Raw genomic sequence first — 249,529 nt, 5'->3', positions numbered from 1 at the left:
CATTCTATGTGTCGTACTTGATCATTTCGCGATATTGCCATATTTTGGCTGAAAGGATTTAGTAGAGAACAACGGCGATAAAGATCGCAATTTTTGGTATCTGATAAAAAAAAAAAGCCTTGCCCCTACCGGAAGTAGCGTGACGTAGTCAATTGAAAGGCTCCTCACATTTTCCTATTGTTTTCAACGCAGCTAGAGCGATTCGGACCGAGAAAGCGACGATTACCCCATTAATTTGAGCGAGGATGAAAGATTCGTGGATGAGGAACGTTAGAGTGAAGGACTAGAATGCAGTGCAAGACATATCTTTTTTCGCTCTGACCATAACTTAGGTACAAGCTGGCTCATTGGATTCCACACGCTCTCCTTTTTCTATTGTGGATCACGGATTTGTATTTTAAACCACCTCGGATACTATATCCTCTTGAAAATGAGAGTCGAGCACGCAAAATGGACATTCACAGTGACTTTTATCTCCACGACAATACATCGGTGAAGCAATTTAGCTACGGAGCTAACGTGATAGCATCGGGCTTAACTGCATATAGAAACAAAATAAATAAATCCCTGACTGGAAGGATAGACAGAAGATCAACAATACTATTAAACCATGGACATGTAACTACACGGTTAATGCTTTCCAGGCTGGCGAAGGTTAACAATGCTGTTGCTAACGACGCCATTGAAGCTAACTTAGCAACCGGACCTCACAGAGCTATGCTAAAAACATTAGCCAGCCCCAATCTGCTCATCAACACCCGTGCTCACCTGCATTCCAGCGATCGACGGTGCGACGAAGGACTTAACCCGATCACAGATGCGGTCGGCGAGACGGAGGAAGTTAAGGTGAGTTCGGCGGCTAGCGCGTCTGCTATCCATTTCTGTCCTCCTGGCTGTGTTGCTGTAGTCCGCCGCTAATACACCGATCCCACCTACAACTTTCTTCATTGCAGTCTCCATTGTTCATTAAACAAATTGCAAAAGATTCACCAACACAGATGTCCAGAAGACTGTGGAATTTTGAAATGAAAACAGAGCTTTTTTGTATTGGATTCAATGGGGTACCAATACTTCCGTATCAACCGTTTACGTCACGCGCATACGTCATCATATCTAGACGTTTTCAACCGGAAGTGTGGCGGGAAATTTAAAATGTCACTTTATAAGTTAACCCGGCCGTATTGGCATGTGTTGCAATGTTAAGATTTCATCATTGATATATAAACTATCAGACTGCGTGGTCGCTAGTAGTGGCTTTCAGTAGGCCTTTAATGGGGACATCGCTCTGTTTACACAGTCACCTTTAGGGGACCTCTGACGGTCCTACTTGCCAACCTTGAGACCTCCGAATTCGGGAGATGGGGGGTTTGTGGGGGGCAAGGTTGAGGCGCAGGCAGCATACCCCTTCCCCTTCGAGCTTTTCGGGATGAAATTTAATTATTTTTTCCAATCATTTTAGAACTTGCAAGCGTATTTCTTCTTCTTACTCGTCGTCGCCATGTCTCTTCTTCGGTCTTCTGCTTCGTCTCCTTCTTGTTGTGTGTGCAGTTGTGCACTGAGCACCAAAAGCCGTAGATGTAATTGTAGTGTCCCGGAAGAGTTAGTGCTGCAAGGGATTCTGGGTATTTGTTCTGTTGTGTTTATGTTGTGTTACGGTGCGGATGTTCTCCCGAAATGTGTTTGTCATTCTTGTTTGGTGTGGGTTTACAGTGTGGCGCATATTTGTAACAGTGTTAAAGGCCTACTGAAACCCACTTCTACCGACCACGAAGTCTGATAGTTTATACATCAATGATGAAATCTTAACATTGCAACACATGCCAATACGGCCGGGTTAGATTAGTAAAGTGCAATTTTAAATTTCCCGCGAAATATTCTGCTGAAAACGTCTCGGTATGATGACGTTTGCGCGTGACGTCACGGATTGTGCGAACCATTTTGGGACACCATTGTGGCTAGCTATTAAGTCGTCTGTTTTCATCGCAAAATTCCACAGTATTCTGGACATCTGTGTTGGTGAATCTTTTGCAATTTGTTTAATGAACAATGAAGACTGCAAAGAAGAAAGCTGTAGGTGGGAAGCGGTGTATTAGCGGATGGCTGCAGCAACACAACCACAACTTTTTATAAAGTTATAAAAAGATAAATTAAAAAAATTATATATTTTTTAAAATTGTTATAACTTATAAAAAGTTATAAAAAATAAATTAAAACAATTATAATTTTATTTTTATTTTTATAACTTTATAAAAAGTTTCTCGTACGCACACGAGATAGTTTCTCGTGCGCACGAGATACATGTCTAAAAACATTTTTTTTTTTTTAAATTATACAATTTTTTCCACCCCATGTGCCTTTAGAGGCTCCGTACAAATGTGTGTGAATTATGCAAAATTATTTACATTTGGTCCCCATGAACCGTATTAACTCTTTTCCCCCAGGGTCCCCAGTAAGAATGATCAGCACATTACTTGGGGACGGCGTGGCGAAGTTGGTAGAGTGGCCGTGCCAGCAATCGGAGGGTTGCTGGTTACTGGGGTTCAATCCCCACCTTCTACCATCCTACTCACGTCCGTTGTGTCCTTGGGCAAGACACTTCACCCTTGCTCCTGATGGCAGCTCCTGATGGCTGCTGGTTAGCGCCTTGCATGGCAGCTCCCTCCATCAGTGTGTGAATGTGTGTGTGAATGGGTGAATGTGGAAATACTGTCAAAGCGCTTTGAGTACCTTGAAGGTAGAAAAGCGCTATACAAGTACAACCCATTTATCATTTATTTATTTACTTCATCAATCCAGAGATTTAAAGACGTGTATGAGCTAACTGGCCAGTGGCCATTTCACACCATTTTTTTTAATGCCTCCATAACCTGTAGAAAGGGTGGTCCCCACAAGTGATGATCAAAAACTTGGTCCCCATTCCAAATGATAACCAGTATGTGTGTGTGTGTGTGTGTGTGTGTGTGTGTGTGTGTGTGTGTGTGTGTGTGTGTGTGTGTGTGTGTGTGTGTTGTGTGTGTGTGTGTGTGTGTGTGTGTGTGTGTGTGTGTGTGTGTGTGTGTGTGTGTGTGTGTGTGTGTGTGTGTGTGTGTGTGTGTGTGTGTGTGTGTGGTTCACACATATGCAATATATTTTACAAATTGTACTTGAAATGTTTTATTACTAATAGAAATCCTATACTGAACATACCCTGGACAATTCATTAGGTACACAATCTAATAAACTCCAATGCAAAAGCTACAGTATATCACAAGTTTCCTATGTAGGCGAATAAGCACCCAAAAAAAAAATAATCTAAACCGAGTATCTTTGTATTCGTAATGACAGAATGTTTGTATTATTCATCGTAAAATGTTCATTAAATTGCCCATGTGTAATTGATGCTGCTGCACTGACACAATTCGTCTGCGATCACTCGAAACGAGTATGATTGTCCTCCTGTTGGTGGGGCTGCCTTCAGGAGAACGCCTGTGCGTGGAATCTTTTAAAGTGGGGAGACTGGTGCACAGACGGCCACCACACTGTCCTTGGCAAAGAGAAGGCCAGGGTCCAATGGCATGGAGACCAAGACAATTGGGGGCCCATCTTTGCTGCAGCCTTCTTCCGCCTTTGTGACCGTTGTGAAGCTTCCATGCAACCATCATCCGCCCACTCCACCGTTGAGGTCTTTTACGCAATAACGCAGAGGGAGATAGATAGATAGATAGATAGATAGATAAATAGATAGATAGATAGATAGATAGATAGATAGATAGATAGATAGATAGATAGATAGATAGATAGATAGATAGATAGATAGATAGATAGATAGATAGATAGATAGATAGATAGATAGATAGATAGATAGATAGATAGATAGATAGATAGATAGATAGATAGATAGATAGATAGATAGATAGATAGATAGATAGATAGATAGATAGATAGATGGATAGATAGTACTTTATTGATTCCTTAAGGAGAGTTCCCTCAAAGTCCTTTTCACTGAGGGCCACTTGCATACTTGCCAACCCTCCCGAATTTTCCGGGAGACTCCCGAATTTCAGTGCCTCTCCCGAAAATCTCCCGATTTCCAGCCGGACTTAAGGCACGCCCCCTCCAGGTCCGTGCGGACCTGAGTGAGGACAGCCTGTCGTCACGTCCGCTTGGCCAACCAAAAAGTAACCACAGAACAATATATAGTGTTCTGTGGTTACTTTTTGGTTGGCCAACGGTTTACGTTGTATTGCGCACCCTGACGGCAAGTGCGGGAGTCGGTTCTGAAGTATGAAGTAAAGAGACGCAACCTCGCCTGGTTATTGACTCCAACCCAGAATATTACACTGCCCATACCTATGCTCCTTCAAAGGCTGTGCTACTGGCTGCAAAGCATTGCACTTTCAAATACAACAATGAGTAGAGAGGAGTGTTATGTGTGTGTATGTGTAAATGAATGAACACTGAAATTCAAGTATTTATTTTATTTATATGTATATACTGTATATATAATTTAATACATATATATACACTAGCGTTCAAAAATTTGGGGTCACATTGAAATGTCCTTATTTTTTAAGGAAAATCACTGTACTTTTCAATGAAGATAACTTTAAACTAGTCTTAACTTTAAAGAAATACACTCTATACATTGCTAATGTGGTAAATGACTATTCTAGCTGCAAATGTCTGGTTTTTGGTGCAATATCTACATAGGTGTATAGAGGCCCATTTCCAGCAACTATCACTCCAGTGTTCTAATGGTACAATGTGTTTGCTCATTGGCTCAGAAGGCTAATTGATGATTAGAAAACCCTTGTGCAATCATGTTCACACATCTGAAAACAGTTTAGCTCGTTACAGAAGCTACAAAACTGACCTTCCTTTGAGCAGATTGAGTTTCTGGAGCATCACATTTGTGGGGTCAATTAAACGCTCAAAATGGCCAGAAAAAGAGAACTTTCATCTGAAACTCGACAGTCTAATTCTTGTTCTTAGAAATGAAGGCTATTCCACAAAATTGTTTGGGTGACCCCAAACTTTTGAACAGTAGTATATATATATATACTATATATATATATATATATATATATATATATATATATATATATATATATATATATATATATATATATATATATATATATATATATATAGCTAGAATTCACTGAAAGTCAAGTATTACTTTTATTTATATATATATATAAGCAATTGTTCAATTTCAGTGAATTCTAGCTATAAATATACCCCTCCCCCTTAACCCCGCCCCCACCCCAGCCCACCTCAACACCCCACCCCAATCTCACCAATTTGGAGGTCTCAAGGTTGGCAAGTATGGCCACTTGGCAATTATGTTTGGCCCCAGAGGGCCGCTTCTACTACTACTATTATTAAACCATGTTTGCATGTATTTCATTAGTAGATTTTTTTTAAAAACTAAAATGTAAAAAAAAAATATAGTAAATTGCAATAATTTCACCTCAAAATTTGATGTATATTACTGTAAATATAGTGTATATTACTGTACGTGTAGTGTATATTACTGTAAATGTAGTGTATATTACTGTACATGCAGTGTATATTACTGTACATGCAGTGTATATTACTGTAAATGTAGTGTATATTACTGTACATTCAGTGTATATTACTGTAAATGTAGTGTATATTACTGTACACGTAGTGTATATTACTGTACATGTAGTGTATATTACTGTACACGTAGTGTATATTACTGTACATGTAGTGTATATTACCGTAAATGGAAAAACAATACTGCTGTTTTTATGGTTAAAAAAAGCAGCTCAGTTGCCAGAATTTTACTATAAAATGTAAATTTGTTTTTTTTACTGTAAATAAAAAAAACCCTGCAATTTTACAGTAAAATGTTGGCACCTGAGCTGCCAGTTTGTTTGCCCCCCCCCCCCCCCAAATCAACAATTGTAATTTTTTTGGTGTATTACTGTAAATGCCAAAACGGCACCAGTTTATTACAGTAAAAAAAGTACAGTTTTTTTTCATTTACAGAAAAATGCTGTAAAAAGCACAGTAAATGTCACAATTTGACCATGAAATCTATTGCTACTTTAACATTGCACAATTGGATGGATAACTTAGTATTTATTTCTATTTAAAAAATGGTTTGAATGTTTGATCATATATAATTAGACAATATTTACGGTAACATAATTTAGTGGGTTGATGTGTTATGTTCACATTTTAAAAACGTCCGTAAAAAAAATGTGCGCGATATTTCTTGTTCCGTTGTTGTGGATAAAGTTGATTGAAAGCGGTGACGTCACAGGTTCCTGTTCCGTTGTTGTGGATAAAGTTTATTGAAAGCGGTGACGTCACGGGTTCCACGTTGGCCGGACGTGGCAGAGTCTCCTGGTGAAACAACCTCAACGCTTTGTACGGGGCTTTAACATCCACCTTTTACCCAAACAATCACACACCACACTCCATTCATGGGGCTGACATTATCTTCAGTCTTCGAAAGACTTTTTGGCAAAAAACAAATGAGGATTTTGATGGGTGAGTTTAAAAAAAGCGTTGTTTTGACGGTTAGCTTAGCTTAGCTACTTGCTAGCTTGCTCGAAGCCTCGTCGTTTTCACATGTTAAAGTTTGAAAAAAATACATAAACAAGGGCTCCCAATTGACGGACAACATAGTAAAGTTTACTTTAGTGGCGTAAAAGTGGTAAAATAGTCAAGAGTCAATAAACAAATGAGTTAATTTTTAAAGGCAGTTTGTCGACTGGAATTCGACGTTTTTCTCTGCTGTCGCAGGGAAGTAAATTAAATAATAATTTAACTCTTCTTTGAAACAATTATTTAACTCTTCTTTGAAACCTACATATTTATTTTTAACTCTTTAAAACATATCTACATATTTATTTTTCACTTTGAAACATATCTACATATTCTGCCTTATTTTTAACTCTTCTTTGAAACATATCTACTTATTTATTTTTTAACTCTGGAAGATATGTACATATTCTGCCTTATTTTCAACTCTTCTTTTACACATCTACATACTTTGCCTTATTTTCAACAAAATAGTTTCCAATTAATTGTCTTGTGCAATATTATGTAGAACTTAGGCGACAGAGTAGTCATTTTTGACATTGTTTTTCCATGCCAGTTTCCATTTTTTAAAAAAACCCCACAGTTTGTGAAAGTATTTTTAGGGCAGGGGTATAACATTAGAAAACAAAATTAAGAAAAAATGTCATGCTCAAAGGCAAAATGAATTGATTCGGTTTCTACCGAGCAAAACAAAAGCTATTTAGGGACTAGACGAGGCCCTAACCATAATATATTGTTAGCATCCCTGTTTTGAAAAAAAAGCAAGTTGTAATGTCTATCTTTGTTTTATTATGTAATATCTGACATGTTGTCATCCTCCCGTGTTGTAACTTGTCATTTCTCAACATTCCCGTCCCTAGTCGGACTAGATGCCGCCGGGAAAACCACCATCTTATACAAACTGAAGCTCGGCGAAATCGTAACAACCATCCCCACTATTGGTAAGACATGGGGACTTTGTCATCACCTCAATGCTAATTAATATTGCTTCTGATTGTACACAACCTCGTTTACCTTTTATTTTTATTTCCTCCTTGGACAGGTTTCAACGTGGAGACCGTAGAGTATAAGAACATCAGTTTCACAGTCTGGGATGTGGGCGGTCAGGACAAGATCAGGCCCCTGTGGAGGCATTATTTCCAGAACACACAGGTAAAGTGTAAACTCCGCTTAGTTCTGCCTCAGCCTCTGTCAGTACGTCTCTGCAGCACCCAGCATTGTCCCTCCCACACAACCATCTGATTGGTTACACGCAGAGCAGTAACAGCCAATCAGCAGTGCGCATTCAGAACGCATGTAACAGCCAATCAGCAGTGCGCATTCAGAACGCATGTAACAGCCAATCAGCAGTGCGTATTCAGAGCGCATGGAGTCAGTGCTCCTGTGGTGGGGTGAGCAGAAAGGTGGTTAGCAGGTGAGCATAAGGCAGCGGACTCTCCCCAAATTATAATAAACACCTCCCAGTCAACTACTAGTGACATCACTATGAGCCCGTTGACGTGCTAGAAACATAAGCGGCAGCTCAGCTCGCTCGCAGTCCTTTGAGGTGAAGGCTAATTAGCTTTTAGCGTAACGTTAGCTCATTTTGCAGTGTGTGTGTGTTACGGACAGAAAACCCCTGTCTGTTTGAGAGAAAAACAAGCATTATTGACCTACAGTTAACAACTAAGTTATTTCACTTGACCTTTTTCTGTGTTGAAGCAGCAAAAAAGGACAATATGTAAATGAAGAGTTTCCTGAAGCTGTCTCTGATAGTGGGTATAATAATGTAACTGCATCATATAGCCTACATGAACTCCATGGTGTTCAGGGATGAATAATCTCTCCTATTGCTATTGTACTATTTTTTTCCAGCTATAGTTACATTAATCATTAGTAATGTAGCAGTCTAGTTTTGAATGGCAGGGTCCCTGCTATCACATGTTGATAAAAATAACATTTACATAATAACAATCAACTACAGGCTTCCCAAATGCTGTAATAAATTAAGCATGATGAGTTGAGCATATGTCAGCATGTGGCCCCACTTTTAACTCTTTTTCAAACGCTTATTGGAAACGCTTACTTACAGTAAGTCATTAATTTGACTTAGTAAGTCATTATTTTGATTTAGTAAATTACTAAGTCAAAATATTGACTTACTAAGTCATAATAATGACATACTTAGTATCTCAGGTAACTCGGACTGTTTTGTGTATTGTTTTTACTTAACGGAAAAAATATCGAGATATATATATAGTATATCGGCATTCAGCATATGGAGCGGAAAACACAACCAAAAATTGTAGGCTTCTTCACGCGACGAAGCCGGCCTACGTCACCACAGTTTGTAGTCTATTACCCCCCCCCCCCCCCCCCCAGGCTGTGGTGGCAGCGATGAGATGGAGACGTGATGGCGACAGGCCAAGTTACGCTGTTCCTTACACCCACCCACCCCCTTCCCCCTGGAGAGACACCACCTTAACTAACACATTTTCTGGGGGAAACACTGCACAGGTATTAGGGCAGTGTTTTTTAACCTGGGTTCGATCGAACCCTAGAGGTTCGGTGAGTCTGCCGCGAAGGTCAAGACACACCCAACTCATCGTGAAAATAAAAACTTCTCCCTATCGGCATATTATGGATACCCCCAAACAATGTTCCCTCTAATTTCCATCTGATTTGCAGGCGTGTAATTTGTTGTGAGTTCATGCTGTTGGTTTTGTTCTTTGAATAAGGTGATGCCCATGCACGTGTTCATTTTGTGCACCAGTAAAAAAAACATAACTTTGTCTTAAATTTGACATTTTTTTAATTTTATTTTTTCACTAAAGAAGGATTCGGTGAATGCGCATATGAAACTGGTGGGGTTCGGTACCTCCGACAAGGTTAAGAACCACTGTATAAGGGCTAATGTGGAGGCATTATTTCCAGAACACACAGGTATTATGGCTAATGTGGAGGCATTATTTCCAGAACACACAGGTATTATGGCTAATGTGGAGGCATTATTTCCAGAACACACAGGTATTATGGCTAATGTGGAGGCATTATTTCCAGAACACACAGGTATTATGGCTAATGTGGAGGCATTATTTCCAGAACACACAGGTATTATGGCTAATGTGGAGGCATTATTTCCAGAACACACAGGTATTATGGCTAATGTGGAGGCATTATTTCCAGAACACACAGGTATTCTGGCTAATGTGGAGGCATTATTTCCAGAACACACAGGTATTATGGCTAATGTGGAGGCATTATTTCCAGAACACACAGGTATTATGGCTAATGTGGAGGCATTATTTCCAGAACACACAGGTATTATGGCTAATGTGGAGGCATTATTTCCAGAACACACAGGTATTATGGCTAATGTGGAGGCATTATTTCCAGAACACACAGGTATTATGGCTAATGTGGAGGCCTTATTTCCAGAACACACAGGTATTATGGCTAATGTGGAGGCATTATTTCCAGAACACACAGGTATTATGGCTAATGTGGAGGCATTATTTCCAGAACACACAGGTATAATGGCTAATGTGGAGGCATTATTTCCAGAACACACAGGTATTATGGCTAATGTGGAGGCATTATTTCCAGAACACACAGGTATTATGGCTAATGTGGAGGCCTTATTTCCAGAACACACAGGTATAATGGCTAATGTGGAGGCATTATTTCCAGAACACACAGGTATAATGGCTAATGTGGAGGCATTATTTCCAGAACACACAGGTATTATGGCTAATGTGGAGGCATTATTTCCAGAACACACAGGTATTATGGCTAATGTGGAGGCCTTATTTCCAGAACACACAGGTATAATGGCTAATGTGGAGGCATTATTTCCAGAACACACAGGTATTATGGCTAATGTGGAGGCATTATTTCCAGAACACACAGGTATTGGGGCTAATCAAACCAAAGTCTCAGACAAAGCGATGTATACTCTGATTAGTCATGTGTTTGTCTCACTTAAATGTTGTTACTCACCACACCAGTCATTTAAAGCATGTGATCTCAGTGTGTTCAGTTAAAACACCACACGCTATGTCTACTATATACAGTACAGGCCAAAAGTGTGGATACACCTTCTCATTTCAATGTGTTTTCTTTATTTTCATGACTATTTACATTGTAGATTGTCACATCAAAGCTATGAATGAACACGTGTGGAATTATGTACTTAACAAATAAAGGTGAAATAACTGAAAACATGTTTTATATTCTAGTTTCTTCAAAATAATCACCCTTTGCTCTGATTACTGCTTTGCATACTCTTGGCATTCTCTCCATGAGCTTCAAACCTGAAATGGTTTTCACTTCACAGGTGTGCCTTATCAGGGTTGATTAGTGGAATTTCTTGCTTTATTAAAGGGGTTGGGTCAATCACTTGTGTTGGGAATGAGAAGGTGTGCCCAAACTTTTGGCCTGTACTGTATGTGTGCAGCTAGCTCAATGCTCATGTTAAACTTCCTTTTTATGTTTTGTTGTGCAAATTATAGATCGAATGATTATTTACTTTTATGAACGTGGAAGCATACAATTAGCTAACTATGTCAATATTGCTTTTATCTGGCAGGGCCTCATCTTTGTAGTGGACAGCAATGACCAAGAAAGAGTGAACGAGGCTGCAGATGAGCTCTCAAAGATGGTATGTATGCAACTCAAAACTAAGAATTCATATATTTTTAAAGGTAGACTTATAGTCAGTGAGAATATTCAGGCTGTAGTATCCAGTTATTTTGAAAATTCAGTAAAATCCCCGCTGTCAGAAGAAATGGCAAATAAACACAAGCTCAATGTTGGTCAACAGCAATCCAGGTTCAAGCCTTAAATGTGCATCAAACATGTATTAACACATTTTAAAGAATAAAACATGTAGGTACTTGTAGGGCTGGGCGATATGGATGGAAACTTTATCACAATATAAGTAGGGGTGTAACGGTACGTGTATTTGTATTGAACCGTTTCGGTTCGGAGGTGTCGGTTCGGTTCGGAGGTGTACCGAACGAGTTTCCACACGAAAATATTAAGTAGCCGCCTCCGCTTCCTTCTGCCTCTGTCTGCCAGTACTCTACACAGCACCCAGCATTGTCCCACCCACACAACCATCTGATTGGTTACAAACAGAGCGGTAACCGCCAATCAGCAGTGCGTATTCAGAGCGCATGTAGTCAGTGCTTAGCGTTTAGCAGGTAATCAACAGGCAGCGGACTCTCCCCAAATTATAATAAACACCTCCCAGTCAACTACTAGTAACATCACTATGAGCCCGTTGACCTTCTAGAAATGTAAAAGGCAGCTCAGCTCGCTCGCAGTCCTTGAGGTGAAGGCTAATTCGCTTTTAGCGTAACGTTAGCTCATTTTGCGGTGTGTGTGTGTGTTATGGACAGCAAAGCCCTGTCTGTCTGTTATTTCACTTTACCCTTTTCTGTGTTGATTGAGCTGTGTTGAAGCAGCAAAAAAGGACATTATGTTAAATGAAGAGTTTCTGTCTGATAGTTTATATAATAATGTAACTGCATCATATAGCCTACATAAACTCCATGGTGTTCAGGGATAAATAGTCTCTCCTATTGCTATTGTACCATTTTTTCAGCTATAGTTACATTAATCATTAGTAATGGAGCAGCCGCGTTTTGAATGGCAGGGTCCCTGCTATCACATGTTGATAAAAATATAACATTTACATAATAAAAATCAACCACAGGCTTCCCAAATGCTGTAATAAATTAAGCATGATGAGTTGACTTGAAACTGTTTAATGTTGCACTTTTTATATGTAGAAGGAAAGTTTTGCCATTTTATTTAATCTGAGCAACAACTTGAGGCAGTTTAATGTTGATTAACGTGGGCAGAATTATTATAGTGTTCCCAATGTTAAAAGGATAAAGCCATTGTTTACAAATTTGGTAAATAAATGACCAAAAATATTTATATTTTGTTGTTTTCTTACTGTACCAAAAATGAACCGAACCGTGACCTCTAAACCGAGGTACGTACCGAACCGAAATTTTTGTGTACCTTTACACCCCTAAATATAAGTGTTTTATATCGGTAGATAGCGAACATTTTTGATATTTTTTTTATGACTTATCGAAAAAAAAGCACCTGGAGAAAAACGTATAATGTAAACATTTTTTATTCAAAATGTAACCTTCCTCTGATTATAAACCCCTTAGCTATCAAGGCAGAAAGGAAATGTTAACACAAGCAGTCAATTTAACAAACATTGAACACTTCACAATCACCTCTTTTTAAATGAAGGTGCAAAAATAAGGAATATGTTTAACAAAGTGTAACAAAATAGTAATGATAATGAATGTAAACATACAGAAACCTGAGAATTATTTTCTTCAGGTTTAGTGCCAGGAGGTTACGACTGTGCTCAGGTAAGCACAGCTAAGGTGGTGTGGCATTACCAATCTTGGTAGGGACCAGCGCCTTGGATCATTTACAGACCACGTTGGTCTGACTACGGTCCGTTTTTTGAAAATCCCCATACTGTTGAGGTGACTTTTCCTGTTTATCAACAATTTATTCACTCTCTACAGCACTCATTTTTACTTTCTCTTCTCACTCCATGCAAAATAGGATTGTTAATACTGATTTGATTGATTCTTTTATTAGTAGATTGCACAGTACAGTACATATTCCGTACAATAGACCACTAAATGGTAACACCCGAATACGTTTTTCAACTTGTTTTAAGTCGGGGTCCACGTTAATCAATTCATGGTAATAATTTGGCTGTTCGTGTGTCACTCCCACTAATCAGTGATCACTTCCTGCGCTGCAGAGAGCGAGTGTCTTTTGTTCTTACAACCAACCTTGCTTCACAACTTCCGGTTTCTTCTGACCTAAAAAAAAAAAAGTGTATGCGCCTGCGCTCAGCAGGGTAGCTGTTCCAGAAGGCGTTTCTACAAGCTGCGCTAACATTAGTTAAAGTTAAAGTACCAATGATTGTCACACACACACTAGGTGTGGTGAGATTATCCTCTGCATTTGACCCATCACCCTCACCCCCGGGGGGGGGTGAGGGGAGCAGTGAGCAGCAGCGGTGGCCGCGCCCGGGAATCATTTTTTGGTGATTTAACCCCCAAATTCCAACCCTTTATGCTGACTGCCAAGCAGGGAGGTAACATCTCCCGTTTTTATAGTCTTTGGTATGACTCGGCCGAGGTTTGAACTCACAACCTACCGATCGCAGGGTGGACACTCTAACCACTAGGCCACTGAGTCAGCCGCACAGCTTTGCATTAGCGACTTACCGATCACGTATCAACTTGCATTCACCTCGCTGCATGTTTTGAATGCAAGTTGTGCTTCTGTAGCAACATACACACGTCATACATTTGTCCATTTTTTAGATGTTTTCTATGGAAGAACCAGCCTTTGGTTAAATTAACTCATTTGTGGGGGTCCCAAACTCTGAATTGCAGATATATGCGGATCCACTGTACACATCTTAGCGCTGGATTTTGGGGACGTCAAATTTTGTAACAAGTCGACCTTCTGATTTGACAAAATAGAGGCTTTGGCATTGTTTAACACAGTGATTTTCAACCACTCTGCCGCGGCACACTAGTGTGCCGTGAGATATTGTCTGGTGTGCCATGGGAAATTATGCAACTTCATCTACCGTATTTTTCGGACTATAAGTCGCAGTTTTTTTCAGTTTGGCCGGGGGTGCGACTTATGTGTGAAATTATTAACACATTACCGTAAAATATCAAATAATATTTAGGGCTGCAACAAGTAATCAATTAAAATCGATTATTAAAATAGTTGCCGATTAATTTAGTCATCGATTCGTTGGATCTATGCTATGCGCAGAAGTTTTTTTTGTAATTAAAAAAAAAAAAGTTTTAAATGTTTTTAATAAACCTTTATTTATAAACTGCAACAATCACAAACAGCTGAGAAACAATAATCAAAATAAGTATGGTGCCAGTATGCTGTTTTTTTTTCAATAAAATACTGGAAAGGATAGAAATGTAGTTTGTCTCTTTTATCCGATTATTAATCGAAGTAGTAATCGACAGATTAATCGATTATCAAATTAATCGTTAGTTGCAGCCCTAATATTATTATTTAGCTCATTCACGTAAGAGACTAGACGTATAAGATTTTATGGGATTTAGCGATTAGGAGTGACAGATTGTTTGGTAAACGTATAGCATGTTCTATATGTTATAGTTATTTGAATGACTCTTACCATAATATGTTACATTAACATACCAGGCACGTTCTCAGTTGGTTATTTATGCCTCATATAACGTACACTTATTCAGCCTGTTGTTCACTATTCTTTATTTATTTTAAATTGCCTTTCAAATGTCTATTCTTGGTGTTGGGTTTTATCAAATACATTTCCCCCAAAAATGCGACTTCTATATTTTTTCCCTTCTTTATTATGCATTTTCGGTCGGTGCGACTTATACTCCAAAAAATACGGTAATTGGTCCAAAAAATATTTTTTGCAAATCAATAATCATAATAATGTGCCGTTGTCTAGTGCCTGTGCTGTGTAGAGCTTGGCAGGGTACTCTTGTAATACTCCATATCAGTAGGTGGCAGCAGGTAGTTCATTGCTTTGTAGAAGTCGGAACGCGTCGAGGATGGTTTGTCGTGATCCCAATATGCAGAGCACAGCGGGAGACAGCATGCAGGTAAAAAGGTATGTAACGCTTAAACCAAAAATTAACAAAAGGCAAGTCCCGCTAGGAAAAGGCACTGAAGCATAGGGATGGCTATGTAAAACAAAAGTAAAACTGAACTGGCTACAAAGTCAACAAAAACAGAATGCTGGACGACAGCAAAAACTTACTGTGGCGCAAAGACGGCGTCCACAACGCACATCCGTACATGACATGACAATCAACCTACTCAGTGGCCTAGTGGTTAGAGTGTCCGCCCTGAGATCGGTAGGTTGTGAGTTCAAAACCCGGCCGAGTCATACCAAAGACTATAAAAATGGGACCCATTACCTCCCTGCTTGGCACTCAGCATCAAGGGTTGGAATTGGGGGTTAAATCACCAAAAATGATTCCCGGGCGCGGCACCGCTGCTGCCCACTGCTCCCCTCACCTCCCAGGGGGTGATAAAGGGTGATGCGTCAAATGCAGAGGACAAATTTCACCACACCTAGTGTGTGTGACAATCATTGGTACTTTAACTTTAACTTAACAATGTCCCCACAAAGAAAGATAGCGTACGCACAACTTAAAATAGTGTTGATTGCGAAAACAAAGCAGGTGTGGGCAATAGCACTCAAAGGAAGGCGTGAAGCTGCTACAGGTAAACGCCAACAAAACAGGAAGGGTCACCAAAATAACAGCGCAAGACAGGAACTAAAGCACGACAAACGGGAAACTACAAACTCAAAATAAGGCACGACAACCTGGTGGAGTTTCATTTTTTAACCTTTTCTGCTGGCGGTGTGCCTACGGAATTTTTTTATGAAAAAAATGTGCCTTGGCTCAAAAAAGGTTGAAAAACACTGGTCTAACACTAGGGGTGTAACGGTACACAAAAATTTCGGTTCGGTACGTACCTCGGTTTAGAGGTCACGGTTCGGTTCATTTTCGGTACAGTAAGAAAACAACAAAATATACATTTTTGGGTTATTTATTTACCAAATTTGCAAAATCTTCCAACAAAAATATTTTTCTTAGTGGAATATTTGATGTGAAGTAATCGGAACCTTGGATAGGTCAATAATTCATAATAACATTGATTTTGATTCAATATTATGTTTTGAGCAATGACAGTTTGAAAGAAAAAAAAACAGCTTTGTTTTATTAGTCAACATTGCAACTTTTTCTAAATTACATTTAACCTTTAAGCTTTTTTATTTCACTTTTGTTATGTTTTTGTTTATTTTAATAGTATTTTTAGATTGTGCCGTGGGCCTTTAAAACATTAGCTGTGGGCCGCAAATGGCCTCCAGGGCACACTTTTGACACCCCTGCTATAGATTAAAAAAAATTAAATATGATAAATCTATGGATAAAAAGCAGAGCCTGGCGACGCATGCGCATTTATCATAACTCTCTCTGTCTCTGCCCCTCCCTCACCAATGCTGCTGCGCGCACAATTTGTTTTGTTTTTAACCCCTTCTTAACCCTGAACGTACATTGAAAATACACGCAACCCTAACTCAAAATGCCGGACATTTGAGCCTGACAGCTCCGCAAAAGAGGACATGTCTGGTGAATAGAGGACGTATGGTCAGTCTATCCTAGCCCGTTAGCTACTAGCATGCCGTGTGTTGTGCCTCGGTGTGCATTGTTTACACAACGTGCGTTACGCTACTTAATATGTCCGTGTGAAAACTCGTTCGGTACACCTCCGAACTGAACCGGATCCCCCGTACCGAAACGGTTCAATACAAATACACGTACTGTTACACCCCTATTAAATAGTCTTGATTGCGAAAACAAAGCAGGTGCGGGCAATAGCACTCAAAGGAAGGCGTGAAGCTGCTACAGGAGAACACCAACAAAACAGGAAGGGTCACCAAAATAACAGCGCAAGACAGGAACTAAAGCACGACACACAGGAAACAACAACAAATTCAAAATAAGGCACGACAACCTGGTGGAGTTTCATTTTTTAACCTTTTCTGCTGGTGGTGTGCCTCTGTATTTTTTTCATGAAAAAAATGTGCCTTGGCTCAAAAAAGGTTGAAAAACACTGGTCTAACACCAGTATCCATCGTAACAAGTCCGAGAAGATGACATTCCTATGAGGCGGGATGACGCTGCACCTTCAAATGACTCGCACGGTGACATTTGGTGTTGTCAAGTCCTGTGTTTGTGCTTGCAGTTGCAGGAGCAGGAGTTGAGCGACGCCGTTCTGCTGGTCTTCGCCAACAAACAGGACCTCCCCAACGCCCTGTCACTCAGCGAGCTCTCAGAAAAACTGGGTCTCAACGTCCTCCGCAGCAAAGCTGTAAGTCACTCCAGACTCCCAGTGCAGAAAGCATCCTTCTCCTCACTTTCCTCATTGCATCCCCCACAGTGGCACATTGAGTCCACCTGCGCCACCCAAGGCACCGGGCTGTATGAAGGACTGGACTGGCTTTCCACAGAGCTGTCCAAGTAGATGGACCGGACGGATGAAAGAGTGAGCCTTTTTATGGACATTCAATCGGGAAACATTTGGTCTTCCGGCGGCAGACAATGCTGCAGACTAGTAGGAGGATGTTTTTGGATTTTGTATTTTGAAGCCTATTCCATATTATCTTTGTTTAGTTTGCTTATTCTTCTTACCTTTGCATTCCATTCTAAGACCAGCAATCCTTTTGAACACAATGCAACTGAATTCTTGAACAGTTGATGGTCGTGTGGCCTAACATTCAGTGAACCGTGTTGCCTGCCACTAAATGAATCCACAAAGGAACATTGTGCCTTCCTTTTGCCCTCTTACACCATCGCAATCTTTTTTTGGGGAGCAGAAGTTGGATGCTTTTATAAGCAACTTGTAGTTTGCATGACCCTAAACAACCGTCATTCTCGTTGGTCCAGTCTAGCAACATACTAACATAGACCAGGCGTTAGCATGACATGATCAAGTAGCATTTGTTTGTTTTTCTTTGTGGCAGCAAGCACTTGAAAAACACTTTATAATTATCTGTAATTAGAGATGTCCGATGATATCGGACTGCCGATATTATCGGCCGATAAATGCTTTAAAATGTAATATCGGAAATTATCGGTATCGGTTTCAAAAAGTAAAATTTATGACTTTTTAAAAACACGGACGTAGGGAGAAGTACAGAGTGCCAATAAACCTTAAAGGCACTGCCTTTGCGTGCCGGCCCAATCACATAATATCCACAGCTTTTCACACACACAAGTGAATGCACGCATACTTGGTCAACAGCCATACAGGTCACACTGAGGGTGGCCGTATAAACAACTTTTAGCACTGTTACAAATATGCGCCACACTGTGGACCCACACCAAACAAGAATGACAAACACACTTCGGGAGAACATCCGCACCGTAACACAACATAAACACGACAGGACAAATACCCAGAACCCCTTGCAGCACTAACTTCCGGGACGCTACAATATACACCCCCGCTATCCCCCACCTCAACCTCCTCATGCTCTCTCAGGGAGAGCGTGTCCCAAATTCCAAGCTGTTGTTTTGAGGCATGTTAAAAAAAGTAATGCACTTTGTGACTTCAATAATAAATATGGCAGTGCCATGTTGGCATTTTTTTCCCATAACTTGAGTTGATTTATTTTGGAAAACCTTGTTACATTGTTTAATGCATCCAGCGGGGCATCACAATAACATTAGGCATAAAAATGTGTTAATTCCACGACTGTATGTAACGGTATCGGTTGATATCGGAATCGGTAATTAAGAGTTGGACAATATCGGCAAAAAAGCCATTATCGGACATCTCTATCTGTAATCTTTACAAATATATAAATATATCATGCCTGCAGTTCCAGATAATTCAAGTCACTGATGTCAAATGGTTTGCAAAAATATTTTTACGTGCATTACCTGATTGTTATTCGTAATGTATTTGTTTGGAAATTGTTTTTGAAAGGAAGAAAAATCTTTTGCCATCAATTCTTACGTCAAGTTAATACACACAACTAAGAAAAGTGTGGATTCAGTTTGAGTATGTCATATTTAGTTCCACATCATACATACATATTTCCAGAGAACAATTTTGTGCTCAATAACATTTTACAAAAACAAAGAAAATGAAATTAAGAATGTATTTACAAAAGATAACGTTTAATTTTGATTGACATGGTCAGATACAACTATTCATCTAAATATAGTTGTGTAGGGGTGATCAAGGGTATCTCCTCTATGGGGGTCTTGGGGCACTAGGAGGTTAACCCCTTTACTACTGTTACCCGGGGTGGCCCTTGGCAAAGGCCTAGTACCTGACAGCCCCCTAGCCAGCGATACGGTGAAGACCTCAACGGCGGAGCAGGCGGAAGATTTAAGAACTACCACAAGGGCTGCGATGGCGGAAGAAGGCTGCAGCAGAAAAGGGTCCCCAGTCGTCTTGGACTCCATGCCACTGGACCCTGACCCGATTCTGTCAAGGATCGTGTGGTGGCTGTCTGTGCACCAGTGTACCCAGGTTAAACTAAGTCACGCACAGGCATCCTCCATTAAGGGATACACGTCATACTTGTTCGAGTGACCGCCGATGATCAAGGGTGATGGGTCAAATGCAGAGAATAATTTGACCACACCTCGTGTGTGTGACAACTTTACTTTAACAACACCGCATCCTAGATTATTAGTCCTGTAGCTGAATAAGGAAAGTGAAGCAAAACTACAGTAGAATTGTGTGACTGATAACGAGGACATGGATACAGTGTTTTCAATATAAGCACTATTTAATTGGTCTAAAGCATTTATGACAGCTAATCAGGCTTAGTGGATCTGGGTCAACTCCCATGTGTGTGTGTACACTTCTCCATCGCCCTTACGTCTACTTTGCTTTACCTGTTCATTGGACTCATTCATGTCAATCAAGCAGACAGGTGAGTGTTCCATTTCAAACTTACACTTGAGAATAGGCTGATGTGGTTCTCCCAGTCCAGGATGCAGACCTTGACCCAGCATGTCCCCTTCCCTCGGGCCGCTTACTCCCAAGCCCGGGAAAACCTGGTGAAGGCCATCCCGCCCAAACTCCTCTGCTTGCTGGCCTGCGGGGGACTGGACTGTCGTTACGAAGGACCAGACTGTTGGAAAGCGAGCCAGCAGGTCATCCGTGGCATTTTCTCCTCATGGTAAGACTCTGCGGTAAAATTTTGTCATGCGTTGGGGGACATGACTTCTACCAAAAATCTCAGGGTGACCGATGACATCATCGCTATGGCACGGCCGTCCACAATCTTGATTGAAAAGTTCGACGTTATAGAACAATTTCAGAGGTATACCTTCAAGATTCATTTGTCTTTGTACACAAGTACACCTAGTTTCTTCTTGATTGCCTCTACAGGTTGAATATAAGATCCATCATAAACATGCAAGTACCTGGCGAACATGCGCACTGCGGACCCCCTTTGGACCCTGGAAGTGGCTTCACATACCTGCCGCAGATCTTCATGGAGAATGACAGTGAGACCTTTTAGATACCACAAGTTGTAGTAGAGCCTTCATTAGCTTGACCTGTACAATTCAATCAATGTTTATTTATATAGCCCTAAATCACAAGTGTCTCAAAGGGCTGTACAAGCCACAACGACATCCTCGGTACAGAGCCCACATACGGGCAAGGAAAACCCACCCCAGTGGGACGTCAATGTGAATGACTATGAGAAACCTTGGAGAGGACCGCATATGTGGGTAACCCCCGAGATCCAATACAAGACCTGTATAAAAAAACTCTTGGCTGGATGTGTCGTCCTGCGGGGCTTGAACCAGGGTGCACTAATTGGAGCAAAGAGCCTACACTGCTCAAAAACGGACACTTTTTCTGTCTAAACTGCACTGCTACTGAATGGAGCGGGAAAAGGGTTGTCTCGTCATCGATAAGTCGCCACGTCCGCGTGAGTCTCTCGCTTCCAATCAGGGTGCAAGAGGGTTCACTCTGTGCATCGCTCTCAGCAACTGAGCGTTTTTATTCAATAGCAAAATTAGACGCACGGAGTGAATCCTCTTGTCTGTAATCCACAATCTTTGTGGCGGACGGCAAGAGCGCAAGCTTACACGCACTCAGAGAGCCTGGCTCGTCACAAAGAAAGTGCTGTGATAATATTTGGGCGTCTCGTGTGTAAACATTGACATGGACCAATGATTTGTTGGGAAGTAAAACCACCTGTACCTAAGCTCTTCAATATTTACTGAAGTAGAATTTTAGCTAATAGAGATTGGGATAATTAGGATAGGTCTTTATTGTCATTGCAACAAGTAAAACGAAACTATGTTTTCAGCACAAACCCATTCAAAATTAGACAAACAAACAGTGTACAGGGTTACAGTACAGGAACGCTGATAGGTCGCCACGAGGTGCCCCGTAAAAAGGTGGGAAAAAGGTAAACCTCCATGCCATGCACACATAAACATGTTACATTTAATCACGACAACTCGCAACAGAGAGGGGGGAGTTGGGGCCCTGGAGGTCGACTGCTGCTATGAAGCGCTGCCAGCCGTACATCACTCCGAAGGGGAATCAAGCGGGGGTGGGGGGGCGGGGGGGTGTGCGTGTATATGCCCATTGTCTTGGGTGTGTGGATGTAGTGTCCATAGGCCTGGGGCCGTTCTGCATGCAAGCAAAAGTTCGACTCCAGGTGTCGTTGAGGAGGGAGGGAGGTCAAAAGCGTCCATCATTGAGGTGTCCTCGGGGATGTTTTCAGAACAGCCTGCTCCTGCGTCAAGGCCATTCGAGGGAGTCAAATCGTAGATTACGATTTTTGTTTTTCCGCGAGCAGACATGACAATGGCTTGTCTGTTCTATTTGTCCGATTGACAAGATAGTTTTATTTCTTGAAGACACTTTAAAGTTACTGAACTTCTAATTATGGTTAAGAAAAACAACTAATAAATCAAAGTTTATTACATTTGAAAGGAATATTTGCATTATCGTGCGTAATTTGGTCTCCAAATATTGCTGACAATATTGCCGTTTTTCGGCAACAATTTATGGGACAACATATCGTCCAGCAAAATTTGTTATCGGCCCATCAAAACTCGTGACAATTCCCGTTTTGGACATTTCTAAGTTTCTAACGGTTTTGGGAAATCGAGCATAACTGCAGTATATTAGTAGAAGGCTGAATTCTTCATTGTATTTTGCAGATACTGTGCCTAATGTGACTCAAACCATTTGATGTTCTTTGTGTGAATGTTCAGTTTATTTCTACAACTTTGGGATGCCAGATTTCGGCGTGTCCTCCCTCGTCGGCATCATCGATGGCGTAAAGGTGTTGGCCTTCGCTGCGGGGGAGGGAAGGGTTGCTGTGCACTGCCACGCCGGTCTGGGCAGAACAGGTCTGGGTTGGGATTTGCGCTAGCGGGTGTGGATACACAACTTGACACTGATTGCTCCACAGGTGTCCTAATAGCCTGCTACTTAGTCTACACTTTGCGGATCAGTCCCAGTGAGGCCGTGCACTACGTCCGCATCAAAAGGCGGGCTGCAGCCAGGGCCACTTGCTGGCTGCAGCCCGCAGATCGAGGAGGGGCTTATTTTCCCTCAATGTGGGCGGGTCTCAACGTTGAGCCCGCGGGCTCCATCTGGTGGCGGAGATCCGGCAGCACACATTCTCAAACGTCAATAAAGCTACTTTTAACTTGTCAAATGTATTTTTTTTACCATGAAAAAACAATAAAAAAAAAAAATATATATATATAAACCATAGTATGAAAAAAGGTTCATGTATTTGATAGACTTAGACATTCCTACTTTTAACTTGTCAAATGTATCTGCCATCTTTTTTGTAGTTTTATTCCTTTTTTATTATCTTCATTATTTTCTGTATTGATCCTACACTATTATTGTGTTTTTTTGTTACTTCTGATATGGCCTTGCCACGGTTTACTTGCTTGTTTATTTATTTATTTTTTGTGTCTTTTTATTTTGTATTGTTTTACATCTGATCAACTTCTGTGACTTTCCTTTTCTTTTTTAAGTGTGAACGGTGGAGAGGTCCTCGAGAGGTGATCTTGGGATCACTTCCTGAGGATCCTTGATGCCGAGGAATGTTCATCCACTATGGTCTGGATAGCCTGTAGCTGATCCTGAGCCAGAGCGGGATGGATGGATATATATATATATATATATATATATATATATATATATATATATATATACATACAAAATCTGGGTATCTTTTCTAATACTGTTTATACTGTAAACCTTGAATTGTTAAAGTTTAAGTGCACCTCTCTCCTCAAGTGTGCATGTGAGTGGGTATGAGTGGATGTGCGATTGTATGAAGGTTTTGCGTGACCAAAGTATGACTGTTAAATGTGATTTTAACTGTAAAATTCAATAGAAATATTTGCAAAAAAAACCTTGTCAAATGTATTTTTTTTACCATGAAAAAACAATTAAAAAAATATATATATAAACCATAGTATGGAAAAAGGTTCATGTATTTGATAGACTTAGACATTCCTACTTGTAACTTGTCAAATTTATTTTTTTTACCATGAAAAAACAATTTAAAAAAAAATATATATAAACCATAGCATTTCCATAAGAGTATAGACACATATTATTTTGCACACTCAATTATATTAGCTAAGTCAAATAAACCAAAGACAGAAGACTTTGCATCATTGATTTTATTTTTCACCCTAGGCTAAAAATGTTTGATCTGTAAAGAAAAAAAAATGTTGTAGCCTAGCCAAATACATTCCTTAAGCTTCCATAAATGTTTAACAATGGCAAGTATCAAGGTATTGTTCTGGCCCATAACAAGCAACCCTGTTCCCTGTTTCCAGTTCTGTTCATTTTCCACTGTCTAGAAAGGAAACAGATTGCCGTTCTTATAGGCACAATAACAATGCAAGATGTAAAACTAAGGTAATTGAAATAAGTGGAGGAATTACGCTTTAGTCTAGCAATAGTTGACTACAAGACTAATTAATCACATGACCTCTCACCTGTAGCCCTCCTAGCTCTCGTCGCCGTTTTCTGTCCTGCAATCGGTCTTCTTCAGACCTTAGTGATTTAATGACAACATACATTCACTATGAAAACATTCATGTTGGTCTGTTGACCGTGAGTAAAACATTTTTTTTGTGATTTGTGATATTCAAAGCACTTACGGCATGGGGAAGTTCTGCAGGAGAGCGAGACACCACCATCTCCTCATTTGCAGCATGTTTTCCTTTGAAGAAGGAAATGCAGGAAGATGTTAATATCCATCCATCCATCCATTTTCTACCGCTTATTCCCTTCGGGGTCGCGAGGGGCGCTGGAGCCTATCTCAGCTACAATTGGGCGGAAGGCGGGGTACACCCTGGACAAGTCGCCACCTCATCGCAGAGATGTTAAAGGCCTACTGAAACCCACTACTACCGACCACGCAGTCTGATAGTTTATATATCAATGATGAAATCTTAACATTATAACACATGCCAATACGGCCGGGTTAACTTATAAAGTGACATTTTAAATTTGCCGCTAAACTTCCGGTTCGAAACGCCTCTGAGGATGACGTATGCGTGTGACGTAGCCCGGCGAACACGGGTATGCCTTCCACATTGAAGCCGATACGAAAAAGCTCTGTTTTCATTTCATAATTCCACAGTATTCTGGACATCTGTGTTCGTGAATCTGTTTCAATCATGTTCATTGCATTATGGAGAAGGAAGCCAAGCAAGCAAAGAAGAAAGTTGTCGGTGCGAAATGGACGTATTTTTCGAACGTAGTCAGCCACAACAGTACACAGCCGGCGCTTCTTTGTTTACATTCCCGAAAGATGCAGTCAAGATGGAAGAACTCGGATAACAGAGACTCTAACCAGGAGGACTTTTGATTTGGATACACAGACGCCTGTAGAGAACTGGGACAACACAGACTCTTACCAGGATTACTTTGATTTGGATGACAAAGACGCAGACGTGCTACTGTGAGTATGCAGCTTTGGCTTTTTTTTGCGTATGTACGTAACTTTTTAAAAATATATAAGCTTTATGAACCTTGGGTTAGGTGAACGGTCGTTTGGGCTGAGTGATTGTGTGTGTTGATCATGTGTTTGAATTGTATTGGCGTGTTCTATGGAGCTAGGAGCTAGCAGAGGAGCTAGGAGCTAGCATAACACGTACCGTACCGTACGTGCGCGTCACGTACGTAACTTTTTAAAAATATATAAGCTTTATGAACCTTGGGTTAGGTGAACGGTCTTTTGGGCTGAGTGATTGTGTGTGTTGATCAGGTGTTTGAATTGTATTGGCGTGTTCTATGGAGCTAGGAGCTAGCAGAGGAGCTAGGAGCTAGCATAAAAAACACGCAGGTGTTATTATGCAGGATTAATTTGTGGCATATTAAATATAAGCCTGGTTGTGTTGTGGCTAATAGAGTATATATATGTCTTGTGTTTATTTACTGTTGTAGTCATTCCCAGCTGAATATCAGGTACCGTGAGTATGCAGCCTTGGCTGCTAAACATTCGATAATTTGACCGTATGTGCGCGTCACGTACGTAACTTTTTAAAAATATATAAGCTTAATGAACCTTGGGTTAGGTAAACGGTCTTTTGGGCTGAGTGATTGTGTGTGTTGATCGGGTGTTTGAATTGTATTGGCGTGTTCTATGGAGCTAGGAGCTAGCAGAGGAGCTAGGAGCTAGCATAACAAACACGCAGGTGTTTTTATGCAGGATTAATTTGTGGCATATTAAATATAAGCCTGGTTGTGTTGTGGCTAATAGAGTATATATATGTCTTGTGTTTATTTACTGTTGTAGTCATTCCCAGCTGAATATCAGGTCACCCCCGGCTCTCACAGCATCTTCCCTATCTGAATAGCTTCAACTCCCCACTAGTCCTTCACTTGCACTTTACTCATCCACAAATCTTTCATCCTCGCTCAAATTAATGGGGAAATTGTCGCTTTCTCGGTCCGAATCTCTCTCACTTCATGCGGCCATCATTGTAAACAATAGGGAACTTTGCGTATATGTTCAACTGACTACGTCACGCTACTTCCGGTAGGTGCAAGCCTTTTTTTTATCAGATACCAAAAGTTGCAATCTTTATCGTCGTTGTTCTATACTAAATCCTTTCAGCAAAAATATGGCAATATCGCGAAATGATCAAGTATGACACATAGAATAGATCTGCTATCCCCGTTTAAATAAAAAAAATTCATTTCAGTAGGCCTTTAATATGTTGTAAAAAAAATAACACCTTGTACACTAAGCATAATGTGTCACGATGTACACATACTTCTCTGAAATCACAATTGGCCCCCATTACAATGTACAGAGTGTACTGTAAGCCAAGAGGTACTGCTTAATATAATGGCAGGCGTATTCCCAAGGATACATTTTTTTCAATACAAATGAATGTGGTTTTAATGTAGCAAGCAAACATTTTGACAGACAACAGCAATAATATAACATGCTGATTTGGTCTTACCATCAAAACAAACACGCCACAGTTGTTGGAGCACCCTTGCTTTGTTAGGCCCTGAGGTGTGAACAATGTATTTTAATAAAAGTATGGCAAGAAAATAGTAAAAAGTTAGCAAATGCTATTATGTAATGTCTCACCTGGACATCATTCACACCAAGCTCTCTCCAGGGGCCAGAAGAGAGGCTGTGAGCAACATGTCTGTACAAATAATAAGCCAAATAAAAGTCACTCAACTTCAATCAACTTTTGATTGAAAAGCGCGCATAAACGCTTGGAACAAAGCCTGAACTGAATAAGGAAGAGGTTGGAACTTCAAATCAAAAAGTTTTCATAACAGGCTTAAACAGAACTGCCCGTCTCAAAAAAGATAAATAGTTCTGTTTCCATCTGTTTAAGGAATCAAAATAGTTGGAATATGGAATGGAATATTTTAGATCAAATAAAAACAGAACCATTAATTAAAACAAACAAAGGACAAGTGGTTTAAAACAGAACTACCACTGTCCAGGAGGTGCCCTAAAAACCTGAATAGACTGGTTCTACTCTCATCTCTCCAAGACATGAGACAGCTAGTGGAAGAAAACAAAGTCTTTATACATGTATGATTATATGAGTGACATCCATAGATAACCGCAGTGGCACAATAGTTAACTTTACCAGTTGTTCCTGGCTGTCTTGGAGTTTCTGTCCCCAGTATGCTGTGTGTGCTGAAAACTTGTGGAGACTAGGGAAGTCTCCATGAGGTCTCTGCTCACTGTCATCATTTACTAGTGTAGAAAGCAACAACCGAAAAATAAAATCAAGTGTGAAATGTCACATTTCTCATTTGAATGATGTGCAAAATAGAGCCAAAACTTTTTGATTTGAAGTTCCAACCTCTTCCTTATTCAGTTCAGGCTTTGTTCCAAGCGTTTATGCGCGCTTTTCAATCAAAAGTTGATTGAAGTTGAGTGACTTTTATTTCGTTTATTATTTGTACAGACATGTTGCTCACAGCCTCTCTTCTGGCCCCTGGAGAGAGCTTGGTGTGAATGATGTCCAGGTGAGACATTACATAATAGCATTTGCTAACTTTTTACTATTTTCTTGCCATACTTTTATTAAAATACATTGTTCACACCTCAGGGCCTAACAAAGCAAGGGTGCTCCAACAACTGTGGCGTGTTTGTTTTGATGGTAAGACCAAATCAGCGTGTTATAGCATTGCTGTTGTCTGTCAAAATGTTTGCTTGCTACATTAAAACCACATTCATTTGTATTGAAAAAAATGTATCCTTGGGAATACGCCTGCCATTATATTAAGCAGTACCTCTTGGCTTACAGTACACTCTGTACATTGTAATGGGGGCCAATTGTGATTTCAGAGAAGTATGTGTACATCGTGACACATTATGCTTAGTGTACAAGGTGTTATTTTTTTTACAACATATTAACATCTCTGCGATGAGGTGGCGACTTGTCCAGGGTGTACCCCGCCTTCCGCCCAATTGTAGCTGAGATAGGCTCCAGCGCCCCTCGCGACCCCGAAGGGAATAAGCGGTAGAAAATGGATGGATGGATGGAATATGTGTTATATGTGTTTTATGTCGCACGTTTGCACCAACAAAAATTCCTAGTTTGTGAACCCGTTCTCAAACAATGGCAATAAAACTATTCTGATTCTGATATTAACATCTTCCTGCATTTCCTTCTTCAAAGGAAAACATGCTGCAAATGAGGAGATGGTGGTGTCTCGCTCTCCTGCAGAACTTCCCCATGCCGTAAGTGCTTTGAATATCACAAATCACAAAAAAAATGTTTTACTCACGGTCAACAGACCAACATGAATGTTTTCATAGTGAATGTATGTTGTCATTAAATCACTAAGGTCTGAAGAAGACCGATTGCAGGACAGAAAACGGCGACGAGAGCTAGGAGGGCTACAGGTGAGAGGTCATGTGATTAATTAGTCTTGTAGTCAACTATTGCTAGACTAAAGCGTAATTCCTCCACTTATTTCAATTACCTTAGTTTTACATCTTGCATTGTTATTGTGCCTATAAGAACGGCAATCTGTTTCCTTTCTAGACAGTGGAAAATGAACAGAACTGGAAACAGGGAACAGGGTTGCTTGTTATGGGCCAGAACAATACCTTGATACTTGCCATTGTTAAACATTTATGGAAGCTTAAGGAATGTATTTGGCTAGGCTACAACTTTTTTTTTTTCTTTACAGATCAAACATTTTTAACCTGGGGTGAAAAATAAAATCAATGATGCAAAGTCTTCTGTCTTTGGTTTATTTGACTTAGCTAATATAATTGAGTGTGCAAAATAATATGTGTCTATACTCTTATGGAAATGCTATGGTTTATATATAATTCTTTTTTCATTTTTTTCATGGTAAATGCTATGGTTTATATATATATATATATATATATATATATATATATATATATATATATATATATATATATATATATATATATATATATATATATATATATTCATGGTAAAAAAAAAAAAACACATTTGACAAGTTAAAAGTAGGAATGTCTAAGTCTATCAAATACATGAACCTTTTTCCATATTAAGTCATTGTGCTGTGCCGGATCTCCGCCACCAGATGGAGCCCGCGGGCTCAACGTTGAGACCCGCCCACATTGAGGGAAAATAAGCCCCTCCTCGATCTGCGGGCTGCAGCCAGGGGTTACTCGCAGCCAGGGCCACTTGGAGTCTCCTGGTGAAACAACCTCAACGCTTTGTACGGGGCTTTAACATCCACCTTTTACCCAAACAATCACACACCACACTCCAATCATGGGGCTGACATTATCGACAGCCTTCGAAAGACTTTCTGGCAAAAAACAAATGAGGATTTTGATGGGTGAGTTTAAAAAAAGCGTTGTTTTGACGGTTAGCTTAGCTTAGCTACTTGCTAGCTTGCTCGAAGCCTCGTCGTTTTCACATGTTAAAGTTTGAAAAAAATACATAAACAAGGGCTCCCAATTGACGGACAACATAGTAAAGTTTACTTTAGTGGCGTAAAAGTGGTAAAATAGTCAAGAGTCAATAAACAAATGAGTTAATTTTTAAAGGCAGTTTGTCGACTGGAATTCGACGTTTTTCTCTGCTGTCGCAGGGAAGTAAATTAAATAATAATTTAACTCTTCTTTGAAACAATTATTTAACTCTTCTTTGAAACCTCTACATATTTATTTTTAACTCTTTGAAACATATCTACATATTTATTTTTCACTTTGAAACATCTACATATTCTGCCTTATTTTTAGCTCTTCTTTGAAACATATCTACTTATTTATTTTTTAACTCTGGAAGATATCTACATATTCTGCCTTATTTTCAACTCTTCTTTTACACATCTACATACTTTGCCTTATTTTCAACAAAATAGTTTCCAATTAATTGTCTTGTGCAATATTATGTAGAACTTAGGCGACAGAGTAGTCATTTTTGACATTGTTTTTCCATGCCAGTTTCCATTTTTTTTAAAAACCCCACAGTTTGTGAAAGTATTTTTAGGGCAGGGGTATAACATTAAAAAACAAAATTAAGAAAAAATGTCATGTTCAAAGGCAAAATGAATTGATTCGGTTTCTACCGAGCAAAACAAAAGCTATTTAGGGACTAGACGAGGCCCTAACCATAATATATTGTTAGCATCCCTGTTTTGAAAAAAAAGCAAGTTGTAATGTCTATCTTTGTTTTATTATGTAATATCTGACATGTTGTCATCCTCCCGTGTTGTAACTTGTCATTTCTCAACATTCCCGTCCCTAGTCGGACTAGATGCTGCCGGGAAAACCACCATCTTATACAAACTGAAGCTCGGCGAAATCGTAACAACCATCCCCACTATTGGTAAGACATGGGGACTTTGTCATCACCTCAATGCTAATTAATATTGCTTCTGATTGTACACAACCTCGTTTACCTTTTATTTTTATTTCCTCCTTGGACAGGTTTCAACGTGGAGACCGTAGAGTATAAGAACATCAGTTTCACAGTCTGTGATGTGGGCGGTCAGGACAAGAACAGCCCCCTGCGGAGGCATTATTTCCAGAACACACAGGTAAAGTGTAAACTCCGCTTAGTTCTGCCTCAGCCTCTGTCAGTACGTCTCTTTAGCACCCAGCATTGTCCCTCCCACACAACCATCTGATTGGTTACACGCAGAGCAGTAACAGCCAATCAGCAGTGCGAGGCATTATTTCCAGAACACACAGGTATTATGGCTAATGTGGAGGCATTATTTCCAGAACACACAGGTATTATGGCTAATGTGGAGGCATTATTTCCAGAACACACAGGTATTATGGCTAATGTGGAGGCATTATTTCCAGAACACACAGGTATAATGGCTAATGTGGAGGCATTATTTCCAGAACACACAGGTATTATGGCTAATGTGGAGGCATTATTTCCAGAACACACAGGTATTATGGCTAATGTGGAGGCATTATTTCCAGAACACACAAGTATAATGGCTAATGTGGAGGCATTATTTCCAGAACACACAGGTATTGGGGCTAATCAAACCAAAGTCTCAGACAAAGCGATGTATACTCTGATTAGTCATGTGTTTGTCTCACTTAAATGTTGTTACTCACCACACCAGTCATTTAAAGCATGTGATCTCAGTGTGTTCAGTTAAAACACCACACGCTATGTCTACTATATACAGTACAGGCCAAAAGTGTGGATACACCTTCTCATTTCAATGTGTTTTCTTTATTTTCATGACTATTTACATTGTAGATTGTCACATCAAAGCTATGAATGAACACGTGTGGAGTTATGTACTTAACAAATAAAGGTGAAATAACTGGAAACATGTTTTATATTCTAGTTTCTTCAAAATAATCACCCTTTGCTCTGATTACTGCTTTGCATACTCTTGGCATTCTCTCCATGAGCTTCAAACCTGAAATGGTTTTCACTTCACAGGTGTGCCTTATCAGGGTTGATTAGTGGAATTTCTTGCTTTATTAAAGGGGTTGGGTCAATCAGTTGTGTTGGGAATGAGAAGGTGTGCCCAAACTTTTGGCCTGTACTGTATGTGTGCAGCTAGCTCAATGCTCATGTTAAACTTCCTTTTTATGTTTTGTTGTGCAAATTATAGATCGAATGATTATTTACTTTTATGAACGTGGAAGCATACAATTAGCTAACTATGTCAATATTGCTTTTATCTGGCAGGGCCTCATCTTTGTAGTGGACAGCAATGACCGACAAAGAGTGAACGAGGCTGCAGATGAGCTCTCAAAGATGGTATGTATGCAACTCAAAACTAAGAATTCATATATTTTTAAAGGTAGACTTATAGTCAGTGAGAATATTCAGGTTGTAGTATCCAGTTATTTTGAAAATTCAGTAAAATCCCCGCTGTCAGAAGAAATGGCAAATAAACACAAGCTCAATGTTGGTCAACAGCAATCCAGGTTCAAGCCTTAAATGTGCATCAAACATGTATTAACACATTTTAAAGAATAAAACATGTAGGTACTCGTAGGGCTGGGCGATATGGATGGAAACTTTATCACAATATAAGTAGGGGTGTAACGGTACGTGTATTTGTATTGAACCGTTTCGGTACGGGGGTTTCGGTTCGGTTCGGAGGTGTACCGAACGAGTTTCCACACGAAAATATTAAGTAGCCGCCTCCGCTTCCTTCTGCCTCTGTCTGTCAGTACTCTACACAGCACCCAGCATTGTCCCACCCACACAACCATCTGATTGGTTACAAACAGAGCGGTAACCGCCAATCAGCAGTGCGTATTCAGAGCGCATGTAGTCAGTGCTTAGCGTTTAGCAGGTAATCAACAGGCAGCGGACTCTCCCCAAATTATAATAAACACCTCCCAGTCAACTACTAGTAACATCACTATGAGCCCGTTGACCTTCTAGAAATGTAAAAGGCAGCTCAGCTCGCTCGCAGTCCTTGAGGTGAAGGCTAATTCGCTTTTAGCGTAACGTTAGCTCATTTTGCGGTGTGTGTGTGTTATGGACAGCAAAGCCCTCTCTGTCTGTTATTTCACTTTACCCTTTTCTGTGTTGATTGAGCTGTGTTGAAGCAGCAAAAAAGGACATTATGTTAAATGAAGAGTTTCTGTCTCTGATAGTTGATATAATAATGTAACTGCATCATTAAGCCTACATAAACTCCATGGTGTTCAGGGATAAATAGTCTCTCCTATTGCTATTGTACCATTTTTTCAGCTATAGTTACATTAATCATTAGTAATGGAGCAGCCGCGTTTTGAATGGCAGGGTCCCTGCTATCACATGTTGATAAAAATATAACATTTACATAATAAAAATCAACCACAGGCTTCCCAAATGCTGTAATAAATTAAGCATGATGAGTTGACTTGAAACTGTTTAATGTTGCACTTTTTATATGTAGAAGGAAAGTTTTGCCATTTTATTTAATCTGAGCAACAACTTGAGGCAGTTTAATGTTGATTAACGTGGGCAGAATTATTATAGTGTTCCCAATGTTAAAAGGATAAAGCCATTGTTTACAAATTTGGTAAATAAATGACCAAAAAATTTATATTTTGTTGTTTTCTTACTGTACCAAAAATGAACCGAACCGTGACCTCTAAACCGAGGTATGTACCGAACCGAAATTTTTGTGTACCGTTACACCCCTAAATATAAGTGTTTTATATCGGTAGATAGCGAACATTTTTGATATTTTTTTATGACTTATCGAAAAAAAAGCACCAGGAGAAAAACTGCTCCCCTCACCTCCCAGGGGGTGATAAAGGGTGATGGGTCAAATGCAGAGGACAAATTTCACCACACCTAGTGTGTGTGACAATCATTGGTACTTTAACTTTAACTTAACAATGTCCCCACAAAGAAAGATAGCGTACGCACAACTTAAAATAGTGTTGATTGCGAAAACAAAGCAGGTGTGGGCAATAGCACTCAAAGGAAGGCGTGAAGCTGCTACAGGTAAACGCCAACAAAACAGGAAGGGTCACCAAAATAACAGCGCAAGACAGGAACTAAAGCACGACAAACAGGAAACAACAAACTCAAAATAAGGCACGACAACCTGGTGGAGTTTCATTTTTTAACCTTTTCTGCTGGTGGTGTGCCTCTGTATTTTTTCATGAACAAAATGTGCCTTGGCTCAAAAAAGGTTGAAAAACACTGGTCTAACAAGTCCGAGAAGATGACATTCCTATGAGGCGGGATGACGCTGCACCTTCAAATGACTCGCACGGTGACATTTGGTGTTGTCAAGTCCTGTGTTTGTGCTTGCAGTTGCAGGAGCAGGAGTTGAGCGACGCCGTTCTGCTGGTCTTCGCCAACAAACAGGACCTCCCCAACGCCCTGTCAGTCAGCGAGCTCTCAGAAAAACTGCGTCTCAACGTCCTCCGCAGCAAAGCTGTAAGTCACTCCAGACTCCCAGTGCAGAAAGCATCCTTCTCCTCACTTTCCTCATTGCATCCCCCACAGTGGCACATTGAGTCCACCTGCGCCACCCAAGGCACCGGGCTGTATGAAGGACTGGACTGGCTTTCCACAGAGCTGTCCAAGTAGATGGACCGGACGGATGAAAGAGTGAGCCTTTTTATGGACATTCAATCGGGAAACATTTGGTCTTCCGGCGGCAGACAATGCTGCAGACTAGTAGGAGGATGTTTTTGGATTTTGAAGCCTATTCCATATTATCTTTGTTTAGTTTGCTTATTCTTCTTACCTTTGCATTCCATTCTAAGACCAGCAATCCTTTTGAACACAATGCAACTGAATTCTTGAACAGTTGATGGTCGTGTGGCCTAACATTCAGTGAACCGTGTTGCCTGCCACTAAATGAATCCACAAAGGAACATTGTGCCTTCCTTTTGCCCTCTTACACCATCGCAATCTTTTTTTGGGGAGCAGAAGTTGGATGCTTTTATAAGCAACTTGTAGTTTGCATGACCCTAAACAACCGTCATTCTCGTTGGTCCAGTCTAGCAACATACTAACATAGACCAGGCGTTAGCATGACATGATCAAGTAGCATTTGTTTGTTTTTCTTTGTGGCAGCAAGCACTTGAAAAACACTTTATAATTATCTGTAATTAGAGATGTCCGATGATATCGGACTGCCGATATTATCGGCCGATAAATGCTTTAAAATGTAATATCGGAAATTATCGGTATCGGTTTCAAAAAGTAAAATTTATGACTTTTTAAAAACACGGACGTAGGGAGAAGTACAGAGCGCCAATAAACCTTAAAGGCACTGCCTTTGCGTGCCGGCCCAATCACATAATATCCACGGCTTTTCACACACACAAGTGAATGCACGCATACTTGGTCAACAGCCATACAGGTCACACTGAGGGTGGACGTATAAACAACTTTAACACTGTTACAAATATGCGCCACACTGTGGACCCACACCAAACAAGAATGACAAACACATTTCGGGAGAACATCCGCACCGTAACACAACATAAACACGACAGGACAAATACCCAGAACCCCTTGCAGCACTAACTTCCAGGACGCTACAATATACACCCCCGCTACCCCTCACCTCAACCTTCGCATGCTCTCAGGGAGAGCATGTCCAAAATTCCAAGCTGTTGTTTTGAGGCATGTTAAAAAAAGTAATGCACTTTGTGACTTCAATAATAAATATGGCAGTGCCATGTTGGCATTTTTTTCCCATAACTTGAGTTGATTTATTTTGGAAAACCTTGTTACATTGTTTAATGCATCCAGCGGGGCATCACAACAACATTAGGCATAATAATGTGTTAATTCCACGACTGTATGTAACGGTATCGGTTGATATCGGAATCGGTAATTAAGAGTTGGACAATATCGGCAAAAAAGCCATTATCGGACATCTCTATCTGTAATCTTTACAAATATATAAATATATCATGCCTGCAGTTCCAGATAATTCAAGTCACTGATGTCAAATGGTTTGCAAAAATATTTTTACGTGCATTACCTGATTGTTATTCGTAATGTATTTGTTTGGAAATTGTTTTTGAAAAGAAGAAAAATCTTTTGCCATCAATTCTTACGTCAAGTTAATACACACAACTAAGAAAAGTGTGGATTCAGTTTGAGTATGTCATATTTAGTTCCACATCATACATACATATTTCCAGAGAACAATTTTGTGCTCAATAACATTTTACAAAAACAAAGAAAATGAAATTAAGAATGTATTTACAAAAGATAACGTTTAATTTTGATTGACATGGTCAGATACAACTATTCATCTAAATATAGTTGTGTAGGGGTGATCAAGGGTATCTCCTCTATGGGGGTCTTGGGGCACTAGGAGGTTAACCCCTTTACTACTGTTACCCGGGGTGGCCCTTGGCAAAGGCCTAGTACCTGACAGCCCCCTAGCCAGCGATACGGTGAAGACCTCAACGGCGGAGCAGGCGGAAGATTTAAGAACTACCACAAGGGCTGCGATGGCGGAAGAAGGCTGCAGCAGAAAAGGGTCCCCAGTCGTCTTGGACTCCATGCCACTGGACCCTGACCCGATTCTGTCAAGGATCGTGTGGTGGCTGTCTGTGCACCAGTGTACCCAGGTTAAACTAAGTCACGCACAGGCATCCTCCATAAAGGGATACACGTCATACTTGTTCGAGTGACCGCCGATGATCAAGGGTGATGGGTCAAATGCAGAGAATAATTTGACCACACCTCGTGTGTGTGACAACTTTACTTTAACAACACCGCATCCTAGATTATTAGTCCTGTAGCTGAATAAGGAAAGTGAAGCAAAACTACAGTAGAATTGTGTGACTGATAACGAGGACATGGATACAGTGTTTTCAATATAAGCACTATTTAATTGGTCTAAAGCATTTATGACAGCTAATCAGGCTTAGTGGATCTGGGTCAACTCCCATGTGTGTGTGTACACTTCTCCATCGCCCTTACGTCTACTTTGCTTTACCTGTTCATTGGACTCATTCATGTCAATCAAGCAGACAGGTGAGTGTTCCATTTCAAACTTACACTTGAGAATAGGCTGATGTGGTTCTCCCAGTCCAGGATGCAGACCTTGACCCAGCATGTCCCCTTCCCTCGGGCCGCTTACTCCCAAGCCCGGGAAAACCTGGTGAAGGCCATCCCGCCCAAACTCCTCTGCTTGCTGGCCTGCGGGGGACTGGACTGTCGTTACGAAGGACCAGACTGTTGGAAAGCGAGCCAGCAGGTCATCCGTGGCATTTTCTCCTCATGGTAAGACTCTGCGGTAAAGTTTTGTCATGCGTTGGGGGACATGACTTCTACCAAAAATCTCAGGGTGACCGATGACATCATCGCTATGGCACGGCCGTCCACAATCTTGATTGAAAAGTTCGACGTTATAGAACAATTTCAGAGGTATACCTTCAAGATTCATTTGTCTTTGTACACAAGTACACCTAGTTTCTTCTTGATTGCCTCTACAGGTTGAATATAAGATCCATCATAAACATGCAAGTACCTGGCGAACATGCGCACTGCGGACCCCCTTTGGACCCTGGAAGTGGCTTCACATACCTGCCGCAGATCTTCATGGAGAATGACAGTGAGACCTTTTTAGATACCACAAGTTGTAGTAGAGCCTTCATTAGCTTGACCTGTACAATTCAATCAATCAATCAATGTTTATTTATATAGCCCTAAATCACAAGTGTCTCAAAGGGCTGTACAAGCCACAACGACATCCTCGGTACAGAGCCCACATACGGGCAAGGAAAACCCACCCCAGTGGGACGTCAATGTGAATGACTATGAGAAACCTTGGAGAGGACCGCATATGTGGGTAACCCCCGAGATCCAATACAAGACCTGTATAAAAAAACTCTTGGCTGGATGTGTCGTCCTGCGGGGCTTGAACCAGGGTGCACTAATTGGAGCAAAGAGCCTACACTGCTCAAAAACGGACACTTTTTCTGTCTAAACTGCACTGCTACTGAATGGAGCGGGAAAAGGGTTGTCTCGTCATCGATAAGTCGCCACGTCCGCGTGAGTCTCTCGCTTCCAATCAGGGTGCAAGAGGGTTCACTCTGTGCATCGCTCTCAGCAACTGAGCGTTTTTATTCAATAGCAAAATTAGACGCACGGAGTGAATCCTCTTGTCTGTAATCCACAATCTTTGTGGCGGACGGCAAGAGCGCAAGCTTACACACACTCAGAGAGCCTGGCTTATCACAAAGAAAGTGCTGTGATAATATTTGGGCGTCTCGTGTGTAAACATTGACATGGACCAATGATTTGTTGGGAAGTAAAACCACCTGTACCTAAGCTCTTCAATATTTACTGAAGTAGAATTTTAGCTAATAGAGATTGGGATAATTAGGATAGGTCTTTATTGTCATTGCAACAAGTAAAACGAAACTATGTTTTCAGCACAAACCCATTCAAAATTAGACAAACAAACAGTGTACAGGGTTACAGTACAGGAACGCTGATAGGTCGCCACGAGGTGCCCCGTAAAAAGGTGGGAAAAAGGTAAACCTCCATGCCATGCACACATAAACATGTTACATTTAATCACGACAACTCGCAACAGAGAGGGGGGAGTTGGGGCCCTGGAGGTCGACTGCTGCTATGAAGCGCTGCCAGCCGTACATCACTCCGAAGGGGAATCAAGCGGGGGTGGGGGTGGGGGTGGGGGGGGGGGTGTGCGTGTATATGCCCATTGTCTTGGGTGTGTGAATGTAGTGTCCATAGGCCTGGGGCCGTTCTGCATGCAAGCAAAAGTTCGACTCCAGGTGTCGTTGAGGAGGGAGGGAGGTCAAAAGCGTCCATCATTGAGGTGTCCTCGGGGATGTTTTCAGAACAGCCTGCTCCTGCGTCAAGGCCATTCGAGGGAGTCAAATCGTAGATTACGATTTTTGTTTTTCCGCGAGCAGACATGACAATGGCTTGTCTGTTCTATTTGTCCGATTGACAAGATAGTTTTATTTCTTGAAGACACTTTAAAGTTACTGAACTTCTAATTATGGTTAAGAAAAACAACTAATAAATCAAAGTTTATTACATTTGAAAGGAATATTTGCATTATCGTGCGTAATTTGGTCTCCAAATATTGCTGACAATATTGCCGTTTTTCGGCAACAATTTATGGGACAACATATCGTCCAGCAAAATTTGTTATCGGCCCATCAAAACTCGTGACAATTCCCGTTTTGGACATTTCTAAGTTTCTAACGGTTTTGGGAAATCGAGCATAACTGCAGTATATTAGTAGAAGGCTGAATTCTTCATTGTATTTTGCAGATACTGTGCCTAATGTGACTCAAACCATTTGATGTTCTTTGTGTGAATGTTCAGTTTATTTCTACAACTTTGGGATGCCAGATTTCGGCGTGTCCTCCCTCGTCGGCATCATCGATGGCGTAAAGGTGTTGGCCTTCGCTGCGGGGGAGGGAAGGGTTGCTGTGCACTGCCACGCCGGTCTGGGCAGAACAGGTCTGGGCAGAACAGGTCTGGGTTGGGATTTGCGCTAGCGGGTGTGGATACACAACTTGACACTGATTGCTCCACAGGTGTCCTAATAGCCTGCTACTTAGTCTACACTTTGCGGATCAGTCCCAGTGAGGCCGTGCACTACGTCCGCATCAAAAGGCGGGCTGCAGCCAGGGCCACTTGCTGGCTGCAGCCCGCAGATCGAGGAGGGGCTTATTTTCCCTCAATGTGGGCGGGTCTCAACGTTGAGCCCGCGGGCTCCATCTGGTGGCGGAGATCCGGCAGCACACATTCTCAAACGTCAATAAAGCTACTTTTAACTTGTCAAATGTATTTTTTTTACCATGAAAAAACAATTAAAAAAATATATATATATATATATAAACCATAGTATGAAAAAAGGTTCATGTATTTGATAGACTTAGACATTCCTACTTTTAACTTGTCAAATGTATCTGCCATCTTTTTTGTAGTTTTATTCCTTTTTTATTATCTTCATTATTTTCTGTATTGATCCTACACTATTATTGTGTTTTTTTGTTACTTCTGATATGGCCTTGCCACGGTTTACTTGCTTGTTTATTTATTTATTTTTTGTGTCTTTTTATTTTGTATTGTTTTACATCTGATCAACTTCTGTGACTTTCCTTTTCTTTTTTAAGTGTGAACGGTGGAGAGGTCCTCGAGAGGTGATCTTGGGATCACTTCCTGAGGATCCTTGATGCCGAGGAATGTTCATCCACTATGGTCTGGATAGCCTGTAGCTGATCCTGAGCCAGAGCGGGATGGATGGATATATATATATATATATATATATATATATATATATATATATATATATATATATATATATATATATATATATATATATATATACATACAAAATCTGGGTATCTTTTCTAATACTGTTTATACTGTAAACCTTGAATTGTTAAAGTTTAAGTGCACCTCTCTCCTCAAGTGTGCATGTGAGTGGGTATGAGTGGATGTGCGATTGTATGAAGGTTTTGCGTGACCAAAGTATGACTGTTAAATGTGATTTTAACTGTAAAATTCAATAGAAATATTTGCAGAAAAAAACAAAAAAAAACCTTGTCAAATGTATTTTTTTTACCATGAAAAAACAATTAAAAAAAAATATATATAAACCATAGTATGGAAAAAGGTTCATGTATTTGATAGACTTAGACATTCCTACTTGTAACTTGTCAAATTTATTTTTTTTACCATGAAAAAACAATTTAAAAAAAAAAAAATATAAACCATAGCATTTCCATAAGAGTATAGACACATATTATTTTGCACACTCAATTATATTAGCTAAGTCAAATAAACCAAAGACAGAAGACTTTGCATCATTGATTTTATTTTTCACCCTAGGCTAAAAATGTTTGATCTGTAAAGAAAAAAAAATGTTGTAGCCTAGCCAAATACATTCCTTAAGCTTCCATAAATGTTTAACAATGGCAAGTATCAAGGTATTGTTCTGGCCCATAACAAGCAACCCTGTTCCCTGTTTCCAGTTCTGTTCATTTTCCACTGTCTAGAAAGGAAACAGATTGCCGTTCTTATAGGCACAATAACAATGCAAGATGTAAAACTAAGGTAATTGAAATAAGTGGAGGAATTACGCTTTAGTCTAGCAATAGTTGACTACAAGACTAATTAATCACATGACCTCTCACCTGTAGCCCTCCTTGCACTCGTCGCCGTTTTCTGTCCTGCAATCGGTCTTCTTCAGACCTTAGTGATTTAATGACAACATACATTCACTATGAAAACATTCATGTTGGTCTGTTGACCGTGAGTAAAACATTTTTTTTGTGATTTGTGATATTCAAAGCACTTACGGCATGGGGAAGTTCTGCAGGAGAGCGAGACACCACCATCTCCTCATTTGCAGCATGTTTTCCTTTGAAGAAGGAAATGCAGGAAGATGTTAATATCCATCCATCCATCCATTTTCTACCGCTTATTCCCTTCGGGGTCGCGAGGGGCGCTGGAGCCTATCTCAGCTACAATTGGGCGGAAGGCGGGGTACACCCTGGACAAGTCGCCACCTCATCGCAGAGATGTTAATATGTTGTAAAAAAAATAACACCTTGTACACTAAGCATAATGTGTCACGATGTACACATACTTCTCTGAAATCACAATTGGCCCCCATTACAATGTACAGAGTGTACTGTAAGCCAAGAGGTACTGCTTAATATAATGGCAGGCGTATTCCCAAGGATACATTTTTTTCAATACAAATGAATGTGGTTTTAATGTAGCAAGCAAACATTTTGACAGACAACAGCAATGCTATAACATGCTGATTTGGTCTTACCATCAAAACAAACACGCCACAGTTGTTGGAGCACCCTTGCTTTGTTAGGCCCTGAGGTGTGAACAATGTATTTTAATAAAAGTATGGCAAGAAAATAGTAAAAAGTTAGCAAATGCTATTATGTAATGTCTCACCTGGACATCATTCACACCAAGCTCTCTCCAGGGGCCAGAAGAGAGGCTGTGAGCAACATGTCTGTACAAATAATAAGCCAAATAAAAGTCACTCAACTTCAATCAACTTTTGATTGAAAAGCGCGCATAAACGCTTGGAACAAAGCCTGAACTGAATAAGGAAGAGGTTGGAACTTCAAATCAAAAAGTTTTCATAACAGGCTTAAACAGAACTGCCCGTCTCAAAAAAGATAAATAGTTCTGTTTCCATCTGTTTAAGGAATCAAAATAGTTGGAATATGGAATGGAATATTTTAGATCAAATAAAAACAGAACCATTAATTAAAACAAACAAAGGACAAGTGGTTTAAAACAGAACTACCACTGTCCAGGAGGTGCCCTAAAAACCTGAATAGACTGGTTCTACTCTCATCTCTCCAAGACATGAGACAGCTAGTGGAAGAAAACCAAGTCTTTATACATGTATGATTATATGAGTGACATTCATAGATAACCACAGTGGCACAATAGTTAACTTTACCAGTTGTTCCTGGCTGTCTTGGAGTTTCTGTCCCCAGTATGCTGTGTGTGCTGAAAACTTGTGGAGACTAGGGAAGTCTCCATGAGGTCTCTGCTCACTGTCATCATTTACTAGTGTAGAAAGCAACAACCGAAAAATAAAATCAAGTGTGAAATGTCACATTTCTCATTTGAATGATGTGCAAAATAGAGCCAAAACTTTTTGATTTGAAGTTCCAACCTCTTCCTTATTCAGTTCAGGCTTTGTTCCAAGCGTTTATGCGCGCTTTTCAATCAAAAGTTGATTGAAGTTGAGTGACTTTTATTTCGTTTATTATTTGTACAGACATGTTGCTCACAGCCTCTCTTCTGGCCCCTGGAGAGAGCTTGGTGTGAATGATGTCCAGGTGAGACATTACATAATAGCATTTGCTAACTTTTTACTATTTTCTTGCCATACTTTTATTAAAATACATTGTTCACACCTCAGGGCCTAACAAAGCAAGGGTGCTCCAACAACAGTGGCGTGTTTGTTTTGATGGTAAGACCAAATCAGCATGTTATAGCATTGCTGTTGTCTGTCAAAATGTTTGCTTGCTACATTAAAACCACATTCATTTGTATTGAAAAAAATGTATCCTTGGGAATACGCCTGCCATTATATTAAGCAGTACCTCTTGGCTTACAGTACACTCTGTACATTGTAATGGGGGCCAATTGTGATTTCAGAGAAGTATGTGTACATCGTGACACATTATGCTTAGTGTACAAGGTGTTATTTTTTTTTACAACATATTAACATCTCTGCGATGAGGTGGCGACTTGTCCAGGGTGTACCCCGCCTTCCGCCCAATTGTAGCTGAGATAGGCTCCAGCGCCCCTCGCGACCCCGAAGGGAATAAGCGGTAGAAAATGGATGGATGGATGGAATATGTGTTATATGTGTTTTATGTCGCACGTTTGCACCAAGAAAAATTCCTAGTTTGTGAACCCGTTCTCAAACAATGGCAATAAAACTATTCTGATTCTGATATTAACATCTTCCTGCATTTCCTTCTTCAAAGGAAAACATGCTGCAAATGAGGAGATGGTGGTGTCTCGCTCTCCTGCAGAACTTCCCCATGCCGTAAGTGCTTTGAATATCACAAATCACAAAAAAAATGTTTTACTCACGGTCAACAGACCAACATGAATGTTTTCATAGTGAATGTATGTTGTCATTAAATCACTAAGGTCTGAAGAAGACCGATTGCAGGACAGAAAACGGCGACGAGAGCTAGGAGGGCTACAGGTGAGAGGTCATGTGATTAATTAGTCTTGTAGTCAACTATTGCTAGACTAAAGCGTAATTCCTCCACTTATTTCAATTACCTTAGTTTTACATCTTGCATTGTTATTGTGCCTATAAGAACGGCAATCTGTTTCCTTTCTAGACAGTGGAAAATTAACAGAACTGGAAACAGGGAACAGGGTTGCTTGTTATGGGCCAGAACAATACCTTGATACTTGCCATTGTTAAACATTTATGGAAGCTTAAGGAATGTATTTGGCTAGGCTACAACATTTTTTTTTTCTTTACAGATCAAACATTTTTAACCTGGGGTGAAAAATAAAATCAATGATGCAAAGTCTTCTGTCTTTGGTTTATTTGACTTAGCTAATATAATTGAGTGTGCAAAATAATATGTGTCTATACTCTTATGGAAATGCTATGGTTTATATATAATTCTTTTTTCATTTTTTTCATGGTAAATGCTATGGTTTATATATATATATATATATATATATATATATATATATATATATATATATATATATATATATATATATATATATATATATTCATGGTAAAAAACAACAACACATTTGACAAGTTAAAAGTAGGAATGTCTAAGTCTATCAAATACATGAACCTTTTTCCATATTAAGTCATTGTGCTGTGCCGGATCTCCGCCACCAGATGGAGCCCGCGGGCTCAACGTTGAGACCCGCCCACATTGAGGGAAAATAAGCCCCTCCTCGATCTGCGGGCTGCAGCCAGGGGTTATTCGCAGCCAGGGCCACTTGGAGTCTCCTGGTGAAACAACCTCAACGCTTTGTACGGGGCTTTAACATCCACCTTTTACCCAAACAATCACACACCACACTCCAATCATGGGGCTGACATTATCGACAGCCTTCGAAAGACTTTCTGGCAAAAAACAAATGAGGATTTTGATGGGTGAGTTTAAAAAAAGCGTTGTTTTGACGGTTAGCTTAGCTTAGCTACTTGCTAGCTTGCTCGAAGCCTCGTCGTTTTCACATGTTAAAGTTTGAAAAAAATACATAAACAAGGGCTCCCAATTGACGGACAACATAGTAAAGTTTACTTTAGTGGCGTAAAAGTGGTAAAATAGTCAAGAGTCAATAAACAAATGAGTTAATTTTTAAAGGCAGTTTGTCGACTGGAATTCGACGTTTTTCTCTGCTGTCGCAGGGAAGTAAATTAAATAATAATTTAACTCTTCTTTGAAACAATTATTTAACTCTTCTTTGAAACCTCTACATATTTATTTTTAACTCTTTGAAACATATCTACATATTTATTTTTCACTTTGAAACATCTACATATTCTGCCTTATTTTTAGCTCTTCTTTGAAACATATCTACTTATTTATTTTTTAACTCTGGAAGATATCTACATATTCTGCCTTATTTTCAACTCTTCTTTTACACATCTACATACTTTGCCTTATTTTCAACAAAATAGTTTCCAATTAATTGTCTTGTGCAATATTATGTAGAACTTAGGCGACAGAGTAGTCATTTTTGACATTGTTTTTCCATGCCAGTTTCCATTTTTTTTAAAAACCCCACAGTTTGTGAAAGTATTTTTAGGGCAGGGGTATAACATTAAAAAACAAAATTAAGAAAAAATGTCATGTTCAAAGGCAAAATGAATTGATTCGGTTTCTACCGAGCAAAACAAAAGCTATTTAGGGACTAGACGAGGCCCTAACCATAATATATTGTTAGCATCCCTGTTTTGAAAAAAAAGCAAGTTGTAATGTCTATCTTTGTTTTATTATGTAATATCTGACATGTTGTCATCCTCCCGTGTTGTAACTTGTCATTTCTCAACATTCCCGTCCCTAGTCGGACTAGATGCTGCCGGGAAAACCACCATCTTATACAAACTGAAGCTCGGCGAAATCGTAACAACCATCCCCACTATTGGTAAGACATGGGGACTTTGTCATCACCTCAATGCTAATTAATATTGCTTCTGATTGTACACAACCTCGTTTACCTTTTATTTTTATTTCCTCCTTGGACAGGTTTCAACGTGGAGACCGTAGAGTATAAGAACATCAGTTTCACAGTCTGTGATGTGGGCGGTCAGGACAAGAACAGCCCCCTGCGGAGGCATTATTTCCAGAACACACAGGTAAAGTGTAAACTCCGCTTAGTTCTGCCTCAGCCTCTGTCAGTACGTCTCTTTAGCACCCAGCATTGTCCCTCCCACACAACCATCTGATTGGTTACACGCAGAGCAGTAACAGCCAATCAGCAGTGCGAGGCATTATTTCCAGAACACACAGGTATTATGGCTAATGTGGAGGCATTATTTCCAGAACACACAGGTATTATGGCTAATGTGGAGGCATTATTTCCAGAACACACAGGTATTATGGCTAATGTGGAGGCATTATTTCCAGAACACACAGGTATAATGGCTAATGTGGAGGCATTATTTCCAGAACACACAGGTATTATGGCTAATGTGGAGGCCTTATTTCCAGAACACACAGGTATTATGGCTAATGTGGAGGCATTATTTCCAGAACACACAGGTATTATGGCTAATGTGGAGGCATTATTTCCAGAACACACAAGTATAATGGCTAATGTGGAGGCATTATTTCCAGAACACACAGGTATTGGGGCTAATCAAACCAAAGTCTCAGACAAAGCGATGTATACTCTGATTAGTCATGTGTTTGTCTCACTTAAATGTTGTTACTCACCACACCAGTCATTTAAAGCATGTGATCTCAGTGTGTTCAGTTAAAACACCACACGCTATGTCTACTATATACAGTACAGGCCAAAAGTGTGGATACACCTTCTCATTTCAATGTGTTTTCTTTATTTTCATGACTATTTACATTGTAGATTGTCACATCAAAGCTATGAATGAACACGTGTGGAGTTATGTACTTAACAAATAAAGGTGAAATAACTGAAAACATGTTTTATATTCTAGTTTCTTCAAAATAATCACCCTTTGCTCTGATTACTGCTTTGCATACTCTTGGCATTCTCTCCATGAGCTTCAAACCTGAAATGGTTTTCACTTCACAGGTGTGCCTTATCAGGGTTGATTAGTGGAATTTCTTGCTTTATTAAAGGGGTTGGGTCAATCAGTTGTGTTGGGAATGAGAAGGTGTGCCCAAACTTTTGGCCTGTACTGTATGTGTGCAGCTAGCTCAATGCTCATGTTAAACTTCCTTTTTATGTTTTGTTGTGCAAATTATAGATCGAATGATTATTTACTTTTATGAACGTGGAAGCATACAATTAGCTAACTATGTCAATATTGCTTTTATCTGGCAGGGCCTCATCTTTGTAGTGGACAGCAATGACCGACAAAGAGTGAACGAGGCTGCAGATGAGCTCTCAAAGATGGTATGTATGCAACTCAAAACTAAGAATTCATATATTTTTAAAGGTAGACTTATAGTCAGTGAGAATATTCAGGTTGTAGTATCCAGTTATTTTGAAAATTCAGTAAAATCCCCGCTGTCAGAAGAAATGGCAAATAAACACAAGCTCAATGTTGGTCAACAGCAATCCAGGTTCAAGCCTTAAATGTGCATCAAACATGTATTAACACATTTTAAAGAATAAAACATGTAGGTACTCGTAGGGCTGGGCGATATGGATGGAAACTTTATCACAATATAAGTAGGGGTGTAACGGTACGTGTATTTGTATTGAACCGTTTCGGTACGGGGGTTTCGGTTCGGTTCGGAGGTGTACCGAACGAGTTTCCACACGAAAATATTAAGTAGCCGCCTCCGCTTCCTTCTGCCTCTGTCTGTCAGTACTCTACACAGCACCCAGCATTGTCCCACCCACACAACCATCTGATTGGTTACAAACAGAGCGGTAACCGCCAATCAGCAGTGCGTATTCAGAGCGCATGTAGTCAGTGCTTAGCGTTTAGCAGGTAATCAACAGGCAGCGGACTCTCCCCAAATTATAATAAACACCTCCCAGTCAACTACTAGTAACATCACTATGAGCCCGTTGACCTTCTAGAAATGTAAAAGGCAGCTCAGCTCGCTCGCAGTCCTTGAGGTGAAGGCTAATTCGCTTTTAGCGTAACGTTAGCTCATTTTGCGGTGTGTGTGTGTTATGGACAGCAAAGCCCTCTCTGTCTGTTATTTCACTTTACCCTTTTCTGTGTTGATTGAGCTGTGTTGAAGCAGCAAAAAAGGACATTATGTTAAATGAAGAGTTTGTCTCTGATAGTTGATATAATAATGTAACTGCATCATTAAGCCTACATAAACTCCATGGTGTTCAGGGATAAATAGTCTCTCCTATTGCTATTGTACCATTTTTTCAGCTATAGTTACATTAATCATTAGTAATGGAGCAGCCGCGTTTTGAATGGCAGGGTCCCTGCTATCACATGTTGATAAAAATATAACATTTACATAATAAAAATCAACCACAGGCTTCCCAAATGCTGTAATAAATTAAGCATGATGAGTTGACTTGAAACTGTTTAATGTTGCACTTTTTATATGTAGAAGGAAAGTTTTGCCATTTTATTTAATCTGAGCAACAACTTGAGGCAGTTTAATGTTGATTAACGTGGGCAGAATTATTATAGTGTTCCCAATGTTAAAAGGATAAAGCCATTGTTTACAAATTTGGTAAATAAATGACCAAAAAATTTATATTTTGTTGTTTTCTTACTGTACCAAAAATGAACCGAACCGTGACCTCTAAACCGAGGTACGTACCGAACCGAAATTTTTGTGTACCGTTACACCCCTAAATATAAGTGTTTTATATCGGTAGATAGCGAACATTTTTGATATTTTTTTATGACTTATCGAAAAAAAAGCACCAGGAGAAAAACTGCTCCCCTCACCTCCCAGGGGGTGATAAAGGGTGATGGGTCAAATGCAGAGGACAAATTTCACCACACCTAGTGTGTGTGACAATCATTGGTACTTTAACTTTAACTTAACAATGTCCCCACAAAGAAAGATAGCGTACGCACAACTTAAAATAGTGTTGATTGCGAAAACAAAGCAGGTGTGGGCAATAGCACTCAAAGGAAGGCGTGAAGCTGCTACAGGTAAACGCCAACAAAACAGGAAGGGTCACCAAAATAACAGCGCAAGACAGGAACTAAAGCACGACAAACAGGAAACAACAAACTCAAAATAAGGCACGACAACCTGGTGGAGTTTCATTTTTTAACCTTTTCTGCTGGTGGTGTGCCTCTGTATTTTTTCATGAACAAAATGTGCCTTGGCTCAAAAAAGGTTGAAAAACACTGGTCTAACAAGTCCGAGAAGATGACATTCCTATGAGGCGGGATGACGCTGCACCTTCAAATGACTCGCACGGTGACATTTGGTGTTGTCAAGTCCTGTGTTTGTGCTTGCAGTTGCAGGAGCAGGAGTTGAGCGACGCCGTTCTGCTGGTCTTCGCCAACAAACAGGACCTCCCCAACGCCCTGTCAGTCAGCGAGCTCTCAGACAGACTGCGTCTCAACGTCCTCCGCAGCAAAGCTGTAAGTCACTCCAGACTCCCAGTGCAGAAAGCATCCTTCTCCTCACTTTCCTCATTGCATCCCCCACAGTGGCACATTGAGTCCACCTGCGCCACCCAAGGCACCGGGCTGTATGAAGGACTGGACTGGCTTTCCACAGAGCTGTCCAAGTAGATGGACCGGACGGATGAAAGAGTGAGCCTTTTTATGGACATTCAATCGGGAAACATTTGGTCTTCCGGCGGCAGACAATGCTGCAGACTAGTAGGAGGATGTTTTTGGATTTTGTATTTTGAAGCCTATTCCATATTATCTTTGTTTAGTTTGCTTATTCTTCTTACCTTTGCATTCCATTCTAAGACCAGCAATCCTTTTGAACACAATGCAACTGAATTCTTGAACAGTTGATGGTCGTGTGGCCTAACATTCAGTGAACCGTGTTGCCTGCCACTAAATGAATCCACAAAGGAACATTGTGCCTTCCTTTTGCCCTCTTACACCATCGCAATCTTTTTTTGGGGAGCAGAAGTTGGATGCTTTTATAAGCAACTTGTAGTTTGCATGACCCTAAACAACCGTCATTCTCGTTGGTCCAGTCTAGCAACATACTAACATAGACCAGGCGTTAGCATGACATGATCAAGTAGCATTTGTTTGTTTTTCTTTGTGGCAGAAAGCACTTGAAAAACACTTTATAATTATCTGTAATTAGAGATGTCCGATGATATCGGACTGCCGATATTATCGGCCGATAAATGCTTTAAAATGTAATATCGGAAATTATCGGTATCGGTTTCAAAAAGTAAAATGTATGACTTTTTAAAAACACGGACGTAGGGAGAAGTACAGAGCGCCAATAAACCTTAAAGGCACTGCCTTTGCGTGCCGGCCCAATCACATAATATCCACGGCTTTTCACACACACAAGTGAATGCACGCATACTTGGTCAACAGCCATACAGGTCACACTGAGGGTGGACGTATAAACAACTTTAACACTGTTACAAATATGCGCCACACTGTGGACCCACACCAAACAAGAATGACAAACACATTTCGGGAGAACATCCGCACCGTAACACAACATAAACACGACAGGACAAATACCCAGAACCCCTTGCAGCACTAACTTCCAGGACGCTACAATATACACCCCCGCTACCCCTCACCTCAACCTTCGCATGCTCTCAGGGAGAGCATGTCCAAAATTCCAAGCTGTTGTTTTGAGGCATGTTAAAAAAAGTAATGCACTTTGTGACTTCAATAATAAATATGGCAGTGCCATGTTGGCATTTTTTTCCCATAACTTGAGTTGATTTATTTTGGAAAACCTTGTTACATTGTTTAATGCATCCAGCGGGGCATCACAACAACATTAGGCATAATAATGTGTTAATTCCACGACTGTATGTAACGGTATCGGTTGATATCGGAATCGGTAATTAAGAGTTGGACAATATCGGCAAAAAAGCCATTATCGGACATCTCTATCTGTAATCTTTACAAATATATAAATATATCATGCCTGCAGTTCCAGATAATTCAAGTCACTGATGTCAAATGGTTTGCAAAAATATTTTTACGTGCATTACCTGATTGTTATTCGTAATGTATTTGTTTGGAAATTGTTTTTGAAAGGAAGAAAAATCTTTTGCCATCAATTCTTACGTCAAGTTAATACACACAACTAAGAAAAGTGTGGATTCAGTTTGAGTATGTCATATTTAGTTCCACATCATACATACATATTTCCAGAGAACAATTTTGTGCTCAATAACATTTTACAAAAACAAAGAAAATGAAATTAAGAATGTATTTACAAAAGATAACGTTTAATTTTGATTGACATGGTCAGATACAACTATTCATCTAAATATAGTTGTGTAGGGGTGATCAAGGGTATCTCCTCTATGGGGGTCTTGGGGCACTAGGAGGTTAACCCCTTTACTACTGTTACCCGGGGTGGCCCTTGGCAAAGGCCTAGTACCTGACAGCCCCCTAGCCAGCGATACGGTGAAGACCTCAACGGCGGAGCAGGCGGAAGATTTAAGAACTACCACAAGGGCTGCGATGGCGGAAGAAGGCTGCAGCAGAAAAGGGTCCCCAGTCGTCTTGGACTCCATGCCACTGGACCCTGACCCGATTCTGTCAAGGATCGTGTGGTGGCTGTCTGTGCACCAGTGTACCCAGGTTAAACTAAGTCACGCACAGGCATCCTCCATAAAGGGATACACGTCATACTTGTTCGAGTGACCGCCGATGATCAAGGGTGATGGGTCAAATGCAGAGAATAATTTGACCACACCTCGTGTGTGTGACAACTTTACTTTAACAACACCGCATCCTAGATTATTAGTCCTGTAGCTGAATAAGGAAAGTGAAGCAAAACTACAGTAGAATTGTGTGACTGATAACGAGGACATGGATACAGTGTTTTCAATATAAGCACTATTTAATTGGTCTAAAGCATTTATGACAGCTAATCAGGCTTAGTGGATCTGGGTCAACTCCCATGTGTGTGTGTACACTTCTCCATCGCCCTTACGTCTACTTTGCTTTACCTGTTCATTGGACTCATTCATGTCAATCAAGCAGACAGGTGAGTGTTCCATTTCAAACTTACACTTGAGAATAGGCTGATGTGGTTCTCCCAGTCCAGGATGCAGACCTTGACCCAGCATGTCCCCTTCCCTCGGGCCGCTTACTCCCAAGCCCGGGAAAACCTGGTGAAGGCCATCCCGCCCAAACTCCTCTGCTTGCTGGCCTGCGGGGGACTGGACTGTCGTTACGAAGGACCAGACTGTTGGAAAGCGAGCCAGCAGGTCATCCGTGGCATTTTCTCCTCATGGTAAGACTCTGCGGTAAAATTTTGTCATGCGTTGGGGGACATGACTTCTACCAAAAATCTCAGGGTGACCGATGACATCATCGCTATGGCACGGCCGTCCACAATCTTGATTGAAAAGTTCGACGTTATAGAACAATTTCAGAGGTATACCTTCAAGATTCATTTGTCTTTGTACACAAGTACACCTAGTTTCTTCTTGATTGCCTCTACAGGTTGAATATAAGATCCATCATAAACATGCAAGTACCTGGCGAACATGCGCACTGCGGACCCCCTTTGGACCCTGGAAGTGGCTTCACATACCTGCCGCAGATCTTCATGGAGAATGACAGTGAGACCTTTTTAGATACCACAAGTTGTAGTAGAGCCTTCATTAGCTTGACCTGTACAATTCAATCAATGTTTATTTATATAGCCCTAAATCACAAGTGTCTCAAAGGGCTGTACAAGCCACAACGACATCCTCGGTACAGAGCCCACATACGGGCAAGGAAAACCCACCCCAGTGGGACGTCAATGTGAATGACTATGAGAAACCTTGGAGAGGACCGCATATGTGGGTAACCCCCGAGATCCAATACAAGACCTGTATAAAAAAACTCTTGGCTGGATGTGTCGTCCTGCGGGGCTTGAACCAGGGTGCACTAATTGGAGCAAAGAGCCTACACTGCTCAAAAACGGACACTTTTTCTGTCTAAACTGCACTGCTACTGAATGGAGCGGGAAAAGGGTTGTCTCGTCATCGATAAGTCGCCACGTCCGCGTGAGTCTCTCGCTTCCAATCAGGGTGCAAGAGGGTTCACTCTGTGCATCGCTCTCAGCAACTGAGCGTTTTTATTCAATAGCAAAATTAGACGCACGGAGTGAATCCTCTTGTCTGTAATCCACAATCTTTGTGGCGGACGGCAAGAGCGCAAGCTTACACGCACTCAGAGAGCCTGGCTCGTCACAAAGAAAGTGCTGTGATAATATTTGGGCGTCTCGTGTGTAAACATTGACATGGACCAATGATTTGTTGGGAAGTAAAACCACCTGTACCTAAGCTCTTCAATATTTACTGAAGTAGAATTTTAGCTAATAGAGATTGGGATAATTAGGATAGGTCTTTATTGTCATTGCAACAAGTAAAACGAAACTATGTTTTCAGCACAAACCCATTCAAAATTAGACAAACAAACAGTGTACAGGGTTACAGTACAGGAACGCTGATAGGTCGCCACGAGGTGCCCCGTAAAAAGGTGGGAAAAAGGTAAACCTCCATGCCATGCACACATAAACATGTTACATTTAATCACGACAACTCGCAACAGAGAGGGGGGAGTTGGGGCCCTGGAGGTCGACTGCTGCTATGAAGCGCTGCCAGCCGTACATCACTCCGAAGGGGAATCAAGCGGGGGTGGGGGGGCGGGGGGGTGTGCGTGTATATGCCCATTGTCTTGGGTGTGTGGATGTAGTGTCCATAGGCCTGGGGCCGTTCTGCATGCAAGCAAAAGTTCGACTCCAGGTGTCGTTGAGGAGGGAGGGAGGTCAAAAGCGTCCATCATTGAGGTGTCCTCGGGGATGTTTTCAGAACAGCCTGCTCCTGCGTCAAGGCCATTCGAGGGAGTCAAATCGTAGATTACGATTTTTGTTTTTCCGCGAGCAGACATGACAATGGCTTGTCTGTTCTATTTGTCCGATTGACAAGATAGTTTTATTTCTTGAAGACACTTTAAAGTTACTGAACTTCTAATTATGGTTAAGAAAAACAACTAATAAATCAAAGTTTATTACATTTGAAAGGAATATTTGCATTATCGTGCGTAATTTGGTCTCCAAATATTGCTGACAATATTGCCGTTTTTCGGCAACAATTTATGGGACAACATATCGTCCAGCAAAATTTGTTATCGGCCCATCAAAACTCGTGACAATTCCCGTTTTGGACATTTCTAAGTTTCTAACGGTTTTGGGAAATCGAGCATAACTGCAGTATATTAGTAGAAGGCTGAATTCTTCATTGTATTTTGCAGATACTGTGCCTAATGTGACTCAAACCATTTGATGTTCTTTGTGTGAATGTTCAGTTTATTTCTACAACTTTGGGATGCCAGATTTCGGCGTGTCCTCCCTCGTCGGCATCATCGATGGCGTAAAGGTGTTGGCCTTCGCTGCGGGGGAGGGAAGGGTTGCTGTGCACTGCCACGCCGGTCTGGGCAGAACAGGTCTGGGTTGGGATTTGCGCTAGCGGGTGTGGATACACAACTTGACACTGATTGCTCCACAGGTGTCCTAATAGCCTGCTACTTAGTCTACACTTTGCGGATCAGTCCCAGTGAGGCCGTGCACTACGTCCGCATCAAAAGGCGGGCTGCAGCCAGGGCCACTTGCTGGCTGCAGCCCGCAGATCGAGGAGGGGCTTATTTTCCCTCAATGTGGGCGGGTCTCAACGTTGAGCCCGCGGGCTCCATCTGGTGGCGGAGATCCGGCAGCACACATTCTCAAACGTCAATAAAGCTACTTTTAACTTGTCAAATGTATTTTTTTTACCATGAAAAAACAATAAAAAAAAAATATATATATATATAAACCATAGTATGAAAAAAGGTTCATGTATTTGATAGACTTAGACATTCCTACTTTTAACTTGTCAAATGTATCTGCCATCTTTTTTGTAGTTTTATTCCTTTTTTATTATCTTCATTATTTTCTGTATTGATCCTACACTATTATTGTGTTTTTTTGTTACTTCTGATATGGCCTTGCCACGGTTTACTTGCTTGTTTATTTATTTATTTTTTGTGTCTTTTTATTTTGTATTGTTTTACATCTGATCAACTTCTGTGACTTTCCTTTTCTTTTTTAAGTGTGAACGGTGGAGAGGTCCTCGAGAGGTGATCTTGGGATCACTTCCTGAGGATCCTTGATGCCGAGGAATGTTCATCCACTATGGTCTGGATAGCCTGTAGCTGATCCTGAGCCAGAGCGGGATGGATGGATATATATATATATATATATATATATATATATATATATATATATATATATATATATATATATATATATATATATATATATATACATACAAAATCTGGGTATCTTTTCTAATACTGTTTATACTGTAAACCTTGAATTGTTAAAGTTTAAGTGCACCTCTCTCCTCAAGTGTGCATGTGAGTGGGTATGAGTGGATGTGCGATTGTATGAAGGTTTTGCGTGACCAAAGTATGACTGTTAAATGTGATTTTAACTGTAAAATTCAATAGAAATATTTGCAAAAAAAACCTTGTCAAATGTATTTTTTTTACCATGAAAAAACAATTAAAAAAATATATATATAAACCATAGTATGGAAAAAGGTTCATGTATTTGATAGACTTAGACATTCCTACTTGTAACTTGTCAAATTTATTTTTTTTACCATGAAAAAACAATTTAAAAAAAAATATATATAAACCATAGCATTTCCATAAGAGTATAGACACATATTATTTTGCACACTCAATTATATTAGCTAAGTCAAATAAACCAAAGACAGAAGACTTTGCATCATTGATTTTATTTTTCACCCTAGGCTAAAAATGTTTGATCTGTAAAGAAAAAAAAATGTTGTAGCCTAGCCAAATACATTCCTTAAGCTTCCATAAATGTTTAACAATGGCAAGTATCAAGGTATTGTTCTGGCCCATAACAAGCAACCCTGTTCCCTGTTTCCAGTTCTGTTCATTTTCCACTGTCTAGAAAGGAAACAGATTGCCGTTCTTATAGGCACAATAACAATGCAAGATGTAAAACTAAGGTAATTGAAATAAGTGGAGGAATTACGCTTTAGTCTAGCAATAGTTGACTACAAGACTAATTAATCACATGACCTCTCACCTGTAGCCCTCCTAGCTCTCGTCGCCGTTTTCTGTCCTGCAATCGGTCTTCTTCAGACCTTAGTGATTTAATGACAACATACATTCACTATGAAAACATTCATGTTGGTCTGTTGACCGTGAGTAAAACATTTTTTTTGTGATTTGTGATATTCAAAGCACTTACGGCATGGGGAAGTTCTGCAGGAGAGCGAGACACCACCATCTCCTCATTTGCAGCATGTTTTCCTTTGAAGAAGGAAATGCAGGAAGATGTTAATATCCATCCATCCATCCATTTTCTACCGCTTATTCCCTTCGGGGTCGCGAGGGGCGCTGGAGCCTATCTCAGCTACAATTGGGCGGAAGGCGGGGTACACCCTGGACAAGTCGCCACCTCATCGCAGAGATGTTAAAGGCCTACTGAAACCCACTACTACCGACCACGCAGTCTGATAGTTTATATATCAATGATGAAATCTTAACATTATAACACATGCCAATACGGCCGGGTTAACTTATAAAGTGACATTTTAAATTTGCCGCTAAACTTCCGGTTCGAAACGCCTCTGAGGATGACGTATGCGTGTGACGTAGCCCGGCGAACACGGGTATGCCTTCCACATTGAAGCCGATACGAAAAAGCTCTGTTTTCATTTCATAATTCCACAGTATTCTGGACATCTGTGTTCGTGAATCTGTTTCAATCATGTTCATTGCATTATGGAGAAGGAAGCCAAGCAAGCAAAGAAGAAAGTTGTCGGTGCGAAATGGACGTATTTTTCGAACGTAGTCAGCCACAACAGTACACAGCCGGCACTTCTTTGTTTACATTCCCGAAAGATGCAGTCAAGATGGAAGAACTCGGATAACAGAGACTCTAACCAGGAGGACTTTTGATTTGGATACACAGACGCCTGTAGAGAACTGGGACAACACAGACTCTTACCAGGATTACTTTGATTTGGATGACAAAGACGCAGACGTGCTACTGTGAGTATGCAGCTTTGGCTTTTTTTTGCGTATGTACGTAACTTTTTAAAAATATATAAGCTTTATGAACCTTGGGTTAGGTGAACGGTCGTTTGGGCTGAGTGATTGTGTGTGTTGATCATGTGTTTGAATTGTATTGGCGTGTTCTATGGAGCTAGGAGCTAGCAGAGGAGCTAGGAGCTAGCATAACACGTACCGTACCGTACGTGCGCGTCACGTACGTAACTTTTTAAAAATATATAAGCTTTATGAACCTTGGGTTAGGTGAACGGTCTTTTGGGCTGAGTGATTGTGTGTGTTGATCAGGTGTTTGAATTGTATTGGCGTGTTCTATGGAGCTAGGAGCTAGCAGAGGAGCTAGGAGCTAGCATAAAAAACACGCAGGTGTTATTATGCAGGATTAATTTGTGGCATATTAAATATAAGCCTGGTTGTGTTGTGGCTAATAGAGTATATATATGTCTTGTGTTTATTTACTGTTGTAGTCATTCCCAGCTGAATATCAGGTACCGTGAGTATGCAGCCTTGGCTGCTAAACATTCGATAATTTGACCGTATGTGCGCGTCACGTACGTAACTTTTTAAAAATATATAAGCTTAATGAACCTTGGGTTAGGTAAACGGTCTTTTGGGCTGAGTGATTGTGTGTGTTGATCGGGTGTTTGAATTGTATTGGCGTGTTCTATGGAGCTAGGAGCTAGCAGAGGAGCTAGGAGCTAGCATAACAAACACGCAGGTGTTTTTATGCAGGATTAATTTGTGGCATATTAAATATAAGCCTGGTTGTGTTGTGGCTAATAGAGTATATATATGTCTTGTGTTTATTTACTGTTGTAGTCATTCCCAGCTGAATATCAGGTCACCCCCGGCTCTCACAGCATCTTCCCTATCTGAATAGCTTCAACTCCCCACTAGTCCTTCACTTGCACTTTACTCATCCACAAATCTTTCATCCTCGCTCAAATTAATGGGGAAATTGTCGCTTTCTCGGTCCGAATCTCTCTCACTTCATGCGGCCATCATTGTAAACAATAGGGAACTTTGCGTATATGTTCAACTGACTACGTCACGCTACTTCCGGTAGGTGCAAGCCTTTTTTTTATCAGATACCAAAAGTTGCAATCTTTATCGTCGTTGTTCTATACTAAATCCTTTCAGCAAAAATATGGCAATATCGCGAAATGATCAAGTATGACACATAGAATAGATCTGCTATCCCCGTTTAAATAAAAAAAATTCATTTCAGTAGGCCTTTAATATGTTGTAAAAAAAATAACACCTTGTACACTAAGCATAATGTGTCACGATGTACACATACTTCTCTGAAATCACAATTGGCCCCCATTACAATGTACAGAGTGTACTGTAAGCCAAGAGGTACTGCTTAATATAATGGCAGGCGTATTCCCAAGGATACATTTTTTTCAATACAAATGAATGTGGTTTTAATGTAGCAAGCAAACATTTTGACAGACAACAGCAATAATATAACATGCTGATTTGGTCTTACCATCAAAACAAACACGCCACAGTTGTTGGAGCACCCTTGCTTTGTTAGGCCCTGAGGTGTGAACAATGTATTTTAATAAAAGTATGGCAAGAAAATAGTAAAAAGTTAGCAAATGCTATTATGTAATGTCTCACCTGGACATCATTCACACCAAGCTCTCTCCAGGGGCCAGAAGAGAGGCTGTGAGCAACATGTCTGTACAAATAATAAGCCAAATAAAAGTCACTCAACTTCAATCAACTTTTGATTGAAAAGCGCGCATAAACGCTTGGAACAAAGCCTGAACTGAATAAGGAAGAGGTTGGAACTTCAAATCAAAAAGTTTTCATAACAGGCTTAAACAGAACTGCCCGTCTCAAAAAAGATAAATAGTTCTGTTTCCATCTGTTTAAGGAATCAAAATAGTTGGAATATGGAATGGAATATTTTAGATCAAATAAAAACAGAACCATTAATTAAAACAAACAAAGGACAAGTGGTTTAAAACAGAACTACCACTGTCCAGGAGGTGCCCTAAAAACCTGAATAGACTGGTTCTACTCTCATCTCTCCAAGACATGAGACAGCTAGTGGAAGAAAACCAAGTCTTTATACATGTATGATTATATGAGTGACATTCATAGATAACCACAGTGGCACAATAGTTAACTTTACCAGTTGTTCCTGGCTGTCTTGGAGTTTCTGTCCCCAGTATGCTGTGTGTGCTGAAAACTTGTGGAGACTAGGGAAGTCTCCATGAGGTCTCTGCTCACTGTCATCATTTACTAGTGTAGAAAGCAACAACCGAAAAATAAAATCAAGTGTGAAATGTCACATTTCTCATTTGAATGATGTGCAAAATAGAGCCAAAACTTTTTGATTTGAAGTTCCAACCTCTTCCTTATTCAGTTCAGGCTTTGTTCCAAGCGTTTATGCGCGCTTTTCAATCAAAAGTTGATTGAAGTTGAGTGACTTTTATTTCGTTTATTATTTGTACAGACATGTTGCTCACAGCCTCTCTTCTGGCCCCTGGAGAGAGCTTGGTGTGAATGATGTCCAGGTGAGACATTACATAATAGCATTTGCTAACTTTTTACTATTTTCTTGCCATACTTTTATTAAAATACATTGTTCACACCTCAGGGCCTAACAAAGCAAGGGTGCTCCAACAACTGTGGCGTGTTTGTTTTGATGGTAAGACCAAATCAGCGTGTTATAGCATTGCTGTTGTCTGTCAAAATGTTTGCTTGCTACATTAAAACCACATTAATTTGTATTGAAAAAAATGTATCCTTGGGAATACGCCTGCCATTATATTAAGCAGTACCTCTTGGCTTACAGTACACTCTGTACATTGTAATGGGGGCCAATTGTGATTTCAGAGAAGTATGTGTACATCGTGACACATTATGCTTAGTGTACAAGGTGTTATTTTTTTTACAACATATTAACATCTCTGCGATGAGGTGGCGACTTGTCCAGGGTGTACCCCGCCTTCCGCCCAATTGTAGCTGAGATAGGCTCCAGCGCCCCTCGCGACCCCGAAGGGAATAAGCGGTAGAAAATGGATGGATGGATGGAATATGTGTTATATGTGTTTTATGTCGCACGTTTGCACCAACAAAAATTCCTAGTTTGTGAACCCGTTCTCAAACAATGGCAATAAAACTATTCTGATTCTGATATTAACATCTTCCTGCATTTCCTTCTTCAAAGGAAAACATGCTGCAAATGAGGAGATGGTGGTGTCTCGCTCTCCTGCAGAACTTCCCCATGCCGTAAGTGCTTTGAATATCACAAATCACAAAAAAAATGTTTTACTCACGGTCAACAGACCAACATGAATGTTTTCATAGTGAATGTATGTTGTCATTAAATCACTAAGGTCTGAAGAAGACCGATTGCAGGACAGAAAACGGCGACGAGAGCTAGGAGGGCTACAGGTGAGAGGTCATGTGATTAATTAGTCTTGTAGTCAACTATTGCTAGACTAAAGCGTAATTCCTCCACTTATTTCAATTACCTTAGTTTTACATCTTGCATTGTTATTGTGCCTATAAGAACGGCAATCTGTTTCCTTTCTAGACAGTGGAAAATGAACAGAACTGGAAACAGGGAACAGGGTTGCTTGTTATGGGCCAGAACAATACCTTGATACTTGCCATTGTTAAACATTTATGGAAGCTTAAGGAATGTATTTGGCTAGGCTACAACTTTTTTTTTTTCTTTACAGATCAAACATTTTTAACCTGGGGTGAAAAATAAAATCAATGATGCAAAGTCTTCTGTCTTTGGTTTATTTGACTTAGCTAATATAATTGAGTGTGCAAAATAATATGTGTCTATACTCTTATGGAAATGCTATGGTTTATATATAATTCTTTTTTCATTTTTTTCATGGTAAATGCTATGGTTTATATATATATATATATATATATATATATATATATATATATATATATATATATATATATATATATATATATATATATATATATATATATATTCATGGTAAAAAAAAAAAAACACATTTGACAAGTTAAAAGTAGGAATGTCTAAGTCTATCAAATACATGAACCTTTTTCCATATTAAGTCATTGTGCTGTGCCGGATCTCCGCCACCAGATGGAGCCCGCGGGCTCAACGTTGAGACCCGCCCACATTGAGGGAAAATAAGCCCCTCCTCGATCTGCGGGCTGCAGCCAGGGGTTACTCGCAGCCAGGGCCACTTGGAGTCTCCTGGTGAAACAACCTCAACGCTTTGTACGGGGCTTTAACATCCACCTTTTACCCAAACAATCACACACCACACTCCAATCATGGGGCTGACATTATCGACAGCCTTCGAAAGACTTTCTGGCAAAAAACAAATGAGGATTTTGATGGGTGAGTTTAAAAAAAGCGTTGTTTTGACGGTTAGCTTAGCTTAGCTACTTGCTAGCTTGCTCGAAGCCTCGTCGTTTTCACATGTTAAAGTTTGAAAAAAATACATAAACAAGGGCTCCCAATTGACGGACAACATAGTAAAGTTTACTTTAGTGGCGTAAAAGTGGTAAAATAGTCAAGAGTCAATAAACAAATGAGTTAATTTTTAAAGGCAGTTTGTCGACTGGAATTCGACGTTTTTCTCTGCTGTCGCAGGGAAGTAAATTAAATAATAATTTAACTCTTCTTTGAAACAATTATTTAACTCTTCTTTGAAACCTCTACATATTTATTTTTAACTCTTTGAAACATATCTACATATTTATTTTTCACTTTGAAACATCTACATATTCTGCCTTATTTTTAGCTCTTCTTTGAAACATATCTACTTATTTATTTTTTAACTCTGGAAGATATCTACATATTCTGCCTTATTTTCAACTCTTCTTTTACACATCTACATACTTTGCCTTATTTTCAACAAAATAGTTTCCAATTAATTGTCTTGTGCAATATTATGTAGAACTTAGGCGACAGAGTAGTCATTTTTGACATTGTTTTTCCATGCCAGTTTCCATTTTTTTTAAAAACCCCACAGTTTGTGAAAGTATTTTTAGGGCAGGGGTATAACATTAAAAAACAAAATTAAGAAAAAATGTCATGTTCAAAGGCAAAATGAATTGATTCGGTTTCTACCGAGCAAAACAAAAGCTATTTAGGGACTAGACGAGGCCCTAACCATAATATATTGTTAGCATCCCTGTTTTGAAAAAAAAGCAAGTTGTAATGTCTATCTTTGTTTTATTATGTAATATCTGACATGTTGTCATCCTCCCGTGTTGTAACTTGTCATTTCTCAACATTCCCGTCCCTAGTCGGACTAGATGCTGCCGGGAAAACCACCATCTTATACAAACTGAAGCTCGGCGAAATCGTAACAACCATCCCCACTATTGGTAAGACATGGGGACTTTGTCATCACCTCAATGCTAATTAATATTGCTTCTGATTGTACACAACCTCGTTTACCTTTTATTTTTATTTCCTCCTTGGACAGGTTTCAACGTGGAGACCGTAGAGTATAAGAACATCAGTTTCACAGTCTGTGATGTGGGCGGTCAGGACAAGAACAGCCCCCTGCGGAGGCATTATTTCCAGAACACACAGGTAAAGTGTAAACTCCGCTTAGTTCTGCCTCAGCCTCTGTCAGTACGTCTCTTTAGCACCCAGCATTGTCCCTCCCACACAACCATCTGATTGGTTACACGCAGAGCAGTAACAGCCAATCAGCAGTGCGAGGCATTATTTCCAGAACACACAGGTATTATGGCTAATGTGGAGGCATTATTTCCAGAACACACAGGTATTATGGCTAATGTGGAGGCATTATTTCCAGAACACACAGGTATTATGGCTAATGTGGAGGCATTATTTCCAGAACACACAGGTATAATGGCTAATGTGGAGGCATTATTTCCAGAACACACAGGTATTATGGCTAATGTGGAGGCATTATTTCCAGAACACACAGGTATTATGGCTAATGTGGAGGCATTATTTCCAGAACACACAAGTATAATGGCTAATGTGGAGGCATTATTTCCAGAACACACAGGTATTGGGGCTAATCAAACCAAAGTCTCAGACAAAGCGATGTATACTCTGATTAGTCATGTGTTTGTCTCACTTAAATGTTGTTACTCACCACACCAGTCATTTAAAGCATGTGATCTCAGTGTGTTCAGTTAAAACACCACACGCTATGTCTACTATATACAGTACAGGCCAAAAGTGTGGATACACCTTCTCATTTCAATGTGTTTTCTTTATTTTCATGACTATTTACATTGTAGATTGTCACATCAAAGCTATGAATGAACACGTGTGGAGTTATGTACTTAACAAATAAAGGTGAAATAACTGGAAACATGTTTTATATTCTAGTTTCTTCAAAATAATCACCCTTTGCTCTGATTACTGCTTTGCATACTCTTGGCATTCTCTCCATGAGCTTCAAACCTGAAATGGTTTTCACTTCACAGGTGTGCCTTATCAGGGTTGATTAGTGGAATTTCTTGCTTTATTAAAGGGGTTGGGTCAATCACTTGTGTTGGGAATGAGAAGGTGTGCCCAAACTTTTGGCCTGTACTGTATGTGTGCAGCTAGCTCAATGCTCATGTTAAACTTCCTTTTTATGTTTTGTTGTGCAAATTATAGATCGAATGATTATTTACTTTTATGAACGTGGAAGCATACAATTAGCTAACTATGTCAATATTGCTTTTATCTGGCAGGGCCTCATCTTTGTAGTGGACAGCAATGACCGACAAAGAGTGAACGAGGCTGCAGATGAGCTCTCAAAGATGGTATGTATGCAACTCAAAACTAAGAATTCATATATTTTTAAAGGTAGACTTATAGTCAGTGAGAATATTCAGGTTGTAGTATCCAGTTATTTTGAAAATTCAGTAAAATCCCCGCTGTCAGAAGAAATGGCAAATAAACACAAGCTCAATGTTGGTCAACAGCAATCCAGGTTCAAGCCTTAAATGTGCATCAAACATGTATTAACACATTTTAAAGAATAAAACATGTAGGTACTCGTAGGGCTGGGCGATATGGATGGAAACTTTATCACAATATAAGTAGGGGTGTAACGGTACGTGTATTTGTATTGAACCGTTTCGGTACGGGGGTTTCGGTTCGGTTCGGAGGTGTACCGAACGAGTTTCCACACGAAAATATTAAGTAGCCGCCTCCGCTTCCTTCTGCCTCTGTCTGTCAGTACTCTACACAGCACCCAGCATTGTCCCACCCACACAACCATCTGATTGGTTACAAACAGAGCGGTAACCGCCAATCAGCAGTGCGTATTCAGAGCGCATGTAGTCAGTGCTTAGCGTTTAGCAGGTAATCAACAGGCAGCGGACTCTCCCCAAATTATAATAAACACCTCCCAGTCAACTACTAGTAACATCACTATGAGCCCGTTGACCTTCTAGAAATGTAAAAGGCAGCTCAGCTCGCTCGCAGTCCTTGAGGTGAAGGCTAATTCGCTTTTAGCGTAACGTTAGCTCATTTTGCGGTGTGTGTGTGTTATGGACAGCAAAGCCCTCTCTGTCTGTTATTTCACTTTACCCTTTTCTGTGTTGATTGAGCTGTGTTGAAGCAGCAAAAAAGGACATTATGTTAAATGAAGAGTTTCTGTCTCTGATAGTTGATATAATAATGTAACTGCATCATTAAGCCTACATAAACTCCATGGTGTTCAGGGATAAATAGTCTCTCCTATTGCTATTGTACCATTTTTTCAGCTATAGTTACATTAATCATTAGTAATGGAGCAGCCGCGTTTTGAATGGCAGGGTCCCTGCTATCACATGTTGATAAAAATATAACATTTACATAATAAAAATCAACCACAGGCTTCCCAAATGCTGTAATAAATTAAGCATGATGAGTTGACTTGAAACTGTTTAATGTTGCACTTTTTATATGTAGAAGGAAAGTTTTGCCATTTTATTTAATCTGAGCAACAACTTGAGGCAGTTTAATGTTGATTAACGTGGGCAGAATTATTATAGTGTTCCCAATGTTAAAAGGATAAAGCCATTGTTTACAAATTTGGTAAATAAATGACCAAAAAATTTATATTTTGTTGTTTTCTTACTGTACCAAAAATGAACCGAACCGTGACCTCTAAACCGAGGTATGTACCGAACCGAAATTTTTGTGTACCGTTACACCCCTAAATATAAGTGTTTTATATCGGTAGATAGCGAACATTTTTGATATTTTTTTATGACTTATCGAAAAAAAAGCACCAGGAGAAAAACTGCTCCCCTCACCTCCCAGGGGGTGATAAAGGGTGATGGGTCAAATGCAGAGGACAAATTTCACCACACCTAGTGTGTGTGACAATCATTGGTACTTTAACTTTAACTTAACAATGTCCCCACAAAGAAAGATAGCGTACGCACAACTTAAAATAGTGTTGATTGCGAAAACAAAGCAGGTGTGGGCAATAGCACTCAAAGGAAGGCGTGAAGCTGCTACAGGTAAACGCCAACAAAACAGGAAGGGTCACCAAAATAACAGCGCAAGACAGGAACTAAAGCACGACAAACAGGAAACAACAAACTCAAAATAAGGCACGACAACCTGGTGGAGTTTCATTTTTTAACCTTTTCTGCTGGTGGTGTGCCTCTGTATTTTTTCATGAACAAAATGTGCCTTGGCTCAAAAAAGGTTGAAAAACACTGGTCTAACAAGTCCGAGAAGATGACATTCCTATGAGGCGGGATGACGCTGCACCTTCAAATGACTCGCACGGTGACATTTGGTGTTGTCAAGTCCTGTGTTTGTGCTTGCAGTTGCAGGAGCAGGAGTTGAGCGACGCCGTTCTGCTGGTCTTCGCCAACAAACAGGACCTCCCCAACGCCCTGTCAGTCAGCGAGCTCTCAGACAGACTGCGTCTCAACGTCCTCCGCAGCAAAGCTGTAAGTCACTCCAGACTCCCAGTGCAGAAAGCATCCTTCTCCTCACTTTCCTCATTGCATCCCCCACAGTGGCACATTGAGTCCACCTGCGCCACCCAAGGCACCGGGCTGTATGAAGGACTGGACTGGCTTTCCACAGAGCTGTCCAAGTAGATGGACCGGACGGATGAAAGAGTGAGCCTTTTTATGGACATTCAATCGGGAAACATTTGGTCTTCCGGCGGCAGACAATGCTGCAGACTAGTAGGAGGATGTTTTTGGATTTTGAAGCCTATTCCATATTATCTTTGTTTAGTTTGCTTATTCTTCTTACCTTTGCATTCCATTCTAAGACCAGCAATCCTTTTGAACACAATGCAACTGAATTCTTGAACAGTTGATGGTCGTGTGGCCTAACATTCAGTGAACCGTGTTGCCTGCCACTAAATGAATCCACAAAGGAACATTGTGCCTTCCTTTTGCCCTCTTACACCATCGCAATCTTTTTTTGGGGAGCAGAAGTTGGATGCTTTTATAAGCAACTTGTAGTTTGCATGACCCTAAACAACCGTCATTCTCGTTGGTCCAGTCTAGCAACATACTAACATAGACCAGGCGTTAGCATGACATGATCAAGTAGCATTTGTTTGTTTTTCTTTGTGGCAGCAAGCACTTGAAAAACACTTTATAATTATCTGTAATTAGAGATGTCCGATGATATCGGACTGCCGATATTATCGGCCGATAAATGCTTTAAAATGTAATATCGGAAATTATCGGTATCGGTTTCAAAAAGTAAAATTTATGACTTTTTAAAAACACGGACGTAGGGAGAAGTACAGAGCGCCAATAAACCTTAAAGGCACTGCCTTTGCGTGCCGGCCCAATCACATAATATCCACAGCTTTTCACACACACAAGTGAATGCACGCATACTTGGTCAACAGCCATACAGGTCACACTGAGGGTGGCCGTATAAACAACTTTTAGCACTGTTACAAATATGCGCCACACTGTGGACCCACACCAAACAAGAATGACAAACACACTTCGGGAGAACATCCGCACCGTAACACAACATAAACACGACAGGACAAATACCCAGAACCCCTTGCAGCACTAACTTCCGGGACGCTACAATATACACCCCCGCTATCCCCCACCTCAACCTCCTCATGCTCTCTCAGGGAGAGCGTGTCCCAAATTCCAAGCTGTTGTTTTGAGGCATGTTAAAAAAAGTAATGCACTTTGTGACTTCAATAATAAATATGGCAGTGCCATGTTGGCATTTTTTTCCCATAACTTGAGTTGATTTATTTTGGAAAACCTTGTTACATTGTTTAATGCATCCAGCGGGGCATCACAATAACATTAGGCATAAAAATGTGTTAATTCCACGACTGTATGTAACGGTATCGGTTGATATCGGAATCGGTAATTAAGAGTTGGACAATATCGGCAAAAAAGCCATTATCGGACATCTCTATCTGTAATCTTTACAAATATATAAATATATCATGCCTGCAGTTCCAGATAATTCAAGTCACTGATGTCAAATGGTTTGCAAAAATATTTTTACGTGCATTACCTGATTGTTATTCGTAATGTATTTGTTTGGAAATTGTTTTTGAAAGGAAGAAAAATCTTTTGCCATCAATTCTTACGTCAAGTTAATACACACAACTAAGAAAAGTGTGGATTCAGTTTGAGTATGTCATATTTAGTTCCACATCATACATACATATTTCCAGAGAACAATTTTGTGCTCAATAACATTTTACAAAAACAAAGAAAATGAAATTAAGAATGTATTTACAAAAGATAACGTTTAATTTTGATTGACATGGTCAGATACAACTATTCATCTAAATATAGTTGTGTAGGGGTGATCAAGGGTATCTCCTCTATGGGGGTCTTGGGGCACTAGGAGGTTAACCCCTTTACTACTGTTACCCGGGGTGGCCCTTGGCAAAGGCCTAGTACCTGACAGCCCCCTAGCCAGCGATACGGTGAAGACCTCAACGGCGGAGCAGGCGGAAGATTTAAGAACTACCACAAGGGCTGCGATGGCGGAAGAAGGCTGCAGCAGAAAAGGGTCCCCAGTCGTCTTGGACTCCATGCCACTGGACCCTGACCCGATTCTGTCAAGGATCGTGTGGTGGCTGTCTGTGCACCAGTGTACCCAGGTTAAACTAAGTCACGCACAGGCATCCTCCATTAAGGGATACACGTCATACTTGTTCGAGTGACCGCCGATGATCAAGGGTGATGGGTCAAATGCAGAGAATAATTTGACCACACCTCGTGTGTGTGACAACTTTACTTTAACAACACCGCATCCTAGATTATTAGTCCTGTAGCTGAATAAGGAAAGTGAAGCAAAACTACAGTAGAATTGTGTGACTGATAACGAGGACATGGATACAGTGTTTTCAATATAAGCACTATTTAATTGGTCTAAAGCATTTATGACAGCTAATCAGGCTTAGTGGATCTGGGTCAACTCCCATGTGTGTGTGTACACTTCTCCATCGCCCTTACGTCTACTTTGCTTTACCTGTTCATTGGACTCATTCATGTCAATCAAGCAGACAGGTGAGTGTTCCATTTCAAACTTACACTTGAGAATAGGCTGATGTGGTTCTCCCAGTCCAGGATGCAGACCTTGACCCAGCATGTCCCCTTCCCTCGGGCCGCTTACTCCCAAGCCCGGGAAAACCTGGTGAAGGCCATCCCGCCCAAACTCCTCTGCTTGCTGGCCTGCGGGGGACTGGACTGTCGTTACGAAGGACCAGACTGTTGGAAAGCGAGCCAGCAGGTCATCCGTGGCATTTTCTCCTCATGGTAAGACTCTGCGGTAAAATTTTGTCATGCGTTGGGGGACATGACTTCTACCAAAAATCTCAGGGTGACCGATGACATCATCGCTATGGCACGGCCGTCCACAATCTTGATTGAAAAGTTCGACGTTATAGAACAATTTCAGAGGTATACCTTCAAGATTCATTTGTCTTTGTACACAAGTACACCTAGTTTCTTCTTGATTGCCTCTACAGGTTGAATATAAGATCCATCATAAACATGCAAGTACCTGGCGAACATGCGCACTGCGGACCCCCTTTGGACCCTGGAAGTGGCTTCACATACCTGCCGCAGATCTTCATGGAGAATGACAGTGAGACCTTTTAGATACCACAAGTTGTAGTAGAGCCTTCATTAGCTTGACCTGTACAATTCAATCAATGTTTATTTATATAGCCCTAAATCACAAGTGTCTCAAAGAGCTGTACAAGCCACAACGACATCCTCGGTACAGAGCCCACATACGGGCAAGGAAAACCCACCCCAGTGAGACGTCAATGTGAATGACTATGAGAAACCTTGGAGAGGACCGCATATGTGGGTAACCCCCGAGATCCAATACAAGACCTGTATAAAAAAACTCTTGGCTGGATGTGTCGTCCTGCGGGGCTTGAACCAGGGTGCACTAATTGGAGCAAAGAGCCTACACTGCTCAAAAACGGACACTTTTTCTGTCTGAACTGCACTGCTACTGAATGGAGCGGGAAAAGGGTTGTCTCGTCATCGATAAGTCGCCACGTCCGCGTGAGTCTCTCGCTTCCAATCAGGGTGCAAGAGGGTTCACTCTGTGCATCGCTCTCAGCAACTGAGCGTTTTTATTCAATAGCAAAATTAGACGCACGGAGTGAATCCTCTTGTCTGTAATCCACAATCTTTGTGGCGGACGGCAAGAGCGCAAGCTTACACACACTCAGAGAGCCTGGCTTATCACAAAGAAAGTGCTGTGATAATATTTGGGCGTCTCGTGTGTAAACATTGACATGGACCAATGATTTGTTGGGAAGTAAAACCACCTGTACCTAAGCTCTTCAATATTTACTGAAGTAGAATTTTAGCTAATAGAGATTGGGATAATTAGGATAGGTCTTTATTGTCATTGCAACAAGTAAAACGAAACTATGTTTTCAGCACAAACCCATTCAAAATTAGACAAACAAACAGTGTACAGGGTTACAGTACAGGAACGCTGATAGGTCGCCACGAGGTGCCCCGTAAAAAGGTGGGAAAAAGGTAAACCTCCATGCCATGCACACATAAACATGTTACATTTAATCACGACAACTCGCAACAGAGAGGGGGGAGTTGGGGCCCTGGAGGTCGACTGCTGCTATGAAGCGCTGCCAGCCGTACATCACTCCGAAGGGGAATCAAGCGGGGGTGGGGGTGGGGGGGGGGGGTGTGCGTGTATATGCCCATTGTCTTGGGTGTGTGAATGTAGTGTCCATAGGCCTGGGGCCGTTCTGCATGCAAGCAAAAGTTCGACTCCAGGTGTCGTTGAGGAGGGAGGGAGGTCAAAAGCGTCCATCATTGAGGTGTCCTCGGGGATGTTTTCAGAACAGCCTGCTCCTGCGTCAAGGCCATTCGAGGGAGTCAAATCGTAGATTACGATTTTTGTTTTTCCGCGAGCAGACATGACAATGGCTTGTCTGTTCTATTTGTCCGATTGACAAGATAGTTTTATTTCTTGAAGACACTTTAAAGTTACTGAACTTCTAATTATGGTTAAGAAAAACAACTAATAAATCAAAGTTTATTACATTTGAAAGGAATATTTGCATTATCGTGCGTAATTTGGTCTCCAAATATTGCTGACAATATTGCCGTTTTTCGGCAACAATTTATGGGACAACATATCGTCCAGCAAAATTTGTTATCGGCCCATCAAAACTCGTGACAATTCCCGTTTTGGACATTTCTAAGTTTCTAACGGTTTTGGGAAATCGAGCATAACTGCAGTATATTAGTAGAAGGCTGAATTCTTCATTGTATTTTGCAGATACTGTGCCTAATGTGACTCAAACCATTTGATGTTCTTTGTGTGAATGTTCAGTTTATTTCTACAACTTTGGGATGCCAGATTTCGGCGTGTCCTCCCTCGTCGGCATCATCGATGGCGTAAAGGTGTTGGCCTTCGCTGCGGGGGAGGGAAGGGTTGCTGTGCACTGCCACGCCGGTCTGGGCAGAACAGGTCTGGGCAGAACAGGTCTGGGTTGGGATTTGCGCTAGCGGGTGTGGATACACAACTTGACACTGATTGCTCCACAGGTGTCCTAATAGCCTGCTACTTAGTCTACACTTTGCGGATCAGTCCCAGTGAGGCCGTGCACTACGTCCGCATCAAAAGGCGGGCTGCAGCCAGGGCCACTTGCTGGCTGCAGCCCGCAGATCGAGGAGGGGCTTATTTTCCCTCAATGTGGGCGGGTCTCAACGTTGAGCCCGCGGGCTCCATCTGGTGGCGGAGATCCGGCAGCACACATTCTCAAACGTCAATAAAGCTACTTTTAACTTGTCAAATGTATTTTTTTTACCATGAAAAAACAATTAAAAAAATATATATATATATATATAAACCATAGTATGAAAAAAGGTTCATGTATTTGATAGACTTAGACATTCCTACTTTTAACTTGTCAAATGTATCTGCCATCTTTTTTGTAGTTTTATTCCTTTTTTATTATCTTCATTATTTTCTGTATTGATCCTACACTATTATTGTGTTTTTTTGTTACTTCTGATATGGCCTTGCCACGGTTTACTTGCTTGTTTATTTATTTATTTTTTGTGTCTTTTTATTTTGTATTGTTTTACATCTGATCAACTTCTGTGACTTTCCTTTTCTTTTTTAAGTGTGAACGGTGGAGAGGTCCTCGAGAGGTGATCTTGGGATCACTTCCTGAGGATCCTTGATGCCGAGGAATGTTCATCCACTATGGTCTGGATAGCCTGTAGCTGATCCTGAGCCAGAGCGGGATGGATGGATATATATATATATATATATATATATATATATATATATATATATATATATATATATATACATACAAAATCTGGGTATCTTTTCTAATACTGTTTATACTGTAAACCTTGAATTGTTAAAGTTTAAGTGCACCTCTCTCCTCAAGTGTGCATGTGAGTGGGTATGAGTGGATGTGCGATTGTATGAAGGTTTTGCGTGACCAAAGTATGACTGTTAAATGTGATTTTAACTGTAAAATTCAATAGAAATATTTGCAGAAAAAAACAAAAAAAAACCTTGTCAAATGTATTTTTTTTACCATGAAAAAACAATTAAAAAAAAATATATATAAACCATAGTATGGAAAAAGGTTCATGTATTTGATAGACTTAGACATTCCTACTTGTAACTTGTCAAATTTATTTTTTTTACCATGAAAAAACAATTTAAAAAAAAAAATATATAAACCATAGCATTTCCATAAGAGTATAGACACATATTATTTTGCACACTCAATTATATTAGCTAAGTCAAATAAACCAAAGACAGAAGACTTTGCATCATTGATTTTATTTTTCACCCTAGGCTAAAAATGTTTGATCTGTAAAGAAAAAAAAATGTTGTAGCCTAGCCAAATACATTCCTTAAGCTTCCATAAATGTTTAACAATGGCAAGTATCAAGGTATTGTTCTGGCCCATAACAAGCAACCCTGTTCCCTGTTTCCAGTTCTGTTCATTTTCCACTGTCTAGAAAGGAAACAGATTGCCGTTCTTATAGGCACAATAACAATGCAAGATGTAAAACTAAGGTAATTGAAATAAGTGGAGGAATTACGCTTTAGTCTAGCAATAGTTGACTACAAGACTAATTAATCACATGACCTCTCACCTGTAGCCCTCCTTGCACTCGTCGCCGTTTTCTGTCCTGCAATCGGTCTTCTTCAGACCTTAGTGATTTAATGACAACATACATTCACTATGAAAACATTCATGTTGGTCTGTTGACCGTGAGTAAAACATTTTTTTTGTGATTTGTGATATTCAAAGCACTTACGGCATGGGGAAGTTCTGCAGGAGAGCGAGACACCACCATCTCCTCATTTGCAGCATGTTTTCCTTTGAAGAAGGAAATGCAGGAAGATGTTAATATCCATCCATCCATCCATTTTCTACCGCTTATTCCCTTCGGGGTCGCGAGGGGCGCTGGAGCCTATCTCAGCTACAATTGGGCGGAAGGCGGGGTAAACCCTGGACAAGTCGCCACCTCATCGCAGAGATGTTAATATGTTGTAAAAAAAATAACACCTTGTACACTAAGCATAATGTGTCACGATGTACACATACTTCTCTGAAATCACAATTGGCCCCCATTACAATGTACAGAGTGTACTGTAAGCCAAGAGGTACTGCTTAATATAATGGCAGGCGTATTCCCAAGGATACATTTTTTTCAATACAAATGAATGTGGTTTTAATGTAGCAAGCAAACATTTTGACAGACAACAGCAATGCTATAACATGCTGATTTGGTCTTACCATCAAAACAAACACGCCACTGTTGTTGGAGCACCCTTGCTTTGTTAGGCCCTGAGGTGTGAACAATGTATTTTAATAAAAGTATGGCAAGAAAATAGTAAAAAGTTAGCAAATGCTATTATGTAATGTCTCACCTGGACATCATTCACACCAAGCTCTCTCCAGGGGCCAGAAGAGAGGCTGTGAGCAACATGTCTGTACAAATAATAAGCCAAATAAAAGTCACTCAACTTCAATCAACTTTTGATTGAAAAGCGCGCATAAACGCTTGGAACAAAGCCTGAACTGAATAAGGAAGAGGTTGGAACTTCAAATCAAAAAGTTTTCATAACAGGCTTAAACAGAACTGCCCGTCTCAAAAAAGATAAATAGTTCTGTTTCCATCTGTTTAAGGAATCAAAATAGTTGGAATATGGAATGGAATATTTTAGATCAAATAAAAACAGAACCATTAATTAAAACAAACAAAGGACAAGTGGTTTAAAACAGAACTACCACTGTCCAGGAGGTGCCCTAAAAACCTGAATAGACTGGTTCTACTCTCATCTCTCCAAGACATGAGACAGCTAGTGGAAGAAAACCAAGTCTTTATACATGTATGATTATATGAGTGACATTCATAGATAACCACAGTGGCACAATAGTTAACTTTACCAGTTGTTCCTGGCTGTCTTGGAGTTTCTGTCCCCAGTATGCTGTGTGTGCTGAAAACTTGTGGAGACTAGGGAAGTCTCCATGAGGTCTCTGCTCACTGTCATCATTTACTAGTGTAGAAAGCAACAACCGAAAAATAAAATCAAGTGTGAAATGTCACATTTCTCATTTGAATGATGTGCAAAATAGAGCCAAAACTTTTTGATTTGAAGTTCCAACCTCTTCCTTATTCAGTTCAGGCTTTGTTCCAAGCGTTTATGCGCGCTTTTCAATCAAAAGTTGATTGAAGTTGAGTGACTTTTATTTCGTTTATTATTTGTACAGACATGTTGCTCACAGCCTCTCTTCTGGCCCCTGGAGAGAGCTTGGTGTGAATGATGTCCAGGTGAGACATTACATAATAGCATTTGCTAACTTTTTACTATTTTCTTGCCATACTTTTATTAAAATACATTGTTCACACCTCAGGGCCTAACAAAGCAAGGGTGCTCCAACAACAGTGGCGTGTTTGTTTTGATGGTAAGACCAAATCAGCATGTTATAGCATTGCTGTTGTCTGTCAAAATGTTTGCTTGCTACATTAAAACCACATTCATTTGTATTGAAAAAAATGTATCCTTGGGAATACGCCTGCCATTATATTAAGCAGTACCTCTTGGCTTACAGTACACTCTGTACATTGTAATGGGGGCCAATTGTGATTTCAGAGAAGTATGTGTACATCGTGACACATTATGCTTAGTGTACAAGGTGTTATTTTTTTTTACAACATATTAACATCTCTGCGATGAGGTGGCGACTTGTCCAGGGTGTACCCCGCCTTCCGCCCAATTGTAGCTGAGATAGGCTCCAGCGCCCCTCGCGACCCCGAAGGGAATAAGCGGTAGAAAATGGATGGATGGATGGAATATGTGTTATATGTGTTTTATGTCGCACGTTTGCACCAAGAAAAATTCCTAGTTTGTGAACCCGTTCTCAAACAATGGCAATAAAACTATTCTGATTCTGATATTAACATCTTCCTGCATTTCCTTCTTCAAAGGAAAACATGCTGCAAATGAGGAGATGGTGGTGTCTCGCTCTCCTGCAGAACTTCCCCATGCCGTAAGTGCTTTGAATATCACAAATCACAAAAAAAATGTTTTACTCACGGTCAACAGACCAACATGAATGTTTTCATAGTGAATGTATGTTGTCATTAAATCACTAAGGTCTGAAGAAGACCGATTGCAGGACAGAAAACGGCGACGAGAGCTAGGAGGGCTACAGGTGAGAGGTCATGTGATTAATTAGTCTTGTAGTCAACTATTGCTAGACTAAAGCGTAATTCCTCCACTTATTTCAATTACCTTAGTTTTACATCTTGCATTGTTATTGTGCCTATAAGAACGGCAATCTGTTTCCTTTCTAGACAGTGGAAAATGAACAGAACTGGAAACAGGGAACAGGGTTGCTTGTTATGGGCCAGAACAATACCTTGATACTTGCCATTGTTAAACATTTATGGAAGCTTAAGGAATGTATTTGGCTAGGCTACAACATTTTTTTTTTCCTTTACAGATCAAACATTTTTAACCTGGGGTGAAAAATAAAATCAATGATGCAAAGTCTTCTGTCTTTGGTTTATTTGACTTAGCTAATATAATTGAGTGTGCAAAATAATATGTGTCTATACTCTTATGGAAATGCTATGGTTTATATATAATTCTTTTTTCATTTTTTTCATGGTAAATGCTATTGTTTATATATATATATATATATATATATATATATATATATATATATATATATATATATATATATATATATATATATATATATATATATATATATATATATATATATATATATATATATATATATATATATATTCATGGTAAAAAAAAAAAAACAACACATTTGACAAGTTAAAAGTAGGAATGTCTAAGTCTATCAAATACATGAACCTTTTTCCATATTAAGTCATTGTGCTGTGCCGGATCTCCGCCACCAGATGGAGCCCGCGGGCTCAACGTTGAGACCCGCCCACATTGAGGGAAAATAAGCCCCTCCTCGATCTGCGGGCTGCAGCCAGGGGTTACTCGCAGCCAGGGCCACTTGGAGTCTCCTGGTGAAACAACCTCAACGCTTTGTACGGGGCTTTAACATCCACCTTTTACCCAAACAATCACACACCACACTCCAATCATGGGGCTGACATTATCGACAGCCTTCGAAAGACTTTCTGGCAAAAAACAAATGAGGATTTTGATGGGTGAGTTTAAAAAAAGCGTTGTTTTGACGGTTAGCTTAGCTTAGCTACTTGCTAGCTTGCTCGAAGCCTCGTCGTTTTCACATGTTAAAGTTTGAAAAAAATACATAAACAAGGGCTCCCAATTGACGGACAACATAGTAAAGTTTACTTTAGTGGCGTAAAAGTGGTAAAATAGTCAAGAGTCAATAAACAAATGAGTTAATTTTTAAAGGCAGTTTGTCGACTGGAATTCGACGTTTTTCTCTGCTGTCGCAGGGAAGTAAATTAAATAATAATTTAACTCTTCTTTGAAACAATTATTTAACTCTTCTTTGAAACCTCTACATATTTATTTTTAACTCTTTGAAACATATCTACATATTTATTTTTCACTTTGAAACATCTACATATTCTGCCTTATTTTTAGCTCTTCTTTGAAACATATCTACTTATTTATTTTTTAACTCTGGAAGATATCTACATATTCTGCCTTATTTTCAACTCTTCTTTTACACATCTACATACTTTGCCTTATTTTCAACAAAATAGTTTCCAATTAATTGTCTTGTGCAATATTATGTAGAACTTAGGCGACAGAGTAGTCATTTTTGACATTGTTTTTCCATGCCAGTTTCCATTTTTTTTAAAAACCCCACAGTTTGTGAAAGTATTTTTAGGGCAGGGGTATAACATTAAAAAACAAAATTAAGAAAAAATGTCATGTTCAAAGGCAAAATGAATTGATTCGGTTTCTACCGAGCAAAACAAAAGCTATTTAGGGACTAGACGAGGCCCTAACCATAATATATTGTTAGCATCCCTGTTTTGAAAAAAAAGCAAGTTGTAATGTCTATCTTTGTTTTATTATGTAATATCTGACATGTTGTCATCCTCCCGTGTTGTAACTTGTCATTTCTCAACATTCCCGTCCCTAGTCGGACTAGATGCTGCCGGGAAAACCACCATCTTATACAAACTGAAGCTCGGCGAAATCGTAACAACCATCCCCACTATTGGTAAGACATGGGGACTTTGTCATCACCTCAATGCTAATTAATATTGCTTCTGATTGTACACAACCTCGTTTACCTTTTATTTTTATTTCCTCCTTGGACAGGTTTCAACGTGGAGACCGTAGAGTATAAGAACATCAGTTTCACAGTCTGTGATGTGGGCGGTCAGGACAAGAACAGCCCCCTGCGGAGGCATTATTTCCAGAACACACAGGTAAAGTGTAAACTCCGCTTAGTTCTGCCTCAGCCTCTGTCAGTACGTCTCTTTAGCACCCAGCATTGTCCCTCCCACACAACCATCTGATTGGTTACACGCAGAGCAGTAACAGCCAATCAGCAGTGCGAGGCATTATTTCCAGAACACACAGGTATTATGGCTAATGTGGAGGCATTATTTCCAGAACACACAGGTATTATGGCTAATGTGGAGGCATTATTTCCAGAACACACAGGTATTATGGCTAATGTGGAGGCATTATTTCCAGAACACACAGGTATAATGGCTAATGTGGAGGCATTATTTCCAGAACACACAGGTATTATGGCTAATGTGGAGGCCTTATTTCCAGAACACACAGGTATTATGGCTAATGTGGAGGCATTATTTCCAGAACACACAGGTATTATGGCTAATGTGGAGGCATTATTTCCAGAACACACAAGTATAATGGCTAATGTGGAGGCATTATTTCCAGAACACACAGGTATTGGGGCTAATCAAACCAAAGTCTCAGACAAAGCGATGTATACTCTGATTAGTCATGTGTTTGTCTCACTTAAATGTTGTTACTCACCACACCAGTCATTTAAAGCATGTGATCTCAGTGTGTTCAGTTAAAACACCACACGCTATGTCTACTATATACAGTACAGGCCAAAAGTGTGGATACACCTTCTCATTTCAATGTGTTTTCTTTATTTTCATGACTATTTACATTGTAGATTGTCACATCAAAGCTATGAATGAACACGTGTGGAGTTATGTACTTAACAAATAAAGGTGAAATAACTGAAAACATGTTTTATATTCTAGTTTCTTCAAAATAATCACCCTTTGCTCTGATTACTGCTTTGCATACTCTTGGCATTCTCTCCATGAGCTTCAAACCTGAAATGGTTTTCACTTCACAGGTGTGCCTTATCAGGGTTGATTAGTGGAATTTCTTGCTTTATTAAAGGGGTTGGGTCAATCAGTTGTGTTGGGAATGAGAAGGTGTGCCCAAACTTTTGGCCTGTACTGTATGTGTGCAGCTAGCTCAATGCTCATGTTAAACTTCCTTTTTATGTTTTGTTGTGCAAATTATAGATCGAATGATTATTTACTTTTATGAACGTGGAAGCATACAATTAGCTAACTATGTCAATATTGCTTTTATCTGGCAGGGCCTCATCTTTGTAGTGGACAGCAATGACCGACAAAGAGTGAACGAGGCTGCAGATGAGCTCTCAAAGATGGTATGTATGCAACTCAAAACTAAGAATTCATATATTTTTAAAGGTAGACTTATAGTCAGTGAGAATATTCAGGTTGTAGTATCCAGTTATTTTGAAAATTCAGTAAAATCCCCGCTGTCAGAAGAAATGGCAAATAAACACAAGCTCAATGTTGGTCAACAGCAATCCAGGTTCAAGCCTTAAATGTGCATCAAACATGTATTAACACATTTTAAAGAATAAAACATGTAGGTACTCGTAGGGCTGGGCGATATGGATGGAAACTTTATCACAATATAAGTAGGGGTGTAACGGTACGTGTATTTGTATTGAACCGTTTCGGTACGGGGGTTTCGGTTCGGTTCGGAGGTGTACCGAACGAGTTTCCACACGAAAATATTAAGTAGCCGCCTCCGCTTCCTTCTGCCTCTGTCTGTCAGTACTCTACACAGCACCCAGCATTGTCCCACCCACACAACCATCTGATTGGTTACAAACAGAGCGGTAACCGCCAATCAGCAGTGCGTATTCAGAGCGCATGTAGTCAGTGCTTAGCGTTTAGCAGGTAATCAACAGGCAGCGGACTCTCCCCAAATTATAATAAACACCTCCCAGTCAACTACTAGTAACATCACTATGAGCCCGTTGACCTTCTAGAAATGTAAAAGGCAGCTCAGCTCGCTCGCAGTCCTTGAGGTGAAGGCTAATTCGCTTTTAGCGTAACGTTAGCTCATTTTGCGGTGTGTGTGTGTTATGGACAGCAAAGCCCTCTCTGTCTGTTATTTCACTTTACCCTTTTCTGTGTTGATTGAGCTGTGTTGAAGCAGCAAAAAAGGACATTATGTTAAATGAAGAGTTTGTCTCTGATAGTTGATATAATAATGTAACTGCATCATTAAGCCTACATAAACTCCATGGTGTTCAGGGATAAATAGTCTCTCCTATTGCTATTGTACCATTTTTTCAGCTATAGTTACATTAATCATTAGTAATGGAGCAGCCGCGTTTTGAATGGCAGGGTCCCTGCTATCACATGTTGATAAAAATATAACATTTACATAATAAAAATCAACCACAGGCTTCCCAAATGCTGTAATAAATTAAGCATGATGAGTTGACTTGAAACTGTTTAATGTTGCACTTTTTATATGTAGAAGGAAAGTTTTGCCATTTTATTTAATCTGAGCAACAACTTGAGGCAGTTTAATGTTGATTAACGTGGGCAGAATTATTATAGTGTTCCCAATGTTAAAAGGATAAAGCCATTGTTTACAAATTTGGTAAATAAATGACCAAAAAATTTATATTTTGTTGTTTTCTTACTGTACCAAAAATGAACCGAACCGTGACCTCTAAACCGAGGTACGTACCGAACCGAAATTTTTGTGTACCGTTACACCCCTAAATATAAGTGTTTTATATCGGTAGATAGCGAACATTTTTGATATTTTTTTATGACTTATCGAAAAAAAAGCACCAGGAGAAAAACTGCTCCCCTCACCTCCCAGGGGGTGATAAAGGGTGATGGGTCAAATGCAGAGGACAAATTTCACCACACCTAGTGTGTGTGACAATCATTGGTACTTTAACTTTAACTTAACAATGTCCCCACAAAGAAAGATAGCGTACGCACAACTTAAAATAGTGTTGATTGCGAAAACAAAGCAGGTGTGGGCAATAGCACTCAAAGGAAGGCGTGAAGCTGCTACAGGTAAACGCCAACAAAACAGGAAGGGTCACCAAAATAACAGCGCAAGACAGGAACTAAAGCACGACAAACAGGAAACAACAAACTCAAAATAAGGCACGACAACCTGGTGGAGTTTCATTTTTTAACCTTTTCTGCTGGTGGTGTGCCTCTGTATTTTTTCATGAACAAAATGTGCCTTGGCTCAAAAAAGGTTGAAAAACACTGGTCTAACAAGTCCGAGAAGATGACATTCCTATGAGGCGGGATGACGCTGCACCTTCAAATGACTCGCACGGTGACATTTGGTGTTGTCAAGTCCTGTGTTTGTGCTTGCAGTTGCAGGAGCAGGAGTTGAGCGACGCCGTTCTGCTGGTCTTCGCCAACAAACAGGACCTCCCCAACGCCCTGTCAGTCAGCGAGCTCTCAGACAGACTGCGTCTCAACGTCCTCCGCAGCAAAGCTGTAAGTCACTCCAGACTCCCAGTGCAGAAAGCATCCTTCTCCTCACTTTCCTCATTGCATCCCCCACAGTGGCACATTGAGTCCACCTGCGCCACCCAAGGCACCGGGCTGTATGAAGGACTGGACTGGCTTTCCACAGAGCTGTCCAAGTAGATGGACCGGACGGATGAAAGAGTGAGCCTTTTTATGGACATTCAATCGGGAAACATTTGGTCTTCCGGCGGCAGACAATGCTGCAGACTAGTAGGAGGATGTTTTTGGATTTTGTATTTTGAAGCCTATTCCATATTATCTTTGTTTAGTTTGCTTATTCTTCTTACCTTTGCATTCCATTCTAAGACCAGCAATCCTTTTGAACACAATGCAACTGAATTCTTGAACAGTTGATGGTCGTGTGGCCTAACATTCAGTGAACCGTGTTGCCTGCCACTAAATGAATCCACAAAGGAACATTGTGCCTTCCTTTTGCCCTCTTACACCATCGCAATCTTTTTTTGGGGAGCAGAAGTTGGATGCTTTTATAAGCAACTTGTAGTTTGCATGACCCTAAACAACCGTCATTCTCGTTGGTCCAGTCTAGCAACATACTAACATAGACCAGGCGTTAGCATGACATGATCAAGTAGCATTTGTTTGTTTTTCTTTGTGGCAGAAAGCACTTGAAAAACACTTTATAATTATCTGTAATTAGAGATGTCCGATGATATCGGACTGCCGATATTATCGGCCGATAAATGCTTTAAAATGTAATATCGGAAATTATCGGTATCGGTTTCAAAAAGTAAAATGTATGACTTTTTAAAAACACGGACGTAGGGAGAAGTACAGAGCGCCAATAAACCTTAAAGGCACTGCCTTTGCGTGCCGGCCCAATCACATAATATCCACGGCTTTTCACACACACAAGTGAATGCACGCATACTTGGTCAACAGCCATACAGGTCACACTGAGGGTGGACGTATAAACAACTTTAACACTGTTACAAATATGCGCCACACTGTGGACCCACACCAAACAAGAATGACAAACACATTTCGGGAGAACATCCGCACCGTAACACAACATAAACACGACAGGACAAATACCCAGAACCCCTTGCAGCACTAACTTCCAGGACGCTACAATATACACCCCCGCTACCCCTCACCTCAACCTTCGCATGCTCTCAGGGAGAGCATGTCCAAAATTCCAAGCTGTTGTTTTGAGGCATGTTAAAAAAAGTAATGCACTTTGTGACTTCAATAATAAATATGGCAGTGCCATGTTGGCATTTTTTTCCCATAACTTGAGTTGATTTATTTTGGAAAACCTTGTTACATTGTTTAATGCATCCAGCGGGGCATCACAACAACATTAGGCATAATAATGTGTTAATTCCACGACTGTATGTAACGGTATCGGTTGATATCGGAATCGGTAATTAAGAGTTGGACAATATCGGCAAAAAAGCCATTATCGGACATCTCTATCTGTAATCTTTACAAATATATAAATATATCATGCCTGCAGTTCCAGATAATTCAAGTCACTGATGTCAAATGGTTTGCAAAAATATTTTTACGTGCATTACCTGATTGTTATTCGTAATGTATTTGTTTGGAAATTGTTTTTGAAAGGAAGAAAAATCTTTTGCCATCAATTCTTACGTCAAGTTAATACACACAACTAAGAAAAGTGTGGATTCAGTTTGAGTATGTCATATTTAGTTCCACATCATACATACATATTTCCAGAGAACAATTTTGTGCTCAATAACATTTTACAAAAACAAAGAAAATGAAATTAAGAATGTATTTACAAAAGATAACGTTTAATTTTGATTGACATGGTCAGATACAACTATTCATCTAAATATAGTTGTGTAGGGGTGATCAAGGGTATCTCCTCTATGGGGGTCTTGGGGCACTAGGAGGTTAACCCCTTTACTACTGTTACCCGGGGTGGCCCTTGGCAAAGGCCTAGTACCTGACAGCCCCCTAGCCAGCGATACGGTGAAGACCTCAACGGCGGAGCAGGCGGAAGATTTAAGAACTACCACAAGGGCTGCGATGGCGGAAGAAGGCTGCAGCAGAAAAGGGTCCCCAGTCGTCTTGGACTCCATGCCACTGGACCCTGACCCGATTCTGTCAAGGATCGTGTGGTGGCTGTCTGTGCACCAGTGTACCCAGGTTAAACTAAGTCACGCACAGGCATCCTCCATAAAGGGATACACGTCATACTTGTTCGAGTGACCGCCGATGATCAAGGGTGATGGGTCAAATGCAGAGAATAATTTGACCACACCTCGTGTGTGTGACAACTTTACTTTAACAACACCGCATCCTAGATTATTAGTCCTGTAGCTGAATAAGGAAAGTGAAGCAAAACTACAGTAGAATTGTGTGACTGATAACGAGGACATGGATACAGTGTTTTCAATATAAGCACTATTTAATTGGTCTAAAGCATTTATGACAGCTAATCAGGCTTAGTGGATCTGGGTCAACTCCCATGTGTGTGTGTACACTTCTCCATCGCCCTTACGTCTACTTTGCTTTACCTGTTCATTGGACTCATTCATGTCAATCAAGCAGACAGGTGAGTGTTCCATTTCAAACTTACACTTGAGAATAGGCTGATGTGGTTCTCCCAGTCCAGGATGCAGACCTTGACCCAGCATGTCCCCTTCCCTCGGGCCGCTTACTCCCAAGCCCGGGAAAACCTGGTGAAGGCCATCCCGCCCAAACTCCTCTGCTTGCTGGCCTGCGGGGGACTGGACTGTCGTTACGAAGGACCAGACTGTTGGAAAGCGAGCCAGCAGGTCATCCGTGGCATTTTCTCCTCATGGTAAGACTCTGCGGTAAAATTTTGTCATGCGTTGGGGGACATGACTTCTACCAAAAATCTCAGGGTGACCGATGACATCATCGCTATGGCACGGCCGTCCACAATCTTGATTGAAAAGTTCGACGTTATAGAACAATTTCAGAGGTATACCTTCAAGATTCATTTGTCTTTGTACACAAGTACACCTAGTTTCTTCTTGATTGCCTCTACAGGTTGAATATAAGATCCATCATAAACATGCAAGTACCTGGCGAACATGCGCACTGCGGACCCCCTTTGGACCCTGGAAGTGGCTTCACATACCTGCCGCAGATCTTCATGGAGAATGACAGTGAGACCTTTTTAGATACCACAAGTTGTAGTAGAGCCTTCATTAGCTTGACCTGTACAATTCAATCAATGTTTATTTATATAGCCCTAAATCACAAGTGTCTCAAAGGGCTGTACAAGCCACAACGACATCCTCGGTACAGAGCCCACATACGGGCAAGGAAAACCCACCCCAGTGGGACGTCAATGTGAATGACTATGAGAAACCTTGGAGAGGACCGCATATGTGGGTAACCCCCGAGATCCAATACAAGACCTGTATAAAAAAACTCTTGGCTGGATGTGTCGTCCTGCGGGGCTTGAACCAGGGTGCACTAATTGGAGCAAAGAGCCTACACTGCTCAAAAACGGACACTTTTTCTGTCTGAACTGCACTGCTACTGAATGGAGCGGGAAAAGGGTTGTCTCGTCATCGATAAGTCGCCACGTCCGCGTGAGTCTCTCGCTTCCAATCAGGGTGCAAGAGGGTTCACTCTGTGCATCGCTCTCAGCAACTGAGCGTTTTTATTCAATAGCAAAATTAGACGCACGGAGTGAATCCTCTTGTCTGTAATCCACAATCTTTGTGGCGGACGGCAAGAGCGCAAGCTTACACGCACTCAGAGAGCCTGGCTCGTCACAAAGAAAGTGCTGTGATAATATTTGGGCGTCTCGTGTGTAAACATTGACATGGACCAATGATTTGTTGGGAAGTAAAACCACCTGTACCTAAGCTCTTCAATATTTACTGAAGTAGAATTTTAGCTAATAGAGATTGGGATAATTAGGATAGGTCTTTATTGTCATTGCAACAAGTAAAACGAAACTATGTTTTCAGCACAAACCCATTCAAAATTAGACAAACAAACAGTGTACAGGGTTACAGTACAGGAACGCTGATAGGTCGCCACGAGGTGCCCCGTAAAAAGGTGGGAAAAAGGTAAACCTCCATGCCATGCACACATAAACATGTTACATTTAATCACGACAACTCGCAACAGAGAGGGGGGAGTTGGGGCCCTGGAGGTCGACTGCTGCTATGAAGCGCTGCCAGCCGTACATCACTCCGAAGGGGAATCAAGCGGGGGTGGGGGGGCGGGGGGGTGTGCGTGTATATGCCCATTGTCTTGGGTGTGTGGATGTAGTGTCCATAGGCCTGGGGCCGTTCTGCATGCAAGCAAAAGTTCGACTCCAGGTGTCGTTGAGGAGGGAGGGAGGTCAAAAGCGTCCATCATTGAGGTGTCCTCGGGGATGTTTTCAGAACAGCCTGCTCCTGCGTCAAGGCCATTCGAGGGAGTCAAATCGTAGATTACGATTTTTGTTTTTCCGCGAGCAGACATGACAATGGCTTGTCTGTTCTATTTGTCCGATTGACAAGATAGTTTTATTTCTTGAAGACACTTTAAAGTTACTGAACTTCTAATTATGGTTAAGAAAAACAACTAATAAATCAAAGTTTATTACATTTGAAAGGAATATTTGCATTATCGTGCGTAATTTGGTCTCCAAATATTGCTGACAATATTGCCGTTTTTCGGCAACAATTTATGGGACAACATATCGTCCAGCAAAATTTGTTATCGGCCCATCAAAACTCGTGACAATTCCCGTTTTGGACATTTCTAAGTTTCTAACGGTTTTGGGAAATCGAGCATAACTGCAGTATATTAGTAGAAGGCTGAATTCTTCATTGTATTTTGCAGATACTGTGCCTAATGTGACTCAAACCATTTGATGTTCTTTGTGTGAATGTTCAGTTTATTTCTACAACTTTGGGATGCCAGATTTCGGCGTGTCCTCCCTCGTCGGCATCATCGATGGCGTAAAGGTGTTGGCCTTCGCTGCGGGGGAGGGAAGGGTTGCTGTGCACTGCCACGCCGGTCTGGGCAGAACAGGTCTGGGTTGGGATTTGCGCTAGCGGGTGTGGATACACAACTTGACACTGATTGCTCCACAGGTGTCCTAATAGCCTGCTACTTAGTCTACACTTTGCGGATCAGTCCCAGTGAGGCCGTGCACTACGTCCGCATCAAAAGGCGGGCTGCAGCCAGGGCCACTTGCTGGCTGCAGCCCGCAGATCGAGGAGGGGCTTATTTTCCCTCAATGTGGGCGGGTCTCAACGTTGAGCCCGCGGGCTCCATCTGGTGGCGGAGATCCGGCAGCACACATTCTCAAACGTCAATAAAGCTACTTTTAACTTGTCAAATGTATTTTTTTTACCATGAAAAAACAATAAAAAAAAAAAATATATATATATAAACCATAGTATGAAAAAAGGTTCATGTATTTGATAGACTTAGACATTCCTACTTTTAACTTGTCAAATGTATCTGCCATCTTTTTTGTAGTTTTATTCCTTTTTTATTATCTTCATTATTTTCTGTATTGATCCTACACTATTATTGTGTTTTTTTGTTACTTCTGATATGGCCTTGCCACGGTTTACTTGCTTGTTTATTTATTTATTTTTTGTGTCTTTTTATTTTGTATTGTTTTACATCTGATCAACTTCTGTGACTTTCCTTTTCTTTTTTAAGTGTGAACGGTGGAGAGGTCCTCGAGAGGTGATCTTGGGATCACTTCCTGAGGATCCTTGATGCCGAGGAATGTTCATCCACTATGGTCTGGATAGCCTGTAGCTGATCCTGAGCCAGAGCGGGATGGATGGATATATATATATATATATATATATATATATATATATATATATATATATATATATATATATATATATATATACATACAAAATCTGGGTATCTTTTCTAATACTGTTTATACTGTAAACCTTGAATTGTTAAAGTTTAAGTGCACCTCTCTCCTCAAGTGTGCATGTGAGTGGGTATGAGTGGATGTGCGATTGTATGAAGGTTTTGCGTGACCAAAGTATGACTGTTAAATGTGATTTTAACTGTAAAATTCAATAGAAATATTTGCAAAAAAAACCTTGTCAAATGTATTTTTTTTACCATGAAAAAACAATTTAAAAAAAATATATATAAACCATAGTATGGAAAAAGGTTCATGTATTTGATAGACTTAGACATTCCTACTTGTAACTTGTCAAATTTATTTTTTTTACCATGAAAAAACAATTTAAAAAAAAAAATATATAAACCATAGCATTTCCATAAGAGTATAGACACATATTATTTTGCACACTCAATTATATTAGCTAAGTCAAATAAACCAAAGACAGAAGACTTTGCATCATTGATTTTATTTTTCACCCTAGGCTAAAAATGTTTGATCTGTAAAGAAAAAAAAATGTTGTAGCCTAGCCAAATACATTCCTTAAGCTTCCATAAATGTTTAACAATGGCAAGTATCAAGGTATTGTTCTGGCCCATAACAAGCAACCCTGTTCCCTGTTTCCAGTTCTGTTCATTTTCCACTGTCTAGAAAGGAAACAGATTGCCGTTCTTATAGGCACAATAACAATGCAAGATGTAAAACTAAGGTAATTGAAATAAGTGGAGGAATTACGCTTTAGTCTAGCAATAGTTGACTACAAGACTAATTAATCACATGACCTCTCACCTGTAGCCCTCCTAGCTCTCGTCGCCGTTTTCTGTCCTGCAATCGGTCTTCTTCAGACCTTAGTGATTTAATGACAACATACATTCACTATGAAAACATTCATGTTGGTCTGTTGACCGTGAGTAAAACATTTTTTTTGTGATTTGTGATATTCAAAGCACTTACGGCATGGGGAAGTTCTGCAGGAGAGCGAGACACCACCATCTCCTCATTTGCAGCATGTTTTCCTTTGAAGAAGGAAATGCAGGAAGATGTTAATATCCATCCATCCATCCATTTTCTACCGCTTATTCCCTTCGGGGTCGCGAGGGGCGCTGGAGCCTATCTCAGCTACAATTGGGCGGAAGGCGGGGTACACCCTGGACAAGTCGCCACCTCATCGCAGAGATGTTAAAGGCCTACTGAAACCCACTACTACCGACCACGCAGTCTGATAGTTTATATATCAATGATGAAATCTTAACATTATAACACATGCCAATACGGCCGGGTTAACTTATAAAGTGACATTTTAAATTTGCCGCTAAACTTCCGGTTCGAAACGCCTCTGAGGATGACGTATGCGTGTGACGTAGCCCGGCGAACACGGGTATGCCTTCCACATTGAAGCCGATACGAAAAAGCTCTGTTTTCATTTCATAATTCCACAGTATTCTGGACATCTGTGTTCGTGAATCTGTTTCAATCATGTTCATTGCATTATGGAGAAGGAAGCCAAGCAAGCAAAGAAGAAAGTTGTCGGTGCGAAATGGACGTATTTTTCGAACGTAGTCAGCCACAACAGTACACAGCCGGCACTTCTTTGTTTACATTCCCGAAAGATGCAGTCAAGATGGAAGAACTCGGATAACAGAGACTCTAACCAGGAGGACTTTTGATTTGGATACACAGACGCCTGTAGAGAACTGGGACAACACAGACTCTTACCAGGATTACTTTGATTTGGATGACAAAGACGCAGACGTGCTACTGTGAGTATGCAGCTTTGGCTTTTTTTTGCGTATGTACGTAACTTTTTAAAAATATATAAGCTTTATGAACCTTGGGTTAGGTGAACGGTCGTTTGGGCTGAGTGATTGTGTGTGTTGATCATGTGTTTGAATTGTATTGGCGTGTTCTATGGAGCTAGGAGCTAGCAGAGGAGCTAGGAGCTAGCATAACACGTACCGTACCGTACGTGCGCGTCACGTACGTAACTTTTTAAAAATATATAAGCTTTATGAACCTTGGGTTAGGTGAACGGTCTTTTGGGCTGAGTGATTGTGTGTGTTGATCAGGTGTTTGAATTGTATTGGCGTGTTCTATGGAGCTAGGAGCTAGCAGAGGAGCTAGGAGCTAGCATAAAAAACACGCAGGTGTTATTATGCAGGATTAATTTGTGGCATATTAAATATAAGCCTGGTTGTGTTGTGGCTAATAGAGTATATATATGTCTTGTGTTTATTTACTGTTGTAGTCATTCCCAGCTGAATATCAGGTACCGTGAGTATGCAGCCTTGGCTGCTAAACATTCGATAATTTGACCGTATGTGCGCGTCACGTACGTAACTTTTTAAAAATATATAAGCTTAATGAACCTTGGGTTAGGTAAACGGTCTTTTGGGCTGAGTGATTGTGTGTGTTGATCGGGTGTTTGAATTGTATTGGCGTGTTCTATGGAGCTAGGAGCTAGCAGAGGAGCTAGGAGCTAGCATAACAAACACGCAGGTGTTTTTATGCAGGATTAATTTGTGGCATATTAAATATAAGCCTGGTTGTGTTGTGGCTAATAGAGTATATATATGTCTTGTGTTTATTTACTGTTGTAGTCATTCCCAGCTGAATATCAGGTCACCCCCGGCTCTCACAGCATCTTCCCTATCTGAATAGCTTCAACTCCCCACTAGTCCTTCACTTGCACTTTACTCATCCACAAATCTTTCATCCTCGCTCAAATTAATGGGGAAATTGTCGCTTTCTCGGTCCGAATCTCTCTCACTTCATGCGGCCATCATTGTAAACAATAGGGAACTTTGCGTATATGTTCAACTGACTACGTCACGCTACTTCCGGTAGGTGCAAGCCTTTTTTTTATCAGATACCAAAAGTTGCAATCTTTATCGTCGTTGTTCTATACTAAATCCTTTCAGCAAAAATATGGCAATATCGCGAAATGATCAAGTATGACACATAGAATAGATCTGCTATCCCCGTTTAAATAAAAAAAATTCATTTCAGTAGGCCTTTAATATGTTGTAAAAAAAATAACACCTTGTACACTAAGCATAATGTGTCACGATGTACACATACTTCTCTGAAATCACAATTGGCCCCCATTACAATGTACAGAGTGTACTGTAAGCCAAGAGGTACTGCTTAATATAATGGCAGGCGTATTCCCAAGGATACATTTTTTTCAATACAAATGAATGTGGTTTTAATGTAGCAAGCAAACATTTTGACAGACAACAGCAATAATATAACATGCTGATTTGGTCTTACCATCAAAACAAACACGCCACAGTTGTTGGAGCACCCTTGCTTTGTTAGGCCCTGAGGTGTGAACAATGTATTTTAATAAAAGTATGGCAAGAAAATAGTAAAAAGTTAGCAAATGCTATTATGTAATGTCTCACCTGGACATCATTCACACCAAGCTCTCTCCAGGGGCCAGAAGAGAGGCTGTGAGCAACATGTCTGTACAAATAATAAGCCAAATAAAAGTCACTCAACTTCAATCAACTTTTGATTGAAAAGCGCGCATAAACGCTTGGAACAAAGCCTGAACTGAATAAGGAAGAGGTTGGAACTTCAAATCAAAAAGTTTTCATAACAGGCTTAAACAGAACTGCCCGTCTCAAAAAAGATAAATAGTTCTGTTTCCATCTGTTTAAGGAATCAAAATAGTTGGAATATGGAATGGAATATTTTAGATCAAATAAAAACAGAACCATTAATTAAAACAAACAAAGGACAAGTGGTTTAAAACAGAACTACCACTGTCCAGGAGGTGCCCTAAAAACCTGAATAGACTGGTTCTACTCTCATCTCTCCAAGACATGAGACAGCTAGTGGAAGAAAACCAAGTCTTTATACATGTATGATTATATGAGTGACATTCATAGATAACCACAGTGGCACAATAGTTAACTTTACCAGTTGTTCCTGGCTGTCTTGGAGTTTCTGTCCCCAGTATGCTGTGTGTGCTGAAAACTTGTGGAGACTAGGGAAGTCTCCATGAGGTCTCTGCTCACTGTCATCATTTACTAGTGTAGAAAGCAACAACCGAAAAATAAAATCAAGTGTGAAATGTCACATTTCTCATTTGAATGATGTGCAAAATAGAGCCAAAACTTTTTGATTTGAAGTTCCAACCTCTTCCTTATTCAGTTCAGGCTTTGTTCCAAGCGTTTATGCGCGCTTTTCAATCAAAAGTTGATTGAAGTTGAGTGACTTTTATTTCGTTTATTATTTGTACAGACATGTTGCTCACAGCCTCTCTTCTGGCCCCTGGAGAGAGCTTGGTGTGAATGATGTCCAGGTGAGACATTACATAATAGCATTTGCTAACTTTTTACTATTTTCTTGCCATACTTTTATTAAAATACATTGTTCACACCTCAGGGCCTAACAAAGCAAGGGTGCTCCAACAACTGTGGCGTGTTTGTTTTGATGGTAAGACCAAATCAGCGTGTTATAGCATTGCTGTTGTCTGTCAAAATGTTTGCTTGCTACATTAAAACCACATTAATTTGTATTGAAAAAAATGTATCCTTGGGAATACGCCTGCCATTATATTAAGCAGTACCTCTTGGCTTACAGTACACTCTGTACATTGTAATGGGGGCCAATTGTGATTTCAGAGAAGTATGTGTACATCGTGACACATTATGCTTAGTGTACAAGGTGTTATTTTTTTTACAACATATTAACATCTCTGCGATGAGGTGGCGACTTGTCCAGGGTGTACCCCGCCTTCCGCCCAATTGTAGCTGAGATAGGCTCCAGCGCCCCTCGCGACCCCGAAGGGAATAAGCGGTAGAAAATGGATGGATGGATGGAATATGTGTTATATGTGTTTTATGTCGCACGTTTGCACCAACAAAAATTCCTAGTTTGTGAACCCGTTCTCAAACAATGGCAATAAAACTATTCTGATTCTGATATTAACATCTTCCTGCATTTCCTTCTTCAAAGGAAAACATGCTGCAAATGAGGAGATGGTGGTGTCTCGCTCTCCTGCAGAACTTCCCCATGCCGTAAGTGCTTTGAATATCACAAATCACAAAAAAAATGTTTTACTCACGGTCAACAGACCAACATGAATGTTTTCATAGTGAATGTATGTTGTCATTAAATCACTAAGGTCTGAAGAAGACCGATTGCAGGACAGAAAACGGCGACGAGAGCTAGGAGGGCTACAGGTGAGAGGTCATGTGATTAATTAGTCTTGTAGTCAACTATTGCTAGACTAAAGCGTAATTCCTCCACTTATTTCAATTACCTTAGTTTTACATCTTGCATTGTTATTGTGCCTATAAGAACGGCAATCTGTTTCCTTTCTAGACAGTGGAAAATGAACAGAACTGGAAACAGGGAACAGGGTTGCTTGTTATGGGCCAGAACAATACCTTGATACTTGCCATTGTTAAACATTTATGGAAGCTTAAGGAATGTATTTGGCTAGGCTACAACATTTTTTTTTTCTTTACAGATCAAACATTTTTAACCTGGGGTGAAAAATAAAATCAATGATGCAAAGTCTTCTGTCTTTGGTTTATTTGACTTAGCTAATATAATTGAGTGTGCAAAATAATATGTGTCTATACTCTTATGGAAATGCTATGGTTTATATATAATTCTTTTTTCATTTTTTTCATGGTAAATGCTATGGTTTATATATATATATATATATATATATATATATATATATATATATATATATATATATATATATATATATATATATATATATATATATATATATATATATATTCATGGTAAAAAAAAAAAAACACATTTGACAAGTTAACCCTCCTATTGTCCTTGGGGTCAATGTGACCCCAAGGCATTTTGAGAGTCTCTAAAAAGATGGTTGTCATTAGTTTTTCTTCCTAATATTTCATGACTTTTCCTAATCCATCAGGGAGACACAGAAAAATATAAAATCAACTGCATGATTGTTTCTCATTTCTCTGTACACATTTTGACCACGCCATCGTTCCTCAGGGGTCATATAGACCCCAGGATTGGAAAGCACTATAAGTCTTTGTGTGTTAGAGTGAGACACATGATCCAATTGACTTTTTTGTGCTCCCAAGTGATCTGAACACAGAGAATTCAATTGTGAGTTGATCTGACCATCATACACTGAATTATTGTTGGTTTAATATCGTTTGGCAGCCATTTTGACAGTTTTCCATAGATATTTCGGCACATTGCACCCCCCCCCCACCAAATACCCCCCAGTGGGAAATTACTTATGTGTGCTCCTAAGTCCCCTGAACACAAAGAAACAAATAGTGAGTCAATCCAACCATCATAGACCGAGTTATTGCAGTTTGAATACTGTTAGGCTTGGTCTTGAATGTGACCAAAAGTGATTTTCGTAATTTCTGAACGTACAAATACATATAAACTCAGTTTTCCATATAAGTGTCACACAAGAAATGAAATGGAACAATCACTGTGAGTTTATCTGACTATTACATGCTGAACTAGTGTGGTTTGAGTAGCGTTTGGTGGCCATTTTAGCGTTTTTCTACCTCGAACATCCCAGTAGGAAACCATTTATTTGTGCTCCTAAGTCCCCTGAACACAGAAAAAAGCAGTGAGTAGATCTTTATTAGTAATTGATGCAGAAACCACTGAGATAAATGGTCTTGAAAATAAATTTATAATTTATACTCTGTCGGAATGGCGGGATGTCGGAACAGTTCAAACATTCCGTTCCCGCGCCGTGTGAGAACAGGAGGAGGGGAGGGGGGAGGAGCAAACATATAAAAGCACTCGCATAGCAGCCTTCTAAACCATTTCTCTGCTGCTGTCTCTGCTGCTGTTTGTGATATACTCTCTCTCTCTCTCTCTTGTTTCGAGTTTGCCTTCTAAACCATTTCTCTGCTGCTGTTTGTGATATACTCTCTCTCTCTCTCTTGTTTCGAGTTTGCCTTCTAAACCATTTCTCTGCTGCTGTTTGTGATATACTCTCTCTCTCTCTCTCTCTTGTTTTGAGTTTGATGATGCCAAACCACAAGACGTTCTCTGTCCAGGAGGTTTTGGATCAGGTTTTTAGTGAAGAGGTAGACATAGAGGAAAATGTGTCTGAAATCGAAGACAATGTTGTGGAAGACCCTGATTATGGGGCATCGTCCTCTGATGAGGATGAGACCCTTGATGCTGAAGTTCCTGTCAACACTGGAACACCAGCAGACATTTTCCTGTCCAAAAATGGAAAGTTGTCGTGGTCCCCTGCCCCACGTCAACGGCAGGGTAGACTTAGCGCTGGTAATGTCATCAAAATGGTTCCAGGCCCAACCCGATATGCGATTAGCCGTGTCCAAGACATAAAATCTGCATTTGAGCTCCTCATGACACCATCAATTGAGAACCATGTACTCTTGATGACCAATTTAGAGGGGAGTCGTGTGTTTGGGGACAGTTGGAAGCCGATCGATGCAATTGACTTGCAGGCATACATCGGGTTGCTCATTTTGGGGGGCGTGTACAAGTCCAAAGGCGAGGCAGCAGAAAGCCTGTGGAATAAAGAGACTGGAAGGGCCATCTTCCCAGCCACCATGTCTCTGAAGAAATTCCATATTATGTCTCGTGTCCTACGGTTCGATGACAGAGAGAAAAGACAGGGCCGGAGAGAACATGACAAGCTGGCAGCTATCCGGGATGTATGGGACAAGTGGGTTCAGCAACTGCCATTGCTTTACAACCCAGGCCCCCATGTGACTGTGGATGAATGTCTGGTGGCGTTTCGTGGCCGCTGTCCATTTAGACAGTACATCCCGAGTAAACCAGCCAAATACGGCATTAAAATATGGGCAGCATGTGATGCCCAGTCGAGCTATGCCTGGAATATGCAGGTCTACACCGGCAAAGCCCCTGGGGAAGCACCTGAAAAAAATCAGGGCATGAGGGTTGTCCTGGACATGGCTGAGGGACTGGAGGGGCACAATATAACGTGCGACAACTTCTTCACCTCCTATGCCCTTGGTGAAGAACTCGCAAAGCGGAAAGTCACCATGCTGGGGACAGTCCGCAAGAACAAGCCAGAGCTTCCCTCTGAGCTTGTTGCAATCAAGAACAGACAGGCTACATCCTCAGTGTTTGCCTTCACTGAGAACGCCACAGCTGTTTCGTATTGCCCCAAGAAAGGGAAGAACGTTGTGCTCATGAGTACGATGCACAAGGATGCCCAGCTCAGCACCAGGGAGGACAAGAAGCCACAAATGGTGTTGGACTACAATGCCACAAAGGGTGGTGTTGACAACCTGGATAAAGTCACAGGCACGTACAGCTGCCGACGCATGACTGCACGATGGCCCCTTGTTGTATTCTTCAACATCATCGATGTGAGTGCCTACAACGCTTTTGTGCTTTGGAGGGAGATCAGTGAAGGCTGGAACAGCGAAAAGCTGTACCGGAGGAGGCTGTTCCTGGAACAGCTGGGGTACGCGCTGGTGCAACCCCAAATTGCACGAAGAGTTGTCCTACCAAGAGCCTCAGCGGCTGCTGTGGTGATAGTGGAGGATGTTCAGAGGGAGGCACACACCTCCAATCCTCCAGTGGCCAGAGGGCAAAAACGAGGCAGGTGCCAGATCTGTTCCACTAGGAACGATAACAAGACAACTAATACATGTGGGGGATGTGGCAAATACATCTGCAAGGAGCACATCCGTTGTGGATCATGTGCCCAGTAGTGCTTTACCCTTTCTTGGAGAGTGGGGGATGAATATTGCCATTTTTCATTTGTTTTACATTTCTTGAGAGAGGTAGACTCTAGGCTACTTTTTGCAGTCTGTGAAAAAATAGGAGTGGCAGACTTTTACAGTATTTTAGTTTTTTTGAAATAAGACAATATTTTTGGTAAATAGCCTACTGTCTTGTTATTTTTTTCTTCAAATATGGACACTCCAAATGGCCGGCCAATGGTCAGATATTTGTTGTTGTTGAAAAAAAACAAAACAAAACAAAAAAAAATACAAAATATAAAGAGTAATAAAAAAACTTCCCCCATTGAGGATTGCCACCTTATCCTGGTCAGAGGGTTTGTGCTTGACCCTTTCTTGGAGAGTGAGACGAATATTGTTATTTTCAAATGGACACTCCAAATGGCCAACGGTCAGATATTTGTTGTTGTTGAAAAAAAAAAAAAAGAAAAAAAAAAAGAAAAAAAAAAAAAGTTATAAAAAACTTCCCCCTGGAGGATTGCCACCTTATCGTGGTCAGGGGGTTTGCGTGCTTCCATGACCCTAAGAGCTATAGCTGGTCTTAGGGTAGAAGCCTGACTAAGTGCAATCTAAATGGCAAAAAACAACAACAACAACAACACCATACAATTAATACAATTCGGTCACATTCAATGATGGCCGCCTAACAGTATTCAAACTGCGATAACTCGGTCTAAGATGGTTGGATTGACTCACAATTTGTTTCTTTGTGTTCAGGGGACCTAGGAGCACAAATAAGTGGTTTACCACTGGGAGGTTATCTGGGGGGGGGGGCGTAGTGTGCCAAAAAATCAATAAAAAACGGTCAAATTTGACACCAAACGGTATTCAAACAACAATAATTCAGTGTATGATGGTCAGATCGACTCAGAGTTGACTTCTCTGTGTTCAGAAGACTTGGGAGCACAAAAAAGTCAATTGGATCATGTGTCTTACTCCCACACACAACAACTTATAGAGCTTTACATCTCTGGGGTCTATGTGACCCCTGAGGAACGATGGTGTAGGCAAAAATCGAGGTCAATAGGAGGGTTAAAAGTAGGAATGTCTAAGTCTATCAAATACATGAACCTTTTTCCATATTAAGTCATTGTGCTGTGCCGGATCTCCGCCACCAGATGGAGCCCGCGGGCTCAACGTTGAGACCCGCCCACATTGAGGGAAAATAAGCCCCTCCTCGATCTGCGGGCTGCAGCCAGGGGTTACTCGCAGCCAGGGCCACTTGGAGTCTCCTGGTGAAACAACCTCAACGCTTTGTACGGGGCTTTAACATCCACCTTTTACCCAAACAATCACACACCACACTCCAATCATGGGGCTGACATTATCGACAGCCTTCGAAAGACTTTCTGGCAAAAAACAAATGAGGATTTTGATGGGTGAGTTTAAAAAAAGCGTTGTTTTGACGGTTAGCTTAGCTTAGCTACTTGCTAGCTTGCTCGAAGCCTCGTCGTTTTCACATGTTAAAGTTTGAAAAAAATACATAAACAAGGGCTCCCAATTGACGGACAACATAGTAAAGTTTACTTTAGTGGCGTAAAAGTGGTAAAATAGTCAAGAGTCAATAAACAAATGAGTTAATTTTTAAAGGCAGTTTGTCGACTGGAATTCGACGTTTTTCTCTGCTGTCGCAGGGAAGTAAATTAAATAATAATTTAACTCTTCTTTGAAACAATTATTTAACTCTTCTTTGAAACCTCTACATATTTATTTTTAACTCTTTGAAACATATCTACATATTTATTTTTCACTTTGAAACATCTACATATTCTGCCTTATTTTTAGCTCTTCTTTGAAACATATCTACTTATTTATTTTTTAACTCTGGAAGATATCTACATATTCTGCCTTATTTTCAACTCTTCTTTTACACATCTACATACTTTGCCTTATTTTCAACAAAATAGTTTCCAATTAATTGTCTTGTGCAATATTATGTAGAACTTAGGCGACAGAGTAGTCATTTTTGACATTGTTTTTCCATGCCAGTTTCCATTTTTTTTAAAAACCCCACAGTTTGTGAAAGTATTTTTAGGGCAGGGGTATAACATTAAAAAACAAAATTAAGAAAAAATGTCATGTTCAAAGGCAAAATGAATTGATTCGGTTTCTACCGAGCAAAACAAAAGCTATTTAGGGACTAGACGAGGCCCTAACCATAATATATTGTTAGCATCCCTGTTTTGAAAAAAAAGCAAGTTGTAATGTCTATCTTTGTTTTATTATGTAATATCTGACATGTTGTCATCCTCCCGTGTTGTAACTTGTCATTTCTCAACATTCCCGTCCCTAGTCGGACTAGATGCTGCCGGGAAAACCACCATCTTATACAAACTGAAGCTCGGCGAAATCGTAACAACCATCCCCACTATTGGTAAGACATGGGGACTTTGTCATCACCTCAATGCTAATTAATATTGCTTCTGATTGTACACAACCTCGTTTACCTTTTATTTTTATTTCCTCCTTGGACAGGTTTCAACGTGGAGACCGTAGAGTATAAGAACATCAGTTTCACAGTCTGTGATGTGGGCGGTCAGGACAAGAACAGCCCCCTGCGGAGGCATTATTTCCAGAACACACAGGTAAAGTGTAAACTCCGCTTAGTTCTGCCTCAGCCTCTGTCAGTACGTCTCTTTAGCACCCAGCATTGTCCCTCCCACACAACCATCTGATTGGTTACACGCAGAGCAGTAACAGCCAATCAGCAGTGCGAGGCATTATTTCCAGAACACACAGGTATTATGGCTAATGTGGAGGCATTATTTCCAGAACACACAGGTATTATGGCTAATGTGGAGGCATTATTTCCAGAACACACAGGTATTATGGCTAATGTGGAGGCATTATTTCCAGAACACACAGGTATAATGGCTAATGTGGAGGCATTATTTCCAGAACACACAGGTATTATGGCTAATGTGGAGGCATTATTTCCAGAACACACAGGTATTATGGCTAATGTGGAGGCATTATTTCCAGAACACACAAGTATAATGGCTAATGTGGAGGCATTATTTCCAGAACACACAGGTATTGGGGCTAATCAAACCAAAGTCTCAGACAAAGCGATGTATACTCTGATTAGTCATGTGTTTGTCTCACTTAAATGTTGTTACTCACCACACCAGTCATTTAAAGCATGTGATCTCAGTGTGTTCAGTTAAAACACCACACGCTATGTCTACTATATACAGTACAGGCCAAAAGTGTGGATACACCTTCTCATTTCAATGTGTTTTCTTTATTTTCATGACTATTTACATTGTAGATTGTCACATCAAAGCTATGAATGAACACGTGTGGAGTTATGTACTTAACAAATAAAGGTGAAATAACTGGAAACATGTTTTATATTCTAGTTTCTTCAAAATAATCACCCTTTGCTCTGATTACTGCTTTGCATACTCTTGGCATTCTCTCCATGAGCTTCAAACCTGAAATGGTTTTCACTTCACAGGTGTGCCTTATCAGGGTTGATTAGTGGAATTTCTTGCTTTATTAAAGGGGTTGGGTCAATCACTTGTGTTGGGAATGAGAAGGTGTGCCCAAACTTTTGGCCTGTACTGTATGTGTGCAGCTAGCTCAATGCTCATGTTAAACTTCCTTTTTATGTTTTGTTGTGCAAATTATAGATCGAATGATTATTTACTTTTATGAACGTGGAAGCATACAATTAGCTAACTATGTCAATATTGCTTTTATCTGGCAGGGCCTCATCTTTGTAGTGGACAGCAATGACCGACAAAGAGTGAACGAGGCTGCAGATGAGCTCTCAAAGATGGTATGTATGCAACTCAAAACTAAGAATTCATATATTTTTAAAGGTAGACTTATAGTCAGTGAGAATATTCAGGTTGTAGTATCCAGTTATTTTGAAAATTCAGTAAAATCCCCGCTGTCAGAAGAAATGGCAAATAAACACAAGCTCAATGTTGGTCAACAGCAATCCAGGTTCAAGCCTTAAATGTGCATCAAACATGTATTAACACATTTTAAAGAATAAAACATGTAGGTACTCGTAGGGCTGGGCGATATGGATGGAAACTTTATCACAATATAAGTAGGGGTGTAACGGTACGTGTATTTGTATTGAACCGTTTCGGTACGGGGGTTTCGGTTCGGTTCGGAGGTGTACCGAACGAGTTTCCACACGAAAATATTAAGTAGCCGCCTCCGCTTCCTTCTGCCTCTGTCTGTCAGTACTCTACACAGCACCCAGCATTGTCCCACCCACACAACCATCTGATTGGTTACAAACAGAGCGGTAACCGCCAATCAGCAGTGCGTATTCAGAGCGCATGTAGTCAGTGCTTAGCGTTTAGCAGGTAATCAACAGGCAGCGGACTCTCCCCAAATTATAATAAACACCTCCCAGTCAACTACTAGTAACATCACTATGAGCCCGTTGACCTTCTAGAAATGTAAAAGGCAGCTCAGCTCGCTCGCAGTCCTTGAGGTGAAGGCTAATTCGCTTTTAGCGTAACGTTAGCTCATTTTGCGGTGTGTGTGTGTTATGGACAGCAAAGCCCTCTCTGTCTGTTATTTCACTTTACCCTTTTCTGTGTTGATTGAGCTGTGTTGAAGCAGCAAAAAAGGACATTATGTTAAATGAAGAGTTTCTGTCTCTGATAGTTGATATAATAATGTAACTGCATCATTAAGCCTACATAAACTCCATGGTGTTCAGGGATAAATAGTCTCTCCTATTGCTATTGTACCATTTTTTCAGCTATAGTTACATTAATCATTAGTAATGGAGCAGCCGCGTTTTGAATGGCAGGGTCCCTGCTATCACATGTTGATAAAAATATAACATTTACATAATAAAAATCAACCACAGGCTTCCCAAATGCTGTAATAAATTAAGCATGATGAGTTGACTTGAAACTGTTTAATGTTGCACTTTTTATATGTAGAAGGAAAGTTTTGCCATTTTATTTAATCTGAGCAACAACTTGAGGCAGTTTAATGTTGATTAACGTGGGCAGAATTATTATAGTGTTCCCAATGTTAAAAGGATAAAGCCATTGTTTACAAATTTGGTAAATAAATGACCAAAAAATTTATATTTTGTTGTTTTCTTACTGTACCAAAAATGAACCGAACCGTGACCTCTAAACCGAGGTATGTACCGAACCGAAATTTTTGTGTACCGTTACACCCCTAAATATAAGTGTTTTATATCGGTAGATAGCGAACATTTTTGATATTTTTTTATGACTTATCGAAAAAAAAGCACCAGGAGAAAAACTGCTCCCCTCACCTCCCAGGGGGTGATAAAGGGTGATGGGTCAAATGCAGAGGACAAATTTCACCACACCTAGTGTGTGTGACAATCATTGGTACTTTAACTTTAACTTAACAATGTCCCCACAAAGAAAGATAGCGTACGCACAACTTAAAATAGTGTTGATTGCGAAAACAAAGCAGGTGTGGGCAATAGCACTCAAAGGAAGGCGTGAAGCTGCTACAGGTAAACGCCAACAAAACAGGAAGGGTCACCAAAATAACAGCGCAAGACAGGAACTAAAGCACGACAAACAGGAAACAACAAACTCAAAATAAGGCACGACAACCTGGTGGAGTTTCATTTTTTAACCTTTTCTGCTGGTGGTGTGCCTCTGTATTTTTTCATGAACAAAATGTGCCTTGGCTCAAAAAAGGTTGAAAAACACTGGTCTAACAAGTCCGAGAAGATGACATTCCTATGAGGCGGGATGACGCTGCACCTTCAAATGACTCGCACGGTGACATTTGGTGTTGTCAAGTCCTGTGTTTGTGCTTGCAGTTGCAGGAGCAGGAGTTGAGCGACGCCGTTCTGCTGGTCTTCGCCAACAAACAGGACCTCCCCAACGCCCTGTCAGTCAGCGAGCTCTCAGACAGACTGCGTCTCAACGTCCTCCGCAGCAAAGCTGTAAGTCACTCCAGACTCCCAGTGCAGAAAGCATCCTTCTCCTCACTTTCCTCATTGCATCCCCCACAGTGGCACATTGAGTCCACCTGCGCCACCCAAGGCACCGGGCTGTATGAAGGACTGGACTGGCTTTCCACAGAGCTGTCCAAGTAGATGGACCGGACGGATGAAAGAGTGAGCCTTTTTATGGACATTCAATCGGGAAACATTTGGTCTTCCGGCGGCAGACAATGCTGCAGACTAGTAGGAGGATGTTTTTGGATTTTGAAGCCTATTCCATATTATCTTTGTTTAGTTTGCTTATTCTTCTTACCTTTGCATTCCATTCTAAGACCAGCAATCCTTTTGAACACAATGCAACTGAATTCTTGAACAGTTGATGGTCGTGTGGCCTAACATTCAGTGAACCGTGTTGCCTGCCACTAAATGAATCCACAAAGGAACATTGTGCCTTCCTTTTGCCCTCTTACACCATCGCAATCTTTTTTTGGGGAGCAGAAGTTGGATGCTTTTATAAGCAACTTGTAGTTTGCATGACCCTAAACAACCGTCATTCTCGTTGGTCCAGTCTAGCAACATACTAACATAGACCAGGCGTTAGCATGACATGATCAAGTAGCATTTGTTTGTTTTTCTTTGTGGCAGCAAGCACTTGAAAAACACTTTATAATTATCTGTAATTAGAGATGTCCGATGATATCGGACTGCCGATATTATCGGCCGATAAATGCTTTAAAATGTAATATCGGAAATTATCGGTATCGGTTTCAAAAAGTAAAATTTATGACTTTTTAAAAACACGGACGTAGGGAGAAGTACAGAGTGCCAATAAACCTTAAAGGCACTGCCTTTGCGTGCCGGCCCAATCACATAATATCCACAGCTTTTCACACACACAAGTGAATGCACGCATACTTGGTCAACAGCCATACAGGTCACACTGAGGGTGGCCGTATAAACAACTTTTAGCACTGTTACAAATATGCGCCACACTGTGGACCCACACCAAACAAGAATGACAAACACACTTCGGGAGAACATCCGCACCGTAACACAACATAAACACGACAGGACAAATACCCAGAACCCCTTGCAGCACTAACTTCCGGGACGCTACAATATACACCCCCGCTATCCCCCACCTCAACCTCCTCATGCTCTCTCAGGGAGAGCGTGTCCCAAATTCCAAGCTGTTGTTTTGAGGCATGTTAAAAAAAGTAATGCACTTTGTGACTTCAATAATAAATATGGCAGTGCCATGTTGGCATTTTTTTCCCATAACTTGAGTTGATTTATTTTGGAAAACCTTGTTACATTGTTTAATGCATCCAGCGGGGCATCACAATAACATTAGGCATAAAAATGTGTTAATTCCACGACTGTATGTAACGGTATCGGTTGATATCGGAATCGGTAATTAAGAGTTGGACAATATCGGCAAAAAAGCCATTATCGGACATCTCTATCTGTAATCTTTACAAATATATAAATATATCATGCCTGCAGTTCCAGATAATTCAAGTCACTGATGTCAAATGGTTTGCAAAAATATTTTTACGTGCATTACCTGATTGTTATTCGTAATGTATTTGTTTGGAAATTGTTTTTGAAAGGAAGAAAAATCTTTTGCCATCAATTCTTACGTCAAGTTAATACACACAACTAAGAAAAGTGTGGATTCAGTTTGAGTATGTCATATTTAGTTCCACATCATACATACATATTTCCAGAGAACAATTTTGTGCTCAATAACATTTTACAAAAACAAAGAAAATGAAATTAAGAATGTATTTACAAAAGATAACGTTTAATTTTGATTGACATGGTCAGATACAACTATTCATCTAAATATAGTTGTGTAGGGGTGATCAAGGGTATCTCCTCTATGGGGGTCTTGGGGCACTAGGAGGTTAACCCCTTTACTACTGTTACCCGGGGTGGCCCTTGGCAAAGGCCTAGTACCTGACAGCCCCCTAGCCAGCGATACGGTGAAGACCTCAACGGCGGAGCAGGCGGAAGATTTAAGAACTACCACAAGGGCTGCGATGGCGGAAGAAGGCTGCAGCAGAAAAGGGTCCCCAGTCGTCTTGGACTCCATGCCACTGGACCCTGACCCGATTCTGTCAAGGATCGTGTGGTGGCTGTCTGTGCACCAGTGTACCCAGGTTAAACTAAGTCACGCACAGGCATCCTCCATTAAGGGATACACGTCATACTTGTTCGAGTGACCGCCGATGATCAAGGGTGATGGGTCAAATGCAGAGAATAATTTGACCACACCTCGTGTGTGTGACAACTTTACTTTAACAACACCGCATCCTAGATTATTAGTCCTGTAGCTGAATAAGGAAAGTGAAGCAAAACTACAGTAGAATTGTGTGACTGATAACGAGGACATGGATACAGTGTTTTCAATATAAGCACTATTTAATTGGTCTAAAGCATTTATGACAGCTAATCAGGCTTAGTGGATCTGGGTCAACTCCCATGTGTGTGTGTACACTTCTCCATCGCCCTTACGTCTACTTTGCTTTACCTGTTCATTGGACTCATTCATGTCAATCAAGCAGACAGGTGAGTGTTCCATTTCAAACTTACACTTGAGAATAGGCTGATGTGGTTCTCCCAGTCCAGGATGCAGACCTTGACCCAGCATGTCCCCTTCCCTCGGGCCGCTTACTCCCAAGCCCGGGAAAACCTGGTGAAGGCCATCCCGCCCAAACTCCTCTGCTTGCTGGCCTGCGGGGGACTGGACTGTCGTTACGAAGGACCAGACTGTTGGAAAGCGAGCCAGCAGGTCATCCGTGGCATTTTCTCCTCATGGTAAGACTCTGCGGTAAAATTTTGTCATGCGTTGGGGGACATGACTTCTACCAAAAATCTCAGGGTGACCGATGACATCATCGCTATGGCACGGCCGTCCACAATCTTGATTGAAAAGTTCGACGTTATAGAACAATTTCAGAGGTATACCTTCAAGATTCATTTGTCTTTGTACACAAGTACACCTAGTTTCTTCTTGATTGCCTCTACAGGTTGAATATAAGATCCATCATAAACATGCAAGTACCTGGCGAACATGCGCACTGCGGACCCCCTTTGGACCCTGGAAGTGGCTTCACATACCTGCCGCAGATCTTCATGGAGAATGACAGTGAGACCTTTTAGATACCACAAGTTGTAGTAGAGCCTTCATTAGCTTGACCTGTACAATTCAATCAATGTTTATTTATATAGCCCTAAATCACAAGTGTCTCAAAGAGCTGTACAAGCCACAACGACATCCTCGGTACAGAGCCCACATACGGGCAAGGAAAACCCACCCCAGTGAGACGTCAATGTGAATGACTATGAGAAACCTTGGAGAGGACCGCATATGTGGGTAACCCCCGAGATCCAATACAAGACCTGTATAAAAAAACTCTTGGCTGGATGTGTCGTCCTGCGGGGCTTGAACCAGGGTGCACTAATTGGAGCAAAGAGCCTACACTGCTCAAAAACGGACACTTTTTCTGTCTGAACTGCACTGCTACTGAATGGAGCGGGAAAAGGGTTGTCTCGTCATCGATAAGTCGCCACGTCCGCGTGAGTCTCTCGCTTCCAATCAGGGTGCAAGAGGGTTCACTCTGTGCATCGCTCTCAGCAACTGAGCGTTTTTATTCAATAGCAAAATTAGACGCACGGAGTGAATCCTCTTGTCTGTAATCCACAATCTTTGTGGCGGACGGCAAGAGCGCAAGCTTACACACACTCAGAGAGCCTGGCTTATCACAAAGAAAGTGCTGTGATAATATTTGGGCGTCTCGTGTGTAAACATTGACATGGACCAATGATTTGTTGGGAAGTAAAACCACCTGTACCTAAGCTCTTCAATATTTACTGAAGTAGAATTTTAGCTAATAGAGATTGGGATAATTAGGATAGGTCTTTATTGTCATTGCAACAAGTAAAACGAAACTATGTTTTCAGCACAAACCCATTCAAAATTAGACAAACAAACAGTGTACAGGGTTACAGTACAGGAACGCTGATAGGTCGCCACGAGGTGCCCCGTAAAAAGGTGGGAAAAAGGTAAACCTCCATGCCATGCACACATAAACATGTTACATTTAATCACGACAACTCGCAACAGAGAGGGGGGAGTTGGGGCCCTGGAGGTCGACTGCTGCTATGAAGCGCTGCCAGCCGTACATCACTCCGAAGGGGAATCAAGCGGGGGTGGGGGTGGGGGGGGGGGTGTGCGTGTATATGCCCATTGTCTTGGGTGTGTGAATGTAGTGTCCATAGGCCTGGGGCCGTTCTGCATGCAAGCAAAAGTTCGACTCCAGGTGTCGTTGAGGAGGGAGGGAGGTCAAAAGCGTCCATCATTGAGGTGTCCTCGGGGATGTTTTCAGAACAGCCTGCTCCTGCGTCAAGGCCATTCGAGGGAGTCAAATCGTAGATTACGATTTTTGTTTTTCCGCGAGCAGACATGACAATGGCTTGTCTGTTCTATTTGTCCGATTGACAAGATAGTTTTATTTCTTGAAGACACTTTAAAGTTACTGAACTTCTAATTATGGTTAAGAAAAACAACTAATAAATCAAAGTTTATTACATTTGAAAGGAATATTTGCATTATCGTGCGTAATTTGGTCTCCAAATATTGCTGACAATATTGCCGTTTTTCGGCAACAATTTATGGGACAACATATCGTCCAGCAAAATTTGTTATCGGCCCATCAAAACTCGTGACAATTCCCGTTTTGGACATTTCTAAGTTTCTAACGGTTTTGGGAAATCGAGCATAACTGCAGTATATTAGTAGAAGGCTGAATTCTTCATTGTATTTTGCAGATACTGTGCCTAATGTGACTCAAACCATTTGATGTTCTTTGTGTGAATGTTCAGTTTATTTCTACAACTTTGGGATGCCAGATTTCGGCGTGTCCTCCCTCGTCGGCATCATCGATGGCGTAAAGGTGTTGGCCTTCGCTGCGGGGGAGGGAAGGGTTGCTGTGCACTGCCACGCCGGTCTGGGCAGAACAGGTCTGGGCAGAACAGGTCTGGGTTGGGATTTGCGCTAGCGGGTGTGGATACACAACTTGACACTGATTGCTCCACAGGTGTCCTAATAGCCTGCTACTTAGTCTACACTTTGCGGATCAGTCCCAGTGAGGCCGTGCACTACGTCCGCATCAAAAGGCGGGCTGCAGCCAGGGCCACTTGCTGGCTGCAGCCCGCAGATCGAGGAGGGGCTTATTTTCCCTCAATGTGGGCGGGTCTCAACGTTGAGCCCGCGGGCTCCATCTGGTGGCGGAGATCCGGCAGCACACATTCTCAAACGTCAATAAAGCTACTTTTAACTTGTCAAATGTATTTTTTTTACCATGAAAAAACAATTAAAAAAATATATATATATATATATAAACCATAGTATGAAAAAAGGTTCATGTATTTGATAGACTTAGACATTCCTACTTTTAACTTGTCAAATGTATCTGCCATCTTTTTTGTAGTTTTATTCCTTTTTTATTATCTTCATTATTTTCTGTATTGATCCTACACTATTATTGTGTTTTTTTGTTACTTCTGATATGGCCTTGCCACGGTTTACTTGCTTGTTTATTTATTTATTTTTTGTGTCTTTTTATTTTGTATTGTTTTACATCTGATCAACTTCTGTGACTTTCCTTTTCTTTTTTAAGTGTGAACGGTGGAGAGGTCCTCGAGAGGTGATCTTGGGATCACTTCCTGAGGATCCTTGATGCCGAGGAATGTTCATCCACTATGGTCTGGATAGCCTGTAGCTGATCCTGAGCCAGAGCGGGATGGATGGATATATATATATATATATATATATATATATATATATATATATATATATATATATATATATACATACAAAATCTGGGTATCTTTTCTAATACTGTTTATACTGTAAACCTTGAATTGTTAAAGTTTAAGTGCACCTCTCTCCTCAAGTGTGCATGTGAGTGGGTATGAGTGGATGTGCGATTGTATGAAGGTTTTGCGTGACCAAAGTATGACTGTTAAATGTGATTTTAACTGTAAAATTCAATAGAAATATTTGCAAAAAAAAACCTTGTCAAATGTATTTTTTTTACCATGAAAAAACAATTAAAAAAAAATATATATAAACCATAGTATGGAAAAAGGTTCATGTATTTGATAGACTTAGACATTCCTACTTGTAACTTGTCAAATTTATTTTTTTTACCATGAAAAAACAATTTTAAAAAAAATATATATAAACCATAGCATTTCCATAAGAGTATAGACACATATTATTTTGCACACTCAATTATATTAGCTAAGTCAAATAAACCAAAGACAGAAGACTTTGCATCATTGATTTTATTTTTCACCCTAGGCTAAAAATGTTTGATCTGTAAAGAAAAAAAAATGTTGTAGCCTAGCTAAATACATTCCTTAAGCTTCCATAAATGTTTAACAATGGCAAGTATCAAGGTATTGTTCTGGCCCATAACAAGCAACCCTGTTCCCTGTTTCCAGTTCTGTTCATTTTCCACTGTCTAGAAAGGAAACAGATTGCCGTTCTTATAGGCACAATAACAATGCAAGATGTAAAACTAAGGTAATTGAAATAAGTGGAGGAATTACGCTTTAGTCTAGCAATAGTTGACTACAAGACTAATTAATCACATGACCTCTCACCTGTAGCCCTCCTTGCACTCGTCGCCGTTTTCTGTCCTGCAATCGGTCTTCTTCAGACCTTAGTGATTTAATGACAACATACATTCACTATGAAAACATTCATGTTGGTCTGTTGACCGTGAGTAAAACATTTTTTTTGTGATTTGTGATATTCAAAGCACTTACGGCATGGGGAAGTTCTGCAGGAGAGCGAGACACCACCATCTCCTCATTTGCAGCATGTTTTCCTTTGAAGAAGGAAATGCAGGAAGATGTTAATATCCATCCATCCATCCATTTTCTACCGCTTATTCCCTTTGGGGTCGCGAGGGGCGCTGGAGCCTATCTCAGCTACAATTGGGCGGAAGGCGGGGTACACCCTGGACAAGTCGCCACCTCATCGCAGAGATGTTAATATGTTGTAAAAAAAATAACACCTTGTACACTAAGCATAATGTGTCACGATGTACACATACTTCTCTGAAATCACAATTGGCCCCCATTACAATGTACAGAGTGTACTGTAAGCCAAGAGGTACTGCTTAATATAATGGCAGGCGTATTCCCAAGGATACATTTTTTTCAATACAAATGAATGTGGTTTTAATGTAGCAAGCAAACATTTTGACAGACAACAGCAATGCTATAACATGCTGATTTGGTCTTACCATCAAAACAAACACGCCACTGTTGTTGGAGCACCCTTGCTTTGTTAGGCCCTGAGGTGTGAACAATGTATTTTAATAAAAGTATGGCAAGAAAATAGTGAAAAGTTAGCAAATGCTATTATGTAATGTCTCACCTGGACATCATTCACACCAAGCTCTCTCCAGGGGCCAGAAGAGAGGCTGTGAGCAACATGTCTGTACAAATAATAAGCCAAATAAAAGTCACTCAACTTCAATCAACTTTTGATTGAAAAGCGCGCATAAACGCTTGGAACAAAGCCTGAACTGAATAAGGAAGAGGTTGGAACTTCAAATCAAAAAGTTTTCATAACAGGCTTAAACAGAACTGCCCGTCTCAAAAAAGATAAATAGTTCTGTTTCCATCTGTTTAAGGAATCAAAATAGTTGGAATATGGAATGGAATATTTTAGATCAAATAAAAACAGAACCATTAATTAAAACAAACAAAGGACAAGTGGTTTAAAACAGAACTACCACTGTCCAGGAGGTGCCCTAAAAACCTGAATAGACTGGTTCTACTCTCATCTCTCCAAGACATGAGACAGCTAGTGGAAGAAAACAAAGTCTTTATACATGTATGATTATATGAGTGACATTCATAGATAACCACAGTGGCACAATAGTTAACTTTACCAGTTGTTCCTGGCTGTCTTGGAGTTTCTGTCCCCAGTATGCTGTGTGTGCTGAAAACTTGTGGAGACTAGGGAAGTCTCCATGAGGTCTCTGCTCACTGTCATCATTTACTAGTGTAGAAAGCAACAACCGAAAAATAAAATCAAGTGTGAAATGTCACATTTCTCATTTGAATGATGTGCAAAATAGAGCCAAAACTTTTTGATTTGAAGTTCCAACCTCTTCCTTATTCAGTTCAGGCTTTGTTCCAAGCGTTTATGCGCGCTTTTCAATCAAAAGTTGATTGAAGTTGAGTGACTTTTATTTCGTTTATTATTTGTACAGACATGTTGCTCACAGCCTCTCTTCTGGCCCCTGGAGAGAGCTTGGTGTGAATGATGTCCAGGTGAGACATTACATAATAGCATTTGCTAACTTTTTACTATTTTCTTGCCATACTTTTATTAAAATACATTGTTCACACCTCAGGGCCTAACAAAGCAAGGGTGCTCCAACAACAGTGGCGTGTTTGTTTTGATGGTAAGACCAAATCAGCATGTTATAGCATTGCTGTTGTCTGTCAAAATGTTTGCTTGCTACATTAAAACCACATTCATTTGTATTGAAAAAAATGTATCCTTGGGAATACGCCTGCCATTATATTAAGCAGTACCTCTTGGCTTACAGTACACTCTGTACATTGTAATGGGGGCCAATTGTGATTTCAGAGAGGTATGTGTACATCGTGACACATTATGCTTAGTGTACAAGGTGTTATTTTTTTTACAACATATTAACATCTCTGCGATGAGGTGGCGACTTGTCCAGGGTGTACCCCGCCTTCCGCCCAATTGTAGCTGAGATAGGCTCCAGCGCCCCTCGCGACCCCGAAGGGAATAAGCGGTAGAAAATGGATGGATGGATGGAATATGTGTTATATGTGTTTTATGTCGCACGTTTGCACCAAGAAAAATTCCTAGTTTGTGAACCCGTTCTCAAACAATGGCAATAAAACTATTCTGATTCTGATATTAACATCTTCCTGCATTTCCTTCTTCAAATGAAAACATGCTGCAAATGAGGAGATGGTGGTGTCTCGCTCTCCTGCAGAACTTCCCCATGCCGTAAGTGCTTTGAATATCACAAATCACAAAAAAAATGTTTTACTCACGGTCAACAGACCAACATGAATGTTTTCATAGTGAATGTATGTTGTCATTAAATCACTAAGGTCTGAAGAAGACCGATTGCAGGACAGAAAACGGCGACGAGAGCTAGGAGGGCTACAGGTGAGAGGTCATGTGATTAATTAGTCTTGTAGTCAACTATTGCTAGACTAAAGCGTAATTCCTCCACTTATTTCAATTACCTTAGTTTTACATCTTGCATTGTTATTGTGCCTATAAGAACGGCAATCTGTTTCCTTTCTAGACAGTGGAAAATGAACAGAACTGGAAACAGGGAACAGGGTTGCTTGTTATGGGCCAGAACAATACCTTGATACTTGCCATTGTTAAACATTTATGGAAGCTTAAGGAATGTATTTGGCTAGGCTACAACATTTTTTTTTTCCTTTACAGATCAAACATTTTTAACCTGGGGTGAAAAATAAAATCAATGATGCAAAGTCTTCTGTCTTTGGTTTATTTGACTTAGCTAATATAATTGAGTGTGCATAATTTGTTGAAAGGACTAGTTGGTACAATCCCTGGGGACTCTGCATGGCAGGGGCGTCCTCCTCCCTGAGCCAGGCTTGCACCTGACCGCATACCTAAGTGAGGCTAGGTGACACTGCTGGGAGGCTTTTCCACCATTGGGACACATCTTCAGTTGTGTGCCCCAGCGTCACGGGGTGTTTCGGCCCGGCTTACCACAAGACACCCTCTGCTGAGGAAGGGCCCACCCCAGGGTGATCAAATCCCTGGGTGTGTGTGTCCCATTAGGTGTTAGCCTTAGCAGCCCAGCTGGTGTCACTCCTCCTCAACCACAACCAATGGCTCGTCCTCTCTGCTGTGTTGGCCAGCTCTTTAATGGCCTGTCTGTGAGCCTGCCCCCTGACTCCAACCTCCCTAAGGAGCTTTGCTGTTGTGCTAGCTACAAAGCCCCTACAGCCCACCTCCACTGGGCGCACCCTTACCCTCCAGCCTCTGTCCTGTGCCTCAGCTGCAAGGTTGGAGTACCGCAGCTTCTTGCGTTCATATGCTTCTTCGATGGCATCCTCCCACGGAACTGTCAGTTCAATGATATAGACAATATGGGAGGTTTCAGACCATAGGACGAGGTCTGGACGCAGGGTGGTCGTTGCGATCGCCGGGGGGAAAATTAGCCTCTGATCTAAGTCGACTCGCATCTGCCAGTCCCTGGCTGCATTCAACGGGCTTAGATCAGGATTTGAAGGTCTTGTCTTCAGCTTTTCCCCCTCCCGAACAAACGCTGGTAGGTGTCGGCACACATCCTGGTTGTTGATGGGTTGGGCGTTGATGGATATCCTCCTGCACTCAAGTTTGTCAGCTAGACATCTGAGGACCTGGTTATGTCTCCACGTATATCTGCCTTGAGTGAGGCTGGTTCTACAGCCAACCATTATGTGCTTGAGTGTTGCTGGGGTTGTACACAGGGGACAGGATGGGTCCTTTCCAAACCATTGTTGCAGGTTTATGGGAGATGGTAGCGCATCATATGTTGCTCGAACAATGAAACTCAGCCTGTTGGATTCCATGCCCCAAAGTTCGCTCCATGTGAGTTTTTTCCTTTCAACACCCTCCCACCTTGTCCAGCGTCCCTGTTTGGCTTGTGTTGCAGCTTTGGAACGTCTGGCTGTTTCCTCCTGACGACGCACTTCCTCTACAACCATAGTTCGACGTTCGGTTGCAGATGCCTTTTGCCAGAGAGGAGTTACGGTTCCAAGGCCAAAGCCTCCTCTGCCTTGTTGGACGTGGCCCACTACGTCACGATGGAGCAAAGCTGATTTGGCCTGTAGCACAGCTGTGACTGGGGTCCACTTCCGCCCTGTAACGAGGCAAGGAGCTAGGAGGGCTACAGGTGAGAGGTCATGTGATTAATTAGTCTTGTAGTCAACTATTGCTAGACTAAAGCGTAATTCCTCCACTTATTTCAATTACCTTAGTTTTACATCTTGCATTGTTATTGTGCCTATAAGAACGGCAATCTGTTTCCTTTCTAGACAGTGGAAAATGAACAGAACTGGAAACAGGGAACAGGGTTGCTTGTTATGGGCCAGAACAATACCTTGATACTTGCCATTGTTAAACATTTATGGAAGCTTAAGGAATGTATTTGGCTAGGCTACAACATTTTTTTTTTCCTTTACAGATCAAACATTTTTAACCTGGGGTGAAAAATAAAATCAATGATGCAAAGTCTTCTGTCTTTGGTTTATTTGACTTAGCTAATATAATTGAGTGTGCAAAATAATATGTGTCTATACTCTTATGGAAATGCTATGGTTTATATATAATTCTTTTTTTTCATGGTAAATGCTATGGTTTATATATATATATATATATATATATATATATATATATATATATATATATATATATATATATATATATATATATATATATATATATATATATATATATATATATATTCATGGTAAAAAAAAAACAACACATTTGACAAGTTAAAAGTAGGAATGTCTAAGTCTATCAAATACATGAACCTTTTTCCATATTAAGTCATTGTGCTGTGCCGGATCTCCGCCACCAGATGGAGCCCGCGGGCTCAACGTTGAGACCCGCCCACATTGAGGGAAAATAAGCCCCTCCTCGATCTGCGGGCTGCAGCCAGGGGTTACTCGCAGCCAGGGCCACTTGGAGTCTCCTGGTGAAACAACCTCAACGCTTTGTACGGGGCTTTAACATCCACCTTTTACCCAAACAATCACACACCACACTCCAATCATGGGGCTGACATTATCGACAGCCTTCGAAAGACTTTCTGGCAAAAAACAAATGAGGATTTTGATGGGTGAGTTTAAAAAAAGCGTTGTTTTGACGGTTAGCTTAGCTTAGCTACTTGCTAGCTTGCTCGAAGCCTCGTCGTTTTCACATGTTAAAGTTTGAAAAAAATACATAAACAAGGGCTCCCAATTGACGGACAACATAGTAAAGTTTACTTTAGTGGCGTAAAAGTGGTAAAATAGTCAAGAGTCAATAAACAAATGAGTTAATTTTTAAAGGCAGTTTGTCGACTGGAATTCGACGTTTTTCTCTGCTGTCGCAGGGAAGTAAATTAAATAATTTAACTCTTCTTTGAAACAATTATTTAACTCTTCTTTGAAACCTCTACATATTTATTTTTAACTCTTTGAAACATATCTACATATTTATTTTTCACTTTGAAACATATCTACATATTCTGCCTTATTTTTAACTCTTCTTTGAAACATATCTACTTATTTATTTTTTAACTCTGGAAGATATCTACATATTCTGCCTTATTTTCAACTCTTCTTTTACACATCTACATACTTTGCCTTATTTTCAACAAAATAGTTTCCAATTAATTGTCTTGTGCAATATTATGTAGAACTTAGGCGACATAGTAGTCATTTTTGACATTGTTTTTCCATGCCAGTTTCCATTTTTTTTTAAAAACCCCACAGTTTGTGAAAGTATTTTTAGGGCAGGGGTATAACATTAAAAAACAAAATTAAGAAAAAATGTCATGTTCAAAGGCAAAATGAATTGATTCGGTTTCTACCGAGCAAAACAAAAGCTATTTAGGGACTAGACGAGGCCCTAACCATAATATATTGTTAGCATCCCTGTTTTGAAAAAAAAGCAAGTTGTAATGTCTATCTTTGTTTTATTATGTAATATCTGACATGTTGTCATCCTCCCGTGTTGTAACTTGTCGTTTCTCAACATTCCCGTCCCTAGTCGGACTAGATGCTGCCGGGAAAACCACCATCTTATACAAACTGAAGCTCGGCGAAATCGTAACAACCATCCCCACTATTGGTAAGACATGGGGACTTTGTCATCACCTCAATGCTAATTAATATTGCTTCTGATTGTACACAACCTCGTTTACCTTTTATTTTTATTTCCTCCTTGGACAGGTTTCAACGTGGAGACCGTAGAGTATAATAACATCAGTTTCACAGTCTGGGATGTGGGCGGTCAGGACAAGAACAGCCCCCTGCGGAGGCATTATTTCCAGAACACACAGGTAAAGTGTAAACTCCGCTTAGTTCTGCCTCAGCCTCTGTCAGTACGTCTCTTTAGCACCCAGCATTGTCCCTCCCACACAACCATCTGATTGGTTACACGCAGAGCAGTAACAGCCAATCAGCAGTGCGAGGCATTATTTCCAGAACACACAGGTATTATGGCTAATGTGGAGGCATTATTTCCAGAACACACAGGTATTATGGCTAATGTGGAGGCATTATTTCCAGAACACACAGGTATAATGGCTAATGTGGAGGCATTATTTCCAGAACACACAGGTATTATGGCTAATGTGGAGGCATTATTTCCAGAACACACAGGTATTATGGCTAATGTGGAGGCATTATTTCCAGAACACACAGGTATTATGGCTAATGTGGAGGCATTATTTCCAGAACACACAGGTATAATGGCTAATGTGGAGGCATTATTTCCAGAACACACAGGTATTATGGCTAATGTGGAGGCATTATTTCCAGAACACACAGGTATTATGGCTAATGTGGAGGCATTATTTCCAGAACACACAGGTATTATGGCTAATGTGGAGGCATTATTTCCAGAACACACAGGTATTATGGCTAATGTGGAGGCATTATTTCCAGAACACACAGGTATAATGGCTAATGTGGAGGCATTATTTCCAGAACACACAGGTATTATGGCTAATGTGGAGGCATTATTTCCAGAACACACAGGTATTATGGCTAATGTGGAGGCATTATTTCCAGAACACACAGGTATTATGGCTAATGTGGAGGCATTATTTCCAGAACACACAGGTATAATGGCTAATGTGGAGGCATTATTTCCAGAACACACAGGTATTGGGGCTAATCAAACCAAAGTCTCAGACAAAGCGATGTATACTCTGATTAGTCATGTGTTTGTCTCACTTAAATGTTGTTACTCACCACACCAGTCATTTAAAGCATGTGATCTCAGTGTGTTCAGTTAAAACACCACACGCTATGTCTACTATATACAGTACAGGCCAAAAGTGTGGATACACCTTCTCATTTCAATGTGTTTTCTTTATTTTCATGACTATTTACATTGTAGATTGTCACATCAAAGCTATGAATGAACACGTGTGGAGTTATGTACTTAACAAATAAAGGTGAAATAACTGAAAACATGTTTTATATTCTAGTTTCTTCAAAATAATCACCCTTTGCTCTGATTACTGCTTTGCATACTCTTGGCATTCTCTCCATGAGCTTCAAACCTGAAATGGTTTTCACTTCACAGGTGTGCCTTATCAGGGTTGATTAGTGGAATTTCTTGCTTTATTAAAGGGGTTGGGTCAATCACTTGTGTTGGGAATGAGAAGGTGTGCCCAAACTTTTGGCCTGTACTGTATGTGTGCAGCTAGCTCAATGCTCATGTTAAACTTCCTTTTTATGTTTTGTTGTGCAAATTATAGATCGAATGATTATTTACTTTTATGAACGTGGAAGCATACAATTAGCTAACTATGTCAATATTGCTTTTATCTGGCAGGGCCTCATCTTTGTAGTGGACAGCAATGACCGACAAAGAGTGAACGAGGCTGCAGATGAGCTCTCAAAGATGGTATGTATGCAACTCAAAACTAAGAATTCATATATTTTTAAAGGTAGACTTATAGTCAGTGAGAATATTCAGGTTGTAGTATCCAGTTATTTTGAAAATTCAGTAAAATCCCCGCTGTCAGAAGAAATGGCAAATAAACACAAGCTCAATGTTGGTCAACAGCAATCCAGGTTCAAGCCTTAAATGTGCATCAAACATGTATTAACACATTTTAAAGAATAAAACATGTAGGTACTCGTAGGGCTGGGCGATATGGATGGAAACTTTATCACAATATAAGTAGGGGTGTAACGGTACGTGTATTTGTATTGAACCGTTTCGGTACGGGGGTTTCGGTTCGGTTCGGAGGTGTACCGAACGAGTTTCCACACGAAAATATTAAGTAGCCGCCTCCGCTTCCTTCTGCCTCTGTCTGTCAGTACTCTACACAGCACCCAGCATTGTCCCACCCACACAACCATCTGATTGGTTACAAACAGAGCGGTAACCGCCAATCAGCAGTGCGTATTCAGAGCGCATGTAGTCAGTGCTTAGCGTTTAGCAGGTAATCAACAGGCAGCGGACTCTCCCCAAATTATAATAAACACCTCCCAGTCAACTACTAGTAACATCACTATGAGCCCGTTGACCTTCTAGAAATGTAAAAGGCAGCTCAGCTCGCTCGCAGTCCTTGAGGTGAAGGCTAATTCGCTTTTAGCGTAACGTTAGCTCATTTTGCGGTGTGTGTGTGTTATGGACAGCAAAGCCCTGTCTGTCTGTTATTTCACTTTACCCTTTTCTGTGTTGATTGAGCTGTGTTGAAGCAGCAAAAAAGGACATTATGTTAAATGAAGAGTTTCTGTCTCTGATAGTTGATATAATAATGTAACTGCATCATTAAGCCTACATAAACTCCATGGTGTTCAGGGATAAATAGTCTCTCCTATTGCTATTGTACCATTTTTTCAGCTATAGTTACATTAATCATTAGTAATGGAGCAGCCGCGTTTTGAATGGCAGGGTCCCTGCTATCACATGTTGATAAAAATATAACATTTACATAATAAAAATCAACCACAGGCTTCCCAAATGCTGTAATACATTAAGCATGATGAGTTGACTTGAAACTGTTTAATGTTGCACTTTTTATATGTAGAAGGAAAGTTTTGCCATTTTATTTAATCTGAGCAACAACTTGAGGCAGTTTAATGTTGATTAACGTGGGCAGAATTATTATAGTGTTCCCAATGTTAAAAGGATAAAGCCATTGTTTACAAATTTGGTAAATAAATGACCAAAAAATGTATATTTTGTTGTTTTCTTACTGTACCAAAAATGAACCGAACCGTGACCTCTAAACCGAGGTACGTACCGAACCGAAATTTTTGTGTACCGTTACACCCCTAAATATAAGTGTTTTATATCGGTAGATAGCGAACATTTTTGATATTTTTTTTATGACTTATCGAAAAAAAAGCACCAGGAGAAAAACTGCTCCCCTCACCTCCCAGGGGGTGATAAAGGGTGATGGGTCAAATGCAGAGGACAAATTTCACCACACCTAGTGTGTGTGACAATCATTGGTACTTTAACTTTAACTTAACAATGTCCCCACAAAGAAAGATAGCGTACGCACAACTTAAAATAGTGTTGATTGCGAAAACAAAGCAGGTGTGGGCAATAGCACTCAAAGGAAGGCGTGAAGCTGCTACAGGTAAACGCCAACAAAACAGGAAGGGTCACCAAAATAACAGCGCAAGACAGGAACTAAAGCACGACAAACAGGAAACAACAAACTCAAAATAAGGCACGACAACCTGGTGGAGTTTCATTTTTTAACCTTTTCTGCTGGTGGTGTGCCTCTGTATTTTTTCATGAACAAAATGTGCCTTGGCTCAAAAAAGGTTGAAAAACACTGGTCTAACAAGTCCGAGAAGATGACATTCCTATGAGGCGGGATGACGCTGCACCTTCAAATGACTCGCACGGTGACATTTGGTGTTGTCAAGTCCTGTGTTTGTGCTTGCAGTTGCAGGAGCAGGAGTTGAGCGACGCCGTTCTGCTGGTCTTCGCCAACAAACAGGACCTCCCCAACGCCCTGTCAGTCAGCGAGCTCTCAGACAAACTGCGTCTCAACGTCCTCCGCAGCAAAGCTGTAAGTCACTCCAGACTCCCAGTGCAGAAAGCATCCTTCTCCTCACTTTCCTCATTGCATCCCCCACAGTGGCACATTGAGTCCACCTGCGCCACCCAAGGCACCGGGCTGTATGAAGGACTGGACTGGCTTTCCACAGAGCTGTCCAAGTAGATGGACCGGACGGATGAAAGAGTGAGCCTTTTTATGGACATTCAATCGGGAAACATTTGGTCTTCCGGCGGCAGACAATGCTGCAGACTAGTAGGAGGATGTTTTTGGATTTTGAAGCCTATTCCATATTATCTTTGTTTAGTTTGCTTATTCTTCTTACCTTTGCATTCCATTCTAAGACCAGCAATCCTTTTGAACACAATGCAACTGAATTCTTGAACAGTTGATGGTCGTGTGGCCTAACATTCAGTGAACCGTGTTGCCTGCCACTAAATGAATCCACAAAGGAACATTGTGCCTTCCTTTTGCCCTCTTACACCATCGCAATCTTTTTTTGGGGAGCAGAAGTTGGATGCTTTTATAAGCAACTTGTAGTTTGCATGACCCTAAACAACCGTCATTCTCGTTGGTCCAGTCTAGCAACATACTAACATAGACCAGGCGTTAGCATGACATGATCAAGTAGCATTTGTTTGTTTTTCTTTGTGGCAGCAAGCACTTGAAAAACACTTTATAATTATCTGTAATTAGAGATGTCCGATGATATCGGACTGCCGATATTATCGGCCGATAAATGCTTTAAAATGTAATATCGGAAATTATCGGTATCGGTTTCAAAAAGTAAAATGTATGACTTTTTAAAAACACGGACGTAGGGAGAAGTACAGAGCGCCAATAAACCTTAAAGGCACTGCCTTTGCGTGCCGGCCCAATCACATAATATCCACGGCTTTTCACACACAAGTGAATGCACGCATACTTGGTCAACAGCCATACAGGTCACACTGAGGGTGGACGTATAAACAACTTTAACACTGTTACAAATATGCGCCACACTGTGGACCCACACCAAACAAGAATGACAAACACATTTCGGGAGAACATCCGCACCGTAACACAACATAAACACGACAGGACAAATACCCAGAACCCCTTGCAGCACTAACTTCCAGGACGCTACAATATACACCCCCGCTACCCCTCACCTCAACCTTCGCATGCTCTCAGGGAGAGCATGTCCAAAATTCCAAGCTGTTGTTTTGAGGCATGTTAAAAAAAGTAATGCACTTTGTGACTTCAATAATAAATATGGCAGTGCCATGTTGGCATTTTTTTCCCATAACTTGAGTTGATTTATTTTGGAAAACCTTGTTACATTGTTTAATGCATCCAGCGGGGCATCACAACAACATTAGGCATAAAAATGTGTTAATTCCACGACTGTATGTAACGGTATCGGTTGATATCGGAATCGGTAATTAAGAGTTGGACAATATCGGCAAAAAAGCTATTATCGGACATCTCTATCTGTAATCTTTACAAATATATAAATATATCATGCCTGCAGTTCCAGATAATTCAAGTCACTGATGTCAAATGGTTTGCAAAAATATTTTTACGTGCATTACCTGATTGTTATTCGTAATGTATTTGTTTGGAAATTGTTTTTGAAAGGAAGAAAAATCTTTTGCCATCAATTCTTACGTCAAGTTAATACACACAACTAAGAAAAGTGTGGATTCAGTTTGAGTATGTCATATTTAGTTCCACATCATACATACATATTTCCAGAGAACAATTTTGTGCTCAATAACATTTTACAAAAACAAAGAAAATGAAATTAAGAATGTATTTACAAAAGATAACGTTTAATTTTGATTGACATGGTCAGATACAACTATTCATCTAAATATAGTTGTGTAGGGGTGATCAAGGGTATCTCCTCTATGGGGGTCTTGGGGCACTAGGAGGTTAACCCCTTTACTACTGTTACCCGGGGTGGCCCTTGGCAAAGGCCTAGTACCTGACAGCCCCCTAGCCAGCGATACGGTGAAGACCTCAACGGCGGAGCAGGCGGAAGATTTAAGAACTACCACAAGGGCTGCGATGGCGGAAGAAGGCTGCAGCAGAAAAGGGTCCCCAGTCGTCTTGGACTCCATGCCACTGGACCCTGACCCGATTCTGTCAAGGATCGTGTGGTGGCTGTCTGTGCACCAGTGTACCCAGGTTAAACTAAGTCACGCACAGGCATCCTCCATTAAGGGATACACGTCATACTTGTTCGAGTGACCGCCGATGATCAAGGGTGATGGGTCAAATGCAGAGAATAATTTGACCACACCTCGTGTGTGTGACAACTTTACTTTAACAACACCGCATCCTAGATTATTAGTCCTGTAGCTGAATAAGGAAAGTGAAGCAAAACTACAGTAGAATTGTGTGACTGATAACGAGGACATGGATACAGTGTTTTCAATATAAGCACTATTTAATTGGTCTAAAGCATTTATGACAGCTAATCAGGCTTAGTGGATCTGGGTCAACTCCCATGTGTGTGTGTACACTTCTCCATCGCCCTTACGTCTACTTTGCTTTACCTGTTCATTGGACTCATTCATGTCAATCAAGCAGACAGGTGAGTGTTCCATTTCAAACTTACACTTGAGAATAGGCTGATGTGGTTCTCCCAGTCCAGGATGCAGACCTTGACCCAGCATGTCCCCTTCCCTCGGGCCGCTTACTCCCGAGCCCGGGAAAACCTGGTGAAGGCCATCCCGCCCAAACTCCTCTGCTTGCTGGCCTGCGGGGGACTGGACTGTCGTTACGAAGGACCAGACTGTTGGAAAGCGAGCCAGCAGGTCATCCGTGGCATTTTCTCCTCATGGTAAGACTCTGCGGTAAAGTTTTGTCATGCGTTGGGGGACATGACTTCTACCAAAAATCTCAGGGTGACCGATGACATCATCGCTATGGCACGGCCGTCCACAATCTTGATTGAAAAGTTCGACGTTATAGAACAATTTCAGAGGTATACCTTCAAGATTCATTTGTCTTTGTACACAAGTACACCTAGTTTCTTCTTGATTGCCTCTACAGGTTGAATATAAGATCCATCATAAACATGCAAGTACCTGGCGAACATGCGCACTGCGGACCCCCTTTGGACCCTGGAAGTGGCTTCACATACCTGCCGCAGATCTTCATGGAGAATGACAGTGAGACCTTTTAGATACCACAAGTTGTAGTAGAGCCTTCATTAGCTTGACCTGTACAATTCAATCAATCAATCAATGTTTATTTATATAGCCCTAAATCACAAGTGTCTCAAAGGGCTGTACAAGCCACAACGACATCCTCGGTACAGAGCCCACATACGGGCAAGGAAAACCCACCCCAGTGGGACGTCAATGTGAATGACTATGAGAAACCTTGGAGAGGACCGCATATGTGGGTAACCCCCGAGATCCAATACAAGACCTGTATAAAAAAACTCTTGGCTGGATGTGTCGTCCTGCGGGGCTTGAACCAGGGTGCACTAATTGGAGCAAAGAGCCTACACTGCTCAAAAACGGACACTTTTTCTGTCTAAACTGCACTGCTACTGAATGGAGCGGGAAAAGGGTTGTCTCGTCATCGATAAGTCGCCACGTCCGCGTGAGTCTCTCGCTTCCAATCAGGGTGCAAGAGGGTTCACTCTGTGCATCGCTCTCAGCAACTGAGCGTTTTTATTCAATAGCAAAATTAGACGCACGGAGTGAATCCTCTTGTCTGTAATCCACAATCTTTGTGGCGGACGGCAAGAGCGCAAGCTTACACACACTCAGAGAGCCTGGCTCGTCACAAAGAAAGTGCTGTGATAATATTTGGGCGTCTCGTGTGTAAACATTGACATGGACCAATGATTTGTTGGGAAGTAAAACCACCTGAACCTAAGCTCTTCAATATTTACTGAAGTAGAATTTTAGCTAATAGAGATTGGGATAATTAGGATAGGTCTTTATTGTCATTGCAACAAGTAAAACGAAACTATGTTTTCAGCACAAACCCATTCAAAATTAGACAAACAAACAGTGTACAGGGTTACAGTACAGGAACGCTGATAGGTCGCCACGAGGTGCCCCGTAAAAAGGTGGGAAAAAGGTAAACCTCCATGCCATGCACACATAAACATGTTACATTTAATCACGACAACTCGCAACAGAGAGGGGGGAGTTGGGGCCCTGGAGGTCGACTGCTGCTATGAAGCGCTGCCAGCCGTACATCACTCCGAAGGGGAATCAAGCGGGGGTGGGGGTGGGGGTGTGTGTGCGTGTATATGCCCATTGTCTTGGGTGTGTGGATGTAGTGTCCATAGGCCTGGGGCCGTTCTGCATGCAAGCAAAAGTTCGACTCCAGGTGTCGTTGAGGAGGGAGGGAGGTCAAAAGCGTCCATCATTGAGGTGTCCTCGGGGATGTTTTCAGAACAGCCTGCTCCTGCGTCAAGGCCATTCGAGGGAGTCAAATCGTAGATTACGATTTTTGTTTTTCCGCGAGCAGACATGACAATGGCTTGTCTGTTCTATTTGTCCGATTGACAAGATAGTTTTATTTCTTGAAGACACTTTAAAGTTACTGAACTTCTAATTATGGTTAAGAAAAACAACTAATAAATCAAAGTTTATTACATTTGAAAGGAATATTTGCATTATCGTGCGTAATTTGGTCTCCAAATATTGCTGACAATATTGCCGTTTTTCGGCAACAATTTATGGGACAACATATCGTCCAGCAAAATTTGTTATCGGCCCATCAAAACTCGTGACAATTCCCGTTTTGGACATTTCTAAGTTTCTAACGGTTTTGGGAAATCGAGCATAACTGCAGTATATTAGTAGAAGGCTGAATTCTTCATTGTATTTTGCAGATACTGTGCCTAATGTGACTCAAACCATTTGATGTTCTTTGTGTGAATGTTCAGTTTATTTCTACAACTTTGGGATGCCAGATTTCGGCGTGTCCTCCCTCGTCGGCATCATCGATGGCGTAAAGGTGTTGGCCTTCGCTGCGGGGGAGGGAAGGGTTGCTGTGCACTGCCACGCCGGTCTGGGCAGAACAGGTCTGGGCAGAACAGGTCTGGGTTGGGATTTGCGCTAGCGGGTGTGGATACACAACTTGACACTGACTGCTCCACAGGTGTCCTAATAGCCTGCTACTTAGTCTACACTTTGCGGATCAGTCCCAGTGAGGCCGTGCACTACGTCCGCATCAAAAGGCGGGCTGCAGCCAGGGCCACTTGCTGGCTGCAGCCCGCAGATCGAGGAGGGGCTTATTTTCCCTCAATGTGGGCGGGTCTCAACGTTGAGCCCGCGGGCTCCATCTGGTGGCGGAGATCCGGCAGCACACATTCTCAAACGTCAATAAAGCTACTTTTAACTTGTCAAATGTATTTTTTTTACCATGAAAAAACAATAAAAAAAAAATATATATATATATAAACCATAGTATGAAAAAAGGTTCATGTATTTGATAGACTTAGACATTCCTACTTTTAACTTGTCAAATGTATCTGCCATCTTTTTTGTAGTTTTATTCCTTTTTTATTATCTTCATTATTTTCTGTATTGATCCTACACTATTATTGTGTTTTTTTGTTACTTCTGATATGGCCTTGCCACGGTTTACTTGCTTGTTTATTTATTTATTTTTTGTGTCTTTTTATTTTGTATTGTTTTACATCTGATCAACTTCTGTGACTTTCCTTTTCTTTTTTAAGTGTGAACGGTGGAGAGGTCCTCGAGAGGTGATCTTGGGATCACTTCCTGAGGATCCTTGATGCCGAGGAATGTTCATCCACTATGGTCTGGATAGCCTGTAGCTGATCCTGAGCCAGAGCGGGATGGATGGATATATATATATATATATATATATATATATATATATATATATATATATATATATATATATATATATATATATATATATATATATATATATATATATATATATATACATACAAAATCTGGGTATCTTTTCTAATACTGTTTATACTGTAAACCTTGAATTGTTAAAGTTTAAGTGCACCTCTCTCCTCAAGTGTGCATGTGAGTGGGTATGAGTGGATGTGCGATTGTATGAAGGTTTTGCGTGACCAAAGTATGACTGTTAAATGTGATTTTAACTGTAAAATTCAATAGAAATATTTTCAAAAAAAAACCTTGTCAAATGTATTTTTTTTACCATGAAAAAACAATTTAAAAAATATATATATAAACCATAGTATGGAAAAAGGTTCATGTATTTGATAGACTTAGACATTCCTACTTGTAACTTGTCAAATTTATTTTTTTTACCATGAAAAAACAATTTTAAAAAAAAAATATATAAACCATAGCATTTCCATAAGAGTATAGACACATATTATTTTGCACACTCAATTATATTAGCTAAGTCAAATAAACCAAAGACAGAAGACTTTGCATCATTGATTTTATTTTTCACCCTAGGCTAAAAATGTTTGATCTGTAAAGAAAAAAAAATGTTGTAGCCTAGCCAAATACATTCCTTAAGCTTCCATAAATGTTTAACAATGGCAAGTATCAAGGTATTGTTCTGGCCCATAACAAGCAACCCTGTTCCCTGTTTCCAGTTCTGTTCATTTTCCACTGTCTAGAAAGGAAACAGATTGCCGTTCTTATAGGCACAATAACAATGCAAGATGTAAAACTAAGGTAATTGAAATAAGTGGAGGAATTACGCTTTAGTCTAGCAATAGTTGACTACAAGACTAATTAATCACATGACCTCTCACCTGTAGCCCTCCTTGCACTCATCGCCGTTTTCTGTCCTGCAATCGGTCTTCTTCAGACCTTAGTGATTTAATGACAACATACATTCACTATGAAAACATTCATGTTGGTCTGTTGACCGTGAGTAAAACATTTTTTTTGTGATTTGTGATATTCAAAGCACTTACGGCATGGGGAAGTTCTGCAGGAGAGCGAGACACCACCATCTCCTCATTTGCAGCATGTTTTCATTTGAAGAAGGAAATGCAGGAAGATGTTAATATCCATCCATCCATCCATTTTCTACCGCTTATTCCCTTCGGGGTCGCGAGGGGCGCTGGAGCCTATCTCAGCTACAATTGGGCGGAAGGCGGGGTACACCCTGGACAAGTCGCCACCTCATCGCAGAGATGTTAATATGTTGTAAAAAAAATAACACCTTGTACACTAAGCATAATGTGTCACGATGTACACATACTTCTCTGAAATCACAATTGGCCCCCATTACAATGTACAGAGTGTACTGTAAGCCAAGAGGTACTGCTTAATATAATGGCAGGCGTATTCCCAAGGATACATTTTTTTCAATACAAATGAATGTGGTTTTAATGTAGCAAGCAAACATTTTGACAGACAACAGCAATGCTATAACATGCTGATTTGGTCTTACCATCAAAACAAACACGCCACAATTGTTGGAGCACCCTTGCTTTGTTAGGCCCTGAGGTGTGAACAATGTATTTTAATAAAAGTATGGCAAGAAAATAGTAAAAAGTTAGCAAATGCTATTATGTAATGTCTCACCTGGACATCATTCACACCAAGCTCTCTCCAGGGGCCAGAAGAGAGGCTGTGAGCAACATGTCTGTACAAATAATAAGCCAAATAAAAGTCACTCAACTTCAATCAACTTTTGATTGAAAAGCGCGCATAAACGCTTGGAACAAAGCCTGAACTGAATAAGGAAGAGGTTGGAACTTCAAATCAAAAAGTTTTCATAACAGGCTTAAACAGAACTGCCCGTCTCAAAAAAGATAAATAGTTCTGTTTCCATCTGTTTAAGGAATCAAAATAGTTGGAATATGGAATGGAATATTTTAGATCAAATAAAAACAGAACCATTAATTAAAACAAACAAAGGACAAGTGGTTTAAAACAGAACTACCACTGTCCAGGAGGTGCCCTAAAAACCTGAATAGACTGGTTCTACTCTCATCTCTCCAAGACATGAGACAGCTAGTGGAAGAAAACAAAGTCTTTATACATGTATGATTATATGAGTGACATTCATAGATAACCACAGTGGCACAATAGTTAACTTTACCAGTTGTTCCTGGCTGTCTTGGAGTTTCTGTCCCCAGTATGCTGTGTGTGCTGAAAACTTGTGGAGACTAGGGAAGTCTCCATGAGGTCTCTGCTCACTGTCATCATTTACTAGTGTAGAAAGCAACAACCGAAAAATAAAATCAAGTGTGAAATGTCACATTTCTCATTTGAATGATGTGCAAAATAGAGCCAAAACTTTTTGATTTGAAGTTCCAACCTCTTCCTTATTCAGTTCAGGCTTTGTTCCAAGCGTTTATGCGCGCTTTTCAATCAAAAGTTGATTGAAGTTGAGTGACTTTTATTTCGTTTATTATTTGTACAGACATGTTGCTCACAGCCTCTCTTCTGGCCCCTGGAGAGAGCTTGGTGTGAATGATGTCCAGGTGAGACATTACATAATAGCATTTGCTAACTTTTTACTATTTTCTTGCCATACTTTTATTAAAATACATTGTTCACACCTCAGGGCCTAACAAAGCAAGGGTGCTCCAACAACAGTGGCGTGTTTGTTTTGATGGTAAGACCAAATCAGCATGTTATAGCATTGCTGTTGTCTGTCAAAATGTTTGCTTGCTACATTAAAACCACATTCATTTGTATTGAAAAAAATGTATCCTTGGGAATACGCCTGCCATTATATTAAGCAGTACCTCTTGGCTTACAGTACACTCTGTACATTGTAATGGGGGCCAATTGTGATTTCAGAGAAGTATGTGTACATCGTGACACATTATGCTTAGTGTACAAGGTGTTATTTTTTTTTACAACATATTAACATCTCTGCGATGAGGTGGCGACTTGTCCAGGGTGTACCCCGCCTTCCGCCCAATTGTAGCTGAGATAGGCTCCAGCGCCCCTCGCGACCCCGAAGGGAATAAGCGGTAGAAAATGGATGGATGGATGGAATATGTGTTATATGTGTTTTATGTCGCACGTTTGCACCAAGAAAAATTCCTAGTTTGTGAACCCGTTCTCAAACAATGGCAATAAAACTATTCTGATTCTGATATTAACATCTTCCTGCATTTCCTTCTTCAAAGGAAAACATGCTGCAAATGAGGAGATGGTGGTGTCTCGCTCTCCTGCAGAACTTCCCCATGCCGTAAGTGCTTTGAATATCACAAATCACAAAAAAAATGTTTTACTCACGGTCAACAGACCAACATGAATGTTTTCATAGTGAATGTATGTTGTCATTAAATCACTAAGGTCTGAAGAAGACCGATTGCAGGACAGAAAACGGCGACGAGAGCTAGGAGGGCTACAGGTGAGAGGTCATGTGATTAATTAGTCTTGTAGTCAACTATTGCTAGACTAAAGCGTAATTCCTCCACTTATTTCAATTACCTTAGTTTTACATCTTGCATTGTTATTGTGCCTATAAGAACGGCAATCTGTTTCCTTTCTAGACAGTGGAAAATGAACAGAACTGGAAACAGGGAACAGGGTTGCTTGTTATGGGCCAGAACAATACCTTGATACTTGCCATTGTTAAACATTTATGGAAGCTTAAGGAATGTATTTGGCTAGGCTACAACATTTTTTTTTTCCTTTACAGATCAAACATTTTTAACCTGGGGTGAAAAATAAAATCAATGATGCAAAGTCTTCTGTCTTTGGTTTATTTGACTTAGCTAATATAATTGAGTGTGCAAAATAATATGTGTCTATACTCTTATGGAAATGCTATGGTTTATATATAATTCTTTTTTCATTTTTTTCATGGTAAATGCTATTGTTTATATATATATATATATATATATATATATATATATATATATATATATATATATATATATATATATATATATATATATATATATATATATATATATATATATATATATATATATATATATATATATATTCATGGTAAAAAAAAAAACAACACATTTGACAAGTTAAAAGTAGGAATGTCTAAGTCTATCAAATACATGAACCTTTTTCCATATTAAGTCATTGTGCTGTGCCGGATCTCCGCCACCAGATGGAGCCCGCGGGCTCAACGTTGAGACCCGCCCACATTGAGGGAAAATAAGCCCCTCCTCGATCTGCGGGCTGCAGCCAGGGGTTACTCGCAGCCAGGGCCACTTGGAGTCTCCTGGTGAAACAACCTCAACGCTTTGTACGGGGCTTTAACATCCACCTTTTACCCAAACAATCACACACCACACTCCAATCATGGGGCTGACATTATCGACAGCCTTCGAAAGACTTTCTGGCAAAAAACAAATGAGGATTTTGATGGGTGAGTTTAAAAAAAGCGTTGTTTTGACGGTTAGCTTAGCTTAGCTACTTGCTAGCTTGCTCGAAGCCTCGTCGTTTTCACATGTTAAAGTTTGAAAAAAATACATAAACAAGGGCTCCCAATTGACGGACAACATAGTAAAGTTTACTTTAGTGGCGTAAAAGTGGTAAAATAGTCAAGAGTCAATAAACAAATGAGTTAATTTTTAAAGGCAGTTTGTCGACTGGAATTCGACGTTTTTCTCTGCTGTCGCAGGGAAGTAAATTAAATAATAATTTAACTCTTCTTTGAAACAATTATTTAACTCTTCTTTGAAACCTCTACATATTTATTTTTAACTCTTTGAAACATATCTACATATTTATTTTTCACTTTGAAACATCTACATATTCTGCCTTATTTTTAGCTCTTCTTTGAAACATATCTACTTATTTATTTTTTAACTCTGGAAGATATCTACATATTCTGCCTTATTTTCAACTCTTCTTTTACACATCTACATACTTTGCCTTATTTTCAACAAAATAGTTTCCAATTAATTGTCTTGTGCAATATTATGTAGAACTTAGGCGACAGAGTAGTCATTTTTGACATTGTTTTTCCATGCCAGTTTCCATTTTTTTTAAAAACCCCACAGTTTGTGAAAGTATTTTTAGGGCAGGGGTATAACATTAAAAAACAAAATTAAGAAAAAATGTCATGTTCAAAGGCAAAATGAATTGATTCGGTTTCTACCGAGCAAAACAAAAGCTATTTAGGGACTAGACGAGGCCCTAACCATAATATATTGTTAGCATCCCTGTTTTGAAAAAAAAGCAAGTTGTAATGTCTATCTTTGTTTTATTATGTAATATCTGACATGTTGTCATCCTCCCGTGTTGTAACTTGTCATTTCTCAACATTCCCGTCCCTAGTCGGACTAGATGCTGCCGGGAAAACCACCATCTTATACAAACTGAAGCTCGGCGAAATCGTAACAACCATCCCCACTATTGGTAAGACATGGGGACTTTGTCATCACCTCAATGCTAATTAATATTGCTTCTGATTGTACACAACCTCGTTTACCTTTTATTTTTATTTCCTCCTTGGACAGGTTTCAACGTGGAGACCGTAGAGTATAAGAACATCAGTTTCACAGTCTGTGATGTGGGCGGTCAGGACAAGAACAGCCCCCTGCGGAGGCATTATTTCCAGAACACACAGGTAAAGTGTAAACTCCGCTTAGTTCTGCCTCAGCCTCTGTCAGTACGTCTCTTTAGCACCCAGCATTGTCCCTCCCACACAACCATCTGATTGGTTACACGCAGAGCAGTAACAGCCAATCAGCAGTGCGAGGCATTATTTCCAGAACACACAGGTATTATGGCTAATGTGGAGGCATTATTTCCAGAACACACAGGTATTATGGCTAATGTGGAGGCATTATTTCCAGAACACACAGGTATTATGGCTAATGTGGAGGCATTATTTCCAGAACACACAGGTATAATGGCTAATGTGGAGGCATTATTTCCAGAACACACAGGTATTATGGCTAATGTGGAGGCCTTATTTCCAGAACACACAGGTATTATGGCTAATGTGGAGGCATTATTTCCAGAACACACAGGTATTATGGCTAATGTGGAGGCATTATTTCCAGAACACACAAGTATAATGGCTAATGTGGAGGCATTATTTCCAGAACACACAGGTATTGGGGCTAATCAAACCAAAGTCTCAGACAAAGCGATGTATACTCTGATTAGTCATGTGTTTGTCTCACTTAAATGTTGTTACTCACCACACCAGTCATTTAAAGCATGTGATCTCAGTGTGTTCAGTTAAAACACCACACGCTATGTCTACTATATACAGTACAGGCCAAAAGTGTGGATACACCTTCTCATTTCAATGTGTTTTCTTTATTTTCATGACTATTTACATTGTAGATTGTCACATCAAAGCTATGAATGAACACGTGTGGAGTTATGTACTTAACAAATAAAGGTGAAATAACTGAAAACATGTTTTATATTCTAGTTTCTTCAAAATAATCACCCTTTGCTCTGATTACTGCTTTGCATACTCTTGGCATTCTCTCCATGAGCTTCAAACCTGAAATGGTTTTCACTTCACAGGTGTGCCTTATCAGGGTTGATTAGTGGAATTTCTTGCTTTATTAAAGGGGTTGGGTCAATCAGTTGTGTTGGGAATGAGAAGGTGTGCCCAAACTTTTGGCCTGTACTGTATGTGTGCAGCTAGCTCAATGCTCATGTTAAACTTCCTTTTTATGTTTTGTTGTGCAAATTATAGATCGAATGATTATTTACTTTTATGAACGTGGAAGCATACAATTAGCTAACTATGTCAATATTGCTTTTATCTGGCAGGGCCTCATCTTTGTAGTGGACAGCAATGACCGACAAAGAGTGAACGAGGCTGCAGATGAGCTCTCAAAGATGGTATGTATGCAACTCAAAACTAAGAATTCATATATTTTTAAAGGTAGACTTATAGTCAGTGAGAATATTCAGGTTGTAGTATCCAGTTATTTTGAAAATTCAGTAAAATCCCCGCTGTCAGAAGAAATGGCAAATAAACACAAGCTCAATGTTGGTCAACAGCAATCCAGGTTCAAGCCTTAAATGTGCATCAAACATGTATTAACACATTTTAAAGAATAAAACATGTAGGTACTCGTAGGGCTGGGCGATATGGATGGAAACTTTATCACAATATAAGTAGGGGTGTAACGGTACGTGTATTTGTATTGAACCGTTTCGGTACGGGGGTTTCGGTTCGGTTCGGAGGTGTACCGAACGAGTTTCCACACGAAAATATTAAGTAGCCGCCTCCGCTTCCTTCTGCCTCTGTCTGTCAGTACTCTACACAGCACCCAGCATTGTCCCACCCACACAACCATCTGATTGGTTACAAACAGAGCGGTAACCGCCAATCAGCAGTGCGTATTCAGAGCGCATGTAGTCAGTGCTTAGCGTTTAGCAGGTAATCAACAGGCAGCGGACTCTCCCCAAATTATAATAAACACCTCCCAGTCAACTACTAGTAACATCACTATGAGCCCGTTGACCTTCTAGAAATGTAAAAGGCAGCTCAGCTCGCTCGCAGTCCTTGAGGTGAAGGCTAATTCGCTTTTAGCGTAACGTTAGCTCATTTTGCGGTGTGTGTGTGTTATGGACAGCAAAGCCCTCTCTGTCTGTTATTTCACTTTACCCTTTTCTGTGTTGATTGAGCTGTGTTGAAGCAGCAAAAAAGGACATTATGTTAAATGAAGAGTTTGTCTCTGATAGTTGATATAATAATGTAACTGCATCATTAAGCCTACATAAACTCCATGGTGTTCAGGGATAAATAGTCTCTCCTATTGCTATTGTACCATTTTTTCAGCTATAGTTACATTAATCATTAGTAATGGAGCAGCCGCGTTTTGAATGGCAGGGTCCCTGCTATCACATGTTGATAAAAATATAACATTTACATAATAAAAATCAACCACAGGCTTCCCAAATGCTGTAATAAATTAAGCATGATGAGTTGACTTGAAACTGTTTAATGTTGCACTTTTTATATGTAGAAGGAAAGTTTTGCCATTTTATTTAATCTGAGCAACAACTTGAGGCAGTTTAATGTTGATTAACGTGGGCAGAATTATTATAGTGTTCCCAATGTTAAAAGGATAAAGCCATTGTTTACAAATTTGGTAAATAAATGACCAAAAAATTTATATTTTGTTGTTTTCTTACTGTACCAAAAATGAACCGAACCGTGACCTCTAAACCGAGGTACGTACCGAACCGAAATTTTTGTGTACCGTTACACCCCTAAATATAAGTGTTTTATATCGGTAGATAGCGAACATTTTTGATATTTTTTTATGACTTATCGAAAAAAAAGCACCAGGAGAAAAACTGCTCCCCTCACCTCCCAGGGGGTGATAAAGGGTGATGGGTCAAATGCAGAGGACAAATTTCACCACACCTAGTGTGTGTGACAATCATTGGTACTTTAACTTTAACTTAACAATGTCCCCACAAAGAAAGATAGCGTACGCACAACTTAAAATAGTGTTGATTGCGAAAACAAAGCAGGTGTGGGCAATAGCACTCAAAGGAAGGCGTGAAGCTGCTACAGGTAAACGCCAACAAAACAGGAAGGGTCACCAAAATAACAGCGCAAGACAGGAACTAAAGCACGACAAACAGGAAACAACAAACTCAAAATAAGGCACGACAACCTGGTGGAGTTTCATTTTTTAACCTTTTCTGCTGGTGGTGTGCCTCTGTATTTTTTCATGAACAAAATGTGCCTTGGCTCAAAAAAGGTTGAAAAACACTGGTCTAACAAGTCCGAGAAGATGACATTCCTATGAGGCGGGATGACGCTGCACCTTCAAATGACTCGCACGGTGACATTTGGTGTTGTCAAGTCCTGTGTTTGTGCTTGCAGTTGCAGGAGGAGTTGAGCGACGCCGTTCTGCTGGTCTTCGCCAACAAACAGGACCTCCCCAACGCCCTGTCAGTCAGCGAGCTCTCAGACAGACTGCGTCTCAACGTCCTCCGCAGCAAAGCTGTAAGTCACTCCAGACTCCCAGTGCAGAAAGCATCCTTCTCCTCACTTTCCTCATTGCATCCCCCACAGTGGCACATTGAGTCCACCTGCGCCACCCAAGGCACCGGGCTGTATGAAGGACTGGACTGGCTTTCCACAGAGCTGTCCAAGTAGATGGACCGGACGGATGAAAGAGTGAGCCTTTTTATGGACATTCAATCGGGAAACATTTGGTCTTCCGGCGGCAGACAATGCTGCAGACTAGTAGGAGGATGTTTTTGGATTTTGTATTTTGAAGCCTATTCCATATTATCTTTGTTTAGTTTGCTTATTCTTCTTACCTTTGCATTCCATTCTAAGACCAGCAATCCTTTTGAACACAATGCAACTGAATTCTTGAACAGTTGATGGTCGTGTGGCCTAACATTCAGTGAACCGTGTTGCCTGCCACTAAATGAATCCACAAAGGAACATTGTGCCTTCCTTTTGCCCTCTTACACCATCGCAATCTTTTTTTGGGGAGCAGAAGTTGGATGCTTTTATAAGCAACTTGTAGTTTGCATGACCCTAAACAACCGTCATTCTCGTTGGTCCAGTCTAGCAACATACTAACATAGACCAGGCGTTAGCATGACATGATCAAGTAGCATTTGTTTGTTTTTCTTTGTGGCAGAAAGCACTTGAAAAACACTTTATAATTATCTGTAATTAGAGATGTCCGATGATATCGGACTGCCGATATTATCGGCCGATAAATGCTTTAAAATGTAATATCGGAAATTATCGGTATCGGTTTCAAAAAGTAAAATGTATGACTTTTTAAAAACACGGACGTAGGGAGAAGTACAGAGCGCCAATAAACCTTAAAGGCACTGCCTTTGCGTGCCGGCCCAATCACATAATATCCACGGCTTTTCACACACACAAGTGAATGCACGCATACTTGGTCAACAGCCATACAGGTCACACTGAGGGTGGACGTATAAACAACTTTAACACTGTTACAAATATGCGCCACACTGTGGACCCACACCAAACAAGAATGACAAACACATTTCGGGAGAACATCCGCACCGTAACACAACATAAACACGACAGGACAAATACCCAGAACCCCTTGCAGCACTAACTTCCAGGACGCTACAATATACACCCCCGCTACCCCTCACCTCAACCTTCGCATGCTCTCAGGGAGAGCATGTCCAAAATTCCAAGCTGTTGTTTTGAGGCATGTTAAAAAAAGTAATGCACTTTGTGACTTCAATAATAAATATGGCAGTGCCATGTTGGCATTTTTTTCCCATAACTTGAGTTGATTTATTTTGGAAAACCTTGTTACATTGTTTAATGCATCCAGCGGGGCATCACAACAACATTAGGCATAATAATGTGTTAATTCCACGACTGTATGTAACGGTATCGGTTGATATCGGAATCGGTAATTAAGAGTTGGACAATATCGGCAAAAAAGCCATTATCGGACATCTCTATCTGTAATCTTTACAAATATATAAATATATCATGCCTGCAGTTCCAGATAATTCAAGTCACTGATGTCAAATGGTTTGCAAAAATATTTTTACGTGCATTACCTGATTGTTATTCGTAATGTATTTGTTTGGAAATTGTTTTTGAAAGGAAGAAAAATCTTTTGCCATCAATTCTTACGTCAAGTTAATACACACAACTAAGAAAAGTGTGGATTCAGTTTGAGTATGTCATATTTAGTTCCACATCATGCATACATATTTCCAGAGAACAATTTTGTGCTCAATAACATTTTACAAAAACAAAGAAAATGAAATTAAGAATGTATTTACAAAAGATAACGTTTAATTTTGATTGACATGGTCAGATACAACTATTCATCTAAATATAGTTGTGTAGGGGTGATCAAGGGTATCTCCTCTATGGGGGTCTTGGGGCACTAGGAGGTTAACCCCTTTACTACTGTTACCCGGGGTGGCCCTTGGCAAAGGCCTAGTACCTGACAGCCCCCTAGCCAGCGATACGGTGAAGACCTCAACGGCGGAGCAGGCGGAAGATTTAAGAACTACCACAAGGGCTGCGATGGCGGAAGAAGGCTGCAGCAGAAAAGGGTCGCCAGTCGTCTTGGACTCCATGCCACTGGACCCTGACCCGATTCTGTCAAGGATCGTGTGGTGGCTGTCTGTGCACCAGTGTACCCAGGTTAAACTAAGTCACGCACAGGCATCCTCCATTAAGGGATACACGTCATACTTGTTCGAGTGACCGCCGATGATCAAGGGTGATGGGTCAAATGCAGAGAATAATTTGACCACACCTTGTGTGTGTGACAACTTTACTTTAACAACACCGCATCCTAGATTATTAGTCCTGTAGCTGAATAAGGAAAGTGAAGCAAAACTACAGTAGAATTGTGTGACTGATAACGAGGACATGGATACAGTGTTTTCAATATAAGCACTATTTAATTGGTCTAAAGCATTTATGACAGCTAATCAGGCTTAGTGGATCTGGGTCAACTCCCATGTGTGTGTGTACACTTCTCCATCGCCCTTACGTCTACTTTGCTTTACCTGTTCATTGGACTCATTCATGTCAATCAAGCAGACAGGTGAGTGTTCCATTTCAAACTTACACTTGAGAATAGGCTGATGTGGTTCTCCCAGTCCAGGATGCAGACCTTGACCCAGCATGTCCCCTTCCCTCGGGCCGCTTACTCCCAAGCCCGGGAAAACCTGGTGAAGGCCATCCCGCCCAAACTCCTCTGCTTGCTGGCCTGCGGGGGACTGGACTGTCGTTACGAAGGACCAGACTGTTGGAAAGCGAGCCAGCAGGTCATCCGTGGCATTTTCTCCTCATGGTAAGACTCTGCGGTAAAATTTTGTCATGCGTTGGGGGACATGACTTCTACCAAAAATCTCAGGGTGACCGATGACATCATCGCTATGGCACGGCCGTCCACAATCTTGATTGAAAAGTTCGACGTTATAGAACAATTTCAGAGGTATACCTTCAAGATTCATTTGTCTTTGTACACAAGTACACCTAGTTTCTTCTTGATTGCCTCTACAGGTTGAATATAAGATCCATCATAAACATGCAAGTACCTGGCGAACATGCGCACTGCGGACCCCCTTTGGACCCTGGAAGTGGCTTCACATACCTGCCGCAGATCTTCATGGAGAATGACAGTGAGACCTTTTTAGATACCACAAGTTGTAGTAGAGCCTTCATTAGCTTGACCTGTACAATTCAATCAATGTTTATTTATATAGCCCTAAATCACAAGTGTCTCAAAGAGCTGTACAAGCCACAACGACATCCTCGGTACAGAGCCCACATACGGGCAAGGAAAACCCACCCCAGTGGGACGTCAATGTGAATGACTATGAGAAACCTTGGAGAGGACCGCATATGTGGGTAACCCCCGAGATCCAATACAAGACCTGTATAAAAAAACTCTTGGCTGGATGTGTCGTCCTGCGGGGCTTGAACCAGGGTGCACTAATTGGAGCAAAGAGCCTACACTGCTCAAAAACGGACACTTTTTCTGTCTAAACTGCACTGCTACTGAATGGAGCGGGAAAAGGGTTGTCTCGTCATCGATAAGTCGCCACGTCCGCGTGAGTCTCTCGCTTCCAATCAGGGTGCAAGAGGGTTCACTCTGTGCATCGCTCTCAGCAACTGAGCGTTTTTATTCAATAGCAAAATTAGACGCACGGAGTGAATCCTCTTGTCTGTAATCCACAATCTTTGTGGCGGACGGCAAGAGCGCAAGCTTACACACACTCAGAGAGCCTGGCTCGTCACAAAGAAAGTGCTGTGATAATATTTGGGCGTCTCGTGTGTAAACATTGACATGGACCAATGATTTGTTGGGAAGTAAAACCACCTGTACCTAAGCTCTTCAATATTTACTGAAGTAGAATTTTAGCTAATAGAGATTGGGATAATTAGGATAGGTCTTTATTGTCATTGCAACAAGTAAAACGAAACTATGTTTTCAGCACAAACCCATTCAAAATTAGACAAACAAACAGTGTACAGGGTTACAGTACAGGAACGCTGATAGGTCGCCACGAGGTGCCCCGTAAAAAGGTGGGAAAAAGGTAAACCTCCATGCCATGCACACATAAACATGTTACATTTAATCACGACAACTCGCAACAGAGAGGGGGGAGTTGGGGCCCTGGAGGTCGACTGCTGCTATGAAGCGCTGCCAGCCGTACATCACTCCGAAGGGGAATCAAGCGGGGGTGGGGGTGGGGGGGGGGGGGCGTGCGTGTATATGCCCATTGTCTTGGGTGTGTGGATGTAGTGTCCATAGGCCTGGGGCCGTTCTGCATGCAAGCAAAAGTTCGACTCCAGGTGTCGTTGAGGAGGGAGGGAGGTCAAAAGCGTCCATCATTGAGGTGTCCTCGGTGATGTTTTCAGAACAGCCTGCTCCTGCGTCAAGGCCATTCGAGGGAGTCAAATCGTAGATTACGATTTTTGTTTTTCCGCGAGCAGACATGACAATGGCTTGTCTGTTCTATTTGTCCGATTGACAAGATAGTTTTATTTCTTGAAGACACTTTAAAGTTACTGAACTTCTAATTATGGTTAAGAAAAACAACTAATAAATCAAAGTTTATTACATTTGAAAGGAATATTTGCATTATCGTGCGTAATTTGGTCTCCAAATATTGCTGACAATATTGCCGTTTTTCGGCAACAATTTATGGGACAACATATCGTCCAGCAAAATTTGTTATCGGCCCATCAAAACTCGTGACAATTCCCGTTTTGGACATTTCTAAGTTTCTAACGGTTTTGGGAAATCGAGCATAACTGCAGTATATTAGTAGAAGGCTGAATTCTTCATTGTATTTTGCAGATACTGTGCCTAATGTGACTCAAACCATTTGATGTTCTTTGTGTGAATGTTCAGTTTATTTCTACAACTTTGGGATGCCAGATTTCGGCGTGTCCTCCCTCGTCGGCATCATCGATGGCGTAAAGGTGTTGGCCTTCGCTGCGGGGGAGGGAAGGGTTGCTGTGCACTGCCACGCCGGTCTGGGCAGAACAGGTCTGGGTTGGGATTTGCGCTAGCGGGTGTGGATACACAACTTGACACTGATTGCTCCACAGGTGTCCTAATAGCCTGCTACTTAGTCTACACTTTGCGGATCAGTCCCAGTGAGGCCGTGCACTACGTCCGCATCAAAAGGCGGGCTGCAGCCAGGGCCACTTGCTGGCTGCAGCCCGCAGATCGAGGAGGGGCTTATTTTCCCTCAATGTGGGCGGGTCTCAACGTTGAGCCCGCGGGCTCCATCTGGTGGCGGAGATCCGGCAGCACACATTCTCAAACGTCAATAAAGCTACTTTTAACTTGTCAAATGTATTTTTTTTACCATGAAAAAACAATTACAAAAAAAAAAATATATATATAAACCATAGTATGAAAAAAGGTTCATGTATTTGATAGACTTAGACATTCCTACTTTTAACTTGTCAAATGTATCTGCCATCTTTTTTGTAGTTTTATTCCTTTTTTATTATCTTCATTATTTTCTGTATTGATCCTACACTATTATTGTGTTTTTTTGTTACTTCTGATATGGCCTTGCCACGGTTTACTTGCTTGTTTATTTATTTATTTTTTGTGTCTTTTTATTTTGTATTGTTTTACATCTGATCAACTTCTGTGACTTTCCTTTTCTTTTTTAAGTGTGAACGGTGGAGAGGTCCTCGAGAGGTGATCTTGGGATCACTTCCTGAGGATCCTTGATGCCGAGGAATGTTCATCCACTATGGTCTGGATAGCCTGTAGCTGATCCTGAGCCAGAGCGGGATGGATGGATATATATATATATATATATATATATATACATACAAAATCTGGGTATCTTTTCTAATACTGTTTATACTGTAAACCTTGAATTGTTAAAGTTTAAGTGCACCTCTCTCCTCAAGTGTGCATGTGAGTGGGTATGAGTGGATGTGCGATTGTATGAAGGTTTTGCGTGACCAAAGTATGACTGTTAAATGTGATTTTAACTGTAAAATTCAATAGAAATATTTGCAAAAAAAAACAAAAAAAAACCTTGTCAAATGTATTTTTTTTACCATGAAAAAACAATTAAAAAAATATATATATAAACCATAGTATGGAAAAAGGTTCATGTATTTGATAGACTTAGACATTCCTACTTGTAACTTGTCAAATTTATTTTTTTTACCATGAAAAAACAATTTAAAAAAAAAAATATATAAACCATAGCATTTCCATAAGAGTATAGACACATATTATTTTGCACACTCAATTATATTAGCTAAGTCAAATAAACCAAAGACAGAAGACTTTGCATCATTGATTTTATTTTTCACCCTAGGCTAAAAATGTTTGATCTGTAAAGAAAAAAAAATGTTGTAGCCTAGCCAAATACATTCCTTAAGCTTCCATAAATGTTTAACAATGGCAAGTATCAAGGTATTGTTCTGGCCCATAACAAGCAACCCTGTTCCCTGTTTCCAGTTCTGTTCATTTTCCACTGTCTAGAAAGGAAACAGATTGCCGTTCTTATAGGCACAATAACAATGCAAGATGTAAAACTAAGGTAATTGAAATAAGTGGAGGAATTACGCTTTAGTCTAGCAATAGTTGACTACAAGACTAATTAATCACATGACCTCTCACCTGTAGCCCTCCTTGCACTCGTCGCCGTTTTCTGTCCTGCAATCGGTCTTCTTCAGACCTTAGTGATTTAATGACAACATACATTCACTATGAAAACATTCATGTTGGTCTGTTGACCGTGAGTAAAACATTTTTTTTGTGATTTGTGATATTCAAAGCACTTACGGCATGGGGAAGTTCTGCAGGAGAGCGAGACACCACCATCTCCTCATTTGCAGCATGTTTTCCTTTGAAGAAGGAAATGCAGGAAGATGTTAATATCCATCCATCCATCCATTTTCTACCGCTTATTCCCTTCGGGGTCGCGAGGGGCGCTGGAGCCTATCTCAGCTACAATTGGGCGGAAGGCGGGGTACACCCTGGACAAGTCGCCACCTCATCGCAGAGATGTTAATATGTTGTAAAAAAAATAACACCTTGTACACTAAGCATAATGTGTCACGATGTACACATACCTCTCTGAAATCACAATTGGCCCCCATTACAATGTACAGAGTGTACTGTAAGCCAAGAGGTACTGCTTAATATAATGGCAGGCGTATTCCCAAGGATACATTTTTTTCAATACAAATGAATGTGGTTTTAATGTAGCAAGCAAACATTTTGACAGACAACAGCAATGCTATAACATGCTGATTTGGTCTTACCATCAAAACAAACACGCCACAGTTGTTGGAGCACCCTTGCTTTGTTAGGCCCTGAGGTGTGAACAATGTATTTTAATAAAAGTATGGCAAGAAAATAGTAAAAAGTTAGCAAATGCTATTATGTAATGTCTCACCTGGACATCATTCACACCAAGCTCTCTCCAGGGGCCAGAAGAGAGGCTGTGAGCAACATGTCTGTACAAATAATAAGCCAAATAAAAGTCACTCAACTTCAATCAACTTTTGATTGAAAAGCGCGCATAAAAGCTTGGAACAAAGCCTGAACTGAATAAGGAAGAGGTTGGAACTTCAAATCAAAAAGTTTTCATAACAGGCTTAAACAGAACTGCCCGTCTCAAAAAAGATAAATAGTTCTGTTTCCATCTGTTTAAGGAATCAAAATAGTTGGAATATGGAATGGAATATTTTAGATCAAATAAAAACAGAACCATTAATTAAAACAAACAAAGGACAAGTGGTTTAAAACAGAACTACCACTGTCCAGGAGGTGCCCTAAAAACCTGAATAGACTGGTTCTACTCTCATCTCTCCAAGACATGAGACAGCTAGTGGAAGAAAACAAAGTCTTTATACATGTATGATTATATGAGTGACATTCATAGATAACCACAGTGGCACAATAGTTAACTTTACCAGTTGTTCCTGGCTGTCTTGGAGTTTCTGTCCCCAGTATGCTGTGTGTGCTGAAAACTTGTGGAGACTAGGGAAGTCTCCATGAGGTCTCTGCTCACTGTCATCATTTACTAGTGTAGAAAGCAACAACCGAAAAATAAAATCAAGTGTGAAATGTCACATTTCTCATTTGAATGATGTGCAAAATAGAGCCAAAACTTTTTGATTTGAAGTTCCAACCTCTTCCTTATTCAGTTCAGGCTTTGTTCCAAGCGTTTATGCGCGCTTTTCAATCAAAAGTTGATTGAAGTTGAGTGACTTTTATTTCGTTTATTATTTGTACAGACATGTTGCTCACAGCCTCTCTTCTGGCCCCTGGAGAGAGCTTGGTGTGAATGATGTCCAGGTGAGACATTACATAATAGCATTTGCTAACTTTTTACTATTTTCTTGCCATACTTTTATTAAAATACATTGTTCACACCTCAGGGCCTAACAAAGCAATGGTGCTCCAACAACTGTGGCGTGTTTGTTTTGATGGTAAGACCAAATCAGCATGTTATAGCATTGCTGTTGTCTGTCAAAATGTTTGCTTGCTACATTAAAACCACATTAATTTGTATTGAAAAAAATGTATCCTTGGGAATACGCCTGCCATTATATTAAGCAGTACCTCTTGGCTTACAGTACACTCTGTACATTGTAATGGGGGCCAATTGTGATTTCAGAGAGGTATGTGTACATCGTGACACATTATGCTTAGTGTACAAGGTGTTATTTTTTTTACAACATATTAACATCTCTGCTATGAGGTGGCGACTTGTCCAGGGTGTACCCCGCCTTCCGCCCAATTGTAGCTGAGATAGGCTCCAGCGCCCCTCGCGACCCCGAAGGGAATAAGCGGTAGAAAATGGATGGATGGATGGAATATGTGTTATATGTGTTTTATGTCGCACGTTTGCACCAAGAAAAATTCCTAGTTTGTGAACCCGTTCTCAAACAATGGCAATAAAACTATTCTGATTCTGATATTAACATCTTCCTGCATTTCCTTCTTCAAATGAAAACATGCTGCAAATGAGGAGATGGTGGTGTCTCGCTCTCCTGCAGAACTTCCCCATGCCGTAAGTGCTTTGAATATCACAAATCACAAAAAAAATGTTTTACTCACGGTCAACAGACCAACATGAATGTTTTCATAGTGAATGTATGTTGTCATTAAATCACTAAGGTCTGAAGAAGACCGATTGCAGGACAGAAAACGGCGACGAGAGCTAGGAGGGCTACAGGTGAGAGGTCATGTGATTAATTAGTCTTGTAGTCAACTATTGCTAGACTAAAGCGTAATTCCTCCACTTATTTCAATTACCTTAGTTTTACATCTTGCATTGTTATTGTGCCTATAAGAACGGCAATCTGTTTCCTTTCTAGACAGTGGAAAATGAACAGAACTGGAAACAGGGAACAGGGTTGCTTGTTATGGGCCAGAACAATACCTTGATACTTGCCATTGTTAAACATTTATGGAAGCTTAAGGAATGTATTTGGCTAGGCTACAACATTTTTTTTTTCTTTACAGATCAAACATTTTTAACCTGGGGTGAAAAATAAAATCAATGATGCAAAGTCTTCTGTCTTTGGTTTATTTGACTTAGCTAATATAATTGAGTGTGCAAAATAATATGTGTCTATACTCTTATGGAAATGCTATGGTTTATATATAATTCTTTTTTCATTTTTTTCATGGTAAATGCTATGGTTTATATATATATATATATATATATATATATATATATATATATATATATATATATATATATATATATATATATATATTCATGGTAAAAAAAAAACAACACATTTGACAAGTTAAAAGTAGGAATGTCTAAGTCTATCAAATACATGAACCTTTTTCCATATTAAGTCATTGTGCTGTGCCGGATCTCCGCCACCAGATGGAGCCCGCGGGCTCAACGTTGAGACCCGCCCACATTGAGGGAAAATAAGCCCCTCCTCGATCTGCGGGCTGCAGCCAGGGGTTAGTCGCAGCCAGGGCCACTTGGAGTCTCCTGGTGAAACAACCTCAACGCTTTGTACGGGGCTTTAACATCCACCTTTTACCCAAACAATCACACACCACACTCCAATCATGGGGCTGACATTATCGACAGCCTTCGAAAGACTTTCTGGCAAAAAACAAATGAGGATTTTGATGGGTGAGTTTAAAAAAAGCGTTGTTTTGACGGTTAGCTTAGCTTAGCTACTTGCTAGCTTGCTCGAAGCCTCGTCGTTTTCACATGTTAAAGTTTGAAAAAAATACATAAACAAGGGCTCCCAATTGACGGACAACATAGTAAAGTTTACTTTAGTGGCGTAAAAGTGGTAAAATAGTCAAGAGTCAATAAACAAATGAGTTAATTTTTAAAGGCAGTTTGTCGACTGGAATTCGACGTTTTTCTCTGCTGTCGCAGGGAAGTAAATTAAATAATAATTTAACTCTTCTTTGAAACAATTATTTAACTCTTCTTTGAAACCTCTACATATTTATTTTTAACTCTTTGAAACATATCTACATATTTATTTTTCACTTTGAAACATCTACATATTCTGCCTTATTTTTAGCTCTTCTTTGAAACATATCTACTTATTTATTTTTTAACTCTGGAAGATATCTACATATTCTGCCTTATTTTCAACTCTTCTTTTACACATCTACATACTTTGCCTTATTTTCAACAAAATAGTTTCCAATTAATTGTCTTGTGCAATATTATGTAGAACTTAGGCGACAGAGTAGTCATTTTTGACATTGTTTTTCCATGCCAGTTTCCATTTTTTTTAAAAACCCCACAGTTTGTGAAAGTATTTTTAGGGCAGGGGTATAACATTAAAAAACAAAATTAAGAAAAAATGTCATGTTCAAAGGCAAAATGAATTGATTCGGTTTCTACCGAGCAAAACAAAAGCTATTTAGGGACTAGACGAGGCCCTAACCATAATATATTGTTAGCATCCCTGTTTTGAAAAAAAAGCAAGTTGTAATGTCTATCTTTGTTTTATTATGTAATATCTGACATGTTGTCATCCTCCCGTGTTGTAACTTGTCATTTCTCAACATTCCCGTCCCTAGTCGGACTAGATGCTGCCGGGAAAACCACCATCTTATACAAACTGAAGCTCGGCGAAATCGTAACAACCATCCCCACTATTGGTAAGACATGGGGACTTTGTCATCACCTCAATGCTAATTAATATTGCTTCTGATTGTACACAACCTCGTTTACCTTTTATTTTTATTTCCTCCTTGGACAGGTTTCAACGTGGAGACCGTAGAGTATAAGAACATCAGTTTCACAGTCTGTGATGTGGGCGGTCAGGACAAGAACAGCCCCCTGCGGAGGCATTATTTCCAGAACACACAGGTAAAGTGTAAACTCCGCTTAGTTCTGCCTCAGCCTCTGTCAGTACGTCTCTTTAGCACCCAGCATTGTCCCTCCCACACAACCATCTGATTGGTTACACGCAGAGCAGTAACAGCCAATCAGCAGTGCGCATTCAGAACGCATGTAACAGCCAATCAGCAGTGCGTATTCAGAGCGCATGTAACAGCCAATCAGCAGTGCGTATTCAGAGCGCATGGAGTCAGTGCTCCTGTGGTGGGGTGAGCAGAAAGGTGGTTAGCAGGTGAGCATAAGGCAGCGGACTCTCCCCAAATTATAATAAACACCTCCCAGTCAACTACTAGTGACATCACTATGAGCCCGTTGACGTGCTAGAAACATAAGCGGCAGCTCAGCTCGCTCGCAGTCCTTGAGGTGAAGGCTAATTAGCTTTTAGCGTAATGTTAGCTCATTTTGCGGTGTGTGTGTGTGTGTGTTACGGACAGAAAACCCCTGTGTCTGAGAGAAAAACAAGCGTTATTGACCTACAGTTAACAACTAAGTTATTTCACTTCACATTTTTCTGTGTTGATTGAGCTGTGTTGAAGCAGCAAAAGAGGACATTATGTTGAATGAAGAGTTTCCTGAAGCTGTCTCTGATAGTTGATTTAATAATGTAACTGCATCATAAAGCCTACATGAACTCCATGGTGTTCAGGGATGAATAATCTCTCCTATTGCTATTGTACCATTTTTTTCAGCTATAGTTACATTAATCATTAGTAATGTAGCAGTCTAGTTTTGAATGGCAGGGTCCCTGCTATCACATGTTGATAAAAATAACATTTACATAATAACAATCAACTACAGGCTTCCCAAATGCTGTAATAAATTAAGCATGATGAGTTGAGCATATGTCAGCATGTGGCCCCACTTTTAACTCTTTTTCAAACGCTTATTGGAAACGCTTACTTACAGTAAGTCATTAATTTGACTTATTAAGTCATTATTTTGATTTAGTAAATTACTAAGTCAAAATATTGACTTACTAAGTCATAATAATGACATACTTAGTATCTCAGGTAACTCGGACTGTTTTGTGTATTGTTTTTACTTGACGAAAAAAATATCGAGATATATATAGTATATCGGCATTCAGCATATGGAGCGGAAAACACAACCAAAAATTGTAGGCTTCTTCACGCGACGAAGCCGGCCTACGTCACCACAGTTTGTAGTCTATTACCCCCCCCCCCCCCCCCCCCCCCCCAGGCTGTGGTGGCAGCGATGAGATGGAGACGTGATGGCGACAGGCCAAGTTACGCTGTTCCTTACACCCACCCACCCCCTTCCCCCTGGAGAGACACCACCTTAACTAACACATTTTCTGGGGGAAACACTGCACAGGTATTAGGGCAGTGTTTTTTAACCTGGGTTCGATCGAACCCTAGAGGTTCGGTGAGTCTGCCGCGAAGGTCAAGACACACCCAACTCATCGTGAAAATAAAAACTTCTCCCTATCGGCATATTATGGATACCGCCAAACAATGTTCCCTCTAATTTCCATCTGATTTGCAGGCGTGTAATTTGTTGTGAGTTCATGCTGTTGGTTTTGTTCTTTGAATAAGGTGATGCCCATGCACGGTTCATTTTGTGCACCAGTAAAAAAAACATAAATTTGTCTTAAATTTGACATTTTTTTAATTTTATTTTTTCACTAAAGAAGGATTCGGTGAATGCGCATATGAAACTGGTGGGGTTCGGTACCTCCGACAAGGTTAAGAACCACTGTATAATGGCTAATGTGGAGGCATTATTTCCAGAACACACAGGTATTATGGCTAATGTGGAGGCATTATTTCCAGAACACACAGGTATTATGGCTAATGTGGAGGCATTATTTCCAGAACACACAGGTATAATGGCTAATGTGGAGGCATTATTTCCAGAACACACAGGTATAATGGCTAATGTGGAGGCATTATTTCCAGAACACACAGGTATTATGGCTAATGTGGAGGCATTATTTCCAGAACACACAGGTATTATGGCTAATGTGGAGGCATTATTTCCAGAACACACAGGTATTATGGCTAATGTGGAGGCATTATTTCCAGAACACACAGGTATTGGGGCTAATGTGGAGGCATTCTTTCCAGAACACACAGGTATTGGGGCTAATGTGGAGGCATTATTTCCAGAACACACAGGTATAATGGCTAATGTGGAGGCATTATTTCCAGAACACACAGGTATTGGGGCTAATCAAACCAAAGTCTCAGACAAAGCGATGTATACTCTGATTAGTCATGTGTTTGTCTCACTTAAATGTTGTTACTCACCACACCAGTCATTTAAAGCATGTGATCTCAGTGTGTTCAGTTAAAACACCACACGCTATGTCTACTATATACAGTACAGGCCAAAAGTGTGGATACACCTTCTCATTTCAATGTGTTTTCTTTATTTTCATGACTATTTACATTGTAGATTGTCACATCAAAGCTATGAATGAACACGTGTGGAGTTATGTACTTAACAAATAAAGGTGAAATAACTGAAAACATGTTTTATATTCTAGTTTCTTCAAAATAATCACCCTTTGCTCGGATTACTGCTTTGCATACTCTTGGCATTCTCTCCATGAGCTTCAAACCTGAAATGGTTTTCACTTCACAGGTGTGCCTTATCAGGGTTGATTAGTGGAATTTCTTGCTTTATTAAAGGGGTTGGGTCAATCAGTTGTGTTGGGAATGAGAAGGTGTGCCCAAACTTTTGGCCTGTACTGTATGTGTGCAGCTAGCTCAATGCTCATGTTAAACTTCCTTTTTATGTTTTGTTGTGCAAATTATAGATCGAATGATTATTTACTTTTATGAACGTGGAAGCATACAATTAGCTAACTATGTCAATATTGCTTTTATCTGGCAGGGCCTCATCTTTGTAGTGGACAGCAATGACCGACAAAGAGTGAACGAGGCTGCAGATGAGCTCTCAAAGATGGTATGTATGCAACTCAAAACTAAGAATTCATATATTTTTAAAGGTAGACTTATAGTCAGTGAGAATATTCAGGTTGTAGTATCCAGTTATTTTGAAAATTCAGTAAAATCCCCGCTGTCAGAAGAAATGGCAAATAAACACAAGCTCAATGTTGGTCAACAGCAATCCAGGTTCAAGCCTTAAATGTGCATCAAACATGTATTAACACATTTTAAAGAATAAAACATGTAGGTACTCGTAGGGCTGGGCGATATGGATGGAAACTTTATCACAATATAAGTAGGGGTGTAACGGTACGTGTATTTGTATTGAACCGTTTCGGTACGGGGGTTTCGGTTCGGTTCGGAGGTGTACCGAACGAGTTTCCACACGAAAATATTAAGTAGCCGCCTCCGCTTCCTTCTGCCTCTGTCTGTCAGTACTCTACACAGCACCCAGCATTGTCCCACCCACACAACCATCTGATTGGTTACAAACAGAGCGGTAACCGCCAATCAGCAGTGCGTATTCAGAGCGCATGTAGTCAGTGCTTAGCGTTTAGCAGGTAATCAACAGGCAGCGGACTCTCCCCAAATTATAATAAACACCTCCCAGTCAACTACTAGTAACATCACTATGAGCCCGTTGACCTTCTAGAAATGTAAAAGGCAGCTCAGCTCGCTCGCAGTCCTTGAGGTGAAGGCTAATTCGCTTTTAGCGTAACGTTAGCTCATTTTGCGGTGTGTGTGTGTTATGGACAGCAAAGCCCTCTCTGTCTGTTATTTCACTTTACCCTTTTCTGTGTTGATTGAGCTGTGTTGAAGCAGCAAAAAAGGACATTATGTTAAATGAAGAGTTTCTGTCTCTGATAGTTGATATAATAATGTAACTGCATCATTAAGCCTACATAAACTCCATGGTGTTCAGGGATAAATAGTCTCTCCTATTGCTATTGTACCATTTTTTCAGCTATAGTTACATTAATCATTAGTAATGCAGCAGCCGCGTTTTGAATGGCAGGGTCCCTGCTATCACATGTTGATAAAAATATAACATTTACATAATAAAAATCAACCACAGGCTTCCCAAATGCTGTAATACATTAAGCATGATGAGTTGACTTGAAACTGTTTAATGTTGCACTTTTTATATGTAGAAGGAAAGTTTTGCCATTTTATTTAATCTGAGCAACAACTTGAGGCAGTTTAATGTTGATTAACGTGGGCAGAATTATTATAGTGTTCCCAATGTTAAAAGGATAAAGCCATTGTTTACAAATTTGGTAAATAAATGACCAAAAAATTTATATTTTGTTGTTTTCTTACTGTACCAAAAATGAACCGAACCGTGACCTCTAAACCGAGGTACGTACCGAACCGAAATTTTTGTGTACCGTTACACCCCTAAATATAAGTGTTTTATATCGGTAGATAGCGAACATTTTTGATATTTTTTTATGACTTATCGAAAAAAAAGCACCAGGAGAAAAACTGCTCCCCTCACCTCCCAGGGGGTGATAAAGGGTGATGGGTCAAATGCAGAGGACAAATTTCACCACACCTAGTGTGTGTGACAATCATTGGTACTTTAACTTTAACTTAACAATGTCCCCACAAAGAAAGATAGCGTACGCACAACTTAAAATAGTGTTGATTGCGAAAACAAAGCAGGTGTGGGCAATAGCACTCAAAGGAAGGCGTGAAGCTGCTACAGGTAAACGCCAACAAAACAGGAAGGGTCACCAAAATAACAGCGCAAGACAGGAACTAAAGCACGACAAACAGGAAACAACAAACTCAAAATAAGGCACGACAACCTGGTGGAGTTTCATTTTTTAACCTTTTCTGCTGGTGGTGTGCCTCTGTATTTTTTCATGAACAAAATGTGCCTTGGCTCAAAAAAGGTTGAAAAACACTGGTCTAACAAGTCCGAGAAGATGACATTCCTATGAGGCGGGATGACGCTGCACCTTCAAATGACTCGCACGGTGACATTTGGTGTTGTCAAGTCCTGTGTTTGTGCTTGCAGTTGCAGGAGCAGGAGTTGAGCGACGCCGTTCTGCTGGTCTTCGCCAACAAACAGGACCTCCCCAACGCCCTGTCAGTCAGCGAGCTCTCACACAAACTGCGTCTCAACGTCCTCCGCAGCAAAGCTGTAAGTCACTCCAGACTCCCAGTGCAGAAAGCATCCTTCTCCTCACTTTCCTCATTGCATCCCCCACAGTGGCACATTGAGTCCACCTGCGCCACCCAAGGCACCGGGCTGTATGAAGGACTGGACTGGCTTTCCACAGAGCTGTCCAAGTAGATGGACCGGACGGATGAAAGAGTGAGCCTTTTTATGGACATTCAATCGGGAAACATTTGGTCTTCCGGCGGCAGACAATGCTGCAGACTAGTAGGAGGATGTTTTTGGATTTTGAAGCCTATTCCATATTATCTTTGTTTAGTTTGCTTATTCTTCTTACCTTTGCATTCCATTCTAAGACCAGCAATCCTTTTGAACACAATGCAACTGAATTCTTGAACAGTTGATGGTCGTGTGGCCTAACATTCAGTGAACCGTGTTGCCTGCCACTAAATGAATCCACAAAGGAACATTGTGCCTTCCTTTTGCCCTCTTACACCATCGCAATCTTTTTTTGGGGAGCAGAAGTTGGATGCTTTTATAAGCAACTTGTAGTTTGCATGACCCTAAACAACCGTCATTCTCGTTGGTCCAGTCTAGCAACATACTAACATAGACCAGGCGTTAGCATGACATGATCAAGTAGCATTTGTTTGTTTTTCTTTGTGGCAGCAAGCACTTGAAAAACACTTTATAATTATCTGTAATTAGAGATGTCCGATGATATCGGACTGCCGATATTATCGGCCGATAAATGCTTTAAAATGTAATATCGGAAATTATCGGTATCGGTTTCAAAAAGTAAAATGTATGACTTTTTAAAAACACGGACGTAGGGAGAAGTACAGAGCGCCAATAAACCTTAAAGGCACTGCCTTTGCGTGCCGGCCCAATCACATAATATCCACGGCTTTTCACACACAAGTGAATGCACGCATACTTGGTCAACAGCCATACAGGTCACACTGAGGGTGGACGTATAAACAACTTTAACACTGTTACAAATATGCGCCACACTGTGGACCCACACCAAACAAGAATGACAAACACATTTCGGGAGAACATCCGCACCGTAACACAACATAAACACGACAGGACAAATACCCAGAACCCCTTGCAGCACTAACTTCCAGGACGCTACAATATACACCCCCGCTACCCCTCACCTCAACCTTCGCATGCTCTCAGGGAGAGCATGTCCAAAATTCCAAGCTGTTGTTTTGAGGCATGTTAAAAAAAGTAATGCACTTTGTGACTTCAATAATAAATATGGCAGTGCCATGTTGGCATTTTTTTCCCATAACTTGAGTTGATTTATTTTGGAAAACCTTGTTACATTGTTTAATGCATCCAGCGGGGCATCACAACAACATTAGGCATAAAAATGTGTTAATTCCACGACTGTATGTAACGGTATCGGTTGATATCGGAATCGGTAATTAAGAGTTGGACAATATCGGCAAAAAAGCCATTATCGGACATCTCTATCTGTAATCTTTACAAATATATAAATATATCATGCCTGCAGTTCCAGATAATTCAAGTCACTGATGTCAAATGGTTTGCAAAAATATTTTTACGTGCATTACCTGATTGTTATTCGTAATGTATTTGTTTGGAAATTGTTTTTGAAAGGAAGAAAAATCTTTTGCCATCAATTCTTACGTCAAGTTAATACACACAACTAAGAAAAGTGTGGATTCAGTTTGAGTATGTCATATTTAGTTCCACATCATACATACATATTTCCAGAGAACAATTTTGTGCTCAATAACATTTTACAAAAACAAAGAAAATGAAATTAAGAATGTATTTACAAAAGATAACGTTTAATTTTGATTGACATGGTCAGATACAACTATTCATCTAAATATAGTTGTGTAGGGGTGATCAAGGGTATCTCCTCTATGGGGGTCTTGGGGCACTAGGAGGTTAACCCCTTTACTACTGTTACCCGGGGTGGCCCTTGGCAAAGGCCTAGTACCTGACAGCCCCCTAGCCAGCGATACGGTGAAGACCTCAACGGCGGAGCAGGCGGAAGATTTAAGAACTACCACAAGGGCTGCGATGGCGGAAGAAGGCTGCAGCAGAAAAGGGTCCCCAGTCGTCTTGGACTCCATGCCACTGGACCCTGACCCGATTCTGTCAAGGATCGTGTGGTGGCTGTCTGTGCACCAGTGTACCCAGGTTAAACTAAGTCACGCACAGGCATCCTCCATTAAGGGATACACGTCATACTTGTTCGAGTGACCGCCGATGATCAAGGGTGATGGGTCAAATGCAGAGAATAATTTGACCACACCTCGTGTGTGTGACAACTTTACTTTAACAACACCGCATCCTAGATTATTAGTCCTGTAGCTGAATAAGGAAAGTGAAGCAAAACTACAGTAGAATTGTGTGACTGATAACGAGGACATGGATACAGTGTTTTCAATATAAGCACTATTTAATTGGTCTAAAGCATTTATGACAGCTAATCAGGCTTAGTGGATCTGGGTCAACTCCCATGTGTGTGTGTACACTTCTCCATCGCCCTTACGTCTACTTTGCTTTACCTGTTCATTGGACTCATTCATGTCAATCAAGCAGACAGGTGAGTGTTCCATTTCAAACTTACACTTGAGAATAGGCTGATGTGGTTCTCCCAGTCCAGGATGCAGACCTTGACCCAGCATGTCCCCTTCCCTCGGGCCGCTTACTCCCAAGCCCGGGAAAACCTGGTGAAGGCCATCCCGCCCAAACTCCTCTGCTTGCTGGCCTGCGGGGGACTGGACTGTCGTTACGAAGGACCAGACTGTTGGAAAGCGAGCCAGCAGGTCATCCGTGGCATTTTCTCCTCATGGTAAGACTCTGCGGTAAAGTTTTGTCATGCGTTGGGGGACATGACTTCTACCAAAAATCTCAGGGTGACCGATGACATCATCGCTATGGCACGGCCGTCCACAATCTTGATTGAAAAGTTCGACGTTATAGAACAATTTCAGAGGTATACCTTCAAGATTCATTTGTCTTTGTACACAAGTACACCTAGTTTCTTCTTGATTGCCTCTACAGGTTGAATATAAGATCCATCATAAACATGCAAGTACCTGGCGAACATGCGCACTGCGGACCCCCTTTGGACCCTGGAAGTGGCTTCACATACCTGCCGCAGATCTTCATGGAGAATGACAGTGAGACCTTTTAGATACCACAAGTTGTAGTAGAGCCTTCATTAGCTTGACCTGTACAATTCAATCAATCAATCAATGTTTATTTATATAGCCCTAAATCACAAGTGTCTCAAAGGGCTGTACAAGCCACAACGACATCCTCGGTACAGAGCCCACATACGGGCAAGGAAAACCCACCCCAGTGGGACGTCAATGTGAATGACTATGAGAAACCTTGGAGAGGACCGCATATGTGGGTAACCCCCGAGATCCAATACAAGACCTGTATAAAAAAACTCTTGGCTGGATGTGTCGTCCTGCGGGGCTTGAACCAGGGTGCACTAATTGGAGCAAAGAGCCTACACTGCTCAAAAACGGACACTTTTTCTGTCTAAACTGCACTGCTACTGAATGGAGCGGGAAAAGGGTTGTCTCGTCATCGATAAGTCGCCACGTCCGCGTGAGTCTCTCGCTTCCAATCAGGGTGCAAGAGGGTTCACTCTGTGCATCGCTCTCAGCAACTGAGCGTTTTTATTCAATAGCAAAATTAGACGCACGGAGTGAATCCTCTTGTCTGTAATCCACAATCTTTGTGGCGGACGGCAAGAGCGCAAGCTTACACGCACTCAGAGAGCCTGGCTCGTCACAAAGAAAGTGCTGTGATAATATTTGGGCGTCTCGTGTGTAAACATTGACATGGACCAATGATTTGTTGGGAAGTAAAACCACCTGTACCTAAGCTCTTCAATATTTACTGAAGTAGAATTTTAGCTAATAGAGATTGGGATAATTAGGATAGGTCTTTATTGTCATTGCAACAAGTAAAACGAAACTATGTTTTCAGCACAAACCCATTCAAAATTAGACAAACAAACAGTGTACAGGGTTACAGTACAGGAACGCTGATAGGTCGCCACGAGGTGCCCCGTAAAAAGGTGGGAAAAAAGGTAAACCTCCATGCCATGCACACATAAACATGTTACATTTAATCACGACAACTCGCAACAGAGAGGGGGGAGTTGGGGCCCTGGAGGTCGACTGCTGCTATGAAGCGCTGCCAGCCGTACATCACTCCGAAGGGGAATCAAGCGGGGGTGGGGGGGGGGGGGGGGTGTGCGTGTATATGCCCATTGTCTTGGGTGTGTGGATGTAGTGTCCATAGGCCTGGGGCCGTTCTGCATGCAAGCAAAAGTTCGACTCCAGGTGTCGTTGAGGAGGGAGGGAGGTCAAAAGCGTCCATCATTGAGGTGTCCTCGGGGATGTTTTCAGAACAGCCTGCTCCTGCGTCAAGGCCATTCGAGGGAGTCAAATCGTAGATTACGATTTTTGTTTTTCCGCGAGCAGACATGACAATGGCTTGTCTGTTCTATTTGTCCGATTGACAAGATAGTTTTATTTCTTGAAGACACTTTAAAGTTACTGAACTTCTAATTATGGTTAAGAAAAACAACTAATAAATCAAAGTTTATTACATTTGAAAGGAATATTTGCATTATCCTGCGTAATTTGGTCTCCAAATATTGCTGACAATATTGCCGTTTTTCGGCAACAATTTATGGGACAACATATCGTCCAGCAAAATTTGTTATCGGCCCATCAAAACTCGTGACAATTCCCGTTTTGGACATTTCTAAGTTTCTAACGGTTTTGGGAAATCGAGCATAACTGCAGTATATTAGTAGAAGGCTGAATTCTTCATTGTATTTTGCAGATACTGTGCCTAATGTGACTCAAACCATTTGATGTTCTTTGTGTGAATGTTCAGTTTATTTCTACAACTTTGGGATGCCAGATTTCGGCGTGTCCTCCCTCGTCGGCATCATCGATGGCGTAAAGGTGTTGGCCTTCGCTGCGGGGGAGGGAAGGGTTGCTGTGCACTGCCACGCCGGTCTGGGCAGAACAGGTCTGGGTTGGGATTTGCGCTAGCGGGTGTGGATACACAACTTGACACTGATTGCTCCACAGGTGTCCTAATAGCCTGCTACTTAGTCTACACTTTGCGGATCAGTCCCAGTGAGGCCGTGCACTACGTCCGCATCAAAAGGCGGGCTGCAGCCAGGGCCACTTGCTGGCTGCAGCCCGCAGATCGAGGAGGGGCTTATTTTCCCTCAATGTGGGCGGGTCTCAACGTTGAGCCCGCGGGCTCCATCTGGTGGCGGAGATCCGGCAGCACACATTCTCAAACGTCAATAAAGCTACTTTTAACTTGTCAAATGTATTTTTTTTACCATGAAAAAACAATTAAAAAAAAAAATATATATATATAAACCATAGTATGAAAAAAGGTTCATGTATTTGATAGACTTAGACATTCCTACTTTTAACTTGTCAAATGTATCTGCCATCTTTTTTGTAGTTTTATTCCTTTTTTATTATCTTCATTATTTTCTGTATTGATCCTACACTATTATTGTGTTTTTTTGTTACTTCTGATATGGCCTTGCCACGGTTTACTTGCTTGTTTATTTATTTATTTTTTGTGTCTTTTTATTTTGTATTGTTTTACATCTGATCAACTTCTGTGACTTTCCTTTTCTTTTTTAAGTGTGAACGGTGGAGAGGTCCTCGAGAGGTGATCTTGGGATCACTTCCTGAGGATCCTTGATGCCGAGGAATGTTCATCCACTATGGTCTGGATAGCCTGTAGCTGATCCTGAGCCAGAGCGGGATGGATGGATATATATATATATATATACATACAAAATCTGGGTATCTTTTCTAATACTGTTTATACTGTAAACCTTGAATTGTTAAAGTTTAAGTGCACCTCTCTCCTCAAGTGTGCATGTGAGTGGGTATGAGTGGATGTGCGATTGTATGAAGGTTTTGCGTGACCAAAGTATGACTGTTAAATGTGATTTTAACTGTAAAATTCAATAGAAATATTTGCAAAAAAACCCAAAAAAAAACCTTGTCAAATGTATTTTTTTTACCATGAAAAAACAATTAAAAAAATATATATATAAACCATAGTATGGAAAAAGGTTCATGTATTTGATAGACTTAGACATTCCTACTTGTAACTTGTCAAATTTATTTTTTTTACCATGAAAAAACAATTAAAAAAAAAAAATATATAAACCATAGCATTTCCATAAGAGTATAGACACATATTATTTTGCACACTCAATTATATTAGCTAAGTCAAATAAACCAAAGACAGAAGACTTTGCATCATTGATTTTATTTTTCACCCTAGGCTAAAAATGTTTGATCTGTAAAGAAAAAAAAATGTTGTAGCCTAGCCAAATACATTCCTTAAGCTTCCATAAATGTTTAACAATGGCAAGTATCAAGGTATTGTTCTGGCCCATAACAAGCAACCCTGTTCCCTGTTTCCAGTTCTGTTCATTTTCCACTGTCTAGAAAGGAAACAGATTGCCGTTCTTATAGGCACAATAACAATGCAAGATGTAAAACTAAGGTAATTGAAATAAGTGGAGGAATTACGCTTTAGTCTAGCAATAGTTGACTACAAGACTAATTAATCACATGACCTCTCACCTGTAGCCCTCCTTGCACTCGTCGCCGTTTTCTGTCCTGCAATCGGTCTTCTTCAGACCTTAGTGATTTAATGACAACATACATTCACTATGAAAACATTCATGTTGGTCTGTTGACCGTGAGTAAAACATTTTTTTTGTGATTTGTGATATTCAAAGCACTTACGGCATGGGGAAGTTCTGCAGGAGAGCGAGACACCACCATCTCCTCATTTGCAGCATGTTTTCATTTGAAGAAGGAAATGCAGGAAGATGTTAATATCCATCCATCCATCCATTTTCTACCGCTTATTCCCTTCGGGGTCGCGAGGGGCGCTGGAGCCTATCTCAGCTACAATTGGGCGGAAGGCGGGGTACACCCTGGACAAGTCGCCACCTCATCGCAGAGATGTTAATATGTTGTAAAAAAAATAACACCTTGTACACTAAGCATAATGTGTCACGATGTACACATACTTCTCTGAAATCACAATTGGCCCCCATTACAATGTACAGAGTGTACTGTAAGCCAAGAGGTACTGCTTAATATAATGGCAGGCGTATTCCCAAGGATACATTTTTTTCAATACAAATGAATGTGGTTTTAATGTAGCAAGCAAACATTTTGACAGACAACAGCAATGCTATAACATGCTGATTTGGTCTTACCATCAAAACAAACACGCCACAGTTGTTGGAGCACCCTTGCTTTGTTAGGCCCTGAGGTGTGAACAATGTATTTTAATAAAAGTATGGCAAGAAAATAGTAAAAAGTTAGCAAATGCTATTATGTAATGTCTCACCTGGACATCATTCACACCAAGCTCTCTCCAGGGGCCAGAAGAGAGGCTGTGAGCAACATGTCTGTACAAATAATAAGCCAAATAAAAGTCACTCAACTTCAATCAACTTTTGATTGAAAAGCGCGCATAAACGCTTGGAACAAAGCCTGAACTGAATAAGGAAGAGGTTGGAACTTCAAATCAAAAAGTTTTCATAACAGGCTTAAACAGAACTGCCCGTCTCAAAAAAGATAAATAGTTCTGTTTCCATCTGTTTAAGGAATCAAAATAGTTGGAATATGGAATGGAATATTTTAGATCAAATAAAAACAGAACCATTAATTAAAACAAACAAAGGACAAGTGGTTTAAAACAGAACTACCACTGTCCAGGAGGTGCCCTAAAAACCTGAATAGACTGGTTCTACTCTCATCTCTCCAAGACATGAGACAGCTAGTGGAAGAAAACCAAGTCTTTATACATGTATGATTATATGAGTGACATTCATAGATAACCACAGTGGCACAATAGTTAACTTTACCAGTTGTTCCTGGCTGTCTTGGAGTTTCTGTCCCCAGTATGCTGTGTGTGCTGAAAACTTGTGGAGACTAGGGAAGTCTCCATGAGGTCTCTGCTCACTGTCATCATTTACTAGTGTAGAAAGCAACAACCGAAAAATAAAATCAAGTGTGAAATGTCACATTTCTCATTTGAATGATGTGCAAAATAGAGCCAAAACTTTTTGATTTGAAGTTCCAACCTCTTCCTTATTCAGTTCAGGCTTTGTTCCAAGCGTTTATGCGCGCTTTTCAATCAAAAGTTGATTGAAGTTGAGTGACTTTTATTTCGTTTATTATTTGTACAGACATGTTGCTCACAGCCTCTCTTCTGGCCCCTGGAGAGAGCTTGGTGTGAATGATGTCCAGGTGAGACATTACATAATAGCATTTGCTAACTTTTTACTATTTTCTTGCCATACTTTTATTAAAATACATTGTTCACACCTCAGGGCCTAACAAAGCAAGGGTGCTCCAACAACAGTGGCGTGTTTGTTTTGATGGTAAGACCAAATCAGCATGTTATAGCATTGCTGTTGTCTGTCAAAATGTTTGCTTGCTACATTAAAACCACATTCATTTGTATTGAAAAAAATGTATCCTTGGGAATACGCCTGCCATTATATTAAGCAGTACCTCTTGGCTTACAGTACTCTGTACATTGTAATGGGGGCCAATTGTGATTTCAGAGAAGTATGTGTACATCGTGACACATTATGCTTAGTGTACAAGGTGTTATTTTTTTTTACAACATATTAACATCTCTGCGATGAGGTGGCGACTTGTCCAGGGTGTACCCCGCCTTCCGCCCAATTGTAGCTGAGATAGGCTCCAGCGCCCCTCGCGACCCCGAAGGGAATAAGCGGTAGAAAATGGATGGATGGATGGAATATGTGTTATATGTGTTTTATGTCGCACGTTTGCACCAAGAAAAATTCCTAGTTTGTGAACCCGTTCTCAAACAATGGCAATAAAACTATTCTGATTCTGATATTAACATCTTCCTGCATTTCCTTCTTCAAAGGAAAACATGCTGCAAATGAGGAGATGGTGGTGTCTCGCTCTCCTGCAGAACTTCCCCATGCCGTAAGTGCTTTGAATATCACAAATCACAAAAAAAATGTTTTACTCACGGTCAACAGACCAACATGAATGTTTTCATAGTGAATGTATGTTGTCATTAAATCACTAAGGTCTGAAGAAGACCGATTGCAGGACAGAAAACGGCGACGAGAGCTAGGAGGGCTACAGGTGAGAGGTCATGTGATTAATTAGTCTTGTAGTCAACTATTGCTAGACTAAAGCGTAATTCCTCCACTTATTTCAATTACCTTAGTTTTACATCTTGCATTGTTATTGTGCCTATAAGAACGGCAATCTGTTTCCTTTCTAGACAGTGGAAAATGAACAGAACTGGAAACAGGGAACAGGGTTGCTTGTTATGGGCCAGAACAATACCTTGATACTTGCCATTGTTAAACATTTATGGAAGCTTAAGGAATGTATTTGGCTAGGCTACAACATTTTTTTTTTCCTTTACAGATCAAACATTTTTAACCTGGGGTGAAAAATAAAATCAATGATGCAAAGTCTTCTGTCTTTGGTTTATTTGACTTAGCTAATATAATTGAGTGTGCAAAATAATATGTGTCTATACTCTTATGGAAATGCTATGGTTTATATATAATTCTTTTTTCATTTTTTTCATGGTAAATGCTATTGTTTATATATATATATATATATATATATATATATATATATATATATATATATATATATATATATATATATATATATATATATATATATATATATATATATATATATATATATATATATATATTCATGGTAAAAAAAAAAACAACACATTTGACAAGTTAAAAGTAGGAATGTCTAAGTCTATCAAATACATGAACCTTTTTCCATATTAAGTCATTGTGCTGTGCCGGATCTCCGCCACCAGATGGAGCCCGCGGGCTCAACGTTGAGACCCGCCCACATTGAGGGAAAATAAGCCCCTCCTCGATCTGCGGGCTGCAGCCAGGGGTTACTCGCAGCCAGGGCCACTTGGAGTCTCCTGGTGAAACAACCTCAACGCTTTGTACGGGGCTTTAACATCCACCTTTTACCCAAACAATCACACACCACACTCCAATCATGGGGCTGACATTATCGACAGCCTTCGAAAGACTTTCTGGCAAAAAACAAATGAGGATTTTGATGGGTGAGTTTAAAAAAAGCGTTGTTTTGACGGTTAGCTTAGCTTAGCTACTTGCTAGCTTGCTCGAAGCCTCGTCGTTTTCACATGTTAAAGTTTGAAAAAAATACATAAACAAGGGCTCCCAATTGACGGACAACATAGTAAAGTTTACTTTAGTGGCGTAAAAGTGGTAAAATAGTCAAGAGTCAATAAACAAATGAGTTAATTTTTAAAGGCAGTTTGTCGACTGGAATTCGACGTTTTTCTCTGCTGTCGCAGGGAAGTAAATTAAATAATAATTTAACTCTTCTTTGAAACAATTATTTAACTCTTCTTTGAAACCTCTACATATTTATTTTTAACTCTTTGAAACATATCTACATATTTATTTTTCACTTTGAAACATCTACATATTCTGCCTTATTTTTAGCTCTTCTTTGAAACATATCTACTTATTTATTTTTTAACTCTGGAAGATATCTACATATTCTGCCTTATTTTCAACTCTTCTTTTACACATCTACATACTTTGCCTTATTTTCAACAAAATAGTTTCCAATTAATTGTCTTGTGCAATATTATGTAGAACTTAGGCGACAGAGTAGTCATTTTTGACATTGTTTTTCCATGCCAGTTTCCATTTTTTTTAAAAACCCCACAGTTTGTGAAAGTATTTTTAGGGCAGGGGTATAACATTAAAAAACAAAATTAAGAAAAAATGTCATGTTCAAAGGCAAAATGAATTGATTCGGTTTCTACCGAGCAAAACAAAAGCTATTTAGGGACTAGACGAGGCCCTAACCATAATATATTGTTAGCATCCCTGTTTTGAAAAAAAGCAAGTTGTAATGTCTATCTTTGTTTTATTATGTAATATCTGACATGTTGTCATCCTCCCGTGTTGTAACTTGTCATTTCTCAACATTCCCGTCCCTAGTCGGACTAGATGCTGCCGGGAAAACCACCATCTTATACAAACTGAAGCTCGGCGAAATCGTAACAACCATCCCCACTATTGGTAAGACATGGGGACTTTGTCATCACCTCAATGCTAATTAATATTGCTTCTGATTGTACACAACCTCGTTTACCTTTTATTTTTATTTCCTCCTTGGACAGGTTTCAACGTGGAGACCGTAGAGTATAAGAACATCAGTTTCACAGTCTGTGATGTGGGCGGTCAGGACAAGAACAGCCCCCTGCGGAGGCATTATTTCCAGAACACACAGGTAAAGTGTAAACTCCGCTTAGTTCTGCCTCAGCCTCTGTCAGTACGTCTCTTTAGCACCCAGCATTGTCCCTCCCACACAACCATCTGATTGGTTACACGCAGAGCAGTAACAGCCAATCAGCAGTGCGAGGCATTATTTCCAGAACACACAGGTATTATGGCTAATGTGGAGGCATTATTTCCAGAACACACAGGTATTATGGCTAATGTGGAGGCATTATTTCCAGAACACACAGGTATTATGGCTAATGTGGAGGCATTATTTCCAGAACACACAGGTATAATGGCTAATGTGGAGGCATTATTTCCAGAACACACAGGTATTATGGCTAATGTGGAGGCCTTATTTCCAGAACACACAGGTATTATGGCTAATGTGGAGGCATTATTTCCAGAACACACAGGTATTATGGCTAATGTGGAGGCATTATTTCCAGAACACACAAGTATAATGGCTAATGTGGAGGCATTATTTCCAGAACACACAGGTATTGGGGCTAATCAAACCAAAGTCTCAGACAAAGCGATGTATACTCTGATTAGTCATGTGTTTGTCTCACTTAAATGTTGTTACTCACCACACCAGTCATTTAAAGCATGTGATCTCAGTGTGTTCAGTTAAAACACCACACGCTATGTCTACTATATACAGTACAGGCCAAAAGTGTGGATACACCTTCTCATTTCAATGTGTTTTCTTTATTTTCATGACTATTTACATTGTAGATTGTCACATCAAAGCTATGAATGAACACGTGTGGAGTTATGTACTTAACAAATAAAGGTGAAATAACTGGAAACATGTTTTATATTCTAGTTTCTTCAAAATAATCACCCTTTGCTCTGATTACTGCTTTGCATACTCTTGGCATTCTCTCCATGAGCTTCAAACCTGAAATGGTTTTCACTTCACAGGTGTGCCTTATCAGGGTTGATTAGTGGAATTTCTTGCTTTATTAAAGGGGTTGGGTCAATCAGTTGTGTTGGGAATGAGAAGGTGTGCCCAAACTTTTGGCCTGTACTGTATGTGTGCAGCTAGCTCAATGCTCATGTTAAACTTCCTTTTTATGTTTTGTTGTGCAAATTATAGATCGAATGATTATTTACTTTTATGAACGTGGAAGCATACAATTAGCTAACTATGTCAATATTGCTTTTATCTGGCAGGGCCTCATCTTTGTAGTGGACAGCAATGACCGACAAAGAGTGAACGAGGCTGCAGATGAGCTCTCAAAGATGGTATGTATGCAACTCAAAACTAAGAATTCATATATTTTTAAAGGTAGACTTATAGTCAGTGAGAATATTCAGGTTGTAGTATCCAGTTATTTTGAAAATTCAGTAAAATCCCCGCTGTCAGAAGAAATGGCAAATAAACACAAGCTCAATGTTGGTCAACAGCAATCCAGGTTCAAGCCTTAAATGTGCATCAAACATGTATTAACACATTTTAAAGAATAAAACATGTAGGTACTCGTAGGGCTGGGCGATATGGATGGAAACTTTATCACAATATAAGTAGGGGTGTAACGGTACGTGTATTTGTATTGAACCGTTTCGGTACGGGGGTTTCGGTTCGGTTCGGAGGTGTACCGAACGAGTTTCCACACGAAAATATTAAGTAGCCGCCTCCGCTTCCTTCTGCCTCTGTCTGTCAGTACTCTACACAGCACCCAGCATTGTCCCACCCACACAACCATCTGATTGGTTACAAACAGAGCGGTAACCGCCAATCAGCAGTGCGTATTCAGAGCGCATGTAGTCAGTGCTTAGCGTTTAGCAGGTAATCAACAGGCAGCGGACTCTCCCCAAATTATAATAAACACCTCCCAGTCAACTACTAGTAACATCACTATGAGCCCGTTGACCTTCTAGAAATGTAAAAGGCAGCTCAGCTCGCTCGCAGTCCTTGAGGTGAAGGCTAATTCGCTTTTAGCGTAACGTTAGCTCATTTTGCGGTGTGTGTGTGTTATGGACAGCAAAGCCCTCTCTGTCTGTTATTTCACTTTACCCTTTTCTGTGTTGATTGAGCTGTGTTGAAGCAGCAAAAAAGGACATTATGTTAAATGAAGAGTTTGTCTCTGATAGTTGATATAATAATGTAACTGCATCATTAAGCCTACATAAACTCCATGGTGTTCAGGGATAAATAGTCTCTCCTATTGCTATTGTACCATTTTTTCAGCTATAGTTACATTAATCATTAGTAATGGAGCAGCCGCGTTTTGAATGGCAGGGTCCCTGCTATCACATGTTGATAAAAATATAACATTTACATAATAAAAATCAACCACAGGCTTCCCAAATGCTGTAATAAATTAAGCATGATGAGTTGACTTGAAACTGTTTAATGTTGCACTTTTTATATGTAGAAGGAAAGTTTTGCCATTTTATTTAATCTGAGCAACAACTTGAGGCAGTTTAATGTTGATTAACGTGGGCAGAATTATTATAGTGTTCCCAATGTTAAAAGGATAAAGCCATTGTTTACAAATTTGGTAAATAAATGACCAAAAAATTTATATTTTGTTGTTTTCTTACTGTACCAAAAATGAACCGAACCGTGACCTCTAAACCGAGGTACGTACCGAACCGAAATTTTTGTGTACCGTTACACCCCTAAATATAAGTGTTTTATATCGGTAGATAGCGAACATTTTTGATATTTTTTTATGACTTATCGAAAAAAAAGCACCAGGAGAAAAACTGCTCCCCTCACCTCCCAGGGGGTGATAAAGGGTGATGGGTCAAATGCAGAGGACAAATTTCACCACACCTAGTGTGTGTGACAATCATTGGTACTTTAACTTTAACTTAACAATGTCCCCACAAAGAAAGATAGCGTACGCACAACTTAAAATAGTGTTGATTGCGAAAACAAAGCAGGTGTGGGCAATAGCACTCAAAGGAAGGCGTGAAGCTGCTACAGGTAAACGCCAACAAAACAGGAAGGGTCACCAAAATAACAGCGCAAGACAGGAACTAAAGCACGACAAACAGGAAACAACAAACTCAAAATAAGGCACGACAACCTGGTGGAGTTTCATTTTTTAACCTTTTCTGCTGGTGGTGTGCCTCTGTATTTTTTCATGAACAAAATGTGCCTTGGCTCAAAAAAGGTTGAAAAACACTGGTCTAACAAGTCCGAGAAGATGACATTCCTATGAGGCGGGATGACGCTGCACCTTCAAATGACTCGCACGGTGACATTTGGTGTTGTCAAGTCCTGTGTTTGTGCTTGCAGTTGCAGGAGGAGTTGAGCGACGCCGTTCTGCTGGTCTTCGCCAACAAACAGGACCTCCCCAACGCCCTGTCAGTCAGCGAGCTCTCAGACAGACTGCGTCTCAACGTCCTCCGCAGCAAAGCTGTAAGTCACTCCAGACTCCCAGTGCAGAAAGCATCCTTCTCCTCACTTTCCTCATTGCATCCCCCACAGTGGCACATTGAGTCCACCTGCGCCACCCAAGGCACCGGGCTGTATGAAGGACTGGACTGGCTTTCCACAGAGCTGTCCAAGTAGATGGACCGGACGGATGAAAGAGTGAGCCTTTTTATGGACATTCAATCGGGAAACATTTGGTCTTCCGGCGGCAGACAATGCTGCAGACTAGTAGGAGGATGTTTTTGGATTTTGTATTTTGAAGCCTATTCCATATTATCTTTGTTTAGTTTGCTTATTCTTCTTACCTTTGCATTCCATTCTAAGACCAGCAATCCTTTTGAACACAATGCAACTGAATTCTTGAACAGTTGATGGTCGTGTGGCCTAACATTCAGTGAACCGTGTTGCCTGCCACTAAATGAATCCACAAAGGAACATTGTGCCTTCCTTTTGCCCTCTTACACCATCGCAATCTTTTTTTGGGGAGCAGAAGTTGGATGCTTTTATAAGCAACTTGTAGTTTGCATGACCCTAAACAACCGTCATTCTCGTTGGTCCAGTCTAGCAACATACTAACATAGACCAGGCGTTAGCATGACATGATCAAGTAGCATTTGTTTGTTTTTCTTTGTGGCAGAAAGCACTTGAAAAACACTTTATAATTATCTGTAATTAGAGATGTCCGATGATATCGGACTGCCGATATTATCGGCCGATAAATGCTTTAAAATGTAATATCGGAAATTATCGGTATCGGTTTCAAAAAGTAAAATGTATGACTTTTTAAAAACACGGACGTAGGGAGAAGTACAGAGCGCCAATAAACCTTAAAGGCACTGCCTTTGCGTGCCGGCCCAATCACATAATATCCACGGCTTTTCACACACACAAGTGAATGCACGCATACTTGGTCAACAGCCATACAGGTCACACTGAGGGTGGACGTATAAACAACTTTAACACTGTTACAAATATGCGCCACACTGTGGACCCACACCAAACAAGAATGACAAACACATTTCGGGAGAACATCCGCACCGTAACACAACATAAACACGACAGGACAAATACCCAGAACCCCTTGCAGCACTAACTTCCAGGACGCTACAATATACACCCCCGCTACCCCTCACCTCAACCTTCGCATGCTCTCAGGGAGAGCATGTCCAAAATTCCAAGCTGTTGTTTTGAGGCATGTTAAAAAAAGTAATGCACTTTGTGACTTCAATAATAAATATGGCAGTGCCATGTTGGCATTTTTTTCCCATAACTTGAGTTGATTTATTTTGGAAAACCTTGTTACATTGTTTAATGCATCCAGCGGGGCATCACAACAACATTAGGCATAATAATGTGTTAATTCCACGACTGTATGTAACGGTATCGGTTGATATCGGAATCGGTAATTAAGAGTTGGACAATATCGGCAAAAAAGCCATTATCGGACATCTCTATCTGTAATCTTTACAAATATATAAATATATCATGCCTGCAGTTCCAGATAATTCAAGTCACTGATGTCAAATGGTTTGCAAAAATATTTTTACGTGCATTACCTGATTGTTATTCGTAATGTATTTGTTTGGAAATTGTTTTTGAAAGGAAGAAAAATCTTTTGCCATCAATTCTTACGTCAAGTTAATACACACAACTAAGAAAAGTGTGGATTCAGTTTGAGTATGTCATATTTAGTTCCACATCATGCATACATATTTCCAGAGAACAATTTTGTGCTCAATAACATTTTACAAAAACAAAGAAAATGAAATTAAGAATGTATTTACAAAAGATAACGTTTAATTTTGATTGACATGGTCAGATACAACTATTCATCTAAATATAGTTGTGTAGGGGTGATCAAGGGTATCTCCTCTATGGGGGTCTTGGGGCACTAGGAGGTTAACCCCTTTACTACTGTTACCCGGGGTGGCCCTTGGCAAAGGCCTAGTACCTGACAGCCCCCTAGCCAGCGATACGGTGAAGACCTCAACGGCGGAGCAGGCGGAAGATTTAAGAACTACCACAAGGGCTGCGATGGCGGAAGAAGGCTGCAGCAGAAAAGGGTCGCCAGTCGTCTTGGACTCCATGCCACTGGACCCTGACCCGATTCTGTCAAGGATCGTGTGGTGGCTGTCTGTGCACCAGTGTACCCAGGTTAAACTAAGTCACGCACAGGCATCCTCCATTAAGGGATACACGTCATACTTGTTCGAGTGACCGCCGATGATCAAGGGTGATGGGTCAAATGCAGAGAATAATTTGACCACACCTTGTGTGTGTGACAACTTTACTTTAACAACACCGCATCCTAGATTATTAGTCCTGTAGCTGAATAAGGAAAGTGAAGCAAAACTACAGTAGAATTGTGTGACTGATAACGAGGACATGGATACAGTGTTTTCAATATAAGCACTATTTAATTGGTCTAAAGCATTTATGACAGCTAATCAGGCTTAGTGGATCTGGGTCAACTCCCATGTGTGTGTGTACACTTCTCCATCGCCCTTACGTCTACTTTGCTTTACCTGTTCATTGGACTCATTCATGTCAATCAAGCAGACAGGTGAGTGTTCCATTTCAAACTTACACTTGAGAATAGGCTGATGTGGTTCTCCCAGTCCAGGATGCAGACCTTGACCCAGCATGTCCCCTTCCCTCGGGCCGCTTACTCCCAAGCCCGGGAAAACCTGGTGAAGGCCATCCCGCCCAAACTCCTCTGCTTGCTGGCCTGCGGGGGACTGGACTGTCGTTACGAAGGACCAGACTGTTGGAAAGCGAGCCAGCAGGTCATCCGTGGCATTTTCTCCTCATGGTAAGACTCTGCGGTAAAATTTTGTCATGCGTTGGGGGACATGACTTCTACCAAAAATCTCAGGGTGACCGATGACATCATCGCTATGGCACGGCCGTCCACAATCTTGATTGAAAAGTTCGACGTTATAGAACAATTTCAGAGGTATACCTTCAAGATTCATTTGTCTTTGTACACAAGTACACCTAGTTTCTTCTTGATTGCCTCTACAGGTTGAATATAAGATCCATCATAAACATGCAAGTACCTGGCGAACATGCGCACTGCGGACCCCCTTTGGACCCTGGAAGTGGCTTCACATACCTGCCGCAGATCTTCATGGAGAATGACAGTGAGACCTTTTTAGATACCACAAGTTGTAGTAGAGCCTTCATTAGCTTGACCTGTACAATTCAATCAATGTTTATTTATATAGCCCTAAATCACAAGTGTCTCAAAGAGCTGTACAAGCCACAACGACATCCTCGGTACAGAGCCCACATACGGGCAAGGAAAACCCACCCCAGTGGGACGTCAATGTGAATGACTATGAGAAACCTTGGAGAGGACCGCATATGTGGGTAACCCCCGAGATCCAATACAAGACCTGTATAAAAAAACTCTTGGCTGGATGTGTCGTCCTGCGGGGCTTGAACCAGGGTGCACTAATTGGAGCAAAGAGCCTACACTGCTCAAAAACGGACACTTTTTCTGTCTAAACTGCACTGCTACTGAATGGAGCGGGAAAAGGGTTGTCTCGTCATCGATAAGTCGCCACGTCCGCGTGAGTCTCTCGCTTCCAATCAGGGTGCAAGAGGGTTCACTCTGTGCATCGCTCTCAGCAACTGAGCGTTTTTATTCAATAGCAAAATTAGACGCACGGAGTGAATCCTCTTGTCTGTAATCCACAATCTTTGTGGCGGACGGCAAGAGCGCAAGCTTACACACACTCAGAGAGCCTGGCTCGTCACAAAGAAAGTGCTGTGATAATATTTGGGCGTCTCGTGTGTAAACATTGACATGGACCAATGATTTGTTGGGAAGTAAAACCACCTGTACCTAAGCTCTTCAATATTTACTGAAGTAGAATTTTAGCTAATAGAGATTGGGATAATTAGGATAGGTCTTTATTGTCATTGCAACAAGTAAAACGAAACTATGTTTTCAGCACAAACCCATTCAAAATTAGACAAACAAACAGTGTACAGGGTTACAGTACAGGAACGCTGATAGGTCGCCACGAGGTGCCCCGTAAAAAGGTGGGAAAAAGGTAAACCTCCATGCCATGCACACATAAACATGTTACATTTAATCACGACAACTCGCAACAGAGAGGGGGGAGTTGGGGCCCTGGAGGTCGACTGCTGCTATGAAGCGCTGCCAGCCGTACATCACTCCGAAGGGGAATCAAGCGGGGGTGGGGGTGGGGGGGGGGGGGCGTGCGTGTATATGCCCATTGTCTTGGGTGTGTGGATGTAGTGTCCATAGGCCTGGGGCCGTTCTGCATGCAAGCAAAAGTTCGACTCCAGGTGTCGTTGAGGAGGGAGGGAGGTCAAAAGCGTCCATCATTGAGGTGTCCTCGGTGATGTTTTCAGAACAGCCTGCTCCTGCGTCAAGGCCATTCGAGGGAGTCAAATCGTAGATTACGATTTTTGTTTTTCCGCGAGCAGACATGACAATGGCTTGTCTGTTCTATTTGTCCGATTGACAAGATAGTTTTATTTCTTGAAGACACTTTAAAGTTACTGAACTTCTAATTATGGTTAAGAAAAACAACTAATAAATCAAAGTTTATTACATTTGAAAGGAATATTTGCATTATCGTGCGTAATTTGGTCTCCAAATATTGCTGACAATATTGCCGTTTTTCGGCAACAATTTATGGGACAACATATCGTCCAGCAAAATTTGTTATCGGCCCATCAAAACTCGTGACAATTCCCGTTTTGGACATTTCTAAGTTTCTAACGGTTTTGGGAAATCGAGCATAACTGCAGTATATTAGTAGAAGGCTGAATTCTTCATTGTATTTTGCAGATACTGTGCCTAATGTGACTCAAACCATTTGATGTTCTTTGTGTGAATGTTCAGTTTATTTCTACAACTTTGGGATGCCAGATTTCGGCGTGTCCTCCCTCGTCGGCATCATCGATGGCGTAAAGGTGTTGGCCTTCGCTGCGGGGGAGGGAAGGGTTGCTGTGCACTGCCACGCCGGTCTGGGCAGAACAGGTCTGGGTTGGGATTTGCGCTAGCGGGTGTGGATACACAACTTGACACTGATTGCTCCACAGGTGTCCTAATAGCCTGCTACTTAGTCTACACTTTGCGGATCAGTCCCAGTGAGGCCGTGCACTACGTCCGCATCAAAAGGCGGGCTGCAGCCAGGGCCACTTGCTGGCTGCAGCCCGCAGATCGAGGAGGGGCTTATTTTCCCTCAATGTGGGCGGGTCTCAACGTTGAGCCCGCGGGCTCCATCTGGTGGCGGAGATCCGGCAGCACACATTCTCAAACGTCAATAAAGCTACTTTTAACTTGTCAAATGTATTTTTTTTACCATGAAAAAACAATTACAAAAAAAAAAATATATATATAAACCATAGTATGAAAAAAGGTTCATGTATTTGATAGACTTAGACATTCCTACTTTTAACTTGTCAAATGTATCTGCCATCTTTTTTGTAGTTTTATTCCTTTTTTATTATCTTCATTATTTTCTGTATTGATCCTACACTATTATTGTGTTTTTTTGTTACTTCTGATATGGCCTTGCCACGGTTTACTTGCTTGTTTATTTATTTATTTTTTGTGTCTTTTTATTTTGTATTGTTTTACATCTGATCAACTTCTGTGACTTTCCTTTTCTTTTTTAAGTGTGAACGGTGGAGAGGTCCTCGAGAGGTGATCTTGGGATCACTTCCTGAGGATCCTTGATGCCGAGGAATGTTCATCCACTATGGTCTGGATAGCCTGTAGCTGATCCTGAGCCAGAGCGGGATGGATGGATATATATATATATATATATATATATATACATACAAAATCTGGGTATCTTTTCTAATACTGTTTATACTGTAAACCTTGAATTGTTAAAGTTTAAGTGCACCTCTCTCCTCAAGTGTGCATGTGAGTGGGTATGAGTGGATGTGCGATTGTATGAAGGTTTTGCGTGACCAAAGTATGACTGTTAAATGTGATTTTAACTGTAAAATTCAATAGAAATATTTGCAAAAAAAAACAAAAAAAAACCTTGTCAAATGTATTTTTTTTACCATGAAAAAACAATTAAAAAAATATATATATAAACCATAGTATGGAAAAAGGTTCATGTATTTGATAGACTTAGACATTCCTACTTGTAACTTGTCAAATTTATTTTTTTTACCATGAAAAAACAATTTTAAAAAAAAAATATATAAACCATAGCATTTCCATAAGAGTATAGACACATATTATTTTGCACACTCAATTATATTAGCTAAGTCAAATAAACCAAAGACAGAAGACTTTGCATCATTGATTTTATTTTTCACCCTAGGCTAAAAATGTTTGATCTGTAAAGAAAAAAAAATGTTGTAGCCTAGCCAAATACATTCCTTAAGCTTCCATAAATGTTTAACAATGGCAAGTATCAAGGTATTGTTCTGGCCCATAACAAGCAACCCTGTTCCCTGTTTCCAGTTCTGTTCATTTTCCACTGTCTAGAAAGGAAACAGATTGCCGTTCTTATAGGCACAATAACAATGCAAGATGTAAAACTAAGGTAATTGAAATAAGTGGAGGAATTACGCTTTAGTCTAGCAATAGTTGACTACAAGACTAATTAATCACATGACCTCTCACCTGTAGCCCTCCTTGCACTCGTCGCCGTTTTCTGTCCTGCAATCGGTCTTCTTCAGACCTTAGTGATTTAATGACAACATACATTCACTATGAAAACATTCATGTTGGTCTGTTGACCGTGAGTAAAACATTTTTTTTGTGATTTGTGATATTCAAAGCACTTACGGCATGGGGAAGTTCTGCAGGAGAGCGAGACACCACCATCTCCTCATTTGCAGCATGTTTTCCTTTGAAGAAGGAAATGCAGGAAGATGTTAATATCCATCCATCCATCCATTTTCTACCGCTTATTCCCTTCGGGGTCGCGAGGGGCGCTGGAGCCTATCTCAGCTACAATTGGGCGGAAGGCGGGGTACACCCTGGACAAGTCGCCACCTCATCGCAGAGATGTTAATATGTTGTAAAAAAAATAACACCTTGTACACTAAGCATAATGTGTCACGATGTACACATACTTCTCTGAAATCACAATTGGCCCCCATTACAATGTACAGAGTGTACTGTAAGCCAAGAGGTACTGCTTAATATAATGGCAGGCGTATTCCCAAGGATACATTTTTTTCAATACAAATGAATGTGGTTTTAATGTAGCAAGCAAACATTTTGACAGACAACAGCAATGCTATAACATGCTGATTTGGTCTTACCATCAAAACAAACACGCCACAGTTGTTGGAGCACCCTTGCTTTGTTAGGCCCTGAGGTGTGAACAATGTATTTTAATAAAAGTATGGCAAGAAAATAGTAAAAAGTTAGCAAATGCTATTATGTAATGTCTCACCTGGACATCATTCACACCAAGCTCTCTCCAGGGGCCAGAAGAGAGGCTGTGAGCAACATGTCTGTACAAATAATAAGCCAAATAAAAGTCACTCAACTTCAATCAACTTTTGATTGAAAAGCGCGCATAAAAGCTTGGAACAAAGCCTGAACTGAATAAGGAAGAGGTTGGAACTTCAAATCAAAAAGTTTTCATAACAGGCTTAAACAGAACTGCCCGTCTCAAAAAAGATAAATAGTTCTGTTTCCATCTGTTTAAGGAATCAAAATAGTTGGAATATGGAATGGAATATTTTAGATCAAATAAAAACAGAACCATTAATTAAAACAAACAAAGGACAAGTGGTTTAAAACAGAACTACCACTGTCCAGGAGGTGCCCTAAAAACCTGAATAGACTGGTTCTACTCTCATCTCTCCAAGACATGAGACAGCTAGTGGAAGAAAACAAAGTCTTTATACATGTATGATTATATGAGTGACATTCATAGATAACCACAGTGGCACAATAGTTAACTTTACCAGTTGTTCCTGGCTGTCTTGGAGTTTCTGTCCCCAGTATGCTGTGTGTGCTGAAAACTTGTGGAGACTAGGGAAGTCTCCATGAGGTCTCTGCTCACTGTCATCATTTACTAGTGTAGAAAGCAACAACCGAAAAATAAAATCAAGTGTGAAATGTCACATTTCTCATTTGAATGATGTGCAAAATAGAGCCAAAACTTTTTGATTTGAAGTTCCAACCTCTTCCTTATTCAGTTCAGGCTTTGTTCCAAGCGTTTATGCGCGCTTTTCAATCAAAAGTTGATTGAAGTTGAGTGACTTTTATTTCGTTTATTATTTGTACAGACATGTTGCTCACAGCCTCTCTTCTGGCCCCTGGAGAGAGCTTGGTGTGAATGATGTCCAGGTGAGACATTACATAATAGCATTTGCTAACTTTTTACTATTTTCTTGCCATACTTTTATTAAAATACATTGTTCACACCTCAGGGCCTAACAAAGCAAGGGTGCTCCAACAACTGTGGCGTGTTTGTTTTGATGGTAAGACCAAATCAGCATGTTATAGCATTGCTGTTGTCTGTCAAAATGTTTGCTTGCTACATTAAAACCACATTAATTTGTATTGAAAAAAATGTATCCTTGGGAATACGCCTGCCATTATATTAAGCAGTACCTCTTGGCTTACAGTACACTCTGTACATTGTAATGGGGGCCAATTGTGATTTCAGAGAGGTATGTGTACATCGTGACACATTATGCTTAGTGTACAAGGTGTTATTTTTTTTACAACATATTAACATCTCTGCTATGAGGTGGCGACTTGTCCAGGGTGTACCCCGCCTTCCGCCCAATTGTAGCTGAGATAGGCTCCAGCGCCCCTCGCGACCCCGAAGGGAATAAGCGGTAGAAAATGGATGGATGGATGGAATATGTGTTATATGTGTTTTATGTCGCACGTTTGCACCAAGAAAAATTCCTAGTTTGTGAACCCGTTCTCAAACAATGGCAATAAAACTATTCTGATTCTGATATTAACATCTTCCTGCATTTCCTTCTTCAAATGAAAACATGCTGCAAATGAGGAGATGGTGGTGTCTCGCTCTCCTGCAGAACTTCCCCATGCCGTAAGTGCTTTGAATATCACAAATCACAAAAAAAATGTTTTACTCACGGTCAACAGACCAACATGAATGTTTTCATAGTGAATGTATGTTGTCATTAAATCACTAAGGTCTGAAGAAGACCGATTGCAGGACAGAAAACGGCGACGAGAGCTAGGAGGGCTACAGGTGAGAGGTCATGTGATTAATTAGTCTTGTAGTCAACTATTGCTAGACTAAAGCGTAATTCCTCCACTTATTTCAATTACCTTAGTTTTACATCTTGCATTGTTATTGTGCCTATAAGAACGGCAATCTGTTTCCTTTCTAGACAGTGGAAAATGAACAGAACTGGAAACAGGGAACAGGGTTGCTTGTTATGGGCCAGAACAATACCTTGATACTTGCCATTGTTAAACATTTATGGAAGCTTAAGGAATGTATTTGGCTAGGCTACAACATTTTTTTTTTCTTTACAGATCAAACATTTTTAACCTGGGGTGAAAAATAAAATCAATGATGCAAAGTCTTCTGTCTTTGGTTTATTTGACTTAGCTAATATAATTGAGTGTGCAAAATAATATGTGTCTATACTCTTATGGAAATGCTATGGTTTATATATAATTCTTTTTTCATTTTTTTCATGGTAAATGCTATGGTTTATATATATATATATATATATATATATATATATATATATATATATATATATATATATATATATATATATATATATATATATATTCATGGTAAAAAAAAAACAACACATTTGACAAGTTAAAAGTAGGAATGTCTAAGTCTATCAAATACATGAACCTTTTTCCATATTAAGTCATTGTGCTGTGCCGGATCTCCGCCACCAGATGGAGCCCGCGGGCTCAACGTTGAGACCCGCCCACATTGAGGGAAAATAAGCCCCTCCTCGATCTGCGGGCTGCAGCCAGGGGTTAGTCGCAGCCAGGGCCACTTGGAGTCTCCTGGTGAAACAACCTCAACGCTTTGTACGGGGCTTTAACATCCACCTTTTACCCAAACAATCACACACCACACTCCAATCATGGGGCTGACATTATCGACAGCCTTCGAAAGACTTTCTGGCAAAAAACAAATGAGGATTTTGATGGGTGAGTTTAAAAAAAGCGTTGTTTTGACGGTTAGCTTAGCTTAGCTACTTGCTAGCTTGCTCGAAGCCTCGTCGTTTTCACATGTTAAAGTTTGAAAAAAATACATAAACAAGGGCTCCCAATTGACGGACAACATAGTAAAGTTTACTTTAGTGGCGTAAAAGTGGTAAAATAGTCAAGAGTCAATAAACAAATGAGTTAATTTTTAAAGGCAGTTTGTCGACTGGAATTCGACGTTTTTCTCTGCTGTCGCAGGGAAGTAAATTAAATAATAATTTAACTCTTCTTTGAAACAATTATTTAACTCTTCTTTGAAACCTCTACATATTTATTTTTAACTCTTTGAAACATATCTACATATTTATTTTTCACTTTGAAACATCTACATATTCTGCCTTATTTTTAGCTCTTCTTTGAAACATATCTACTTATTTATTTTTTAACTCTGGAAGATATCTACATATTCTGCCTTATTTTCAACTCTTCTTTTACACATCTACATACTTTGCCTTATTTTCAACAAAATAGTTTCCAATTAATTGTCTTGTGCAATATTATGTAGAACTTAGGCGACAGAGTAGTCATTTTTGACATTGTTTTTCCATGCCAGTTTCCATTTTTTTTAAAAACCCCACAGTTTGTGAAAGTATTTTTAGGGCAGGGGTATAACATTAAAAAACAAAATTAAGAAAAAATGTCATGTTCAAAGGCAAAATGAATTGATTCGGTTTCTACCGAGCAAAACAAAAGCTATTTAGGGACTAGACGAGGCCCTAACCATAATATATTGTTAGCATCCCTGTTTTGAAAAAAAAGCAAGTTGTAATGTCTATCTTTGTTTTATTATGTAATATCTGACATGTTGTCATCCTCCCGTGTTGTAACTTGTCATTTCTCAACATTCCCGTCCCTAGTCGGACTAGATGCTGCCGGGAAAACCACCATCTTATACAAACTGAAGCTCGGCGAAATCGTAACAACCATCCCCACTATTGGTAAGACATGGGGACTTTGTCATCACCTCAATGCTAATTAATATTGCTTCTGATTGTACACAACCTCGTTTACCTTTTATTTTTATTTCCTCCTTGGACAGGTTTCAACGTGGAGACCGTAGAGTATAAGAACATCAGTTTCACAGTCTGTGATGTGGGCGGTCAGGACAAGAACAGCCCCCTGCGGAGGCATTATTTCCAGAACACACAGGTAAAGTGTAAACTCCGCTTAGTTCTGCCTCAGCCTCTGTCAGTACGTCTCTTTAGCACCCAGCATTGTCCCTCCCACACAACCATCTGATTGGTTACACGCAGAGCAGTAACAGCCAATCAGCAGTGCGTATTCAGAACGCATGTAACAGCCAATCAGCAGTGCGTATTCAGAGCGCATGTAACAGCCAATCAGCAGTGCGTATTCAGAGCGCATGGAGTCAGTGCTCCTGTGGTGGGGTGAGCAGAAAGGTGGTTAGCAGGTGAGCATAAGGCAGCGGACTCTCCCCAAATTATAATAAACACCTCCCAGTCAACTACTAGTGACATCACTATGAGCCCGTTGACGTGCTAGAAACATAAGCGGCAGCTCAGCTCGCTCGCAGTCCTTGAGGTGAAGGCTAATTAGCTTTTAGCGTAATGTTAGCTCATTTTGCGGTGTGTGTGTGTGTGTGTGTTACGGACAGAAAACCCCTGTGTCTGAGAGAAAAACAAGCATTATTGACCTACAGTTAACAACTAAGTTATTTCACTTCACATTTTTCTGTGTTGATTGAGCTGTGTTGAAGCAGCAAAAGAGGACATTATGTTGAATGAAGAGTTTCCTGAAGCTGTCTCTGATAGTTGATTTAATAATGTAACTGCATCATAAAGCCTACATGAACTCCATGGTGTTCAGGGATGAATAATCTCTCCTATTGCTATTGTACCATTTTTTTCAGCTATAGTTACATTAATCATTAGTAATGTAGCAGTCTAGTTTTGAATGGCAGGGTCCCTGCTATCACATGTTGATAAAAATAACATTTACATAATAACAATCAACTACAGGCTTCCCAAATGCTGTAATAAATTAAGCATGATGAGTTGAGCATATGTCAGCATGTGGCCCCACTTTTAACTCTTTTTCAAACGCTTATTGGAAACGCTTACTTACAGTAAGTCATTAATTTGACTTATTAAGTCATTATTTTGATTTAGTAAATTACTAAGTCAAAATATTGACTTACTAAGTCATAATAATGACATACTTAGTATCTCAGGTAACTCGGACTGTTTTGTGTATTGTTTTTACTTGACGAAAAAAATATCGAGATATATATAGTATATCGGCATTCAGCATATGGAGCGGAAAACACAACCAAAAATTGTAGGCTTCTTCACGCGACGAAGCCGGCCTACGTCACCACAGTTTGTAGTCTATTACCCCCCCCCCCCCCCCAGGCTGTGGTGGCAGCGATGAGATGGAGACGTGATGGCGACAGGCCAAGTTACGCTGTTCCTTACACCCACCCACCCCCTTCCCCCTGGAGAGACACCACCTTAACTAACACATTTTCTGGGGGAAACACTGCACAGGTATTAGGGCAGTGTTTTTTAACCTGGGTTCGATCGAACCCTAGAGGTTCGGTGAGTCTGCCGCGAAGGTCAAGACACACCCAACTCATCGTGAAAATAAAAACTTCTCCCTATCGGCATATTATGGATACCGCCAAACAATGTTCCCTCTAATTTCCATCTGATTTGCAGGCGTGTAATTTGTTGTGAGTTCATGCTGTTGGTTTTGTTCTTTGAATAAGGTGATGCCCATGCACGGTTCATTTTGTGCACCAGTAAAAAAAACATAAATTTGTCTTAAATTTGACATTTTTTTAATTTTATTTTTTCACTAAAGAAGGATTCGGTGAATGCGCATATGAAACTGGTGGGGTTCGGTACCTCCGACAAGGTTAAGAACCACTGTATAATGGCTAATGTGGAGGCATTATTTCCAGAACACACAGGTATTATGGCTAATGTGGAGGCATTATTTCCAGAACACACAGGTATTATGGCTAATGTGGAGGCATTATTTCCAGAACACACAGGTATAATGGCTAATGTGGAGGCATTATTTCCAGAACACACAGGTATAATGGCTAATGTGGAGGCATTATTTCCAGAACACACAGGTATTATGGCTAATGTGGAGGCATTATTTCCAGAACACACAGGTATAATGGCTAATGTGGAGGCATTATTTCCAGAACACACAGGTATAATGGCTAATGTGGAGGCATTATTTCCAGAACACACAGGTATAATGGCTAATGTGGAGGCATTATTTCCAGAACACACAGGTATTGGGGCTAATCAAACCAAAGTCTCAGACAAAGCGATGTATACTCTGATTAGTCATGTGTTTGTCTCACTTAAATGTTGTTACTCACCACACCAGTCATTTAAAGCATGTGATCTCAGTGTGTTCAGTTAAAACACCACACGCTATGTCTACTATATACAGTACAGGCCAAAAGTGTGGATACACCTTCTCATTTCAATGTGTTTTCTTTATTTTCATGACTATTTACATTGTAGATTGTCACATCAAAGCTATGAATGAACACGTGTGGAGTTATGTACTTAACAAATAAAGGTGAAATAACTGAAAACATGTTTTATATTCTAGTTTCTTCAAAATAATCACCCTTTGCTCGGATTACTGCTTTGCATACTCTTGGCATTCTCTCCATGAGCTTCAAACCTGAAATGGTTTTCACTTCACAGGTGTGCCTTATCAGGGTTGATTAGTGGAATTTCTTGCTTTATTAAAGGGGTTGGGTCAATCAGTTGTGTTGGGAATGAGAAGGTGTGCCCAAACTTTTGGCCTGTACTGTATGTGTGCAGCTAGCTCAATGCTCATGTTAAACTTCCTTTTTATGTTTTGTTGTGCAAATTATAGATCGAATGATTATTTACTTTTATGAACGTGGAAGCATACAATTAGCTAACTATGTCAATATTGCTTTTATCTGGCAGGGCCTCATCTTTGTAGTGGACAGCAATGACCAACAAAGAGTGAACGAGGCTGCAGATGAGCTCTCAAAGATGGTATGTATGCAACTCAAAACTAAGAATTCATATATTTTTAAAGGTAGACTTATAGTCAGTGAGAATATTCAGGTTGTAGTATCCAGTTATTTTGAAAATTCAGTAAAATCCCCGCTGTCAGAAGAAATGGCAAATAAACACAAGCTCAATGTTGGTCAACAGCAATCCAGGTTCAAGCCTTAAATGTGCATCAAACATGTATTAACACATTTTAAAGAATAAAACATGTAGGTACTCGTAGGGCTGGGCGATATGGATGGAAACTTTATCACAATATAAGTAGGGGTGTAACGGTACGTGTATTTGTATTGAACCGTTTCGGTACGGGGGTTTCGGTTCGGTTCGGAGGTGTACCGAACGAGTTTCCACACGAAAATATTAAGTAGCCGCCTCCGCTTCCTTCTGCCTCTGTCTGTCAGTACTCTACACAGCACCCAGCATTGTCCCACCCACACAACCATCTGATTGGTTACAAACAGAGCGGTAACCGCCAATCAGCAGTGCGTATTCAGAGCGCATGTAGTCAGTGCTTAGCGTTTAGCAGGTAATCAACAGGCAGCGGACTCTCCCCAAATTATAATAAACACCTCCCAGTCAACTACTAGTAACATCACTATGAGCCCGTTGACCTTCTAGAAATGTAAAAGGCAGCTCAGCTCGCTCGCAGTCCTTGAGGTGAAGGCTAATTCGCTTTTAGCGTAACGTTAGCTCATTTTGCGGTGTGTGTGTGTTATGGACAGCAAAGCCCTCTCTGTCTGTTATTTCACTTTACCCTTTTCTGTGTTGATTGAGCTGTGTTGAAGCAGCAAAAAAGGACATTATGTTAAATGAAGAGTTTCTGTCTCTGATAGTTGATATAATAATGTAACTGCATCATTAAGCCTACATAAACTCCATGGTGTTCAGGGATAAATAGTCTCTCCTATTGCTATTGTACCATTTTTTCAGCTATAGTTACATTAATCATTAGTAATGCAGCAGCCGCGTTTTGAATGGCAGGGTCCCTGCTATCACATGTTGATAAAAATATAACATTTACATAATAAAAATCAACCACAGGCTTCCCAAATGCTGTAATACATTAAGCATGATGAGTTGACTTGAAACTGTTTAATGTTGCACTTTTTATATGTAGAAGGAAAGTTTTGCCATTTTATTTAATCTGAGCAACAACTTGAGGCAGTTTAATGTTGATTAACGTGGGCAGAATTATTATAGTGTTCCCAATGTTAAAAGGATAAAGCCATTGTTTACAAATTTGGTAAATAAATGACCAAAAAATTTATATTTTGTTGTTTTCTTACTGTACCAAAAATGAACCGAACCGTGACCTCTAAACCGAGGTACGTACCGAACCGAAATTTTTGTGTACCGTTACACCCCTAAATATAAGTGTTTTATATCGGTAGATAGCGAACATTTTTGATATTTTTTTATGACTTATCGAAAAAAAAGCACCAGGAGAAAAACTGCTCCCCTCACCTCCCAGGGGGTGATAAAGGGTGATGGGTCAAATGCAGAGGACAAATTTCACCACACCTAGTGTGTGTGACAATCATTGGTACTTTAACTTTAACTTAACAATGTCCCCACAAAGAAAGATAGCGTACGCACAACTTAAAATAGTGTTGATTGCGAAAACAAAGCAGGTGTGGGCAATAGCACTCAAAGGAAGGCGTGAAGCTGCTACAGGTAAACGCCAACAAAACAGGAAGGGTCACCAAAATAACAGCGCAAGACAGGAACTAAAGCACGACAAACAGGAAACAACAAACTCAAAATAAGGCACGACAACCTGGTGGAGTTTCATTTTTTAACCTTTTCTGCTGGTGGTGTGCCTCTGTATTTTTTCATGAACAAAATGTGCCTTGGCTCAAAAAAGGTTGAAAAACACTGGTCTAACAAGTCCGAGAAGATGACATTCCTATGAGGCGGGATGACGCTGCACCTTCAAATGACTCGCACGGTGACATTTGGTGTTGTCAAGTCCTGTGTTTGTGCTTGCAGTTGCAGGAGCAGGAGTTGAGCGACGCCGTTCTGCTGGTCTTCGCCAACAAACAGGACCTCCCCAACGCCCTGTCACTCAGCGAGCTCTCAGACAAACTGCGTCTCAACGTCCTCCGCAGCAAAGCTGTAAGTCACTCCAGACTCCCAGTGCAGAAAGCATCCTTCTCCTCACTTTCCTCATTGCATCCCCCACAGTGGCACATTGAGTCCACCTGCGCCACCCAAGGCACCGGGCTGTATGAAGGACTGGACTGGCTTTCCACAGAGCTGTCCAAGTAGATGGACCGGACGGATGAAAGAGTGAGCCTTTTTATGGACATTCAATCGGGAAACATTTGGTCTTCCGGCGGCAGACAATGCTGCAGACTAGTAGGAGGATGTTTTTGGATTTTGAAGCCTATTCCATATTATCTTTGTTTAGTTTGCTTATTCTTCTTACCTTTGCATTCCATTCTAAGACCAGCAATCCTTTTGAACACAATGCAACTGAATTCTTGAACAGTTGATGGTCGTGTGGCCTAACATTCAGTGAACCGTGTTGCCTGCCACTAAATGAATCCACAAAGGAACATTGTGCCTTCCTTTTGCCCTCTTACACCATCGCAATCTTTTTTTGGGGAGCAGAAGTTGGATGCTTTTATAAGCAACTTGTAGTTTGCATGACCCTAAACAACCGTCATTCTCGTTGGTCCAGTCTAGCAACATACTAACATAGACCAGGCGTTAGCATGACATGATCAAGTAGCATTTGTTTGTTTTTCTTTGTGGCAGCAAGCACTTGAAAAACACTTTATAATTATCTGTAATTAGAGATGTCCGATGATATCGGACTGCCGATATTATCGGCCGATAAATGCTTTAAAATGTAATATCGGAAATTATCGGTATCGGTTTCAAAAAGTAAAATGTATGACTTTTTAAAAACACGGACGTAGGGAGAAGTACAGAGCGCCAATAAACCTTAAAGGCACTGCCTTTGCGTGCCGGCCCAATCACATAATATCCACGGCTTTTCACACACAAGTGAATGCACGCATACTTGGTCAACAGCCATACAGGTCACACTGAGGGTGGACGTATAAACAACTTTAACACTGTTACAAATATGCGCCACACTGTGGACCCACACCAAACAAGAATGACAAACACATTTCGGGAGAACATCCGCACCGTAACACAACATAAACACGACAGGACAAATACCCAGAACCCCTTGCAGCACTAACTTCCAGGACGCTACAATATACACCCCCGCTACCCCTCACCTCAACCTTCGCATGCTCTCAGGGAGAGCATGTCCAAAATTCCAAGCTGTTGTTTTGAGGCATGTTAAAAAAAGTAATGCACTTTGTGACTTCAATAATAAATATGGCAGTGCCATGTTGGCATTTTTTTCCCATAACTTGAGTTGATTTATTTTGGAAAACCTTGTTACATTGTTTAATGCATCCAGCGGGGCATCACAACAACATTAGGCATAAAAATGTGTTAATTCCACGACTGTATGTAACGGTATCGGTTGATATCGGAATCGGTAATTAAGAGTTGGACAATATCGGCAAAAAAGCTATTATCGGACATCTCTATCTGTAATCTTTACAAATATATAAATATATCATGCCTGCAGTTCCAGATAATTCAAGTCACTGATGTCAAATGGTTTGCAAAAATATTTTTACGTGCATTACCTGATTGTTATTCGTAATGTATTTGTTTGGAAATTGTTTTTGAAAGGAAGAAAAATCTTTTGCCATCAATTCTTACGTCAAGTTAATACACACAACTAAGAAAAGTGTGGATTCAGTTTGAGTATGTCATATTTAGTTCCACATCATACATACATATTTCCAGAGAACAATTTTGTGCTCAATAACATTTTACAAAAACAAAGAAAATGAAATTAAGAATGTATTTACAAAAGATAACGTTTAATTTTGATTGACATGGTCAGATACAACTATTCATCTAAATATAGTTGTGTAGGGGTGATCAAGGGTATCTCCTCTATGGGGGTCTTGGGGCACTAGGAGGTTAACCCCTTTACTACTGTTACCCGGGGTGGCCCTTGGCAAAGGCCTAGTACCTGACAGCCCCCTAGCCAGCGATACGGTGAAGACCTCAACGGCGGAGCAGGCGGAAGATTTAAGAACTACCACAAGGGCTGCGATGGCGGAAGAAGGCTGCAGCAGAAAAGGGTCCCCAGTCGTCTTGGACTCCATGCCACTGGACCCTGACCCGATTCTGTCAAGGATCGTGTGGTGGCTGTCTGTGCACCAGTGTACCCAGGTTAAACTAAGTCACGCACAGGCATCCTCCATTAAGGGATACACGTCATACTTGTTCGAGTGACCGCCGATGATCAAGGGTGATGGGTCAAATGCAGAGAATAATTTGACCACACCTCGTGTGTGTGACAACTTTACTTTAACAACACCGCATCCTAGATTATTAGTCCTGTAGCTGAATAAGGAAAGTGAAGCAAAACTACAGTAGAATTGTGTGACTGATAACGAGGACATGGATACAGTGTTTTCAATATAAGCACTATTTAATTGGTCTAAAGCATTTATGACAGCTAATCAGGCTTAGTGGATCTGGGTCAACTCCCATGTGTGTGTGTACACTTCTCCATCGCCCTTACGTCTACTTTGCTTTACCTGTTCATTGGACTCATTCATGTCAATCAAGCAGACAGGTGAGTGTTCCATTTCAAACTTACACTTGAGAATAGGCTGATGTGGTTCTCCCAGTCCAGGATGCAGACCTTGACCCAGCATGTCCCCTTCCCTCGGGCCGCTTACTCCCAAGCCCGGGAAAACCTGGTGAAGGCCATCCCGCCCAAACTCCTCTGCTTGCTGGCCTGCGGGGGACTGGACTGTCGTTACGAAGGACCAGACTGTTGGAAAGCGAGCCAGCAGGTCATCCGTGGCATTTTCTCCTCATGGTAAGACTCTGCGGTAAAGTTTTGTCATGCGTTGGGGGACATGACTTCTACCAAAAATCTCAGGGTGACCGATGACATCATCGCTATGGCACGGCCGTCCACAATCTTGATTGAAAAGTTCGACGTTATAGAACAATTTCAGAGGTATACCTTCAAGATTCATTTGTCTTTGTACACAAGTACACCTAGTTTCTTCTTGATTGCCTCTACAGGTTGAATATAAGATCCATCATAAACATGCAAGTACCTGGCGAACATGCGCACTGCGGACCCCCTTTGGACCCTGGAAGTGGCTTCACATACCTGCCGCAGATCTTCATGGAGAATGACAGTGAGACCTTTTAGATACCACAAGTTGTAGTAGAGCCTTCATTAGCTTGACCTGTACAATTCAATCAATCAATCAATGTTTATTTATATAGCCCTAAATCACAAGTGTCTCAAAGGGCTGTACAAGCCACAACGACATCCTCGGTACAGAGCCCACATACGGGCAAGGAAAACCCACCCCAGTGGGACGTCAATGTGAATGACTATGAGAAACCTTGGAGAGGACCGCATATGTGGGTAACCCCCGAGATCCAATACAAGACCTGTATAAAAAAACTCTTGGCTGGATGTGTCGTCCTGCCGGGCTTGAACCAGGGTGCACTAATTGGAGCAAAGAGCCTACACTGCTCAAAAACGGACACTTTTTCTGTCTAAACTGCACTGCTACTGAATGGAGCGGGAAAAGGGTTGTCTCGTCATCGATAAGTCGCCACGTCCGCGTGAGTCTCTCGCTTCCAATCAGGGTGCAAGAGGGTTCACTCTGTGCATCGCTCTCAGCAACTGAGCGTTTTTATTCAATAGCAAAATTAGACGCACGGAGTGAATCCTCTTGTCTGTAATCCACAATCTTTGTGGCGGACGGCAAGAGCGCAAGCTTACACACACTCAGAGAGCCTGGCTCGTCACAAAGAAAGTGCTGTGATAATATTTGGGCGTCTCGTGTGTAAACATTGACATGGACCAATGATTTGTTGGGAAGTAAAACCACCTGAACCTAAGCTCTTCAATATTTACTGAAGTAGAATATTAGCTAATAGAGATTGGGATAATTAGGATAGGTCTTTATTGTCATTGCAACAAGTAAAACGAAACTATGTTTTCAGCACAAACCCATTCAAAATTAGACAAACAAACAGTGTACAGGGTTACAGTACAGGAACGCTGATAGGTCGCCACGAGGTGCCCCGTAAAAAGGTGGGAAAAAGGTAAACCTCCATGCCATGCACACATAAACATGTTACATGTAATCACGACAACTCGCAACAGAGAGGGGGGAGTTGGGGCCCTGGAGGTCGACTGCTGCTATGAAGCGCTGCCAGCCGTACATCACTCCGAAGGGGAATCAAGCGGGGGGGGGGGGGGGGGTGTGCGTGTATATGCCCATTGTCTTGGGTGTGTGGATGTAGTGTCCATAGGCCTGGGGCCGTTCTGCATGCAAGCAAAAGTTCGACTCCAGGTGTCGTTGAGGAGGGAGGGAGGTCAAAAGCGTCCATCATTGAGGTGTCCTCTGGGATGTTTTCAGAACAGCCTGCTCCTGCGTCAAGGCCATTCGAGGGAGTCAAATCGTAGATTACGATTTTTGTTTTTCCGCGAGCAGACATGACAATGGCTTGTCTGTTCTATTTGTCCGATTGACAAGATAGTTTTATTTCTTGAAGACACTTTAAAGTTACTGAACTTCTAATTATGGTTAAGAAAAACAACTAATAAATCAAAGTTTATTACATTTGAAAGGAATATTTGCATTATCGTGCGTAATTTGGTCTCCAAATATTGCTGACAATATTGCCGTTTTTCGGCAACAATTTATGGGACAACATATCGTCCAGCAAAATTTGTTATCGGCCCATCAAAACTCGTGACAATTCCCGTTTTGGACATTTCTAAGTTTCTAACGGTTTTGGGAAATCGAGCATAACTGCAGTATATTAGTAGAAGGCTGAATTCTTCATTGTATTTTGCAGATACTGTGCCTAATGTTGTGACTCAAACCATTTGATGTTCTTTGTGTGAATGTTCAGTTTATTTCTACAACTTTGGGATGCCAGATTTCGGCGTGTCCTCCCTCGTCGGCATCATCGATGGCGTAAAGGTGTTGGCCTTCGCTGCGGGGGAGGGAAGGGTTGCTGTGCACTGCCACGCCGGTCTGGGCAGAACAGGTCTGGGCAGAACAGGTCTGGGTTGGGATTTGCGCTAGGGGGTGTGGATAAACAACTTGACACTGACTGCTCCACAGGTGTCCTAATAGCCTGCTACTTAGTCTACACTTTGCGGATCAGTCCCAGTGAGGCCGTGCACTACGTCCGCATGAAAAGGCCGCGCTCCATCCAAACGCGAGCGCAGATCAGTCAGGTGTTTGACTTTGCCCGCCTGCTTGGTACACAACTGATTCAGTACCCGGACCTCGGCTTACGACACGGAGCCCCCGTCACCCTGCAGCACTACCTCAACCGCCAGGCTCTACTGCTGCACGGCCAGGAGGCACGCAAGCTCAAATACACACCCAAGGTACCCTGAACACCCCCCCGCCTGACTGAAGGTTGAGTGTCACTCGCCCCACCTTCTTGTTCTCAGGTGGTCTACCTCCTGTGTGTGCGCCTCTCCTGCTTGGCTCTGGCGCTCCCTACAGCTCCAGAGATTGATGCTGAATTAGAGAAGAGGTCCGCACTGAGGATCTTGAGCAGGACCGTGAGGGAAACGCTGGTGTCTAAACAGCACCTGCCCTTGCTGAGGGAGCATCACAATATCCCTCGGCCTGGCTCGGGCTCCGTGTGCTCCTGGGATGAGCCGCTGGGATTCTCGGAGAGGAAGAAAGATTTGCTTCTCAACAAACGCAGCTACAGCGACTCCGACCTCGGCAAGATTGCGGTAAATGCAATTGGAAATTTGACCTCAAACTGAGGGAATTACAAATCTCACCAAGTCAGACCTTCGTTCAATAAGAATGTATATATGTCATTTTGGGTGGGCTGATTCTAAATGGCACCGCAGAAGGGTCAGAATGAGAGGAAAAGATAACAACAATAGAACCGGAAGTACAACTTGATGCAGAGAGGTGCTTTTTCTGGCTACCAAATACAATACAGTGTTTCCCCCAGAAAATGTCTTAGTTAAGGTGGTCTCTCTCCGGCGGACAGACCGGGGAAGGGGGTGGGTGGGTGTAAGGCAGGGGTCACCAACCTTTTTGAAACCAAGAGCTACTTCTTGGGTACTGATTAATGCGAAGGGCTACCAGTTTGATACACACTTAAATAAATTGCCACAAATAGCCAATTTGCTCAATTTACCTTTAACTCTATGTTATTATTAATAATTAATGATATTTACACTTAATTGAACGGTTTAAAAGAGGAGAAAACACGAAAAAAATGACAATTACATTTTGAAACATAGTTTATCTTCAATTTCGACTCTTTAAAATTCAAAATTCAACCGAAAAAAAGAAGAGAAAAACTTAGAAGAATTTATGGAACATCATTAGTAATTTTTCCTGATTAAGATTAATTTTAGAATTTTGATGACATGTTTTAAATAGGTTAAAATCCAATCTACACTTTGTTAGAAACAAATTGGACCAAAGACAAATCATTATTTCTCCTAGATTTTCCAGAACAAAAATTTTAAAAGAAATTCAAGACTTTGAAATAAGATTTAAATTTGATTCTACAGATTTTCTAGATTTGCCAGAATAATTTTTTTGAATTTTAATCATAATAAGTTTGAAGAAATATTTCACAAATATTCTTCGTCGAAAAAACAGAAGCTAAAATGAAGAATTAAATTAAAATGTATTTATTATTCTTTACAATAAAAAAAATGTTTTATTTGAACATTAATTTAAATTGTCAGGAAAGAAAAGGAAGGAATTTAAAAGGTAAAAAGGTATATGTGTTTAAAAATCCTAAAATCATTTTTAAGATTGTATTTTTTCTCTAAAATTGTCTTTCTGAAAGTTATAAGAAGCAAAGTAAAAAAAATTATGAATTTATTTAAACAAGTGAAGACCAAGTCTTTAAAATATTTTCTTGGATTTTCAAATTCTATTTGAGTTTTGTCTCTCTTAGAATTAAAAATGTCGGGCAAAGCGAGACCAGCTTGCTAGTAAATAAATACAATTTAAAAAATAGAGGCAGCTCACTGGTAAGTGCTGCTATTTGAGCTATTTTTAGAACAGGCCGGCGGGCGACTCATCTGGTCCTTACGGGCTACCTGGTGCCCGCGGGCACCGCGTTGGTGACCCCTGGTGTAAGGATTGGTGTAACTCGGCCTGTCGCCATCACGTCTCCACCTCGTCGCTGCCACCACAGCCTGGGAGGGGTTGGGGGGCAATAGACTACAGACTGTGGTGACGTTGGCTGGCTTCGTCGCGTGAAGAAGCCTAAAATTTTTGGTTGTGTTTTCTGCTCCATTTGCTGAATGGCGATATACGACATATATCTCGATATTTTTTCCGTAAAGTAAAAACAAAACAGTCCTAGTTACCTGAGATACTAAGTACATCATTATTATGACTTACTAGGTCAAAATAATGACTTACAAAGTCAAATTAATGACTTACTGTAAGTAAGCGTTTGCAATAAGCGTTTGAAAAAAAGAGTTAAAAGTGGGGCCACATGCTGACATATGCTCAACTCATCATGCTTAATTTATTACAGAATTTGGGAAGCCTGTAGTTGATTTTTGTTATGTAAATGTTATATTTTTATCAACATATGAGAGCAGGGACCCTGCCATTCAAAACTAGACTGCTACATTACTAATGATTAATGTAACTATAGCTTAAAAAATAGTACAATAGCAATAGGAGAGACTATTCATCCCTGAACACCATGGTGTTCATGTAGGCTTAATGATGCAGTTACATTATTATATCAACTATCAGAGACAGAAACTCTTCATTTATAAATAAATGATAAATAAATGGGTTATACTTGTATAGCGCTTTTCCACCTTCAAGGTACTCGAAGCGCTTAGACCAGGGGTCGGCAACCCAAAATGTTGAAAGAGCCATATTGGACCAAAAAAACAAAAAAAATCTGTCTGGAGCCGCAAAAAATTAAAAGCCATATTACATGTGTCATGAGATGTAAATTTAATTAAGAGGACTTAAAGGAAACTAAATTAGCTCAAATATAGCTACAAATTAGGCATAATGATGCAATATGTACATATAGCTAGCCTAAATAGCATGTTAGCATCGATTAGCTTGCAGTCATGCAGCGACCAAATATGTCTGATTAGCACTTCACACAAGTCAATAACATCAACAAAACTCACCTTTGTGCACTCACGTACAACGTTAAAAGTGTGGTGGACAAAATGAGACAGAAAAAGAAGTGGCATAAAACACGTCCTAGAAAGTCGGAGAAAGTTATGCATGTAAACAGACTATACGGTGAGTTCAAGGACCGCCAAAATAAGTAGGACAAAACGGCGCTCGCCAAATACTTGAATCAGTGAAGCATATTTAATATAAACAGTGTGATTTATAACAATTACGGAGGTTTGTGTCATGTTTGTCCTCCTACAGAAACCATACTAAAACAAAAAAATTGATTTTTTTTCCCCTCATCTTTTTCCATTCTTCATACATTTTTGAAAAATCTCCAGAGAGCCACTAGGGCGGCGCTAAAGAGCCGCATGCGGCTCTAGAGCCGCGGGTTGCCGACCCCCGGCTTAGACAGTATTTCCACATTCACCCATTCACACACACATTCACACACTGATGGCGGGAGCTGCCATGCAAGGCGCTAACCAGCAGCCATCAGGAGCAAGGGTGAAGTGTCTTGCCCAAGGACACAACAGACATGACTAGGATGGTAGAAGGTGGGAATTGAACCCCAGTAACCAGCAACCCTCCGATTGCTGGCACGGCCACTCTACCAACTTCGCCTCGCCGCCCCGTTATTTAACATGTCCTTTTTTTAACAACAAAGCGCTGCCTAGTCTATAAAATCCGCTACACCTCCCTGATACCGAAGTACATGTCAAACTACTTCCTTAACGTAAATGACCACCATAACCACAACACCGGGGGGAGCTCCACTAACCACGTTAAACCCCGATTCCGAACTAACAAAGGTCTTAACTCATTCTCTTTCTATGCCACATCAATGTGGAATGCGCTCCCAACAGGTATAAAAGAAAGGGCATCTCTATCCTCCTTCAAAACCGCAATAAAAGTTCACCTCCAGGCAGCTACAACCCTAAACTAACACCCTCCCCGGATTGCTAATAATCAAATGTAAACAATCAAATGCAGATACTTTTTCTTATACCTTCTGATCTCTCTCTCTCTCTCTCTCTCTCTCTCTCTCTCTCTCTCTCTCCCTCCACTACTTGATGTCCATATCCTACCCCCCCCCCCACCCCCTCCACACCCCTGATTGTAAATAATGTAAATAATTCAATGTGATTATCTTGTGTGATGACTGTATTATGATGATAGTATATATGATAGAATATATCTGTATCATGAATCAATTTAAGTGGACCCCGACTTAAACAAGTTGAAAAACTTATTCGGGTGTTACCATTTAGTGGTCAATTGTACGGAATATGTACTTCACTGTGCAACCTACTAATAAAAGTCTCAATCAATGCGGGAAACCCTGCAATATGACGATATTAAAAGAAAGAAATGCAAACTGCACAGCTACACTTTATTATGAAAGGGGACCTATAACAGGGTTCTACGTTTTAAAACAAATTGAAGTAATATATTGTATGAATGGCTATGAATATATTATTTTAAATCGACTAGGGATGCACCGAAAAAAAGACTTTGATCAGCGAAACAGCACTGTCAAAAAGCGGTGATAGTGATGACGCAAGCAAAGATACACGCCATTGTCTAGAGCTGAGGCAGCATGTCTGTCGCCTGCCATGTAGACCTATTTTAATTAGGGCTGTCTAACGATTCAAATGTATCCCAATTAATATCATTTTCTTCATAGTTAACTCAAACTTAATCAAAGATAGATATCATTAATTAGTGTACCGTAGACAGATCATTTTAAGGTTTCATAACTATGACTGGACAATTAATTTTCTTTGACTAAATGTTTTTTTAAACATGTATTTTAACAGCTCAATACAAAATCATGTAAACGCCTTTACTGACATTAAAAAAAAATGCCTGAAGTACATTGGCCATATTTTGTATTTTTTAAGAATACAGAATTTGTATTCCTACTTTAGGAGCACTTGCATTTACAGGAGGAGCTACACTTCCATGTTTTGATACCAGTTTCACACATTACTAACACAAAATGTGGATTGTTAGGATCATGCTTTGATTGTCGAAGATGTTTGGTAATGTAATCTGTAGGGATGTCCGATAATATCGGACTGCCGATATTATCGGCCAATAGATGCTTTAAAATGTAATATCGGAAATGATCCGTATCGGTTTCAAATTTATCGGTATCGGTTTCAAAAAGTAAAATGTATGACTTTTTAAAACGCCGCTGTGTACTCGGACGTAGGGAGAAGTACAGAGCGCCAATAAACCTTAAAGGCACTTCCTTTGCGTGCCGGCCTAATCACATAATATCTACAGCTTTTTACACACACAAGTGAATGCAAGGCATACTTGGTCAACAGCCATACAGGTCACACTGAGGGTGGCCGTATAAACAACTTTAACACGGTTACAAATATGCGCCACACTGTGAACCCACACCAAACAAGAATGACAAAACACATTTCGGGAGAACATCCGCACCGTAACACAACATAAACACAACAGAACAAATACCCAGAACCCCTTGCAGCACTAACTCTTCCAGGACGCTACAATATACGCTATCCCCTCCCCCCTCCCCACCTCAACCTCCTCATGCTCTCTCAGGGAGAGCATGTCCCAAATTCCAAGCTGCTGTTTTGAGGCATGTTAAAAAAAAAAAGCACTTTGTGACTTCAATAATAAATATGGCAGTGCCATGTTGGCATTTTTTTTCCATAATTTGAGTTGATTTATTTTGGAAAACCTTGTTACATTGTTTAATGCATCCAGCGGGGCATCACAACAAAATTAGGCATAATAATGTGTTAATTCCACGACTGTATATATCGGCGTAGGTTGATATCGGAATCGGTAATTAAGAGTTGGACAATATCGGAATATCGGCAAAAAAGCCATTATCGGACATCTCTTGTAATCTGTGATAAATGCTTCTGATATTCTGTACGTCAGTGGTCCCCAACCTTTTTGTAGCTGCGGACCGGTCAACGCTTGAAAATTTGTCCCACGGACCGGTGGGGGGGGGGTGTATTTAAAAAAAAAAAAAAAAAAAAATATTTTTTTTCCCCCCATAAAGAAATACAATCATGTGTGCTTACGGACTGTATACCTGCAGACTGTATGGATCTATATTGATATATAATGTATATATTGTGTTTTTTATGTTGATTTAATTTTTTAAAAACTAAAATAAATAAAAATGTATTATTATTTTTTTATTTCTTGTGCGGCCCGGTACCAATCGGCCTGGTGGTTGGGGACCACTGCTGTACGTTACATGAAAATGTCTTAACCTTCTCTATTAATTAATAACATGTAATATTCAGCCGGCTAAACATTCTGTAATTGAGGACTCAACCGGGACATTTTATAAAGGAATTTAAACCATTTTCAGCCAGCCAATAATCCCCCTTTTTCCTCTATAACTAAATGGAGTCGACGTCCTCCTGTGAAATGGTATTTTTTATCCCACAGGATCTGGAGACGAGTCCACACGGTGCTCCTACTTTTGAGAACGAGGGTCACTGGTGTGCACAGGATGTGAAAGGACCAGATCGGAGACCATTTAGCTCCAGGACACTTTTACCAGATGTGATGCACAAGAACCACGCTCACACGCGCAATATGCCGCCAAACGGCACATTTGCCGAGAGGTCAAAGTGCACGGTCAGAAAGGCTCTACCCAAATATAGCTCCAACACTGAGGTAAGTGATCATTTTTTGATGAACAAAAGTGAACTGCTTTAGTCTAAAACACGACCCTTACGTTAACAGTTGTGCAGGAACTGGCATGATGTGGGCACGACCCGTGTGGCCCGCGCCATTGCCAAGGCCATGGCGGACCATGCTCCACCGGGAGAAGCTGTTCTGCAGCGATCGTCTCTGCTGCAGGTGCCTACTCAATACACCTTTCCGCGTAACATTCAAAGGGGTTTAGTTCACTCACCTGCCCAACAGGAGGAGGTGAACAGTAGCCAACGTGGCTGGGCTCTCATGGTGACGGAATCGGATCCTCATGTTCTGGCGTGTCTGCTGTGGACCTGGCTGGAGAAGCTCAAGGTCAGTGAACGCTGTCACGGCAATGTTTACACGCAACCCAATGCTTCCTCAATCTTTACACAGGAGCCTGTTCTTAGTGTTGAAGATGTAGCCAAGTTGTCTTGTGCAGGAAGCAACAAGCCCTTTGGCGTGCTCAACAAGGTAAAGAATTCTTCTATTACCAAATTTTCCGGACCTTAGGGCGCACCGGATTTTAAGGCGCACTGCCGGTGTGCTGGTCTATTTTCATACACAAGGTGCACCGAATTATAAGGCGCATTAAAGGAGTCGTATTATTATGAGATGTGCAATAATGGCTTTTTTGCCGATATCCGATATTGTCCAACTCTTAATTACCAATTCCGATATCAACCGATACCGATATATACAGTCGTGGAATTAACACATTATTAAATGTAATTTGGTTTGTGGATTGTATGCAATCTGTTGTGTTCCCCGGTTTCCAGTGTACATACCGTATTTTTCGGACTATAAGTCGCAGTTTTTTTTCATAGTTTGGCCGGGGGTGCGACTTATACTCAGGAGCGACTTATGTGTGAAATTATTAACACATTACCGTAAAACATCAAATAATATTATTTAGCTCATTCACGTAAGAGACTAGACGTACACTACCGTTCAAAAGTTTGGGGTCACCCAAACAATTTTGTGGAATAGCCTTCATTTCTAAGAACAAGAATAGACTGTCGAGTTTCAGATGAAAGTTCTCTTTTTCTGGCCATTTTGAGCGTTTAATTGACCCCACAAATGTGATGCTCCAGAAACTCAATCTGCTCAAAGGAAGGTCCGTTTTGTAGCTTCTGTAACGAGCTAAACTGTTTTCAGATGTGTGAACATGATTGCACAAGGGTTTTCTAATCATCAATTAGCCTTCTGAGCCAATGAGCAAACACATTGTACCATTAGAACACTGGAGTGATAGTTGCTGGAAATGGGCCTCTACACACCTGTGTAGATATTGCACCAAAAACCAGACATTTGCAGCTAGAATAGTCATTTACCACATTAGCAATGTATAGAGTGTATTTCTTTAAAGTTAAGACTAGTTTAAAGTTATCTTCATTGAAAAGTACAGTGCTTTTCCTTCAAAAATAAGGACATTTCAATGTGACCCCAAACTTTTGAACGGTATTGTATAAGATTTCATGGGATTTAGCGATTAGGAGTGACAGATTGTTTGGTAAATGTATAGCATGTTCTATATGTTATAGTTATTTGAATGACTCTTACCATAATATGTTACGTTAACATACCAGGCACATTCTCAGTTGGTTATTTATGCCTCATATAACGTACACTTATTCAGCCTGTTGTTCACTATTCTTTATTTATTTTAAATTGCCTTTCAAATGTCTATTCTTGGTGTTGGGTTTTATCAAATAACTCTCCCCCAAAAAATGTGACTTATACTCGAGTGCGACTTACCGTAATTTCCGGACTATAAGCCGCTACTTTTCCCCCCTCGTTCTGGTCCCTGCGGCTTATACAGGGGTGCGGCTTATATACAGCCTGTTCTTCTCCGACACCGACGAAGAGGATTTCGGTGGTTTTAGTACGCAGGAGGAAGACGATGACACAATGATTAAAGACTGACTTTTCATATAGCGGTAGGCTGGTTATTTTGATAACGTACAGGCGAGCACTTTGTATTACTTTGAACCGTTGTATTATTTGTACTCTGCACGAATGCTGTTCGCCATGTCAAAGATGTGAAAGTTTGATTGAATGATTGAAAGATTTATAGTTAATAAATGGGACGCTTTGCGTTCCCAAACAGTCATCTCTGTCCCGACAATCCCCTCCGTGGTAGCAGGAACCCCTATATACTACGGTAATTACACATCAAAACCCTGCGGCTTATAGTCGGGTGCGGCTTACATATGGAGCAATCTGTATTTTCCCCTAAATTTAGCTGGTGCGGCTTATAGTCAGGTGCGGCTTATAGTCCGGAAATTACGGTATATGTTTTTTTCCTTCTTTATTATGCATTTTCGGCCGGTGCGTCTTATACTCCGGAGCGATTTATACTCCGAAAAATACGGTAGGTGAAGGTGTGTGTTGCTGAGCCCGACCTGGACGTCATCTGGACTTGACCTGGTTTTAAGAACCCTTTTGAACCATCTGATTTCATTGACAACCTGGTCTGGTGAAGATAAGGTCCTTTTAAAGAAAATAAAAAATAAAATAAGATAAATAAATTAAAAAAAACTTTTTCTTGAATAAAAAAGAAAGTAAAACAATATAAAAACAATTACATAAAAAATAGTAATTAATGAAAATGTTAGTGGACCAGAAGCACACACAATCATGTGTGCTTCAAGGACTGTATTGTTCTATATTGTAGGAACTAGAAGTTTAATAACGGAAAGAGACAGCCCCTTTTGTGTGAAGGAGTGTGGATGGGGGAGGGATGTTTTTTGGGTTGGTGCACTGGTTGTAAGTGTATCTTGTGTTTTTTATGTTGATTTAATTTTTTTAAAAATAAAAAATTATTATGCCTAATTTTGTTGTGATGCCCCGTTGGATGCATTAAACAATGTAACAAGGTTTTCCAAAATAAATCAACTCAAGTTATGGGAAAAAAAAATGCCAACATGGCACTGCCATATTTATTATTGAAGTCACAAAGTGCATTATTTTTTTTAACATGCCTCAAAACAGCAGCTTGGAATTTGGGACATGCGCTCCCTGAGAGAGCATGAGGAGGTTGAGATGGGCGGGGTTGAGTCGGGTGGGGGGGTAAAGGGTAGCGGGGGGTGTATATTGTAGCGTCCCGGAAGAGTTAATGCTGCAAGGGGTTCTGGGTATTTGTTCTGTTGTGTTTATGTTGTGTTACGGTGCGGATGTTCTCCCGAAACGTGTTTGTCGTTCTCGTTTGGTGTGGGTTCACAGTGTGGCGCATATTTGTGACAGTATTAAGGTTGTTTATACGGCAACCCTCAGTGTGACCTGTTGACCAAGTATGCCTTGCATTCACTTGTGTGTGTGAAGAGCCGTAGATATTATGTGATTTGAGAAAATGTAAGGATTTTAAGTGCGCCTTATAGTCCGAAAAATACGGTACTGTTGTGTGTTGTTAACAGTAACATTACTGTTGGATGTCAATGAACGGGTTGATTATTGATCCACGATTCCAGTGTTTTTGGTTTGAATCTCTCAGCAGTCTCATACCATTCCTAGAAGGATTGCAATTGGTACTTGCTTGTCTTTCCAGTCACAGAGACACACCATTTATTGTTTGTTGAGCTGTGTGAGCACAGTGACCCGCCTGTGTCCACACAGAGAAGATGCGGTGTTACAGCGGCTGATACGGGCACTAACAAAGGTAAGACGATACATTGTGAGCTCATAACGAGGTTGAAATGTTTTCCTTTTCCAAACAGAGGCCTCAGGAAGACATGGGGAGCTTTGCAAATGTATTGAAGATTTTAAGGTCCAACTTGAGGGCAACTTTTCACAATAATTAGCTGACATGGGGACTGTAGTCATAATGCCAAACTTGAACTATTTGATCACCAGTCAATTGTTGGGCACATATAGACAAAAAAAGCGTGCACTCACAATTTACAATTGACTTGCATGTTTTTGGGATGTCGGAGGAAGACAAGAGTATCCGGAGACCTGAAACCCACAAGGAGAATATGTAAACTTCACTCACAGATTTCCTACATTTTTGGACTGTAAAAGGCAGAGGTGCAATATTTGGATTTCACTGCTAAAATGTCAACTCCATTTAGATGTTTTCTACAACGTGACATTGCCAATGATAAAGATGGACAAACTATCTGACCTATTTTGAAGTCATCATAGATAAATACATCACTGTACATGGACAAAGTATCTTCATGGTAATAAAAAACAATCAAAGATGGCTGCCTCCTTTTTTTTTTCCTCACCCCCCATTGTTTACCTGTATCTCACCTTTTTTGTAAGGGGCGCCGGAAGTTGGCAGACCCGTCAGCGATCCTGTTCTGTCTCCCTGTAATGTTTGTCTGCTCTTGAATGGGATTGTGCTGAACATTTTAATTTCCCCTCGGCATACTTGCCAACCCTCCCGAAGGCTCAGAGACAGCTTCTTCCCCAGAGCTGTCACCATCTTGAATTCAAACTTATAATAAATAAATGGTAATGGTAAATTGGTTATACTTGTATAGCGCTTTTCTACCTTCAAGGCATACTTGCCAAACCTCCCGATTTTCCCGGGAGACTCCCAAATTTCAGTGGCCCTCCCGAAAATCTCCCGGGGTAACCATTCTCCCGAATTCCACCCGGACAACAATATTGGGGGCGTGCCTTAAAGGCACTGCCTTTAGCGTCCTCTCTCACCTGAGAAGGAGACTATTATATATGTCTGTGTTATCCATAGGTTTATCTATAACCCATAAAGTAGGCAGGCACAGAGCTATTTATCAACGTGTGTTTATTCCAGCCGGCACGTTAATACACTGACACACAACATCCGGATTCCCATCAAAACTACGGCAAGTAGTAATGTCCAAAAACATAACAGAGACGAAGCAGAAGAACGAAGAAGAGACATGGCGACGACGAGTAAGAAGAAGAAGTACGTTTGCAAGTTCCAAAATGATTGGAAAAAATAATTTCAGTGTATATGTGTAAATAAATGAACAAGTATTTCTTTTATATATATATATATATAAAAGAAATACTTGAAATTCAAGTATTTCTTTTATATATATAAATATATAAAAGAAATACTTGAATTTTATATATATATATATATATATATATATATATATATATATATATATATATATATATATATATATATATATATAGCTAGAATTCACTGAAAGTCAAGTATCTTTTATTTATATATATATATATATAAGAAATACTTGGATTTCAGTGAATTCTAGCTATAAATATACTCCTTGGCGCAGATTTACTGTCATTTGTACTTCCTGTTTACATGAGGGGGGGCGCCATGTTGGATGTTGCCTACTTCCTGTTTACATGAGGGGTGGCGCCGTGTTGGATGTTGCCTTGTCATTTGTACTTCCTGTTTACATGAGGGGTGGTGCTGTGTTGGATGTTGCCTTGTCATTTGTACTTCCTGTTTACATGAGGGTGGTGCCTTGTTGGATGTTGCCTTGTCATTTGTACTTCCTGTTCACATGAGGGGTGGCGCCGTGTTGGATGTTGCCTACTTCCTGTTTACATGAGGGGGGCGCCGTGTTGGATGTTGCCTTGTCGTTTTACTTCCTGTTTACATGAGGGGTGGTGCTGTGTTGGATGTTGCCTTGTCATTTGTACTTCCTGTTTACATGAGGGTGGTGCCTTGTTGGATGTTGCCTTGTCATTTGTACTTCCTGTTTACATGAGGGGTGGCGCCGTGTTGGATGTTGCCTACTTCCTGTTTACATGAGGGGGGGGCGCTGTGTTGGATGTTGCCTTGTCGTTTTACTTCCTGTTTACATGAGGGGGGCGCCGTGTTGGATGTTGCCTTGTCGTTTTACTTCCCGTTTACATGAGTGGGGGCACCGTGTTGGATGTTGCCTACTTCCTGTTTACATGAGGGGGCGCCGTGTTGGATGTTGCCTACTTCCTGTTTACATGAGGGGGGCGCCGTGTTGGATGTTGCCTTGTCATTTGTACTTCCTGTTTACATGAAAGGTGGTGCTGTGTTGATGTTGCCTTGTCATTTGTACTTCCTGTTTACATGAGGGTGGTGCCAAGTTGGATGTTGCCTTGTCATTTGTACTTCCTGTTTACATGAGGGGTGGCGTCGTGTTGGATGTTGCCTACTTCCTGTTTACATGAGGGCGCCGTGTTGGATGTTGTCTACTTCCTGTTTACATGAGGGGGGCGCTGTGTTGGATGTTGCCTACTTCTTGTTTACATGAGGGGTGGCGCCGTGTTGGATGTTGCCTTGTCATTTGTACTTTCTGTTTTCATGAGGGGTGGCGCCGTGTTGGATGTTGCCTACTTCCTGTTTACATGAGGGCGCCGTGTTGGATGTTGTCTACTTCCTGTTTACATGAGGGGGGCGCTGTGTTGGATGTTGCCTACTTCTTGTTTACATGAGGGGTGGCGCCGTGTTGGATGTTGCCTTGTCATTTGTACTTTCTGTTTTCATGAGGGGTGGCGCCGTGTTGGATGTTGCCTACTTCTTGTTTACATGAGGGGTGGCGCCGTGTTGGATGTTGCCTTGTCATTTGTACTTCCTGTTTACATGAGGGGTGGCGCCGTGTTGGATGTTGCCTACTTCCTGTTTACATGAGGGGGTAGCGCCGTGTTGGATGTTGCCTACTTCCTGTTTACATGAGGGCGCCGTGTTGGATGTTGTCTACTTCCTGTTTACATGAGGGGGGCGCTGTGTTGGATGTTGCCTACTTCCTGTTTACATGAGGGGGCGCCGTGTTGGATGTTGCCTACTTCCTGTTTACATGAGGGGGCGCCGTGTTGGATGTTGCCTACTTCCTGTTTACATGAGGGGGGGCGCCGTGTTAGATGTTGCGTTTTAAAACCCGGAAGTACTTATTGAAGAGAGCGTCCTCATTCACACAGCAAATACTTGAGGCGTTACAAGAATGAACCGCGGGAGTTTTCTGGTAAAGTGAGCGTTTGAAGTCAAACTGAGAGTAAAGTGTGGTGTGCGTAACAGACTGAAACTTTTTCACGCCGTTAAAGCTTTTCGTTTGAAGTTTGTAGCCCCGGCAAACAATTCCGTCCTTAAGTTACTTCTTTTCCACTCACTCAAGTGAATAACTGTACTTACCACTTTTTCAAATTGAAGGTGCTTGGCCGACTCCGAGCGGTGACGTCACGGCAAGTCGGTGGTGTGTGTTAAAACAACAAACTATTGAATTGCTGTGATTCACCGCCACGCCACCTGATGTTACGATGCTTGCCAAATGAGCCTGCGGCCGCGTCGTCATGACATTTAGGCTCTAGTGATGTCACCCGTCGGCGGGAACACAGGCACAGCGTCAGGATGCTAACGTGCAGGTTAGCATTTTGCTCCAAGGCGACAAAGTTCACCAAGAAAGCCACCGGTCGTCCTGACAGGTTAGTCACGTGGTCAGAAATATTCCCCTTTGAGTCTCCTTTAAGACTCGACAGAGCTAAGAAATGAGTTTTAAAAGTTTGTAGACAGTTCTAAACTTCCCCGGAAGTACGCATCTGATGGTGCGTTTACGAGCCTCGGAAGTACAGGAACATACGCCAAAATTAATGAACGGGACCGTTTTGATTAGATGCCACACTTTAATAGTGGAGGGCATTTGAACGCACCACATCATCTCCTTGGCAATATTGTCATAGTGAAGTTGACAAGCTCGGTCTAAACAATTTGAATGAACATGCTGGATTAGAGGAATTGGACTTTTCACAAAGTCAAATAATTCCACAGTTTAAAAAAAGAAAAAGAAAATAACTAATGGAATTGAACTCGTTTTTTTCTTCTTGTCACTGAGTAAAAGGCACACCAGGTAAGTAAGACTTTTACAGGTGAATAGAAGAATAGTGCCACTGCTTTGTGTTTCTGTGCAGAGAAAAACAATGATTTAGATTCCTGCTGTCTTAATAACTTCACCTTGACGCTGACTTTTAGTGTGTACCTTTTAGTGCAGTGTGTACCTTTTATTTAGTGTGTACCTTTAGTGCAGCAAACAGAAAAAGAGGCACTAATTGTATTGACTACTGGTCAAAGCCAAGATGAGTGTTGCTTGATTGATTGAAACGTTTATTAGTAGATTGCACAGTTCAGTACATATTCTGTACAATTGACCACTAAATGGTAACACCCGAATAAGTTTTTCAACTTGTTTAAGTCGGGGTCCACGTAATCAATTAATGGTAAATTGTTGACTTTATAGCCAGGGGTGTCCAACTCATAGAACTGTATAGTCCCCTTACACAATTAATTTGATTATTATTATTAGTGACCAACACACTTATGGAATACTTGCTTTGAAATTAGAAGAACAATACCAATTAATTTGTATGTGTCACATTCAAACACTGATGACATCTATTAAACAAGACACGAAGCAAGGAATTAAACAGACAGAATTCAATTTGGCTCAATTTGAGGAGAAACGTCTGGACTGTACTCTTTGCACAGTTCCACCACGCTCTGGCGAAAGATTGTACGCCTCCTCTTTTATTTTGGACTTTCCCTGATTACATGGCAACAGCTGTTTCTAAGGGACGGGGGGTCGTAAACAGCCATCGCCTTTGATTACAACAGTTCAAAGAAAAGGACGTAAAACAGTTCACAGAAAAGGTCCCTGGAGGGGAGTCAGGTCCTGCTTCCTCTTCGCTTTGTAGATCTCGGGTCAAGACGATAGTTCAAGGATGCTGTGACCTTGAGCTGGACACCTGTAGCAGCAAGATGCATTGTTCTCACCACTAAGATCAGGTTAGACATTTGTGTGATAGGATGCACCTCATTCACCCCACAATGGGGAAAGTATAAAGTAAAAAAAAAAAAAAATACACATAAAAAGAGCGCAGAGCGGATGCTACCAGCTGCCACTCCAGTGGCGCCATTTCTACATACAGCTACAAAAGTCGAACACAACAAAAAAGGAGCAATAAATAGCACATATTGCACCATGAATAGACAACAAAAAAAACATTTATTTTCAAGATGGCGCCGGTTGCTGGTTGCAGGATCTCCCTACTCTTGTGTCTCACCCTTTTTGACTTCTTGATGTTTCCCTCTGCTTGTCGTGGCTTTTGGCTTTTTTTTTTGGAGCGAGTCTCAAGAGATGGCACTTGAGTAACTTCTGCGCTGCCTTTTTGTGAACTTTTTGGATCTGCCTCGGGGGTAGTAGCCACGTTTGCACCGCAGACCATCTCTGCCACACCTGAGTCCACGTGGAGAGACCGGCGGAAGAGACGGGGGGCTGTGGAACTGCTGATTAGCGTCACGGAGTCCTGGCCGGAGGACTGGACATTGGTAGAGAAGCTAGTGGGCAGCCTATGACAGAGTCGGCTCTCTTGGTTGCTTTGTTTAGCGTGTTCCTGTCTCTGGTGGTGCTGCCCAGCAGACCGTGGTGTGGTGCAATATGGATTATTTATTGCTCACTTTTGTTTTTCCCCTTTGTTTTTCTTTTGAAGCTGTATGTAGAAATGGCACATCTGGTTGCATCTGCTCTATATGCTCTTGTATGTCTTTGGTGGGTTTTTTCCCTTATTTTGGGTGGACTTTTTGCTTCTGCACCGCAGCCATAAATCCAGTCCATCCTACCCTCCACTCGTGCAGAGACAGGAACATACCCAACCAAGAGAGCCAACTCCGTCCTAGCCTTAAAGTGGTTTTCACTGAGGGTTATATCGCAGTTATGTTTGGCCCCAGAGGGCCGCGTCTAACAGTGAATACTATTGTTCCACCATTTTTTAAATTCATTTTATTATATCAAAAAAATAATAATAAACAATACAATGTAAAACAAATATGGTAAGTTGCAATACCGTATTTTTCGGACTATAAGTCGCAGTTTTTTTCATAGTTTGGCCGGGGGTGCGACTTATACTCAGGAGCGACTTATGTGTGAAATTATTAACACATTAGCGTAAAACATCAAATAATATTATTTAACTCATTCACGTAAGAGACTAGACGTATAAGATTTCATGGGATTTAGCGATTTAGGAGTGACAGATTGTTTGGTAAACATATAGCATGTTCTATATGTTATAGTTATTTGAATGACTCTTACCATAATATGTTACGTTAACATACCAGGCACGTTCTCAGTTGGTTATTTATGCCTCAAATAACGTACACTTATTCAGCCTGTTGTTCACTATTATTTATTTATTAGGGACCGAGTCCCTTTGGGACAGAGGACCCTATTGTATTTGTAGTGTTTTATTATTATACCGCCGCCTCTTTGAGCTGTAATTTGACCCCCTTAACATGCTTCAAAACTCACCAAATCAGGACTGGCGAAAATTGCGATCTAATCAAAAAACCAAACCCCAAAATTCAAAATTGCGATCTAGCCCCCCCGCCCCTAGGAAGAAAACACAGACAAAACTGCCTGTAACTCCCAGTAGGAATGTCGTAGAGACATGAAACAAAAACCTCTATGTAGGTCTCACTTAGACCTACATTTCATACACTGACAACACCCAGCAAAAATCAACAGGAAGTTTGCAATTCCCCCTTCAAAACAAAAGTTGTGTAAAAACTAGGAGAGGGATTGAACCCTTCTGATTAAAAGTTGATGAAAGAGTTTTAATTACTGCTCCGGTTTGGATTTTATGAGCCCTCAAAGTTGGTCCCGTCCATCGCTGCTTGCAGCTTTAATTTTTAAATTGCTTTTCAAATGTCTATTATTGGTGTTGGATTTTATCAAAAAATTTCCCCCCAAAAATGCGACTTATACTCCAGTGCGACTTATATATGTTTTTTTCCTTCTTTATTGTGCATTTTCGGCCGGAGCGACTTATACTCCGAAAAATACGGTAATTTCACCTCAAAATGTAGTGTTGTATTACTGTAAATGGAAAAACCGTACTGCTAAAAAAAGGCAGCTCAGTTGCCTGAATTTTACTGTAAATAAAAAAAACTGCAATTTTACAGTAAGATTTTGGCACCTGAGCTGCCTGTTTTTTTTTTAACACAAATCAACAACTGTAGGTTTTTCGGTGTATTACTGTAACTGCCAAAAAGTAAAAAAAACAGTAATAAAATGAGTTTTTTTTCATTTAGAGAAAAATGCTGTAAATGTCACAATTTGACCATGAAATCTATTGCTACTTTTTACATTGCACAATTTGATGGATAACTTGCTTTGAAATCATTATTAGTATTTATTTCTATTTAAAAATGGTTTGAATGTTTCATCATATACTTTTGCATAATTAGACAAAATTAACATCATTTGTGATTACATGGAGTACCGTATTTTTCGGAGTATAAGTCGCACCGGAGTAGAAGTCGCACCGGCCGAAAATGCATAATAAAGAAGGAGAAAAACATATATAAGTCGCACTGGAGTATAAGTCTCATTTTTTGGGGAAAGTTATTTGATAAAAGCCAACACCAAGAATAGACATTTGAAAGGCAATTTAAAATAAATAAAGAATAGTGAACAACAGGCTGAATAAGTGTACGTTATATGAGGCATAAATAACCAACTGAGAACGTGCCTGGTATGTTAACGTAACATATTATGGTAAGAGTCATTCAAATAACTTTCCCCAAAAAATGCGACTTACAATCCAGTGTGACTTATATGTTTTTTTCCTTCTTTATTATGCATTTTCGGCCGGTGCGACTTATACTCCGGAGCGACTTATACTTCGAAAAATACGGTAATTTCACCTAAAAATGTAGTGTTATATTACTGTAAATGGAAAAACCGTTCTGCTTTTTTTTATGGTAAAAAACAAAAAGGCAGCTCAGTTGCCAGAATTTAACTGTAAATAAAATAAAATAAAATTTTACAGTAAGATTTTGGCACCTGAGCTGCCTGGTTGTTTTTTTTTAACGCAAATCAACAACTGTATGTTTTTCGGTGTATCACTGTAACTGCCAAAAAGTAAAAAAAACAGTAAAAAAAAAAATAAAAAAAATTTTAATTTAGAGAAAAATGCTGTAAATGTCACAATTTGACCATGAAATCTATTGCTACTTTTTACATTGCACAATTTGATGAATAACTTGCTTTGAAATCATTATTAGTATTTATTTCTATTTAAAAATGGTTTGAATGTATCATCATATATTTTTGCATAATTAGACAATATTAACATCATTTGTGATTACATGGAGTACCGTATTTTTCGGAGTATAAGTCGCACCGGCCGAAAATGCATAATAAAGAAGGAGAAAAACATATAAGTCGCACTGGAGTATAAGTCACATTTTTGGGGGGAAATTTATTTGATAAAACCCAACCCCAAGAATAGACATTTGAAAGGCAATTTAAAATAAATAAAGAATAGTGAACAACAGGCTGAATAAGTGTACGTTATATGAGGCATAAATAACCAACTGAGAACGTGCCTGGTATGTTAACGTAACATATTATGGTAAGAGTCATTCAAATAACTTTCCCCCAAAAATGCGACTTACAATCCAGTGCGACTTATATGATTTTTTTCCTTCTTTATTATGCATTTTCGGCCGGTGCGACTTATACTCCGGAGCGACTTATACTCCGAAAAATACGGTAATTTCACCTCAAAATGTAGTGTTATATTACTGTAAATGGAAAAACCGTATATGGTAAAAAAAAAAGGCAGCTCAGTTGCCAGAATTTTACTGTAAATAAAAAAAAAAATTCAATTTTACAGTAAGATTTTGGCACCTGAGCTGCCTGTTTATTTTTTAACGCAAATCAACAGCTGTAGGTTTTTCCGTGTATTGCTGTAAATGCCAAAAAGTAAAAAAAACAGTAAAAAAATGTTTTAAAGTTTTTTTTTCATTTAGAGAAAAATGCTGTAAATGTCACAATTTGACCATGAAATCTATTGCTACTTTTTACATTGCACAATTTGATGGATAACTTGCTTTGAAATCATTATTAGTATTTATTTCTATTTAAAAATGGTTTGAATGTATCATCATATATTTTTGCATAATTAGACAATATTAACATCATTTGTGATTACATGGAGTACCGTATTTTTCGGAGTATAAGTCGCTCCGGAGTATAAGTCGCACCGGCCGAAAATGCATAATAAAGAAGGAGAAAAACATATATAAGTCGCACTGGAGTATAAGTCGCATTTTTTGGGAGAAATGTATTTGATAAAAGCCAACACCAAGAATAGACATTTGAAAGGCAATTTAAAATAAATAAAGAATAGTGAACAACAGGCTGAATAAGTGTACGTTATATGAGGCATAAATAACCAACTGAGAACGTGCCTGGTATGTTAACGTAACATATTATGGTAAGAGTCATTCAAATAACTTTCCCCAAAAAATGCGACTTACAATCCAGTGCGACTTATATATGTTTTTTTCCTTCTTTATTATGCATTTTCGGCCGGAGCGACTTATACTCCGAAAAATACGGTAATTTCACCTCAAAATGTAGTGTTATATTACTATAAATGGAAAAATCGTACTGCTTTTTTTTTACGGTAAAAAAAAAAAAAAAAAAGGCAGCTCAGTTGCCAGAATTTTACTGTAAATAAAAAAAACTGCAATTTTACAGTAAGATTTTGGCACCTGAGCTGCATGTTTTGTTTTTTACGCAAATCAACAACTGTAGGTTTTTCGGTGTATTACTGTAACTGCCAAAAAGTTTTAAAAAAATGTAAAAAAAATTAAAAAATAGTTTTTTTTCATTTAGATAAAAATGCTGTAAATGTCACAATTTGACCATGAAATCTATTGCTACTTTTTACATTGCACAATTTGATGGATAACTTGCTTTGAAATCATTATTAGTATTTATTTCTATTTAAAAATGGTTTGAATGTTTCATCATATATTTTTGCATAATTAGACAATATTGACATCATTTGCGATTACATGGAATAGAAAGAATACCTTTAGTAAGACAAGTTGCAGTACTTTATTGATACATATTATTTCCAGGCTTTCGAGGGCCAAATAAAATGATGTGGCGGGCCTTGAGTTTGACACCTGCGCTCTAAGGAGACCAAAGTGTCTGATACATGCTCAGTGAAGCCCAAAGCGAGCTCCGGGGCCCCGTCTCTTCCTCCGTCTCCAATGCAGACATGGCCATGGCTCCCCAAGGCAGATCCAAAAGTTCAGCGCAGAGACCACAAAAGTGGCATCCCCAAAGGGACACGATCCAAAAGGCAAAAAAACAAGATTGAAAGACAAGGGAGAAACACGTAGCACCACACTCTTGCAAGCAGCAGCCACCACAGCGGCGCCATCTTGGAAAAAGCAAGAACGCATCAGGATATTTCTGCTGAGACTAGTGGCCTGTATTTGTCTATACTCCAAGATAATGCCTGATGAAGAGCCCTGGGTTGGATCATGGAGGCCCCACAGACCGCGAGGGCCCATAGCTGCTCGCTATGGCAGCCCGGGCCCAAAGTATGCCCTCCCTTCGTTGACAGGTACATGTTTGCCTCCTCACCTTTCAAGATCAATGATCAGTGACCAGGTTTCTCCTTCATTCAGGATCCAGTAAACACGATCCAACCAAAAACAAAGCACCCAGTTACAGTTTTCGGGCCAGTTATGACATCGCCAAACAGGACATCTCGCCCGGACCCAAACACCTCATCCCCTCAAATATTACCAAAAACGGCCGAGACGGAGCCCGGGCCTTTTCATTTGGCAGCCGTCCCAAAGACTTGGCACGTTTCCAAGTCCCTGCCCCCAGTACGTAGAACACAATGCAGGCAGCTGGTGTTGGAATGATGACTTTGTCTTCTGCTGCTTTAGATCGCTATCACCTGGAAACTGCAGACAAGTACACCTACAACTCTTCTCCTTCTTACACCTTGTCCGGGAGGTGGAAAGAAGTCATACTCAGCAACCAGAAAACCCCCGGTACATCCTTTCATCCTCGTTCCCTTTCTTTCACCTCACCGTCCTCAACTCTTTGTCCCTGCAGACCCAGCATCCCTTTCATCCTCTTTCACCTAACCATCTTCAACTCTTTGTACCTTTCATCCTCTTTCACCTAACCATCTTCAACTCTTTGTACCTTTCATCCTCTTTCACCCAACCATCTTCAAGTCTTTGTACCTTTCATCCTCTTTCACCCAACCATCTTCAACTCTTTGTACCTTTCATCCTCTTTCAACCAACCATCTTCAACTCTGTGTACCTTTCATCCTCTTTCACCCAACCATCTTCAAGTCTTTGTACCTTTCATCCTCTTTCACCCAACCATCTTCAAGTCTTTGTACCTTTCATCCTCTTTCACCTAACCATCTTCAAGTCTTTGTACCTTTCATCCTCTTTCACCTAACCATCTTCAACTCTTTGTACCTTTCATCCTCTTTCATCTAACCATCTTCAACTCTTTGTACCTTTCACCCTCTTTCATCTAACCATCTTCAACTCTTTGTACCTTTCATCCTCTTTCACCCAACCATCTTCAAGTCTTTGTACCTTTCATCCTCTTTCACCCAACCATATTCAAGTCTTTGTACCTTTCATCCTCTTTCACCTAACCATCTTCAAGTCTTTGTACCTTTCATCCTCTTTCACCTAACCATCTTCAAGTCTTTGTACCTTTCATCCTCTTTCACCTAACCATATTCAACTCTTTGTCCCTGCAGACCCAGCATCCCTTTCATCCTCTTTCATCTAACCATCTTCAACTCTTTGTACCTTTCATCCTCTTTCATCTAACCATCTTCAACTCTTTGTACCTTTCATCCTCTTTCACCTAACCATATTCAACTCTTTGTATCGTTCATCCTCTTTCACCTAACCATCTTCAACTCTGTGTACCTTTCATCCTCTTTTACCTAACCATCTTCAACTCTTTGTCCCTGCAGACCCAGCATCCCTTTCATCCTCTTTCACCTAACCATCTTCAACTCTTTGTACCTTTAATCCTCTTTCACCTAACCATCTTCAACTCTGTACTTTCATCCTCTTTCCCTTTCATCCTCTTTCACCTAACCATCTTCAACTCTTTGTCCTTTCATCCCCTTTCACCTAACCATCTTCAACTCTTTGTCCCTGCAGACCCAGCGTCCCTTTCATCCTCTTTCACCCAACCATCTGCAACTCTTTGTACCTTTCATCCTCTTTCACCTAACCATATTCAACTCTTTGTACCTTTCATCATCTTTCACCTAACCATCTTCAACTCTTTGTCCCTGCAGACCCAGCATCCCTTTCATCCTCTTTCACCTAAGCATCTTCAACTCTTTGTACCTTTCATCCTTTCACCTAACCATCTTCAACTCTTTGTACCTTTCATCCTCTTTCACCTAACCATATTCAACTCTTTGTACCGTTCATCCTCTTTCACCTAACCATCTTCAACTCTTTGTCCCTGCAGACCTAGCATCCCTTTCATCCTCTTTCACCTAACCATCTTCAACTCTTTGTACTTTTCCACCTCTTTCACCTAACCATCTTCAACTCTGTGTACCTTTCCACCTCTTTCTCCTAACCATCTTCAACTCTTTGTACCTTTCCACCTCTTTCACTTAACCATCTTCAACTCTTTGTCTCTTTCATCCACTTTCACCCAACCATCTTCAACTCTTTGTACCTTTCCACCTCTTTCACCTAACCATCTTCAACTCTTTGTCTCTTTCATCCACTTTCACCCAACCATCTTCAACTCTTTGTACCTTCCATCCTCTTTCACCTAACCATCTTCAACTCTGTGTACCTTTCATCCTCTTTCACCTAACCATCTTCAACTCTTTGTCCCTTTCATCCTCTTTCACCCAACCATCTTCAACTCTTTGTCTCCGCAGGCCCAGCATCCCTTTCATCCTCTTTCACCCAACCATCTTCAACTCTTTGTCCCTTTCATCCTCTTTCACCTAACCATCTTCAACTCTTTGTCCCTTTCATCCTCTTTCACCCAACCATCTTCAACTCTTTGTGCCCGCAGGCCCAGCATCCCTTTCATCCTCTTTCACCTAACCATCTTCAACTCTTTGTCTCCGTAGGCCCAGCATCCCTTTCATCCTCTTTCACCTAACCATCTTCAACTCTTTGTCCCTTTCATCCTCTTTCACCCAACCATCTTCAACTCTTTGTCCCTACAGGCCCAGCATCCCTTTCATCATCTTTCACCTAACCATCTTCAACTCTTTGTCCCTTTCATCCTCTTTCACCTAACCATCTTCAACTCTTTGTCCCTTTCATCCTCTTTCACCCAACCATCTTCAACTCTTTGTGCCCGCAGGCCCAGCATCCCTTTCATCCTCTTTCACCTAACCATCTTCAACTCTGTCCCTTTCATCCTCTTTCACCTAACCATCTTCAACTCTTTGTCCCTTTCATCCTCTTTCACCCAACCATCTTCAACTCTTTGTGCCCGCAGGCCCAGCATCCCTTTCATCCTCTTTCACCTAACCATCTTCAACTCTTTGTCCCTTTCATCCTCTTTCACCCAACCATCTTCAACTCTTTGTGCCCGCAGGCCCAGCATCCCTTTCATCCTCTTTCACCCAACCATCTTCAAGTCTTTGTACCTTTCATCCTCTTTCACCCAACCATATTCAAGTCTTTGTACCTTTCATCCTCTTTCACCTAACCATCTTCAAGTCTTTGTACCTTTCATCCTCTTTCACCTAACCATCTTCAAGTCTTTGTACCTTTCATCCTCTTTCACCTAACCATATTCAACTCTTTGTCCCTGCAGACCCAGCATCCCTTTCATCCTCTTTCATCTAACCATCTTCAACTCTTTGTACCTTTCATCCTCTTTCATCTAACCATCTTCAACTCTTTGTACCTTTCATCCTCTTTCACCTAACCATATTCAACTCTTTGTATCGTTCATCCTCTTTCACCTAACCATCTTCAACTCTGTGTACCTTTCATCCTCTTTTACCTAACCATCTTCAACTCTTTGTCCCTGCAGACCCAGCATCCCTTTCATCCTCTTTCACCTAACCATCTTCAACTCTTTGTACCTTTAATCCTCTTTCACCTAACCATCTTCAACTCTGTACTTTCATCCTCTTTCCCTTTCATCCTCTTTCACCTAACCATCTTCAACTCTTTGTCCTTTCATCCCCTTTCACCTAACCATCTTCAACTCTTTGTCCCTGCAGACCCAGCGTCCCTTTCATCCTCTTTCACCCAACCATCTGCAACTCTTTGTACCTTTCATCCTCTTTCACCTAACCATATTCAACTCTTTGTACCTTTCATCATCTTTCACCTAACCATCTTCAACTCTTTGTCCCTGCAGACCCAGCATCCCTTTCATCCTCTTTCACCTAAGCATCTTCAACTCTTTGTACCTTTCATCCTTTCACCTAACCATCTTCAACTCTTTGTACCTTTCATCCTCTTTCACCTAACCATATTCAACTCTTTGTACCGTTCATCCTCTTTCACCTAACCATCTTCAACTCTTTGTCCCTGCAGACCTAGCATCCCTTTCATCCTCTTTCACCTAACCATCTTCAACTCTTTGTACCTTTCCACCTCTTTCACCTAACCATCCTCTTTGTACCTTTCCACCTCTTTCACCTAACCATCTTCAACTCTGTGTACCTTTCCACCTCTTTCTCCTAACCATCTTCAACTCTTTGTACCTTTCCACCTCTTTCACCTAACCATCTTCAACTCTTTGTCTCTTTCATCCACTTTCACCCAACCATCTTCAACTCTTTGTACCTTTCCACCTCTTTCACCTAACCATCTTCAACTCTTTGTCTCTTTCATCCACTTTCACCCAACCATCTTCAACTCTTTGTACCTTCCATCCTCTTTCACCTAACCATCTTCAACTCTGTGTACCTTTCATCCTCTTTCACCTAACCATCTTCAACTCTTTGTCCCTTTCATCCTCTTTCACCCAACCATCTTCAACTCTTTGTCTCCGCAGGCCCAGCATCCCTTTCATCCTCTTTCACCTAACCATCTTCAACTCTTTGTCCCTTTCATCCTCTTTCACCTAACCATCTTCAACTCTTTGTCCCTTTCATCCTCTTTCACCCAACCATCTTCAACTCTTTGTGCCCGCAGGCCCAGCATCCCTTTCATCCTCTTTCACCTAACCATCTTCAACTCTTTGTCTCCGTAGGCCCAGCATCCCTTTCATCCTCTTTCACCTAACCATCTTCAACTCTTTGTCCCTTTCATCCTCTTTCACCCAACCATCTTCAACTCTTTGTCCCTACAGGCCCAGCATCCCTTTCATCATCTTTCACCTAACCATCTTCAACTCTTTGTCCCTTTCATCCTCTTTCACCTAACCATCTTCAACTCTTTGTCCCTTTCATCCTCTTTCACCCAACCATCTTCAACTCTTTGTGCCCGCAGGCCCAGCATCCCTTTCATCCTCTTTCACCTAACCATCTTCAACTCTTTGTCCCTTTCATCCTCTTTCACCTAACCATCTTCAACTCTTTGTCCCTTTCATCCTCTTTCACCCAACCATCTTCAACTCTTTGTGCCCGCAGGCCCAGCATCCCTTTCATCCTCTTTCACCCAACCATCTTCAAGTCTTTGTACCTTTCATCCTCTTTCACCTAACCACTTTCAACTCTTTGTCCCCGCAGGCCCAGCATCCCTTTCATCCTCTTTCACCCAACCATCTTCAACTCTTTGTCCCTTTCATCCTCTTTCACCTAACCACCTTCAACTCTTTGTCTCCGCAGGCCCAGCATCCAACAGCCTGCCTCCTGTCATCGGTCCAAAGACCGTCAATATCGCCGCAGCGCCTGCACACTCGCTTTACGGCCGCAGCAAAAACGGAAACTTTTTCGAAGACTACACAAAGGTAAGAGCAAAAATCAGACGACCTTTGAAGAAAACTACAAAATAACTGTGGCATTTCTGCAAAATGTGTGCACTAATAAATATGAAGGTGAATCAGCCCCTCGTCAGACATGGGGAGAACTTTTTGCTGGAATTATTGCTTTGACTTGTCTTACCATGAATAAGCATACTCTTATTTTTTTTTGTGATGGGAGCACATACTTGTTGGTCACAAAAAACATCCATGAAGTTTGGTTCTTTTATGAATTTATTATGGGTCTACTGAAAATGTGAGCAAATGTGCTGGGTCAAAAGTATACATACAGCAATGTTAATATTTGCTTACATGTCCCTTGGCAAGTTGACCTGCAATAAGGCGCTTTTGGTAGCCATCCACAAGACAAGACATCACATGGACAAAGATAAGACCTTCTGGAGGAAAGTTCTGTGGTCAGAGGAAACAAAAATGGACCTGTTTGGCCACGATACCCAGCAATATGTTTGGAGGAGAAAAATCCCAGGAACACCACACCTACCGCCAAGCATGGTGGTGGTAGTATTATGCTCTGGGCCAGTTTTGCTGCCAATGGAACTGCTGCTTTAAAGGCCTACTGAAATGAATTTTTTTTATTTAAACTGGGATAGCAGATCTATTCTACGTGTCATACTTGATCATTTCACGATATTGCCATATTTTTGCTGAAAGGATTTAGTATAGAACAACGACGATAAAGATCGCAACGTTTGGTATCTGATAAAAAAAAGGCTTGCCCCTACCGGAAGTAGCGTGACGTAGTCAGTTGAACATATACGCAAAGTTCCCTATTGTTTACAATGATGGCCGCCAGAAGTGAGAGAGATTCGGACCGAGAAAGCGACAATTTCCCCATTAATTTGAGCGAGGATGAAGAAAGATTTGTGGATGAGTAAAGTGCAAGTGAAGGACTAGTGGGGAGTTGAAGCTATTCAGATAGGGAAGATGCTGTGAGAGCCGGGGGTGACCTGATATTCAGCTGGGAATGACTACAACAGTAAATAAACACAAGACATATATATACTCTATTAGCCACAACACAACCAGGCTTATATTTAATATGACACAAATTAATCCCGCATAAAAACACCTAGGTGTTTGTTATGCTAGCTCCTAGCTACTAGCTACTAGCTCGAGCTAGTTATAGCTCGAGCGGGTAATATGGACGGGATTCCGTCCATATAAACCGCCAATACAATTCAAACACCTGCACAACACACACACTCACTCAGCCCAAAGAACCGTTCACCTAACCCAAGGTTCATAAAGCTTATATATTTAATCAAAGTTACGTACATGACACACGCGTGTCATGTACGTAACTTTTGATTGCTTGCCAGTACGTGCGCACGTACTGGCAAGCAATCAAATGTTTGGAAGCGCGCGGGTGGGACCTGATACTCAGCTGGGAATGACTACAACCGTAAATAAACACAAGACATATATATACTCTATTAGCCACAACACAACCAGGCTTATATTTAATATGCCACAAATTAATCCTAATGCTAGCTCCTAGCTACTAGCTCGAGCTAGTTATAGCAAGCGATCAAATGTTTGGAAGCGCAGCTGTGTACTCACGGTATCGCAACTGTGTATCCAAATCAAAGTCCTCCTGGTAAGAGTCTCTGTTGTCCGAGTTCTTCAATCTTGACTGCATCTTTCGGGAATGTAAACAAAGAAGCGCCGGCTGTGTACGTGTTGCTGCTGACTTCCCTCGCAAAATAGACGCTTCGCACCGACAACTTTCTTCTTTGCTTGCTCAGCTTCTTTCTCCATAATGCAATGAACAAATTGCAACAGATTCACCAACACAGATGTCCAGAATACTGTGGAATAATGACATGAAAACAGAGCTATTTCGTATTGACTTCAATGGTGTCCGAATACTTCCGTTTCAATGATTGAAGTCACGCGCATACGTCATCCTCAGAGGCATTTCGAACCGGAAGTTTAGCGGGAAATTTTAAATTGCATTTTATAAGTTAACCCGGCCGTATTGGCATGTGTTGCAATGTTAAGATTTCATTGATATATAAACTATCAGACTGCGTGGTCGGTAGTAGTGGCTTTCAGTATGCCTTTAAATGGGACAATGAAAAAGGAGGATTACCTCCAAATTCATCAGGACAACCTAAAACCATCACCCCGGAGGTTGGGTCTTGGGCGCAGGTGGGTGTTCCAACAGGACAATGACCCCAAACACAGGTCAAAAGTGGTAAAGGAATGGCTAAATCAGGCTACAATGAAGGTTTTTGAATGGCCTTCCCAAAGTCCTGACTTAAACGTGTGGACAATGCTGAAGAAACAAGTCCATGTCAGAAAACCAACACATTTAGCTGAACTGGACACATTTTGTCAAGAGGAGTGGTGAAAAATTCAAGCAGAAGCTTGTGGATGGCTACCAAAAGTGCCTTATTGCAGTGAAACTCGCCAAGGGACATGTAAGAAAATATTCATAAATATATTAATAAATATCAATACCATCTATTCTTATTTCTTGGTGTTGTTTCCAGCTAACATAATGTTTAGCTTAGCTTTTAGCATCCCTGCCCCCGGCATTCTCAGTGCGCAGCCTCGTCCTCCAGTGATAACGTTACGTAAGATACTGAGAAATACCCTGTTTGCCGTGGATGGGCATTAATGGTGATTGATGACATTTGTTTTGATGGCAATGGGTTGATAGTGATCCCTAATTGTAATACTCACCCCCAAATCCTCCACACGACACCTACGCTCCGGACAGGCTAACCTCCTCCAACCTCCGAGGACAAAGCTACGAACAATGGGAGACCGGGCTTTCTGCTCTGCCGTGCCCAGTCTGTGGAACGCTCTTATTTTTAAAAAAGCCTTTTTTTAGATGTACGCATACTAGTTATAGCTATTTGGCTGTTCTAGTTTTTATTTTTTATTTTTTTTAATTATTTTTTTTAATACACTGTAGCACTTTGAGGTTGTTTACTCAATGTAAAGTGCTTTTTACAAATAAAATCTATTGTTATTATTATTATTAGGGACCGAATGTCCCTTTGGGACAGAGGACCCTATTGTAATTGTAAGGTTTTATTATTATTATACCGCCGCCTCTTTGAGCTGTAATTTGACCCCCTTAACATGCTTCAAAACTCACCAAATTTGACACATACATCAGGACTGGCGAAAATTGCAATGTAATCAAAAAACCAAACCCCAAAACTCAAAATTGTGCTCTAGCGCCCCCTAGGAAAAAACACTGACAAAACTGCCTGTAACTTCCAGTAGGAATGTCGTAGAGACATGAAACAAAAACCTCTATGTAGGTCTCACTTAGACCTAGATTTCATACGCTGACATCTTTCAGCAAAAATCAATAGGAAGTTGGCAATTCCCCTTTCAAAACAAAAGTTTAGTAAAAACAGTCACTTTTGCCTCTTTGAGCTGTAATTTGACCCCCTTAACATGCTTCAAAACTCACCAAATTGAACACACACATCAGGACTGGCAAAAATTGCGATCTAATAAAAAAACAACAACCCCAAAACTCAAAATTGCGCTCTAGCGCCCCCTAGGAAGAAAACACAGACAAAACTGCCTGTAACTTCCAGTAGGAATGTCATAGAGACATGAAACAAAAACCTTTATGTAGGTCTCACTTAGATCTATATTCCATGTATTGACAACCCCCAGCAAAAATCAACAGGAAGTTTGCAATTCCCCCTTCAAAATAAAAGTTGGGTTAAAAACAGTCACCTTTTTTCAAACATTATCTCTGAGCGCGTTTGTCGTGTCGGCTTCAAACTAGCACAGGAGAGAGATTGAGCCCTTCTGATTAAAAGTTGACGAAAGAGTTTTAATTACTGCTCCGGTTTGGATTTTATGTGCCGTCAAAGTCGGTCCCGTCCATCGCTGCTTGCAGCTTTAATTAGGGACCGAATGACTCTTTGGGACAGAGGACCCTATTGTAATTGTAAGGTTTTATTATTATTATACCGCCGCCTCTTTGAGCTGTAATTTGACCCCCTTAACATGCTTCAAAACTCACCAAATTTGACACACACATCAGGACTAGCAAAAATTGCAATCTAATCAAAAAAACCAAACCCCAAAACTCAAAATTGTGCTCTAGCGCCCCCTAGGAAAAAACACAGACAAAACTGCCTGTAACTTCCAGCAGGAATGTCGTAGAGACATGAAACAAAAACCTCTATGTAGGTCTCACTTAGAACTAGATTTCATACACTGACATCTTTCAGCAAAAATCAACAGGAAGTTGGCAATTCCCCTTTCAAAACAAAAGTTTAGTAAAAACAGTCACTTTTGCCTCTTTGAGCTGTAATTTGACCCCCTTAACATGCCTCAAAACTCACCAAACTGGACACACACATCAGGACTGGCAGAAATTGCAATCTAATAAAAAACCCAACCCCAAAACTCAAAATTGCGCTCTAGCGCCCCCTAGGAAGAAAACAGACAAAACTGCCTGTAACTTCCAGTAGGAATGTCGTAGAGACATGAAACAAAAACCTATGTAGGTCTCACTTAGACCTATATTCCATATATTGACAACCCCCAGCAAAAATCAACAGGAAGTTTGCAATTCCCCCTTCAAAATAAAAGTTGGGTTAAAAACAGTCACCTTTTTTCAAACATTATCTCCTCTGAGCGCATTTGTCGTGTCGGCTTCAAACTAGCACAGGAGAGAGATTGAACCCTTCTGATTAAAAGTTGACGAAAGAGTTTTAATTACTGCTGCGGTTTGGATTTTATGTGCCGTCAAAGTCGGTCCCGTCCATCGCTGCTTGCAGCTTTAATTAGGGTCCGCCTGTACCCTGTATAAAGGACTCCCACAGGGAGTCCTTTGTACATGGACAAAGGACACTATTGTTATTGTAAGGTTTATTATTCCGCAGCTTTGCGCACTACTTTGACCCCCTTAACATGCTTCAAAACTCACCAAATTTGACACACACATAGAAAAACGTGCCCCAACCACTTTAGAAAAAAAAACTAACCCCAAAAATCAAAATTGCGCTCTAGCGCCCCCTAGGAAGAAAACTGCCTCCCACTAGGAAGGTCGTAGAGACATGAAACAAAAACCTCTATGTAGGTCTGACTTAGACCTACATTTCATAATTTCACATCCTCGGGCAAAAACCAACAGGAAATTGGCAATTTCCCCTTCAACACAAAAAATGACTAAACACACTCATTTTTGCTTCTTTGACCTGTAATTTGACCCCTTTAAAATACTTCAAAACTCACCAAACTTCTCACACACACCGGGACTGGTGGAAATTGCGATCTAAAAAAAAAACCAAACCCCAAAACTCAAAATTGCGCTCTAGCGCAATTTTTGAATAAAACAGAGACCAAACTGCTTCTCAGAGGAAAACAGACAAAACTGCTTGTAACTTCCGGTAGGAACGTCTTAGAGACATGAAACAAAAACCTCTATGTAGGTCTGACTTAGACCTACATTTCATAATTTCACATCCTCGGGCAAAAACCAACAGGAAATTGGCAATTTCCCCTTCAACACAAAAAATGACTAAAACACTCATTTTTGCTTCTTTGACCTGTAATTTGACCCCTTTAAAATACTTCAAAACTCACCAAACTTCTCACACACACCGGGACTGGTGGAAATTGCGATCTAAAAAAAAAAAACCGAACCCCAAAACTCAAAATTGCGCTGTAGCGCAATTTTTGAATAAAACAGAGACAAAACTGCTTCTCAGAGGAAAACACAGACAAAACTGCTTGTAACTTCCGGTAGGAACGTCTTAGAGACATGAAACAAAAACCTCTATGTAGGTCTGACTTAGACCTACATTTCATAATTTCACATCCTCGGGCAAAAACCAACAGGAAATTGGCAATTTCCCCTTCAACACAAAAAATGACTAAAAACACTAATTTTTGCTTCTTTGACCTGTAATTTGACCCCTTTAAAATACTTCAAAACTCACCAAACTTCTCACACACACCGGGACTGGTAAAAATTCCGATCTAAAAAAAAACCGAACCCCAAAACTCAAAATTGCGCTCTAGCGCAATTTTTGAATAAAACAGAGACAAAACTGCTTCTCAGAGGAAAACACAGACAAAACTGCTTGTAACTTCCAGTAGGAACGTCTTAGAGACATGAAACAAAAAACTCTATGTAGGTCTGACTTAGACCTACATTTCATAATTTCACATCCTCGGGCAAAAACCAACAGGAAATTGGCAATTTCCCCTTCAACACAAAAAATGACTAAAAACACTCATTTTTGCTTCTTTGACCTGTAATTTGACCCCTTTAAAATACTTCAAAACTCACCAAACTTCTCACACACACCGGGACTGGTGGAAATTGCGATCTAAAAAAAAAAAAAACGAACCCCAAAACTCAAAATTGCGCTCTAGCGCAATTTTTGAATAAAACAGAGACAAAACTGCTTCTCAGAGAAAACAACAATAAAAAGAGTAGACTAAAGAAAAATATTAATAAGAAGCATTATCAGAGGAACACCCACAGACCAAAACTGCCTTGTAACTTCCAGTAGAACGTCTTAGAGACATGAAACAAAAACCTCTATGTAGGTCTGACTTAGACCTACATTCATAATTTCACATCCTCGGGCAAAAACCAACAGGAAATTGGCAATTTCCCCTTCAACACAAAAAATGACTGAAAACACTCATTTTTGCTTCTTTGACCTGTAATTTGAGCCCTTTAAAATACTTCAAAACTCACCAAACTTCTCACACACACCGGGACTGGTGGAAATTGCGATCTAAAAAAAAAAAAACCGAACCCCAAAACTCAAAATTGCGCTCTAGCGCAATTTTTGAATAAAACAGAGACAAAACTGCTTCTCAGAGGAAAACACAGACAAAACTGCTTGTAACTTCCGGTAGGAACGTCTTAGAGACATGAAACAAAAACCTCTACGTAGGTCTGACTTAGACCTACATTTCATAATTTCACATCCTCGAGCAAAAACCAACAGGAAATTGGCAATTTCCCCTTCAACACAAAAAATGACTAAAAACACTCATTTTTGCTTCTTTGACCTGTAATTTGACCCCTTTAAAATACTTCAAAACTCACCAAACTTCTCACACACACAGGGACTGGTGGAAATTGCGATCTAAAAAAAAACAAAACCGAACCCCAAAACTCAAAATTGCGCTCTAGCGCAATTTTTGAATAAAACAGAGACAAAACTGCTTCTCAGAGGAAAACACAGACAAAACTGCTTGGAACTTCCGGTAGGAACGTCTTAGAGACATGAAACAAAAACCTCTATGTAGGTCTGACTTAGACCTACATTTCATAATTTCACATCCTCAGGCAAAAACCAACAGGAAATTGTCAATTTCCCCTTCAACACAAAAAATGACTAAAAACACTCATTTTTGCTTCTTTGACCTGTAATTTGAGCCCTTTAAAATACTTCAAAACTCACCAAACTTCTCACACACACCGGGACTGGTGGAAATTGCGATCTAAAAAAAAAAAAACCGAACCCCAAAACTCAAAATTGCGCTCTAGCGCAATTTTTGAATAAAACAGAGACAAAACTGCTATTTAGAGGAAAACACAGACAAAACTGCTTCTCAGAGGAAAACACAGACAAAACTGCTTGGAACTTCCGGTAGGAACGTCTTAGAGATATGAAACAAAAACCTCTATGTAGGTCTGACTTAGACCTACATTTCATAATTTCACATCCTCAGGCAAAAACCAACAGGAAATTGGCAATTTCCCCTTCAACACAAAAAATGACTAAAAACACTCATTTTTGCTTCTTTGACCTGTAATTTGACCCCTTTAAAATACTTCAAAACTCACCAAACTTCTCACACACATCAAGACTGGTGGAAATTGCGATCTAAAAAAAAAAAAACCGAACCCCAAAACTCAAAATTGCGCTCTAGCGCAATTTTTGAATAAAACAGAGACAAAACTGCTTCTCAGAGGAAAACACAGACAAAACTGCGTGTAACTTCCGGTAGGAACGTCTTAGAGACATGAAACAAAAACCTCTATGTAGGTCTGACTTAGACCTACATTTCATAATTTCACATCCTCGGGCAAAAACCAACAGGAAATTGGCAATTTCCCCTTCAACACAAACAATGACTAAAAACACTCATTTTTGCTTCTTTGACCTGTAATTTGACCCCTTTAAAATACTTCAAAACTCACCAAACTTCTCACACACACCGGGACTGGTGGAAATTGTGATCTAAAAAAAAAAAACCGAACCCCAAAACTCAAAATTGCGCTCTAGCGCAATTTTTGAATAAAACAGAGACAAAACTGCTATTTAGAGGAAAACACAGACAAAACTGCTTCTCAGAGGAAAACACAGACAAAACTGCTTGGAACTTCCGGTAGGAACGTCTTAGAGATATGAAACAAAAACCTCTATGTAGGTCTGACTTAGACCTACATTTCATAATTTCACATCCTCAGGCAAAAACCAACAGGAAATTGGCAATTCCCCCTTCAACACAAAAAATTACTAAAAACACTCATTTTTGCTTCTTTGACCTGTAATTTGACCCCTTTAAAATACTTCAAAACTCACCAAACTTCTCACACACATCAAGACTGGTGGAAATTGCGATCTAAAAAAAAAAAAACCGAACCCCAAAACTCAAAATTGCGCTCTAGCGCAATTTTTGAATAAAACAGAGACAAAACTGCTTCTCAGAGGAAAACACAGACAAAACTGCGTGTAACTTCCGGTAGGAACGTCTTAGAGACATGAAACAAAAACCTCTATGTAGGTCTGACTTAGACCTACATTTCATAATTTCACATCCTCGGGCAAAAACCAACAGGAAATTGGCAATTTCCCCTTCAACACAAAAAATGACTAAAAACACTCATTTTTGCTTCTTTGACCTGTAATTTGACCCCTTTAAAATACTTCAAAACTCACCAAACTTCTCACACACACCGGGACTGGTGGAAATTGTGATCTAAAAAAAAAAAACCGAACCCCAAAACTCAAAATTGCGCTCTAGCGCAATTTTTGAATAAAACAGAGACAAAACTGCTTCTCAGAGGAAAACACAGACAAAACTGCTTGGAACTTCCGGTAGGAACGTCTTAGAGACATGAAACAAAAACCTCTATGTAGGTCTGACTTAGACCTACATTTCATAATTTCACATCGTCGGGCAAAAACCAACAGGAAATTGGCAATTTCCCCTTCAACACAAAAAAATGACTAAAAACACTCATTTTTGCTTCTTTGACCTGTAATTTGACCCCTTTAAAATACTTCAAAACTCACCAAACTTCTCACACACCGGGACTGGTGGAAATTGCGATCTAAAAAAAAAAAAAAACGAACCCCAAAACTCAAAATTGCACTCTAGCGCAATTTTTGAATAAAACAGAGACAAAACTGCTTCTCAGAGGAAAACACAGACAAAACTGCGTGTAACTTCCGGTAGGAACGTCTTAGAGACATGAAACAAAAACCTCTATGTAGGTCTGACTTAGACCTACATTTCATAATTTCACATCGTCGGGCAAAAACCAACAGGAAATTGGCAATTTCCCCTTCAACACAAAAAAATGACTAAAAACACTCATTTTTGCTTCTTTGACCTGTAATTTGACCCCTTTAAAATACTTCAAAACTCACCAAACTTCTCACACACACCGGGACTGGTGGAAATTGCGATCTAAAAAAAAAAAAAACGAACCCCAAAACTCAAAATTGCACTCTAGCGCAATTTTTGAATAAAACAGAGACAAAACTGCTTCTCAGAGGAAAACACAGACAAAACTGCTTGTAACTTCCGGTAGGAACGTCTTAGAGACATGAAACAAAAACCTCTATGTAGGTCTGACTTAGACCTACATTTCATAATTTCACATCCTCGGGCAAAAACCAACAGGGAATTGGCAATTTCCCCTTCAACACAAAAAATGACTAAAAACACTCATTTTTGCTTCTTTGACCTGTAATTTGACCCCTTTAAAATACTTCAAAACTCACCAAACTTCTCACACACACCGGGACTGGTGGAAATTGCGATCTAAAAAAAAAAAAAAACCGAACCCCAAAACTCAAAATTGCGCTCTAGCGCAATTTTTGAATAAAACAGAGACAAAACTGCTTCTCAGAGGAAAACACAGACAAAACTGCTTGTAACTTCCGGTAGGAACGTCTTAGAGACATGAAACAAAAACCTCTACGTAGGTCTGACTTAGACCTACATTTCATAATTTCACATCCTCGAGCAAAAACCAACAGGAAATTGGCAATTTCCCCTTCAACACAAAAAATGACTAAAAACACTCATTTTTGCTTCTTTGACCTGTAATTTGACCCCTTTAAAATACTTCAAAACTCACCAAACTTCTCACACACACCGGGACTGGTGGAAATTCCGATCTAAAAAAAAACCGAACCCCAAAACTCAAAATTGCGCTCTAGCGCAATTTTTGAATAAAACAGAGACAAAACTGCTTCTCAGAGGAAAACCCAGACAAAACTGCTTGTAACTTCCAGTAGGAACGTCTTAGAGACATGAAACAAAAAACTCTATGTAGGTCTGACTTAGACCTACATTTCATAATTTCACATCCTCGAGCAAAAACCAACAGGAAATTGGCAATTTCCCCTTCAACACAAAAAATGACTAAAAACACTCATTTTTGCTTCTTTGACCTGTAATTTGACCCCTTTAAAATACTTCAAAACTCACCAAACTTCTCACACACACCGGGACTGGTGGAAATTGCGATCTAAAAAAAAAAAAACCGAACCCCAAAACTCAAAATTGCGCTCTAGCGCAATTTTTGAATAAAACAGAGACAAAACTGCTTCTCAGAGGAAAACACAGACAAAACTGCTTGTAACTTCCGGTAGGAACGTCTTAGAGACATGAAACAAAAACCTCTACGTAGGTCTGACTTAGACCTACATTTCATAATTTCACATCCTCGGGCAAAAATCAACAGGAAATTGGTAATTTCCCCTTCAACACAAAAAATGACTAAAAACACTAATTTTTGCTTCTTTGAGCTGTAATTTGACCCCTTTAAAATACTTCAAACTCACCAAACTTCTCACACACACCGGGACTGGTGGAAATTGCGATCTAAAAAAAAAAAAACCGAACCCCAAAACTCAGAATTGCGCTCTAGCGCAATTTTTTAATAAAACAGACAAAACTGCTTCTCAGAGGAAAACACAGACAAAACTGCTTGTAACTTCCGGTAGGAACGTCTTAGAGACATGAAACAAAAACCTCTACGTAGGTCTCACCTAGACCTACATTTCATAGATTGACATCCTTCAGCAAAAATCAACAGGAAGTTTGCTATTCCTCCATCAAAACTACATTTTTGTTACAACCGGTCACCAAACATCAAACGTTATCTCCTCTGAGCGCGTTTGTCGTTTCGGCTTCAAACTGCTACAGGAGAGAGATTGAACCCTTCTGATTAAAAGTTGACAAAAGCGTTTTGATCGGTAGTACGGTCTCACACAGGACTACCACTGGACAAAAGTATTGGGACACCTAGGACTAGCACCAGCCAAAATGCGGACCCGACCATCGCTGCTTGCAGCTTTAATTATTATTATTATTGTAGTGATTCTTATTCCTGGCCCTCATCCTCCAGACTCCAGGCCCTGCAGCGTATGAAGCTGTGGACCCCAAGATCTACCTGCGCAAGTCTCCTCAGTACAGCATGCCGGGCCGCAAGTTTGCGCCGATTAACGCCACAGCCACACCAGCACCCGGAGTCTACTGTCCTGAAAAGGTGGGAGGTTTCCACAATGTCCTTGGGATGATACCAACAGGTGTTTTCATGTTGCAGGTCACCACCGTACATTCCAAAGCTCCAGCCTTCACCTTCGGACTACGCCACTCGCAGTACACCGTCTGCCCCATCATGGACGCGGACAAGTATCAGCAGTCGTTTTCCTTCCTTTGAACTGAGACTCTGGCTTCTCCTGCTGACATTTGCAAAGTTCCAGCACACCAGGACGTTTGAGGCTGGTGGACGATCTTCCAGCACCTTCTTAAACTGTGACTCTTCACTTTGCTCAATGGTGTCGGGACATTTTTTTTTATTGTACAATATTTTTGATGGGGGGGGGGGGGAAAAAGTCCTTTTCTAGTTAAAGAACATACAGTTAAATGTATTTGTGCCCTGGTGAAATTGTCATTACATGTTTGTTTCCTTTTTGCTGGAAGTACAACAGTGACAGAAAATGTGTTTTCAATTTGCTGTCCTTTGATTGTCAATCCTCACACACACAATCTTGTCAATTCTGACAATTAGGACTGTTTCACAATGGAAAAAAATCAACGGCAAATAGTTTTCATGAATACTCGGCTGTGTCGTTTCCAGCTAAAAAGCCAAATATACAAGTGTATATATATATATATATATATATATATATATATGTGTATGTATGTATGTATGTATGTATGTATGTATGTATGTATGTATATATGTATATATGTATATATATATATATATATATATGTATACATATATGTATATATATATATATATATGTATATATATATGTATATATATATATATATATATATATATATATATATATATATATATATATATATATGTATACATGTATGTACATACACATGTATGTTTGTATATATGTATACATGTATGTACATACACATGTGTATATGCATATATACATGTATGTGTGTATATATACATGTGTGTGTGTATATATAATATATATACATTTATGAATGTGTGTGTATATATATATATGTATATATATGCATATATGTGTGTATGTGTATATATGTGTATGTATATATATATGTGTATATAATATGTATATATGTATATATAATATGTATATATATGCATTCATGTACATGCACATATGTATATATATATATACATGTATGTGTGTATATAGATACATGTATGTATATATATATGTGTATATGTACAGTATATACAGTATATATATGTACATATATGTGTATGTATATGTCTATATATATAATATGTGTATATGTAATATGTATATATATATATATATATATATATGTAAATATAATATGTTTACACTGTATATGTATTTATATATGTAAATATAATATGTATACACTGTATATGTATGTATATATGTGTATATGTATATATGTATGTATACATATACATATATGTATGTATATATATATATATATATATGTATACATGTATGTATGTATATATATGTGTATATATATATACACATATATATGTGTATATATATACATATGTATATATGTATGTATATATATACATATATATATGTATGTTTATACATACATATATAAATATATGTATATGTATATATATATATATATATATATATATATATATATATATATATATATATATATATATATATATATATATACAGGTCAGGTCGGCCTTTTCAATGATCCTTTGTATTGTACACAAAGAATGTGTTAAACATTGGAGTACATCTGGTTTACAGTTGCACAACTCAATTTGTCCCAAAAGGACGTTTCCATGTATTATAATGTATCGTTGACTTGGATGCTGAATAAACTAAAGTCTTCCTACTTATTTGTATCAGACAAATCCCATTGTTGACGTGAAGATTTAAAATGTGGGATGAAATGTTTGCATATTTTCCAGTGTTGGGGATGGATGGGAAACAAGACGGAGGGAGACAACAAATAAATACAAATATTTTTGAAAGATATGTCTTTATTGTCATTGCAACAAGTACAACGAAACTGTGTTTTCAGCACAAACCCGTTCAAGATTAGACAAACAAACACAGTGTACAGGTTTACAGAACAGGAACGCTGATGGGTCCCCACGAGGCGCCCCGTAAAAGGTGGGAAAAAGGTAAAACGCTGGGGAAGAAGATGAGTAAGCTGTGGAGTCCCCCAAGGCAGTATATTAGGACCTTTACTGTTCCTAATATATGTTAATGACATGTCATCAGCATGCGACTGAATTGTTCCTGTTTGCGGATGACTCGGCCCTGCTGGTATCCGGCAAGGACAAGTCACAGGTGGAAAAAAAATCCTCAGTGCTGAACTCCGTAGTATTTGCACCTGGCTCGCTGACAACAAGCTATCCATACACTTGGGTAAAACTGAATCCATCCTATTTGGGTCCCAAATCAACCTTAAGAAAGTCAGTGACTTCACTATAAAAGTGGGTGACATTGTTATCACCAGGAAAGATGAGGTCACCTACCTAGGTTCCATTCTAGAGGCTAAACTTTCCTGTGATGAAATGGCAACCAAGGTCATCAAAAAGGTCAACCAACGAACGAGATTTCTCTACAGAATCTCCTCTCTGGTCAACAAAAGCATGAAGATTCTAGCGGGAACTCTCGTTCAACCCTTTTTCGACCACGCTAGCACCTCCAAAACCCTCAAATCTAGACTCCAAACATCCCAGAACAAGCTAGTCATGTTACTTCTAGACCTCCACCCCAGATCCCACCTCACTCCTACCCACCTCTCCAAAGTGGGCTGGCTCAAGGTGGAGGACAGAGTTAAACAACTTGCACTGAGCCTAGTCTATAAAATCCGCTACACCTCCCTGATACCGAAGTACATGTCAAACTACTTCCTTAACGTCCGCCATAACCACAACACCAGGGGGAGCTCCACAAACCACGTTAAACCCAGATTCCAATCTAACAAAGGTCTTAACTCAATCTCTTTCTATGCCACATCAATGTGGAATGCACTCCCAACAGGTATAAAAGAAAGGGCATCTCTATCCTCCTTCAAAACCGCAATAAAAGTTCACCTCCAGGCAGCTACAACCCTAAACTAACACCCTACCCGGATTGTTAATAATCAAATGTTTTTCTTATGCTTTCTGATATCTCTCTCTCTGTCCACTAATTGCTGTACATATCCTACCAAGTCACACCTACACTGTTTCAATGTCCATTTCTCTGATGATGCAATTGTTGATGACAGAAGTATTGATACCAACTAAACCTACCATATCCCACACCCCGGATTGTAAATAATGTTAATTCAATGTATATACTCTGATGATTATCTTGTGTGATGACTGTATTATGATGTTAGTATATATTTGATAGTATATATCTGTACCATGAATCAATTTAAGTGGACCCCAACTTAAACAAGTTGAACAACTTATTGGGGGGTTACCATTTAGTGGTCAATTGTACAGAATATGTACTTCACTGTGCAATCTACTAATAAAAGCTTCAATCAATCAAAAATAGGGGGGCGGGGGGGGGGAGTTGGGGCCCTGGAGGTCGACTGCAGACTCAACACCAAGCCAAACCGGAGTCAATGAAGATAACTTTGTTGTAAGCTTGACCATTTACTTGACATTTCTTCATAGACATGACGGTGACAAAATAAAAAGATACAAAACATACTTAATGCCTCTGTACATATTTGTCTACTATGACATACACCAGGGGTCACCAACGCGGTGGCCGCGGGCACCAGGTCGCCCGTAAGGACCAGATGAGTCGGCCGCCGGCCTGTTCTACAAATAGCTCAAATAGCAGCACTTACCAGTGAGCTGCCTCTATTTTTTTATTTACTAGTGTGACAGTCCTAACTGTCGTGCGGGTTCTCAGGACCATCCAGGGAGGACATTGTTGTGAGACGGTTTAGACTTCTTCATTATTTCAATCACAGAGTCTTTTGCGTGCTTTTCAGCAGCTGCCTTTTTTCTCACGTGAGCACACGAATGGTTTCCTCCCGTCCGCCGTCCTTCTCCATCTCCTCCCTTGATGTTCACGTCTCTCACCCTTTTATACGGTCCGAGAGGGTGATTGCACTGTCCACAGCTGCGCGCTCCACGCACCTTATGCTGATTGCGGCGTCGCTCCCAGCGCGCCCCGCCTTGCCGCTCGCTCGTCCACGCCTCCTTGCCGCCATCTTGGAGCGGGCGTCGTCGGTCCGCCGGCCCCGCCTCCCCACAACTAGCAAGCTGGTCTCGCTTTGCTCGACATTTTTAATTCTAAGAGAGACAAAACTCAAATAGAATTTGAAAATCCTAGAAAATATTTTAAAGACTTGGTCTTCACTTGTTTAAATGAATTCATTAATTTTTTTACTTTGCTTCTTATAACTTTCAGAAAGACAATTTTAGAGACAAAATACAACCTTAAAAATGATTTTAGGATTTTTGAACACATATATCTTTTTACCTTTTAAATTCCTTCCTCTTCTTCTTTTTTTTTTTGGTATCTTACTTACTACCAGGACGGACTGTTGAGACGCCGAGATGAGCGGTCGCACCCTCTTTCGCTCCCGATCGGGAATCCAAACAACTGCTCGGATTATCCCACACTTCCTCCTTTTTCTACTGTGGATTACGGATTTATATTTTAAACCTCCTCGGATACTCTACCCTCTTGAAAATGAGAGTCGAGAACGCGAAATGGACATACACAGTGACTTTTATCTCCACGACAATATATCGGCGAAGCACCTTGGCTTCGGAGCTAACGTGTTAGCATCGTGCTTGTCTGCACATCGAGGCAGAAGAAACATGCCCCTGACTGGAAGGATAGACAGAAAGTCAATAATACTACTATTACTTCTACTATCAGGAGACACTGAACTCAACCCTGGACCTGCAACAACACGGTTAATGTTGTCCCGACTGGCGAAGACTAGCAATGCTACTGCTAGCGTCGCCATCGAAGCTAACTCGGCTACCGGCTCGTCTCAGCTCAAGCTCACCTGTGCTCCTGCGGTCGGCGGCTCGGCGGAGGACTTCGCCCCGTTCATCGACACGGTCGGAGGCTCGGCGGCGGCGGTGGAGGACGACCCAGTCATCAGAGAAGGCAGCGACTCAGCGGCGGTGAACGACGCGGCGGCTGCGGTGGACGGCGACCCAGACATCGGTGATTGCGGGGAACTGCACGAGATGGCGGGGGTCCACGCGACCTCTCCCCGGTCCCGGACGGCCGAGGACGCGCCATACACAGGATTTAGAGGCGCCTTTACACAAACATTTTCGTTATTCTCTTTCTCTTTGTCTTCAAAAAAGCCCGCCAAAAGGAAACCCAACCCATCCCCCAGCAACCCTACCTGGCCTCCTCCTCCCTCTCCCTCCCCTCCCCCTTTCTCTCCCTCCCCCTTCACCTGGAGGACGATCAATATGCCTCTCTCTCCTCTCTCTCCTTGCTCTTCAACTGCAACAGCAATAATAACCAACAATTTTTCTGGTCAGTACCACAACACAGCGGACTCTGATGCTCTTTTTGGTTCCAGTGGACTACACATCATCCACCTTAATGTGAACAGCCTCTCTGGAGCCAAACTCGACCAAATCAGAGAAATGTTCCTCAACACGAAGGTAAAAATCTTGTGTTTCTCTGAAACCAAATTTGATCAAAGTATTTCTGATTCAGAGATAGAAATACAAAACTTTTCGGTTATCAGAAAGGATAGGAATAAACACGGTGGGGGCGTTTGTATGTATATTCACCAGGATATTAAATACATAACTCGCACTGATCTTAACCACAATAACCTGGAATCTGTGTGGGCGGAAATCAAATTTAAAAATGCTAAGCCGGTACTAATAGGGACTGTTTATAGACCCCCTAATCAGAGTGATTTCTATGGGGCTTTGGAAGAATGCTTGGCGGGGACAGACAACATGGAGAAAATTATAACTGGGGATCTGAACACAGATATTCAACGCAAAGATGCGCCTGTCTTCAGATCCTTCAGCAAGTTTTGTAATCTCCACGGTCTTTCCCAGCTAATAGCGCTACCCACAAGGGTGTGTGATTCCACCCAATCAACCATAGATCTCATTCTCACTTCAGACCGACCTAAAATAAAAAATAGTGGGGTCATGATCTGTGGTCTTAGCGACCACTATCTAACCTTCTGCACCCGTAAAATAGCTAAACCTAAAGCCAATGGCCACATAACAGCCCAATCCAGATCCCTCAAAAAATACTCCAATGACAATTTCAATTTAAAATTAGATGAGTGGGACTGGTCCCCTGTGCTCGCGAGCAACCTGGTCGATGTCGCTTGGGATCGCTTCAAAACGGCGTTCCTAAAGATACTAAATGACATGGCTCCCGTGAAAACAGTCAGGATCAAAGCCCGCTCGGAACCATGGATGAATCCGGACCTATTAGCTGCCATAAAAGACAGAGACAGGAAATACTCTGAATACCAAAAATGTAAAACAGAAGTAGATAAACAACCCAATAATATCAACCTCAAATTACTCCTTTCAACTCTCAAAAAGCAATGCAATAAATTAAGAAATAAGTCAACCAACCTGACTAAATCCTTAAAAAAAAATTACATTAACGACAAAATAGAGGAAAACACGAATAAGCCACGTGAGCTCTGGAAAATTCTCAACAACCAGCTTCCTGGTTGCAGCCAGAAACTTAAAACAAGACTCACCAACATCAGCATCAAGGAGGGTGACTCCCTCATTACAGACAAAATGGAGGTAGCTAGCAGACTTAACGCCTTTTTCACCAGCATAGCTGCAACTCTTGTCAACAAGCTGTCCCACCACTCTGGTCGCTTTGGTGTAGAACACATTAAAGCCTTCTACAGAAAGCTAGGAGTATCCAACAATGATTTCAAATTAGAAATGGTCACAGCTGATGAGGTGTTTAAAAAATTGAGCGCGCTCCACCCTAACAAGGCCACCGGCCTTGATAATATTCCCTCCAGATTCCTCAGGGACTCTGCCTCCATCATTGCCCCGATCATCACGCACATAATAAACCTATCAATTACACAAGGCCAAGTACCAAAAGATTTTAAGATAGCAAGAGTAACTCCCCTCTTTAAAAAAGGAAGCAAATTGGAACCTGGCAACTACCGACCTGTTTCTATTCTCAGCTCCATTTCGAAAGTAATGGAGAAAATAGTTTATGAACAGGTCGATAGTTACCTTGCCACTAATAAACTCATGTACAAATTCCAATCCGGCTTCAGAACTAACCACTCCACTGACACATGCCTTCTCTATCTGACCGACCACATCAAACATGAGGTGGACGCGGGCAAATACTGCGGCATGGTCATGCTGGACCTTCAGAAGGCCTTTGACACCGTTAACCACGCTATACTGTTGGATAAGCTCAGAGCAATCGGATTTAACAAAACCTCTTGGAGCTGGATGCAGTCTTACTTGGAGGGGAGGGAGCAGGTGGTAGAGGTGAACGGCACCGTGTCCCCCCCCCTCTCGGTGAACTGTGGAGTCCCCCAAGGCAGTATATTGGGACCTTTACTGTTCCTAATATACATAAACGACATGTCATCGGCATGTGACTGTGAATTGTTTTTGTTTGCGGATGACTCTGCCCTGCTGGTATCCGGCAAGGACAAGTCACAGGTGGAGAAAATCCTCAGTGCTGAGCTCTGTAGAACTTGCACCTGGCTCGCTGACAACAAGCTATCCATCCACTTGGGTAAAACAGAATCCATCCTGTTTGGGTCCCACATCAAACTTAAGAGAGTCAATCACTTCACCATAAAAGTAGGTGACAGTGTCATCACCAGGAAAGATGAGGTCACCTACCTAGGTTCCATTCTAGAGGCTAACCTTTCCTGTGATAAAATGGCAACCAAGGTAATCAAAAAGGTTAACCAACGAACGAGATTTCTCTACAGAATTTCCTCTCTGGTCAACAAAAGCACCTTGAGGATTCTGGCGGGAACTCTCGTTCAACCCTTTTTCGATTACGCATGCACCTCCTGGTACCCTAGCACCTCCAAAACCCTCAAATCTAAACTCCAAACATCTCAGAACAAACTAGTCAGGTTACTTCTAGACCTCCACCCCAGATCCCACCTCACTCCTACCCACTTCTCTAAAGTGGGCTGGCTCAAGGTGGAGGACAGAGTTAAACAACTTGCACTGAGCCTAGTCTATAAAATCCGCTACACCTCCCTGATACCGAAGTACATGTCAAACTACTTCCTTAACGTAAATGACCGCCATAACCACAACACCAGGGGGTGCTCCACTAACCACGTTAAACCCAGATTCCGAACTAACAAAGGTCTTAACTCATTCTCTTTCTATGCCACATCAATGTGGAATGCGCTCCCAACAGGTATAAAAGAAAGGGCATCTCTATCCTCCTTCAAAACCGCTATAAAAGTTCACCTCCAGGCAGCTACAACCCTAAACTAACACCCTCCCCGGATTGCTAATAATCAAATGTAAACAATCAAATGCAGATTCTTTTTCTTATGCCTTCTGATCTCTCTCTCTCTCTCTCTCTATGTCCACTACTTGATGTCCATATCCCACCCCCCCCCCCCCACCCTACCCCCCCTCCACACTCCTGATTGTAAATAATGTAAATAATTCAATGTGATTATCTTGTGTGATGACTGTATTATGATGATAGTATATATGATAGTATATATCTGTATCATGAATCAATTTAAGTGGACCCCGACTTAAACAAGTTGAAAAACTTATTCGGGTGTTACCATTTAGTGGTCAATTGTACGGAATATGTACTTCACTGTGCAACCTACTAATAAAAGTCTCAAATCAAATCTTTCCTGACAATTTAAATCAATGTTCAAGTAATTATTTTTTTTTTATTGTAAAGAATAATAAATACATTTTAATTTATTTCTTCATTTTAGCTTGTTTTTTCGACGAAGAATATTTGTGAAATATTTCTTCAAACTTATTATGACTTATTATTATCAAACGTATTATTATCATGATTAAAATTCAAAACAATTATTCTGGCAAATCTAGAAAATCTATAGAATCAAATTTAAATCTTATTTCAAAGTCTTGAATTTCTTTGAAAATTTTTGTTCTGGAAAATCTAGAAGAAATAATGATTTGTCTTTGTTAGAAATATAGCTTGGTCCAACTTGTTATATATTCTAACAAAGTGCAGATTGGATTTTAACTCATTTAAAACATGTCATCAAAATTCAAAAATTAATCTTAATCAGGAAAAATTACTAATGATGTTCCATAAATTATTTTTTTTATTTTACATGAGTTATTATTTGTACAAACATGGTGCAAAGTAATTCATGATTTGTTAAACAAATGTTAGTGGCTAGCTAGTTAAAATGGGATGTTGTGATTTCACAAGACTGTCTTAGAAGTGATCATTTGAAAATGTTCAATTTGAAAAATGTGCACTTAGAGAAAATATAAAAATAAAGTGTTGCATATTGATATTTATCTGTTTCTATATATATTTATTGTGAGAAATCATTAAGATGATCAGTGTTTCCACGAAGATAAATATCATTAATTATTAATAATAACAGAGTTAAAGGTAAATTGAGCAAATTGGCTATTTCTGTCAATTTATTTAAGTGTGTATCAAACTGGTAGCCCTTCGCATTAATCACTACCCAAGAAGTAGCTCTCAAAAAGGTTGGTGACCGCTGACATACACAATGGAACTGTAATGTCCCAAAATGTCCAGCAGAGGGAGACAGACCGCCGGTCTGCCTGAATGACCTGACAACGTTGTATCGAATTCGACAATTCTATTCAAAATATGGACATTATTTCACTTTTTTAACATGTCTGACATGTTCTTAACTCGTTAAATGCAACTTACAGCATCGCTTTGTGTAGGATGGCGATTACAGAGGACAGCGACATGTACGAGTCGATTTCAGACCAATACCGGAAGTCAAGGAAGTCATTTAGCGGAAGTGACATAATCCGACTGCTGTTTATAGAATACAAGTAAAAATATACACCATACATACATTCAAACATAAACCATACAAAAGTATTATTAAGTAATTATGTAAAGAATATTAACAACTGACTTCACGACAACACACGTACAGAAACCCACAAGAGTACAACGACAGGCAAATGTGACAAGTCCAAAGACGTCCGAGTTAGTCCAGTGACCACAGCGCCCTCTGCTGGATCCCACATGTACCTCGCGATTGGCTGGGTGACGTCACTCTGAGCCTTTTTTGACTGAGCGCAGTGTTTTGGTGCAATGGTTGTTTTAAACACGAGATCTGCGCCTACGAACGTCTTATCATCACACCGGGGCTCTAATGACGTGTGACGGAGCTCTAATGACCTGCGTCAAGACGCCGAAAATGAAACTTCAAGTTCAACTTCGCCAAGAAAGTCAACTTACTAGTTAGTCACATGCTTGAAAATGAGTCGCTCATAGTTGCCAGCGTGACTTTGGTATCTTTGTTGTTGTCATTACCTTGCACCGTGACTGACACTACCACAGGTGAAATATAACTTTATCATTACCTTGCACCGTGACTGACACTACCACAGGTGAAATATAACTTTATCATTACCTTGCACCGTGACTGACACTACCACAGGTGAAATATAACTTTATCATTACCTTGCACCGTGACTGACACTACCACAGGTGAAATATAACTTTATCATTACCTTGCACTGTGACTGACACTACCACAGGTGAAATATAACTTTATCATTACCTTGCACCGTGACTGACACTACCACAGGTGAAATGTAACTTTATCATTACCTTACACCGTGACTGACACTACCACAGGTGAAATGTAACTTTATCATTACCTTGCACCGTGACAGACACTACCACAGGTGAAATATAACTTTATCATTACCTTGCACCGTGACAGACACTACCACAGGTGAAATATAACTTTATCATTACCTTGCACCGTGACTGACACTACCACAGGTGAAATATAACTTTATCATTACCTTACACCGTGACTGACACTACCACAGGTGAAATATAACTTTATCATTACCTTGCACTGTGACAGACACTACCACAGGTGAAATATAACTTTATCATTACCTTGCACTGTGACAGACACTACCACATGTGAAATATAACTTTATCATTACCTTGCACCGTGACTGACACTACCACAGGTGAAATATAACTTTATCATTACCTTGCACCGTGACTGACACTACCACAGGTGAAATATAACTTTATCATTACCTTGCACCGTGACTGACACTACCACAGGTGAAATATAACTTTATCATTACCTTGCACCGTGACAGACACTACCACAGGTGAAATGTAACTTTATCATTACCTTGCACCGTGACTGACACTACCACAGGTGAAATATAACCTTATCATTACCTTGCACTGTGACAGACACTACCACAGGTGAAATGTAACTTTATCATTACCTTGCACCGTGACTGATACTACCACAGGTGAAATATAACTTTATCATTACTTTGCACCGTGACTGACTTAAGGCACAGGTGAAATATAACTTTATCATTACCTTGCACCGTGACTGACTTTAGGCACAGGTGAAATATAACTTTATCATTACCTTGCACCGTGACTGACTTTAGGCACAGGTGAAATATAAATTCATCATTACCTCGCACCGTGACTGACTTTAGGCACAAGTGAAATATAACTTTATCATTACCTATATATAACTTTATCATTACCTTGCACCGTGACTGACTTAAGGCACAGGTGAAATATAACTTTATCATTACCTTGCACCGTGACTGACTTTAGGCACAGGTGAGATATAACTTTATCATTACCTCGCACCGTGACTGACTTAAGGCACAGGTTAAATATAAATTGATCATTACCTCGCACTGTGACTGACTTAAGGCACAAGTGAGATATAACTTTATCATTACCTCGCACCGTGACTCACTTTAGGCACAAGTGAGATATAACTTTATCATTACCTTGCACCGTGACTGACTCTACGCACAGGTGAAATATAACTTTATCATTACCTTGCACCGTGACTGACTTAAGGCACAGGTGAAATATAACTTTATCATTACCTTGCACCGTGACTGACTTTAGGCACAGGTGAAATATAACTTTATCATTACCTTGCACCGTGACTGACACTACCACAGGTGAAATATAACTTTATCATTACCTTGCACCGTGACAGACACTACCACAGGTGAAATATAACTTTATCATTACCTTGCACTGTGACAGACACTACCACAGGTGAAATATAACTTTATCATTACCTTGCACCGTGACAGACACTACCACAGGTGAAATATAACTTTATCATTACCTTGCACTGTGACAGACACTACCACAGGTGAAATATAACTTTATCATTACCTTGCACTGTGACAGACACTACCACAGGTGAAATATAACTTTATCATTACCTTGCACCGTGACTGACACTACCACAGGTGAAATATAACTTTATCATTACCTTGCACCGTGACTGACACTACCACAGGTGAAATATAACTTTATCATTACCTTGCACCGTGACAGACACTACCACAGGTGAAATGTAACTTTATCATTACCTTGCACCGTGACTGACACTACCACAGGTGAAATATAACCTTATCATTACCTTGCACTGTGACAGACACTACCACAGGTGAAATGTAACTTTATCATTACCTTGCACCGTGACTGATACTACCACAGGTGAAATATAACTTTATCATTACTTTGCACCGTGACTGACCTAAGGCACAGGTGAAATATAACTTTATCATTACCTTGCACCGTGACTGACTTTAGGCACAGGTGAAATATAACTTTATCATTACCTTGCACCGTGACTGACTTTAGGCACAGGTGAAATATAAATTCATCATTACCTCGCACCGTGACTGACTTTAGGCACAAGTGAAATATAACTTTATCATTACCTATATATAACTTTATCATTACCTTGCACCGTGACTGACTTAAGGCACAGGTGAAATATAACTTTATCATTACCTTGCACCGTGACTGACTTTAGGCACAGGTGAGATATAACTTTATCATTACCTCGCACCGTGACTGACTTAAGGCACAGGTTAAATATAAATTGATCATTACCTCGCACTGTGACTGACTTAAGGCACAAGTGAGATATAACTTTATCATTACCTCGCACCGTGACTCACTTTAGGCACAAGTGAGATATAACTTTATCATTACCTTGCACCGTGACTGACTCTACGCACAGGTGAAATATAACTTTATCATTACCTTGCACCGTGACTGACTTAAGGCACAGGTGAAATATAACTTTATCATTACCTTGCACCGTGACTGACTTTAGGCACAGGTGAAATATAACTTTATCATTACCTTGCACCGTGACTGACTTAAGGCACAGGTGAAATATAACTTTATCATTACCTTGCACCGTGACTGACTTTAGGCACAGGTGAAATATAACTTTATCATTACCTTGCACCGTGGCTGACTCTACGCATAGGTGAAATATAACTTTATCATTGCACCGTGACTGACACTACCACAGGTGAAATAGAACTTTATCATTACCTTGCACCGTGACTGACTCTACCACAGGTGAAATATAACTTTATCATTACCTTGCACCGTGACTGACACTACCACAGGTGAAATATAACTTTATCATTACCTTGCACCGTGACTGACACTACCACAGGTGAAATATAACTTTATCATTACCTTGCACCGTGACTGACACTACCACAGGTGAAATATAACTTTATCATTACCTTGCACCGTGACTGACACTACCACAGGTGAAATATAACTTTATCATTACCTTGCACTGTGACAGACACTACCACAGGTGAAATATAACTTTATCATTACCTTGCACCGTGACTGACACTACCACAGGTGAAATATAACTTTATCATTACCTTGCACCGTGACTGACACTACCACAGGTGAAATATAACTTTATCATTACCTTGCACCGTGACTGACACTACCACAGGTGAAATATAACTTTATCATTACCTTGCACTGTGACAGACACTACCACAGGTGAAATATAACTTTATCATTACCTTGCACTGTGACTGACACTACCACAGGTGAAATATAACTTTATCATTACCTTGCACCGTGACTGACACTACCACAGGTGAAATATAAATCTATCATTGACACAAGTCACGGGCAACTCTTGACCAATGAGATGATTATTTTTCAGTTTGCAGTGGAGTCCGCCTGCAGAGCAGCACTCTGGGGACACTTTGCAGTACTTGGGTAGACAAATGATGAGGTAACACAACTCTTCTCACATCGGAATGTTCATGTGGTTTGTGTCGAGTGACTTGTCTCCAGTAGATAATGACTTGTCTCCAGTAGATAATGACTTGTCTCCAGTAGATAATGACTTGTCTCCAGTAGATAAAGACATGTCTCCAGTAGATAATGACTTGTCTCCAGTAGATAAAGACATGTCTCCAGTAGACAATGACTTGTCTCCAGTAGATAGTGACTTGTCTCCAGTAGATAATGACATGTCTCCAGTAGATAATGACTTGTCTCCAGTAGATAACGACTTGTCTCTAGTAGATAAAGACTTGTCTCCAGTAGATAACGACTTGTCTCTAGTAGATAGTGACTTGTCTCCAGTAGATAACGACTTGTCTCAAATAGATAGACTTGTCTCCAGTAGATAACAACTTGTCTCCAGTAGATAATGACATGTCTCCAGTATATAGTGACTTGTCTCCAGTAGATAACAACTTGTCTCCAGTAGATAATGACATGTCTCCAGTAGATAGTGACTTGTCTCCAGTAGATAGTGACTTGTCTCCAGTAGTTAGTGACTTGTCTCCTGTAGATAATGACTTGTCTCCAATAGATAGACTTGTCTCCAGTAGATAACGACTTGTCTCAAATAGATAGACTTGTCTCCAGTAGATAACAACTTGTCTCCAGTAGATAATGACATGTCTCCAGTAGATAGTGACTTGTCTCCAGTAGATAACAACTTGTCTCCAGTAGATAATGACATGTCTCCAGTAGATAGTGACTTGTCTCCAGTAGATAATGACTTGTCTCCAGTAGATAATGACTTGTCTCCAGTAGATAATGACTTGTCTCCAGTAGATAATGACATGTCTCCAGTAGATAATGACATGTCTCCAGTAGATAATGACTTGTCTCCAGTAGACAATGACTTGTCTCCAGTAGATAATGACTTGTCTCCAGTAGATAATGACATGTCTCCAGTAGATAATGACTTGTCTCCAGTAGATAATGACTTGTCTCCAGTAGATAATGACTTGTCTCCAGTAGATAACGACTTGTCTCTAGTAGATAGTGACTTGTCTCCAGTAGATAGTGACTTGCCTCCAGTAGATAACGACTTGTCTCCAGTAGATAACGACTTGTCTCCAGTAGATAACGACTTGTCTCCAGTAGATAACGACTTGTCTCCAGTAGATAATGACTTGTCTCCAGTAAATTATGACTTGTCTCCAGTAGATAACGACTTGTCTCCAGTAGATAACGACTTGTCTCCAGTAGATAACGACTTGTCTACAGTAGATAACGACTTGTCTCCAGTAGATAACGACTTGTCTCCAGTAGATAATGACTTGTCTCCAGTAGATAACGACTTGTCTCCAGTAGATAATGACTTGTCTCCAGTAGATAATGACATGTCTCCGGTAGATAACGACTTGTCTCCAGTAGATAACGACTTGTCTCCAGTAGATAATGACTTGTCTCCAGTAGATAATGACTTGTCTCCAGTAGATAATGACTTGTCTCCAGTAGATAATGCCGGCTGAGAAGCCCAAAGCTGCGGGGCCAAGCGCCTCCCGACTGTTCGCGCTGCCTTCGCTGACAGGTAAATACCATGAATTGATTAACGTGTTGAGTGACTTGTCTCTTGAAAAACTTATTCGGGTGTTACCATTTAGTGGTCAATTGTACGGAATATGTACTGTACTGTGCAATCTACTAAAAAAAGTTTCAATCAATCAGTCATATATATATATATATATATATATATATATATATATATATATATATATATATATATATATATATATATATATATATATATATATATATATATATATATATATATATATATATATATATGTATATTTATATATATATATATATACATATACACTACCGTTCAAAAGTTTGGGGTCACCCAAACAATTTTGTGGAATAGCCTTCATTTCTAAGAACAAGAATAGACTGTCGAGTTTCCGATGAAAGTTCTCTTTTTCTGGCCATTTTGAGCGTTTAATTGACCCCACAAATGTGATGCTCCAGAAACTCAATCTGCTCAAAGGAAGGTCAGTTTTGTAGCTTCTGTAACGAGCTAAACTGTTTTCAGATGTGTGAACATGATTGCACAAGGGTTTTCTAATCATCAATTAGCCTTCTGAGCCAATGAGCAAACACATTGTACCATTAGAACACTGGAGTGATAGTTGCTGGAAATGGGCCTCTATACACCTATGTAGATATCGCACCAAAAACCAGACATTTGCAGCTAGAATAGTCATTTACCACATTAGCAATGTATAGAGTGTATTTCTTTAAAGTTAAGACTAGTTTAAAGTTATCTTCATTGAAAAGTACAGTGCTTTTCCTTCAAAAATAAGGACATTTCAATGTGACCCCAAACTTTTGAACGGTAGTGTATATACATTTTTTTCCCACACCCCTAATATATATATACTATATATATATATCAATTTTTTCCCACACCCCTAATATATATATATATATATATATATATATATATATATATATATATATATATATATATTATATATATATATATATATATATATGTATATATATATATATATATATATATATATATATATATATATATATATATATATATATATATATATATATATATATATATATATATATATATATTTATATATATATATATATATATATATATATATATATATATATATATATATATATATATATATATATATATATATATATATATATATATATATATTTATATTTATATATATATATATATATACATATATATATATATACATATATATATATATATATATATATATATATATATACATATATATATATATATATATATATATATATATATATATATATATATATATATATATATATATATATATATATATATATATATATGTGTGTGTGTGTGTGTGTGTGGGAAAAAATCGATTCGAATTCAAATCGCCATTCTCACGTTGTACGATTCAGTGTCGATTCTCATTTTTCAAAAATCGATTTAATTTTTTTAATTCAAATTTTTTAAAATGTTTTTAAATTTGTATTAATCAATCCAACAAAACAATACACAGCAATACCATAACAATGCAATCCAGTTCCAAAAGCAAACCCGACCCAGCAACACTCAGAACTGCAATAAACAGAGCAATTGAGAGGAGACACAAACACCACACAGAACAAACCAAAAGTAGTGAAACAAAAATGAATATTATCAACAACAGTATCAATATTAGTTACAATTTCAACATAGCAGTGATTAAAAATCCCTCATTGACATTATCATTAGACATTTATAAAAATAAAATAAAAAAGAACAATAGTGTCACAGTGGCTTGCACTTGCATCACATCTCATAAGCTTGACAACACACTGTGTCCAATATTTTCACAAAGATAAAATAAGTCATATTTTTGGTTCATTTAATAGTTCAAACAAATGTACATTATTGCAATCAGTTGATAAAACATTGTCCTTTACAATTATAAAAGCTTTGTACAAAAATCTACTACTCTGCTTGCATGTCAGCAGACTGGGGTAGATCCTGCTGAAATCTATGTATTCCATGAATAGACAATCATTTTGAATCGGGAAAATATCGGTTTTGAATCGAGAATCGCGTTGAATCGAAAAAAAATCGATTTTGAATCGAATCGTGACCCCAAGAATCGATATTGAATCGAATCGTGGGACACCCAAAGATTCGCAGCCCTAATATATATATATCTATATATAAATATATGTATATAAATGTGTATATATACACTAGCGTTCAAAAGTTTGGGGTCACATTGAAATGTCCTTATTTTTGAAGGAAAAGCACTGTACTTTTCAATGAAGATAACTTTAAACTAATCTTAACTTTAAAGAAATACACTCTATACATTGCTAATGTGGTAAACGACTATTCTAGCTGCAAATGTCTGCTTTTTGGTGCAATATCTACATAGGTGTATAGAGGCCCATTTCCAGCAACTATCACTCCAGTGTTCTAATGGTACAATGTGTTTGCTCATTGGCTCAGAAGGCTAATTGATGATTAGAAAACCCTTGTGCAATCATGTTCACACATCTGAAAACGGTTTAGCTCGTTACAGAAGCTACAAAACTGACCTTCCTTTGAGCAGATTGAGTTTCTGGAGCATCACATTTGTGGGGTCAATTAAACGCTCAAAATGGCCAGAAAAAGAGAACTTTCATCTGAAACTCGACAGTCTATTCTTGTTCTTAGAAATGAAGGCTATTCCACAAAATTGTTTGGGTGACCCCAAACTTTTGAACGGTAGTGTATATATATATATATATATATATATATATATATATATATATATATATATATATATATATATATATATATATATATACTACCGTTCAATATATATATACACTATATATGTGTATATATATACACTATATATGTGTATATATATACACTATATATGTGTATATATATATATATATATATATATATATATATATATATACAGTATGTGTATGTATGTATGTGTATATATATATATATATATATATATATATATATATATATATATATATATATATATATATATATATATATATATATATATATATATATATATATATATATATATGTATGTACTACCTACTAAAGTTTCACTCTTTTAATTTGAGAATCGTTATTACAGCATAAACATCTGGTATCGATATTTCAGTATGGATTTGCACATCACTGCTCTTATTCCTTTATTGACATTTGTGACCTGTGCTGGCAAAATGAGTCACAATGAGGAAATTGTAAAAACTGAGTTATTATTATTTACACATTCTCCATCTAAAGACCTTCAGAAATGATATATGGTTTGTTGGAATCGGACAGAAAAATGACCGAGTTACATCCGATTGAAGTCGACCAAGTTTGAGGGTCCGTTTTGAGAAAAACCAGCTTAAAGTTTACTGTTCCAGAACAGAATGTTCCAAAACAAAACTCCATAGCAACCATACCTTAAAGGCCTACTGAAATGATTTTTTTTTATTTAAACGGGAATAGCAGATCCATTCTATGTGTCATACTTGATCATTTCGCGATATTGCCATATTTTTGCTGAAAGGATTTAGTAGAGAAAATCGACGATAAAGTTCGCAACTTTTGCTCGCTGATAAAAAAAAGCCTTGCCTGTAGCGGAAGTAGCGTGACGTCACAGGAGCTAGTATTCCTCACAATTCCCCGTTGTTTACAATGGAGCGAGAGAGATTCGGACCGAGAAAGTGACGATTACCCCATTAATTTGAACGAGGATGAAAGATTCGTAGATGAGGAACGTTACAGTGAAGGACTTGAGAGGCAGCGATGGACGTATCTTTTTTCGCTCTGACCGTAACTTAGGTACAAGCTGGCTCATTGGATTCCACACTCTCCTTTTTCTATTGTAGATCACAGATTTGTATTTTAAACCACCTCGGATACTATATCCTCTTGAAAATGAGAGTCGAGAACGCGAAATGGACATTCAGTGCCTTTTATCTCACGACAATACATCGGCGAAATGCTTTAGCTACGAGCTAACGTGATAGCATCTTGCTTTAACTGCATATAAAAACAAAAGAAATAAACCCCTGACGGGAAGTATAGATAGAAAATCAACAATACTATTAAACCGTGGACATGTAAATACACGGTTAATGCTTTCCAGGCTGGCGAAGGTTAACAATGCTGTGCTAACGACGCCATTGAAGCTAACTTAGCAACCGGACTGCACAGAGCTATGCTAAAAACATTAGCTCTCCACCTACGCCAGCCAGCCCTCATTTGCTCATCAACACCCGTGCTCACCTGCGTTCCAGCGATCGGCAGAAGGACGAAGGACTTCACCCGATGCGTTTGGCGGCCCGGAGACGTAGGAAGTCAAGGTGAAGTCGGCGGCTAGCGCGGCTAGCGCGGCTAGCGCGGCTAGCGCGGCTAGCGCGGCTAGCGCTCCAACAAAGTCCTCCTGGTTGTGTTGCTGTAGTCCGCTGCTAATACACTGATCCCACCTACAACTGTCTTCTTTGCAGCCTTCATTGTTCATTAAAAAAATTGCAAAAGATGTCCAGAATACTGTGGAATTAGGAAATGAAAACAGAGCTTTTTGTATAGGATTCTACGGGGTACCATAACTTCCGTTACTCGGACTTCGTCACGCGCATACGTCATCATACCGCGATGTTTCAGCCGGATATTTCCCGGGAATTTTAAAATGTCACTTTATAAGTTAACCCGGCCGTATTGGCATGTGTTGCAATGTTAAGATTTCCTCATTGATATATAAACTATCAGACTGCGTGGTCGGTAGTAGTGGCTTTCAGTAGGCCTTTAAAAGTCCTTGTAGCAACACCATAATTGGTACAATTAAAGTCAAATCCCATGTCTAAAGGAAAAATATATATTCAACTCTATTGAAAACGGTTATGTACAAAAATGTCAACTCTGTTATGTCACAGTTTTTTTGTTCAATGGTCAGTTTGTCAGCTGGTCAGCTGTCCATAATATTCCTGACCAGCAGCACTAAGAAGATTCGCCGACTGCAGTGAATTTAGCGCACTTGCAACCGCCTGTGTACCCTCTCCACCTTCTAAATCCATTACGGAATGTAAAACAGTCTAACTTATCCACAAAAATAATAATTAAATGTTCGAAAATCACCTTTTTTCACCAAATATTCCGCTCGAATTACTGTGTTGTTTTTCATCAGGGTGCTGCCATGATACCACAATGCACCGCGCGGGGAGATTCAACCAATGAGGGTACGCCTCACAGCGGTTAGCAACAAGCCGGATTTGTTTACATCGGGACAGGTTTAAAAACTCGATTGGTTCAGAATGGCGTCATCGGGAATTCCATGCTCATTTTTAGAAAGTAGGTCAACTTGGCGTCACAATGATACCATATATATATATATCTGTATCATGAATCAATTTAAGTGGACCCCGACTTAAACAAGTTGAAAAACTTATTCGGGTGTTACCATTTAGTGGTCAATTGTACGGAATATGTACTTCACTGTGCAACCTACTAATAAACGTCTCAATCAATCAATCAAAAACCAAATATGGCTCGGGGGATTCCCCCTTATTGCCGCGAGTGAGCGTTGAAAACACTGGATTTTCTCAAGGAATTTTAACACAAAGGACTCATTTCTGAAGACATACCTCGTACAAAACCTTCAAATAAAGGTGATTTGAGATGTTTTCTTGCTATTTCGATGATTGGGATCGCTAGATTGTGGCTTTATGGACTCATTTTTGTGAAAATCTCAATTTCAACCAAGATACATTTTTTTTCACTTATTTGCCTGTCGGTCAAAATTAGCCTGTGCGTATTCCGACTCAATTTGCCAGCACGGGTCACATTGGACATATGCTTCATGGCGCACAATAGGGCCCCACACAATAGGGCCGCACACAGTAGGGCCCCACACATTAGGGCCCCACACAATAGGGCCCCACACGGATTGCCGTGCTCCAACGACGCTCTGCTATACTGACTCAAACTGTCGATTTGTCCACGTAAATCAAGCTCTTCTCTCAAAGTAAGGACTGTTATCTGCGACATAATGTCTCCTTTTTTCCAACTTTCACCCAGGATTTAAAAACCATGATCCCACCAAGTCCAAAGCACCGAGCTACACGCTGAGCGGCCGCTGCCCCAGAACCAAACAACACGTCTCACCCGGACCGGCGCACTTTGTCCCTTCCAACATCACCAAAAAACGGGCGAGACGGAACCCCGGCGTTTTCATTCGGCAGACGGCGAAAGGAGCCGGCCCGCGCCGTCATCCCTGCACCCAGTGAGCCCAAAAAAACCTCCCAAATAGATTCAGCATTCAATCGATGACATCATGCTTTTGCTTTTCCAGACTGTTACAGCCTCGAGAACGCGGAGAAGTACACTCATCGCTCTTCTCCTGCGTACACTTTAGCGACCAGGAGGAAGCAACATGCAAACAGCAACCAATTTGGACCCGGTACCAACGTTGACCGTACTTTATTATCCATGTGAAGGGGCACGAGCAATATCTGGGATTTCTGCAGGTCCAGCTTCCAACATGCTGCCGCCTGTTATGGGACCCAAAACCGTCAACATCGCTGCAGGGCCTGCACACACCATCCTTGGCCGCAGTAAAGTCGGGAACTTTTTTAACGACTTGTCAAAGGTAGATTTCCTAATGGCAGCAAAAACATTGCAAAAAAGTTGTCACCGGGGCATTTTCACCACTGTGTTACATGGCCTTTCCTTTTAACAACACTCAGTAAACGTCTAGGAACTGAGGAGACACATTTCTTCCCATTTCGTCAGACCACAGAACACTTTTTTCCATTTTGCATCAGTCCATCTTAGATGAGCTCGGGCCCGGCGAAGCGATTTCTGGGTGTTGTTGATAAATGGCTGTGGCTTTGCATAGTAGAGTTTTAACTTGCACTTACAGATGTAGCGACCAACTGTAGTTACTGACAGTGGTTTTCTGAAGTGTTCCCGAGCCCATGTGGTAATATCCTTTACACACTGATGTGGCTTTTTGATGCAGTACAGCCTGAGGGATCCAAGGTGCGTAATATCATGGCTTACGTGCAGTGATTTCTCCAGATTCTCGGAACCTTTTGACATACTTGCCAACCCTCCCGTTTTTAGCGGGAGAACCCCGGTATTCAGCGCCTCTCCCGACAACCTCCCGGCAGAGATTTTCTCCCGACAAACTCCCGGTATTCAGCCGGAGCTGGAGGCCACGCCCCCTCCAGCTCAATGCGGACCTGAGACTGAGTGGGGACAGCCTGTTCTCACGTCCGCTTTCCCACAAATTTTTTTTTGTCAGACTTCTCCATTGAACACGGTGGCCGAAATGATATACTCATCATGAACGGAGAAGTTAAACAGGACAATACTGCCATCTAATGGATAGCCACCGGAACACTGAAATTCAAGTATTTTTTTTTTCTATGTAAATAAAATATATATATATATATATATATATATATATATAGCTAGAATTCAATGAAAGTCAAGTATTTCATACATATATATATATGAAATATATATGAAATACTCGAGTTGGTGAAGTCTAGCTGTAAATAACCACGCCCCCAATCACCAACCCCACAACCCCCCCACCCCCGACCAAGCCCCCACCCACCACCCCTACCCCCCACCTCCCGACATTGGAGGTCTCAAGGTTGTCAAGTATGCCTTTTGATGATATTACGGAGCGTAGATGGTGAAATCCCTAAATTCCTTGCAATAGCTGGTTGAGAAATGTTGTTCTTAAGCAATTTGCTCGGGCATTTGTTGACAAAGTGGTGACCCTCGCCCCGTCCTTGTTTGTGAATGACTGAGCATTTCATGGAAGCTGCTTTTATACCCAATCATGCTGACTTTTACACTTTGTGCCTAGAACAGTCCGGATGGTTCTTTTCCTCTTTGGTCCACAGTTTCCAAAAACAATTTGAAATGTGGACTCGTCAGACCACAGAACACTTTTCCATTTTGCATCAGTCCATCTTAGATGAGCTCGGGCCCGGCGAAGCGTTTCCGGGTGTTGTTGATGAATGGCTTTGGCTTTGGCTTTGCGTAGTAGTAGTTTTAACTTGCACTTACAGATGTAGCGACCAACCGTAGTTACTGACAGTGGTTTTCTGAAGTGTCCCTGAGCCCATGTGGTGATATCCTTTACACACTGATGTCACTTTTTGATGCCTGAGGGATCCAAGGTGCGTAATATCATGGCTTACGTGCACAAATATCTCCAGATTCTCTGAACCTTTTGATGATATTACGGAGCGTAGATGGCGAAATCTCTAAATTCCTCGCAATAGCTGGTTGAGAAATGTTCTTAAACATTTTTTGCTCAGGCGTTCGTTGACAAAGTGGTGACCCTCGCCCCGTCCTTGTTTGTGAATGACTGAGCATTTCACGGCGCCCACCTGTTCCCAATTAGCCTGTTCACCTGTGGGATGTTCCGAATAAGTCTTTGATGAGCATTCCTCAACGTTCTCACTCTTTTTTGCCACTCGTGCCAGCTTTTTTGAAACACGTTGCAGGCATCAAATTCCAAATGAGCTAATATTTCCAAAAAATAACAAAGTTTTCCAGTTGGAACGTTAAGTATCTTGTCTTTGCAGTCTATTCAATTGAATATACGTTGTAAAGGATTTGTTGTATTCTCTTTTTATTTACCATTTACACAACGTGACAACTTCACTGCTTCTGGCTTTTTTGTACATTGTGCTTTGACATCGCTTCCTTTACCTCCAGTCTCCAGGCCCTGCAGCCTATCAATCTACGGACCTCAAAACTTACCTGAGAAAATCCCCAGAGTACAGCATGCCGGGCCGAAAGTTCCCACCTCAAAGTTCTACACGGACGCCAGCACCTGGAGTGTATTGTCCCGAGAAGGTCGGAAGCTGTCATTTGCACGCAGTGTATCAATGGGTAGTGACAAAATACCTTTTGTTTAGGTTACGTCCAATGCTTCAAAAGCTCCAGCCTTCACCTTCGGAAGATATCACTCGGAGAAAACCATCATCCCCCTTACGGCTCTGGATAAAAGTCAACAGTCGATCACAATCAGTTAACTTGAAGGGTTTACACTGCACTGTCTTATACCATGTATATTGGTATACGTCTGAAAGATCCAGGTGTTCAAGTTGAAAACCACTCAGCTTTTTTCAATGCATTTACAAAACAAACCTTATATGTCTTTGTTTTAGATCAGGGGTCCCCAAACTATAGCCCATGGGCCAAATACGGCCCGCCAACGTCCAAAATCCGGCCCGCGGGTCGTCCAGAGTAAAAAAAAAAAGTTCTTTATTTATTTTTTATTTTAATCTGTCCTTTCCAGCCCATCCATCGATCCGTTTTCTACCGCTTGTTACTCTCGGGGTCTCCAAGCTGCTCGGGCAAATCATGTTGTCAAAAAATGCATTTTCCCATCCATAACGTGACGTCATCGCACTCGCCCGACACTGCGGCGCCAGCGCGTGGCAAGTGTGCGCTCTTTCAGTCAATTAGTGCACAAGGGGAAAAAATGGCAAAATCGTTGGGGAAATGTAAAAATAGACTCAAGAGTGTAGAGTTTTTAAACATCAGTGGACATGTGACTTTTTTTTGTTCAGTGTAAGGAAAAGGCAGTTTGTCTATATCTTTTATACATATATGTATATATGTATATATATATATATATATATATATATATATATATATATATATATATATATATATATATATATATATATATATATATATATATATATATGTATGTATATATGTATATTTGTGTATATATATATATATATATATATATATATATATATATATATATATATATATATATATATGTATATATATATATATATATATATATATATATATATATATATATATATATATATATATATATATATATATATATATATATATATATATATATATATATATATATATATATATATATATATATATATATATATATTAGGGATGTCCGATAATGGCTTTTTGCCGATTCCGATATTGTCCAACTCTTTAATTACCGATACCGATATCAACCGATACCGATCTCAACCGATATATGCAGTCGTGGAATTAACACATTATTATGCCTAATTTGGACAACCATGTATGGTGAAGATAAGGTACTTTTTAAAAAAAATTATAAAATAAGATAACTAAATTAAAAAAAATTTCTTGAATAAAAAAGAAAGTAAAACAATATAAAAACAGTTACATAGAAACTAGTAATTAATGAAAATGAGTAAAATTAACTGTTAAAGGTTAGTACTATTAGTGGACCAGCAGCACGCACAATCATGTGTGCTTACGGACTGTATCCCTTGCAGACTGTATTGATATATATTGATATATAATGTAGGAACCAGAATATTGATAACAGAAAGAAATGGGGGGAGGGAGGTTTTTTGGGCTGGTGCACTAATTGTAAGTGTATCTTGTGTTTTTTATGTTGATTTAATAAAAAACCAAAAAAA

General features: G+C 40.4%; 24 protein-coding genes, 1 long non-coding RNA gene and 1 pseudogene across 52 annotated transcripts; 25 read left to right on the top strand and 1 right to left on the bottom strand.

Moving 5' to 3' along the window:
• Window positions 1-6,267: 6,267 nt before the first annotated feature.
• Window positions 6,268-18,790, top strand: LOC133646080 (ADP-ribosylation factor 4-like). Its single transcript, XM_062041075.1, has 6 exons — window positions 6,268-6,504; window positions 7,419-7,499; window positions 7,601-7,710; window positions 11,126-11,197; window positions 17,377-17,502; window positions 17,572-18,790. The coding sequence occupies exons 1-6, from the start codon at window positions 6,438-6,440 to the stop codon at window positions 17,653-17,655; spliced, it is 540 nt and encodes a 179-aa protein (XP_061897059.1). The 5' UTR covers window positions 6,268-6,437; the 3' UTR covers window positions 17,656-18,790.
• Window positions 18,791-18,936: 146 nt separating this feature from the next.
• LOC133646067 (protein tyrosine phosphatase domain-containing protein 1-like) lies at window positions 18,937-28,827 on the top strand. 4 transcript variants are annotated; one of them, XR_009825221.1, is made up of 7 exons: window positions 18,937-20,083; window positions 20,139-20,332; window positions 20,396-20,476; window positions 20,545-20,663; window positions 28,332-28,393; window positions 28,501-28,558; window positions 28,701-28,827. XR_009825221.1 is itself a non-coding variant. In XM_062041060.1 (6 exons), the coding sequence occupies exons 1-6, from the start codon at window positions 19,997-19,999 to the stop codon at window positions 28,504-28,506; spliced, it is 549 nt and encodes a 182-aa protein (XP_061897044.1). In that variant the 5' UTR covers window positions 18,937-19,996; the 3' UTR covers window positions 28,507-28,771. The 4 variants fall into 4 exon arrangements, 3 of the variants coding, with proteins under 3 accessions (XP_061897044.1, XP_061897045.1, XP_061897043.1); XM_062041060.1 differs by having other exon boundaries at window positions 28,501-28,771; XM_062041061.1 differs by lacking the exons at window positions 28,332-28,393; window positions 28,501-28,558; window positions 28,701-28,827 and adding an exon at window positions 22,398-23,319 and having other exon boundaries at window positions 20,144-20,332.
• Window positions 28,828-29,302: 475 nt separating this feature from the next.
• LOC133646077 (ADP-ribosylation factor 4-like) lies at window positions 29,303-35,315 on the top strand. The gene is made up of 6 exons (XM_062041073.1): window positions 29,303-29,499; window positions 30,414-30,494; window positions 30,596-30,705; window positions 31,833-31,904; window positions 33,912-34,037; window positions 34,107-35,315. The coding sequence occupies exons 1-6, from the start codon at window positions 29,433-29,435 to the stop codon at window positions 34,188-34,190; spliced, it is 540 nt and encodes a 179-aa protein (XP_061897057.1). The 5' UTR covers window positions 29,303-29,432; the 3' UTR covers window positions 34,191-35,315.
• Window positions 35,316-35,677: 362 nt separating this feature from the next.
• Window positions 35,678-43,436, top strand: LOC133646065 (protein tyrosine phosphatase domain-containing protein 1-like). 2 transcript variants are annotated; one of them, XM_062041057.1, is made up of 6 exons: window positions 35,678-36,608; window positions 36,664-36,857; window positions 36,921-37,001; window positions 37,070-37,188; window positions 43,103-43,164; window positions 43,272-43,436. In XM_062041057.1, the coding sequence occupies exons 1-6, from the start codon at window positions 36,522-36,524 to the stop codon at window positions 43,275-43,277; spliced, it is 549 nt and encodes a 182-aa protein (XP_061897041.1). In that variant the 5' UTR covers window positions 35,678-36,521; the 3' UTR covers window positions 43,278-43,436. The 2 variants fall into 2 exon arrangements, with proteins under 2 accessions (XP_061897041.1, XP_061897040.1); XM_062041056.1 differs by lacking the exons at window positions 43,103-43,164; window positions 43,272-43,436 and adding an exon at window positions 38,940-39,878.
• A 634-nt stretch (window positions 43,437-44,070) lies between these two features.
• Window positions 44,071-50,122, top strand: LOC133646075 (ADP-ribosylation factor 4-like). The gene is made up of 6 exons (XM_062041071.1): window positions 44,071-44,259; window positions 45,174-45,254; window positions 45,356-45,465; window positions 46,635-46,706; window positions 48,712-48,837; window positions 48,907-50,122. Exons 1-6 carry the CDS (start codon window positions 44,193-44,195, stop codon window positions 48,988-48,990), a joined length of 540 nt encoding a protein of 179 aa, XP_061897055.1. The 5' UTR covers window positions 44,071-44,192; the 3' UTR covers window positions 48,991-50,122.
• Window positions 50,123-50,264: 142 nt separating this feature from the next.
• On the top strand, window positions 50,265-60,194 carry LOC133646061 (protein tyrosine phosphatase domain-containing protein 1-like). Of its 5 annotated transcripts, XR_009825219.1 has the most exons (7): window positions 50,265-51,415; window positions 51,471-51,664; window positions 51,728-51,808; window positions 51,877-51,995; window positions 59,699-59,760; window positions 59,868-59,925; window positions 60,068-60,194. XR_009825219.1 is itself a non-coding variant. In XM_062041048.1 (6 exons), exons 1-6 carry the CDS (start codon window positions 51,329-51,331, stop codon window positions 59,871-59,873), a joined length of 549 nt encoding a protein of 182 aa, XP_061897032.1. In that variant the 5' UTR covers window positions 50,265-51,328; the 3' UTR covers window positions 59,874-60,138. The 5 variants fall into 5 exon arrangements, 4 of the variants coding, with proteins under 4 accessions (XP_061897032.1, XP_061897030.1, XP_061897031.1 ...); XM_062041048.1 differs by having other exon boundaries at window positions 59,868-60,138; XM_062041046.1 differs by lacking the exons at window positions 59,699-59,760; window positions 59,868-59,925; window positions 60,068-60,194 and adding an exon at window positions 53,731-54,191.
• A 524-nt stretch (window positions 60,195-60,718) lies between these two features.
• LOC133646073 (ADP-ribosylation factor 4-like) lies at window positions 60,719-66,687 on the top strand. The gene is made up of 6 exons (XM_062041069.1): window positions 60,719-60,868; window positions 61,783-61,863; window positions 61,965-62,074; window positions 63,202-63,273; window positions 65,281-65,406; window positions 65,476-66,687. Exons 1-6 carry the CDS (start codon window positions 60,802-60,804, stop codon window positions 65,557-65,559), a joined length of 540 nt encoding a protein of 179 aa, XP_061897053.1. The 5' UTR covers window positions 60,719-60,801; the 3' UTR covers window positions 65,560-66,687.
• A 1,207-nt stretch (window positions 66,688-67,894) lies between these two features.
• On the top strand, window positions 67,895-72,355 carry LOC133646070 (protein tyrosine phosphatase domain-containing protein 1-like). Its single transcript, XM_062041065.1, has 5 exons — window positions 67,895-67,980; window positions 68,041-68,229; window positions 68,293-68,373; window positions 68,442-68,560; window positions 70,298-72,355. The coding sequence occupies exons 2-5, from the start codon at window positions 68,042-68,044 to the stop codon at window positions 70,471-70,473; spliced, it is 564 nt and encodes a 187-aa protein (XP_061897049.1). The 5' UTR covers window positions 67,895-67,980; window position 68,041; the 3' UTR covers window positions 70,474-72,355.
• A 3,097-nt stretch (window positions 72,356-75,452) lies between these two features.
• Window positions 75,453-81,511, top strand: LOC133646074 (ADP-ribosylation factor 4-like). Its single transcript, XM_062041070.1, has 6 exons — window positions 75,453-75,648; window positions 76,563-76,643; window positions 76,745-76,854; window positions 78,024-78,095; window positions 80,101-80,226; window positions 80,296-81,511. The coding sequence occupies exons 1-6, from the start codon at window positions 75,582-75,584 to the stop codon at window positions 80,377-80,379; spliced, it is 540 nt and encodes a 179-aa protein (XP_061897054.1). The 5' UTR covers window positions 75,453-75,581; the 3' UTR covers window positions 80,380-81,511.
• A 142-nt stretch (window positions 81,512-81,653) lies between these two features.
• LOC133646062 (protein tyrosine phosphatase domain-containing protein 1-like) lies at window positions 81,654-91,571 on the top strand. 5 transcript variants are annotated; one of them, XR_009825220.1, is made up of 7 exons: window positions 81,654-82,804; window positions 82,860-83,053; window positions 83,117-83,197; window positions 83,266-83,384; window positions 91,076-91,137; window positions 91,245-91,302; window positions 91,445-91,571. XR_009825220.1 is itself a non-coding variant. In XM_062041052.1 (6 exons), the coding sequence occupies exons 1-6, from the start codon at window positions 82,718-82,720 to the stop codon at window positions 91,248-91,250; spliced, it is 549 nt and encodes a 182-aa protein (XP_061897036.1). In that variant the 5' UTR covers window positions 81,654-82,717; the 3' UTR covers window positions 91,251-91,515. The 5 variants fall into 5 exon arrangements, 4 of the variants coding, with proteins under 4 accessions (XP_061897036.1, XP_061897034.1, XP_061897035.1 ...); XM_062041052.1 differs by having other exon boundaries at window positions 91,245-91,515; XM_062041050.1 differs by lacking the exons at window positions 91,076-91,137; window positions 91,245-91,302; window positions 91,445-91,571 and adding an exon at window positions 85,120-86,041.
• Window positions 91,572-91,916: 345 nt separating this feature from the next.
• Window positions 91,917-95,041, top strand: LOC133646053 (piggyBac transposable element-derived protein 4-like). The gene has a single exon (XM_062041028.1). The coding sequence runs from the start codon at window positions 93,115-93,117 to the stop codon at window positions 94,804-94,806; it is 1,692 nt and encodes a 563-aa protein (XP_061897012.1). The 5' UTR covers window positions 91,917-93,114; the 3' UTR covers window positions 94,807-95,041.
• A 979-nt stretch (window positions 95,042-96,020) lies between these two features.
• On the top strand, window positions 96,021-118,897 carry LOC133646072 (ADP-ribosylation factor 4-like). Of its 2 annotated transcripts, XR_009825223.1 has the most exons (7): window positions 96,021-96,215; window positions 97,130-97,210; window positions 97,312-97,421; window positions 98,549-98,620; window positions 100,628-100,753; window positions 100,823-101,687; window positions 118,554-118,897. XR_009825223.1 is itself a non-coding variant. In XM_062041068.1 (6 exons), exons 1-6 carry the CDS (start codon window positions 96,149-96,151, stop codon window positions 100,904-100,906), a joined length of 540 nt encoding a protein of 179 aa, XP_061897052.1. In that variant the 5' UTR covers window positions 96,021-96,148; the 3' UTR covers window positions 100,907-102,034. The 2 variants fall into 2 exon arrangements, 1 of the variants encoding a protein (XP_061897052.1); XM_062041068.1 differs by lacking the exon at window positions 118,554-118,897 and having other exon boundaries at window positions 100,823-102,034.
• On the top strand, window positions 103,242-106,764 carry LOC133646071 (protein tyrosine phosphatase domain-containing protein 1-like). The gene is made up of 5 exons (XM_062041066.1): window positions 103,242-103,327; window positions 103,388-103,576; window positions 103,640-103,720; window positions 103,789-103,907; window positions 105,644-106,764. The coding sequence occupies exons 2-5, from the start codon at window positions 103,389-103,391 to the stop codon at window positions 105,817-105,819; spliced, it is 564 nt and encodes a 187-aa protein (XP_061897050.1). The 5' UTR covers window positions 103,242-103,327; window position 103,388; the 3' UTR covers window positions 105,820-106,764.
• On the top strand, window positions 112,503-118,897 carry LOC133646081 (ADP-ribosylation factor 4-like). The gene is made up of 6 exons (XM_062041076.1): window positions 112,503-112,704; window positions 113,619-113,699; window positions 113,801-113,910; window positions 115,416-115,487; window positions 117,496-117,621; window positions 117,691-118,897. Exons 1-6 carry the CDS (start codon window positions 112,638-112,640, stop codon window positions 117,772-117,774), a joined length of 540 nt encoding a protein of 179 aa, XP_061897060.1. The 5' UTR covers window positions 112,503-112,637; the 3' UTR covers window positions 117,775-118,897.
• A 151-nt stretch (window positions 118,898-119,048) lies between these two features.
• On the top strand, window positions 119,049-127,784 carry LOC133644586 (protein tyrosine phosphatase domain-containing protein 1-like). The gene is made up of 7 exons (XM_062039200.1): window positions 119,049-120,190; window positions 120,304-120,439; window positions 120,503-120,583; window positions 120,652-120,770; window positions 122,513-122,650; window positions 122,728-122,792; window positions 127,710-127,784. Exons 1-7 carry the CDS (start codon window positions 120,172-120,174, stop codon window positions 127,782-127,784), a joined length of 633 nt encoding a protein of 210 aa, XP_061895184.1. The 5' UTR covers window positions 119,049-120,171.
• Window positions 127,697-133,753, top strand: LOC133646083 (ADP-ribosylation factor 4-like). The gene is made up of 6 exons (XM_062041079.1): window positions 127,697-127,893; window positions 128,808-128,888; window positions 128,990-129,099; window positions 130,269-130,340; window positions 132,346-132,468; window positions 132,538-133,753. Exons 1-6 carry the CDS (start codon window positions 127,827-127,829, stop codon window positions 132,619-132,621), a joined length of 537 nt encoding a protein of 178 aa, XP_061897063.1. The 5' UTR covers window positions 127,697-127,826; the 3' UTR covers window positions 132,622-133,753.
• A 967-nt stretch (window positions 133,754-134,720) lies between these two features.
• LOC133646060 (protein tyrosine phosphatase domain-containing protein 1-like) lies at window positions 134,721-139,613 on the top strand. Of its 3 annotated transcripts, none has more exons than XM_062041042.1 (5): window positions 134,721-135,046; window positions 135,102-135,295; window positions 135,359-135,439; window positions 135,508-135,626; window positions 139,273-139,613. In XM_062041042.1, the coding sequence occupies exons 1-5, from the start codon at window positions 134,960-134,962 to the stop codon at window positions 139,506-139,508; spliced, it is 717 nt and encodes a 238-aa protein (XP_061897026.1). In that variant the 5' UTR covers window positions 134,721-134,959; the 3' UTR covers window positions 139,509-139,613. The 3 variants fall into 3 exon arrangements, with proteins under 3 accessions (XP_061897026.1, XP_061897028.1, XP_061897027.1); XM_062041044.1 differs by having other exon boundaries at window positions 135,107-135,295; window positions 139,273-139,523; XM_062041043.1 differs by lacking the exon at window positions 139,273-139,613 and adding an exon at window positions 137,366-137,892.
• A 2,802-nt stretch (window positions 139,614-142,415) lies between these two features.
• Window positions 142,416-150,186, top strand: LOC133646076 (ADP-ribosylation factor 4-like). Its single transcript, XM_062041072.1, has 6 exons — window positions 142,416-142,610; window positions 143,525-143,605; window positions 143,707-143,816; window positions 146,706-146,777; window positions 148,785-148,910; window positions 148,980-150,186. Exons 1-6 carry the CDS (start codon window positions 142,544-142,546, stop codon window positions 149,061-149,063), a joined length of 540 nt encoding a protein of 179 aa, XP_061897056.1. The 5' UTR covers window positions 142,416-142,543; the 3' UTR covers window positions 149,064-150,186.
• Window positions 150,187-150,337: 151 nt separating this feature from the next.
• On the top strand, window positions 150,338-158,417 carry LOC133646068 (protein tyrosine phosphatase domain-containing protein 1-like). 4 transcript variants are annotated; one of them, XR_009825222.1, is made up of 7 exons: window positions 150,338-151,479; window positions 151,535-151,728; window positions 151,792-151,872; window positions 151,941-152,059; window positions 157,884-157,945; window positions 158,053-158,110; window positions 158,253-158,417. XR_009825222.1 is itself a non-coding variant. In XM_062041063.1 (6 exons), the coding sequence occupies exons 1-6, from the start codon at window positions 151,393-151,395 to the stop codon at window positions 158,056-158,058; spliced, it is 549 nt and encodes a 182-aa protein (XP_061897047.1). In that variant the 5' UTR covers window positions 150,338-151,392; the 3' UTR covers window positions 158,059-158,417. The 4 variants fall into 4 exon arrangements, 3 of the variants coding, with proteins under 3 accessions (XP_061897047.1, XP_061897048.1, XP_061897046.1); XM_062041063.1 differs by having other exon boundaries at window positions 158,053-158,417; XM_062041064.1 differs by lacking the exons at window positions 157,884-157,945; window positions 158,053-158,110; window positions 158,253-158,417 and adding an exon at window positions 153,804-154,274 and having other exon boundaries at window positions 151,540-151,728.
• A 470-nt stretch (window positions 158,418-158,887) lies between these two features.
• On the top strand, window positions 158,888-164,942 carry LOC133646082 (ADP-ribosylation factor 4-like). The gene is made up of 6 exons (XM_062041078.1): window positions 158,888-159,083; window positions 159,997-160,077; window positions 160,179-160,288; window positions 161,458-161,529; window positions 163,535-163,657; window positions 163,727-164,942. The coding sequence occupies exons 1-6, from the start codon at window positions 159,017-159,019 to the stop codon at window positions 163,808-163,810; spliced, it is 537 nt and encodes a 178-aa protein (XP_061897062.1). The 5' UTR covers window positions 158,888-159,016; the 3' UTR covers window positions 163,811-164,942.
• A 967-nt stretch (window positions 164,943-165,909) lies between these two features.
• LOC133646064 (protein tyrosine phosphatase domain-containing protein 1-like) lies at window positions 165,910-169,081 on the top strand. 2 transcript variants are annotated; one of them, XM_062041054.1, is made up of 5 exons: window positions 165,910-166,235; window positions 166,291-166,484; window positions 166,548-166,628; window positions 166,697-166,815; window positions 168,555-169,081. In XM_062041054.1, exons 1-5 carry the CDS (start codon window positions 166,149-166,151, stop codon window positions 168,713-168,715), a joined length of 642 nt encoding a protein of 213 aa, XP_061897038.1. In that variant the 5' UTR covers window positions 165,910-166,148; the 3' UTR covers window positions 168,716-169,081. The 2 variants fall into 2 exon arrangements, with proteins under 2 accessions (XP_061897038.1, XP_061897037.1); XM_062041053.1 differs by lacking the exon at window positions 168,555-169,081 and having other exon boundaries at window positions 166,697-167,865.
• Window positions 169,082-173,605: 4,524 nt separating this feature from the next.
• Window positions 173,606-181,292, top strand: LOC133646079 (ADP-ribosylation factor 4-like). The gene is made up of 6 exons (XM_062041074.1): window positions 173,606-173,807; window positions 174,722-174,802; window positions 174,904-175,013; window positions 177,812-177,883; window positions 179,891-180,016; window positions 180,086-181,292. The coding sequence occupies exons 1-6, from the start codon at window positions 173,741-173,743 to the stop codon at window positions 180,167-180,169; spliced, it is 540 nt and encodes a 179-aa protein (XP_061897058.1). The 5' UTR covers window positions 173,606-173,740; the 3' UTR covers window positions 180,170-181,292.
• Window positions 181,293-181,443: 151 nt separating this feature from the next.
• zgc:77752 (uncharacterized protein LOC393862 homolog) lies at window positions 181,444-196,051 on the top strand. 2 transcript variants are annotated; one of them, XM_062041026.1, is made up of 13 exons: window positions 181,444-182,585; window positions 182,641-182,834; window positions 182,898-182,978; window positions 183,047-183,165; window positions 184,907-185,044; window positions 185,122-185,393; window positions 185,460-185,753; window positions 191,605-191,835; window positions 191,905-192,021; window positions 192,088-192,189; window positions 192,253-192,330; window positions 195,404-195,514; window positions 195,573-196,051. In XM_062041026.1, the coding sequence occupies exons 1-13, from the start codon at window positions 182,499-182,501 to the stop codon at window positions 195,654-195,656; spliced, it is 1,908 nt and encodes a 635-aa protein (XP_061897010.1). In that variant the 5' UTR covers window positions 181,444-182,498; the 3' UTR covers window positions 195,657-196,051. The 2 variants fall into 2 exon arrangements, with proteins under 2 accessions (XP_061897010.1, XP_061897011.1); XM_062041027.1 differs by having other exon boundaries at window positions 182,500-182,585; window positions 182,646-182,834.
• On the bottom strand, window positions 184,247-199,356 carry LOC133646086 (uncharacterized). Of its 2 annotated transcripts, none has more exons than XR_009825224.1 (4): window positions 198,932-199,356; window positions 195,758-195,810; window positions 192,077-192,174; window positions 184,247-185,046 (listed from the first exon to the last, which is right to left on the bottom strand). It is a non-coding gene; the product is annotated as an uncharacterized LOC133646086 (long non-coding RNA). The 2 variants fall into 2 exon arrangements; XR_009825225.1 differs by lacking the exon at window positions 184,247-185,046 and adding an exon at window positions 185,052-185,061.
• On the top strand, window positions 198,627-223,926 carry cimap1b (ciliary microtubule associated protein 1B). Of its 7 annotated transcripts, none has more exons than XM_062041036.1 (8): window positions 198,627-198,764; window positions 198,950-199,221; window positions 206,103-206,217; window positions 206,282-206,485; window positions 206,549-206,656; window positions 211,423-211,544; window positions 223,180-223,320; window positions 223,378-223,926. In XM_062041036.1, exons 3-8 carry the CDS (start codon window positions 206,106-206,108, stop codon window positions 223,492-223,494), a joined length of 804 nt encoding a protein of 267 aa, XP_061897020.1. In that variant the 5' UTR covers window positions 198,627-198,764; window positions 198,950-199,221; window positions 206,103-206,105; the 3' UTR covers window positions 223,495-223,926. The 7 variants fall into 7 exon arrangements, with proteins under 7 accessions (XP_061897020.1, XP_061897019.1, XP_061897018.1 ...); XM_062041037.1 differs by having other exon boundaries at window positions 198,651-198,769; XM_062041035.1 differs by having other exon boundaries at window positions 198,633-199,221; window positions 205,724-206,217.
• Window positions 223,927-233,580: 9,654 nt separating this feature from the next.
• Window positions 233,581-248,587, top strand: LOC133646059 (ciliary microtubule associated protein 1B-like; annotated as a pseudogene).
• Window positions 248,588-249,529: the final 942 nt, after the last annotated feature.

This window comes from Entelurus aequoreus, linkage group LG03, assembly GCF_033978785.1.
Source record: "Entelurus aequoreus isolate RoL-2023_Sb linkage group LG03, RoL_Eaeq_v1.1, whole genome shotgun sequence".
NCBI classification, from domain to species: domain Eukaryota; kingdom Metazoa; phylum Chordata; class Actinopteri; order Syngnathiformes; family Syngnathidae; genus Entelurus; species Entelurus aequoreus.
The sequence above is the reverse complement of the archived record's forward strand: the minus strand, read 5'-3'. Positions and strand labels throughout refer to the sequence as shown.

Excerpts from the sequence above, each read along its gene's own strand:
- LOC133646080 (XM_062041075.1), top strand. The coding sequence starts at position 6,438 with ATGGGGCTGACATTATCTTCAGTCTTCGAAAGACTTTTTGGCAAAAAA. Across the intron at positions 7,500-7,600 it reads AACAACCATCCCCACTATTG|GTTTCAACGTGGAGACCGTA; the intron begins GTAAGACATGGG and ends CTCCTTGGACAG. Across the intron at positions 11,198-17,376 it reads CAGATGAGCTCTCAAAGATG|TTGCAGGAGCAGGAGTTGAG; the intron begins GTATGTATGCAA and ends TTGTGCTTGCAG.
- LOC133646067 (XM_062041059.1), top strand. The coding sequence starts at position 19,997 with ATGTGTGTGTGTACACTTCTCCATCGCCCTTACGTCTACTTTGCTTTA. Across the intron at positions 20,084-20,138 it reads CATGTCAATCAAGCAGACAG|TCCAGGATGCAGACCTTGAC; the intron begins GTGAGTGTTCCA and ends TGGTTCTCCCAG. Across the intron at positions 20,664-22,397 it reads GATCTTCATGGAGAATGACA|TTTATTTCTACAACTTTGGG; the intron begins GTGAGACCTTTT and ends GTGAATGTTCAG.
- LOC133646077 (XM_062041073.1), top strand. The coding sequence starts at position 29,433 with ATGGGGCTGACATTATCGACAGCCTTCGAAAGACTTTCTGGCAAAAAA. Across the intron at positions 30,495-30,595 it reads AACAACCATCCCCACTATTG|GTTTCAACGTGGAGACCGTA; the intron begins GTAAGACATGGG and ends CTCCTTGGACAG. Across the intron at positions 34,038-34,106 it reads ACGTCCTCCGCAGCAAAGCT|TGGCACATTGAGTCCACCTG; the intron begins GTAAGTCACTCC and ends CATCCCCCACAG.
- LOC133646065 (XM_062041056.1), top strand. The coding sequence starts at position 36,522 with ATGTGTGTGTGTACACTTCTCCATCGCCCTTACGTCTACTTTGCTTTA. Across the intron at positions 37,002-37,069 it reads GTTATAGAACAATTTCAGAG|GTTGAATATAAGATCCATCA; the intron begins GTATACCTTCAA and ends TTGCCTCTACAG. Across the intron at positions 37,189-38,939 it reads GATCTTCATGGAGAATGACA|TTTATTTCTACAACTTTGGG; the intron begins GTGAGACCTTTT and ends GTGAATGTTCAG.
- LOC133646075 (XM_062041071.1), top strand. The coding sequence starts at position 44,193 with ATGGGGCTGACATTATCGACAGCCTTCGAAAGACTTTCTGGCAAAAAA. Across the intron at positions 45,466-46,634 it reads ATTATTTCCAGAACACACAG|GGCCTCATCTTTGTAGTGGA; the intron begins GTAAAGTGTAAA and ends TTTATCTGGCAG. Across the intron at positions 48,838-48,906 it reads ACGTCCTCCGCAGCAAAGCT|TGGCACATTGAGTCCACCTG; the intron begins GTAAGTCACTCC and ends CATCCCCCACAG.
- LOC133646061 (XM_062041045.1), top strand. The coding sequence starts at position 51,329 with ATGTGTGTGTGTACACTTCTCCATCGCCCTTACGTCTACTTTGCTTTA. Across the intron at positions 51,665-51,727 it reads CGTGGCATTTTCTCCTCATG|GGTGACCGATGACATCATCG; the intron begins GTAAGACTCTGC and ends CAAAAATCTCAG. Across the intron at positions 51,809-51,876 it reads GTTATAGAACAATTTCAGAG|GTTGAATATAAGATCCATCA; the intron begins GTATACCTTCAA and ends TTGCCTCTACAG.
- LOC133646073 (XM_062041069.1), top strand. The coding sequence starts at position 60,802 with ATGGGGCTGACATTATCGACAGCCTTCGAAAGACTTTCTGGCAAAAAA. Across the intron at positions 61,864-61,964 it reads AACAACCATCCCCACTATTG|GTTTCAACGTGGAGACCGTA; the intron begins GTAAGACATGGG and ends CTCCTTGGACAG. Across the intron at positions 65,407-65,475 it reads ACGTCCTCCGCAGCAAAGCT|TGGCACATTGAGTCCACCTG; the intron begins GTAAGTCACTCC and ends CATCCCCCACAG.
- LOC133646070 (XM_062041065.1), top strand. The coding sequence starts at position 68,042 with ATGCAGACCTTGACCCAGCATGTCCCCTTCCCTCGGGCCGCTTACTCC. Across the intron at positions 68,374-68,441 it reads GTTATAGAACAATTTCAGAG|GTTGAATATAAGATCCATCA; the intron begins GTATACCTTCAA and ends TTGCCTCTACAG. Across the intron at positions 68,561-70,297 it reads GATCTTCATGGAGAATGACA|TTTATTTCTACAACTTTGGG; the intron begins GTGAGACCTTTT and ends GTGAATGTTCAG.
- LOC133646074 (XM_062041070.1), top strand. The coding sequence starts at position 75,582 with ATGGGGCTGACATTATCGACAGCCTTCGAAAGACTTTCTGGCAAAAAA. Across the intron at positions 75,649-76,562 it reads ACAAATGAGGATTTTGATGG|TCGGACTAGATGCTGCCGGG; the intron begins GTGAGTTTAAAA and ends TCCCGTCCCTAG. Across the intron at positions 76,644-76,744 it reads AACAACCATCCCCACTATTG|GTTTCAACGTGGAGACCGTA; the intron begins GTAAGACATGGG and ends CTCCTTGGACAG.
- LOC133646062 (XM_062041049.1), top strand. The coding sequence starts at position 82,718 with ATGTGTGTGTGTACACTTCTCCATCGCCCTTACGTCTACTTTGCTTTA. Across the intron at positions 83,054-83,116 it reads CGTGGCATTTTCTCCTCATG|GGTGACCGATGACATCATCG; the intron begins GTAAGACTCTGC and ends CAAAAATCTCAG. Across the intron at positions 83,198-83,265 it reads GTTATAGAACAATTTCAGAG|GTTGAATATAAGATCCATCA; the intron begins GTATACCTTCAA and ends TTGCCTCTACAG.
- LOC133646053 (XM_062041028.1), top strand. The coding sequence starts at position 93,115 with ATGATGCCAAACCACAAGACGTTCTCTGTCCAGGAGGTTTTGGATCAG.
- LOC133646072 (XM_062041068.1), top strand. The coding sequence starts at position 96,149 with ATGGGGCTGACATTATCGACAGCCTTCGAAAGACTTTCTGGCAAAAAA. Across the intron at positions 97,422-98,548 it reads ATTATTTCCAGAACACACAG|GGCCTCATCTTTGTAGTGGA; the intron begins GTAAAGTGTAAA and ends TTTATCTGGCAG. Across the intron at positions 98,621-100,627 it reads CAGATGAGCTCTCAAAGATG|TTGCAGGAGCAGGAGTTGAG; the intron begins GTATGTATGCAA and ends TTGTGCTTGCAG.
- LOC133646071 (XM_062041066.1), top strand. The coding sequence starts at position 103,389 with ATGCAGACCTTGACCCAGCATGTCCCCTTCCCTCGGGCCGCTTACTCC. Across the intron at positions 103,577-103,639 it reads CGTGGCATTTTCTCCTCATG|GGTGACCGATGACATCATCG; the intron begins GTAAGACTCTGC and ends CAAAAATCTCAG. Across the intron at positions 103,908-105,643 it reads GATCTTCATGGAGAATGACA|TTTATTTCTACAACTTTGGG; the intron begins GTGAGACCTTTT and ends GTGAATGTTCAG.
- LOC133646081 (XM_062041076.1), top strand. The coding sequence starts at position 112,638 with ATGGGGCTGACATTATCGACAGCCTTCGAAAGACTTTCTGGCAAAAAA. Across the intron at positions 113,911-115,415 it reads ATTATTTCCAGAACACACAG|GGCCTCATCTTTGTAGTGGA; the intron begins GTAAAGTGTAAA and ends TTTATCTGGCAG. Across the intron at positions 115,488-117,495 it reads CAGATGAGCTCTCAAAGATG|TTGCAGGAGCAGGAGTTGAG; the intron begins GTATGTATGCAA and ends TTGTGCTTGCAG.
- LOC133644586 (XM_062039200.1), top strand. Across the intron at positions 120,584-120,651 it reads GTTATAGAACAATTTCAGAG|GTTGAATATAAGATCCATCA; the intron begins GTATACCTTCAA and ends TTGCCTCTACAG. Across the intron at positions 122,651-122,727 it reads CGCCGGTCTGGGCAGAACAG|GTGTCCTAATAGCCTGCTAC; the intron begins GTCTGGGCAGAA and ends ACTGCTCCACAG.
- LOC133646083 (XM_062041079.1), top strand. The coding sequence starts at position 127,827 with ATGGGGCTGACATTATCGACAGCCTTCGAAAGACTTTCTGGCAAAAAA. Across the intron at positions 127,894-128,807 it reads ACAAATGAGGATTTTGATGG|TCGGACTAGATGCTGCCGGG; the intron begins GTGAGTTTAAAA and ends TCCCGTCCCTAG. Across the intron at positions 129,100-130,268 it reads ATTATTTCCAGAACACACAG|GGCCTCATCTTTGTAGTGGA; the intron begins GTAAAGTGTAAA and ends TTTATCTGGCAG.
- LOC133646060 (XM_062041042.1), top strand. The coding sequence starts at position 134,960 with ATGTGTGTGTGTACACTTCTCCATCGCCCTTACGTCTACTTTGCTTTA. Across the intron at positions 135,047-135,101 it reads CATGTCAATCAAGCAGACAG|TCCAGGATGCAGACCTTGAC; the intron begins GTGAGTGTTCCA and ends TGGTTCTCCCAG. Across the intron at positions 135,296-135,358 it reads CGTGGCATTTTCTCCTCATG|GGTGACCGATGACATCATCG; the intron begins GTAAGACTCTGC and ends CAAAAATCTCAG.
- LOC133646076 (XM_062041072.1), top strand. The coding sequence starts at position 142,544 with ATGGGGCTGACATTATCGACAGCCTTCGAAAGACTTTCTGGCAAAAAA. Across the intron at positions 146,778-148,784 it reads CAGATGAGCTCTCAAAGATG|TTGCAGGAGCAGGAGTTGAG; the intron begins GTATGTATGCAA and ends TTGTGCTTGCAG. Across the intron at positions 148,911-148,979 it reads ACGTCCTCCGCAGCAAAGCT|TGGCACATTGAGTCCACCTG; the intron begins GTAAGTCACTCC and ends CATCCCCCACAG.
- LOC133646068 (XM_062041062.1), top strand. The coding sequence starts at position 151,393 with ATGTGTGTGTGTACACTTCTCCATCGCCCTTACGTCTACTTTGCTTTA. Across the intron at positions 151,480-151,534 it reads CATGTCAATCAAGCAGACAG|TCCAGGATGCAGACCTTGAC; the intron begins GTGAGTGTTCCA and ends TGGTTCTCCCAG. Across the intron at positions 151,729-151,791 it reads CGTGGCATTTTCTCCTCATG|GGTGACCGATGACATCATCG; the intron begins GTAAGACTCTGC and ends CAAAAATCTCAG.
- LOC133646082 (XM_062041078.1), top strand. The coding sequence starts at position 159,017 with ATGGGGCTGACATTATCGACAGCCTTCGAAAGACTTTCTGGCAAAAAA. Across the intron at positions 160,289-161,457 it reads ATTATTTCCAGAACACACAG|GGCCTCATCTTTGTAGTGGA; the intron begins GTAAAGTGTAAA and ends TTTATCTGGCAG. Across the intron at positions 161,530-163,534 it reads CAGATGAGCTCTCAAAGATG|TTGCAGGAGGAGTTGAGCGA; the intron begins GTATGTATGCAA and ends TTGTGCTTGCAG.
- LOC133646064 (XM_062041053.1), top strand. The coding sequence starts at position 166,149 with ATGTGTGTGTGTACACTTCTCCATCGCCCTTACGTCTACTTTGCTTTA. Across the intron at positions 166,236-166,290 it reads CATGTCAATCAAGCAGACAG|TCCAGGATGCAGACCTTGAC; the intron begins GTGAGTGTTCCA and ends TGGTTCTCCCAG. Across the intron at positions 166,485-166,547 it reads CGTGGCATTTTCTCCTCATG|GGTGACCGATGACATCATCG; the intron begins GTAAGACTCTGC and ends CAAAAATCTCAG.
- LOC133646079 (XM_062041074.1), top strand. The coding sequence starts at position 173,741 with ATGGGGCTGACATTATCGACAGCCTTCGAAAGACTTTCTGGCAAAAAA. Across the intron at positions 174,803-174,903 it reads AACAACCATCCCCACTATTG|GTTTCAACGTGGAGACCGTA; the intron begins GTAAGACATGGG and ends CTCCTTGGACAG. Across the intron at positions 175,014-177,811 it reads ATTATTTCCAGAACACACAG|GGCCTCATCTTTGTAGTGGA; the intron begins GTAAAGTGTAAA and ends TTTATCTGGCAG.
- zgc:77752 (XM_062041026.1), top strand. The coding sequence starts at position 182,499 with ATGTGTGTGTGTACACTTCTCCATCGCCCTTACGTCTACTTTGCTTTA. Across the intron at positions 185,045-185,121 it reads CGCCGGTCTGGGCAGAACAG|GTGTCCTAATAGCCTGCTAC; the intron begins GTCTGGGCAGAA and ends ACTGCTCCACAG. Across the intron at positions 195,515-195,572 it reads TGATACGGGCACTAACAAAG|AGGCCTCAGGAAGACATGGG; the intron begins GTAAGACGATAC and ends TTTTCCAAACAG.
- cimap1b (XM_062041036.1), top strand. The coding sequence starts at position 206,106 with ATGCCTGATGAAGAGCCCTGGGTTGGATCATGGAGGCCCCACAGACCG. Across the intron at positions 206,218-206,281 it reads TGCCCTCCCTTCGTTGACAG|GATCCAGTAAACACGATCCA; the intron begins GTACATGTTTGC and ends TCCTTCATTCAG. Across the intron at positions 206,657-211,422 it reads CAGCAACCAGAAAACCCCCG|GCCCAGCATCCAACAGCCTG; the intron begins GTACATCCTTTC and ends TTGTCTCCGCAG.